General features: G+C 48.3%; 1 protein-coding gene across 1 annotated transcript; it reads right to left on the bottom strand.

Moving 5' to 3' along the window:
- Positions 1-2,583: 2,583 nt before the first annotated feature.
- Positions 2,584-217,264, bottom strand: TYMS (thymidylate synthetase). Its single transcript, XM_069620874.1, has 7 exons — positions 216,725-217,264; positions 147,478-147,551; positions 132,185-132,359; positions 113,027-113,128; positions 78,398-78,573; positions 35,883-35,954; positions 2,584-3,148 (listed from the first exon to the last, which is right to left on the bottom strand). Exons 1-7 carry the CDS (start codon positions 216,897-216,899, stop codon positions 3,011-3,013), a joined length of 912 nt encoding a protein of 303 aa, XP_069476975.1. The 5' UTR covers positions 216,900-217,264; the 3' UTR covers positions 2,584-3,010.
- Positions 217,265-243,793: the final 26,529 nt, after the last annotated feature.

Genomic DNA, 243,793 nt, shown 5'->3' with positions numbered 1-243,793 from the left:
CCCTCATCGTGGCTTTTGCCGTGTGGTCCGTGGGATTTCCCCCAGTATCATTTCCATTGAAGAAATCCTGTGCTTCCTCATCTAGCGACTCCCCGAAGAGCAGATCTCTGAAAAGCGTGTCATTAAATGTCCCTCATCTGTCTATGGTTTTGCTAGGGCCTATTTCGAACTATGGTGACCAAATCATAGTCTGACCACCCCACCAGCGCAATTGTGGCATTCGTCAGGTAATATTAGAGGTCTCCCACCAGGAAGAAATAATCTATGCGGGAGTAAGTTTGATGTGGGGGCAGAGGGATAGAATGTGTATGACTTGGAGGGGGTGCAGAGTTCTCCCTGCGTCAAGCAACAGGTGGTCCGAGATCAACTCGCGGAAGGATTGCCTGTCTCGGGGGGTAGCTCTTCCTCTCTATAGGACTTCCAGTCCATGTCTGATTCATGATCAGGTTAAAATCCCCTTCACAGATCAGTGATCCCGCTCTGATACTGTCTAATTGTGTGAAAAGGTCTGTACAGAATACCAGCTGCTGGGGATTGGGGGTGCATGCAGAGCATAGTGACTTCTTAAGATCTAATGGATCCCTGCACTATAAGGAATCTCCCACCTGGGTCTCCGCGTTTGAGCGATGTTCAATTCTAGGGAGACGCGATACAAGATACCCACTCCACCCTTCTTTTCTGCCCCTGATTAACATGCATCTCTTCTGTGGTGAGTTGAGGCCCTTGACATTCAAGGACTGCATGCATATGAGGTCACCCGCCATTAATGTATTGTAAGGTAGGCGTTCCATGTAGCCAGGTGTAGTGTCTCCTAATCTGTGTTCGTAAGCTTCAGTCTTTCTTGTGTGGCCTTGCTTCGGAGAATTGTGTCTAGTATCCGACTACATGCGTCTCTTGCCTGAATGTAGTCTGTGTGCGAGTCTCATGGTAGGTCAACTGCTTGTACTCCCCCTCCGCTACCCTGATTGGAACCCCGACTCCCCCCCCGTCCACCACCCCATGAAGAAAAGAAAAAAATATGCCCTAGGTATTAACATAGGGCCACACAACGGAAGAAATATTGCTGCTGCTGTGCTTCGCTAATCTGAAAGCTGTGTGACTGTCAAGGACTGATCCAAGAGAGGACCTGGCTAGGAGACCTCTTCCCGAGCTACGAGCGATCATCGTGCACCAGCTGATCTTTGCCAAAGCTCCCTGGAAGTCAGACCCTCAAAAAGGCTGCCGACTGGAGAAGGGTACCGCCGCGTAATCCAAAGTGAAGCGCCCATTGTAGTCCATGGCAGACCGGACCCGCAGTGCTCCATTGCCCAAGACAATTGAATCCAAGGAATCTCTTGCCAGCACTGTCGACCGATTTGTCCCGATGGAGAAAGTTGAGAACGCCGACGAGAATCCACCAGTGGGTTTCCCGCCACCTGAAGACCACAGACGCCAACGACCCGATGCCCTTGCTGGCCCAAAGATCTTCATCAACTCTTTGCGGCAACAAACTCTCGTTGTCTAGGTGCACTGCACGCCTTAGCTTGCAGGACGTTGTCGACTGATCGGTTCTTGAGGTGCTCATTGACGAAGCTGCTGCAACAGTGTTCACTCTTTCCTCTTCACTGACTCTTGACGACCGTGGCCCCTGCCTTAAAGGGAGTGCACTCAAGAAGGGTCCATCGACGACTCACTGAAGAACTCTACGAAACCAGGTACCTTGGGGGTCCTACAACCTTTTTAGAAGGACTCAAGACTATATTGAGCATAATTGGACTGGGCTTGTCAAATACGCTTTATTTACTGATTTACAGGTTGCCCAGGTTGGGGGGGTTGGGGATCCTTGCACAGAACTGTCTCTAGGTAGATGGGGGACTGTGCCATACTAAAATCAGAGTCGTATGCCATTTCAGCGGTTCGTAGTTGATGCATTTCAAAAGGAATCGATAGTTAAGAGTGGTACCACGTAGACTTGTATATATTTACCATTATAGTATTGCCAGAGTACAAAGTGTGTTATTGTGATTGTGTATATAACGTGAACCTTATTTATACAAAGACGGTTTTCAACAACATAGTGTGTTGACATTCCTTTGTGGGTGCTTGGGTACTACCCTGTACTTCAGAACCAGCCCGCATCACCTCCTGAGAGCTTAAGCATTGGTTGCTCGACCACGATATCAAAATTGAGAATCTTGGCTGGGGCACTCTGTGCTTCGACTCTCCCATATAGAGAACAGCACTACAGATACCCCCTCCAGTCTTTACACTGCTCTTCTCTGAAGTGGGGGCGATTTTACTACTTACTTCGCGGCACAGAACCGCAACAGCCACAACATGGTGATTAAATGGATTCCGCTTACAACTCGAAACTGAGCTTGTAACTAGCCCATAATGGTGTGCTCATTAAATAGTGGGTGCTAAAGTTCTGGCGATTCACACAAACTCCCAAAAGGTCCCCATTTAGCCACAGCACATTCAGAGCATGCCCTTGCAGTACATTGGAACCTTACTCTTTCTAGACAGTCCAGACATTTACAGTATAGCGCAAAAAAAAGTATAAACAATTAACTTAAATAAAAACAAAACAACTGAACACATGAATTTTCTTTAGCCAAACCGGTTTTATTGCACTCGAAATACATTTATAAATTTACCATCCGACGAATAGGACTTGACTGGTAGCCCTGAAATAATCTTCGTTACAAAAGGATTAAGCATTGCTGAGTTTCCCATGACGATAGCCAATTAAATAGGTCCAATGCTGCAGAAACCCTCGTGGGGCTCATCAGCTCCACCAATGGATTCCAATACGAAAAGGTCTGAAGTACAAAAGCCTACCTGTACGAACACTACACAACATATATTGGAACAATAATTTATATTTCTAATTTTAAAAAAAACTATTTTATTAGATTAAAAACATGCGAGACAATAGAAGATTTTACATTAAAATATTAATACATTATGCACATGGCCTCCAAAAACAGAACAAGTACTCAAACGTTTATCAAAACGTGAAAAGTTAGTGCTAAACAGCCATCTCCATCTTAATGGCTGGATGTGGATCATATCCATCGATTTTGAAATCCTCCGCTTTGAAATCATTGATGTTTTCAACTTTGCGCAGAATGGTCAGTCGTGGGAAAGGTTTCGGCACTCTCTGGACCTACAGGGGTGGAAATGTAATTGATGAGTCAACCCAAACTGAATAGGTCTCATTTTCCCACCCCAATTAAATTAGGGGATTTCAACATTATGACAAATACACTTTCTCAAATACTGTTTACAAAAAGTCACCTGCAGTTCAGGCCTCGCCACATATACAGTCTACCCTTGGGCAGAACAGCAGGCATGGCTCATGAACCACCATTCAGGAGTGACTTATTACAATCACCAGGTGAACTTTTCTACGGAAGGTGGAGGGAAGGCCGAGGCCCTCCTGCCTCAATGGCTACACATGCAGAAGTGATTTGAAGGTAAACTATTTTAGTTTGAAGTTTTGTAGAAAAGGCTACCTTCGATTCGGCAAAACATGCCCAAGCACCAATGCAACAAGGTCATTAATGGTCAATGCATTTGATCAATCTACTAGGGTTGCTCACAGCCGTGTTTTCTGACGCTCACCAAAGACTGGACTGTTTTTGTCTTTTACATTTGGAAAACAAGACCACACTAAAATCAATCTCTGAACAGTCAGAGAAAATTCCAAAGAATGGGTCCTAAAAAACGAAGGGTCACCCAGTGCTCGAACTAGAAGGAACATGGGTTAGTTCAAAACATGTGTATAGGGAAGGAAACAGGAGGCCAGAGAATGAGGTGGCGCACATTTCAAAGACTTCACCTCACATTTCATTTACTTGGAAAAACAAGAATTGACAAAGAGAAAAGTCGTAAGAAGTATTTTAAAAAGTATTCCTATCCTATACCGAGCTAGTCATGCCATTTGTCAAGTACTAGCATCACATATGCAGGTACTCGTAGCCTTTTCCATTTTTTGCCCTGAAGTGTGACGGTCATGAGGCCCTGACAATTTGCCAGGTTGGTATGCTCCAGTTCTCTCCATTTACCAGGTGTTGCCATCATATCCCCATCTATTGCTGGACATGTCAATTTGATCAGAAGGAACAAGTTACTTACCTGTAACTGTTGTTCTCCAGCATGGGTCTGGCATGGATTCACATGCTCATGAATATTCCCCGTCGTCAGGCTGGGAATCCTCGGTAAAGAAAAAACCAGTATCAGTTTTGTTTCTGATCTGTCTTTCGTAGTAGTAACCAATCACTGGTCTCTGCGTCATACTGACCACAGCCAATGACTGCCCTCTACCTAAGCACCGCCTCTGGCAGCCATCTTCAGATTTGGAAGCACGTGAAGTGGCAGTATGACCAAGTGAAGAGCCGCAGAGGGGTAGGCGGGAGGGTTTGCATGTGAATCCATGCCAGACCCATGCTGGAGAACAACAGTTACAGGTAAGTAACTTGTTCCTTCTCCAGCATGGGGTCTGGCATGGATTCACATGCTCATGAATAAAGAATACATAGCAGTACACACATGCACAACCACGGGAGGTGGCAAAGGCTCAACATTAAGCATTACATAAAACTCAACATTAAGCATCTTACCTCCTCACCAGGCTCACCTCAGGCGAACAGGTTGCGCAGCACTGCTTGGCCGACCCTGGACTCCTCCCTGGAATCCCGATCGACGCAGTAGAATTTCGTGAAGGTGTGCGTCGACCTCCACGTAGCAGCCCTACATATGTCCAGCAGGGGCACACCAGAAAGGAACGCCGTGGTAGCTGCGATCGCTCTGGTGGAATGGGTCTCGGACGGCCAGGCAGCGGTCGGTTTGCCAACCGATGACAGTACATGATGCAGCCGGAGAGCCATCTGGAAATGGAAGCCTTCGAGAGAGCCTTCCCCCGATTGACAGGTCCAAAGTTCACAAAGAGTTGTGACGTCTTCCGAAAACACTTCGTGCGGTCCACGTAGAACTTCAGCGCTCTAGCCACATCCAGCGAGTGCAAAGTCCTCTCAGCCGGCGACGAAGGCGACGGGAAGAAAACGGGCAACACCAAGGGTTCGTTGAGATGGAAGTCCGACGGTACCTTGGGCATGAAGGAGGGGTGCGTCCTGAGCACTACCCTCGTGTCGTGAAAAGTCAAGTATGGGGCCTTGCAGGAAAGGGCCTGGATCTCTCCCACCCGTCGTGCGGAGGTGATGGCCACAAGAAACGCTGTTTTCCACGACAGAAACTTCAACGGGGCCGAGTGCAGAGGCTCGAACGGAGGTCCCATGAGCTTGGTCAGCACCACGTTGAGCTCCCACGCCGGGGCTGGGGCCGGAGCCTTCACCGGCGGGAACGATCTGAACAGTCCCTTCATGAACTCTTTCACCAGACGATGAGACCACAAGGACGCCCGCCCCGTGGTTCTGGTGTATCGGGAGATCGCAGCAAGATGAATCTTGATGGACGCGTGTGCCAGTCCAGCTTTGGCCAGCGTCAGCAGGTACGGCAGTACCTGGGGAGCTGTAATCCGTAGAGGGTTAATCTTCTGTGCGTGGCACCAGACAGAGAACCTCTTCCATTTGTGTCCGTAGCATTTAAGAGTCGAGGACGCCCTGGCCTTTGCAAGAACCTCTCTGCAGTCGGCCGGTATGTCGTATCCTCCAAACTCTAGCGCTGCAGGAGCAAGGCCTGCAAGTTCAGCGATTTTGGGTCGTGGTGGAGGATGGCGCCTCCTTCCCTGGAGAGTAGATCCGCGTCCACCGGCAGCTTGATTGGCGGGGACGTTGACAAGTCCAGAAGGTCCGGGAACCATATCTGCCTCGGCCACGCAGGTGCGATGAGGATCATCCTGCACCGTGACCTCTTGAGCTGGTTGACGAGCCGGATTAGCAGTGGCAAAGGAGGGAACGCGTAGAGGAACAGGCCCTCCCAGGGGAGCGAGAAAGCATCGCCCATGCTCCTCGCCTGGGGAAACCTGCTGGCGAACCTCCGGCACTTGGAGTTCGTCGCCGTCGCGAACAGGTCGATCTGGGGTGTGCCCCACCGTCGGAAGAGGCGATCCACTAGATCCTGCCGTAGTTCCCACTCGTGGCACGAGCGCAGCTCCCTGCTGAGTGAGTCGGCGATGGTGTTTTTTATCCCTGCCAGATGAAACGGCACCAGAAACATCCTTTGGGCGACGGCCCAATGCCACAGGTCCTGCGCCTCCTTGGACAGTGCTGGGGACCTGGTTCCGCCCTGTTTCCTGATGTAAAACATGGTGGTGGTGTTGTCGGTGAAGATCCTCACCACCTTGCCCTTGAGGGACGGAAGGAAGGACCTGAGGGCCCAGAACACTGCACGGAGCTCCAGGGCGTTAATATGGAGGGACTTCTCCGTCGGGAGCCAAAGGCCTCTCGCGTGTAGATTTTCGGTGTGCGCTCCCCACCCTTCCAGGGAGGCATCCGTGGTCACTGTCTCCTGGTGGTCTGGGGTCTGGAAGTCCATGCCCGCCGTCAGATGCGCGCGGGTGCCCCACCACCGGACCGCGCGGCGGAAACTCTCGTCGAGTGTGATCCTCTCCTCGAAGCCGCCCGTCGTTTGGATCCAGCGCGCGTCCAGGAACTCCTGCAACGGGCGCATCCGGAGCCTGCACATGGGAATGAGGTAGATGCAAGAAGACATCATTCCGAGGAGGGACTTGATGGACCTCACCTTGGCCGCGTCGGAAGCCAACATCCGCTGTACCTTGCCCAGGATGGACCTGGTCCTTTCCTCCGAAGGGGAGGCCAGAAGGGACACTGTCGAGCTTCGCTCCCAGAAACAGTGCGTTTTGCGCGGGTACCAGGTGGGACTTGGCGTAGTTCACGGAGAATCCCAGGTCCGTGAGAAGTTGGACGGTCCTTGGCGTGTGCTCCACGGCGAGCTCCCTCGTCTTGGCCCGGATGAGCCAGTCGTCCAGGTAGGGGTAGACGTGGATCCCCTCGCGGCGCAGCTGCGCCGCCACCGGTGCAAGGCACTTGGTGAATACCCTGGGTGCCGACCGTAGTCCGAAGGGGAGGGCTTTGAACTGGTAGTGACGCCCTTGGACCACAAACCTGAGGAATTTTCGGTGCCCCTTTAGGATGGGAATATGGAAGTAGGCATCCTCCAAATCCAACGACGACAGGAAGTCTCCTTCCTCCAGCTGACCCAGGACGTGCTGGAGGGTGACCATCCGGAACTTCTGCGCCTTGATGAATTTGTTCAGACGTCGCAGGTCTAGGATGGGGCGCCATCCTCCCGTCTTCTTCTTCACGAGGAAGTATCTCGAGTAAACTCCGGAGCCCCGAAGCCTCTTTGGGACGAGTTCGATGGCGCCCTTCCTGAGCATCGCCTTTACCTCCCGGAGAAGCTGAGGGACGTGAAGCTCTTTTCTGGCCACGGGGGGGACGCGCGGGCACCTTCTTTGAAACTCGAGCGCGTGGCCCCGGGCTAAGGCGTCCAGCACCCAACGGTCGGTGGAGATGGACTCCCACACGCTGACGAAGCTCGCCAGCTGGCCTCCCACCGGGGTGCATCGGTGGGGGCCCGACCCCACGGTCGTTTCAATCCTGTTTCGACGAGGCTTTGCCGCCTTGACCTCCTTGGTGACGACGGCGGGGTCCGCCAGACTTGCCTCGTCCTCTGTAGGCCTCCTGAGACGACGAGCGGGCCGCTTGACGGTAGGTGGAGAAACCGCCGCCGGAACCTTTGGAGGCGCCCTTGCCTCCGCTGCTCCGAAAGGGCGTCCGTCGTTGCTGCAGAACCCCAAGGGCCCGGGCCGTCTCAGTGTCCGCTTTAATGGCCTGAAGGGAATCGTCCACTGTTTTCCCAAACAGGTTGTTCCCATCGAACGGCATGTCCAGGACTCTGGTCTGTACGTCTTGACGGAAGTCCGTAGCCTTAAGTCATCCACGCCGCCTAAGGCACACGCCGTTGCCCAACTGGCGAAATCCAGTGTCGGCGATGTCCGTCGCAATAGTGATGGCGTGGTCCGACGCCACCTCACCTTCCTGTAGGATCTCCAGGGCATCCGCCCTCTTGTCGTCCGGTAGGAAGTCCAGCAGGGGAGCCAGTTTGTACCATAGCTCCCTGTCGTAGCGGGCCACGATAGCCAAGGCGTTGGCCGCTTTAATCGTCGTCGCTGCAGACGAGATGACCCTGCGTCCCATAGTGTCCAATTTCTTTCCCTCGCCGTCTGGTGGGGAAGTGGATGTGGAGGCCACACCCCCGCCCCCCGCTTTCTTCCTGGAAGCCGCGGAGACGACGGAGTCCGGGGTAGGCTGCGCCCGGAGGCACAGGGGGGCCGCGTCCGGGACCCGGTACTTCTTCTCGTACCGGTCTCTTCTAGCTGGCGTAGTGGAAGGGTTCTTGAGGAGGGAGAGGCCCTCATCCCAAATGTCGTCCAGTAGAGGCACCGCGAGGACCGTCTTCCTCTTGGCCTCGCGCCGTTGATAAAGGAATCCTTCCTTTTTCTTCTCCTCAGGGCAGAGTTGGAAAAGCTCGGATGCCCTGGCGATCATGGAGTGGAACGAACCAATCTCGTCGGGCGGAGAAGCCCTGGTGGGAGGTGACGACGGTAGATCCTCGTCGTCCGTACCCGTCGCTGCCGTGTCAGTCCCCGTATCATCCCCTCGGGTGGACGGGGAGGAGGGCTGGACGGTGCGCGACGGCTGAAAAGGAGGTGGAGGGTGAAGCCTTCTTTTCTTGGGCGGGGGAACGCCAGAAGGTCCCGGTTCAGGATCCCCCGACGGGAGAGGTTCCTCCGTCGGCAACGGTAGTCTCGTCCTTATCTCTGAGCATAAGGACTGTATAGCCAACAAAATGGCCGCCGAGTTGTCTTGCGGCGCTGGCAGAGGGGAATCCGACGGGCGATCAGGGGCCCCGTCGGCACCCTCGACGATGTCGTCACCCGCGTCGGGATCCATCCCGACGGGCCGGTCTTCTTCCACGCCAAGGCCGTGGCTTAAGACCTCGATCAGCTCTTCCTCCGAGGTTGAAGCTGAATCTACGACGACGCCCTGCCCCCCCTTTTTCTTCCCCGCCGGGGATTTCACAGGGGTCCTATCGATGGGCACAAAAGAGGACTCCCTCCGAGGTGGCAGGGAGACTCTGAGCCCCGAGGTCGCCACCACTGGTGTAGCCTCCACAGGCTGAGCCGGGGTCGCCGCGACAGTATCGATAGAGGGCTTGGCCGGATGGATTAAGGCCTTCACCACCTTCGGTGCGCTCACCGCCTTATCCTTGAGGGGGGGGGAGAACACTGCCTCGCTCCCCCTCCGATGGGGCCTTCGAGCTCGACCGGGGCCTCTCCAGGAGCTTCGCCGGGTGCTCGCCCTTCCTCTTACCCGACCCAGAGCGTTGGCTCGTAGTTGAAGGTGCCGGGGAGGGTGCGCCCTGCCTGGCGCCCGTAGAGCCCGACCGTTCGGCGCTCCCGGTGCCAGCAGACACGCGGTGCTTGGCATTGTGTTGGACCCCCGTCGCCGGGGCGTCCTCAAAGGTCTTAGAAGACCGCTCGGATTTCTTCCTCTTCTTCTCGCCCGACGGGCTCTTCCCTTCCAGCCAGTTGGCGAGACGTTGATGGCGGTCCTTCATGGTCCGCTCCGACATATTGCCGCAAAACGCACAGTCCTTCTCCACGTGCGTCTTGTCCTCATGTAAGCAGTAGACACAAAAGGAGTGTTCGTCCTCCTTAAAGACGTTCTGCAGCTGGCATCCAGGGCAGACCCTGAACAGCTTTCCGGGCGTCAAGCTTCCCTTCTCCTGGGCCATGTCCGGGCCTGAGAAGCTTCTGGAGTCCTCCAAAGCGTAGCTCGACGAAATCTTCACCCTTGAGGGGCGCAGACGAATCCGACACGGGTCCCCGTTGATCGGATGGAGAGTCGGTGGAGCTTGAGGCTCTTTTGACCGAAAAAAAGTTTTTGAGCAAAAAACGTGAAAAAATAGCACTAACGCTCGAGAGCACACGAGGATCCCAACACATGAACGTGCGGTAAAAATCTGAAGATGGCTGCCAGAGGCGGTGCTTAGGTAGAGGGCAGTCATTGGCTGTGGTCAGTATGACGCAGAGACCAGTGATTGGTTACTACTACGAAAGACAGATCAGAAACGAAACTGATACTGGTTTTTTCCTTTACCGAGGATTCCCAGCCTGACGACGGGGAATATTCATGAACATGTGAATCCATGCCAGACCCCATGCTGGAGAAATAAAATGCCATGGAAGTCATCAGCGGCACTACCATTTGCTTGCTTTTTTTATAGCTCAGACAGCTTCCATGGCACCCCTCTGATCTGTCCACACTATCCTCTGTAAAGCAAAAATAAAGGATTAAAAAAAAAAAAAAAAAAAAAAAAAAAAAAAAGGCAGGTAAGTATTTGCGCATATGCTGCCTAAGGACAACACATGCCAGATACTTGCCCTTTTAACTTTCTGCATTTCTAAACCCAGGAGATTGCTAAAGTCAGATGAAGGTATGGGTACACAGGACAAAGGGAGAAAGAAGTTAATGTTACATAACGCAAAAACTCCAATCAGAGCTACTGGGAGAATATTCCTTACCAGGAATTTAATTTGAACAAATAAAACGCATAACCATGTTCATGAACGTGTTAAAGCATGTGTAGAATACAATATTCTGTACAAAAAACTACATAAATTACAAAGTACAAACATCCATATATACAAATGATAGGATTATGCAGCAAACCCCACAATTGCAATTTTGGCCTCAAAATCGGTTGCACCAGATTTTAGTAAAACACGCAATTTTGTAATCACAAATGCAATATTTCTGCATTAAAACCAACATGTTTCAGTCCCAATTGCTCCTATGCTGGGCATTCCTCAGGGGTAACAGTACAGTGTACTGCACTATAAATGAATGGTCGCATAGAAACTGGGATCAGAGTTGGAATTCTCTGAATGAGCGACCTTGAGAAGTTATTGAATAAAAAGGGGTAGTCAAAACAAATTGTGGTACGATCCCAAGTAGTCATCTACAGGAAATGTGCCCGACACAGAAAGCATTAGTCAACAGAGTTGAAATAAGAGGCCAGGCAGACAAACCTCGTGGAGTTGCATTAAGAGGAACTAGTGCTTAAAGCTGCACAAACAGGGAAAGAAAATGTGCACATACTGAGTGCCTGAGAAGGATGGCGAACACTGGAAGACAGAAAAGACGGCCAACGAAATCTTTAATCACCTGTTCTGTGAAGATGGTAGAAAAGCGGTCCTCTTTGGTTTAGAAGGGGAAGAATTAGAGGGAAGGGGACCAGACCAATAGTATGGTGGTGTTATTAACAGGACAAAGGCAGACATTCTGAAAAACCCAGAAATTGGATGTGGTAAAATTATAAAGGTGCCGACTTATCCGATATGCCCCTATATAACCAGAGGTAATGTAAACCCTTGACATCATGGCTTACTGGGAATGTGGTTTGCTGTCTTTGGGGAAACCCATTCACCCACTCTTTGAAAACAAGGGTGAACAATATTAGATTAGCAAACTAGAGGAGCAGGAGCTCAGAAATTGAACAAAAAGGAACTATAAAGGATCAATAGGTGCACAAAATCTGCACCGACGTGCAATGCTCCCAGTCTACAGAATGAAACATTTAATGTTTTCTATTTGAAGTTCTGAAAATTGAACAATCACTCTCCAAACACTGAATATGCCTGCATTACTGTTCCAGATTGATCCTAAGGTGCCGTGGGATGGCGTGCAGAGGGGTCTTTACGATATTACAATGATTTTGGAGTTTTATGGTCCATCTTAGATGGATGATTTGGAGTGGATAGAGGTGGGACTGCATTAAAGTTATGTTTGTCTGGTTACTTGCTGAACAGAGTTGTTTTGGGAGTGGGATCAGGAGGGGATTTAACTAGTGGCCCCAGCGGGACTCAGTATCTCGTAGGGGAAAGGCGTTTGGATCATTGTTAGAGGGAGGTTACTCAGGCACAGGTTGTTTAACCATACAAGGTTACAGGTTTGGTTGGACACATTCCATCATGCCATTTCCCAACCAAAGGTCACATGCAATGTTATATAATAAGAGGGCTTCATGTTCCAATATAAAAATCAACCCATGGTGTTGGTTTCACTGTGCCTGTGATCTAGGGGTGCACAACGTTTATTGGCGATGGTTGATTGAACGTTTGGTATAACAAAGGAGGGAATGTCCGCTGTGAATGGCTGAATTACCCTCATCAGTATTACTATCTAGGGAGATATGATTCTTTGTTCACGAAACATTTTGTGAGGAGAGGCACATTTTTAGAGATCAACCGGGATCCTTTTAGGTTTCAGGTTATTAATTTGTGAGCAGGTATATTGTTAAATAAACGTGTGTACAAGACACTTAAGAACTGCATAGAAGCATAGAAAGGCTGTGTATTGTCATTAAAGTAACCTGGCCGTGTCAAGAGGGTATGGGATCCCCTCCGCATGGGGTGGGGGGCATACCAGAACTCTAGAGCCAGTCCTGCAGCCCCACCCATCAGTCGTTTTCTGCTGCATTTCCCTATGCCTCGAAAAAGGAAAGCTTGCCAAATTGTTTTCTCCCTTTTCCAGCCCCAGCATGAATTGGCTATCAAACGAGCAGCAGCAATCATGAAACAGCCCACACTTGCTGTACTTCAGCGCCAGACATCCCGCAGTAGCACCCGAAGAGGGAGGAAACAGACAGAGCTGCAGCGCTTGCACGGTCACGGGGCATGCTGCTCACGGCTCCCCAGTGCAAACCTCTCTGCAGCCCGAGCACAATCAAACCCCTAGACCACCAGGGACAACGACAAAGGGCACAAACACCAAAGGGGGCTTCGCTTACTTTGGGGGAAGACATCTACAGGGCCCCTGGGACACTGAGCGCTGGACTGCCATTTCCAATACACAGCAGTCTTGCGCAGGCAAAATAAAAGGGGGGGGGGAATAGCCCACTATTTAACATCTCTACTGTTTAGAACAGATTGGACAGTGCAAGTAATACAATGGCAGGAGGAGTGGGGAGCAAAAAGAGGATAGCAGGAAGCAGGATGTTGTAGGCATTTCATGCTGGAGTACCAAGAGACCAGCAGGAGAAGGACGGTACATAGAATTGTGGTGGCAATTCTTAAAGCAGGTGAGGTTCTGGTTAGTGAGTGAAAGTGGCACTGCGTTGAGTGAGTGGCAAGTGTATTTAGGAAGTGTAGAGAGTGCAAAGTGACAGTGATTTAAGTAAGTGTGGCGCAGCAGTAGTGTGGAGGAAGTAAAAAAAAGGGTGGAGGTGAGAACTAGAAAGTCAGTAAGAAGATGCAGAGAGTAGGAGTGATGGTGAGTAGAGTTGGGAGTAGTGCGAGGAGACCATCACAGTAAGCAGAAGGGAGAAGCGCATGTGGGCAGGATCGGGACAGAGTCCATCAGGCAGGGTTTGATCAGCGAAATCTACTATTCCTTTAGACCAAAAACCACTGGATAGCATAGGGACAGTTAGGAAGCCCCAGAAGCACAATAGATGGACAAGGCACTGGCCTTTAGGTACCCCCCCCCCTCAGGCATAAAAACAGTAGGGAGAAACTTTCAATATCTGCTAACCTTAAGAGTAGGGAAGCCTGGGTTAGGGTGGTATTGGTGCAAATAGACGGTGGAGCAAGGGGAACAGCCCTAGAGCCCTGCTGGACATGGAATTAAAAACCCTTCAGCCATCTCTGGGTATTTGACCATCAGGGACGCTTGGAACTCAAAAAGTAGCCATTTGTCAAAGGTTTCATGAGGAAGAATGGACTCGGTGCAAGGACCAAAGTAGACTCCCCGCCCTTGTCTGGTTTCCAAACAAATACATTCTCATGGATATAGCACCCAGCATCCTAAATAACTCGTCCAGAAATCCAGCGCATAGACTGCTTCTAGATTTCTTTTAGGTTACTTCTTGACACAGATAGACACCCTCATTCTGCAGCTTGCTTGCCCAAGCTCCTCGGTGTTGGCACATGCCTTCACAAGTGTGTACCTTTTACTCCTCCCAGGTATTTTGGGACTACTACACCACAACCTTGGCAGGGTATTTACCATTGGCTTACAAGCAAGTAGCTCTTCTCCACTGCCAAGCGGTTGCAGTAACTGTCCAGCCTCTGGTCGCCCTCCTCAGCTTGCAACCTCAATATAATCTGGCTTTCTCCTACTGGTCTCTGGCTCCTACCAAGTTCTGCCATCTATCCCTCTGTAGGCCAGTGCTGTCCTTCCCTCCTTTAGCCTTGGTTCTCGCCTGAAGCTGATGTGAGCCCTGAACAGGCAGATGTTTCTCTCCCTCGTTGGCTCCCCAGCTTCACCTTCCTCCCGCTGGAACGGTGATCTGGTTCTGCCATTTACTACCCTCACCTAAGATTTTATATATGGCTCTGGGATACCCCCAATTACAGAAAAATCATCTGCATTGGTCCCTCTCTTCACTCGTTTCCCCAGATCGCCCAGCAGTGCTCCAGACAAAAATTGGATGATTTTACACCCCATTTTTTAAACTGAGAATTAAAAAAGGAAAAGTAGGTCCCATTCCCAATAGAAGTACTTAATAAAACCGTAATAAAAATGTTTTAACTAAAATAGAAGCTTTTGTAATACACATTTCTTTGTACCAAGTTATTCATGCACATTAAAAAGAAAAAATGTTTACCTCTCCAGATCAGTGATAGAAGAGTTTATTTCTGTGGCACTATGTGTACTTCTGGTCTAAACACATCCATGAAGCTGTGTGGGTGAAAGCAGTGGGGGAGCTTGTAGGTGTTTGTTGCTAGCATTTCCACTCACCATTTTTTAGATTTTGGTAGAATATCCTATTTTTAGACAGCAAAAGTGCCCGATCTACCGCTCATATGTGGGGGGATGTGTCTCGAGATTGACACTGCCCCAGTTTGTTCCCTTTCTACCAGAGGTTTCTCTGTTCCTCCCTCCTTGAGAAACCCTGATGCAGATTATCCGTCTGTCCCCTATTTGGACTGACTGGTTGACTTTTTCTTGGAAGATAACAAGGGTTTAAAATAAATGTCAGCCATAGCACTGCTGGGTCCTGCAGCAACCGACCTGTACTGCTGGGCACCCCTCTGCTATGCCATTGTGGATGGGATGCATGAGGGTCCAGGATCTGCAAATGTGTGTGCCACCAATGGCGGGGAGGTGGTCCTCTGCTGGGCCATAGATTTCAAAGTCACTGCTGCTCGGTTCCAATGTCAGCACAAAGGATGGCAGAAAGCAGCCTCATGGTTGGGAAAGGTTAATGATCTGTAACTCCCCAACCACCGCCTCTAAACATATCTTCTCGGTACTTTGTTGGCATCCCCGGACCTAGGCGTCTCTCCAACCTCCACATTGTCTCGCTCATTGGACGGTCACATGGCTAAATACCCACAAGTTCATAATGTGGCTGTGGAACTATTAACCAGCAAGTGAACAACCCCGAAGCTATATACACTAAGCCGAATGAACCCAACAAAACCAGCTGCTACATCGGAATTGGGAGAATATTTTTGGAAACTCTTTTCGCACCAACTAATCAAGGAGGTCACTGTGCAAGAATATTCACGACTATAGAAAATAGTTTTAATAAGGGGTCAAAAGTTGAGAAAAATGCAAAAGATATGTAATCTGTTCTCTAAAGGGTAAGAAAAATATATAGCAACAGGGACATTTAACTGGAGTATTTGGTTAAATAGTCCATTTCATCGTGGAACTTGGGCAAGAGATGTCTTGAAGAAAGTTGACCGTCAAATCGTTCTAAAAACTTTTAATAGTCAACTGGGACGTGCGACTGTACATTTATGTATTTTCATCATTTGGCTAAGAGTGGAATGTTTAAAGATAATTGGAGCAGTTCCCTGTTGGGTAGGAACACAATGTTTTACTGTGCAATATACATAGACTAATTATGCTGAGAAACAGAAGCGGAAATTCCATTTGCTGTAATAATTAACAGAACCAAGGAGTTTGTGGGCCGTTCATCGGATGCTCATGAAGACTTAACAAAAAGGAGTAAACAAAAATAAAATGCTTCATGAATATCTTGGAAGCCACACATTGGATGAACGAAAAATAGCATTCGAAGGTGTCCATAGGTGCACAGGTCGCTGTGGCTACAGACAAATAAGGCACAATGTCCAGTAATTGTAAGGCCATGTAAGATGTTGAACTCTTGAAATAATGTACACGTGTCCAATATATCCACTTGTACCATTGCCAGCACATTTCTGGGCCCGAGCGGCTTTTAAACGGATAACAAATTGGCGGACATTGCTGTGAAATTGCTTGTGCGGCGACGAAAGGTGGTGTCGAATGGCATCTACACGTTGTAATAAAGGGATTTTGAAGGACAAGAAGCGTCCTGGTTGTACATCTGACTAGAGTCAGAAATTGTTATACATCCTGCCCCCAGTAACTGCCAGGTGGAGGAACAAGGCACACACACACACTTTTGTTACAATGTGGTTTCACCTGATCACATCAGATAACACCACCCCAGCCAAGAGTCTGATCTAGACAGACCATCCGGCTACTTCGATAACGAACCCAGATAGACACTCCACGTGCTGAGGGGCGTCCATTTTCTCCCACCCCTAACCGCTCTAGAAATACGGCGATTAACGAGCCCATGCAGAGACTACCATAGGCACCAAAGTTCTTATGTTGAGAGAAAGGTATGGTGGGAGAACGAGCATAAATCCATTGTGCAGACACAGCATCTCTAAAAGAACGGTGTCCGTGCAAAGTAAAGTGCACCGGAGGTTTCCACCTGGGAGCATATTAAACTCATGCCTTAAGTGTCCCCATTATGGCTGAGCACAGAGCAAGTCAGTATTTTCGCCATGTCTGTATGACATCCATTTTTTGCATTACAGACTTCACATTTTGCTTTGTTAGCCATTTGGGTTCCACGTCAGTTGTGTCACAGGAAAAAAAAAAAAAGTAGGGCTCCCCTTAAGTGGTGGCACTTTGCCAAAAGTGAAGTGAATAGGTTTTTCCCCCACTTCTCAGACGAACCGAAGTTAACCTACAGCAGAGGTATTCAAACTGTGTGGCGCGACCACATGCCGGGGGCAAAGGGGGTGATGCGGGGAGGGGGAGAGGGGTGGGCAGTGTAGGTGGGTGAGCGAGAGCCCAGCATGAAAAAACCTCCTTTATATTTTTTTTTAACATTCGAGGAAATGGGCAGGGACGGCTCAAATGGTCGGACTGGAACACAAAACTGAAAAAGTGGCCTGCAGTTGCAAATGGATATTCATTCCTTTAGTCACAGACTGTTTGAATAGTACTCAAGGGTTTTTTTTTTGTTAAAATAAAGGCAAATGTTATATTTAAAGAATATAAATTCAGCACAAATGGTCAAAACTACTAGCTGCATAGTGAAGTAACTCAAACTGGCCCACATTGGGCAAAAAAGTGGGCCATTTTGACTGGCCCACACTAGCATTTTTTGGTACAGGCATTGCCCTATTGCCTATAGGCCAGTTTGAGCCTGGCGACTCATCCATAATGGGCGAGGGGGCATGCACCCAGTGGCCCCATCACCCATTATGGAGGAGCCGAGGAGCTGTTTCCCTTTGACAGTTCAGTTCCGCAGCCACACCTGCTCACTAAGCCATGCAAGGATGGGGGCTTTTTGCTTCGCCAGCCTTGCATAGCTCATTGGAAATGCTGGCTTGGGCACTGCATTTCTGTGCGAAGGGGAGCTCCTGTGCCTCCTCGCACATAGCATCCTGGAGCAGGGCGTTTAAGCACCCATGCGCAGGACCCTGCAGAAGGTACGTTTATGTTCATTTATTTTTTATTTAAATGTGTATGGATGTGTGTGAGGGATTTTGTGGTCCGTTGAGCTGATTTTGACAAGTGGGGGTAGAGGTGGGGGGGGGAGCGGGAGGGGTTGTACAACAAAGGCATTTGAAAAATGCCTTTGTAGCACAATCCCCTTACCCACCTGCCAAAGCCCGCTCTCCCTCCGAGGCGCTGTGGAGCCCAGGAGACGCATTTCTTTTTTTTACTGCATCTATCATAGATGTCCAGTCAAAAGCACCATGCTTCCCCCCCCACCCCTCTTGCCCCCCCAGCGCCTTGCATACACACAATCATGTTGATTGTGTTTAGGCACTGCTGGGGCCCAGGGGACAGGGATGGCATCTTTTTACTGGACATCTATCAGATATCCAGTAAAAATATATGCCGGCCTCCTGGGCCCCCCACAGCGAATTGCTGTTTGGCTTTTTACCAATTGTTTTAAAAATTGTGCTTTAAAATGCAACTTCATTGGTTCGGGCTCCCTCACTGCACTCTGTCACTATGGCATATCTGGTGGAAAGATTTATGCCCCTCCACTTAAAAAGAAATTCACCAGCCACCACTGGCCCTGGGACTGTGCTGAGAGCAGGGTGCGGGAGCCCAGGGACTGGTGGGATGGGGAGAGCACAGGGACTGGGCTAGGAGTGGGTTGAGGGAGGCCAGAGACTGATGGGAGCAGGTGGGGGAGCCCAGGGACTATACTGCAAGTAGGGTGCGGTGACAGCACGCTCTAGTTCATAGCCATTTGGACTTACTGTCCATTTGGCATTTTTGGAGGGCCCCAGCCTGCCCACATTTTGCTTGGGGGGCACAGGCCTAGAATGTTTGAAGACCACGGACCTAGGAAGGAGCCTGTATTCCACAAATGGCAACGTTGAGAAGAGACCGCTCCAAGATCTGAGGAACTGCAACCAGTAATACAGAACAGATTAGCTGCGGCCCCACCCAGAGGCAGCAGAAAGCTGCATGCACAGCGATCAGAGGACATTGTGCTTACATGGGGAGAGCCGCAGAACAGCTCCCCAGACAAGTCAAGCAGACTGACAAGTCTACATGCCCAACACACAAACTGACTAAACACCATAACTCACCACAGCGGGCTGCCATCTCAGAACCTCATTTCAGACCCTCTTATTGTGTGTACCACCTCCCAGGAGGGGAGAACAGGGAAAGATTGGCCCATGGAAACACTGGGAAGGAGGGCACACAGCAAGAAGAAAGAAGCACGCAGGAAGTTGTGGGTTGTTCAGTTGAGGTCAGAAGAGGCAGAGATTGGCCAAGAGACCAGGCGCAGCATCAGAGGCATGGCGAGGAAAGGGAGAGTAGAAGGGGAGGTGGGGGGAGTGGGGTTGTGTAAAACCCGAGGATGCGGTAGAGCAGAATATCTGAGAGAAGGAAGGTAGTATTAGGAAGATTGAGGAGATAAGTGAGGGTGATAGATCCATAGAGGAACATTAGAGAACAAAGGGTAAAACCGAGTGTGCCCCCTCCCCCCCTCCCAAGAGCATCTGAAAGGCACAACCTGAATTCGGCGTCCTCCTAGGTTAAAGAGAGGGTCGTCATTGGGCACACTGGGAGTTGATGCGTTATTGGGGCCACCTGTGACATATGTATTTTTTCAAGCTCGTGTTCATGTAAGCGTGTCTTATGAACCAGAGCGAAAAGCCGCAAGCAATAAAGCCATTCGCACCCAGCCATGCAGGGTAGGCATGTTGCGTTGGGGAGGGTTGGGGGTGCGAGCAATGGGGACTCGACGGCCTAGGGAAGTCAGTCTCTCATTTTTAATGGAAGACCAAGATACTTGCTGGGAACAAGGTGCAGCAGTGGGCTGCAGAGAAGAGAAGTTACAGCCGAAGCCCGGAGAGCAGCAGAAGGGGCAACAACACGGACAGGAACAGTGGGAGGAGGTAAGTGCAAGAAGGAATAGGGAGTGCAGGGGGAGGTCGACCAAAGAGCGAGGCACTGCGCCCAGCATGGAACATAGAATCCTGACGCCATCAAGATCCATGGCTACCCTGGCTCACTTTGGGCTTATTTGCGAAATGGAAGAGTATTCTGCATCGATGCTGGACTAGGTGGTTGCCTGAGAAACATCGACATAACTCATGGAAGTTACTGGCAGAATACGTACAAATCAGGTCATGTATGCCATAGCACGGAGTCATGAATTCCAACCAGTCCATGTCATTTATGTTAATTTGTAGAAGTGCTTGCGCCACATAGGTATTGCTTCCATACATACCCAGCTTCTATTCTCCCGCCCCTATTCTATTCTCTTCCAAATGTACTTTCTCAATGGTAAAGGAGCAAGAGGCTGTACAGATCTAATCCAGTAAGCAGGGTTATGATATGGCATTTATAACGCGCCTGTAAGCAAGTATTTCAAGAAAAGGAGGGGGGAACCAGGGAGGACAAAATAATGATCTTACTAGGCCTTGTGTCATTCAGATTGCGCAAGTGCTTGGAAGAGAGTGGCTCAAATGCAGAGAGAAGGGACAGTAGGGTTGCAGATACAGACCCTGAAGTGCCGGGGAACCCAGAGGCAGTGCAAGGGCAACTGGATATGCAGGAGCCTGGGCCAGATTTCAGAGGGTGACCGGGTGACCAGTGCACGGAGCAGTCCAGTGCATCAGCAGGGGAGAGAAAGCAGAAGCGAAAAGGAAGGTTTTTAGTTGCTGCCGAACCGGAGGTGGATCTGCTCAAGTTTGAGAGGCAGGGAAGCTGTTCCAGAAGGATGCCCCAGCCGAGGAGATAGATCTGCTCCAAAATCTCTGCTTGGCGAAGCGTCTGACCCTTGGAGGTGGATAAGCAGAGAGCTCGAGAAGGAAGATATTTTGGAAGAGAAAGTTGGAGGTAGAGCGGTCCCAGGCCCCAGAAAGCCTTGAGGACAAGGCAGAGGGTCTTGAAGTTCGTCCTTGCAGCCACAGGGAGCCAGTGAAGAGATTTCAGAGCTGGAGAGACGATCCCTGGGCTTGAGGCCAAAGACAAGTCTCGCAGTCCTGTTCTGGATAAGTTACAAAGGTCAAATAGTAGAGGCAGGAAGATTCAGAAAAAGGCTTTTGCAATAGTCCATCCAGCTTAGAGAGGATCAGAGTTCGGGAGACGATGAGCTTCTGCAGGAAAGCGAGAAAGGGAATACCGCTGAGGTGCAGCTGATAATGTGACTTCTTAAGAGAAGTCAGATGTGAGGAGAGGGTGGAGTCGAAGATGACACCAAGGTTCTTAGCCTCACAGGAAGGAGCAGGAAGAGGGCCCAAAGTAGTTGGCCAGAGGAAAAAGGGGAAAGGAGGGAGCAGGTGTCCCAATGAGGAGGTTCTTAGTCTTACTGGCATTAAGGTAGAGATCATTGGTAGCACACCATTCATGAATTGCGGCCACACAGTATGTTGTGAGAAGAAGCAGAGGTGGCTGAGGGGAGCTGGAAAGAAAGCGGAGGGTCATCTGCATAACATTGAAAATTGGAGCCGAAAGTAGCGATGTGGTGGGCAAGAGGTGCCAGGTAGAGGTTGAAGAGCCAGGGAGAGAGGTTAAACATGTGGGGAAAACCACAAGTAGAGAGTGATAGAAGAGAGGAAAGACCCCAATTGGACCCGAGAGGGTCAGTGAGAAAGGTCAACCAGGCCAGAGCCTGATCAGTAATACAAAGGTTGACCCGGAGACTATTGTGCAGTATTGCATGGTTGATCATGTCAAAAGCAGAGGATAGATCAAGGAGAATGAGGACAGAAGGGAGATTAGAGTCAGATCGGACAGCAAGTCTTCGCAGGTGTTCAGGAGAGCAGTTTGTGCTGGCAGCTCTGAAGCCAGACTGGTGGTCATGGAGGCAACCAACAGATTCAGCATGTACATTTAGCTGGAAGATGGCCAGCTTTTCCAAGAGTTTGCCCATGAAAGGAGTACTGTACATCAGGCGATGGCCAGAGAGGAAGGATCGGCCGAGGGCTTCTTTAGAAGGGGGCCATGGCTGGAGAAAGGATGTCGATGGTCCTTGATAGTTCTGGATGAGCAGGGGAGAAACTGCTTTGATTAGACTTTCATAGATCGGACTTGTCTGGAAAGATCTTCAGCTGGTGAACAGGAGAAAGGAGGAGAGACAGCCTCAGGCTGAGTGGTAGAGAAGGTAGAGGAAGAGGAAGAGAGGGTGGACAGGATGTCCCTAGTGTTAGTAGCGAAATGAGAGGCCAAGGTCGTGCAGAGGGCCTGGGAGGGAACAGGAGAGGTCGAGACTGCAGTAGGATTGGCCAGCTTCTAGCAGATTTGGAAAAGTTCAGCCGAGTTGTTAGATGCCACAGAGATGCGGGTTTTGATGTAGGCTCTCTTCTTAGAGAGGACAGAGTCTGTACTGCCTTTGGAGCAGGCGGCAGGCCAGTTTGTCTGGGGTGCGCCCGAGGCCCCTCCACTTCCTCTCCGCCGCCCTACACTAAGGGCGGCGAGGTCTGAATCATACCAAGAGTTGCACTTGGATTTGGGCTTCAGGCAGATCCTCATGACAGGGGCAAGGACATCCAGAATGTTAGAGATAGAGAGATGAAAGTTAGAGAGGGCTGTGTCAGGGTGGGAGTCAGCCAAAGGTGCAGGAGGAGAGACCGTAGCGGCAAAAGCCTTAACTGACACGCTTCATGGGTCGGATGACTGAGAACGTAGGTGGCAGTGCTGTAGACTGCTTGACCTGTGGGAAGAAATGAGAAAGTAATTGCTCCAAGAGAGGAGTGGTGAGGGTTAGAGGGAAGGTCTGAGGAGATCAGAACATCCAAGGTGTGCCCTGCAGTGTTAGTCGGCCAGAGGCAAGAAGAGAATCTCAGAGGTTGCGAAAGAGTCTTGAAGAGAGGCTGGAAGCATCCAGGTGGATGTTCAAGTCTGAGGAGAAGATTTTGGGAGGTAGAGGCAAGAAGCAAGGAGAGGTCAGCCCACTCGGAGGGCGACCTGGCCAGGTGGCCTGTAGATAGTGCCCACAGTGAGAGGCCAGGAGAGATGGAGAACCTGCAGACCAGGCATTCAAAAGAGGAGTACTGCATTGGAATGATAGAAGCAGGGATCTACTTTGGGAAAATCAAGGCTACGCCATCACGGGGACAGTTGGTTTTGGGTTCAGAGGGGATCTGTAGCCATTGTGAAGAAGTCTCGAAACTCGTGCAGAGCTGGCCGTGAACCAAGTCTGAGACAGTACACCAAATCAAGCTCTTCCAGGAGACGGCAGATTTTAGAGGAGTGTTTGACAGCTGAAAAGGAGTTGAGTAGCGATGTGGAGCAGGTTGCCACATCTGAAGGACTTTCGGGGAGGGGGTACAGGCCAAGAGGTACACCCTGCGGAAGTGCTGGAGGTGCCCAAGGATGGGCAGAGGAGGAAGGAAAAGAAGGCAGGGTGGTCAGAGAGGGAGAAGAGAGTGCCAGATGGGTGGCAGAGGAGGGAGGCAACAGGGTGGTCAGAGAAGCATCAGGGGGTACCGAAGAGGTAGCACAGGAGCCAGAGAGGGGTAAGAAGGGATAGCAAGAAAGGAAGTTGGTAAGGTGCAGTAAGCAGCTATCAAAGAGGTGGAGATTGGACCAAGGGCCCTGGACCAAGACAGTGGCATTTAAGTAGACATTAATGAGGTTTGAGGAATGGAAGGGGGCCAGGAGGGACTCCCACCGGGGGGCGCCATTAATGGGAGATGAGGAAGGAGGAGAGATAACAGACCATATGGGGGGGGTCCATAGGCCTGAGAGGGAACAACAGTTATGTTGTTAAGGGTCTGTCTGGAGGAAGGACTGGTATAGGTATGGGCGAAAGGGAGCACTGGTTTGGAGACCAGGATGTCCCTTTTGAACTTCTTCCCGACAGATTTAGTGAGAGGGATCGTCGATAGAAAATCAGTTAAATATCGGTGAGACAGCGCACCATAGGGAGTGTGGGGAGGAACGAGGCAGGGGTTAGGGAGTGGGAAGCCCAAGCAGGGGAGGGGATAGGGGAGTTCACGCAGGGGTGGGGGGGGGGGGGGGGCCAGACAGGAGGGAGGCACCGGACGGGTTGGGAGACACAAAAGGGAGGGGGCACAACAAACAACAAGAACGGACCTACAAATCAGATGCAGTACAGAACCAACAGAAAGAAAAGAGCACAACAGGGAACCTAGAAGTAGAGAATGCAGACGCAATACAGGACCAAAAGCAAATCACAGGTCAGCAGGGAACCTAGAAGTGAAGAATGCAGGCAATTGCAATGTGATGCCACAAACCGTGTAGCAGTAAACACCAAGTCAATACAATCAACAATAGTCAACAAGGCCCAGAACACAACAAGAACCTAAAAGAAGAATGCAGGCAATGCAAAGTAATTCCAGAAAAACAGTGTCACATGAGGCAGTGTCAGAATAATAGACAATATATCGAAGGAGGGGAGTGGGGGACGCAACAGGGGACAGGGACCTACGATGCGGGGGAGCACACGCAGCCAAGTTAGTATTTGAGTACAGCCAATACAACAGAGTCAACTTACCTGATCAGTCGCAACAGGTCGACAGCTGAAAGCTAGGTGCGACCATGGCAGACACCAACTGAGCTGTCCTTGGCCGAGGGGGCTGCCACAGCAGCGGGTGACTTGGGTGGCTGATTTAGAGGGCCTGGCAACCAATGGGAACACAGTGGGAGGGACGTGGAGAGCCAACAAAGAAGGAAGCAACCGGGACAAAGGGAGGGGGAAGCGGGCACATGCCCTTCAGCGCGAAAATAAAATGTGCACAAATGCACAACTACTGTGCCACGAAGCACCTGTCCTCAACCCAGCACCAGAGAAGTCGACGTTGCCCGATGGCCAGGGGAAAAATAAATCCATCTAAAAAAAACATGTTGGTGCATGCTTACCTGCAATCTGAGCAGGGGTTCGGGCCCTGGGTCCTCCTGGTCCGAACAGTCATTCCCCATTTCTTAGTCTGCCCTTCACTTTGGACGCCCCGGGCGTGAGCCGCCCTTGATATAAGAGTTAAGAGCAGAAAGGAAGAGGCAGGGCTGAGAAGGTGGGTGGTGCTTCGGCTTGGTGACCTAGATCCACCTGCTTAACTTTCTTGCCGCTAAACATACTGAATTGCTCTCCAGCGTTGGTTTGACATTGATCATTTGAGTGTTTCAGATGTCATTCAGCAACGTCGGGTTGTTTTTTCTATATTAACTGTAGGCACACAGGAGGTGACGCCAGATGGCTTCCCAGCCAAACAGGGAGCTCAGCATGCAGACTTTGCTTCACAGTAAGGGCCCGTAGTCCAAGCTCACTCATGTGCGGTCCACTGCTATCTTGCCTAGCAGCACTCTTGCCTCCATTCATCCCTGCCTCATTACCACCTCATCAGTTCACCTGTCACACTCCCCTTTAACATCTCAATGCATTCTGCTTTTCCTACCCGCTTCACATTCCATCCTGCTGGCCTGCCTCTACTCTTTGCTGGATGGCCCATAGAATGAGAAGGTACAGAGTAGTTGCCTTCAAGGTTTGCCATAGTGGCCATTTTCATTTTTTGCTATTAGGCGGCGCTAAAAGTGCTACCTATAAAGCCGAACTATTGTCGTTAAAATAAGGGCTTTACGAAGGCTACCAGGGGGCGCGCAGGTGATGGCAGCCTGAGCGTTGCTCTCCCGCCATACTCGGGCCATTGATGGGGATTGAGCCCCCCGGCGGCAACACAGTGCGGATCGACTGCTGGACCCCCCCCCCCCCACGCCGCCTTAGCTCGAAAGATCGGACTTCGGGGGCAACGAGAAGTCGGAGAACGGGCTTGACGGCCAAAGGTGATGGAGCGAAGGGAGGGCCTGGAAGGGTGATTTCCCCCCCCCCCCTCAGCCGCGGCCCCGCAAGCGTAGGCGCTGCCCGGCAAGGCGGGGGACTCACATCGGAGTGTTGGGTCCACATGGAGAGCCCTCCGCCCGCCTCCACGGTACAACACGAGGATCGGGGACATCGGTCCCGAAGCAGGAAGAGGACATGGGCTGCCCCGGACGGGCTCGCGAGCGGACAGAAGCACCGCAGATGGAGCTCCCGTAGCGGTAGAGCCTGGGCGCGTGTCCCACAAACCCCCCAGGTGAGGATAACTGGTGGCGGCAGGACGAGCCTGGGGTGGACCCCGCCGCCCAGTGGAGGGGAATCCAAGGCAGCCCAGTGACGGCAGCCCCAGTACCCTGAGCGGCCGCGGCGGGTGCCGTGGGGGGGCCCGCCCTGAGCCAGTGCAGCGCGGCAGGACCGGAGACGCGGCAGCACCCGGGGAGGGAGGGCAGCCCCCTACCCCCGCTGTGAAAGGCCCTCGGGCCTCTCGAGGCCTGCGGCCGAGGAAGAGACAGACGACGGTGACAAAGATTGGAGACCCGGAGGGCTTTCACTCCAAGACCCGCATCCGCGGGGCCCGCCCCTTCTCCCGAGAAACTGAGGCGCAGCACCGCCACGCCAACAGAATCATCAGGCGCTCACCTCTGGTAGGTGGAGGCCCCTGCGTTAGTTCGCAGGGCGTGTGCCCGCCTGCAGTCCGCCGGGATTTTATGGGACAACGAGATAAACCCGGGTGTGAGGCCCCCACCTGGTCCTGGTGGTCCCCGCACACTGTACAGGCCCATCTGTGGGTCTTATTTTGGCTCCCGCCACTTGGCCCCGGGGCAATCCCTTCGGCCCAGAGTCAGTGGTGGACAACGAAGCAGGTACGTGAAATGCCCGTATGAACTGGCGGGAGACCCTGCAAACCTTTCGCTACAAGGGGGCTGGAGACAGAGGACCCTACAAACCACAGGAACATGGCCCATTCGGAAGCCCCAACGCATTCTTCAACAGCTATGGAGTGGGGATTTGCATCCATACTCCAGGAGATCCGAGATATGCGATCAGACATTGCGCAGAAACTGGAAAAAATGGACAACAGGGTGGATAAGGTGGAGGACAGGCTCTTGCAGGTGGAGACCAATCAGTCGACCTCAGCTACGCAGGAGGTGCAAATGGAGATGCGGCTGGCGGCCCTGGAAAAGAGGGATGAGGAAAGGGCCAGACAAATGGACTACTATGAAAATAGGGAAAGGCGGAACAATCTTAGATTTTTTTGGGGTTCCTGGAGGTGGAGGGGGAAACGGAGAGAGACTTAATCCATGTGGTGCGAGACATAATCACCCTCCTTTTCGCCGAAGAGATGACCACAGAGCTGACATTTGACCGTGTGCACAGAGCGGGCGGAAGGGCAGGGGGCGTTCGATCCTCGCGCGATTTCACTATTACACAGACAAGGCAAAGGTCCTGGAGGAGGCAAGGAAAGCGGGGATGATTTCTTACAACAACGCAGAGGAATATTTCAGGACCTCTCCGCCTACACCTTGGTGAAGCGGAGAATGTGCCGCCCCCTCACGCAACTATTGAAGGATAAAGGTGTGCGCTACAGATGGGGGTACCCATTCTCTGTCTTTCGAATACATGGGCCAACGGACGTCGTTAAATCACAGAAGAGGCTATAAAAAGGGGCCATTCAGGACTATGTGACGGAGCCTACCCCCAGAAGAGGCCCGGTGGGCCCGGCAGCGATCGGGGAGGGGGCCTCGGACCATCCTGGGTCAAGGAGGAAATCCAGCTCGAGAAAATACAGAAAGCTAAACACCCCACTGTCTGTGAGGGAGGGGGAGCGTAATGACTCGGAGGACGGAGGATTGGGGTGACTCGTCCACTTGAGCGGGATCTGACGCAATGATGGTCCGGATGAATAAAGATTCCCCCAGATCAGCAAGTAAGATGGGGGCGACGGTGGGGAAGAAACAGAGGGGGGGGGGGGCTCACAACAAGGAGCTTGGATAGGAGTGCCCGGTCGGGAAGGGCAGACTGATGATCCAGCCTAACGCCAGGAATGGCGGAACTAATTGGCTGGATGCCGGGGAGGAGGGTGGGGGTGACAAAGTTAGTTGGGGGTTCCTTGTTGGGCAAGGGGTTTGGGGAAGAGTTGGGGGAAGGTCCAAATAATGTCCAAACAGTGAGACTAAGGGAGCGAAAAGGGAATAGTGATGCTAGGCGGGTGCCCAACAGATCTGGTGACCTAGATTATGGCCGATTGCCAACCGGCCCTGGGAGTGGGCACCCTGAATGTGCGGGGCTTGAACACCCCCACCAAGAGGTCCCTGGTTTGCCGAGAATTCAGGAGGGCAAAGTTGGACCTGCTGTTTTTGCAAGAGACACACTGGGCGCAGGGGAAGGAACACAAAATGAGGGGGGCATAGGGGAGGTTTTCCATGCATCACACAAGGGGAAGAAAAGAGGGGTGGCTATCCTGGTCGCCAGGGGTGTCTGCTTCACTAGCGAAGCCACCCTGCAGGAACCCGAGGGACGTTTTCTATTGGTGAGGGGCACCTTACAAGGATCCCCCTGACCCTGGCAGTGGTGTATGGTCCGAATGGTGGCCAGGCCCAATGATGGGAGGAGGTAAAGGAGAAGCTTAAGCTATTTGTACGGGGCATGTTGGTGGTAGGGGGAGATTTCAACATGGTGCTGAACCCATCCTTGGATAGGAAGCGGGTTGGCCCCCAGACCCGCGGACGGGTCCACGGCGCGAACCTTCCAGAGGGTGAATGAAGAGCTGGGCCTGGTAGACTTAATTCCGTCCCCCAGAACAGGAATACCCTCTTTTTCATACTACTCGGCCATCCATGCCTCGTTTGAGGATAGATTATATTTTGGTGGATGAAACCCTTCGCTCGTATGTTGCAGGCTACAGGGTCGATCCCGTACCCTGGTCGGACCAGGATATGGTGGGGGTCACAATATCGGGGGGATGGCGTAAAGAACGCAGAGGCCATTGGAAATCCAACGACGCCTTATTAAAGGACGAGGTTCATGCCCAAGAGATTGCAGACGCCATAACAGAATTCTTTGAGCTAAACGACAATGGGGAAGTGAGCACACAAACGCTCTGGGATGCCTTTAAGGCGACTCTACGGGGTGTTCTTATCCAAAAAGGTGCATTGGTAAAAAGCGTGAGAGGCGCAGGAGAAGACCTTGAAAGAAAAAAAATAAAAAAATAAAAGAAAAAGAAAAAAAATAAATAATCACCCGACTCCAGCCAGGGGGCTCCCCGGACCGGGAGCCGGATCGCGACCGTGTGGCCACCCTGGAGGATTACAGGCTCCAGCTAAAAGACTTACTTCTCCACAAGACGGAGAGAAGTCTTCAGATGGTCAAGCAAAAGTACTATGAAAAAGGGGACAAAGCGGACAGGATCCTGGCCTGGAAGCTGAGGGAGGTCCAGAGGAGCAGAATGGTGAGAGAAGTGAAGGACGCTCCGGGAACTCTGGGTTGCAAGTCTTCCCATATTGGAGAGGCCTTTCGCCATTATGAGACCCTGTACTCGTCAGAATAGGACGGGGGAACTGCAACGATAGAAGATTTCTTTAATTCAATCCAACTCCCTGCTTTGTCTAAGGAGATGTCAGAGGGCCTGGAGGGGCCAGTGACCGAGGAAGAGGTGGACATGGCGATAGGCGGGATGAAAGTGGGAACCTCCCCCGGGGATGACGGGTTTTCCGTTTATTGCTACAAAATATTCCGATCCTCCTTAATCCCCTACTTAATTAGGGTTTTCAACTCTATGCTAGAGGAGGAAACTCTCCCCGAATCCATGATGGGGGCTATCATCGCAGTGTTACCTAAGGAGGGGAGGGACCCCGTAGAGTGTGCCTCCTACTGCCCCATTTCACTGCTAAATATCGACGTTAAGATTCTGGCCAAGGTGGTGGGGAGGCGGATGGAGGGAATACTGCCGAAATGAGTCCATGGGGATCAGGTGGGCTTCATCAGGGGGAGGCAGGGTTCGGATAACATACGTAAAACCATAGATCTATTCCATTTCGCGCAACAGTCGGAGCTTAACGCAAGGGTCCTCTCCTTAGATTCGGAGAAAGCGTTCGACAGGGTCGAATGGCGGTATACGGATCTCCTCCTGAGGAAGATGGGTTTCAGGGCCCACATTATGAGCTGGGTAACGGCCCTTTACAGAGCTCCCACGGCAAGGGTCCAAGTGAATGGGGAGTTGACCGATGCCTTCCCCCTCTAATGAGGGGGAAGGCAGGGGTGCCCTCTCTCCCCTCTGTTACACGTTCTCATGATAGAAGCCCTGGCTATAGCGATCAGGGCACATCCAGGAATTAAGGGGATTAGCAGGGGGAGGTGGAATTCAAACTTTCCCTATTTACAGATGACATTCTGGTCTACCTGGTGGACCCTAGCTCCTCGCTCCCCCTCTGCTGGACCTGGTGACTGAGTTTGGATGCTTCTCGGGCCTGAAAATCAACGCCCCAAAATCGGTCCTGCTCCTCATGAGACCCCGGGACCCGGTGCTAGACCCCCCTAGACAGGCTTCACGGGATTGAAATGGGGAAGACTGAAATACGATACCTGGGGGTTCTCCTCACACGGGACCTAACTAGATTGGCCACTGCGAACTACGACCCCATAATAGCAGAGATCACATCAGATCTGAGGAGGTGGGGGTAAGATGATCCTCTTGGTATGGCAGGATGACGGCGGTTAAAATGAACGTATTGCCACAGCTCCTATACCTTTTTACAGCCCTTCCAACCAACGTCCCAGAGCAGACATTCAGGGTTCTACAGAACGCGATCCAAGACTTTACATGGCAGGGGAAAACCCCCGAGGACCAGGAAGGCCACGCTGACGTTGCCAAGGGAGGAGGGAGGATTTGGGTTGCCGGATTTCCACCTGTATTTCCCTGCCGCCCCGCTGCAAGTCCTCCTGGAGCACATGAAGGAAGGAATGGGGACGTACTGGTCGTACCTGGAGGATATGGACACTCACCCCCTGAAGGTCCGCAACCTTTTGTGGGCTCCACGAAGAACAACCCCGAGCCATTTGAAAACTCACCCGACCTTGGGGGTTCTCTGGGACATTTGGAAGGAAGGGCCTCAGACAGCGTACCTCACTACATGGCCGTCCCCACTGACCTCCCTCTGGGGCCACCCCCTCAACCTGGGTAGTAAAGGGTTAAGGTCCTCCCAAACCTGGTCGGATAAGGGATTGAGTGGGCGGGGCAGATGTTCAGGGAGGGAGAATTCCTGCCTTATGAGGAACTAAGGAATGCGCTCAGCCAGGGATCCCTATCCATCTTTGAGTACCTCTGCCTAAAGGGCATTCTATGTGACCAGTCATGGGGTCCCAATCTGAGTAGACAGTTAACTCCCTTTGAGAAGCTCATAGATATGGCGACCTTGAGGAAGGGTGAGGTATCTTGCATGTATAAAATCCTCAAAACGTACGACCTCCAGGGAAGGAGAAACTTTCGCAGGTTCTGGAATGATCTGGCGGGAGAGGAGATTTCAGAGGACTCCTGGTCCAGAATATTCAAAATTGCCTTCCATGGGAACCTATTGACCACCGATATGGACCACAACTTCAAGGTACTGCAAGGGTGGCATAGGGACCCGGTGAAATTATCCAAGATGTTCCCGGCGGTGTCCCATTGTGCCCAAGGGGGTGTGGTCAAGCAGGCTCCAGGAGCCATATGTGGTGGCACTGTCCAAAGGCCCAAGTGTACTGGGGGCTAGTGAGGGGCTGGATGGCGGAAGAGAGAGGAACTCTTACCTCTAAATCCTCTGACGATGCTACTGGGCCTCTCCCCGGAAGAAGCAGAAGTACACCAATACCCAAGGATGTGGGAGACAATGTTGCGGGCGGGTAGAGTGGCCCTCACACAAAAATGGAAAAGCCTGGAGCCCCCTTCCAAGGAAGATTGGATGAAAAAGGTGAAAAACAGGTTTGTGATGGACAAACTGACTGCCATGGTGAACAAGGACACTGGCTCATTCCTCACGAACTGGTACGGAGTACAACAAACCTGGGGATGGGAGGTCCATTGAATCTTGGGTGGGGAACTCGGACTCAACGGGGCGCTTCAGACAGAGCTGTGCTACAAAGGACAGGGATGTCCGGTACCCGGGGCAAGGCGGCTTCAGGCCTACCGGAGTTACGGGCATTAGTTGCATCACATCCGAAGAGAGGGAGAGCACGTTAAGAGTCTCCCGGGACAACCGACTTGGTTTGGACACGGGGATGGGGGGGTGGGCACAAGTTGGGGTGGTGGGGTGGCTTGGGAGCGTTTAATACTGTTTCGTAAACCTGAATAAAAATTGAAGTTTAAAAAAAAAATAAGGGCTTTACCATGCGGGCGTTGGAGATTTGTAATGCTTTTCTTTTTTGTAAATTTGTTTTTATTGAGTTTTAACATTGTCATAAAAAAAAAAAAAAGAGTCACGTAAGTGCAACTGAGGGAAGAGCCCTCCATCAATCAAAACGAAAACATGTTTTAAGTAGGCCTACCAACCAGCCCCCCCCCCCCCCGCCTCCCCAACTTTGGCTTGCGGTGAGTAAACATATTGGGCCTCTGTGGGAATCGAGCAATAGTCCGGTGGGCTCATCCGTGGCCGGGTGGGCCTTCAGGATACTGTTTTTGCCCCTTTGGGGTACGTGGCTTGTCTTTCACACGCCTCTCCTAGCCGGGCCGGGCCAGGTCCATTGTAATGCTTTTCAATGCAGGTGGCATGAGGATGGATTATGCAGTTTGGCTGTGTGTCCCACCCATTTAGCGCCTATTACCAAGTGAAATCTATAGGATTTTCCTCCCATTCCCATCTGTTTTTCCCTTCAACCACACCTCCTTTTGCACTCTGGCAAAATTTCTACTGTCTGGTGAATTTGTCCGCCTTTTTTTACTTCCTAAATGGCAGCCGCCATCTGTTATGTTGTTTAAAATTTGGCCAGCTTTCAAGTTAAGTTACACATTTTACAGTATTTATTTATCCAAAATAAACAAAGTAGTGTAATAGTAGCGTTTTTCATCTAAGGAGCACCCGATTGGCTGTGCAGTGTGCGTTTCCAGAAGTAAGCCATTTTGTTTCTAGTTTTAACTAACGTTGTAAGTCTTGCTACGGCAACGTGCTTTTTGCACCGGGGTTCAGGCTGCCTCTATTTTAACTGCCGGTGATGAGAAGCACCGATGGAGAGGGACAGCGAGCGCCACGGCAGCCAATGTGAAGAGCCCTATAATGGGGATGTGGCCAACAGCCCTGGCCCATGTTTTGCGCCTCCTTTGCCCCCGGTTCCGGAGCACAAACATCTGCGCTGTGCACAGGGGCTGCGTTGTCCGGTTATTGGATAGACCCTGATAGTCTCACACCAACGCTCTTTCATCCCCAAAGCAATGTTACTGCTATTACCGAGCTTGATTGTACCTTTTCACATCAGCGAAGGTGTGAGGCAGCCCGGTACGTGTCCTGCAGGTTGAACAGATATCCATGGCAAACCTTGAACTTATTGTAATTGTTCTTTAATAACCACTGCGTGATCGGGATTCAAACCCGTGTCTCATTGCGTGGTCTTGCTTCCAAGACAAACACGTTGCTCCTGAGCCATCTTCCCTCACCAAGTTATCATTGAGATTGCTTACAACGGTTTCCAACACGACATTCCCGTTTCGCTCTGGTGATGGGCGCGACAGCGCATTTGCTGCTAGCCCTGCTGCCGCTGGGAACGTTTCTCGCTTTACCCACGGACGCGGCGGTTGCAGCGTCCCACACCGACTCCGCGTTTATGTGCAGATATTAAATATACACAGCGGGCACAGCAGGGGGAGTGGATTGAAAAAATGATATGTACTCGGACAAGCTAATCAAGAAATGCCCGAAGGCCATGGCAGCTGCTGTTATAAGCGCTAGTAATGGGGATGTGGCCAACAGCGACGCAGCTACTTTCACACAACTTAAAAAAAAAAAAAAGGTTAAACAATGTCCCACTCCTGTAATTCCTACAGTCAGTCATGGCTGTCGAGGCTTTTATTTCTGCTCGGCTGGTTTATGGTAACAGCATATACCTGGATCTTTCTGCTAAACCCAATTAATTATTGTGGCTAAAGCGCCTCCCGCTTCGAAGCTCCAGACTGGAGATCAAACTCCCATTGCACAGCATAATGTTGCTCCCAATGCGAGTGTATTGGTCCAGAGCCAGCATTTCCAAGACCGTCCTGCTAAAAAGAATAACTTCTCTGGGTTCCAGAATCCAGTTGCAAGATTGCGGCTTATACTCTGAAAACTTGGACGCATTTCAGCCAGTCTGGTCACAGCAAGTTTAAAACAAAAAAAAAAAATACGTGCGTCTAATTCACAAAGTGATGTATAGCCATAAAAATGTTGCTTCCCCAAAGGATACACAGGTACCACCCCACACTGTCACTTCACTCACAACCAGCTTGTCTGCTTACTATCCCAGGTTAAAGGAAAGTAAGAGTTGGCAGCCTACCATGTGCTGTTTGGGATACTAAGATCTGGAATGACCTTCCAGACCCTTCTTTCCAAACATGCCTTCTACTGCACTTCATGCATGTGCTCGGAGCCATGGATGATGCACAGGACCAACCTTTTAGTTAGGTTGCTATAACGCCAAGGTGACCAAATGGTGAATACACGTGTTAGCCAAATGCCTAATGTAACATAATATTGGATTACAAAGCGGACTTTGATAAGTGGCTCGGTAGAAAACTGCTTGAGAACGACGTGTGGAATTTCCTCAAGTGCCCTAGTCCAATGCCTCCAATTATAAACTTATGGTTCCATGTCATTTCGCGGAAGCCATTCGCGGTGGAAACCTTGTGCTACAGAGAATGGAGCCCAGACACATCCACGTGGGCATATTAAAACTGCCTGGATACAGCCGAGTGAAATCTGCTTGCGTTTTTGGGTCAGTAAATGCGAGCTCGTTCTGCTCTGCTCTACACTTACAATCGGTACAATTTGTATTTTTGACAACTTGATTTTACATGGAAGAAACTGGGGCCACTAGTGCCAGTATTCCATTTCAATTTCATTAGGTAAAGCAACATCCAAGGAGTCCTTGTTGGCCCATCGGGTCCCTCTCAAAGCCTTTCATGTCCGGCCAGGTGGGCGTTTCTCTTTCAGCTGGTATGCACTATGATTAGTGAGCCCTTTCTGCCCCGTGTTTACTTTGGGCTATAGGTGGCGCACGCCGAAACTATTGCGCAGAGTACAGATAGGGAGTTAAGGCATATGAGGAGGGACACAGCTTGAAGGTTATTTGGCGATTTCTCCACCCATTGACTGCCCATAGCCATGCCAACTCCCTCACCCAGTTCCTTCAATTCTCCGGCCAAAACACCTCTTCATGGGAACTCTTTGAGCTCGCTTTAAACAAGCCTTACCCCCTCATACCTTGCACTGAAAGTGACTACCAGTGTTTTTCCAAACCAGTCTTCTGAGAGTTGATGACTTAATTGGAACTGTAAACCCACTACTGCTGTAATAAAAATGCTTCAACCATGTGTGCATCCAGCCACTCGATGTATAAGCACTATGCATGTCTTTCACTGAACTGTTAAAATCCACCACTGGCAAAGCCAACAGTTTTGGCTTGTGTAATTCATCCATGTAATCGATTGAACTCTTGCATGAAGTCACAATAGAAACAAATATAGCTGGGGACATTGAAAAAACAAACATTTCGCCATGTACATCCGTGACATGCATAACAATTACTGGCCCAGCTTTGGCTTGTGTAGGCATGGGAAAGTCATTTGCTAGGCACTACTGTAGCAGCTACAACATGGTTGTAGTACCCGTCATAACAGCAGTGCCTGGGAAATGCCTAATACTTCCACACAAGCCAAAACTGTTGGCTTTGCCAATGTTTGTTTCGATTGAAAGCACACAAGGGTTGAAAATAGCCATTACCTCCTCATTGGGAGGCATTACTAGCTGGAGATGCTGGTGCCTTCGTTAAGGCTTGGGCCACCGTGTTACCCGGTGGTAATGCCCCTAATCAGGGTTATTGCTGAAATAAAACCATATGCTTTCGAATTTTTTTGATTTTCCACCTAGGATGTGTAGCACACATGTGGTGGTAAACCGTGAGACTAGTTATGGACGGAGGGTGACTAGATGTGCGTTAAAGGGTGGCGCTCACACTTGGGGCCCTGCACACATTGGAACACCAGCACCTGTGTTTACCAACAGTCCAGAAGAGCTAAGTGGCACACGCTGGTTTGACGAGTACAACTGTTTCATTAAGTGAGAAATGCAGGCACAGTAAACACTTACCTGAACTTTTAATGGCTCAATGTGGTTAAGGTAGACATGCGCATCTCCCAAGCTGTGGACGAAATCGCCAAGCTTAAAAGGGAAAGAGAAAACAAGGTTACAAATGGCTCGGAAGGAATAGGGGCGTTTGTCAAGACTACGTTAAAAGGTTTTGAGTTTCCTTGTGGGTTAGAAATCATGGCGGGTGAACTCTGGCGCCACTGCTTTAGACTTTTAACAAGCGTTAGGAGTGAGTGGTATTGGGGTAGCGGCCACAGAAAGCAAGGTGGACACACCTGCAGTGTGCCGACATTAGAAATTAGGAGGAAAACAGAAAATACATTTAACAAAAAAGCCATGCCAACAAAAATAAGGATCCACATAAATAAAAAGTGTTGGCTTTTGAATAAGCAACGTGAAAGGCATCCGTCAGTCAAAACCATGGCCGAGCCATAATCCTAGTGTGCTCAGGTTTCTGTACTGACCAATGGGGAATTATGAGCGACAGATTGAGAGGCAAACAAAACGCAACTATTGCTCCATTCTAGGTGTCAAAAGCAGATGTCCTCCTTGCAGAGGAAGAAAACAAACATTGCCAATGTCAATCGTTTTGGCGTTTCTTGTTGCTGTTTGCATGTACAACCAGGGCGCAAGGAGGAGAGTGATAAGGGATGCAGGTGTGCAATGGAATGGGAAGGGGAATAGAGCAACCGAGGAAGCCATTGATAGAGGGTGCCGATGATGGGCAATAGGAAATATGTGCGGGGAGAGTAAGAAATAGTGAGTGCGAGGGGAAGGATGAGAGACTAAGGGCTGAGAGCAAAGGTGAGAGTTGGAGAAGCCGGAATAAGGGGACTTCTTCAAGAGTGCTAGAGCAAGCAACAGCGAGAGAGCACAATGTTGGAGTTTTCCCACATTGATGAACCCATGGTCATTAGGCAACATTAACTGCCAGCTGCTTGCACTGGGGCACCATTTCAGCGAACCTTGGGAAACATCAGCGTCTACCTTTCATTTTAGATGAAATTTGGAGAGGGTTCAGACCACAGAGGCTCATTAATTCGCACACATTCATTTGCCTTCCTGATTCTCTTGCGATTGATTATGACTGAGCGGAACGCTTACTCCCTTGCCTCTGAAAGTACTTGGCAAGGATTGAGGGCGCAATCCTTGCAATAGGAAAGGCATCGGAATAACAGATTGCCAGTCATGAGATGCCCTTGTATTTTAACTTCGGCTTGCATTTGACAAGTGCAACGTAGATATACTGCAGGAGAAAAACCATGCGCGTATTTTAAACAATACACTATTAAGTACGGTTCACTAACACTAAATGCAAAACAACAATGCCACCACTGTTTTCACAAGACAAAGGTTGTATTTGGTTTACAAGAGTGGAGTAATGTGTATTGCAGTGCTTACACACATGCGCCTAGGCTTCTTCCTATAGTATTAGACAAAGGTTGCGCCTTTCAACCTTCCAAAGTCAATGAACTGAGAATCAATAAGTAGGTTATCATTGCCAAGGGCAGCAGTCAATCACATGCGGCAGGTTGGAAACAAGCATGGGCGTTGTATAGATCACTGGGAGGTATTCTTATAGAAAGGAAGGTTTTGTTTAGGATGGGGTCATAATGTAGGGAAGAAAACTATGCTCACCACTAAGTACCGCAAACATACCAGCACAAAATAAAGCAACTATATATTACTAGATTCTCCAATATAATATAACAAGGTATGGTCACTAGAATATGAGGCCAAACCCAATCTAAATGCAAGGATAATTTACCACCAAACTACCGCTCATATTTTGGCGGTAAGAAAAATACAGCCAAACCCCAAATTTACACAAAATATCCTACAGTGTACAGGGCAGTATGGACAGACAGCTATGCAATGACAGGCAAAGCTGTGCACTACAGGCACTCCTGGGACAGCCCAGAGTTGCAGGGCCGTGCCGGCTTCGCTTAGGTTTCAGGCTCTGGCCAGACTGTTGCAGCTTTAGAGGAGGAAACAAGAAGTTTTAATAGAAGCAGAAGCAGACAGAGCCCCTGATTCTGGGTGGGAGCTATGGTGGGAATCGGGCAGTGGGGTGGAGCTGGGAAACATATCCTGTTGACATTAAAAAGCATACCAGACCCTACGCAGTGTGCTTGCATGTGTACAACGTGCTTGTAAAGTTCCATGCAAAGTTTCATTTTCTCAATGGCAGCTGAGTGTGACGTGAAGCGAAGCTCAAAGCCGCTTCCTCGTTCTGTTATGTTCTGCTACTTGGCATTTAGATAGCGCTCTATATATCATTGGTAGGACCTCAATGACCTCAAAGCGCTGGTAGGTTGAACACCCTCGGGAACCGTAGTTCTGGTCAGTAGAGAGATCGTGTCGTAGGGTGAGTGGGTGCACCGGATGTGTGTGCAGCTGATGCAATTGCCTAGTGGTAGCTGCATCCTAGCGTTCGGTGTGGTGCTCGAGATATCAGTTGGATGTGTGCAGTCTGGTGGGTGGACACCTAGACTGGGCTCTGGCTGAGTTAGGCCTGAAGGACGCATATGTGAGCAACGTGGCCGGAATGTGCTCGGCTAGCTGCGTTCTATTAGGGTGATGAGGTGATCATGGGGTTGTATTTGTATGTGAACAGCTAGGCCGAATTACATTGCAGTATAGCTGTGTTCTAGTTGAATGGTGGTGTAAAATAGAGAGTAGGCGTAGTGATGTGATTGTTATTTTTAGAGCGCCCAAGACCAGGCACGTGAACAGATTGCAGGGAAAAGAGCAACACAGGCACATACAGGCCAGGGCTGGGATTGCAGCGACATGAGGGTGAGTGGGAGGAATACGGATATATAGCAACATGGGCATTTTTATTTCTATCCAGATGCGATTCACGCCAATGTTCACAGCTCCAAGTGTGGGACATGTCAACTTCTGAACTTTCATCCAGAAGCGACTCAAGCCAACGTTCAGAATCATGCCAGGATCTGGTGCAGGTCAATGTTCACAGTACATCTGCTCGATCCACCCGTCCACTCCATCGATTCCATCCACTGCATCTCCATTTGTTCCGTCCAGTCTGTCCATTCCATTTATTTCATCCACTCTATTCTATCCACTCTTTCCATTTTATCCATCCATCGTATTATCCATTACACCAATTCCATCAGTCTCATGCGTTCCATCCGTCCATTTCATCCACTCTTATCGATTTCATCTACTCTATCCAATTCGGCGGTTCAGTTCCATCCACTATCCATTTCAACGATTCCATCCTCTATCCACTCCATCCACTGTATTCATTTAATCCGCTCCATCCATTCCAACCATTTCGACCATTCTCTGCACCCCATTCATTTCATCTGCTCCATCTAATCCGACCATTCTCTCCACTCCATTCATTCATTTCATTCATTCCATCCACTTCATTTATTCCATCCATTCTATCCACTCCACCCATTTCATCCTCTCAATTCTCTGTACAGATCTTCCAAGCATTTGGCATGCATCCACGCCATACATTCCATCCACTTGCCCGACATGCATCCATGTCATCTAGCCGTCCGACTTATCTATTGCGTCCATCTATTCCGTCCAGCATCGATCCCATCCATGCCATTCACCCATCAACTCCATCCATCCATCAGTTCTATTGATTTTGTCTATTCTCCCTAGTACCATCCACTTGCCCTACATGCATCCATTCAACCATAACGTCTATCCCTTCTATCCGTCCGTCTTTTATCTACTGCGTTCATCCGTTCCATCCAGCATTCATTCCATCGATCCCCTCCATTCATCCACTCCATTAACCCATCAACTCCATCCATCATCCACAAAATTCATTCCATCCATTTCGACGATGTATTCCATCTATCCATGCCCTCCATCCATCATCCCCTCCATCCATCCATCCTGGCATGTGGGAAGGATAAGAGGTAATTGAACACATGGTAGAGAGTCTCATTGTGTATTTGGTCATTGGGAGTTCAGACCATCTTTGGGTTGTCGGTGTTAAGGAAAGAGCCATGTTTTTAGTAATATGCAGAACGTCATAGTATTGGGTGTGTCGGATGTGAGGTGGAAGCAAGTTCCATAGGGTCAGGGCCAATGCTGAGAAAGAGGATCCTCCGATCCTGACGGAGGTGGTGGTTGGGATCACTAAAAGGAGGGCAGAGCTTGACCTTAGGGCGTGGGGTGGGCGGTAAGGTTTTAGCTCATCTTGCAGGTATAGAGGGCCAGTCTTGTGCAATGCATGATGAGGGATGCACAGGGTCTTGAAAGTGGCCCTTCGTCCAACTGGGAGCCAGTGGAGGGTTCTGAGGGCTTGAGGTGTGGTCCCTTGGACCCAGGTCTAGTAGCATTTTACAGCAGCATTTTGCGCTCTTTGGAGTTTATTAAGGTGGTATGCTGGGACTCCTAGCTAGAGGGAGTTGGCATAGTCCAGTCTCGACATTACAATGGACATAACAGCAGCAAGTCTGTTCGGGAAGGTGAGGTAGGGGAAAATGTGCCTGAACATTTTGGAGGTGGTAGTGACAAGATTTAGATATGTTGTTGATCTGTCGGGAGAGGGTTAGGTCCGAGTCCATAGTGCATCCAAGCTTTTTTACAGAAAGTGAGGGGGTGGGCGGTTGGCCCATGGAAGGAGGCCAAGGGAGTGGACGAGGGAGAAGCTCAGTGTTGCCGCACACCATGATTTCAGGTTTAGGAGGAGGCGGTTTGTAGTCTTCCAACGGTCAATATCTAGGAGGTGGCTGCAAGGTCGGGCTGAGAGTTGGAGTCCGAGTTGTGGAGTTAAAGGATGATTTGGGTATCGTCGGCATAGTTGTTCACTTTCAGACATGCTTCCCAGTTGCAGATCAATGATTGCCCGCAGGCACACAGAAGCACTCAGGAAAGATCCCTTTAAAGCGTTACTTCACAAGGGTTTCCGTATGCCTGCGGACACTGGTTCACTCTGCCGTGCGTAGGCTGAACTGTAGAGAAAAAGGTTTTGTTTTCTTCTTTTCACTCAGAATGAGATCCATTTCACATCATGCGCCCACTACTCCGTGGAAAACCACATGCAAGGCTACGGCTGCCCTCCCAAACAGCTATGTGCCGGAGTGCACAATGCTTTCAGCACATAAAAATATATACATGTTATGTTAGCGGTACTTGTATAGCGCACAGTCACCAATGGAATTGGTCCCCAGGCGCTCTGGCGAATCTGTAAACAGGAAGGGTGGGTAGGGTTAGTCGGGAGGAGGGGAGAAGAGGAGGGGAGAAGGAGAGTGCGAGAAGTGGTGTGCTGTTGGCAGCTTCCGCTCGGTATACAACGGGTGCTGGGCTTTGGTGCTAGTAGCAGATCGGATGAAGGCCTCGAGTGCTGTGGGTGAAGTTTGTGTTGTTGATGCGGTGTGGTAAAGTGCGTGCGGATTGCTGGGAGAGAGATGGTTGGGTGGTTTTGTGTGGGTTTAAGTATGCAGAAGATTGAGGGTTGGGTTAGTGGGGTCTGTATCCTGGTTAAGGTACTTCCGATTCCTTTAGAGTTGTATACCTGTGGGTTGGGATGTGGCTGGTTCCTCGTGGGCCGACTCGCTTTGGTGGTGTTGCGCTGATCCAACTGTATCCTAGTAAGTATAGTTTGGATTGGTGGGTGCGTCTGAACCTAATCTTCAGGTGTGGGACTGGGTGGGTGATATCTATTCTCAGGTGATCTAGTGTAACCCTGGTCGGTTAAGGCTTTGAATGGTTCAGGGTCGTGTTGAAGTGTTGTCCTAGTGGATCCGTCTTGGTGAGCGCCTGTGTATTTAGACATTTGCATCCTTCTGTCCTGACTGGTTCTTTGATTTCCGTGGGGTGAACATCCTTGGGACTGTTAAGTTGTAGTTGTGTGGTGGGGCATTGTGCTTCCTGCTTTATATTGGTGGACAGTGTGTAGTGATGAAACATTCTGTTTCTCACCCATTGCATTAGGGCCGTGATGCAGTGCTTCCTTTCCCCCTCTACATTTTGTTCTTAGGGCTGTTGGGGAAGGTAATAGTTAAGGTCATGGTCCTCTTGGTTCTTTCTAGTCCTTCTGTCTTAGTTTGCTATGTTTGCTGTCTTTGGTCGTATTGCGACTGTCTCCCATTTGGTCATTTAGTATGCCGTGGGATATTTACCTCAGCGTTTCCTATTGATTGATCGGTGTGTATTGCGGTCGCTCTATCTTTATTGATGTTTTTTGTTATGTTGGTGCCCCTGTGGCCAGTCTTTCTAGTTATGACGTAAAGAGCCATGTTTAGAGTAGTTGCCTGAATAATAGGTGGTTTCTTGTGTTACGGATGTACTTTGAAATGTCGTTCCAGATTTTCGGGGCTTGGTGAGAGAAGGAGAATCCTCCAAGTTTTTGTTTTGTTGTAGGGCTTTGTTTCCAGGCGGATGTCCATGCTTGATCTGAGCATTCTGGTTAGTTGATGTAGGCGCAGTTTGTCTCTTAGGAACTCAGCGCCTTCGTTGTGTACTGCTCTGTGCATAATGCACATTGTTTTGAAGTTTATTCGTTGTTTTATTGGTAGCCAATGTAGTGATTTCAGCGCTGGTGCGGTGTGTTATCTTCAGGGTAGTTTCAGAAGTAGTCTGGCTGCCGCGTTTTGAATGCGTTTTTTTGAGTCGTTCAGGCATGCCTAGGTATAGGCTATTGGCGTAGTCTACTTTGGACATGACTAGGATGATGGTGGTCGTTTTGTTGGTGAACGATAACGGTAAGATTCTCCTTGCCGCTCGCAGGAGGAAGAAGCATTTGAGGAGAGCGTTTACTTGTGGCTCTAGCGTGAGATTGTCCATCAGAACCCCCAGGTTTTTTACAATCGCCGAGGGTGCTGGGGTTGTCCAGAGTTCCGTTGGCCAAGGGATTAATTGGTTTTCTCCTCCATTTTGTGTGACAATTATTATTTCAGTTTGAGGTAATTGGAGTTCATCCAGAAGAATACATCGCAGAGGCAGTTTTCTAGCGTTGAGTTTCTTTCCATGTTTACATGAGACATTTTAAAAAGCGTACTGAAGCTTCACCTCGTGTCTGCAGGTCTACAGATCTTCTGTGCCAAACTCAGCCAGCTTCTAGTAAGCCAGTTCCCTCTCCAATAAATATCACTGCTGTGGACCCGTTTCAGACTACCAGCATGGCGGATGTGCTGCATTCCAACAAAAGCAGCTTGCCTGCCTCGTAAATCATTATTATGAGGTCTGCCTCAGTCTGCCAACAGATCACTCCGCTCAGACTTTAAACATCGTCCAACAGGAGTTCATCTGACAAAAAGCATTGGTGCATACAAATGAAAATCTAACGTCCATCTAGGTGCAGTCATTTTGATCCTACTTTGGTAGGATGCACAGCTCCCTGGCAACAGCAGCAGGCCTGCAGACACGAGCAAGAAGGTCAAGGCCCGGCTGGTGCTTCCGCCATTTCATAGCCAAGCATCAGCAAGTCACCATGCCACCCCCATACACCGCTCCCGAACTCCCTTTTTTTATTTTACATTCAGAGTACCAATTGTTTATCGATTAGGTGGTTTATGCCACCAAAGCGGCAAAACCAAAAACCGCTGAAGACATGGTATTAAGTTTCAAAGCACTGATAACAGCAGATGTTACAATTGCCCCATATGTTGATACTTCTGGGAACCACCCAAAGACGACTGAAGGCTGTGCTGAGCATGAGCAGAGTTCTCTGCACCATCCTGCTAACCAATACCACTAGTAAAACTGCTGCCGTTTCATGGTAAAGGACAACCTCATCCCCTTAAGTCTTGGGAGGATGCTCCGGGGCAACGTGCTCGCCTCGCAAGCAAGACACTGAGCACCACAGATTCGATCCCTGGGTCAGTGCTTAGAAACCTCTGGGTATTAAGCGTGTTATAAATAACCTATCATAGCACACGGTATGTTTAAATGTAAAACACATTTTTATTATTTCTTTGCACCTAGTTATCCACCCATATTAAAAATTCTATTTTCTACCTCTTCAGATCAAGCACTAATAGTTTCATCCTATAGCATTATGAATACTACTATTCCAAACATATCCATGGAGCCGTCTGGGTGATGGCAGGGGACACGCTCTTTGTGCATCAGTGTCCCATTTTTTTTTCTTTTAAGAGTATCTTTACTCTTTTGGGGAGTATTTGCCTATTTTTAGGGAGCAAAGTGGCCGATAAACCCAGGGTCAGACTGGGCCATAAAATTGTCGGTCACCAATGAAAGTGGCCCACAGTTGCAAATGGCTATTAATTCCTTGTGACCCTGTTGGAATAGTAACCGGGGGACGGGGGGGCTTTTGATAAAGTGATGCAAATTGTGCATTTTAAAGAATATTTATTCAGCAACACTGATCAAAACTACTCGCCGCAGAGCAAATTAACTCAAACTGGCCAAATAAGTGGTTCACGTGGACCATAAAAAACTGCCCCACACCAGCATTTTGTTTAACCATGGGCCTATTGCCTAGCTATCTGCGGGATGCACGGAGCAACATTATATTCAATGTATGAGTGGGGCCTTTTCTACAGCAGAAGCGGAACTGAGTCACACCTAGGCAATACCATATTTGGCTACTAAGCACAATAAGGCAATGTAAGGTAGTGATCTGCCCACCATCACACAACGTGGTGATGTGAAGGACCCAGGATTTCAGCCCAGATGTCTTGGCGCCATAGGCCAGTATATCAAGCTTCTTCCCTCGCATTACACCAACATACAATGCTTTCAGCAGATTGCTCTTCTACGCCTAGAAAAGAAGCCTTTGTTCAATAGATCTGACTTCCACAGAGCCCTGGTGATCCCCAGCTAGGTTTGTGCTTTTAAAAACATACATAAACACCAAATCACGTGAGAATATGAGAAATATAGAAACAAAGTCGGTAAACACAAGTAACCGTCATTGGTAAAACAGGTAAGATCACAAAAGAGTCATTATCTACAATTAAATGACAAAGCAATCCAGAAGTTAAATCTGAACCATTGTTGTAAAGTCAAACGGAGAGAAAAAAAAAAAAAAAAAAACAATTATGATGCCATCAGGGAGCTGCATTGTTTTGCCACAAATAAATCATTTGTGAAGTTAGTAAACATGGTCACATGGGCTGTACCGCCTTCATAAGCTTCTTCGGGTTATGACGACACAGGCCATCAGGCAGGGGCGCTCGAGTGGCAAGAAGATGACACATCAGGGGGACAGAGGGGACCACAGCAGGAGTGCAAAGGAGTAGGGGGAATGAGGAGAGTTGGGAGGCACTCCTAAAATGGACACAGGTACCAGAGATTCGACCTAGTCAGCGATGACGCTGCCCACAGTTACCCTAGAGGACTCACAAAAGTAAACTTCGAATAGGGAATTGAACAGGGAAATCTGCTATGTTGCAGTGGCATGGCCAGATTAAGCTGGTGTACCCAGGGACGGCGCTAGGATTTACGCGGCCCAGGGCGGCAAAATTAGAGTGGGCCTCCCCCCGTAATTTGCATAAATAGTAACATTAGTGATATCACAGAATGAGTCTTTAGTACGCAAAGCTATCATGGGAAGTTAAATTATGTTGCCATGTGTAAGGTATTAGACATCCAGTATAAGAATTTCAATATTAACATGCACCTATGTGACAGTATCAGGAGTGAGGAATTTTTTTGAAGTAGCAGACAGCTGAATAACTTCTAATTTTGACAGATCGGGCATAGTGTGATAGTTGCGGCAGCATTCAAGTTGGTTAAGTGGCGAAGGATAGATTTTAGAGCAGTCTGCAATTCAGGAACTTGAACTAATTGAAATACTGTTAAAGGTCTTTTAAAACTTTGGTTTAAAAGGTGGAAGGCATTGCAAATACAGGTGGATTGTGTTTTGCCAGCTCAAACCAACTGCTGTTTTTGCAGAAGTTAAGATTGTTTTTGTTTATTGTATGTGTCTTTGGGCACATTGTTCAAATTAGCAATATGCTTTTATTTCAGAAGCTACAGGTAAGGCTCATTTTCACTGTCAAAAGAAATAGCAATAACCAAGCTTATGAAATGCTGCCCACTACAAAATGAGAACGCAGCCTCATTAATGTAACCCCTGAGCCTTGATTGGAGGGGGTGAGCAGGGCAAAACTGTTAGCAGGGTGTAGAGTACCATGGGATCGTATAGCAGAAAGGCAGAGAGGGATGCAATAGTCTTAGTGGGGATATAGTCAGTTGAACAGTCACGTTTTCAGGTTTCTGCAGACGGTCCAGTAGGCCTGTTTTCTGAAAGCAAGTGTCAGATTGTTCCAAAGTTTGGCTGCCATGACCGGGAAGCTCTTGTCCCCTGCTGAGAGGCAGTTGAACTGGAGGGCCTTCAGTTGGTGAGTGCTGGACAACCTCAGAGGGCGGGAAGGGGTGAATTTCTCAGGTAGGTCGGGGTAGTGTTAGAGACAACAGTGGACCAGGGAAAGCGTTTCAAATTTAATCTGTTCCCGGATGGGCAACCTGTGTGAAGCTCTCATGGCTTCCGAGAGATGGTCCAGTTTGGAGTGGCCAATGGCTGCTCGGAGGGCGTTATTCCGATAGTCTCTAGAGTTTACTTAGGTTGCGTTCGGATGTGCCAGTAAATAGTCTGTTACAATAATCGAGCTTGGTTCCAGTGATGGCTCTTGCTATTGTAAGGCGATTAAGAGTCGAGAGGAATGGCATGCAGGCATGCAACAGTAGGCCGCTGCTGATACAATCGCGTTCACGTGCCGTAAGAAGTTGAGGTTGGCATACAGGAACTCCCAGGGTTTTAGCAGTGGTGGAGGTGGAGATGCCGTTAACATCAAAAGGTGAATTCATTAAAGGTTGGATCAATGTTACGCAGTGTTGGGAATTAAACCGACGAGGATTTCCGTTTTTTCATTGTGAAGACAAAGTTGGTGGGAGACCATCCAGTTTAAATGAGCTCATACACCTCGTTTATGGTTGCCGAGTCCTTGGAGTAGGATCCGGATAGTGGGATAAGGAGCTGTGTATCATCAGCATAGTTTGTGTACAAGATGCCTAGACGGTCAAGGTGGTCGAAGAGGGGTTTAATGTAAATGTTGTAAAGTGTGGTAGAGAGCCAGGAACCTTGGGGGAACTCCACAAGTGACAGGAGTGGGTTCGGCAGAGAAGTTGTTCATGAAGACACAGGAGGATCTGTCGGCTAGGAAGGATCTCACCTAGTCGGAGGTTGATGGTGAGAGGTTAACTGTTTAAGTGAGTAGAGAAGAGGATTTGGTGATCTACCAAATCGAATACTGCAGATCGGTCAAGCATCATCCGGAGGGCCGGTTGATCAGTTAATCTGATGGCATCGATTTGTATTTTCAGATCTAGTAGGGCAGTTTCAGTTCCATGCTTGGGGCGAAATCCTGATTGTTGAGTGCCCAGAATATGGATTTCCTTTAGAGATGTTGGACCAGGAGGTAGGGCACTGTGGTAATGGGGTGGTAGTCGGGCTGGATGGTTCTAGGGAAGGTATTTTGAGTAGCAGTAGTACCCAAGCTTCCTTCACAGAAGTTGGCACTGAGTGGTGGAGAAGGATGCATTGATAATGGCTGTGAAGAGGGATAGGAGTGTTTCGGCAGTCTTTGATGATGGGTGCTGGACAGGAGTATCCTTTACAGCGTGATGATTTGAGACTCTTGAGGATCCTGGAGACGTTCATGTCCGAGACAGGGTGGAAGCTGAACAGGGTGCTGGAGTGGGACCGTGAGGTGATTGGTACTGTGGGCGGTGGTGGTTTGGTGAGCATGGTAAGTTGTTTGGCAATGATTTTTTTCTTTGAGGGAGTTGATCTTTGCAGTTAGGGCATCTTAAACTTTTTCGCACCAAGTGCGGTCTACTGTTCGATCTGACAGTGGCAGTGGGGGGAGGGGGAGAGAGTTTGCAGAGGATGGTTAACAGTTCCCAGGAGTAGGATGAAGCATCACTAATACTAGAAATGTAGCAGTTAATTTTGGCAGCGTGAAATTCCTTTTTGTAGTTTTTGGCAAAGGAGGAGAAAAGGGCTTTGGAGACAGGCTATCCAGGCTACCTTGGCGGAGCACTTATTTGCGCGGATTTCAAGGAGCCCAGGCGTGAACCAAGTGTCTTTTTTTTTAGAGAGGGTTTGGCTTTTTTGAGTTTAAGGGGGAAGGATGCATCGCCTGCTTGTGGGACAGGTTGGATCAATGTTACGCAGTGTTGGGAATTAAACCGACGAGGATTTCGGTTTTTTCGTTGCCACTACTGCAGGGTCAGTTACTGAGGGTGGTGGGTGCGGCACAGTGGCAAGTAGTGGTGCAAGGTTAGTCGGGTTGAGGTTTTTGTGCACCTGGTGAAGCATTCAGCAGGGTGAGCTCGACTGGGGTGTTCTGAATGGGAGATTTTCGAATTCTATGATGCAGTGGTCCGACCATGGGCAGGGGAGGTGACGGGGGTGGGGATGTTGCATTTGAGGTCGCTTAACCAATCTAAGGTGCAACCTTGGTTATGGGTGGGCTTGAGAGAGCGTTGTGGGAAGCCGGCATGGTCAGGCCAAGGTGTCAGCTGGGTCATTTAGGCCAAAGTTGAGGTCCCCAAGGTAAGATACTATGCATTAGGTTGTCTTCGAAGGTGGGGCTGGGGCCAGGTGGACGATGGACGATGGACAAGGAGAAGTGTGAGACATGGAGATCTTCGTGAGTAGGGATTCACAATTGGGGAGGACATTGGTTTGTCCGACTCGGATGGGGGGGTGTTTTTAAAGATTAGGGCGATGCCGCTGCCTCTTATTTTTGCGGATCTGTCGTATCTTAAGGTGGTGAAACCAGGGGGGATGGCAATGGAGAAAGCTGGGCCAGCAGCGGGAAGGAGCCACGTCAGTGATGGCAAGCAGGTCACGGTCGTTGGATGTTATGAGTTCAAGGATATTGGCTTTGTGGTTGGGACTGGCGGGCTTACATGTTTGGGGATTTGCAATGGATGGGCAGCGTGGAGAGGGAAGCATGGGATGAATTGGGTGCGGAATCTGTTCCTCGTTAAAGTCAGAGGAAGCGAGGCAATGGTAGTGTTAGAGGTTTTGGGTAGTGTAGGGCTTGGTCCGCTAAACTACGTGTGGGTGGTGCGCATGTAAAGAGTCTAGTGCTCAGCCTGAGGAGATTGTTCCTCGTAGAGATCGGGGGGGGGGGGGGTGCATAACAGTGGGTGAGTCAAGGAATACGGGTTGCCAGGGGAATGGACTGGGTTTTTGCACTGGGCTAAGTGATCGCATTGCAAGTTGAGGTGCGCATGTGAGGAGTCTAGTGCGCAGCCTGAGGAGGCTGTTCGTTTTTTTTTTTTTTTTTTTTTTTTTTTTTTTTTACACAAATACAGATGGAAATCTGCTGTCTGTTTATGTATAAAAATTGAAAATAGGTCTTTCTTTCTGGTTCTCTATGATGTCACTCCTACATCACAGGCCAATCACATTGCATATTTACAGTCTCCATACTGCCAAAGGTGTATAAAAATAGCATTACATTTCTTCAGATTGCTGACAGCCTATGTCTTAAGGCAGCAGCAGTCACAGGAGCAACCATTTATTTCCTATTTGGCCATGTGTGCTTTAAAAAAAAAAAAGCATAAAATACTGGTTTCGAATTATCTTTTTATATGATATAAATATGGATGAATACAGACTGAAAAAGGCAGAAAAATAAATACCTTAAAACCAAAAGCCTTGATTATAATTAGGCATCCTGAATGCCTAGATCATGGAGGCAAGATACCTCCTTGCCCAACTTCCAGAGAGTACATATGTTGAGAAGGCCACAAATCAGATTTCCAACTGGAAAATAGATTAATTTTCGTAGATCACACTATCCATTGCCAAGAAGCCGAATTAAAACTACCACTCCTGTGCCAGTTATAAAAAAATGTTAAACTTTTTTTTTTTGCAGGAGACCAGGGGGGGAGGGGGGAGGCGCAGGATCATGGTCACCTGAAAACAGCTCCCAGTCAATTGCGGAAAGCGATCCACCCCCTCTGAATGCACCCGTCGAGATGCAGAAACACCTGAGAGTTGTCAGAGGGGAGAGTGAAGGTGTTGCCTGAAGCAGGGTTCCCAGCCCTCACGGCATGATTGGTGAGAGCCTTTGGTTCTCCTGGCCTTGTGGAAGACCGTTAGTGGTGCAAGCAAAAAAGGTTCTTTGGGACGCCGGCTTATGTGCAGAAAGCCCAGCGCGGAGAAGGGACGCAGAAGTGGGGCAGCAAGGCCTGGTTATGCATCCTGGAAACAGAGGCAGTAGTCTCACAATGTGAATCCAAAACTGGCAAGTGCTCGAGAAGGATGCTTCCTGGGACAATAACCAGGCCTGCGCTGCACGGTTGCCACGATTGAGCCAGATGTGCGCGGTACACCTCAAGGGCAAAATGAGTGCAAGGCATTGCACGGAGGAGAGGGTCACGTGGTGTGGCAGTGGGAAGACGGGCACCAGTGCTGACTTTCCTGGGTGGAAGGTCTTAGTGATACCAACAGAGTGAAGGTTAAGGCCTGTGCAGCGGACTAGCCACAGCACTGCAGTGTAGAGGGGCCTTGAGGTTCAGCAGTAACAAGAACTGAGCTTGCGGTTGAAAAAGTCTGAAGTTTTGTTGTGACCTGGCACTGTGAGCAAGAGGGGAGATGTTACTGGACAGGCCTCAAAGTGGAAGGAACAACGGCTTGCCAGCGAGTGTGTAGGTACGATTGTCTGGGCACCCAAAGGATATCTCCTGGTCACTACGCGATGGAAGCAGCCTCAAGCTTGATGTCTTGAACATTCTCCCGGAAATTAAGGCATCAAGAACCGATTTACAAGCCTCCGTAAAGTAATTAAAAAAAGGGAAGAGTGGATTTAGAGGAGGAATGTGTGAAAACCCTGGAGAACAATCAAGCCTTAAATGTCCTGAAAGCAGGCCGCCTGGGCCTTTCACAGGTAGATTGAGAATTCCCCAACTCTACACCCCTGTGAGATCTGAAGCTCCAAGTTCAGCTATTGTGGCAGGCATTGTTTGGGGAGGAGCATCAGACAGTGTTAAAGGTCGACAGAATGCATAGAGGACCAGCGAGCGGAACTAGGTCTGGGATCGTGAAATATTACACAAATAGGATGGACATCCTGGCAAAGGCCAAAGACGTGGGCAGAAGTTTGTGTCTTCCAAGATGTTTCTTACTCAACCCTGGAGCCCAGACTGGCTGACTTATGGATAGGGATTGCAGGTACCTCTGAGGATATCCATTTCCCCAGTCCTTTGAGCTGGGGGCCGGTGGAATCTCTTATTCGGTGACAGATGCAGAGGACGCTTTGCAGGTCTTGGAAGAACGTTTGCCTGGCAACGTGTATCGATTGTCATTGGAGGAGCGCTCTGTTTTCAAGAGCAAAGTTCAGCCGGATGGCGAGAGCCGGCACCTCACCCAAGGCATCCACATAAGGTGCAGGCCTGTGCCAGCCACACTGCCGAGCCATCCCTCGAAGGGGCAGGAGCCCATTATCCGCCACCTTAAATCCGTGCCCATACCATCTGCCATCTACGACCTTACATCCAGAGCACAGCAAGTAGCTGTAATCCAGCTCTTTTGGGGACGGACCAAGCAGATCAGCTACGAGGTTCCCTTCTGCTACAGTGACGCTCGTAGGCGCCTCTGCGGCCTCACTGTACCAGCCCGTTTCGCATGAGCCGCGTGGACCATTCTAAAATGGCCCCCACCTTCTCAGTGTGTACGGTTGCCTAGCAACGCGTACCGATTGTCATTGGAGGAGCGCTCTGTTTTCAAGAGCAAGGTTCCGCTGGATGGCGAGAGCCGGCACCTCACCCAAAGCACGCACATAAGGCGCAGGGCTATCTGCGCCTGACCGCACGACCATGTTCCAGGACCCCTGTCCATCCCAATGTCCCTCCCTCATGCACTGAACTTCACCACAACCTTCATCAGCATGAACTATCCTGCCTGTTGAACGGTGCACAGATGCACTTGAACTGCATACCACAGGCACATGAACTCCTTTCATTGTGTAGCAGAACATTACCACGCGTCCAAGCCATGCAAGTTGTGTACATATTATTCATTATGTTCCCATTCACTCTTGTAATGCATCCTATAGAATGCTTCTAGATGTTTAGGCTAACTGTTGGTACAGCCATCTGTATTTGATTACAATAGCCTTCGTGTATCCATCCCCAGTCGTTCCGCAATTGTCATGACCCTAGCCCCTGGCCCTCACTGGCAAGTCAGCCTTCCAGTTGGGGCCAGGTCAAAGGCCTTAAAACCTCATCCAAGACTCTCTTGGAGTCAGTCCTGGCACCTTTGGCGCCAGGCTCATAACCATCATGAAGACCAACATTAGAATGGACTATTTACTTGGGACTATTTAAATTGCGGGGGTGGGGGGGGGGGGTGTTCAGCCAACATGGAGACACATAGCTCCGTTACAAGGAACTGAGCTATGCAGTCTAGTCTTTTGGGTGTGGCAGGCCTGGGACTATTTTACCTGGACTACTTTACCTGAGACTATTTAAACCACACCCAAACAGCAGAACATGCTTTGCGTTATTCTGTTGTGGGCAGCGTAACGCTCACTGTGTCCAGTTCTTTGATGCCAGCTTACCTGAAACCAAGGACCTGCAGAGAGAAAAAGAACACTACGAAACTTACCTGGAACAGTATCATGTCTTCAATCCATCGCCGACTTCAGTTCCACTCACCTGGAGGTACGAACTCCATCATCCGGCACCACATGCATCCTGGGATACCATAACCTGGAAATAGGAGAAAGACAGCATTAGTAAGCGTTTCCTCCCGAATGAAGAAAGGCACACAATTCTTACCTGGGCAGTCATCTCCTGGTCAGTATCATTGTTGGAACATTACGGCGCTCGGCGAGGAACATCGCAACCTGCAAGGAGAGAAAAGGACACAGGTTAGCAATATAAAAGGCAAAACAGCGCAGCGCATTACTCACCGGACAGCATCGTGCACACCGCGCTTTCGCCTACCGGCCCACGCTCATCTTCAAACTGTATGACAACTCCAAAATACCTTTCCATACCTAAAAAGGAAAGGAGCAAGACATTATTCGAACTAAGAGGAACATAAGAACTGCATATAAAGACTGTAAAGCAGGAAACCTATGGAGTCGCAGCAGGCCTAGATTCCCACAGGGGGGCTAGCACGAGTGAAGTAACTTGGTCTCTGCTCGCCCCCCCCCACATCTACGCGCCCCTGCCACGAGGAGCAGGACGGAGAATCCACCTCTTACAATATTAAGGTGAGGAGAAGGCCCAAGGGGGAGCAAGGAGTTGAGGCCAAGGGAGGTGGGAAAACAAAGACAATCTGGTATTGAATCCAGCTCTCCTATATTGCAGGCCCATCTTTAACCGGAGGCCTTACCAAGGGACCGGGAGAGCGTTCGAGAGTGCAAACCATCCAACCAGGGTTGGGTGGCTTCCCTGTAGATACCAGGTGAGCGTAACAACGTCTTAATGCGGTCATTCTTACTGCATCTAGCACGCACCATTCCTACGTGCCGCACCTGGCCTACCCTAACATTGCATGAAGTATCTAATCTGCACGGATATTCTATTGTGTTAGGGCCACACCTAGTCCTCCGATCAGTGTGCCCAGCATCTAGGCCTCCCCATTATTGTGTACTGCATCCTGCCTGCATTAACATTGTAGGACGTATCTAGCCTGCACGGATATTGTGCTGCGAGCCACACCTAGTCCTCCCATTAGTGTGCCTGGCTTCTAGGCCACCCCATAATTGTGTCCAGCATCCTGTCTGCCGAATTATTGTACGACACACCCAGTCTAACCTGATTGTGTGCTGCCTTTGGAGTAGTATCGCGCTTCACCCGATATTGCACACTGCATCCACCCTGCCTACTATTATATGCCTCACACTCACATCCACTAACACAACTCCTGCCATTAACTAGCTCTAATCCATCCCCATGGCGACTCTGGGGATTGCCATATACATCTATTGGAGTATATTCCACCTTTGGCCTCTAGTCTTACTGCATATTATCTCAACCATAGACATAACCCTTTGCACGCAAAAGTCTATTACAGCTCAACAGGAACCATCTACTCTGTTCCACAAGCTGAGCTGCCCGCAATCCTTGCTCCACAGCTTTACCATAAATGCCACACACAACACCTCGTTCTTACTGTGCTCCACCACTTGCAGAAACAATAGACTCGGCTCTCGCACTCCCACAATTCCACCAACAGCACCCCTGCACGCCCATTCCTTCAATTCTGTCGCCAAATGCCATAGCACCACCCACACAACGAGAAGGGGCCACCATTAAGGGGGCCCTTATCAATGCAAGATCACCAATTGCTCATGCATTGGACATCTCAGACTTAATCCCCGCCAATAAGCTAGATGTCCTAGCGATTACAGAAACATGGCTCCACCCAGCGGCAGGGCCCGCTCTCATGTTAGCTGTCCCAGACGAATACAATATCAGATCTGATAGAACTTCCAAGAAAGGAGGCGGGGTAGCCATCATTGCCAAAAACACATTGGCTCTCAGAGAAAGTGACTGCACCTCTCCGTGGAACTCCTTTCCGTGGAACTCCTTTCCGTGGAACTCCTTTCCGTGGAACTCCTTTCCGTGGAACTCCCTCTGTCATCAGAGCGAACTCTGCTTATCCACATGCTCTACAGACCACCAGGCAAATTCTCTTCCTTTGAGGAAGACATAACTTGCCTCCTCTCACAAAACACATAACCTACTTCACAAATCCTGCTTCTAGGTGACTTAAACCTTGGCCTTTATAACCATTCAAAATTCCATCTCAGAACTAGGCTTCACTTTGCATACATCTGACCCTACACACTGCAAAGGGAGAAATCTAGACTGGGTAGCAGACTTCAACTGCAACACTAAAATCCTTGCCAACACGCTATGCGCATGGTCAGATAACAATGTCATCACCTTTGAAATCAACGATGTTAAAGAACCTTCACCTAAGGATACCCAAGCCCCACCAGCTTTAACCAGGAACAACTGCTTAATCTCCCTAGAAAGCATACTCCCATTACTTCAACCTATTACACATAAACAGCCGCCCCCTGAAGCAGATCCCTCCACGCTACAATTATCAGAATCTACTAATGGCTCTTGACCAACTCGCCCCACTTAAATTAAGGAAAGCCAAACCAATAGCACACCTTAATAAATGGTTCTCCACTGAGTCAATAACATTTACGCAAAGCTAAAAAGATGCAGAGGGGTCCTGGAGATAAAAAATAAAAAAAAATAAAAAACTTCAATGCAGAATAAGGATTAATTCACAACTGCCTCCAATGTCTACAGAAGGGAATAGTTTCTTACCTGTAACTCCATTTCTCCAGCATTGGTATCTTTCATGGATTCACATGCTTAGAATATTCCCCGTCAGGCTGGGAATCCTCGGTAAATTATATAGACCTTTTCCACAGGAAAAGCGACACTTGTGTCCTATCTACATTGTTTTGGGCCGCCTGCGCCATTAGGACGTAGAGGTATAAGTAGCCCCGCCCCCGCGGCTCCCTCAGATTTCGACCCCAAAAGTAGTCTGGGGGGGGGACATCTGGTTTGCATGCCAGGGGAGGCTGGCGGGCGCATGTGAAGCCATGAAAGATACCAATGTTGGAGAAATGGAGTTACAGGTAAGAAACTATTCCCTTCTCCAGCATTGGATCTTTCATGGATTCACATGCTTAGAATAGATTGTACAGGAGTATCCCCCGTAGATGGAGGTGTGTATGCAAACCAATATCTCCATAACCATAATGCATATTTATGATGGCAAAACATCACCGTATAGTATGTTAACAGTGACAACATCACACTTCAAGTTACATTATCCAAAGGATGTGACCCCTTAATTGGGGCTTACCTTATTGAAACAGGTGCCGTAGGACTGCGCGACCCATCTGTGTATCCTCAGCATGTTGCTGCTCGAGGCAATAATGCCGGGTAAACGTGTGTGGTACCGACCAGGAAGCCGCCTGACAGATGTCTTCCAGCGGAATTCCGGACCACAACGCCGTCGACGAGGAAGTGGATCTCGTCGAATGGGCCCTTGGAAGCTTCTCCAGCGGTTTTCCGGCTTTCGAGTGACAAAAGGAAATAGACGACACCCATCGGGCTAGTCCTTGTTTCGAGTTCGGCTTACCTTTAGCCAAAGGGCCATAAGCCACAAATAGCTGTCTCGTGTCTCTGAAGCTTTGAGTGCGATGGAGGTAAAATTTTAAAGCTCTTTTCACGTCCAATGTATAGAGAGTCTTCTCCGCAACCGACGAAGGTGTTGGAAAAAACGTCGGCAGCACTATAGAAGAGTGCTTATGAAACATGGTAGGTACTTTAGGAATGAAATGAGGATTAGTAGCCAACACGACTATTACTGAAAAATCTCAAGTACGGTGGATTGATCACTAAAGCTTGTATTTCTGACAGTCGTCGAGCCGAAGTAATAGCTACCAGAAAAGCCAACTTCCATGACTAAAATTTCAATGACGAGGACATCGGCTCAAAAGGGGGCTTCATCAGCGCTGCCAGAACCAGGTTAAGACTCCAGCTTGGAGGGAACTTTTTCGCCGGAGGAAAGTTTCGGAACAACCCTTTAAGGAAATGTTTAATCAGCCGGTCACTAAATAACGGAGTTGAATGTCTCTTCCGAGTAAATCTCGAAATGGCAGCTATATGCACTTTTATGGATGAAACAGACGAGCCTTTTTGAGCTAGGAGTAGCAAGTATGGTAGAAGCTGTTCCGGTGTGATATCCAGCGGGACCAGACCTGGTTGACCTGCGCACCATATGCAGAATCTCCTCCATTTGTATGAATATGAAGCGTTCGTGGACGGCACCCTCGCTGCTTGCAAAATGCAACGACAGTCCGCTGGAATCTCTGGAACCTCATTGGTTCTGCCGCTGAAAGATGGAGTAGATCGGAGAACCACACTTGTCTGGCCCAGTACGGGGCCACCAGGATCACCCGACATGGATATCTGTGGATCCATTGCAGCGTCCGACGTATGTGCGGAAATGGGGGGGGGGGCATACAGAAACTTGCCCGTCCACGGGAAAGAGAACGCTTCCCCTGGTGAGTCTTGCTGCGGCCACCTGCTCGCGTATTGTGGGTTTCTTGTCTCTCGTTGCAAAGAGGTCAAGAGCCGGATGACCCCATTTCTCAAAGACACGGTGTAGTTGTTGGTCGCTCAATTCCCATTTGTGTAGTCGGTTCATTTCCCTGCTGGGAGAGTCTGCTTGCACGTTTTTCACTCCTGGCAAGTGGAACGCTAATAGATATATCTTCTGCTGAATGGCCCAATGCCAGATCTCCTGGGCTTCGGATGACAGTTCTGGAGCGAGTTCCTCCCGGTTTCCTTAGATAAAACATTGTTGTTGTGTTGTCTGTCATAATCTGTACAACCGATCCCTTTATCCGTGGAAGAAAGGATTTCAGGGCCCAACGCACCGCCCTTAATTCCAGCACATTGATATGAAGGCCGGATTCCTCCGATGACCAACGCCCCTGAACCTGTAGGGAATCCAGATGAGCTCCCCATCCAGTTAGGGAAGCATCCGTCACCACCGTCATCTGGAACACCGGTTCCAGTAAGGGCATTCCCTTTGTCAGATTTATGGAAACTCTCCACCACTGAAGAGCCCGCACGAGTTTGCTGTTGATGGTCAATTTGTCCGACCAAAGCCCTTGGCTCTGTGCCCATCGATCCGCCAAGAATTCTTGAATCGGTCTCATGAAGAGACGACAATTGTTGATTAAGGCTATGCAGGACGACATGGTCCCCAGTAGGGACATGTACCTTCGCACTGATATGGTGTTGACTTTCCACTCCGATGCTTTTTGCTGCAGTTTCAGAACCCTTTCGACGGATGGCTTTACCAGTCCTGACTGCGTCTGGAACTCTGCCCCCAGAAAGACCAAGGTCCTTGATGGCAATAAGGAGGACTTTTCGAAGTTTGTTGCGAAGCCCAAACGTTGTAGGAGGCACATGATGGCATGCAGACTTTCCAGTGTTCTTTCTGGAGACAACCCCCTCACTAGCCAATCGTCTAGATAAGGGCACACATGATGACCTTTCCTTAACCAGGCTGCTACTGGAGCCAGACACTTGGTGAACGTCCTGGGAGATGATTATAGACCGAATGGGAGGACCTTGAACTGATAGTGGGTCCGTCCGACGACGAACCTTAGAAATCTTTTGTGACGCCGACGCATCAGGATATGGAAGTATGCATCCTGAAGATCTAGCGCCGACGAATAATCTCCCGCTTGTATTGAACGGATCACTTCTTGGAGCGTAAGCATCTTGAACTTTAGATTCTTGAGCAGTTTGTTGAGTGCTCGTAGATCTAGAATGGGACGCCATTTTCCATTGGGTTTCTCGACGACAAAGTAACGGGAGTACACTCCTTGTCCTCTTTCTGCCACCGGGACCAGTTCTATAGCCCCTTTCTGCAGCATAAGCGTTGCCTGCCTTAGTATTTGAAGGTGGGGCTGCGTCAAGAACACCGGTGGAATGCGTGGCGGCTTGTCCTTGAACTGTAGAGAATGGCCCAGATGTATCGTGGCCAAAACCCATTGGTATGTTATGCGTGCCCACTCGTAAACGTGACGAGACACTCTGCCCCCCAGGACGCCCTGCAAATTGTCATTGCTGGCTTTTGGTCCGTTTATCCTTTGTAGACGAGGAGTAGGCGCCTCGTCGTCTGGAGGTTTGGTAATCTCTGCCTTTGAGTAGCTTGGGCTGCACGTCTGTAGCCTTGGGAAGAGTAGGAGGGCCTGGTGAAACCTCGGTCTCTAGATGAATCAAACCGGGAGTTACCTGATGCTCCTCTGAAGGGACGAAAGGAACGAAAATTCCTACCACTCTGGAGGGCTCCAAGGGAACGAGCCGTGTCAGAATCTTCTTTCATGCCCTTCAGGGCTTCATCGACTTTCTCCCCAAACAGGTGCTCTCCTTCGCACGGCATCCATTACCTTATATTGTACCTCTGGTCTGAACGTCGTGCATTTAAGCCAGGCTTGCCTCCGTAACACTACGCCATTGTTAATTTGCTTAAAGCCTGATTCCGCCAGGTCGACAGCAATGTTAATGGAATGATTGGAGGCCTCTTCTCCCTCACGTACGAGCAGCATGGCAGACTTCCTGTGTTCCTCCGGCAGATGGTCCAAGATAGGAGCTAGTCGATGCCACATTTCCCCATCATTCCTGGCCATAATAGCCAGGGAGTTGGCTGCTTTAACTGTAGGCACTCTGACCGATAGCACTTTCTTTCCAAAAGCATCTCGTCTCCTGGCTTCGTTATCGGGCAGGGTCGTGCATTTGTGTTGCGACCTTGCCTTTCTGGCCGCCGCGGTGGATACCACCGATTCCGGCGAAGGTTGAGACGTCAAGCACTTGGGGGTCGATTCCGGAGCCTTGAATTTCTTTTCCAATCGACCTTTTACTGCCGGTTCTGAAAAAGGGTGACGCATGGTTTTCAGTCCCTCCTGCCAGACATGGTCTAAAATGGGGATAGCAAATATTGTCTTTCTTCTCTTGCACATATGATCAAACAGAAAACAATCTTTTTTCTCTTCTTCTGGGACTAGGCCAAACTCTGCACATGCCTTACCCATCATGGCATGGAAAGCACCCACATCATCAGGTGGTGATGGCTGCGCTGGACTCTTCGGAGTTTCCATCTCTGCTTCAGAGTCCCATGTAGGGTCCCTTGAGGGGGGAAACGAGATGTCCGAAACCGACCCTTCACGTTCCGACTCTGACAGTTACCCTTCTTCCTTCGGACGAGAACGATCTTCCTCAACCGGGTAAGCGGTAGGAATTCTGGGTGGAGGGCGAGGAGCCGGGCCTGGCTCGTCGACGACTGACGAGGCTTGCCGCGCTGTCGGGACAAGCTGAGGTAACCGAGTGTCCAACCGCTCCAACAGCTTCTGTAATGTGTTCAACACCTCCAGGGACAGAACAGCCTGGGGATTCAGTAAGGAAGAGGTAACTGGAATGGCACTTCCACTAAGAGCGACCCCAAACCAGTTAGTTGTAGTCCCAGATCGTTTGGATGTGCGACCGGGTCACGGTCATCCTCCGCCGACGAGATGGAGAAACCTGCTTCTGGTTGCAGCAAGGCTTCAGGCGGAATCGGGTCAAAAACCTCTGGTTACCATCCCACCGACGGGGCCACCGTCGACGATGACATCTTTCCCATAGGCTCTGTTTGACCTGACGAAACAGCCGTCGGAAGAGCCGTCGCCGAAGATAAAGCAGGCGTCGACGACCGGACAGTCGTCGAAGTCTGTGCAGCAGGGCCTTGAGGTGTTCCCGCCGTTTTTGGCCTCGACTTGTGGGACGAGGACTCGACTCGAGGTAGACTTATGATGGTCTCCTGAGGAGGATTTCGATGGGTCTTCTCTCCTTTTTAAAATGAGGAGGAAGAAGACAAAGCCTTATGTGAAGAGGAGGACTCGCAGGATGTTTCTCCGAGGGGCGTTATTCAGATGTGCGCGATTTCTTCGCCAGAGGCTCGGCCAACCCTGATCGACGAGGGGGGACAGGAGACTTAGATCTCGAGGCTGTAGAGCCCATCTCCGATGCCGGGTACGCACCCGCTCCGTCATTGAGCCAAGTAATCAGGCGTCTGTTGCGGTCTTTTAGGGTCTTCTGTGAGAAACCTTGACAGATCACATGTGTCCGCCGTATGATGAGGGTGAAGGCAGTAAATACAGTCCATATGGCAGTCTCCTTCATATACCTTCTTAAGACCGCATGTAGCACACAGACGAAATAACGCCTTTCCAGACATACTTCAAAAAGAAACAGTCGAAGCAGAAGTAGAAGAACGCACAACCTAATAAAATAGTAGATACTCGAGGTAATCCCACTACTTTGGTAGACGGTTGAAATCTGAGGGAGCCGCGGGGGCGGGGCTACTTCTACCTCTACGTCCTAATGGCGCAGGCGTACGAGGCCCAAAACGACGTAGATAGGACACAAGTGTCGAAATGTTCCTATGGAAAAGGTCTATATAATTTACTGAGGATTCCCAGCCCGACGACGGGGAATGTTCTAAGCATGTGAATCCACTGCCTCCAATGTCTACAGAACTGCTATTCTAGAAACAAAAAAGGAAACTACTATAGCAGAATCTTCAATGCCAAATCCAGTACTAAGGAACTCTTTACTATCCTCAAAGAATTGGAATCTCCCAACACCCCGCCTGACTCCTGCAAGAAAGATGTCCGCTGGTTGGTGTAACAACATCTAAAAGGCAATTTTGAATAAACACCACTCCAATCAAAAATAGAAGCAAAAAGATCTAGCCCATCGACTACCTCTAGAATTAGCAACTCAAATACCAAACAGTCCTATTTGAGCTCTCAGTCCGATTCATCCCCCCCCCCCTCGTCTCCACCCTAGAGGTTGAAGCCATCATCAGAAGTCTCAAGCCGTTAAAGTGCCAAGGAGACATATGCCCAGCCTCCATCATAAAAGGAGCTAAAGAATTTGCCCCTTTTATCACATCCTTTATAAACGCTTATTTCGCCTCCTGTACCATTCCCAAAATGCTTGGGTCATGCCCATAAAGAACTGAACTTGATCCTAATATTCCAACCAACTTCAAGCCAATCACCACTGTGCCTTTCCTCGTAAAAACCTTAGCCAAGGCTGCATATGTCCAGATTCAAAAGCATCTTGACTAAAAACCTCTTAGGACTCAGACAATCGGGTTTCAGACCAAGACATGGGACAGAAACATCCCTCCTGGATCTGAAAATCCAAATCGATGAGGCTAGGGACAATGGAAAGCCTGCCCTACTCCTACTGGATTTCTCGGCAGAGTTCGATCTAGTCGACCACAACATCTTAACTAGTCATCTCACCACAGCCGCCTCCTTTTCCAACAAAGCGGCAGCTTGGGTCAAATCCTTCCGGTCGGACAGATCCATGAGGGTTTTCTGGGCCACCGCCTCACTGAGCCCGCCCCCATCACATGCAGAGTCCCACAGGGCTCTTGTGTATCCCCCCACCCTACCAAGCTCTTGTTCGACCATCTAGGCAGATCATACACGAATTACGCAGATGATCCGCTAATACCCATCACCTTATCAGGTGACTACCAATCAGATTATATACTCCTACATGAACTCTACAGCAAAATACAGGCCTGGATGGCCAAACACGGCCTTTGTCTTAACGACAAAACTGAACTCCTACTCATCGGCTCCCAGTTAAGACTCAAACTAGGCCCCAAATACTCTTTCCTTCAATATTGATGGCAACCTCATCAAAGTTGACAAGGAAGAAAAAACCTTAGGCTTTTATCTAGTCTCTGCATTAACTTCAAAGACAAATAAACGCCACCTCATCCTCGACCTACACATCAACACTCAAATGCCTGCAGACCATTCCTGACTATTAATAGCTGCATCACCCTGGCTAGAACCATCATTGTCCAAGCTGGACTATTGTAATACTCTCTACTTGGGCACCAGCCAGAGGAACCTCCACAAGTTACAAGTATTGCAAAATAATGCTCTTAGAACTGCACTAAATATCCTGTGCTCTAACCACATCTCACAATTCTGACGCAACTCCAACTGGCTCCCAATCCAAGATAGGATCACCTTTAGAATGCCGATTACCCACAAGTGCCTCCACAACGGTGCCCCAAAATATCTGATAAACAAATTCTCCAAGAAAGAGTCTACCAGATCTACCAGATACAAACATGCCAATTGTCTCAACATCCCGAAATTTAAACTCAAAGCGGGAGGCTCCAGTTTTCCGGTGCTTGGAGCCAAGACTTGGAACAAACTGCCACCTGCACTAAGGATGACCCCATGTTCCTTTCATTCCGGAACAAGGTAAAAACCTGGCTGTTCTCACAATCAAACTAGGCACCACTCTGTTCGCCACCCCTGTCCTAGCTACCCTCTGGACCATGCCCACAGCTTAGGTATGACATGTCGACAGACCGCATTGACCTGTAGAAACCTTTACCTAAACTATGTTATGAACCTGTATATTCTGTAAATCTCCTTACCCTGTATATATGTGCATTTCTTTTTATACATTTTCCTTGTTTTTTTCTATTCTGCTATTGTATTTTACACTATCTTTTAATGTTTTATCTTGTATAACCACTGTATAACCTTGTAACTATGTCCCTCTCCTTACATCATGGACCTTGCCAAGAAGGCCCACTTTCAGCTTCACCTTCAAGGCATGCTCCCTTTCCTCACCTTCCCGGCAGAAACTCAAGGTCTCCGGAACTCTGCTCCTCTCCAGGCTGGACTACTGCAACAGCCTCTTCCTCAATCTGCCCAACTCTTCCCTTAGCCCCTTCAACTAATCCAGAACAGGACTACAAGACTTATCCTTGGCCTCAAACCCAAGGACTGCATCTCTCCAGCCTTAAAATCTCCCCACTGGCTCCCAGTTGCTGTGAGTATCACGTTCAAGACCCTCTGCATCATACACCAGGCTTTCCGGGGCCTGGGAACCCGCTACATCCATCTCTCTGCCTAAATACCTCCCTGCTAGAGTCCTACAGTTGTCTAGTTCGAACTCTCTGCAGAGGAGATGCTTTTCCAAGCAGAAGGGGGGGGGGGGGTTTGAGGGGGGTAGGGCTCTCATCTGTAGTTGCCTCCCTCTGAAATGGCCCCTCTTCCCTTCTCAAACCTGAGCCAGATAGTTCCGGATGCTTCTCAAGACCTTCCTTTTCTCTTCTTTCCCCCTCCCCTGTCAATATCCCTGCCTGCCACTTGACTGACTGGTTCCTTCAGTCTTACAGGGCACCAGCCCGTGCAGTCCAGTCTCCCCCTGAAATTAGTTTCCCTGACCCCCTCAATCTGCACTTGCCCTTCCAGGGCCCTCCCCCCACACTAGCCTAGTTGTGCCTGCACCCCATAGCCCTTCTGTCATGATTCCTGCCCTTCATGTCACCCCGCCCTCCAAGATGTCAGGCTGGAGCTAGGCCACGATCACCTACATGGCCCTCAGGGGCCTCTCCATCCCTCCAAAGACCCACTTGGAGTCAGACTTGGCACTTGTGGCACCAGACTCACTCACCCCCATAGGATAACTTTGGGGAATGGACTTGTAGTGCATTGATGGGGACAAGATGGATGCTCCCACATATTTTGGTTCCCAGAACTGCATGTGTGGGCTAGTCTTTTGGGTGTGGTTCAGCCCAGAGACACCTGGGATACCCAGAGACTATTTAAGCCACACCCAGGCTGAGAAACATGCTTTGCGTTTTCTGCACCTGCAGCGTGACACTCACCGTGTTCGGATCGGTCTCCAGTAGGCCTGCATCTTTCTTCTGCGCTCAGCTCCTGCAAGATAAAGAACACCGTTAGGAACCGCCTTACCTTTCGGCGCTTCTGCCCATCATTCATCGCTCCTTCTGTTCTGCGGGCATCTTCGGCGGTGTCATTCCCATCCCAGCATGCTGCTTCCCAAGGAAAAGGGAAAACGACAGAAAAAAGGCATTAGTAAGCATTCTGCAAATCTTTGCTTATTTTTAAATACTGTACGAGCTTCAAACGCTTACCTGAATCCCAGCCACTCTGTCTTCGGAACTTCTCATCCATCTGCAAGAGGGAAAAGATACAGGTTAGCGTGGAAATCTAGAGGCGCCGCATACCGCGCTTACCCACCGCATTGGTTCTTCATAACCGGCATCCACGCTGAAAACGTCGCGGCACCTAAAAGACAGAAAAAAAACTCAGTTCAATGCAAATATGGAACAAGTTACTTACCTGTAACTGTTGTTCTCCAGCATGGGTCTGGCATGGATTCACATGCTCTTGAATATTCCCCGTCAGGCCGGGAATCCTCGGTATAGAAAAAAAATCAGTATCAGTTTCGTTTCTGATCTGTCTTTCTCAGTAGTAACCAATCACTGATCTCTGGGTCATACTGCCCCCAGCCAATGACTGCCCTCTCCCTAAGCCCCACCCCTGGCAGCCATCCTCAGATTTGGTAGCACGTGAAGTGGCAGTATGACCAAGTGAAGAGCCGCAGAGGGGTAGGCGGGAGGGTTCGCATGTGAATCCATGCCAGACCAATGCTGGAGAACAACAGTTACAGGTAAGTAACTTGTTCCTTCTCCAGCATGGGCTCTGGCATGGATTCACATGCTCATGAATATAAGAATACATAGCAGTATACACATGCACAACCACGGGAGGTGGCACAAGGCTCAATATCAAGCAATACAACAATTCAACATTTAGCAACTCTTACCTCCTCACCAGGCTCACCTTAGGCGAACAGGTTGCGCAGCACTGCCTGGCCGACTCTGGACTCCTCCCTGGAATCCCGGTCGACCCAGTAGAATCTCGTGAAGGTGTGCGTCGACCTCCACGTAGCAGCCCTGCAGATGTCGAGCAGGGGCAAACCAGACAGGAACGCCGTAGTAGCAGCGATCGCTCTGGTCGAATGGGCTCGGACGGCCGGGCAGCGGTCGGTTTGCCAACCGGTGACAGTGCATGATGCAGCCGGAGAGCCATCTGGAAATGGAAGTCTTCGAGAGAGCCTTCCCTTGATTCACAGGTCCAAAGTTCACAACAGCTGTGATGTCTTCCAGAAACTCTTCGTGCGGTCCACGTAGAACTTCAGCGCTTTAGCTACATCTAGCGAGTGCAGAGTTCTCTCAGCCGGCGACGAAGGCGACGGGAAGAAAATTGGCAACACCAGGGGCTCGTTGAGGTGGAAGTCCGATGGCACCTTGGGCATGAAGGAGGGGTGCGTCCTTAGCACCACCCTCGTGTCGTGAAAAGTCAAGTATGGAGGCTTGCAAGACAGGGCCTGGATCTCTCCCACTCGTCGTGCAGAGGTGATGGTCTTCCACGACAGAAACTTCAACGGCACTGAATGCATAGGTTCGAATGGGGGCCCCCCCCATGAGCCTAGTTAGTACTACGTTGAGCTCCCACGCCGGGGCAGGGGCCTTCACCGGCGGGAATGATGGGAACAGTGCTTTCATAAATTCCTTCACCAGACCATGAGACCACAAGGACGCCCGTCCTGCAGTTCTGGTGTAACGTGAGACGGCAGCCAGATGTACCTTGATGGAAGTGTGAGATAGGCCAGCCTTGGCCAAAGACAGTAGGTACAGCAATACTTGAGGGGCCGTAATCCACAGAGGGTTAATCTTCTGCGCCCGGCACCAGATAGAGAACCTCTTCCATTTGTGTCAGTAGCACTTGAGAGTTGAGGAAGCCCTGGCCTTTGCAAGAACCTCTCTGCAGTCGGCCGGGATGTCGTATCCTCCAAACTAGTGCTGCAGGAGCCAGGCCTGCAAGTTCAGCGAGTCTGGTTTGTGATGAAGAATGGCGCCTCCTTCTCTGGAGAGAAGATCCGCGTCCGTCGGTAGCTTGACTGGTGTGGACGCTGACAAGTCCAGAAGGTCCGGGAACCAGATCTGCCTCGGCCACACCGGTGTGACGAGGATCATCCTGCACCGGGACCTCTTGAGCTGGTTGACGAGCCGGAGTAGCAACGGCGGGAATGCATAAAGGAACAGGCCGTCCCAGGGGAACGAGAAAGCATCGCCCATGCTCCTCGGTTGGGGAAACCTGCTGGCGAACCTCCGGCACTTGGAGTTCGCCGCCGTGGCGAAGATATCGATCTGGGGTTCGCCCCATCGTTGTAAGAGTCGGTCCACTGGATCCAGGCACAGTTCCCACTCGTGGCATGAGCGCAGCTCCCTGCTAAGTGAGTCGGCGATGGTGTTTTTTTATCCCTGCCAGATGAAAGGGTACCAGAAACATCCCTTGTGCGATGGCCCAATGCCACAGATCCTGGGCTTCCTTGGACAGGGCAGGGGATCTGGTTCCGTCCTGCTTCCGAATGTAAAACATCGTGGTGGTGTTGTCTGAAGATCCTCACCACCTTGCCCTTGAGGGAAGGAAGGAAGGACCCGAGGGCCCAGAACACTGCGCGGAGCTCCAAGATGTTGATGTGGAGAGTCTTCTCCGAGCACCAAAGGCCTCTCGCGTGGAGGCCCCCTGTGTGCGCTCCCCAACCTTCCAGGGAGGCATCCTTCGTCACCATCACCTGGTGGGCCGGGGCTAGGAAGCCTGTTCCCGCTGTCAGATGAGCGCGGACACCCCACCATCGTATCGCCTGATGGAACGTTTCGTCGAGCGAGATCCTGTCCTCGAAGCTGCCCGTCGTCTGGATCCAGTGGGCGTCGAGGAATTCTTGCAAGGGCCGCATCTGGTCTGCAATGGGGCACCAGATAAATGCAGGAGGACATCATTCCGAGGAGGGACTTGATAGACCTCCCTCTGGCCACGTCCGTGGCCAGTAGATGTTGCACCTTTCCTAGGATGGTCCTTATCCTTTCCTCCAACGGTGAGGCCCCGCCGCGCCACTGTCTAGCTTTGCTCCCAGAAACAGGGTGACTTGCGACGGGACCAGGTGGGATTTTGGAAAGATGGAGAACCCCAGGTCCGTGAGCAGCTCGACGGACTTCGCAGTGTGTTCCACAGCGAGCTCCCTTGTCCTTGCCCGTATGAGCCAGTCGTCCAGGTAGGGGTAGACGTGGGGTTGTTCCCATCGAAGGGCATGTCCAAAACCTTGGTCTGAACGTCCTGGCGGAAATCAGTCGCCCTGAGCCATCCTCGTCGTCTCAGGCAAACGCCATTGCCCAACTGACGGAAACCGGTGTCGGCGATGTCAGTGGCCACCGTAATGGCGTGGTCTGAGGCAATCTCACCTTCCTGCAAGATTTCCAGGGCCTCAGCCCTCTTGGCAGCATCCGGAAGGAAGTCCAACAGAGGGTCGATCTTGAACCACAACTCCCTGTCGTAGCGGGCTACGATGGCCAGGGCGTTGGCCGCCTTGATGGTGGTCGCTGCAGATGAGATGACCTGTCGTCCCATCGCATCCAGTTTCCTACTCACCATCCGGAGGGGATGGTGAAGTCGAGGCCGATGGGGGGGCCCCTCCCCCCCGCTTTCTTGGCCGCAGCCAAAACGACCGAGTCCGGGGTTGGTTGCGCCCTAAGGCACAAGGGGGCAGCGTCGGGGACCCGGTCCCTCTTCGCAGGAGCCGTGGCAGGGTTCTTGAGGAGGGCGAGCCCCTCATCCCAGATGTCATCAAGAAGCGGTACGGCGAGGACTGTCTTCCTTTTAGCCTCGCGCTGCTGGTAAAGGAACCCCTCCTTTTCCTCGGGGCAGAGCTGGAAGAGCTCGGATGCCCTGGAGATCATTGCATGGAAGGATCCAAACTCGTCGGGCGGGGACGCCAGGGCAGGGGGACACGGGGGGGGGCACGTCCCGTCGTCGCCTCCGTCGTCATCCGTACCCGTCGTAGTCGTGTCCATGCCTGTATCATCCCCGTGGGTAGTGGACCGGGGGGAAGGCAGAGAAGGCCGCAGAGGCGGGAGAGGAGGCCTAGGATGCGTCGTCCTCCTCTTAGGCGGTGGGCTCCCCGAAGGTCCTGGCTCCGGATCCTCCGTCGGGTCTGGCTCAGGCTCCTCCGTCGGGGGAAGGGGCAACCTAGTCCTCATCTCCGAGCATAAGGACTGGATGGTTTACAAAATGGCCGCCGAGATGTCCTGCGGCGCCGGAAACGACAGGCGTGAGGGCTCTTGAGGAGCCTCATCTGCGTCACTGTCGCCCTCGCCCTAGTCGGGATCCCTCCCGATGGGCTGGGTCTCCTCCACGACTTGGATGAGCTCCTCTTCAGAGGTCGTGTCCGTATCCACGACGGTCACCACCCCCTTCCCCCCCACCCCCCTTTCCAACAAGGACTTCGTGGGGGTCTTCTTGATGGGCCTGAAAGACGACTCCCTCCGCGGTGGCAGGGAGACTGGTACCTGAGGGCCCCTCCACTGGTGTAGCCTCCACAGGCTGAGCCAGGGCCGCGGCAACATCCTCAATCGAGGTCCTAGCAGGGTGAATCACGGCCAACGTCACCTTCTGTACGCCTGGGGCCTTCACCTTCGGGGGAGGGTCCGAGCCTCGCTCCCCTCTGCCGGAGTCTTCGAGATCGACCGGGGCCTCTCCAGAAGCTTCGCCGGGTTTTCGGACTTCCTCTTCACTGAGCCAGAGCGTTGGCTCGTGGTCGATGGCGCCAGGGAGGGTGCACCCTGCCTGGCAGCCAAGGAGCCCGACTGTTCGGTGCTCCCGGTGCCCACAGACTCGCGGGGCTTAGCTTTTTGTTGGGCCCCCATCGCCGGAGCACCCTCACAGGACTTAGAAGACGGCTCAGACTTCTTCTCGCCTGGCGGGCTCTTACCTTTCAGCCAGTTGGCGAGACGGAGGTGGCGATCCTTCATGGTCCGCTCTGACATGTTTCCACAAAACACGCAGTCCTTTTCCTTGTGCGTCTTGTCCTCATGGAGACAGTAGAGGCATAACGAATGCTCGTCCTCCTTGAAAACGTTCTGAAGCTGGCATCCAGGGCAGGAATCCGAACGGGAGGGCCTTGAACTGGTAGTGCCGCCCTTTGACCACGAACCTGAGGAACTTTCGGTGCCTCTTTAGAATAGGGATGTGGAAGTAAGCATCCTCCAAGTCCAACGACGACAGGCAATCGCCCTCCTCCAGCTGTCCCAGCACGTGCTGGAGGGCGACCATCCGGAACTTCTGTGCCTTGATGTATTTGTTTAGTCGTCGCAGGTCCAGGATGGGACACCATCCTCCAGTCTTCTTCCTCACGAGGAAGTATCTGGAGTAAACTCCAGAGCCCCGAAGCCTCTTCGGGACAAGCTCGATGGCACCTTTCCGGAGCATCGCCCGTACTTCCAACAGCCGTTGAGGGACGTGATTTTCCTTCCTGGCCACGGGAGGAATGCGGGGGCACCTCTTCTGGAACTCAAGGGCGTGCCCCAGGGCGTCCAGCACCCAACGGTCGGTGGAGATGGACTCCCACACGCCGACGAACTTCGTCAGCCGGCCTCCCACCGGGGTGCTTTGGCGGGGGCCCGACCCGACGGACGGTTCAATCTTGCTTGGAGGCAGCTTTGCCTCCTTGACCACCTTGGCGACGACGGCGGGATCCACCTGACTTGCCGCGTCCCCTGTAGGCCTCCTGCGACGAAGACCTTGCCGCTTGACGGTAAGTAGAGGAGCTGCTGCCGGCTCCCTTGGAGGCACTCCTGAAAAGCTTCCCGGGCGTCGAGCTCCCTTTCTCCTGGGCCATGTCCGGGGTAGGCCTCGGAACTTCTGGAATCCTCCAAAAGCGTAACTCGACGAAATCTTCACCCATGAGGGGCGTAGAAAACTCCGAAACGGATCCCCGTTGATCGGAAGTAGAAACGGTGGAGCTTGAGGCTCTTTTAACCGAAAAAATGAGAAAATCTCCTGAAAAAAGCGCGAAAACGCAGCAAAAGCTCGAGAGCTAAGCACGAGGACTACCAACACTTGAACGTGCGGTAAAAATCTGAGGATGGCTGCCAGGGGTGGGGCTTAGGGAGAGGGCAGTCATTGGCTGGGGGCAGTATGACCCAGAGACCAGTGATTGGTTACTACTGAGAAAGACCGATCAGAAATGAAACGGATACTGATTTTCTCTATACCGAGGATTCCCGGCCTGACGACGGGGAATACTCATGAGCATGTGAATCCATGCCAGACCCCATGCTGGAGAAGAAAGGGGTGCATCACGCTCTCACTCACCTTCAGCGCTACTCATCTCAGCAGCACGCCGCCATCCCCGGACGCCGGCCATCATCTAAGGATGGAAAGGAACAAAGTTAGAGAACTGTTCAAAAGACTCATTATGCTTACCCGTCGGACTCTTGCCAGTGAAGTAACTAGGCCGCAATGAGCCTGCATCAATCAACGCACCCCTGCGCTGAAAGCAGGACGGAGAGCACACTATCCAAGAAAACAAGGTGAGCTGTGGATCAAAGGGAAGGGTTGGACCCCAGGGAAGAAGGGGTTCAAGCACACAGACAATAGGGAGTTAAACTCTACCAATCCTGTGTTTCAGGCCCAGTCTCCAGTCGAATAGCTTCCAGGGAAGGGTTTGAGGTCGTAAGAGGTCAGAACAGGCTGAGTGACGTCCCTGTGGATACCAGGTGAGCGTTACACCTTCCAGCCCTCTACCTTGCACTTACCCTGTGGCCCTTCCTTTCCCTGAACTCCTCTTGCCCCTGGCTCTGTCCACCGGGCTTCCCCTGGCACTCGCTTTTTCTCATTGGTCCTTCTGCTCTTACCGGCACTTGCCGCCCCACCCCCTCCATTCTCCCCTGCTCTTGCAAACCTAATGTCACAAGGCCTAGTAGTATAGTTTTCCTGTTTTGTCCCCCCTGTTCCCCCACCCTCTTGTCTTGTTGCGCCTCGCAACACATGGTGTATAGGCGCATTATAAATACACAATAAATGTAAATTACATCACCATTTCAGGATAGGTATACAGCAATATTTCTTTAAGAGCAAATTACATTTGGCAAACAAGCTCTGTAGTGGTGTGGTAAGCGTCCAAGGCCACAATGTGGGGGCTCATAGCAGAGGCATCTATAAGGAAGACTGTCCATGGAGTTTACAGGGACCAGCTCCAAAGAGAAGTCAGCTCCCAAAGAAAGGTGTAGAGAGGGGTCAGGGCTAAAGTGGAGATCTTGAGGAATATTCACAGAGCAAGGGTGACGCTACGAGAGCATGACCTTGATGGGGTCCTTCAAGACTTGAACAACAAACAGTATTAAGAGAAGGGTGAAAGGTCACGTCCATTGTTGGCAAATAAGCTCAGAACCCTTAGATTAGAGAGCAGGTTGTGCAAATGGAGAAATGAGGAGGACAAAGAATGGAGTAGACCAGATGAGGGGGCAGAGTGTTTTGCCTGCTATTATCAGACACTATGGTAGTGAACGGGGTACGGACCTTAACGAAATGGACAACTGCCTTGAGAGAGCACATCTTACTAAGCAGAGAGCAGAGCAAGTGCATGCTCCTGAGCAGGACATTACACTAGAAGAGGTTAAGGTTGCAACCAGGGGAAGATTATTTCTCTGCAGGTTTTTAATCAGATTTTCAGTGATGTATTGGCACCATTCCTGGTTAAAAGACCTAACAATATTAAAAACAGGTAGTTTTCCTTCGTGAAGGAAATTAGAACATGGATTCCAGAGGAGGTGAAGGATGCTTATCGACCAATCGCTTTAATAAATTTTGACGTGAAGATCCTTCCAAGAGTCCTGGCTTCCAGATTATCGGAACTGGTTCATGGTAGGCAGGAGGGCAAATAACCTGAGAAAGACCCAGATTCTTATTGCACTAACGGAAGGGTCCGTGCAGACTTTGCGCTGGATGCGGAGAAAGCATACAACAGGATCTACTGGTCCTTTCTAACGAATTCTCTGCAGTGCTTTGGTTTTGGGTTGAATTAGATCTCGTGGGTGATCAAACTGTATTCCACACCTACAGCTGAGGTAGCAGTGCATGGAGTTAGGTCTGCAGAAATACCATTATAGAGAGGTACTAGACCGGGATGTCCTCTGTCGCCCTTGCTTTATGTCGTGGTAATGGAATCTTTAGCAGTTCCGCTTCGAAAGAATGCGATGGTTAAGGGGTTCTGTGTTCAGGGACGAGACTATAAATTGGCTTTATTTGCCAACATGGTGTTATACATAAAAACCCAGCACAATCCTTACTTCATGTGCACATGAGATTGAAGAATATGGAAAACATTATGGGTTTAAGGTGAACAGGACTAAGTCCATCTTTCTATGAATGGGTCGGGTATCTTTGGGAACAGAGTACCTTGACGAGACAGGCTTAGTTGGGGCAGAAAATAGGATTCGGTATTTGGGGATAAACGTGCCAAGGAACCTCGACAAGATTTTCTCTGAAAACTTTGAAGGGTTGTGGGTCATAATCAAGAAGGAATGGAAAGGTGGGGTAGAAGGACTCCATTGTGGGCTGAATGTTTGAATACTATAAAAATGAACATAATCCCAAGGCTTTATTTGAGAAGTTGCTGGTAGTGGTGCAGCCTACCTTCCTGTGCTATTCAAAATAAAGTACTGAATTTTTTATTGAGAAAGGCGAAACACTGGTTTAGTTACGCAACCTTACTCCTGCCTAAAAACAGAGAAGGCTTGAATAACCTGGACTAAAAGGTGGCGCAGCTACAAGTTATTGTTTATCACTTCAACTCGGCATCTGAGAAGCAATGGGTACAATTGGAAAATGCGGTATTGCATCAGGTTACAATTGCAGATTGGCTGTGGGTCCCTCGCAATAGGCTCCCGAAGAATTCTGGATCACCCTGTACTGGCAGTCATGTGGGATGTGTGGCAGGAAAGCAGATACCAAGTGGTTGTCCATAGAGACAGACAGAGACAGACAGATGTGTGTATGGGCACCCCAGCCAGTTGACCCGTCTAAGTTTCATGGATGGTACTAAGGGGACTTGAAAAGGCAGGACAGTTAGGCGCACAAGGGGAATTTCTCCCCTAGCTCGCTTACAAGAGCTATTGAACATTGGCCCACTGTCACTCTTTCAATACCTACAACTTGCAAGAGACCCAATGCCCTTTAAGCAAGCCTTGTTAACTACTACTGTGGGTGGGAGGGGAGGGGAGGGAAATGAGTGGAGGATCTCAAACCTCTATGAACTATTAGCGGCAGAAGTCCCTCAGGAGCCTTTGAAGGCCCGTAAGTACTGGCAGAAGGGCATGGCGTGGGACTCTTATGACAGACTCTGGAGGAAAATAAGCTGAGGGGTGACCAAGACTTTCAGCGTCCCAATACCAGCGGCACACATTTAAACTTTTGCACCGGTGGCACTCCAGCTAGGCTTTCCTGCATGTACCCGGGCACCAGCAAGGTTGGCGTGGATGTAGGGGGCGAAGGCACCAATTGGCACATGCAGTGAGCTTGTGGGAAGGCACAAACATACTGGAGCGAGGTGTTGTCCTGGATAAAGGACCTGGACCATATCGAGCATGTGCTAGACCCATAGTTGATTTTGTTTGGGTTGGATGGTGAGGAGCAAATGCTAGATCCTTTGGACCATACGACGCATAACCAGCTTCTTGCAGCAACAGTGGCATTGGCACACAAGTGGAAGGGGGAAGAGGTTGTCCACAAAAAGGGAAGTGGTAAAGTCACCTGTGATTTTTGCCCCAATGGAGAAGTTAACGTTCCTACTTAGGGAACTGCCACGTAATATCGACCTGGAGTGGTTGCCCTTTGGGACGAACTATACAAGAAAGGATGGAAATACTGCATAAAGAAAACAAGTGAAGTGGAGGTCTATAACAGGACCTGGCCATCTCAATGGAGGGGTGGGACTTTTGGAAAAGGACTCTAGATCGGACTGCTTAAGGAATTGGAGAGGGTTCTTCTGGTGTATTATGTTTGAGAAACAGTTGCCAATGGGCACTATACTTGTGGGGGAGACAAAGATAGGGTGAGAGAAGGTCATGAAGGTTTTGGACTACTATGCTGGATATTTCGCATGTCCCATTTACAAAGGCATGATGTCCGTGACTGTACGTTAAATTTTTAATGAATAATTTAGCAATTTTCTACACAAAAAAATAAAAACGACAGCTTTGCCAAAACGTGACAATGGAACACAATCTCCCCACCAGCTCAGTAAAGATGGCAATTACATTTTACACAGATTAAGCACCTGATCAGTAATTTCTGCAAAAAGCCTCATTTCGGGCAGATGTATCACATGCGCTCAGTCCTCCAGAGTTTGAAATGAGGACTTGGGCCAGACCACCAGACCCATTCCCTTTTCCGTTGGTTTCATGTAGCAGGTCATGCTGCAATAATGTGGTGCAAGTAGAGACTGCTGGCATATCTATACCACAGGTGTTAATAGTACAGGTTTTTACAAAGCACAGGAACATTGAAACTTGTGTGCACGCCAGAGCTACCTCTCACACAATCTCTCCCCCATACAAGTGCAGCAGTTTCCACAGCCCACTACGACTCGGCCAGGGAATGTCTCCCAAGCCAAGAGACTAGGGGGTGGTCTGTATGAAGTGGTGCATTGGCCAACAGGTACAGGATTACATTGATTAAATTGCACCCAATGGACTGGTCTGCCTACCTTCCTCCAGATGCCAGGGGTACATTTCACAAAAGTCATTTTAGGGAGGATGGCAGTTTCTGTAGCAGTTGGCCAACCAACAGCACAAGTGCCAGATCATCAGAAAATGTAGCCCAAAATGGTATTGTCAGTGCCAGGACCAGCAGTTTCCAAAAAGCATGCGGTCTACACAGATGACATCTAGAGGCATTTGTTGTTGGGAGTGCCAATGAAGCCTTTTCTCTTACAGCATAGAGGATGTATACCAATGCAATGAGGATAGTCTGAATTTGGTGTGTGGTTCAAGGAAATTGCCGAAGCGTACGTCCATGGACAAGAGCTTCTTTCAAATACAAAACCCTCTATATAGCTACTGGGATATAGAAACATCTCTGCCTCAGATGACTAATTGAGGAAAAAACAAAAAGATGTATTTATTGATATGAAAAGGACACCACTTTCAGCAGAAAAGAAAGATGGGTTCCAAGAATGTGAAATGCAGTATAGGGTTCCCTGGCCAAGGCGATCTACAGCTCACCTATTTATCAAATAATTAGCATGAACATAAACAGGTTTTCTGGGTGGGAAACTTGATGTCGCAAAGGGGGAGCATATCAAGTTCACCAGGAAAGCATTTAGGTTCCAAGATCTACACCAACAGGAGTAATCTCCCTTTGAGAGCATAGAAGCTCAAAATACTTGGCAGTCACTCAACTGACGAAATACCATATGGTGATCAGAGGTGGGATTAAACATTTCTTTTTTTTTTTTTAAAGCCTCAAATATAAGGCTAGAATATGCGTTCCTGCCAATGGCCTAAAACAAAGGTTAGTGGCTGTTGAATTGCATTGTGTCTTTGGATGTACTTGCTGTTAGGGAGATAGATCATTGAAACACTTGTGTATAGGCGCGTTATAAATGCCATATCACATCATGCTTCATCCCCCTCCTAGCGAGATGCCCCAAGCAAGTTGCTGGACCTTTTTCTGAAATCCTGAATGATTGGAGCCTTTTTCCACTCATTCAATTTGATGGGCTTTGTCTTTTGGAAGTCTATTCTCTGTGTTTTACCTGTCCCAATAGAGGCTACTTTCCTCCATACCTCTTTGAGGCATCAAGATACCTCTTTGAGGCATCTTGCTACTGCAGCCCACAACTCCTTATGGGCAGTTTTGATGGGGACCCTTTGGGTCCTTCTTAGAGATTTATTTTCTTTATCCTAGAGTAACTACAGTTCTTTAGTAGCTCTCCTAAAACGTTATATTCCGAGAGATTGGCACACACCACCTTAAGTGGAGTGCCAAGAGAATACTTAGTATCCCCCTTCTCTCTGCTCCTGTGACTTTTTAGTCAAATAGACAATCTAGTTATGGCTGGTGGCAGTGGGCATGTTGTACCAACTATTATTCAATTTTTCTACCGCATGCTATGTCCATAGCCCCGGTAGTGAACAATAGGGGCACCCAAGTACTAACTTGAGGGATTCATTTTTTTCGCCATTTCTAGCATGGTTCTTGGTTAGCTCTTCTACCAGTCTAGGAGGGGGAGGTTTGTGTGCATTTTTTGCCTTTGGAGGGAACACTTGGGTGTCCCCACCTAGGCTCCAGAGTGACTGGGCACGCAGGAAGTGGGGGGGGAGGAGTTTTCCAACCCTCTGGCTGGCAGAGTGTCTAAATGGGAACAGCTGCCACTGGGGGTCTGGCTGTCCTAATTGGACAGCCATACGCCCCTTTCTGTAAACTGCTGAGAGATTGCAGAGGAGTCTGTGCCGGAACTGTATATGAGGAGGAGCTCCTTGAGTGAAAAGCAAGTTGACCACTGGAAACTGAAGTAACCGAAGATGACAAGAGACGCCTGCAGACCCTTTGCAACATTGAAGAGACTACTACTATCCCGACTTCATTTTTCAAGCGACGGAGGAACTTTGAAGAGGACTCCTTCCCTTGGAATGGTGGAAAAAAACGGTCCCAAGACTAACTTTAATTTGAGCCATCTCCCGAGGATTTCTGAATTTCCAGAGCTGCTGAACCCCAATACCAGGAGACCGGTGACCCATTTCAAGTGCATCATCGTGGAAAGGCAGAATTCGTCCAAGTCTTTGCTGAGCTCTCAAGGACACTCCAGAGACACAATCCAACTCATCCAAGTCCTCTCAGAGTGCAGGTCCGCAGGAACCTAAGATTGACTGGGCGAATCGCATCCTTTATTGGTGCTGCAGACAAGGCGCCTAAACTGCAGTGACCAGAGAAATCAATGAAAGCCGTGCCAGAGGTCCTCCCTCGAGATAGATATTCCTGCCTTCAAACCAAGGAATCCAGGGGTCGGGTCCTGTGCTGCCACATCGAGGAGAATCCAGCCACAAACATTTCTTCAAACCAAAAAGGTACTGTAGGGGGGAAAGGTAGTGCTTACCTTAATCCAAAAAGACGCTCCAGAGCGTTGGAGTGCACAGAGGTGTCCAGGGAAACCCTCTTTTAACTCCGACCCAAGCCGCTGCTTGTGTCCCTTTAGGGAGTCCTTTAACTGGGTCTCCAACATTGGTTTTATCTTCTCGCATCTTTGATCCTAGAGACTAGAAAGCAGCGACAGGAACTTTTGACTTCTGCTGCTTTTCAAGACTGTAAGGCTCTCCGAACTGCCTTTTAGCTAGGGTTGCGTTTTGGACCTGCCTTGCTGTGTGAAGAAACGGCCTTTAGAACCGTAAGGTCTTCTAGTATAACACTAACCAACTGTTTTCCTTCCTAAAGATCACTATTTTTAATGGCTTTGCCAACTTATTTCAATTACCCTATTACTTTGTGAATGCGCATTACCGATAATACGTTAGAATGTCAAACTCACAATTGCAACTGTTCAGCAACTAAGCAGTGGCCTTTGAAGTATTCAAAAGTATGCCTATGTGTTTTGATGTATTGTGTTATTAAGTGTTCAAAAGTGACTTGTGTAAATATAATACATGTTAATGTATGTGTAAGTGTTTGATGTGCATTACTACCTAGGTTCAGTGTACTTGCATACAGCTCACATCTTCCCGTTATAAGCTAGACTGCTCTGCCACTGTACGAAAGTTCTTGATACTAAGAGTTGGGAATCTACAAACCACTGTGATAGCTTACTAAAGTCTTACCTCCAAGTGGGACTTAGATTTGTACCAGGTAATTTATAACAAAAACAAATAAAGTCGCTTCAAATATGCATGTGCCGTGAATGCACAAATCCTTAAGATGGCTCTGGAGTAGACAGCCTGTGTCATCAAGTTCCATATTACAAAACGTTAAAATTAAATTAAAAAAAATTGCAATTCCCTGCACATTTGATAAATGATAAAGGGGTCTTATCACACATTTCATACATTTTCTTCACGCTATGCAGTAAAGAAAACTGCTTTTCAGGCATCCGTAAAGGAAATCAAAGTGTATGCCAAAGAGGTAAGCAGATTGTCCATCATAAAGCAGATCATCAAATGTAAGTGCAGCCACAATTTGCACCAGCCTGAAAACTGCAAATGGCCATAACAAAGTCTAGCGAGTAGGAGGGATTCATACCTTAAGGCCAGTGACGTGGGCAATCATGTAGGTGAGCAGTGCATAGCTGGCAATGTTGAAAGGTACTCCCAATCCCATGTCGCCGGACCGCTGGTATAGCTGGCAGGACAGTTCTCCATTCAGCACATAGAACTGGCAGATGGCATGGCATGGGGGCAAGGCCATCAGAGGAATATCTAGGTGGTGAAAAATTCAGTAAACAATGTCATTAGGCCAACATGGTTGAAATTATTTTCCACCATAAGCATAACAGAACCAGTCACTTCACATTTTCTCAATCACGTTTGACACACAAACAGCCTAACTGCACACTCCTTGCCTTTGAACACAGGGTCTGTATGGTGCAAAAGTCATAACCTCATTATGGTGCTGTTGCCACAAGCTGACCATTAAGCACACACACACAAACCATTGCCAGAAAATTTACAAATCTAGACACACTGACCTTCTATACGCAAGAACCTCACAAGGATGAGGTGTGGACCCATTTGACCAATGAGACCCCAAAGTGAACAAAATGACGTGGAGAACTAGTTGCCACAACTTAGTATTGAACGCTTAATTAGATCCTCGGTAGGTTTATAAAATACAGGATGTGTTCACCTTGGGTCTAATTTACTATTTTCGACATTGATTTTGGGGCAGTATGTTAACTCGTATTTCTAGTAGACCAGTAGTATTCAAACTGGGTAGCTAGCCAGACTCAAGTGATTAAGTGGACTGTTTAAATAGAAAATATAAGCAGTAGAAAACGTATTTTACATTCCACAATAGTACATTTGACAGGAGGGCAGGCCAGTAGTCCCTAAACTAACTAGTACCTCTACCGGAAGTTCATCTGCTGATGGCCTGAATTCCTAATCAATAGACTTGTAAACACAGGAACAGCCAGACTTCCTGAAGGCATCTTGAATTGATACAGCCCCCCCTTTGTTTGTCTATGGTGTCAGTTGTGCGCAAGGACGTTTCTTACCAGGTCACAGGCTTTTTTTTTTAAAGAAAGATGGGGATTCAATTGATTGGTTATGCCATTAGGAAAGCCATCTTATACTTTAGATGTTTAAAAGACCATCTGTGAAGGGATTCAAATAATGGCAAGCATGAGCCTCCCAAATAGGAGGATTGAGGAACAGATTTGCTCATTAGCCAGACAACTCTTTATGCACCACTTGCAAATCCCTTTTGCTACTTGACCATATCAAGGAGTGCGTGCCCAACCTATAAACATCACTGTGGGGTCTTCATTTATGGGAACACTCGCCTAGCAGTGTTTGGAAGCAGAATAGCCCTCGTTGGAATGCCGTATTGGTTCGCTCATTGATGTGCAATTGTGCCTCCCGAGCACACCATTTTCCTTGGACACAGAGGTCCTACTATAGTACTCCCCCCAAACTAGAATGCACTTCACTGTGATGGTCATTATTAAGGGAGTTTGCCTAAAGTCTACCAGAAGGTGAGAGTAAAACTATCCTTTGGTGTACAGGCCCCCCAACGCTTAATAAGCAGGTTTGGTAGAATATCAGAGCAGTCAGGCTTTTCTTTCGATGAGGATGTGAGCTGTAGGTAAGTACAACGAACCCAGTTGCGCTTTCGTGGAATAAAAAAAATGTTAATAGGGACCTTGAAAAGGACTCCCTACGGAAGCACAAGCTGTTGGGTAGGGCAATGGGTTTGGGTTAACACCCAACCTCTGGATATAGCACTCCATTGACAAAGGAGCGACAATTTGGCTTGAGTACTATCATGAGCCTCACAGTACCTTCGGCGTATTGACGAAAATTCCACTGGATTCTTTCCGGTGCAAAAGCAATGTATCCAGTCTCCCGTTTCCTTGGTCTGGTGACGAAAGGAGGGACTCTGGAAGGGATGTCGCTGCATCAGTTGTGAGAAAGGAACCCTCTGCAAGGAATTCTTCAGTTTACCACATCGGTCTGTGGTTTTGGCGCCCTTTTACAAGCTCCAACAGTGAACGGTGTATCACCCGGGCGATTCACCTCGATTCTGCAGTCCTGCACTCTGCTAGGGGGCTTTGAGGGGAGGAGGGGGTGGAATCCTGCCTCTGGCGGTCCAACTGGAGCTCAAAGTTCTGGAAGGATTTATGCACTGGAAGGCTATGCACTGCAATTGGGTGAGAGGTCCCCTGGCATTGGCGATTTGCAGCCCTGAAGGGTCACAGCACATCAGGGGATGGCTCGTTCTGCAGTTCGCCTTATGGCTAGTTCGTCCCACCAGCCAAAGGGAAGGAGTCGTCCTCTTTGGAACTCCTCCATCAATTAGAAAACCGGGTCAGGACAGCAGTGGTCTCTTCAGTTACTGGAAGGGTCTGCCGGTGTCCCTGGTAGTCTTCAGATATTCTGTTCCAGTGGTCAACTTGTCTTCTTCCTCAGGAACCTCACCTTGCATCAGAATTTCCCATTACTTCCTCTGAAAACTCTGCCTGCAGTTTACAGAAAGAGGTGGGTGGCTGTCCAATCAGGAATAAAAAAAAAAAAAGAAAAAAAAAGAAATAAAAAAAAGGTACGAGCCACTATGCTAGAACATAGGTGGCCCACCTGTGCATACCTGCAGCTGTGAATACAGCCTACAGTGGAAAATTGCACAAATGTCGGTAGAACACATCCACTGCCACCAACCATAACTATAGGGTTGTCACTGCAACCAATAGGTTACAGGACCAGAGAGAAGGGGGAAACTAGTATTCCCTCAGCACTGCACCTAAGGTGGGGTGTGCTAAACTTGCAAGTATCCTGCTTTCCACAAGAACAGTAATTTAAGGAGAATGAAAGAATATAAAAGGATAACCCAAAGTGCACTCAGCAACACTGCACAAAGGGGGCTATGTGCTGCAAAAGTGAAACACAGATGCCTTTAAGAGATAGGGAGGAAAGCAAGACTCCATAAAATAAAGGTAAAACAAAGGACAGAGTTCCAATGTTAGAGCAAATAAGAATGAAATAAATAAGTACAAATAAAGAAGCTAAACGAATGAGGAGGGTGGAGGGGGCCTCCACTCATTCAGGAGAGGTCCAGAAGTCCAGCAAAAAGAGCTGGGGATCTCACTAGGAGAGGGGATTAAGCATACAACTGAAATCTACCCAACAGATATCTGCAATGGAGGACTTGTGAACAGTCAAACAGGTTTGTTACGCTGCACCAATGCAGAACTTTCACAACTTCTTTCGATATGACCACTAGATTCTCCCAGTCATTTGTTGCTTGGGGCCATTTTGCATTACACCATTCTTGAAGTGGCCTCATGTTGCAAGTAAATGCACATTGCCATCAGGCCCAAGGGACATAACGTTTCTCACTGTTAAATAGCTGATGAGGCAAACTACTGCCCGAAAAGCCATTACTTTCCTAGGATTAAGATATTTTATTGAGCAGCTGCCAGACTGGACTTGGGTACATTAATTTAACATCCCCAATGAAGCGGGTTGGTTGTTTGCGGTGTGTGCTAAAAGTACTTGTCGGGTGCGGTTTCCTGTTATGAGCTAGTTTTCCAGATGAACATGCATAACCCGGTCTTTGCTAAGTGGCACCAATAGTAGTACAATTGTCAATATACTTGCTGCTGAGGTTATCCCAAAAGGCAATACTTTAAACTGGTAATGGCTGTTGCACACCTTGAACTGGAGAGGATATGGATATTTAAGGAACATGGAAATATTAAAGTGTGCACCCGATGTCTAACATGGCCATTTATCGGCCACTGTGAGAAGCAGACTTACCTCTTGTAAAAGGGGGGCAGGGGAGTCACCTGAATTACGACAAATTAGTTTGTAGTTCCAAAACTGGCTGCATTTGTACGTTTTTAGTACTAAAAAGTGGAGTATATTTCTATGTACACCAGCATGGTTGCCATCTTCCCCCCCTCCATAATGACAGGTTGTTTACTCGGTTGGGTATGCCACATAGCCAACAAGCTGTGGTAACTACCATCAGGTTGAAAGCCCACTTACTAGAAGTGGGCAGGTGGTGAATGCCTAGTTCTTTAAGGAGAGTGTTGACAGTGTGCACCGTGGCTGGTGCATCCAAGGAACTGTTAGTTGCCTTTACACAGACACCAGAAGAGGAACTTACTGTGCCAGAGGTTTTACCTCCTCTGATGTATCCTCAATGGGGTCTTGTATAATATTAATCTGAAACTGTGCTGCAGCATTTTTGAGCAATGCCCCATCAGTTCACCGGGCCTCACTGGGGCAATCTGAAGGTTGGGGGGGGGGGGGTCTGCGTTTACAGGAGAGGCCACTGGATAATTGTGATTCATTCACATCTTCATAAATTAAGCTCGGAAGGATTATCCACTTGTGAGAATGCCCTTCTCGGTTACATCTTGATAGAATGTCTTTGTTCTGGGTGATACTGCGAGAGGCAGAACAACTCCCACCCCTCCATTAGAGGTTTCCTTCCCCTTCTTCCTTTACTCCTGTCCCCCCCACCTCCTCCCCCCAATCAATAGATCTACATTCACTAATGTTGGTTTGTACGATTGTTCCTGTCATAAATTAATTTTTTCTTCATTAGCGACATTGTAGATTCCGGCCTGACCATACTCTGCATCCTCTTCCTGCTCTGGGTATTCCAATGGCTTTCCTGGCCACACTGTGTGGAGGACAATGAGAGTGTCTTAGCTGCAGAGATATATATAGCTACCGACTGCCATTCCATGAATAATGTCAAATGTTTGGTTGTGGAAAAGTGCGACGAGGGTCCCCTTTTGCCTGATGTGTGCTTCAGTGCTATGTTTGGAGGAGATTCTCCCTCCCTCCCTTCCTTCCCTTCCCTCCCCCCCCCCCCCGTAGCCTCCTCACCCCCTGTGTCTGGCTCGAGGTCCTGCTTTGGCACAGACTTTACAGCAACTGGTTTCCCCTTTGTTCGGCCATTGTGTGGCTCTTCCTACTTTAGCGGCTGACAGATTATTGGCAAAGTGTTTGGGGTTGTGCTTTTCAGCATCTGGATTTACAGTGAAATATTTTGTCCTAGAGGTTGCGACTTTTGATGTTGCTGCACTTCGCCTGTGGCCACCATTCTCCTGTGGCACTTCACTAGTTTGTGGTGGTTTTCTACCTCCACATTTCAGGGGCTAGTGTCCCACTCCCCCCGCAGGCCCCTACTCACAATCACCCTGTACCCATGCAGTTTTCCAAAGAGTGCCGTGCACACACCCTCTTACATATTTGTTGGTGGTTGCTATGCTCAGTTTGGATGCCTGTGCCCTTATGCACCAATGTTGTGCCATTCCTTTAGCCATTTTGTGAACTCTCTGCCTTTCAGTGAACACTATGAAGAGGAAGGCCAACTACGAAGAGGAAGGCCATATATGATGGTACCTATGAGATTCCAAGTTTTGGAGCCAGGAAGGACCGTCTTTGGGGTTTGATTGGGCCCACCAATTAATACTGCCACACCCTGCTTTGGATGGGTATGCCTTCTGTCCGGCCTGCATGGCATATGCTGCCCAGCACGGAATGCTGTAGTTCTTAGTTTTAACCATAAGTGTCTTGCAGCATGTGATTTGTGAAAGTGTTTTCTGCTTCCTGTTTTTTTTTTGGAGCTCACAGTCTTCAAGATAAATATGAAATTTGGTGATGTTAAATCATTGTACTGTCTTTGGCCTAGTGGTTAGGTGCTGCAGTTAAACTCCGGAGAACCAGAGTTCCAGACTGCACTGATCTACATTCTAATTTCTTGCTTGCGCTTGTTAAGGGGCTTCAATTCAGCACTCCAACTAAGACAATTAAAAGATTTTACAAAACAAACCTACTTCTTGGCTCAGTGAGGTCAGGGAGATTCAAAGAGAGGGGCGTTATATAAGGGTTTATCATCCAGATTATAACTTGTCATAAAATATATAAATAAGGGCTTCCCTTGGCCATCCCAGACCAGGCATTGTCTTAGTTGGAGTGCTGAATTGAAGCCCCTTAACAGAGTGGGGGGCTCGAGCCGGGACATCTGGATTATATCTACCACTTGTGCAGCTTGATACAGTGTGCTAACTGATAGGATACATAAATCCTGTTGGATCACCACCATGTATTACACTTTAAAAACACTCCTCAAAGGAACGCTCTAAGGAAACGGTCTGTTTTGCAAAATAAAATACTAACTTCTGCAAGTCAGGAAGGACGACCTTGGTAGATATCAAAATAGTTAGAGAGCACCTCTTACATAAACTATTTGTGAGAGGTGAGTGGACTGAACAGGACCAAAATGTGTGGTTGCAGGCAATCGCGCAACAGGTCACTGTAACTGGGTCAGCTATATGGAGAGATCAGGGTCCCTTACATGTGGCCCTGAGTGAACTATATATGGCCCCTAAGGCCAAGGATGAGCACAACAAGATTGCCAGGGTAGCGGCATATTTATATTTATATATGGGAGCCATACAGGACAAATGTGCTGAAGGCCAAGATCTGGCAAATAGGCAACTGATGGCATTAGAGAAGGCCCAATCTGACCTGGTCTCTTCCGAGCAGAGGCTGCAGAGGAGCCAGGAGTCAGAAAATGATAGTAGGCAGTATAGCATTAAAATAAAAAAGGATATGGGTATCCTGCAACAGGAAAAGTCTGACCAGGATACCAGATTTCTGGCCTTGCAGAAGGAGTACCAAGAAGGTTTGGACGCCCTACTGCAGAGCCAGAAAAAGCTGGAGCAACAACTGGACTTCAATAGGGCATGCGCAGAGCAGGTAGTTACCCTGCAATGCCACCTAGATAGGGAGAAGGCAGAGGGCAACAAACGGATTCTGAAAGACCTGGATACCCAGGCAGAGTTTGATCAGGAGCACCAGAGAGCTGGGGCCCTTAAAAGGCAGAGGGACGACCTGGCGGCACAGATGCAGGCTCTTAGTAGGGAAAGGGACACCTTAGGCCAGGAAGTCTGCTAATTAAAAGAAAAAATTGAATGGGGTTGCTGGTGGTACTCTTGTTCAGAGAGGAATTGCCATAGCATTTCGGTGCGGGACTGCCCTTGTGGGCGGGACAAAGACTGATATGCAAATGGATATTTCCCATCTGTGAAGGTACAGTGAGCAAAAAGCAATGGCTGCAAACTCTCAATGTGGTTAATAACCACTGAACAGGTTATCATGCCTTGTTCTTTCGAGAGAGGGGCGCCTGCTACCTTTTTTGTAATTAGAAAAGAAGATTGTGTGGCAATAAAATCAATGGTCCTCGAATGTGGCCAGTGCTATTCATACAATATTTACAACCTTAAAAGCACGGATACTGGAAAAACTGTCCCTTACAGGTCAGCAAAGACTGAAAGATTCCAACTGAGAGTCACCTCAAGTCACATGAGCCTCTAGACTCATCCACACATGTCTTTGGCCTTAACCTATGGTTTAAGAGCAATACGTACTCATGGCCATTACTCCGGGAGATTAAGGCACCAAATATTATGGCAGCCTGGGATTTTGCCACTATACATCCTAGAATTGAGTCACCCTTATAAACTCACTGATGTAAAGACTGGCCACATAGAAGGTGCCATCTGCCCCCTATGTCAGAGGTAGCCAAATCGGTACATACTTCTTTCAATGACTGAGCCTGCACCTAGCATCTGAAAAATTACACATGCGAGGAAAATGTGCGATGCTAGCAGCCCATCTATAACACGAGCATAAGTAAAAAAAAAATATGTCAAGGCACAAGAAGAACTCTTCCCAGTTAACCGAAAGTATCCAAACGTTCAATGGAAAAACCGTCCAAGCTGGGAATAAAAGCACAACAGTTTGTACGAAAATGAAAAAAACAGAAGTGGGCCTTGCACAGTGTCAGTTTAACTATACAGGACTGAAAATCAGCTTTGAATAAAGACAGAGGTAGTGAAGACATATCTTTGATGGGAGTTTGACTGCAAAAAAGTTGCCATTTTGTGGAACTAAAAGAAATACAGGGAAAACAAACACTTTCAAAGACTGCTTTGGTGAATGACAGCAGCTTTGAGCCTGAATTGTGAAGGTGCTTTCCCTCCCCAAGCAAGAGGAAAGGGGGGGGGGCGACTTTCCCCATGAGAAAAGTGTACAAATTCGCTTTGAAGCCAATTGGTTCTCTGGGAACCAGGCCCTGCAGAGCAAACAAATGGTGCTCATTTACAACTTTCATCTGTCTCAGAGCTTTGAATAAATACAAGTAGGCCCCTATAGCAGTCCTGTCTCAAATAATTAAACCCCAGTCAGGAGGAGGCACTGTGGCACATATGGAGACTGGATGTCTGACATAAAAGGCTGCCAGGTCCTGGGATCACTTAAGGGGATGGGACTGAACCACAATGTCCCGGCTAACTCTGTACTTCCAACGACATTACACTATGGCAACATGCTTTCTCTGGGGTCATAAATGACAAGTACTCAGATGCAAAGGATACCAGATGTTCTATTGCCATCCAGAGGAACTCGAGATGCCATTTACTATTCTGTACAGTAGAACAGAAATGAAAAACTGCACGTGGTAATCATATTTTCCCTTATAACTTCTGAACGAAAGGTCCCAAGGACTTAGTTGTAAGCCAATTCTCAGGGTGAAAACGCCATCAGCTGAACGTAAAGCAGTATTTTTGTGAGATTATGTAAATTAGGCAAATGTGGATATCTTCATGCAGAAACAGCATGTGCCAGTGATTTATATATCTCAGTCTATGCCAGCAAGCCTGTTACAAAAATGATTCTTCCATCTCAAAGTAAGAAAAAGCCAAAATGTGCAATTCTAAACTGTACAGAGGAAAATCACATTGATTTGTCTAAACTAAGAGTAATTTGAAGAATAAATTAGTAACTTGATCACATGTGAGGAACATTCTGTTCCAGAAAACTACAATTGTTTAATGTAGAATTATTCAAATTGACATCAAACCGAATGGGACCGTAACTCTGTTTAGAGGTTACTCCCATTAGACTGCAGTCTTCATTAACATGCCCAATGAGTAGAGGGGGTGGTCTAGTGTGATGTCACTTTTGGAACCCCGTCCAATCCCATACATTGACCAATTAGATTAGAGAAATTATAAACACTTCTAAAAGGGAGTAGTTTCTGATCTTTAAAAGTCTAAACCCAGATATTCTGGAAATTCACTAGCTCACTCACCAACTGAAGAGAGCAAGAAGAATTGATAACAGAAAGGAGACTGGAATAGATTACTTTCCTTTTGGACCCATTATAGATTAACAGTACACTGAAAGAGGCCTACCTGGGGTAAATACCCGGATCAGTAGAAGAGACAGACATTCCAGGCATGCTCAAAGCAAAAATAAGGGAACCAGACTGAAGGAAAGCGGATCCATCCATCTCGATGACTGATGTCCACCTGTTCCTAGAGAGGGCAAGTTGAATCAGACCTTCAGGGGGCTGTGGGGGGCTCACATGTCTGGGAGACTAGTGAAAAGAAATTCATATGCAAGTAAATAAGGGGAAAGGAACAAGTTACTTACCTGTAACTGTTCTCCAGCATGGGTCTGGCATGGATTCATATGCTCGTGAAAATTCCCTGTCAGGCTGGGAATCCTCGGTAAAGAAAAAAGAAAAAAAAAAAATCAGTCGCAGTATCGTTTCCGAACGGTCATTCTTAGTAGTAACCAATCACTGGTCTCTGGGTCATACTGCCCCCAGCCAATGTCTGCCCTCTCCACAAGCCCCTCCCCTGGCAGCCATCCTCAGATTTGGTAGCACGTAAAGTGGCAGTAGGACCAAGTGAAGAGCCGCAGAGGGGAAGGAGGGAGGGTTTGCATGTGAATCCATGCCAGAACCATGCTGGAGACCAACAGTTACAGGTACGTAACTTGTTCCTTCTCCAGCATGGGGTCTGGCATGGATTCACATGCTCATGAATACAAGAATACATATCAGTACACATGCACAACCACGGTAGGTGGCAAGGCTCAACATTAAGCATATCATCAACTCAACATTAAGCATCTCTTACCTCCTCACCAGGCCCACCTTCAGGCGAACAGGTTGCGCAGCACTGCTTGGCTGACTCTGGACTCCTGCCTGGAATCCAGGTCGACGCAGTAGAATCTTGTGAAGGTGAGTCGACCTCCACGTAGCAGCCCTGTGGATGTCCAGCAGGTGCACATCAGATAGGAACGCCGTGGTGGCAGCGATCGCTCTGGTCAAATGGGCTCTCGGACGGCCGGGCAACGGTCGGTTTGCCAACCAGTGACAGTGCATGATGCAGCCGGAGAGCCAGCTGGAAATGGAAGCCTTCGAGAGGGCCTTCCCTTGGGTCACAGGTCCAAAGTTCACAAACAGCTGTGATGTCTTCAGAAAACTCTTTGTGCGGTCCACGTAGAACTTCACCGCTCTAGCTACATCCAGCGAGTGCAAAGTCCTCTCGGCCGGCGATGAAGGCGACGGGAAGAAAACTGATAACACCAAGGGCTCGTTGAGATGGAAGTCCGACGGCACCCTGGGCATGAAGGAGGGGTGCGTCCTCAGCACCACCCTCGTCTCGTGGAAAGTCAGGTATGGAGGTTTACAGGAAAGGGCCTGGATCTCTCCCACTCAGCGTGCGGAGGTGATGGCCACAAGAAATGCTGTCTTCCACAACAGGAACTTCAATGGTGCAGAATGCAGAGGCTCGAATGGCGGCCCCATGATCCTGGTCAGCACCACATTGAGCTCCAACACCAGGGGCCGGAGCCTTCACCAGCGGAACGATCAGAACAGTCCCTTCATGAATTCTTTCACCAGGCGATGGGACCACAGGGATGAGCGCCCCAGAGTTCTGGTGTAGCGGGAGATAGCTGCCAGACGGATCTTGATGGAGGCATGGGTCAGCCCTGCCCTGGCCAGCGATAGCAAGTACGGCAGCACTTGAGGGGCCGTAATCCGCAGAGGGTTAATCTTCTGTGCCCGGCACCAGACAGAAAACCTCTTCCATTTGTGTCCATAGCACGAGAGTTGAGGATGCACTGGCCTTTGCAAGCACCTCCTTGCAGTCCTCGGGATATCGTACCCTCCAAACTCTAAGTCAGACCTGCAAGTTCAGCGACTCTGGGTCGTGATGGAGGATGGCGCCTCCTTCTCTGGCAAAGAGATCCACGTCCGTCAGCAGCTTGACTGGGGGGACGCTGACAAGTCCAGAAGGTCCGGGAATCAGATCTGTCTCGGCCACACCGGTGCGACGAGGATCATCCTGCACCGGGACTGCTCGAGTTGGTTGATGAGTCGCAGTAGCAACGGTGGGAACGCATATAGGAACAGGCCGTCCCAGGGGAATGAGCAGGCATCTCCCATGCTCCCCGGCTGGGGAAACCTGCTGGCGAACCTCCGGCACTTGGTGTTCATTGCCATCACAAATAGGTTGATTTGGGGATTGCCCCATCGCTGTAACAGCCGATCCACTTGATCCTGCCGCAGTTCCCACTCGTGGCACGAGCACAGCTACCTGCTGAGTGAGTCGGCGATGGAGTTCTTTATTCCTGCCAGGTGGAAGGGAACCAGAAACATCCCTTGGGCGACGGCCCAGTGCCACAGATCCTGGGCCTCCTTGGATAGGGCTGGTGATCTGGTGCCTCCCTGCTTCCGGATGTAGAACATCGTGGTGGTGTTGTCGGTGAAGATCCTTGCCACCTTGCCCTTGAGACAGAAGGAAGGACCCAGAACACGGCTCGGAGCTCCAGGATGTTGATATGTGGTGACCTCTCCTCCGGGAGCCACAGGCCTCTTGCGTGGAGCTCTCCGGTATGCGCTCCCCACCCCTCCAGGGAGGCATCCGTCGTCACCGTCTCGTGATGCGTCAGCAAGTCTGTGCCCGCTGTCAGATGCACGCGGGTGCCCCACCACCAGATTGCTTGGCGGAAGGTCTCGTTGAGCGAGATCCTGTCTTTCGAAGCTGCCCGCCGCTTGCATCCAACGGGTGTCGAGGAACTCTTGCAGTGGACGCATCCGCAACCTGCACAGGCGCACTAGGTAGATGCATGAGGACATCATGCCTAGGAGGGACTTGATGGACCTCACCTTGGCCACGTCCATGGCCAACAGCCGCTGCACCGTGCCCAGGATGGCCTTCGTCCTTTCCGCCGACGTAGAGGCCAGTTGCGCCACTGTGTCGAGCCTGGCTCCCAGAAACAGTGCGGCCTGTGACGGAACCAGGTTGGATTTGGTGAAGTTGATGGAGAATCCCAGATCGGTGAGCAGATGGACCGTCTTCGCTGTGTGCTCGACGGCGAGATCCCTTGCCTTTGCTCGGATGAGCCAATCGTTCAGGTAGGGGTGGACGTGAATCCCCTGCACGCGCAGCCGCGCCGCCACCGGTGCTAGGCACCTGGTGAACACCCTGGGCGCTGACTTCAATCCGAAGTGAAGGGCCTTGAACTGGTAGTGCCGCCCTTGGACTACGAATCTTAGGAACTTTCGATGTGCTTTTAGAATGGGGATGTGAAAGTAGGCATCCTCCAAGTCCAGCAACGACAGGAAGTCGCCTTCCTCCAGGTCCCCCAGCACGTGCTGGAGGGTGACCGTCCGAAACTTCTGTGCCTCGATGTACTACGACGAAGGTCCAAGATGGGTCGCCAACCGCCGGTCTTCTTTCTTACCAGGAAGTATCGTGAGTATACTTGAGCCCCGGAGCCTCTTTGGGACGAGCTCGATGGCTCCTTTCTTCAGAATCGCCCTTACTTCCAGTAGCAGTTGAGGGATGTGGTTTTCCTTCCTGGCCACGGGTGGAATGCGGGGGCACTTTAGAAACTGTAGTGTGCCCGCGGGCCAGGGCATCCAGCACCCATCGGTCGGTGGATATGGACTCCCACACACTGACGAACCTCGCCAGCCTGCCTCCCACCGGGGTGCTCAGGTAGAGGCCCGACGCTACGGGCGGTTCAGTCCTGCTTGGCGGCGGCCTTGCTGCCGGCAAGATCCTCCTGACTTGCCGCGTCCTCTGTAGGCCTCCTGCGACGAGGAGCGGGCCACCTGGCGATACGTCGAGGAGCCGTAGCCGAATCCTTTGGAGTTCCAAAAGGGCATCCGTCGTTGCTGTAAAACTCTCAAGGCCTGAGCCGTCTCCGTGTCGGCCTTCATGGCATGCAGCGACTCATCCGCTGTCTTGCCGAAGAGGTTGTTCCCTTCAAAGGGCATGTCCAAAACTCGGTTTGCACGTCCTGGCAGAAATCTGTCACCTTGAGCCACCTCCGCCAAAGACAAACGCAGTTGCCCAACTGGCGGAAACTAGTGTCAGCAATGTCAGTGGCCACCGTTATGATGTGGTCCGACGCCAATTCACCTTCCTGCAGGATCTCCAGGGCCTCCGCCCTCTTGTCGTCCGAAAGGAAGTCCAGCAGTGGAGCGATCTTAAACCAAAGCTCCCCGTCGTACCGGGCCACAATCGCTAGGGCGTTGGGCGCTTTAATTGTTGCCGCCGACGAGCTAACCCGCCGTCCCATGGCGTCTAGTTTCTTCCCCTCGCCGTCCGGTGCAGAGGTTGAAGTTGAAACAGTCGCTCCTGCCGCCTTCTTGGCCGACGCCGAGACAACCGAATCCGGGGTCGCTTGTGCCCTAAGGCACAAAGGGGCGGAATCCAGGATCCGGTACTACTTCTCGTACTGGTCTCTCTTGGCGGGGGTCGTGGACGGGTTCTTCAGGAGCGACAGTCCCTCTTCCCAGATGTTAAGTAACGGGACCGATAGGACCGTCTTCCTTTGGCCTCACGCCGTTAATAAAGGAAGCCTTCCTTCTGTTCTTCGGGGCAGAGCGAGAAGAGCTCGGATGCCCTGGCAATCATGGCGTGGAAAGAGCCAATTTTGTCGGGCGGGGAAGCCCGAGGAGGTGGTGGTAATGGAGGGACCCCCCCGTCGTCACCGCCATCGTCATCCATCCCCGTCTTGGCCGTCTCCATTCCCGTGTCCTCCCTGGGATCAGGGGAAGGGAATGAAGGCTGCGAGGGCCGCGCAGGATGGAAGGGCGGGGGGGATGAACTCTTCTCCGCTTGTTCGGAGGGCTCCCCGACAGGCCAGGCTCCACTGGATCTTCCGTTGGGGGTAAGGGCAACCTGGTACTTATCTCCACACATAAGGCCTGGATCGCCATCAAGATGGCTCCAGAGTTGTCCCGAGTCTCGGGCACCAGCTACGACGGGCGCAACGGTTGGGGAGTGGAATCCTCTGCCTCAACGGGAGCCTCGTCGGCGCTAAAGTCGCTCTCTTCATCCGCTTCGACGGGATCCCTCCCGTGGGACTGGACCTCCTCGAACTTGAGGACTTTCACGACCCCAGCCAGCACCTCCTCGAAGGCTGAATCCATGTCCGTGATAGCCATCGCCCCCCCCCCCTTTTTCCACCGGGGTTCTCAGAGGGGTCTCATCAATGGGCTATAAAGGGGATTCCCTCCACGTTGGCAGGGAAACTCTAGGCCCCGTGGTAGTCTCCCCTTGGGTAGCCTCCACAGGCTTCGCCAGGGCCACCATGACTCCCTCGATCGAGGCCTTAGCCGGGTGGATCAGGGCCTTCACGACTTTAGACGCGCTTGAGGCCTTCATCTTGGGGGAGGAGGTCACCGCCTTGCTCCCCCCTCGGCTGTTTCCATCGGGATCGGCTGGGGCTTCTCCAGAAGCTTACCCGGGTTCTCAGACTTCCTCTTTCCTGAGCCAGAGCGTTGGCTCGTGGTTGATGGCGTTGGTGAAAGCGCGCCCTGCCTGGCAGCCGAGGAGCCCGACCGTTCAGCGCTCCAGTTGTCCACGGACTCGCAGTGCTTAGCCTTTTGTTGGGCCCCTGTCACCGGAGCGCCCTCAAAGGACTTAGAAGACGACTCGGACCTCTTCTTCTCACCTCCTTCCAGCCAGTTGGTGAGGCAGATACGCCGATCCCTCATGGTCCGTTCCCCTCATGGTCCGTTCTGACAAGTTCTTGCAAAACAAAGTCCTTCTCCACGTGCGTTTTGTCTTCGTGCAGGCAGTAGAGGCATCTAGAATGCGTCCTCCTTGAATACATTCTGCAACCCGCATCCAGGGCAATTCCTGAACAGCTTGGATGCGGGCGTCGAGTTTCCTTTGACCTTAAGGTCTTCTGGAATCCTCCAAAAGCGTAACTCGACCACAACTTCGCCCTTGAGGGGCATAGACAATTCCGAAACGGGTCCCCGTTGATCGGAAATAGAAACGGTGGAGCTTGAGGCTCGATTGACCAAAAAAATGAGATTAAACTCTGGAGAAAAAAAAATATATATATATTTAAAAAATAAATAAATAATCGCAAAATGCAGTAAATGTAACGCTCACCTGACTCCCACGGAGGCGCTGGTCTAGTCGGGGTTGCTGTGGCCTCTTAGAGCGTGATGCGCAGAACTCGGAGCACCGACTGAACAGGACCCTCAAATCTTGCTTGTCTGGCCCGTAGGAATATCCTTCTGCAGATGAGAAAGGGGATTAACAGTCTGCAGAATAGTGTGCTTGCTCCCCTCTTCCCACTTCGTTCTTCTCTAACTTCCTCCGAAATCCCTGGTTGAAGCTCACCTTATGGTTTGAAAGTATGAACTCTCCATCCTGCTTCTGGTGCAGGGGCGCGTGTTTGTCCAGTTACTTCACTGGTTTTCAGAATGGCGCTGGCAAAATCCACTTGACTTTTCCGAGCGGAACGCTGTAAGTATGAAGATTACAAAAGTTCAAGTGTTGAGCCTCCTTTTCTGTTGCCTTCCTAACCTGTGATCTGTCCTTTATTTCAGGTGCAGAATGAAGGCGATGCGTTGAGGGATTGAATTGCCGATGGTAAACTCAGGTGAGTTAGCGATGGGGGCGATCCCTCTTAATGTCTTTAAATTCCTCCAGTAATGTCTTTTGTCTTTTCCCAGTAGGGGCTGGGGTGCGGTACCTGCCATCGAAGCGGCGCCGACCCGAAATGAGGAATGGTCCACCAACAGAAGACCGGTAAGTGTTATGGCGGAAAATTGGGCTTTCCTCATATGTTCCTTCTGCTCACCTTTTGTCTCTTCTTCTCTCCCCTAGGCGCAGAGATGTGGCGATCGGTGCAGACAGTCGCGGTGGAGCCAGAAGAACTCCCGAGGACAGATAAGTGAAGCGCGGCGCTGCAGCGAGCAACGCAGTGCTTTTAAATGAAAGTCTTTTCTCAGGAACGCTGGCGTGAAGGTTCCGGATGCAGGTAAGAAGTTTGATAAAATTCTTGGTTTTCACCTTTCTCTTCTCTTCTTTCCTTAGATGTTCCAGGATCGAGGCGGGCGTGGCTGGAGACCAGATGCAGGAGCAGACACGGTGAGCGTTCAGCTGCTTGGATGCAGAACAACGCGAAGCGTGAGCTACTGTCTGGGCGTGGCTTAAATAGCCCCCAAAGTAGCTCCAGGTAAGTATCCTTCCCCGGCCACGCCCGAGTGGCAAAATAGTCCCGTTGAAAAAATAGTCCAGATGAAAAAAAGTCCCTTTCAGGTCTCAGAAAGGCCTGAATCTTGCAGCATGGTCTGCATCAGGTAAGTGCACAAAACACCTTCCTATATGAGCCTGGCGCCTATGGCGCCAGGACTGATGTCCAACATGAGCCTGGCGCCAACGGCGCCAGGACAGAGTCCAAAGAGCCCCTAAAAGGGGCCGCTGGGCTTTTACCTAGGGGCATGATGCTTGCTCCCGGGGGTGCTGGGCCTGGCCTGGTGCTCCGGGGGTAGGCATCATGACAGTAAAAGCTTGAGAGCTATAGCACGAGGACTCCCAACACTTGAACGTGCGGTAAACATCTGAGTATGGCTGCCAGGGGAGGGGCTTAGGGACAGGGCAATCATTGGCTGGGGGCAGTATGACCCAGAGACCAGTGATTGGTTACTGCTGAGAAAGACACTTAAGAAACGAAACTGCAACTGATTTTTTACTTTACCAAGGATTCCCAACGACGGGGGAATATTCATGAGCATGTGAATCCATGCCAGACCCCATGCTGGAGAATAATGATTGATTTTTTGTTTATTTGTAATGCACTAAATCCTCGAGTTAAAACCAAACAGAAAAACTGTATCTAGGCACAGTTTTATTAAAAAGTGAAGGAAAAGGGGGTGGAGGGCAAGTAAACCATTTTATTGCAGAGTATAAGGAAGAGGTGAGCTTCTTCCTGAATAAGAAAGGATCAAGTTTCCAAAGGTCACGAGACGGTGAAGTCCAAGCACAGGGACCAAAGAGAAACACATGTCCCCCACGATGTGCGAAGCGGGAGGAAGGACCTGCCAATAGATTATGAGCCGTTGAGAGAACAGATAAAACTGGGCAGTAAGGGCAGATCTTGCACACTAGATAGGAGCCAGGTCATAAAGGCACTCTAGCTACTCTGCTGTGTTGGCAACCAATGAAGTTCTGTGAAAGGGTGACAAATAATCCTTGAGGGGAGAGATACTCTAAAGGGGAATAGATTAAATGCCATCCCTTTGTATTAGTGTAAGTACTGAGAGGGAGGTAAATTGACTAGCCATACTGGGAAAGTAATGCATTTCTTTTTACAAGTGTATGTGCTTCTGGAATTCAAACGTAGCATAAAGCCTACGGTGTGTATACTGGGAGATCCCCTACCTCCTTCTCTGTGTAATGATCAAACACAGAAGTAGTATTCTGGGGGTCAAAAGGATACTTCACTTTGTGTATACATAGAATAACGTGAATTGCAATAATTTTAAAGGTTACATTACCAAGCAGAGTTCCGTTCTAGGCGCAGAACCATGGCAAGGGTAATTAACCGCTAACCATTTTTCCGCCTTTAAGAGGTCCCTTGAAAATGAGAAAAGTATGCTTTTCATGGGAATGGCAGGGAAGGAAATATGGCCAACATGTATTTTCATGATTTACAGGCAGGAATGTTTTTCAAACACTTTGAAATTGACATGTCCAATGCATAGGGGTGTGGCGAAGGAACCCAACAATCTCATCCCAAGCCTTCATGCACTGTTCAATGTATGGTGAATACATGCACAGGATAAATCAAATGTGCACGTTTTAAAAGTTGGAATGATTCGCGGGATTCGGTCACTCCCCAGGAGGAGCCTTTCCATGTGAGGCTAGGGAGGCAAACCGGCTATGCAATAATCCCCCTAGGGGTAGCGGTAAACTAGACCCCACAGGGAGAGATTCCCCGAGGGACAGGCACTCCGCTCCATAGAAGATCTCCATTACACTGCTTTCTCCAACACCACCAAGTCAGACTGAGGCAGAATCCTGTGCAGTGCCCTTAGGGAACACTACACACAATTAAGACAAGTGGTAATACAAGTTCACCTTTGGTACAAGCCTGTACTACTATGTTAAAGTGTTGGCAGTAGCGGAGCAGCCAGGCTTCTCTCAAGAGTATATGAGCGGTAGCAGAGATTACACAAAGGGACCACAATTACTGTGACTCAAACAAACACTGACTCAAGGTTTCAGGTAAAAAATATAAATACATTTATTTTTAAACCATCTGTTATAAAACACAACACTACTATTAATTCAAAACCACACGTAAAATACACTACACACAACCAATTAACTTGGTACAGTATAACTCAATGTAAGTACCCTGGGTTTTAACAGGCCTGTGTTGTGAAACAAAAGACGTTACCGGGAATACATATGCGGTCACTTTGACAGTAATGACAGTTCGGTCTTACCAAACGTATCCGCGGCATGAAATGTTACCGGGGCAAAAACACACTTCGCACCAGAGTTAACCAGAGAGAGTTGGAGCAAAAATCATAGGCAATACTTTTGTCAAGGCAGACAGAATCAGAGAACGCTTGTTGATAGAAATACAAGCGTCAATAGGCCGGGGCCAGTGTCAAGTGGAACCGGGTTCCTGTTGTCGAGGATCACACAGTCGGACAGTTCAAGATTCAACATTGCCAGGAGTACTTGGATATTGTCAGAGGAAGCAAAAGTTATAAGAAGGAGGGAAGACAAGGGAAAGCCTTGGATGAAGAGCAAAGGGATTCACCCTAGCTCATCGAAGCAGAACACAGTACCTTATTCAAGGAAGAAGCTGGTTCCACGGCAGTTGTTCCTGGTAGTTTCCTGCAGACCCCCGGTTCCTGGTGCTTCGGTCGTGGTGACGAGAAGGACGACGTCTGGAGGGGTCTGCACTACGTAGAGATGAAGCCAGCAGCAGCGACGGTGAACAGGTGCGCTCCTTAAAAAACAGGAGAGGCTCTTCAGATGGCTATCTGGACCACTACAGCAGTGTGCAGCGATTTCGACCACGAAGAGGATCCTGTGGCAGATGAGCTGGTTGACCCCACCAGGCTCAAGGGAAGAAGACTCCGGACTGGATCTTCTCTAGTCGTCGAAGGGTAGATAGCTCAGGACTGCAGCAGGGCTTCACTGGGACGGGATAGTTGCAGCAGCTGTCTTCTCCGCTTCTCTCGGTTCCTTGTATTTCCAGTGGCAACTGACTTCCAGCCCAAGAGTCCTGCCTTTTATGCGAAAATCCCCCATTCACACAGCCTGGCTGTCAATCATGCAGCAGGGGGGGGTTGTCCAGCCCGGACAACCACCTCAGCCAATCATGGCTGAGTGAGACTTTGGTTTCCTGGGATACCCTGTGCAGAGGGTGACTACATCCATCCCTCCCTCACATTCAGCCCACCTAGACGAGGGCTTCTTGGCAGAAGCCCGCCAAAACACAGTGAACAAAGAAGGCAAACCTGGTTTGCCGCACAAACTAAAACGGAAGGACTGTAACAAAAAGAAATGGTGAATAAACCCGACCGGAGCTAAAAGAAAGTATTTGGTCAAGCGGGTTTATGTTGGAGGCTAATATAATAGCCTAAAACAGTACCACATTTATATAGTATAAACGCGGTAGAAAAGTTAGGGTAGATACCACTGCCACCAGCCAAGTCTAAATGTTAAGAGCAAAACCAGACTCTAGGAGGTACAGATAAAAAGGCTAAGTAACCCTTTCCAATACTCCATGTAAGATGGAGGGTACTGGATCTGTGGTTAAATGACTATGTAAAGTTAATGGCAACTTTACCCTGGTCTGGTGGACAGTAGTCAGCCCCAGAAATGGAGTTGGTGGGAAGTCTAAAGGACAACCCTGTGTCACTGCACTGAAGGTGCTGTGTAACACAAAAGAATGGGGCTACTGAAGTGGTGTATTCCAGAGTCCACAATCACAAAAACAGATTAAATACACATGGCAAAACATGGGTAAGAGTGGGGGGAAAAGCTCACACTCTTACCAAGTGGAATAATCCAGCAAAGCTGCTGGGGGACTCACTAGGTAAGGGAAATTAGCCATTGAATGAGAATTCTCCCCAACACAGACCACTGTGTGTTATTGTTGCACAGAATTCAAGCTTCCGCTTGAAAACCCTGCACAAGTAGAAGAAGAGTGGAAGAGTAATAATGATCACACCCAATACTGTGACGTAAAAGGAGTGAACATAGGATGCAGAACCACCATCAGAGGAGGGACTACAACCCTCCGCTGGCGAGGACCCAGCAACCTGTGAGAGGAAGGCCTCCTCTTAAGAGTCAGACAGGAAAGGAGACCACAAGCTGCAAACCAGCCAAGTTGTGGCACGGCTCTGGGAACGACAAAACAAGTCGTGAGAACTAAAAAAGTGCTGCTCGCCAGAGACCAAGGGAAGGAATCCCCAAGAAGGAGGTGAGAGCAGTGGCATGACCCTGGAGGGGTTGACCGCAGGGTCCAACAACTGCACTGCTACCATTGAAGCCTGGACACAGAAGCAGGACCGGAACCTAAACAAAGTCGCTTGGAAGTCGTGGGAAGGCCCAGCAACGCCAAACCCGGTGAAGGATGCAGAGACCCGTGAGGGATCACTGCAATAGAAAGTGCAGCAAGCCTACTCGTCCAAATAGGAGTGACGAGTACCCTGGAACTCTGCCTACTCCTCCCAGTAAGTGGCTAGAGAGCAAGCAAGGTCACATAGAAGAAAGTGAGTCCGAGATTGTCTAATACACCAGAAGTGAAGAAACAAAATTAAGAATTAGAAGAATACCAAGAGGGAGTCATTCTCCCTAGTATAACATGGAACAGAGGATTTCAGACACACTGAAGAGACTTTTGCCCAGTATTTCAGATGCTCAGAAGGCTAAAGGAGAGGCCGAACCAGAAAACAAGTAGAGGAAAGTGACTGGGAAAAGTCCTGCACAGACACTACATCAGTTCCTTGAACATATTGCTCAACAATATATGGGAATTACATATTAAAACCGGAATTGTTCTCTTAGACTTTTGTTGGTCAGAAGAAGCTTTCCCAGGAGAAGGGAGTCAATCTCCTGGCTTTGCTGTTTTTGCATAGCGGTAGGGGCAGAATAGCTTATATTTGGATGGACGACTGACCATTTACTTTTGGACTGCACTACAGACTAGCACCGTAGTTAGGGAGGGAACCCCATAGGTTAGGCATTTTTATTATTTAAATAAGAGTAAAATGACAATACTGGTCTGCCTCCTGACTTACCACGGCCACATACCACAATCAAGTAAACTTAGAAAAGTGATGCGACCAGTGTATTGATCTTGTAGTTCCCATCTAACATTGGAAGTTAAGATGCATAAGTGGCTGATTTCTATTAATAAATAGACCTTCTGTGGAACCCTGTGGGTTCCTGGTTCCAAAAGGGGAGGGAGTTATCAATATTGTTAAATTGGGTGCACCAGGTTCACAAAAAACCTTAAATAAATGAAAATTGTGCGTACCAGATTTGGGATGGTGGCAAATTCTGCCAAACTAGTTATCATCCGATTAAAATATCCTACAAAACCATCTGGGGGGTAGGGGGGGGGGGTAATACTGGGGTTTCCATGTAGCCAACCACATCCAAGACTGGCCAAAAAGATGCTCTGCAACTTGTGATGATTCTGGTGGAGTCAGAATTCCCTGGCAGTGGCCCGCTCCCATGTGCCCAGGGAACGGCAGCCGATCCAGACCCTGGGGGCGGACAGGATCACATGGGAGAAGACGACTACCATTCCCCTTTTTTCATGAAAACCAGCTGACAAGACCTTAATGGCCTAGTGTCATCGAACAGCGGCCCCCGGTAGAGGAAGTGAAGAAAACTTCACTAAAAGTCTGTGGAAAGAACACCACCCCACCTTTAACTCAACCCACATATGGCACCCTTTGTTTCAGGTATACCCCTGTACCTTTGTGTAAGATCCCTAAGAAAAACCAGTTAGCAACACCTTTTTCTAATATGCCTTTATGTGAAATACCAATGGAAAACCAAATCAGAGCGGAGGATCCAATGTCATCCAAAGTCAACCATGCATTCCAACACACATAATCACTCCGGTACTGGGACGGGGAAGAGGAATAAGGAACAGGAACTCAAAAGACTAATCTGCAGACTAGTTTATTTGCCACCCCTTCAGTGCGCGTGACATTCAAATTTGAAAAATGCACCGTGTAGGTGAGCTGTGCAGCGGAGGACGCAAGTCCCAGGTCGGGACTCGTGAACACAGAAGGCCGCCGGAACGGAAGAGAAGGTGTGAGCGAGCCAAGAGGGCCGTGGAGACGAGAAGCCGCACAAGCTCACACGTATGGCCAGCCCATGGGAGTGGTCAATAAAGGAACAGCATGCGTTAATCAAATGAAACCGACATTAAAAGATGTAAACCATGGCGTTTTTCAAGGCCTCCCATGACCGGTATTTTGGCAATGCAAGCCCCTACTGTTGCAGGTACATCCAATTGGGCAAAGAGTGCCTGTGGCTTTTCCTAGCAGGGCACCAACTCAAAATGAAAGGGAGGCTCTGGCATTGCAAACATGTTCAGCTCTATGTATACGTCACAAGACTGGTTGTAACAGGCCACACACCACTGCTTCCTATAACGAATGGCTGAGAACAACACCCTATACCAAGGACAGAAAGATGGTTATTGCAATTACAAGAATATGAGGATCAGTTAATTTCAGACCTGGGGACGACAATCGCATGGACTACCTTTCCAGGCACCCAATACAAACTCCAGGCCTGAAGCTAGTAGGAAGAGACACCAGCCGAAGATTACTTTAAAACTATACTCCAGCATTGCTGTCCAAAGAAATGTCCAAAGAACAGATTGCTATGGCATCACATGATGATAACTGTATTCAAGTAATAAAATGGTTCATATCTAATACGTTTCTTGCTGGTAAGACTCGACACACGAAAAGCACAGAATGCATGCAATGTTGAGTGTGCCCTGAATGTTTCAATACATGTATAGGGCAGCAGAGGTAGACTGAACATCACAGTGACTAGAACATTCAGCTCGATCGACACAATAGAAGTTAAGACTAACAGAATCTCAAAGATTTATGGAAAAGAAAATAATTGTTCAGTTTACATTGAGCAGGAGGTAGCTCATTCCCCAAACGGGGCACAGCAACAGAAAAGCTACTCCCCCCCCCTGAATCTAAACCTAGAATTCGGGATTTGTAAAGTTTTTAAAAAATAAAAGTAAAGATTTTAAGAGCACAAGGATCAACCTGGTTTGTAGGGACGGATATTGAGTGCAAATATTTGGGGCCATACTATGCAAGCATTTGAATACGAAACAGGGCCTTACACTTGTTCCATTTAATAGGAAGTCAATGTGGAGAACAGCAAGCATAAAACACGAGTGCATGCTTGGGAAGTCCCAAAAGCAGCACCATTTGTAACGTGATAACGGATATTCTGTAGAAACCCAAGGTAAGCCAGTCACGGTTAGCATGCACAGTTAAACGAATCCCATTCAGAGCAGTATGGTTTGACAGTCCACTTGGTGGACATGGTTGTGCAACCATTAAGGTGCAGTCAAAAAGAAATCCTTGCTCAAAGAGAATATACAGTTCCTGGGGAAAAGGAAAGGTTGTGGAAGCATGTACACAAGGCTGCAAATAGTGTAGGCCACAGCAAACAGACAACCACCCATTCAATCTGCACACATCCTTGGTAAAAACACAAGTGCTGATTTTGATTTTGGCAAAAACAGAAGGCGAGGAATCGGCATCTCCCCAGGAGTGTGGATTTTTCCAGATAAAGAGGTGGAGTTTGTGGCCACTACATCACACCGCTGCAATTTCGGGATTGCAGAACGCATTTGCTGCTCATGGCCTTTCGGAATCCATTGAGTCGGACAATGACCTTCCTCCAAGGAGCAGAATTCAGACAATTCACACAAAACCTGACATGTTCATATAACCCCATACTGGCCAAGGGCGAATCGGGAAGCAGAGTTTGGTAAGGACACTAGATTATTCTTGAGGTTACAGGTGATTTTAAAATTACTGCAACCATTCTGGATTGCTTAGGAAAAAAAAACAGGCAGTTTTCAGAAGCATTGTGCAAATTCCTGACATACCGTACCATGCCACACTCAAGGTTCACACAAATGCATGGTGGGGACATAAAAAGTTGACAATACCGGACTAGCCGTCAAGAACAATGCCAGTCGGACTAGAATCACGTGCACCAAACACTAGTGGATAAGAACAAAGTGCGAGATGCCATATGGACACAAAATGTGTCACGTTATGTGATGAAGTCCTAGATCCAAAAAAAAAAAAGTCCACCCTGTGACTAATCCCAGGATGTCATCAGTGCTTCAATGGGCGGGGGGGGGGGGGGAGAAGGCTGGAGGCCGGGGGGGGCTGTGCTACACAGTAGTCTCCCTGGGGGTGGTGCTCAGCTGGTGGATCTTACAGGGACGGCAACCCCTTCCCTATGGGACGAGGGACAGCATCTTGGGATATACGCAGTATTATTCCCCTACACTCCAACCTCCCTCTCCCAGTTACCCCGCACAAGACATAACCCGACACTACAATTTAGGTCTGCAAAGACTGCCACTTTGCCAAGAAATACTGGAGAGGGAACAGCACCAACATAGTGAGAAATGATGACCTCACTGCTGAGACGAGGAAGAGGCATGGATCCCATCCAGTCAGGAAGCCTGGAGTGCATGGGGAAGCAGAGACAAGCAGCTCAGAGGCCAGGAGCAGTGTGGAGCCTGTGGAAGCAGCGAAGGGAAGCTGTGGAAGCCTGAAGCACTAGCCAAACAACTAAGAAGCACCGGTAAGCTCTCCAGAGAGGTAGGGGAGACTGGGACAGTTCACGGGAAGGATAAAAAGGCAGAATCACGAGAGTTTGGGACCCATATATCAAATCAAAGCTTCCACACCAATCTTCATAGTCACAGGAGAGTAGACGAGGTTGGCTGTGACCAAAGTAGTATTAAAACAAGAAGACCACTCCATATGCAGAGAGCCATAGCAATCTTCATTCTTGCAGCACCTGGCAGAAGAGTATACCTGTTTGGCTGTGAACCACAGAGTAGTAGTAGCAGCAGCAAAAGAAGATGGACAATTAAAGCAAAGAGAGTCTGGGACTTGCACCCACATCAAGAAAGCCAAGGCAATCTTCATGCCCACAGTACGCGGCAGGAGAATATGCCAGGTTGGCTGTGACCAGCAATGCAGCAGTAATACAGCAAGGAGAAAAATACAGAGACGGAAAAGTCGAAGACTCACTCACATATGAAGAGAGCAAAGCACTCTTCACAGTCACAGTACTTGGCAGGATAGTGTACCAGCTAGGCTGTGAAACCAAAGAGACTGAAGACAAGACCCTCATTGAGCATTCAGAGGGCACAACAACCTTGGTGTAAAGTTGTCCTTCCTTTAAGCATTATTTGTTGCAGCATTTTGGAACTTGCAAGTGAAACAGAATATTTTCTTTAGTCTCAAAGTTCTTTCGCATTATTTTAAACTCCAAGTGTGAGGGCTGGAAATAAGAATTGGACACATCCTCCTTAGAATATTATTTTGAGGTAGGGAATCCTCTTAGCATTATAAGTCTCATAACAATCATGCCACCTTCGATCTCCTTCCATAACCTTACCACCCACAAACTGGAGCCTTCCATACGAGGCAGTACCTTGGGAAGCGACAGATCTATGGTCACAGTGAAACAAGGATGTCGTTCAATCATGTGCAATACAAGGTGGTTTTGTTAAGTAGACAATCTGTCTTGACACAACACTCCCAAAATCAACACCTCATGAGGAAGGAGATCCAATAGACGCATGTGCAGCACTGAGTCAGACAGGCCTATATCTTGAGACTAAATCAGCACTGGAAGCAGGAGCACCGATCATAAGTCCGGGTGCAGAGGGAGGAGGGGGCTTTAAGAGTCCCATCAGGACCAAGATTGACAGCAAAACTGAGACTACAATTTACATAAATTACTGGAAATTAAATATTGGTTTTGTATTCTATTGTTCGTTAGGTTTTTGGCTGGATAGGATGTTCAAAGCACACGTGAATTCTTACATGTCACCAGCACAGAAAATAGTGGACGCACCTGAAGAGTGCAATAAAAAGGAGGTCACTAACGGGTGATTCACCAATCCTGAATTCTACTAAATTTCCGTACATTTGTTTGCGGACAACATCGTCTTATTTGATAAAACGCAAATGGGCCTACAAAAAAGGTTAACAGCACTAGTTCAATACACAGATACAAATAACCTGTATGTTAATTTCAGAAGTCATGGCCTTGACAAAAATCGACAATCCAAAAAAGAAGTCGCTGTGCATAATCATTTGAGGAGAAAGACCGTCTCCAATCCAAGCAGTCAAATATTTAGAAATATGGGTCAACCAGTCAATAGATCAGGGTGGATGGCCCACTTAAAAACAAAATCAATGTCCTTAGCACGACAAGCCTTAGCCCATCCACAAAAAGTACGGAAAATACTATCCAACTCCGGTGAGGACATTTTATAGGCAAAAAGTGGAACTATTCTGACCCACGGGAGTGAATCTTAAATTAATATTTCAAGCAAAATTTTGACTAAAATAGAAGCCATCTGTTGGAGGAAAGTAAGTCATATCCTATGCCAAGGATCAGGTACTAACTTGCGATACAATCCTTAGATTCCATAGTCATCTGGCAGTACCTCGACCTCTTTGGTGGACGATATTATTCCACCAATTAATATTCTGCATGACAAATCAAATTCGATAAATGCAATGTTAGTAAATGTTTGGAAAACGTATTGTCACCAATTGATGGAAGATACAAAAGTGACTGAAGAAATGCTTAAAAAAAAAAAGAAAAAAAAAAAAAAGTCCACAGAAAGTAAAGCAAAAACTCCAAAGAAACGATTGAATTAAGACACTAAAAGACAAACTGGTCTACAAAATGGACTTGTACCCCAATTTAGAGACAAGAGCTCTTAATCAATTTACGCAATACTTGAATCCATTTCCGGATCAGCACAGCAGAGACATTTAACTAAGACTGAATGTTCTACCGACGCGTGAATACCTTGCGTATACTCGCCAACTCCCGAAGGAAAACAATTTTTGTAGATTTTGCATTTGTGCCAAACAGAATCTCTATGCCACTTGATTATGGAATGTCTGGCAATAACTGAGAAATGGAAAAAAATACACCAATTTGCTCCCTCAAGAAGTGAGAAAAATTGGCATTAATGATCGCTGGGAATACATAATTTCTGGGAAATTATAAATTACTGACTAGCAGAGTCATTCAATTTTGGGACTCAATGCTGAACAATGTTGAAGTACAGACAACTGGACCTTGAAAGAACAGAAATAGAATCTCTGTAGATACCAAAGTGATCATGGAAATAAAGCTTGAGACTAATGAATTATTTTGTCTTTTGGCGTCTCTTTTGCTCTTCCTTATAATCAATATGAATAAGTTATTGTTGAAATTTCAATGTGGCAAAATGTAAATTTTGAGGTCAAACTAAATCATTTTAATAAAAAAAAAAGAATTGGCGTGCATCATATGGGTAGCAGTCCTGCCAAAGAATGCCTTGTTTTGCTTACTCTCACGCATCTGGTCATCTCCTGGGATTGTTATAACATGCAGGTTCTGCTGTTGGGCTCTTCTGGAGTTTAGGGGAGGCATGGTGTTCCGGGGCTGGTGGAGGCAGTCCTATTATCCCCAACTCTCCTTCTGGCAGACCTGCAAGGCAGGAGTGTCAGGAGACAGCTGCTACAAGGGACAGGGAAGGGTACCACTTAAAGAGGAGGGCAGTGGGCAGCCGAAGCCTTCATTATTCATACAAATCTAGTGTTGCCCAACTGTCCACAAAACATTACGGAAAAAATGCCCAACAGTAGTAGCCCAGTTGTATAGTGCCTTTCACCATTGGTAGAAATGCAACGCAGTGTAGGTTGAACGTCCTCGGGGGACCGAAGTCCAGGCATGGGAAATTTATCAAAGATTTTAGAATGCGTGTGCATTTTATCCAAAGCGAAAATTGGGTAAGGGTGGCCAGGTCCATACTAGCTACCCATACCTAGCTGGCAAATGGATGGGTGCTTTGACGTTTGGAAGAATTCATTCTACTCTCTCGCATTCTGTGTCCAGCTAGACTGAATTTATGTCATGCGAGAATAGCTGCATTCTAATGGCAGAGTTGTTGTGCAATGTGTCGTTGAGACTGGATTATGGTTGCAGATGTGTGCAGGTGAGTGGCCTTGTCATCGGCCATCTTAAGCATGGAGTGAGATATGCACCTGTCTGCTGTTGCTGGTTTCTTGGTTTCATGGATGCGACATGGGCTCTCTGTGTTCTGCTGGCGATTGTTAGATTATTCTTAGTGTCATTCAGTGAGAGCATGAGAGTTCACTGCTGCCTCTGCCTAGAGTGATTGGCTGGTTTAGAGTGGGGGGGGGACTTGGGGAGTATAGCTATGCCTTGAGGGCCCTACGGAATGCCAAGTGATACTCAATGCGATGTTAGGCAGCATTGTATACCAGATAGTGGGGGATTGGACAGAAGGTGGAACCTCCTATTCTTGTGGGATTTTGAGGGGGTGGGGGGGGGTGGAGAAAATCACCAGGAGGAGTGAAGTGCCTGAAAGCAGGTTTGTCGGGCTGGTAGGGGATGATTTTTTTTTGTTGAAGGTATTCTGGTGCTGTCTTGTGGAATGCACGGTGAGTGATGCACATGGGTTTGAAAGCGGCCCATCATCGGGAGACAGTGGAGGACAGCAGTTGTGTGTTCTCTGGATCTGAGGGCAAGGAGAAGCCTAGATGCAGAATTCTTGACCCTTTGGCGCAGTCTGAATTGATAAGCAGGGGCCACTCCGTAGAAGGAGTTGGCATAGGTGGGAGAGGACGATGGACAGGATTGCAGTGACTGTGCGGATAGGGGAAGCTTCATCTGAGAATGCAGGTGTAGGCACCAGGATTTGGAGACCGTGTTAATGTGGTGAGTGTGTCAGGTCCATGTTGCAACCCGGGTTAACTCGTGGACGCAGTGGGGGCTAGGGAAGACAGTCAGGGGGGTGGGTTGGGGAAGAGAGCCATCTTTCTGCAGAAGAAAGTCAACCTAGGGAGATACACGATAGCCCAGCCTTACTCAAGAGTAGTACGCTCATTAGCCCATAGCAGCAACCCGCGGCAATGCAGGGATGTCCATGCTGGGGAAAAACAAAGGAAGGATTAAGAAAAAGAACCTGTGCTGGGATATATATTGGGACTACATTGTGGGCAACTTGAAACGACAAAGCAGACTGCAGCTGCCCAGGTTATTGAAAGGAAGTGTGGCAAACCAGAAGAGTCAGACAAGTTGACATGTTTAATGAATTTTATTCAAATTGAAAAGAAAATGAAGAACGTCCCCATCTAGAAAAGCAAAAACTAAGTGCACGTCAAGTCCAAATTAAAAGACTTCTCTCCGGAACCTAATCACCAACTGGCCAAACCACTTTTGAAAACACCCAACTGGCAATGCCAATAGGTTCAGCATTTACTTACAGCTAGTTTCACACCTAATATCTAGATGTGATAAATTATGTGGTGAAGTCCCTACATTTTGAAGTGTTCTCGAAATCCCAGCTTCAGCCCTTACCAGAGTGCATGAACCTGAGCAGAACATATCCCTCTGCTCCTCATCTTCAGCAGATTAGCTACAATTTATATGTATATACATATGGGCAGTGGTAGGTGGACGTCACCAACAGCCAACTCAGGGTTTGGGATTTATAAATCTAAGCAGGTTTGCCATACACATCACCAACATTACTGTATGGATGCCCGTTTTATATGCACTAAATTGCAGTGATGGACCCCTCTAACCTCCTGCCTTGTCGACCTTGATTTTTCCTCATTAGGTCCTTTGCTCAATTGGTGTGTGTGTACCTTTGAATCATTTCCCGGGCCGTAACGTTCTCTCCTCCACTACCTTTGTCCATGCCTTCCAACGATGATCCACGCTCCTTTTGGGTTTGCCTTCTCCAGCCCACTCCTTGTGGAGAGGTCAATGTCGCTGAAGAAATCACAGCGGCTCACCGGATGCTCAGGTGCTTTGATCGCAAAGGTTTGGATGCTTCTGTTAGAAGCCGCACATCCCCGCGAAGGAGAGGAAACAGAGTTCCGGCTGTCGCCCTCAGCAGTAAAGTAGTTGGCCCACATAAGTGCAGCTTGAACATATATGGGAAGCTTTGTTCTCAAACAGTCAAGGAAGACTATGGGGGACCCCCCCCCACCACTGAAGCTTCAAGGGCATCTTCCCTCCGTTCTTGATGAGCTTGGAAGGCAAGATTACCTCGCTAATGTGCCACAGGGAAAAAACGTGGGCAATTCTTCATTAAATCTGAGCTCCAGAAACCCTTAAGGGGAGAGACAGCAGGCGGTGGGGAGCGCGATAGCGCAATGCCGAATGAAACAATCTTCTGCGTGCGCAGTAACCTTTGTTGCACATCCAATCACATCACTAACTGCACAGGCAATCTGGTGCTCCTTCCATCTAAAACTACTTGACCCATCTCCCACAATTCACTAGATGTACATTTTCAGACCCATTTTAAACCAAAACTTCTATTACACTATGTTTAATTTTAATAAAAAAATACTGTAAAATGTGTAATGTAACAGGTTGAATGTTGCAATAAATATATTTTAAAAGCATCAAGTCAGATAACATTAACTGATGCCGGCTTCCATTTTGGAAGTCAAAATGGCTAACAAATTCACCACAGTAGAAATTCAGCCAAAAAGAGCAAAAAGATATGTGGTTACAGGAAAAATGGGAGGCAAAGCCTATAGATTTGACTTTGCAATGGGCGTTAAATTGGTGGGACACATAGCCAAACTACATAAGTCATCCTCATAGGTCAACCTCCATTTTAAAGCATTCAAACCTCAAAGCCCCCATTACAAGCTATTTGAATGACAATAGTGCGGCTTTATAGATAACGCTTTCAGTGCTACCTAATAGCCAAAACTAAAAAGGAAGGCAAGGACAACAGCCTAGGTGTGGACTTCTGCTTGGCCTCCCACCCCGTTTACATTTGCTAACAGTCTCAACGTTCTTTAGTGTGCAACAGTATATTTCTCACAATATTCAGAGTATTTTAGTAGAAATTTAAATAATCTTTTGTAATGGTTTCACGTTCCACCCCCTTAGTAAAATCTTTTTAAATTTTTTCTTTTCTAACATTTTCTTCTGATATTCTCCTCAGGCTCATGTACACATCCCTTCAGGGTCAATGGGCAAGACAGCTCAGTTTCCCACCTTCGGGTATTAGGATTACCCACACTCCTGCGGTCCTCTCGTAGATGCCTTTATTTTACAATTGCAATATTCACTAGCTTGTGTGGCTATTCTAGTCTTGGCAAACGATGTTCAATCTCTTTCACTCGGTTTACAGGGGCCTGTGTGCCCAATCAGCTTTCTGAAATTCTCCCACTCTTTATGGTTCTTCCAGCTGCGACATGCAACGTTCCTAAGGTCTTCCCACTCCTGCATCCGTTTGGGTACTCTGTGAAACAGTTTCAATACTTCCTGGCAGCCCCACTTCAGCAGCAGCAGTGTTTCAGACGGTGCCGCTTCCAGGGCAAAGATGCGCTGGTCGGGCAGAACTGAGCGATTTCGGCTCCTCGCCAGTCTGGTCGCGCAGTCTGTTACAGGGACCCAGGCCTGCCACTGTTAAAGTCAGTGGCTGCACCACCAGACAAGATGGTTGTCTTCCTGTCTATCGTACCCTGACCAGAGCCTCTTGCTCGATCAAGGCACCTTCGGTCTAGCCTCCAGCTAGAACACTCTCCACACACGCCACCGCTGGCTCTGCAGTGGCTTTGCCCCTCCACGACGGCACTGCTATAAAAACTCACCTCAGTGTAGCAGTTCTCTTCCATTCACAATTCACTCTTTATAATTGTAACAAGAATTGTCTCAAGTGTTCCTCGGCTATGGTATTCAGGTGATATTCAGCATTACCTGAATCCAATAGAGACAAAGAAGGATCTTTGTTGAACATAGCATTTACAGGAGAAGCCAAGGTATTTCCAATATCCACATAAGCAGACAAGGCGCTTTGGACTGGGAGGGTCTTGCTTAGCATGTTCACCTACTTAGCCTCAAAGGGGGTGCCTCCCCTCTGGGAAGAAGCGAAAAAAGTTGTCCAGATTGGTCACAGGACAGACAGATGTTCGGAAACAGGAAATGTATAACAGGGATGCGAAGGCCCATGGATGTTGTGGACGGGGAACCTGCTCAAGGCTCACATGGACTGGGATTCGTTGTAGATGGCTATCTTTATCCTACACATACACACGTGAAATTGAAGGGGCACCCCAGGAGAGAAAACTGGTTGTAGGCATGTGTTTTACATGAAATGCAAGGGTAAAAAAAAAAAAATCCCCTCTGGGGTACTGCACCTTATTTAATATCTGAAGCCCAGGATTGTGGCCAATCTGCGGTATTAACATTTTTAAATTGCAGGCTGCTTAGCGAATCACCATGCTGGTGGGGTGGGTGCAGTGTGGCCCATTACTGGCACGGGTTAAGTGTACACACCTGGGCCACATGCATTTCCCCCAAGAAATGGACTAAGTTAATGCTGAACCCCTACATTGAAATTTAGATACGTTGTACGTACAGCGTTTTCACTTTCTCCTTGCTCTGGATTGGAAGCGAGGTAGAGACACCAATTTCATTGATAAAGCAGGTGATGCAATTCCAGGCCTCAGTTCTTGGCACATTCCTGCAGGGGACCCAGGATTCTCAGCTCGTGATCACCTGTTGATCTACAACAGAATGAAATATGCCTTTACCTGCGAGGGAGCAGGGCTAATCGAAGCCTGCACCCAGGAGCTCACGTTCTTTATGCCCCTCCGATGCTGGCGTAAGGTGCTACTCCGGGGAGAAACACGGAGGCATAGACAGAGGCATACAAGCATCAGACCTACACTACGAAGCCCTGCCTGACAAGGTCCCGGACGAGGTGACAAGGAGTGAGAAGCAGACCTCAAAATGTCTGCTGGCGATTCCACTAGGTTGGAGAGAGCGAGAAGCTGCAGCAGGGCAGAGGACAAAAGGGAATCACTGCGGGATACCCCTCTGCATCAAACCACCTCCGAGACATTGCAATGCATTGCCAGGGAAGACATGAAGTACTGCGGCGCCTGGGAAAGAGGCGCAGAGGTGCCACAGCCAACCAAACCCACCGAAGGGAATTTAAGTGTGCACTTTTTTACTAGCCTGGCCCCAATTGCCAAATACACAGCAGTAAGGGGTTTCTGGCTACTCCATTCTTCTGCTTTGTGGCCTGTGTGCCCGATGTGGACAGTGTACTGCCTTAACTGCTCACTCAGGAACCTTTATCTGCTTTGTGGGACTTCGTCCAATCGCAGGTGAGTAACTTTGCTGAAAATGTTGGGGGGGGGGACATGAGGGACGACATGGTGTGCCATGAAAGTTGGAGGGGACAAACACCCCCGTACCCCCCCTAAAATTACACCCATGGGTGAAAGTAACATTTAGTGTTTCCTCAGGTCATGCAGGAAACGGGATTTTGAATATTCCAAAGGTTGAATACTCTAAATTTGACAGGATTTTGTTCTATACTCGTGACTGGGAAGTAGTCATAACAGCCTTGACATGTTGATGGGCATAATGAGACTCCGATCTAAATGGAATTTTAGGTTTTGAATAACTGCCACCACTTGTGTGGCACATGACAATTTGGATGCAAGTTGAGACCAGCCTTCATCAATTCCTGGACATGTTCAAAGCTTGCTCATTTCATGAAATGATTAATGGTGCCACCAAAATCTGGCCCAATACTCTTCCCTACCCAGCCGCTCACCTCCAAAATATATGTGGCAAATGAAGGTGACCCACCTTCATAATATCAGATTTCATTGATGTGAAGTACCTGTCAAAGAGCGCCACAAAAATCTTATGGGAAGGGAAACAAGGCAGAAATGTGAAGCTTCCACATAAGTGGCCTTGAGACCAAGCCCCTTCTTCTAAGATCACAGATGCACAACGTTCAAATGAGGACTCCTGCATTGCAAAGTCACAGCCTTGAGCACCCACAATCTACAGATCGGGCAATATCAATGACAGCATGTAGGGAGGGTGAATTTCTTTCCACAGGACAAAAAGCAAGTGCAGATAAAGATTGTAACATACCCAGAAACCAGGTATTTCACATCAACCAGGAAGCAAAGTCGGTGAAAGCAGTCAGTCAAGCGGTTCAATAAATATATTTTTTTATTATTGTGATTCGGTTTTCATAACGTTACACATCAATACTTACTATAAACATAATCACTAACAAATAAAATGCAATCCTGAATAAATATAAAAAGAACCGATAACTGCTGCAAAAGGGGTGCAGAAAATCAGTGTGTTCAAGTAATTGACGCACAACTGTGAGAATAAAATAACCCCCCCACCCACCAATCTACCTTTGGGATTCCAGGCGCACAGGATGATTCGCCGGTCATCCGGATTGGTCCTGATCGTGTCGATAACATTCTGCAGTTGGTCGACTCCTTGACCCGTGTAATCTGAAGCAAAATTGCAAAAGATTGTGAGGAAGGAGAGAGAACATTTTATGAAATTTCAAACATTGATTTCAGTGCATACATTGTAGGCCTTTCACCTCCAAGTCCAGCTGCACCAATACCCTTCCATTCCGTCTTAGCGCCGAGATACCCTTGTGGTGACCGGGCACTTTACAAATTAAGACCTTTACAAATAACATAACATTCAATGGCCTCAAATTTGTAAGCCAAAACAGCATAATTCCAAATTTAATAAAACGTTTAACATTGCAGTTATACTACTTAAATAAAAAATCCTTGACTTGGAGCCATTAAAAGGGGAAACGATTCCTTAAATGCAACATTCAAAATGGGGAGTAAAATTACCAAATATAAGCCAACAAATAAAATTGGCAATTAATTAGAAGGGTTGATCAGGCAGTCCTGAGATTACCAAAATAAAGTCTAGCAAGGCATAATCAAGGTAAGGCACCTTAATTTGACCACTCCATTCTGTTACCAATAAAATTAACCTCGATGCACAGCAAGTCGCTTACGTTACATGCAATTATAACTAATGAAAAAATAAATCAAACACAACTAATTCCAAAATAACCAATTTCTTATTTCACAACCCCATTTTTAGTTTTTTTCCCGGAATTAGTCATTTTGGTATTCGTCGTTTCTCATTCACTCTTTTTTTTCATCAGTTTTGCATTTGATATAATCACTGCAAAACGTCCCAGACTATGCCACTCTTGGCACAAGCTTGGCCAATGAAAGAATATTCTGCAGCGTGACCTGCGGTACAAAGAACAGACACGCAGGGAAATGAGCCAATCTTCCAGGGTATTCTTCCCATGCGGCATCCATCCCTCTGTAGCATCCACTTCCTGCTTACCCATCCTCTTAAACTTCCCCTCTAATTGTCTCTCTTCCAACAGAAAAAGGTTCCTGGCAGGAGCACATTGTGTCAATCCACTGAAGCCTAGCCACTGCGACACTACAAAGGCGATATGGGACATGTGACGACTCCAGAGGTATTGTCACTGCTATAGATGGTGGGGTCCTTCTCATGAGGTGAGGCCGCTATCAGATTGTGCCCCGGGGTGGCGGGAGGGTGGTACTCAGCAGGAGGATTCCATGGGGAGGGAGGACCCCATTGACAGTAGGGACCATTCTGAGAGAAAGCAGCATCTCTTTGACTCTTCCACTTTCCCTCCAAAACCCTCAAGTTCCACACCACCCAATGCCCCCATGTGGTTTTGTAGCATATCACCAGAACAAACTACTGGGAAGAGGCCACGAGTAATAAAGATCACTGACAAGAATGAACGCACATGCTCTAGTCTTTTGGACGATCAGCTGCCAGTCAAAAGCGGAGAGGGAAGAGAACGATGGTGTCTTTGGTTTCAGCTCGGCATGGGTCGGGAGTCTGACCATGTATGAAGACCAGCAGAGCAGAGAAGCGGACAGTGTCCGGGGAAGAGGCGCTCGCACAGAAGGCCCGCGAAGTAAAAGGCAAACCGGAGTAGGCAGAAGGATACTATGAAGGCATCATGAAGACAGATAACAGATTACATTTTCTAAAATGAAATTTCTTCAAATGTGAGGATGCAGTTAAAGTGATCTATGTTAAGGTGGGGTTTTCCTACCTAAAGAAACTAAGGCTAGTTTGTCAAAGTTCAAAGTTCTTTGTCCAAAACCTATGCTTGACCTCAAAACTAAAACCAGTGTGTAAGGATGTCGAAAACCAAAGAAACAGTGTTCAAAATAAACTTCTCAGCTTCTTCCAGCGCATGGCTTGCTTTTAGTTTCTCCTCCCCCAAGTTCAACACAGTTGCAAATAGTCTTGGGGTTCCCTGCCCCAAGTTCAGTCGTTCTCAGTTTGCAATATTAATTCAAAATCCACTTTGTAACCTTTTAGGCTTTAAGCATTCACTTGGCTTATTCTTCCCTTTAGTCACTTTAGCACTTGTTAGGCAAAACAACTTCAACCCCTTTTCCTTGGTTTATTCAAGTAGGGGTTCTCTTAGCTGGACAGTCTGTAAATCAGACAGCCAGCCCTCTAGCTTTTTCCTTGTTTTCCCAACCCTCAGAGTTTGCTTAGTTGCCATCACCAGTGCCCAGCTACCAAAGTCTCGAGCCACAATACATCTCCCGTATCAGAGAGCAGAATTACTGGATAAGGTGATCTAGGAAACATCACTCCCAAAATCCAACCTGCCCAGAACTCGACCCTCCCCCCCCAAAGCCAATCACTCTCAGGCATTCCCACAGCATGTGGGACAGGGAATCCAGTGGCCCTCCCCACCCCCCCATGGCCATATCCCCAGCAGGATTCCTCATCATTTGTCGTACTGGGGTCCAATACAGACAGAATCCTCTGACGAATGAATCACAGGTTTAAATCCATCTCTTAATATACAGACTCTTAATATCCCCTTCCTTTAAGGTTTAATTCCATTCAAGCACAATGAATAAATTGCCATCAAATTCCCAGTTTATTCTCCTGCAGGGAACTTGCACCCTACTCACAATTTCAAAGACTTCAATTTCCCTGGCCCTTTCTTGGCTTTATCAATTCCATCTTGTTCACAGTTCAGTATTCAATGCCTTTTATTCAATTTTCTCAGCCTCTAGGTTATCATGCTACTGCCATTCACATTGCCTAAACGGTCCCTCCTGAGCGATCCAACCTGCAGAAAACACACGTTTGATCCCACAGTGTCCCAGAGTCTTTCAAGCTTCTTTGACTCCCCTAGTCCGCTGTCTCCAGGTGCTGCTTGCCATGTCGGCAGGCACATGGTGGCTCCCGGTGCTCCCGGCTTGGTATGCCTCTGTTCCAGGATCTCCGCCGCCTCGGTTGTATGGAGAAGGAGCACCTCCCAACTACCACTGAAGGTCTGCAGACCAGCTCTGCCAGCGGAGACCGTTTGAATTCTCCTGCCACAATTTGCTTCAGCTGCAATGACTCTGCCGCTCCTGCGCACCTCAGGCATGCGCCTCCGTGGTGCAAGCATTCCACAGGAGATCTCATTAGCCTCACCTGGGTGGGCCATTTATGCCGACCTCAGGTGCATGCAAGGTTCCTTTACTGCATAACGGTCATGGTACTCAGCATCCCTCTTCCTCATCCCAGTACCAGAGTGGGGTTTGTGTATGTCTGCATTTATAAAGAGGATGTAGGACTCTGGGTTGCCTCTTCCTCATCTCAGTCCCCGACTGGTGTGTATGGGAGTGTTTTCTGGAATAATAGGGAAGAGATTGTAATACCCTATAAAGGCTTGGTGGGACATTTTGACTCCTTATAAAAAGGTAAATGGGGGGAATACTAGGTCTCATCCAAGGGTCCCTCATCCCCACTCCCAATGTCTCGTCCACCCAGGTGATCCTCCCTTGCAGATCCACCCACAGGGTCAGGATACAAAAGAGACTGCCTTTCCCTGGCCAACTGGGAGGATATATTGAGGAAAAGGGAGAATGCCTCAGATTCCTCACAGTCCCCAGAAGGTACTTGAGAGCCTTACTTACTGGTAAAGCGATTTCCTGATGAGCAAGTAAGACTGAGCGGTGGATTTTGTGGCAAAAGAGCCACTTAACCTGCAAGAGGATGTAATTGGTATCAAGAAGACAGATTGCAATGTGACCAGTTTAAGGTTAAAGGAAGGCACAGGTTAAAATGGTTTAGTAGTCAGCCTTGAAAGATTAAAATCCCAGGACCATTTAGGCGTGTGAACCGTCAGTCACTTCTGTGCAGAGGTTTAGCCAGGATTGTCTAACAAGTGGGGTCTGAAGCTAATGTAGTTGGGCCCAGTTACATGTGATCACGTGGAACCACAAAATAACTAATCCAATTACAACTAATGCCAAAATAACCAATCCCAAAATAACATTCCTTTTGGGGGGTTAAAACCCGCCTTTGTTTGTTCCCAGTATGTTTCCCCCCATCCCCAAAAGCACTATTCCCACTCCCAACGTCATCTTTAGTTTTTTCCCTAAATTCATTATTTTGGATTAGTTGTAGTTTGATTCGTTTTTTGCGATTCCACAAAATCACTGCATACCCTTGGGCAGACCAAAGTGACAACATCTGTAAATGCCAACACTGCACTGCTGAGTGGGCATTTACAGATTTTGGGTGAGCCTTGCCTGCTCCAGCCCTACCCAGTCTACAACTCTGCGCATTAAAGTGCCTTTTAACCACGAAGCTCCTCAGCATACAAATATGTGAAATCCACTTGCAAGTAGGCCTGGAAGCTAAGAGAAATCCTGCACAAATCTAGTTTGAGACCAGACTGACAGGTGAGATAATGGATAAAAACATTATCCATAGCTCTAAGGGGTTAAACAAAAATAATCTTGCCACCAAGGAAAACGACTAGAGTAAGAAGGGCTAACCCCATCTGCTGAAATGCAAGTGGGTAGGTCAGCTCCAGAAAAAAAAGTGAACCAAAGCAAGCTCCGTTAGTAAGGAAAAAACAGTTATACGACAGCCTAACTAACATCTCAACTTGAGCAGAACCTGGAGCTGGAATATTAAAAGCAATACAGGAACCGGTAATCTGGATCGTTTGTAACTAAGGTCAAATTAGTCTGTGACTGCCACACCTGAGCCAAGAGAGGCACAGTCAACCACTGACTATATATACAACCGAATGTTGGTGATAGAAGAGAGTGGAGTGATGAAACTAAAAGGCCAGCCACCCATCGAACGACTGCCTGATCAACCATGCTAACTAGTGTGCCAAAGACAATCTGCTTGTATTTTCGAAACACCCTGGCTCCTTCATGATACGCACTGAACATTTGTTGTTCGAATGGGTCAATTTCTTCTGAGAATGTCCACTTGCAGGTTCAACTCCCATTGTAGGTGGGCGGCAACAAGGGATGTGTTGTGGTGAAACCTAAAAGCCAGTGGGCGTAATTGTGGCGTTCTGGCCTCACCGACCCCTACTCTCCTCCATTTGTGCAGGTAAAGCATTGCCTTAGTGTCGTCAATATATACATTTGACCTGCGTTCCTCCAAGGTGTGCGCATGCGTTCTTGCTCAGCTTCCCTATCGGTGCCATTCAGAAGAGTTTTAGCAACACACTGACCACCTGGAAAATCATTCATAAGCACAAGCCACAGCAGTAACCAGCCATTTGCCTTCTGTTAAGAAACCTTAATTATGCCAACTATCTTCTATACCGTGGTCTAACCCGGTTTACAATATTGACGTTATGAGCAGGGGACCTTATAAACCCAGTATTTCCCTGCAATTTTCTGACTGGCAAACGCTCTACTCAGCCTCTCTTGCTTCAGCAATGCAAACATGGCCAAATAAAGCAGCACTGCAATATAATTTCCTTGATATGCAAAGGGTATGGGTATGGAAATATTCTTGTAACTACTCATGTATACCATTGTTACCCTTGAAAAATCCAGATCGTTATCAAAGAACGTACACTCGACTACCAGGTGTTCCAAGGTTTCATAGGTGTGGTTTACCCCACAGAATCTACATTCATCATTTAGTCCATTGGACTCATTCAGCATTTTCATGCTCCGCCAACTAACTTTCTCATAAACAGGTAGTTGATTAAACCTAAAACGCATGAAATTCATGCGTACAACAGAGCAGGGAAACATTTGAATACATAAAGGCAGATATTCCCTAGCATGGATAAACCTTGAATATTCCACAAAGCTTTTATATGAATGAATACAATCAACGGTCTCAGCCCAGTCAGACCTGAACAGAATCTTTTTAACATGCCCCGGTCTAAGAATCAAATCCTCTTCGGATGTACAAATATACACCAACACAGAGCACATCAGTTTATTAAGCTCATTCAATGATGGTACACATCAACCTTAAGATTTTCATAAAGGGAATTTCTAGGCGGAGCAATTATTCTTCTGAAGAGAAAGCTGTCTCCAGACATACCTTGCCTTCAATGACACCAGACACAACTCTTGTCTAATGATGACATTAGGGATAGCCATGGAGAGACCAAGTACATTCTCCCATACAGCTCCCTGAATTATTCAAGAAGTCACCCATATTCTAGGAGCAAAGGTCAAGTCTGTAATAACTGCCTCAGATTTGGCCAGATAATATCGTCTATGGGGAAGTAAAGAAAATGTACATACCTTGTGCTTTAAGAACTTCATATGAGCAGTAAGTTTCTTAATTTTATCATTCAAGATGAATTTCCATTGATCGATACTAACCCTGTTGGCCAAATGATATCCCAGATAGATTACAGTCTTGACCTGCTCCACCGTATCAGTTCCCATGTTCCAAGAATATTGAATGTCCTGGATTCTTTTTGATAGAACCAGGGCTTTAGATTTCGAAGCATTAGGGAACAGATCATTTTTCACTGAATATTCATAGAAGAGCTGCATCTTAGCTCTAAGACCACGCGGGGTTCTATCGAACAATATAAAATCGTTTGCATAGGCCAGCCACTCCAAACTAACACTCCCCAACCTTGCAGGTGCGATGGAGAGACCCTGCCACAGTCGCTCAGCATTGCCCATAGAGGTTGAAGAGCGTAGGGGCCAGAGTACATCCTTGTTTAACACCTGTACAGGTAGGTATTTCAGAAGAACGAACACCATCCTCAGGTAATCGTACACAGACAGATGTACGAGAGTGAAGGCAATCAACTGGACCATCTTGCGAGAAATGCCCAAGGAAAGCATTTTATGCCAGAGCCTAGATCTTCTGACCCCATCGAAGGCACTAGTCATATCCAACAAGGCCAGATAAACATCCCCAACATTGGAATGATGAACATAATGTCTAAGGTGAGAAAGATGCCTTCAAGGAAGTACCAAGCTCAGCACAGAACCCGACCTGAAACCTACTTAAAAGGTTAAGTTCCCTAATAACAGTGTTAAGGTCCCTTAACAGGAAAATAGAAAAACACCTTACTAGTGTCATCCGTTAAAGGGCTATTCCTTCCTCTTCCCACTGTGTTTGATATGTTGCCAGAGTCACAATGTGGGTGTCAACTAATCCCGCAAGAGGGATTTGCCTTTAGCAGGGGTCATGTGTCCCTTGGATTCTCCACGCTCTCTTCCACAAAGCCAGGCCCACCTTAACCTTGTTGCGAAATGTTTTGGCTGAGGCTGCATCTATCCAAGGAACCTCTCATAGCATCGTTGCATTGCCGGCTGAAAAGTAGTGAATCTATGGATGAGTCTTCATCCATCCACTGTACCACGAATTGAAGTTGTCCCGCCAAATAATATCGTTCGAAGTCCCGTAACCTGATGCCACCCCATTCATAGTCCCTCTAGTGTGCTCAGTGCCATCCTGTCTCTTCACCCACCCCCAGGAACTCCCTTACCATTGTGTGTAATAGTTTAAAGAATGACCCTGGGACGTCGTAAGGAATATTGGTGGTACAATGCAGGAGACGGGGCAGCATCATCTTCAACAGAGCCGCCCTCCCAAACGGCAACATCCTCCAGAACTGCATTGCCTTCCCCATTTTGTCTAGGGCCACCCGAGTGTTGACCATGTGCATCTCTTTAGTGTCATGATAGATATCTACTCCTAGATATCTAAATGTGAGTGGCGTCCATGTGAGGCCTATGTCCGGTAGCTGGTTTGGGGTCCGCCAGAGGGAACAGCAAAGATTTCCCTGATTGATAGCGATCCCCCGACAGTCTGCCGCATGCTCCCATGGCTTTGAGCAGGTCTGGCAAGTGTGCCCGCGGGTTCGACACAAAGAAGCATATCATCAGCATATATTGATATTTGATGCACCACCCCATCTATCACTATTCCGGTGTTCCTGTATTCGGCCCCGAGAATGGCATTGAATGGTTCCAGGGCCAATTTATAACATCAGGGACAGTGGACATCCCCGTTTTGTACCCCGTGCAGTGTTCCACTCTTCTGAAACGTGCCCGCCTGTCTTCACCCTGGCCCTTGGGTCCTTGTACAGAAGCTAAATCCAGCATAGAAACCTCTCCCTTATCCCAAAGCAGGCGAGCGCTCCCAGGAGCCAGTTCGAGTCAAAAGCCTTTAGCATCACTGGATACTATACTGCGCATTCCCCTCCTCTGATTCGTGTTGTCTATGACGTGGCGGAGTCTGCAAAGATTCCACGTGGTGTTCCTCCCCGGCACATATCCCGGGTGTACTGCGTGGGTATAACCCATTTGAGTCGGCTGGCCAGAGCTGCCATCAGAATTTTGGAGTCTCGGTTTATCAGGGAGATCGGTCTATAGGAGCCGCACTCTAGGGGCGGTTTCCCTGGTTTTAATATGGGTACACAATTATGGATTCTGACATACTCCTTGGTAGTCGTCCGCTCTCATATGCCTCAAGTGTCTCTAGCCATGCTATCTTTGTATTTTTTGTAAAATTTGCTGGGTAATCCGTCGGGTCCCGGGGACTTGCCTGTCGGAAGATCTGCTATGACAGCCGACAGTTCCTCTACTGTGAGGGGTGCATCTAGCATTTGGGCTTGTTCCTCCGTTAGTTGGGGGAGGTTGATCTCCAGGGCATCGGCTATGGCTCCCGCCTCTGCCTCCTGGACTTGGGAGTGCATCTTTTCGTAGAATTGAGAGGGGAAAAAAAAAAAAAAAAAAATTAAAAACCTTGTTTATGCCCTCCTGGGTCCTGATCTCCTCACCCTGCTCATCATTAATCGCATTTATCGGTTCCTGTTTAGTTAACCAGGCCAGCAGCCTACTGGGCTCATCTCCCTCTGCGTGCAGCCTCTGTATATACTTCCTGTAGTCCAGCTTCCCCAACCTCTCCCAGATGGTTATACACTGCAGTCTCAGGGTTGTGAGATCTCCCGGTTCCTCCCCCATTCTGCCCGCACGTTCCATCTCCTTCTACTTGGCCCAGTTCAGCCAGAATACTTCCACTTAGTCCTCCAGTCTTCCCTATTGCCGCTGCCCTGACCACCAACTTGAGGGCTTCCCAGACCGTCCCAGTGCTGTCCACTCCCCACATTGTGGTCAAAATAATCTGCTATTGTGCCTTGGACATACTCCTGGAAGTCCCTGTCTGTCCATGCCTCTGCTCTCAATCGCCACGTGGGTATGGGGGCCCTCCTGTATGTATGTGCCCATGCTAGAGGGGCATGGTCGGAAAGCGTTTGTGCGTGAATGTGCCCTGGTGAACTGCCCCAATGTCCCTGCCCGTGAACAGGTAGTCTATGTGGGTGAATGTCCCATGCGGGGTGCTAGTGTGTGTATCCCCCAATGCCTGCAAGTACCGTCCTCCAGTTCGAGCTGGTCCAGTATCTTCCGTAGAGCTCTAGCTGGCAGTGCTGGCTTCTTTTGCTTGGTATCCAATCTCTCCAGTCGAGGGTCTAATGTACAGTTAAAGTTGCCAGCCCAGATTATCGACACCACTCTATATGGGGCCAGCCGAGACTCAAGTGTCCTGAAAAACTGTCGCGTCGTGATTGGGTGCATATGTATTCACCAGGCACACCTCCCGGTTCTCCAACATTCCCCGAATGATCACCACTCTGCCTTCCACATCCCCTTCCTATTTTATAAGCTGGAACGGGGTCCCAGGGGCAATCCACATCACTCCCCAGGCGTAATTTGAGTACATTGAGCTACACATTTGGCCTCCCCATTTCTTGGCAATCTTGGTCTGCTTTTCGGCTGTCAGGTGCGTCTCCTGCAGCACTGCAATGTGAACTTTCACCCTATTCAACCAGGCACAGCCCCTTAGTCTCTCGACATAGGCGTTATGTCCCCTGCCATTCCAAGTGACTAGATTTAGTGCTTCTTGACCCATTTATTCGATTTATTCGCCGAGTCGGGCAGCCTGCTCGTTTCCATGGGTCCGTATGCGGTTTTCCTTCTGGTGTTTGGTGCTTCCGGGTCTACCCTCCCTATTCCCCGCCCGTTGGGGTGCTGGTGAACCCTCTTCATTTCGTTGAGTTCCATTTGCATTGATTCTGTGTGGGTCCACCTCCCTGGTGTTCCTCTGGATCTTTGCATTCGAACATAGCACAGATTGCTCTCTTTTTGCCTCTGCCGTGTCTTTGTTTGAGGACTCTTCCTCCACTTGTGCCTTCACCTAACAAACCCATCCAAACTACTAGAACTTAAACGCACAGTCTCCCTCCCCCTGCTCGGGCTCTGCCGCTTTCCATGTGCCTCCAATCTCGCCGTGGGCACACTCGTTGCGGCATGGTGCCTTGAAACCAGCATCTCGGGTTCCATCTTCCCGTGGGGTCCTGTCAGACTGCTCGGAGATTGCGGGCTCCCGCTTAAACTTCTGGCTCAAGTCTGGCTGTACATCTTCCGTCTGGTTTGGGCTTCATGTTCACTGAGGGGCGTTCCTGTTCCCCTCATCCCTGTCCCGCAGCTGTGGGATCCCTGGATGATCCAGGGCTTCGGCCGGAGTCTCAAGGATATACGGTCTGCCATTATGTAGCACATTCAATTTGGCCGGGTACAGCAGCATGAAGCGCACGCTAGCAATCCTGAGGCATTCTTTCGTCGGCCAAAATTGCACCCTTCGTCTTTGCACCAGTGCCGTATAATCTGGGTAGATTGTTACTCTGGCCGCATTCCTTGTCATCACCCCACCTTCTGTTGAGAATGTTAAGATCTTCTCTCGGTCCTTAAAATTCATGATCTTCGCAATCATGGGTCTTGGGGGTGCTCCCAGTCGAGGTTTCCTGGTCAGGGCCACATGCGCTCTCTCCACCACAAAGGCCTGGGATAAGTTCTCTGCCCAGACCTCCTGGCGCAGTAGATTCTCTATATAGTTTGCAGGGTCTGCCTTCCTCATCCCACTATGTGCACGTTGTTGCGCCTGGCCCTTCCTTCTGCATACTCAGCTCTTTGCTCCAGGGTGCGTATTCATTCTAGTCCTTCCGTCATTTGGCTTTGGGTGGTAGTTAAATTTGCTGTATTGCTCTGCACCTGCTCTTCCGTGGAGTTAACCCTCCGACAGGTTCCTTACATCTTGCCTCAAAAGTCCCAAGTCCACCATCACTGCGTCCATCTGATGTTTTCAGTGCTACTATGGCTTAGAGTATGGGAGCCCTCTTCATTTCTCCACTCGGCTCGTGTGGGGCCGGATGCGCTGGAACCAGCTTCTGGTGTCTCCGTCTGGGGTGCCTCTTTCTTCCGCGCAAACGCTGAAGAGTGAAAATGGGACGATCCCTTCCCCCCCCCCCCCCTGATTTCTGGCCAGACCATGGCCTATGACATCACGACCTAAGCACCCACCGCGGGATGAGTTCAGCCCCCTGACTGCTGCCCCGGACGTTAAGATCCACCGTGACCACGCCCCGCACACCCAGGCCAGCTGCGCATCATCCAAACCACGTGGTGGGACCTCGGGTGGAGCCGAGAACGACCATATGGCCCAACTCGATTAGACATCACCCACAAATATCGCCATCGTTAGAGATTACATGACGTAACCAACAGACAAGAACACACGTGCCACCAAGCACCTTGATCAGACACCAACCCACACAAAGAACCTAGTCAGTGCTATGACGTAGAGGACCACTCACGCATCGTTATTTTTCACATAGGCGAACTACTGCACCGCAGAAACGCAAGATGCCAGAAGAGCTCGTGTATATGCTTGCAGACGCTTCCTTGCTACTAAAACCATTGAAGATCTCACCCTGCAGATGGACTAATGTATAAGGGCCCATGTCGCCCCTCGCGACCCCCGTGTTATGGACTGTATGGCGCCACCCATACACTAGGCCAAGGTAGGCCGCAAACCAGAGTACCCAGGCCTGGAGCAGCTCAGACAGAGCTGCAAGGTGCTGATCATGCAGAACAAACCCTGACGAGAGCCCCACAGCCAAGGCCACGAAGTTGCAATCTACCCGCCATGCTCCCCACGCCAAGATTACACCTGCCACTGCCAAACACTCCTCAGTGCCGAAATACAAATCAAATACCCGTAATTCTGCTTCAGCCATGGTCTCCGAACATGTGACCAGGCCGACCTGATACGATGCCAAGCTCCAAGGACCAGAGAAGCTCTGGGGTCTCACGTCTGGGACCCAGACTGCAACAACGAAGCTACAAGTTGGACACCTGCAGCGATGGGAAAGACACTCAACAGCCAGTAGTAAGACCTGTCCATTTTCCACCACACACAGTCATACATTGTTGCCAGCACCAGGTACATCGCGAGCTGGGAACAGCGATGGTCTCAGGCTTGGGGGCTCGCCGATGAACCAATCAGAATACGAGGGGCTAACCACTGACGACACTATAGTTCAACCAATCACCAACTTTCCCCATGTAACTATTTTCATGTAGCAACCTAGGGGCGACCCAAGCGTACCACCTGACCCCTTCTCAACCAATAACATTTCCTTCTATATGGGTCTATACTGACCCTACCACTCAGGGAGCCAACCTGAGAGAGCGTTCGGTTTAAGGGCTAGTTTTCCCCAGTGACACACGTAGTTGCGTCATCCGGTTAGAAAAAGGGCCTGCAAGCCCATCACCTCTGAGATTTTCCTTGGGTACCTATGCTCAGAGAACCTGCCCCTGTCTGTTTTGTGCAATAAACAGCAGTAACTCTTTGCTCTTGTGTGTGCGCCTCGTACTTTCGGACGCAGGAGGAGTTGGGGCCTCCCCAACCCCAGAGGTCCACGAACAGCCCTGCCAACCCCCGGGAGATTACTGACTCCCACGGAGGCGCTGGCCTGGTTCGCGCTGCTGTGACCTCTTTTAAGGTGATGCGCAGGGTTCAGAAGACGGACTGGACTGGGCCCCCAAATCTGGCTTGTCTGGCTCGCAGAAGTATCCTTCTGTAGGCGAAAATAGGGGATTAACTGTCTGCGGAGTAATGCAATCAGCCTCCCACTTTCCCCTCTCACCCTCGAAACCCTTCTGTGATTCCTCGTAGCGTCTCACCTTAGGGTCTGGAAGGACGAGCTCTCCATCCTGCTTCTGATGCAGGGGCGCGTTGGTATCCAGTTACCTCACTGGATTTTCGGATTGGTGAGAACCAAACTTGCTTGGCTTCCAGGTAAGTTTTTTGATAAGAGGTTCCCCTTGTGTCCATGCATTAATGTACTAATGCTAGTGTCTTTTTCCCCATAGGGGCCGGGGTACGGAATGCCGGGGAACAGGCACCGACCCGAGATGAGAGGAGAAATCCTTGTAGAAATCAGGTAAGTCTTTAATGAGCGTTTTTTGGTAATGTCTTTTCATTCGCTCATTAACGCTGATGTCTCTTTTTCCCCTTAGGGGCCGGGGTCCGGCAATGCCAGGATGCGGCGCGGACCCGAAATGAAGAGGGAATGAATCAACAGGTAAGTCTTAACATGGAGATTTAGCTTTCCTTATTCCCTTCTCTTACCTTTTGTTCTGGTCTTTTTCTCCCTAGGCGCTGGGGCGTGACTGCGAATCCGGATGATCGCTGCTGAACATGGAGGCGCCCTGTAAAGGTGAGTGGAATGCGGCGCAGCAGCGATCGACGCGATGAGCTTTTAAATAAAAGTCTTCCTTTTCAGGATTGTCGGCGAGATGTCTCCGGGATGCGGATTTAGCAGGTAAGGACTTTTCCTTTTTCTGTTCTCTTCTTCTCTTCCTTTGCAGGTGATCCAGGATGCTGGCAGGCGTGGCAGAAGTCAGGATGCAGGAGCAGACACGGTGAGCGCCCAGCTGCTAGATGCAGAACAACGCGAAGCACGTGTGGCTGTTCGGGTGGGGTTTAAATAGCCTTGGAAGAAGTTCCAGGTATGTATCCTTCCTCCAATCAGGTATGTATCCTTCCCCGACCACGCCCGGATGGTAAATTAGTCCCACAGGTAAAGTAGTTCCTTTCAGGCCTCAAGGAGGCCAGGATCCTGCAGCATGGTCTGCATCAGGTAAGTGCACCCAAGCACTCCCATAATGAGCCTGGCGCCTATGGCGCCAGGACACTGACCAAAGGGCCCCTATATGGGGTTGCTGGGTCCTTCCTTGGGGACTGGATGTCCGCTTTCGGGGACGCAGGGCTTGAACCGGCTCCCCGGGAGCGGGCATCATGACAATTACCCCGACAACGCCTCCATGTTTGGTTACCTTGCTGCTTCTCCGTCATGCCTGTGCCGGTGGTGCTCCTCCGTCCGCGTCGGGGTCCCAGTTTCACTTCCTCCTTGCCACCACTTCCGTTTCCGACCGTTGTCTTTGGCCCGTTCCCTGCCCACTGGTGCTGCCTCCTGTGTCGTGGGAGCACCTGCGACACTCCTGTCCCCTCCTGCTGCAGCCCTTATTGCTCAGTTCCCCTCTGCTTCATCCGTGAGCTTGTCCCACCGTACTGGCCAGGGCCCCATCTGAGTGTTCATGGCGCAACAGCTGCGGTTGGTGCTGTGGCTCTGTTGCGCCTTGCTCGCTCGTCTTAGTTCCGGCTCCCCCTGTGGCAAGTGCCTGGCTGTGCTGGTTGCTGGCCTTCCCCTTATGTGGTCTTTATTGGGGTACTTTGTATTCTTATGTCCATGCAAGTTCAGGCCCACCCTTTGTGGCCCGTGGGTGTAAGAATGTTCCAATGGACTGTGGCCTCCCCGTAATGCAGCTTTGCTTATAGTACAGTTGCAATCCACCTCCGATTCCCTCACCTCAAATCGTGTCCATCCACCTATGAGTCAGCCTCGTGTTGCGGTTCAAGTACTCTCCTTCGCCTGCGTTGCCTCCAGCTACGTGGTGTGCTAGCAGTGGTGGGCCATCTGTGGATGTCCTTAATTGAAGCCAAAGATGCTGGAGATGGTTGTGGCGCCCAGGTGTGCTCATTTGCCACGATTCACTGCTGTCTCTTAAGCTAGGTTGGCTGGTTACTGGAATACCCTTGGGGTGTCTGTACATACACTGCCTGTGGGAAATCAACTGTGTCCTTCCACGTACCACAGTCCTGCACACAATTCTACTGTGCTTGCCCTCGGTATTGTCCTGTATTATGCAGTACCCCCTTGGTGAGGAGTTGACTCGCACCACCTTTGTTGGTGCGCCGTCCGTTCTCCCGTGCTTGCTTTTGTGCTTCCATCCCGCTGTCTGGGTAAGGGTGGCAGGCGGCTGCCAGTTGCTTCCATCCCGCTGTCTGGGTAAGGGTGGCAGGCAGCTGCCAGTTATTCCGTACAAAGAGCCTTCTGGTTGTGGCGCTGACCTGTAGCCTATCCCGCAGCGTTACTGCTCCGGAGCAATAGTACCCACTCGCCTCCGGTCCGTCTCCCCGGGAAGGTGCAATTTTTCTAATATTTACCTTCTGCGCGCTCCCCACATGCCGACTGGCACCTCTGATAGCGATGGTCTAGAACATTCCTAGGCCTCCGCCTGCCTTGCGTAGTTCAGTCATCCTGTTCCGTCAGGTGCGCATGGCCTCTGGGGCCTCTTACAGCGCGGCCGCTATTCCCTGTGGGTGAGTGGTTTGTGCCATCCACATACCTGGTGTCTTGTTTGTGTGTTTATCCGACCTCTTACTATGGGGGTGTGGGGGGGCAGGGGGGCACCCTGCGCATCGATGTCCCCCAGTGGAGTGGGTCCCTTCACCATAGTCCCTCCGCTTCTTCCTGCTATGCTCTTCCAGCCTTGTTGCGTGGGCAGGTGCCTCCACAGGCCAGCAACCTTCCTCTTGTGGCCCGGTTCAGGACGATTATATGCCTTCCTTGTCCGTCCCAGTTCCTCAGCAGCACGCTCGCCCTGTGCTATTGCCCGCTGCCTCTGCGGGACGTTGTCTTGCCTTCTTCTATGTCCGTGTCTCTTGATCAGGGCACCTTTCCCCACTTCCACGCTGGTGAGGCTGGAGTATCGGCACCTTTCTCCCTCCGAGCCCTTTTGCGGGTTGGTCATTCAAGGGTATGGATTTCACCTCCCCCGAGCGTCGCTGGGTGGCGTGCAGTGGTCCCCCGCTGAGATTGTGTAAGCCCTGGTGTCTCTCCAGTTATGGCTCCTCTCCATAGGAGTTTCTCGCTGCCGCCTAAGCTTCTGCCTCGTAAGCGCTGCGTCCACCTTGGTGCTGGGGCTGCTCTCCCCTCGTGGTGGGTCGGGTCTCTCCCCACAGGCCCAGGACGTTGTTGGGTACCTTGCACGTCTGCTGGATGATTCGCCTGCAGGGCTTGTCCTTTTCATGTGCTAGTTGTTTATGCTGTGCGCACCTCGGTGTTGCGCTGCCCCGCCTCCCTTATGATGCTCACAGGGCTGCTTCTTCGTTGCAAGCTGTTATGCCGGCCATTCTGTATGCCGGCTCCAGCACCGTTGCAATCGTCTCCCTGGTCCGATCCCGGTCCAATTTCTCGCGGGACTACCATCATCTGTCCCGCCAACCTTCAGATGCTTCTCAGCCGTTTTTCCATACGGTTTTTCCACAGCTTTTAGGGATCTTCAGATCATGCAGGAGCTCCAAAAGTTTGCTCCCCATGCATGGCCGCCAAGCCACGCCCCAAGCAAAACAACCTTAGACTACATTCTATGCCCGGTCATAGCACTTCATATGACAATATTACAAGCAGGACTTTTTATAGCTCTTATTCTATATTTTTGGGGCAGTCTTCAAGTCAAATCATTGTTCAGGTAGTACAAAGCAATTTGCATTGGAAATGGGCAACGTGTTGGAGTACAAATCGATCTGCAATCCAAACAAAATGTTTCGTAATCCACATTTTTTTGTACCTAGTAATCCATGCTCACCAATAGAGGCGTTTTCAAGTTACTCTTCAGATCAGGCAGTAATATTAGTAGAGTTCCTTTCTCTAGCACTGCTCTCCCGGTACCACCGATCCTCAGTAGAAGTTAATGTGTTCGGGTATTTTTACTCACTTATGTTGTTTTTACTCACTTATGTTGTTTTTACTCACTTATGTTGGAAGTAAGTGAATGGTATGACTCTGGTCTGCAGAGCTGGTTATGAGCAAGCGTCACTGTTCTGTTTGCAAGGAAATGTATTGTTGACTAAGCACTGGCACAGACATCCTGATCATACTAAGTGGTGCAGCAATTCTCATGAAATTATTCTCCCGATACATACATGAGGCATGTTCCCATTGGCATGTTTTCGGTCATGCTACTTTTGGTTGACATTGGTCCATCTGGAAAACAACATGTCTGAATTCTTTGACACTCTCGAAGCAGGATTAGTGATATTTGTGTGACACAAACACTACCCACCCCAATAACAAAATATGTTGTGCATTCACTCCAAGCAGTGTTTTCCAATCGACTAATTATACATACCTAAACCTATTGTTCATACCGAGAATACAATGCTTTTTTTCTAGGCACATAGGTGTATTTCTCTGTAACAGTGTACTTTTGCCAGGCATTGCTGCATACCTTGAACAGGTTATTGGTTTAGGAGAACAAAACCTTTACTGATTTGTAAATAAGGTCAAAGGTTATGAAGGCGCAAATTCCCGTTAAAGGGAATACAGAAATTGTGCAAGACAAAAAAGGTATGCCGGACAGCTTGTCCTGCCATAAAAGACATTCTTGTGCAACGATACTGCAATGGTAACCAGGAATTTTTTTAAAGCTGGTGTGCGCGATGTGCATCGCTTATGTTGAAGCAGCGTGCAAGATTTTTCCTTAATAGTCTTGCACTGAAGATGCCTTTGTTAAGTAGAACAGGGTAGGGATATAGAATGATATGATACAATAGTTTATTTATAAAGCGCCTATACACAATGTGTTTCATAACGCTTCAAGGCAAGGGAGCGAACAAGGTAAAATACAATGACATTCTTACAGGCCATGAACAGTAAGGATGTGAAATTAACTATCGTACTCGGCCTGACGACATTTCAGATAGTGCAAGAGCTAAGACAGGTAAGGAAGGGCGGGGGAGAGTGGGAAGGAAATGGAAACAGACAGGCAACTACCATATTGGCCTGACAACATTTCTGGTAGAGCCAGAGAAAAAGGTGAGGGAGAGGAGGAACAAAACAAGTGACTATCGTACTAGGCCTGAAAACCTTTCAGATAGTGCTGAGGGAGGGGGGTGGGAACAGTAAGGGGATGGGGGAGCGACAGACAAGGTTGCTATCATACTAGGTCCAGGGAAAATTCTGATCGAGTAAGTGCATAGAAGAAAGTAAGGGGAGGAGGGGAGAAAAAAACAGAGTAAGTAATCAAAAAAAGTGGGGAAGCAAGAGGGGAGAGCGAATACAACTGCAGAAGTTAGTAGTAACACAATGTTGCAAGCCAGGATACAAGATGAAGATGGAACAGCATGATTCAGGGTCACCATGAGTACAAAATGCAAAGGAAGTCCAGCATGAGAGTTGAGAAAGGGTAACGCACCGTGAATCAATGAAGTCCATAAAAGTAAAATCCAGCATTGGCCACAAGACGGTGAAGGTGAAACCAGAATGTAGCAGGACAGACTGTGCGGGAAGGGGGTGGGGGGTGGTCACAAGGGGGGGACAAGAGAGGGTGTGGATGACCAGTGGGGTCAGAGGGTGTAAACAAATGTTGGTGCATGCTTACCTGCTGTCGTAGCAGTGGTTCGGACCTGGATCCTCCTGGTCCAAACAGGAATTGTCCTTTTGACTGCCCTTCACTTTGGATACCTGGGCGAGAGACGCCCTTGATGTAAGAGTTAAGAGCATGAAGGAAGAGGCAGGGCTAAGAAGGTGGGTGGTGCTTAGGCCAGGTGACCAAGATCCACTTGCACCTGCTCCCCAGCTGCAAAGGAAAAGAGGCTGGAGGGATCCTTAAATACGGAAAAGAGCGGCAAACAGAAAGGCACCAGGTGGGTGGGGCTTGCCAAGTGGTGAAACAAATGCTGTAATAATGGTTACGTTGGACACCTATCCTTGGAAGAGCACTCGAGAGGCTACCGGGGTCTGCGGCCTGTAGCAATCCAGATGTTCTGGACCATGACTCCCATTACACCTCACCATTGAACATACGGTCTTGATGGGAGGAGTTGTCCAAAACCTATATAATCCAACGGTTCCAGACCGATGGTACACAGTAACTCTTTAGCACAACTACTAACATAGGCCAGCTTTCATGAAAAACACAATCAGAACAGTTTATGTATATAGGAAACTCAACATAAAACAAGTTGTTGATGAGTGTCAAAAGCTGTATGACATTGTCTGGGTCTTGTGCAAGTTACTGCTTTGCACTCACCTGAGTGCATATCTTTGTACTCCGCGCCAAAGTGCCTCCACTGGAAGCCATAAACTGGGCCCAAGTCGCCTTCTTCTCTGGAGGTAAAACCCATTTTATCCAGGAAGTCTCGCGAGCCATTGGCATCCCAGATCTTCACGCCCTTTTCAGAAAGCTCTTTGGCATTTGTAGAACCCTGGCATGCATTGTAAAAAAATAAACAACCCATCAGCAACAAGTTAGACGAAATTGGAGAAAAAGTAGTGGAACTACAAAGGGACAATATACCATTCACAATTTTTTTATTTTTTTTAAACACATTTACTACTTGAGGGAAAAAAAAACAACATGTAAAGCCCACACTAGAATATGCACAATCATTGACAAAGCCAACTTTTTTAGCTTTTGTGCAAGCATGGGACTGGCATATGCACCAGTCACTGCGCTACTGATACTACCTAGCTAGGAGATGGCAACAGCTGGAAAAAAGAAAATACTTGGTACAATGAGGGTAGTGGCTGACAAATGCCCATCTATTACCGATACAAAAGCCAACACCGTTGGCTTTGCGAATGCTTGTTTTTGGCAGGGCTTCAGTGCAAGGAACAGATCTGACAGGGTAATACCAATAAATCAAGTGGCTCAAAGCAAACTGTTAAAACATTACTACATCAGGAACTCATTTACAGCGAAACATACACCATTAACTAACGGGACAGATCACAAATACTGACAAGCCCCATAAAGAACAAAGTTTGAGGTTACTGCTCAATAGAATTACCTTAAAGAGATCCCATGAGGGTTTACGGCCGCAATAGGCAGTTAGGTGGAAATGGCCATAGGGATTTGCATGGCCATGGGTGGCTAAATAACCAAACAATGCCCACAAGCTGTGATCCCTCCTAGCTATACTCCAATGCAATAGTTTGGGCATAGAGGTGGCACTAGGATGCTACCCAATAGCCAAAAATAATAATGCAATCCATAAACAGATAACTCACCACTACAAGCACCCACCACAGACAACGCAATGTCACATTGTATGCATCGAACCACACCACTGGTAAGGACAGTCTACCCAACCCTTCTCCAGCCTTATGATAGCCACTCCACCTGGACAATAGTGACATTCCAGCATGGCACTGGTATGTACCAAAACCAAAAAGATGCAGGTTTTCAAAGACACAATTAAGCAGTGACACAATCATGAGCTACAGAAAAGGAACATTGACACAAATGGCACAATGTGAACCCTGACCCCATTACTGTATGGCTTTCCTTCAAGTGCGGCCTGCTTTCCCCCCCCCCCCCCCCCCCCCACCTTACATATCAGATCAAGGCATAGTTGTAAACAAACGTTATGCCAAGCAGAAAGGAAAGTTTGGCAGAACTCTGGCTCGGGAAGCCTCAAGTGACTCAGACCGCCTCCACAGAGGCAAGAGAAAGGCTCACAGGAAAGGATTGGTTAGGCCCCTTTTCTACATTTCGAATAAAAGTGTTACAAAATCATCCTCGGAGTAGCTGCCTTCATGCTACCTCTAACCCGATCTTTGCCGCTCCGTGCATATGTACCCGAGACCAGTTGGTTTAATCCTCTCAGAGGGGGTATCCACCAGAGAGCTGGACGCTAGCTGCGGCCAACTTGTTGATCTGAGTAAGCTGTAGATTTGAGCAAGTAACCCCCTGATGGCAAGTGGAAAATGACAACACAGATCTCCCAAATGAAGATCACACAGGGCCGCCATAGCGACGGAAGAGACCTTCAAATACCTAAATGAACTTCATGTGGCATGTGAGTTGGTCAGTTCTGCTTGAGACAGCACTGGGTTTGCCCTTCCATATGGCAGATAGCACTGTTCACGCCCACTTCAGAGAGTGCTTCGAGGCAGTCCAGAGTGTACTGTTGACATCACGTACGCCGAATTGGAATATACTGTTATCTCCTGGTCCTTGCGTGCTTCTAAGTGCTACTAATGCTAGAGCCTGCAATGAAAAATGTGAAGGCAATCTTGCGCTAGCTATCGTTTCTGCTGTACCATCTGCCTTTAGTGTTAACACTGCCGTCCCTCCCCCAGTTTTCTGGTCTATTGTCAATGACCCATCAATGTTAAGCATTTCTCCCGCACCTTGGGAATGTCATACTGTTGCATGTATGTAGTACAGTTGTTTACATGGTTTCCTTCCTCCACCGGTTCAGCTACAAATGTCGCTGTGTTTACAGTCCTGCATCTTACCATTTTGATTACTGTATTTGAGATGATCTCCTCGTATACGGAAGCTCTGCTGTCTGGGCCTTTAGAGGATTGCAAAAAGGGAGTGTTCCACTTAAAGTGTGGTACTGCACCCCATAATACTTGCCGACTTCTCTACTGCAAACGCGGCAGCAGCCAGAGCTTGCTCACAAGATTAATGTCCACTCATCACTAGGTCTAAATGTCCACTATGAGCCAAAGGGTTGTGTCCTAGGGTAGTCTGTGCGAGTACTGCAGGCATCACTACTCCATTGGAGTGTGAGAACAGGGCACATTTGTCACAGTAGTCTGCAATCCCCAACACTGGAGCAGTGCATATGGCTTTCTTTAGCTCTTCAAATACATCAGTCATCTGGTGTGTTCATAACTTGCCATTCCCTCTCAGCGCTTCCTTGAGTCTGCTCAACAAAGGTCTCGTGTACGTGCTAGTCAAATACCCACGCTCTGCAATAAATACAGAAGCATAGAAACTTCGCCGTCTACCAACCCAAAAAGGTGTAGTGGTGACAAAGTTCCAGTACTATTATCACGTATTGGCCCACATTCCTTGTGTCCATCCCGTCAAACAAACTAGTGCACAGAACTCATGGACGCTTTGCTGTTAAAGTGCACCAACCCGACCCTAGCGCGTCCCTCATGCCATTCGGGTTATCTGCCTACTAACCTTCCCCTCTCCCATTGTTTGTCCTTCACCACTTCTGGACTACGTGGATCATCAATTATCTATTGGAGCATTAACATTATCGTTGAGGTAGTTAAGAGGGCCAGATTAGGGGACAGGGGAGGGGGTGGGGATGAAAGTACCATCTTACCTGGGTCAGTTAGTATTATCAATTCTTGCTTTTCAGGGCCACCAAAAGGGAATTCCATTGTGCCTCTAGTGAAGCTTGGGATTTCACATAACAGGTCAGTGTTTGAACCGCTTCTCAACTCCCATTCATCTTAGTAGCATAGTTTTCTGATGTGTGTTTTAGTCCAGCCTGGTGTATTCCGATGCTTCGAATCCCATGCCTTTCAAACGATAATCTCATCTAGCTTTTGTATTAATCTTAGCTACTAGGGGGCATCATTGGGAAGGTCCATGTTTGCATTAGCTGTTCCCAACTGGCCTGCCTTCCTATCCGGTTTAAAGTAAAGAGGTACTGTTTTATCTTATTCTTGCACTTGGTTTTGCATACTTGATTATTGCTGGTTTCTGGTGGAGTCCCTGGCGGTTGACCATAACAGTGGATTCCACCCACGTTCCTGGCCACCCGATTGTCCATTGCCTAAAGTAGAGAAAGAGGTTTCCGCTTGACCCGACTGTCCACACAATGTGAATTGAAAGACCAGGTAAAGAGTTCAGAAATGCATTTAGTGACTCGAGTGCACCCAGAATGCACAGGGCGACTGGGCTGACAAGGTAAGAGCGCGTTCAAGTCGCAAAAATGTGACAGGCACATTCTGTGTAAACCAAATGAGCGAGTAAAAGTGACATAGGCCTTGGTAGCAGAGAGCCGCTTTCCAACAATCGCTTTTCCAAAAATAACAAAGTTTAGTCACTTTACAGGATGTTTTTGTGCACATTGTCGTTTTACCTAACAGTTTTCAATCTATATCTGTAAGATGCAGTTTTCTCTTGCTACATGTCAGTGTCCTGCCTTCCAAGTAAAACTGTTATCGGACTGCCTCAGCACCTCCAGCCCAATCAGTGCAAATGTTGCTTTCTTGTTGAACGTTTCTACTTTTGAGCCTAAAGCAGCAGGCAGGCACTAGCCTTTTCACATTTTAGGTGTGGGTGCTGGCATGGCAATCTCTCGAGACAAATGTGTACCACTCATAGTGGCTACAAGCCACTCATGCCAGAGACAAATTCAAAATCAAACACGTTTGGCAAAGCCTGCAGTTGACTTGTGTAGTCATGGGATAGGTAAGTGCCAGCCTCTACCATAGTGCCGTTAACTGGTTATTAGATGGCAACTGCTGGTAAATGTGTTGTGTACCTGGGCAAATAATGCCATTGCCTTTCAAGTGCATATACACCAGAGTCAAAATTGCTTTCTTTGCCACTTTAGTGCAAGGAATATATGGAATGACACTTATTGCTTATAAATCAAGTGGCTGAAGGCACACCCAGATGAAGACTGTTTTCTTATTTTCTAGTACCAGGTTTACATCTGCATTTAATCCATTACCTTTCTGAAGACTGCCTGGAAATAACAATTGCATCCCCATAAAAGCCAACATCTTGATGCCAGTGCACGGTTGAGCTACCCAAGACATCCCAGGAGAGGGTGCATGTTGGGCAGATAGGTAGGAACAGCACGACTGGGCAGTCATTGGGTGGGTAAAAAGCCTAACACCGAAGGGTGCGTGTCTCTCCTCACATCTGATCACCTCTTTTATCTGTACTCCTAGGCCAGAAGTCTGGCCTTATGGGTGATCCAACGCACCAGTTAATAGCCACAACTAAACTTTTTTTTTAATAAAGTGTCCACACAAGTCTAGACCGCCCTTATATTTTTCTCAATGTGATGTATGTTTTTTTTAATTCGTGCACAGGGTACAAGTTGATGGAACATGCAGGTGTGAGGACGCAGTTCCGTTGGTGCATTGTGGAATTAAACTTTTTTTGGCTGCACACCCTCAGTTGAAGTAGACACTTCAAAGGCCAGGATTCATGCACAGGTCGAGTGGCCACGAGGCCAGACACTTCGCCACAAGACACCACACATTTCACATCATGGCTCTTTAAAAAGCAGGTCACAGAGGTATTTATATTTGATCAACAACTAGATAATCCATTCAAAGCCTAGACGAGTAGCCGTTGAATTTGATGTATGTAATCCCTTCATTTTGCAGATTGGGAGGGAGGCATGGGTTTCAGGAGGGCCAAGCAGTCTGTGCCCTGGCCTCAAAAACTGTCAAGATGCCCTTTGCTATGCTGAAGGACAGTGAGGATATAACGAAGCACAGGTGAAAGGAGCACCAGGCAACGAGCATTTGGGCAGAGAAGCAAAAAGGAATGCTGCTATTTATTGATGCTCCAGGTACTCATGTGGTACAATATTTATGAAGTATAAACCTTTGGGTCTGGACTCCACCTGATCCCAATTTTAACAAGTATTCAATGCCAAAGGAAGCCACCACAACACAATTCAAAAGTGATAAATGGTTATTATTGTGCATCAAAGCAACAATGAGCATAAAATATAGGCGCAGAAGACAGTGTAATTGTGTAATGCATACATTAAGACAAACCAAAGTAATTCAATCCATTTTGGTTTGGAAACAAAACATTTTTATGTTGTTGAAAGGAAAACACCCAACGTCCCCTATATCTGGCCTTTGAGAGCTAAAACCTCCTAAACCAAGTGAGAAGACCACATCTGAGCAAAAGAGAGTGTGGGTTAAAGTGCAGACAGAAACCCAGTGCGGAGAATATCTGAGTGACTCTGAAACTGGTCACATAGGGTAAAGTAAAAAAGGTAGAGGACAGATTGATTACTTTTGTCAGAGGAAGTGTGATCTAAAGTTAAACCATAGGTACAAAAATATGCTTGTGATGCTGGAAATGCATCAGAGGGACAGGGCCTCCGTATCCTTTGCTGCTTTTTATCGTGTGTTCCGTCGTGTTTTCCGCGCAGGAGTTCATGTGGGACTCCTGGCAGTGCAGCTCTCGCGCCTTTTGGTTTGGTGAACGGACCTGTGGGATATCCTTATGGCACCCATGGGTAGGGGTACAAACCTGTGCCCCCTAGTGTATGTTTTTGGGCACCTGTGTGACCCACAGAGCAGGGTACGGGCTGGTGGCAGCTCCGTGCTGAAATGACTGGTGCCCTGAGCATCCTCAATTTTGGGATGCCCAGGCCCAGTCATTGGAATCGGTAGATTCCTGATGGAGACAAATTGGGCCCCCATGGCCTCTTGCCTTCCATCACCTGTTACCCTGATCTTCCCGAAGTCCTGGGAAGCCCTGCCTCGGTCCCTTCCCCCCCTGACTGGCTGTTGGGTGGAAGTTCCGTATATGGTAGTGTGGGGAAGTGCTGACCAGACTGGCTGGAGCCTTCTCAACGACCGTATGTTGTGGGTACGCCTGTGGGTGGGACCTGGGTGAATGGAGTGTGTGACGAATATACATTCTATGTTGTGACTCTAGTATCTGGTGTTTGACACAATGGTTGAGGCAGCCCTGCCCGAAACGGGTATGAATGCAGCTTGGAGTGTTGAATGGCTCGGTACTTGTCCCAATACACATAACTTGTTGCGAGTGTCTGGAGAGAAGTGAATGGCCTGAATACCTCCTGTGCCCGATTGGCTGCCTGCCTGCATGAATGCCCGCAGTCGTGATTGGATGCGACCCAGTGGATGAGATCAACAGTATATCTGGGGACCTCTCACTGCTAGGAATCGTGTTCAGAAGCTTAAGTCCACTACGACGAGTAACTGGAGTGAAGCTTAACCTTGAGCCCTGCTGGACGAGAAGAATTGCTGTACCTCTCCTTTGCAATCTGAAAACTGCTGTGCTTCAAGAACTGGCCCAGAGAGGACCTGGTAAGGCGCCCTGTTCCCGAGCCACGAGGGACCATCGTGCACAGCTGATCTTTGCCTAAGCTCCCTGGTAGACAGACCTTCGACAGGCTGCCGACCCGATACATACGGGGACTGCTGCAAAACTCCAAGGAGAAGCGCCCGGACTGTTGTCCGCCACCGTCGCCGACCGGAGCCGCCGTGCTCCCGTCGCCTAAGAACTTAATTTATCCAAGGACGCTCTCGTCCGCATCGTCGCCGCTGTATCCTGCTGGAGAAGGCCTGACCGTCGACGCGCCGAGGCGCATCCACCGGTGGGTTTCCCGCCACCCAAAGACCACAGAGACGCAGACGACTCAATGCCCTTGCTGGGCCACAGTTCTTCAACTCTTTGCGGTCCAGAACTATCGACACCGAGTTGCCCCGCACGCCTCTTCCTGGCAGGACGTTTATGCTGCCCCGTCAATGAGCACCGCTAGGAACGACGCGCACTTCACCGTCGTAGCTCGACCTGTTCTCCGTCGGACGTTCGACGACCCGTGACTCCTGTCTGAACGGGAGGACACTCAAGAAGGGTTGTCGATTTCCCCGACGCGGAACGCTTCAACACCAAGGTACTTTGGGAAAGAATCAATATATGGACTGAGCTTGTATCTTTCTTCTACAGGTTGCCCAGGTTTGGGGGGGGCATAGGGGGGATCTCCACACAGAGCTATGTTTAACGGTAGTTACCAGTACTCTGCCTATTGCTCAACCATCCTGCTTTCCTTCCTCTCTCTACTGCTGGTTTCCTCTTTATTTTGCTCTGTGTCTCATTCTGACCGTATGCACTTTAATAAGATCGAGTAACGTTAGTGGTACCACTTTAGAACTGTACATATTTACCATTGTTGATTCGGAGCACAAAGTGAGTTATCGTGATCGTGTATATGACTTTGAATATTAATTATATAAAGACTGTTTTAACCGATACAGTGTGTGGACATTCCTTCTTGGGTGCTTGGGGACTACACTACTTCAGAACCAGCTTGCATCACGTCCCGAGAAGCTAGGCCTGGATTGCTCGTCCATTGCTACCGTAATAGAGAATCTTGGCAGGGGTCTCTGTGCCTCCCCTCTACCATATAGAGAGCGGAAGTGCAGACCCTCCCTCTGGTCTTTACAATGCCATTGACATTTTTCATGAGCAAAGGAAGGGGCTGCACTATTCAAACTTAAAAAGAAATGATCAAATAAGGGTTAAACAGAAAAAGTTGTTCAGCCCTTGCTGCGACAAATTGCTGCCAACCCAATTAAAACAAAACAGTTTAGGTTTGTTGCTGCATAGTTATCCTACTAACATTGTTAATGCACAAGAATTATGCTGGCAGACCCAATGAGGGTTTTCCCCCCTTCACGAACTAAATTGACACTAACTTTTTACAATGGAAACAGAGGAGTTGTTTTGTGTTTCTCAGAAATAAGAGACTGAGGACTTGATTCAAACCATTAGGTTTGGTTTGCAAAATGAGAAGCATAATTCTTTTGTCGAAGCATAATTATCAAAGCAAGGGCTGAACAACTTTTTCTATTCAACCCTTATTTGATCATTTCTTTTTGAATTTGGATAGTGCAACCCCTTCCTTTGCTCATGAAAAATGTCAATAGCATTTTTTTTTAACCCATCACGGTTTCATGGTTTAACCTGGATTACTTTTGTCAGAGAGGAAATTAGATGTACTCGGTCCTCTACCTTTTTCTTTACCCGACGTGACTAGTTTCAGAGTCACTTCCATCCTCTCCACACTTTAACCCACACTCTTTTGCTCAGATGTTGTCTTCTCACTTGGTTTAGGAAGTTTTAGCTCTCGAAAGCTAAATATAGGGGACGTTGGTTTTCCTTTCAACATAAAAATATTTTGTTTACAAACCGAAATGGATTTAATTACTTTGGTTTGTCTTTTCATGTATGAATTACACCGTTTTCTGCTCCTATATTTTATGCTCATTGTTGCTTTGATGCAGAATAATAACCATTTATCACTTTTGAATTGTGTTGTGGTGGCTTCCTTTGGCATTGAATACTTATTGGGATCAGGTGGAGTCCAGACCCAAATATTGATACTTCATATGAGTAACTGGAGCATCAATAAATAGCAGCACTCCCTTTTTCTTTTGACACTAACAAATATTTGTGGTCATAGCTTTTGTGGTGCAGGAAAAGTGCTGGTAATTTCCATTACCGCCACTTTTCCTGCACCGCAAAAAAGTATAGCTTTGCCAGTGGGGATCACTGATTTACCTCAGGCCGCCTCCGGTAAAAAACGCTGGTATGACCTTTGCCAGTAATGCCGGCAATCCCTTCCATGGAGTCCTGTGGGACTCTGGAATGGGGATTTACAGCCCTTTCCGGCAACTGGAATATCCCAGCAATACCGGGATATCAGGCAGTGTAAACGGTTGGTCAGTTTGCCAGTATCCCACCAGAATCAACAGCGCGATACTGGCAAACATATGAACCCCATTGTGTCACCTTGAATTTGCACGGGGAGAGGGAAGCATTTCAAACACCTAGCACAAATCAAGAGAAAGCACTTGACAGGTGGCTTCTTTTTGGATTACAAACAGTAGCTGCAAGTATGACTGAACGGGTAACATACCCAGCAGTTAAACTCTTCCTTCCATCAAAACGTGTCAGTTTGTGTGCACGTCGACAGGCACTAGAGTGCACTCATGGGATCCCATTTCATAGAAAAATCTTGGTTACAGAAATGTCGATAAGAAAATATATTGCACATTGTCAGCATAAATCAAAGCAGCATGTGCAAGACTGCTTTCAATCGTTTATACACCAGCATTCAAAATGTGTACTCGCAAGCAGCCATTTTCTGGTGTCCGTGGACTCTCTGCAAGTATAAATGGCGTGCTGCGTGTATATGCAGAACTGGGTGGCGAGTGACATTAGGTCTGGTTGCAGCTCGCAACTTGAAATGTGTACCCCCTGTACTACACAGGATCTTAAAAGACTATCCAAAACTAATAATTCACACAGGTCACAACAAAGACAAAAGAACTCGCATACAACCAACACAGACAAAACATTAAGGCATATTTCCAAACCAGTTTACTAGGTCGTGCGTACTCAGACGATCACCAGGAAGTGGGTGCCTACGGTCGTTGATCCAAAGTCTGCATGGACCACCTCTCAGGGCCGCATGCCCCGGGGCATTGCTTCGATGGCCGGCTCTCGCTGCAACGGAGATGCCGCCTGGCACCAGACACATGCCGCCACGAAGTCGTCGACCTTCAGCTCCAGTTCGGGGAACCAAACCTTCAGCCGCAGCCTTGCCTTGCCTTGCCTTGGTCTTTACGGCACCCTGGTGTCCATTGTGGGCCAGGGTGATCACATCCTTTACCTTGGACTGTGGGACCACTATCCGGTCGCCTCGAAGCAGCAGGCCCGACGCCGAGAAGGGCAGCTCTTCCTTGATCTTCCATAGCTGCTCTAGCCCAGTCTTGGCCTCCTGAGTCCGTCCTGCCAAGGACTCCAGCTCCGACTTCCAGGAGCCCTGCTGCATGGAGTGCTTTAGGATTTGGAAACACTCGTCCTCGGCAGCTGACGCTTCAAGCTCCGACAAGGGCATTGCGTTGGGCATGGCCGCCTCCACCACCATTCGGATATGATCATCAGCCTCCTCAGCACAGGTGTAATATTCTACTCCCCCAGGTGCTCCCGGATGCCGGGAGAGATAGTCTGCTGCATTGTTGGCCCCCGGCCGATACACCAAGGTGACCCCATACTCCAGAAGAGCGAGCATCCACCGCTCGATCCTGGCCGGTAGCTTTGAGGAGGACCCTGCCAGAATGGGAAGCAGGGGCTTATGGTCGGTCACAACCGTCACCGGGCGTCCCAGGACATAGAGCCGGAAGTGCCTGCAGCCCCAAAGGACCGCCACAGCCTCCCGCTCAATCTGTGAATATCTGTTCAGTCTCGGACAGCGCTTTGCTGGCGTACACCACTGGCCGAACACCCCCCAACACGGTCTACCTGGGTTAGCACGGCGCCCAGACCAAATGGGCTGGCATCGACAATGATCTCGGATGGTAACGCCGGGTCGAAAAACGCCATCGTGTCCTCAGCTGCCAGGGAACCCTTGATGTCTTCGAATGCAGCTTGCTCAAGTGGGCCCCAGTGCCAGGCGGATTCCTTCTTTGTTAGAGCCCTAAGGGGTTCAGACCTAGAGGCGAGGTTTTGAAAGAACCGCCCACAGTAGGTGACCATGCCGAGGAAGCTCCGCACTTCGGACACCGACTCAGGCGGCTGCGCCTTCTTGATGTCCTGGACCTTCTTCGGGTCTGGCGATACCCCTCCCTCCTTGAATACGAATCCGAAGAATTCGATGAAAGGGCGCAGGAACTCCCATTTGTCACTATGAAGGGTGAGGCATAGCACTTGCAGTCTCTCAAATGTCTTCGCCAGCCTTCTCAGATGGTCCACCTCGGTCCTTGCAAACACCAAGATATCGCTGATGTTTAGCACACCCTCCAGATCTGCGAGGGCGCCTCGGATGATATTTTGAAACACCTCTGCTGCCGATGAAACCACGAAACTCAGTCTCTTGTAGCGGTATAACCCCCGGCGAGTGGTGAATGTGGTGATATACCTCGATTCCGGGTGGAGGACTACCTGATGATAGCCCGTCCGGAGGTCCAACTTGGAAAAGAAACAAGCCCCTTGTACCTCTGCAATAATGTCATCGATGGTGGGGGTGAGATGCCGCTCCCTCTTGATGGCCTTGTTGGGCAGCCTCATGTCTACACAGATACAAACAGTCAGGTTGCTTGGGCTTCCTCGCAACCACAATCGGGGACACCCACGGGGTCGGGCCCTCCCCCTTCTCAATGTCGTCGAGGCTCACAAGGTTATCCAGTTCCTTGTCCACCTGCTCCCGGAGGTGGAACGGCACCCTGCGGTGTTTCAGGGCAATGGGCTGCACGGAGTCATCAATATGCAACCTCACCGGGTCACCAGTCATCAGTCCAATTCCACTGAAGAGGGCGGCATACTTGTCGAGCAGATTGATGTCCTCAAGGTACACTGAATATGCGAAGGGGACAATTCCGAGAGCTTCAGCGGTGGCACAGCTCAGGAGAGTGTTGGTACTCACTGGCGTTATGTAGAATCGGGCCTTGATCTGCGAGCCCTCATGTTCCACCTTTGCCACGAATGCGCCGTCCAGTGGGATTGGTTCCAGTCCGCCCCCCCAAATGCAAATATGCGAGCTTTCGGTGTGAGTAGCTTGGGGGGGGTGAGTCCAGAGCATCATAATGCCCCCGGGCCATCACATTGACCTTTGCTCCAGTGTCTACCAGGACCGGGACTGGCGATTGACTTCCACCAGGCACCTCGGTTGTCTCCTGTTCTTGCCCCTCAGGATCCCCACACTGGAGACAAAGAAAATGTTCTCTTCCTCGTCAGCCTCCTCCACGTGGGCATCTTCCCCGCCCTGGTCCATGTTTGGTGGGCAGCTTTGGCGCTGAAACCCGGTCCGAGCCGGGCCTCTCGGTACCATCACAGGCAGGGCTGCCTTGCACACCCTTGAGAAATGGTCAGGCAGTCCGCACCTACTACACGTTCTTCGGGCCGCCGGACACTCAGTCAGGTGCAGAAGGTCGTATCCGCATTTCTGGCAAGATTCACCTGCTCTTCCTGCTCCGTCATGGGGTCCTGCCCCAGGCCTTCTCGATCCTCTACCACCCCGCCACATGGCACACACCTCAGACTTGACTGAGCGGGACCCCGCCTCCATCCTGGATGCCCGAGCCTCCGCCACCTCGTGGCACCGGCCCAGCTCGAGGATGTGGGGTAGGGTGATTCCCGGCTCCCTCAGGACTTGCCTTCGGAGTTTGCCCGACGAGCAGGCCTGGATCAGCATGGTGCGTATCATGTCCTCCGCGTCTCCCCATGCGCATGCCAGGGAGAGGCGGTGCAGGCGTCCATAGAAAGTGTCCAGCGTTTCATCCTGCTTTTGTTTGGCAGACAGCAGTAGAAATCTCTCATAGTCCGAGTTGGCAAGAGGGAGAAAGTGAGCATGGAGGGCAGTCTTTGCCGCATCGTAGGAGCCATCCCCTGCTGGAAGCGACTCAAAAATCTCCTGGACCAAAGGCCCCGCCGAGTACAGCATTGTCGCCACCCTGCTGTCATCATCCGTCACCTGTGCGGCCCTAAAGTACATATCAAGGCAGTCACCCCACCTCTTCCACCTGGGCCCCATGCTGGACGGTGGGCTCGATATGTCGAACTCGGGGATGGACTGCAGGGCCGCATGGGCACGTGGCTGGGGCATGATGGGAAGTCCTTGCTGAACAATTGGCTGTGCCAGAGGCGGCACCGGAGCTTGACCACCGACTTGGGCTTGAGGGAGTTGTTGTGGAGCAGCCACCTGTGGCTGCACTGGAGGCACCGGGGCCTGAGGGCCCTGTTGAGCTGCTGCTTGACCACCGTCCTGATCCTCCGAATCACTCATGGGCTTGAGCACACAGGCACCCCCTCCTGGGATCTTGGGGGCCGCAACTCAATCACCCACCACCTCTGCAGTCTTGATGCCCCACCCAGGCAAATAAAAGTTCAGCCGGGGGAGAAGGTGGACCTCCACAGGGTCTGCCACTGCAGCAGTCCACCCAGATGATGAAGATGAGGCCTCAACAGCCTGATGATGAAGGGGATGAAGAAGCACCAGCCACCTCGCTGTAGTAGCACCCAGTGGGTGTAGGAGTCCCAAAAATTGAGCCAAGAAAAGAGTTGGGCTAAGCAGGCCCAGCCATTATAGCCCCTCTCCTGGCTTACACTCGACGTAGGAAGCCCAAATGTTGGCAAAAATACAAGATTCGGGCATGGGCATGCAGGTATAACTGCCTGCTAGCAGTGTATCCAGAAATTAGGCCTGGATGCCACTCACCGCCCAAACCGGAGCTCAGTGAAGTTCCACGGCCTCGTAGACAAAATGGCCGCCAGCCGCGTGAGTGTTGCACGGCCACGGCATGAAACGAAGTGTTCGTTCGTTCCATTTCAGGAAAAAAAAAAAAAAGTGCATATTTTCACCGCCGGGCCCAGGCATCAGCCTACACTCGTCGCCACTGTTGGGGGTGGGTGCAGCGCCCCCACGCGATGCCCGTGTAAGGACCACACAGGACCACACAGCACACGTCCTTACAGTTCGGGCTTCCCGGTCGCTCTGACACGGCCGGGAACGCCCCATTTATTTATACAGCACGCGGCAGCGTGCAACATCACGCCGCCGCGTGCGCATCCCGTCACGGGGCAACGCCACAGTGCGGTTATGAGAATTGCATAGAAGTGCAACAATATTTTAATTTAGTGAAACGCAGCATGTGCCCTCGGTTTTGCTTGTATGGTTACACCCATGGAGGTGATAAAAATGAAAAGATGATCAAAAGGGAGAGGAAGCGTCCCTGTAAAAGAACTATGAACAGTGTACACACATCCTAGGTTCACTGGTTATGTCAGCACCTTCATGCAATGTTAAATATACAGCATGTGTCTTTTCAGTTTATGTAACTGTGGTTGTAAACCGTGATATGTAAAAAGATTTTGAAATAAAAATGATTGTGCCATCTGCACAAAAGCTAGGTTCTCAGCCTGAAGAAGGTGGGGTGCTAAAGTCAAGAACCCCTAGTTTCTTAAACTATAGTAGACTAGGTATAATTATTTTGAAGGCCAACTTTGCAACACGAATTATTAAAATTATTTTGTAAATCTAAGTTTTTCAATACCTATACTGTTTTCAACTTGCTTCTCAATACCCGTTTTGTGCCTTAAATATATTGAACGGCTTATGTGCGATATAAAGCACTAGTGGTAGTATCCAGCGTCTGTAGATCTGCATGTGGGGTCTGCTTTAAACTGGTGTAGGTTCTATTGTGTCATAACGTCCTATTTTTGAAAAATTGCAAAATCGGAATCTCCTGAAATCGCTTATACTGATAGCACAGGGCCAGACCCCGCTCCACCCCTGTGCAGGTGGAATGGGTGGGGTTGGTCCAAATTCACCAGTACACCCCAGACTGGTATGGCGCCCTTGGGCCAACATTACAGTCCACCAACTCTTATGGGTCTGGAGCCAACCCCGAACATACAAACACTTTGCAAATGTATATATGGCCTGAATGCAGACTTACACAAGCTCCGTTAGTGTATTTTACAATGTGCAGTATATTTTCACCTACATTTCTACGACCGAAATAAAACCAAAGGGGAAATGTTATTTTATTACGTTTGTAGCAGGGCTGGTAATTCTTTTCTGGAGGCATGGAAACGTGTCAGTTCGTAATTACCCTAGGGAACACTTCTTGTTCTTTTGAGTTGTTCTCCTAGGTTTCTTTATATATATGGGGAATTTAGAATTAACTTTTACAACTCATTAGGAATAAACTACTACTGGGCAAGAACCAGTCATTAGATCATTTGCAAAAAGTAGGAAAGTACTCCCTGAGGTACATTTGTCCAAGTCAGAAGATATATGATCAATAAGACTGCACAAAGTTGCCACATACCTTGATGAACCACAGCAGCTCCTCGAGCACACCTTTCCAAAACACTCGCTTGGTTGTCAGCAGAGGAAACTGGTCTACAAAAAGGGTACAAGAGATGCTTTAGACAATGTTTGAACCATACACAAAGGAACAGTGCTAATTAGACCAAACGACTATGCAGACTTTCAGTTACAGAATACAACCAAGTGGTCAGACTTGGAAGAATATCCCTTTTCTAGGATTACATACCCATCAGGGTGCAAAAGGTGCACTCGTCACTAGCCATTGGCTGGGATAAATTGAAGGTAATTACTTCTGTTTTGCTAGCAAAAATGGAATATGGTACCGTAAGTACTGGTCTGTAAATGGACAGGAATCTAAACAAGCATCAACAAAGCAAACCGTGAGGGCCGAAGCATACATATTTGTCCAAGTACTGAGTAGATGAACACAGGTACTAGTATTATTCTCAGGGTATTGCCATAATTTGCTCCATTACTAACATCATATGGCAGGCATGGTTATGGTACAGAGCATTACCATCAACACAGATGCATTTACAGGATCACACTATTGGCAGTTTTTGCCATCAAAAACCGATCTATTCTAACCATTTCTACCCAGTGCCCAGTTATTCACAGCTTTTTTTTATTTATTTATTTTTTTTAATTAATTTGTATTGGATAATAACATCATCCTTTCAAATTATTTACCATATCATACAAGGGAAAACAAAATGTACAGATTTTTACCATCACAATTAAAAGATCTAAACTTTAAAACATCAAAGCATACATCAATCAAAAAGCAAGCATATCCGGAAAAATGGCCTATAAAAACGAATGATCGCTATGCGGACCGTTAGCTTGACATTATTGAATAAATGCTGCCAAACTAATTCTGGTTCCATAGTACTATATAATACTACCAATTCATTATTGAAATGTATGCTCCTCAGATTTGTTAGTTTAGGGCACCCAGTTAGACAATGCTCTAAGTTTTCTTTTATACAAGCGACAACAGAACTCTTCTTCTCACCAAAATTTCACAAGTTGGCCACAGGTTCATCCTAAACCTAAGATATAGGTTACGCATTTGGAAAGATAGTCTGCCATACTTCAAAATTGCTTATGTAAAAACGGATTTGACTTAAAGTCAATAAACCCAAAACATAAGTTATGATTTATTATCCAATCATATTGGTATAATTTTACTCGATCAGGGTTCCCCAACAATAATTCCAGAGTTATGGATGCATCAGCTAGTGCATGGAATATATAATCGCACCACTCTTTCGTAAAAAATTGATCCCGAACAAGGAGATGTTTTGCCATAATTCCCAAAAGATTCCTGGCTTTTAAGCCTAAAATGCTTTTTCAGTGTGGCAACCATTTTCCACTTCACGTGAACATCTAGGGGTAACAGGCCCAGTTCATGCCTGATCAGAGGCAACGGGACAGTTGTGTAACATCAAAAGTTCTTTCCAGAACCAGGATTCTAGTTTTGGCCAGATTGTGTTTGCCGGAAAGAGGCAATCGGTTCCATACAAGAAGGTAGGGATGACCTTTTGTTGGTAAAAGGTCATTATGTGGTTTAACGTGAACTTCCCAAATTTTCCTTTTAGAATTTTCGCTTGCCGTATTAATGTTTGAAGTTTGTTATCTCTCTCGAGTTCATTAATTTTGTTAGACAAGGGTACTGCAAAAATTAATCCCAAGTATCTATACTGTGCTACTTTAGAAAGACTGCTGTTTTGTAGCTGCCACTTATAGTTTTTAGCTTTAGTCTTCGTGTCAGGACGACACCATAATCTGTGTTTTGGGAAGATTGATGACTAAGTTGTTATTCACCACAAATTCATTCAACTTATTGAGCAACAGCTGTAGACCTGATGGAGTTTGGGATAGCAGAATAAGGTCGTCAGCATAAAGTAAGTGCAAGATTTTTTTTTTCTTCCTCCAGTTTTGGTGGATCACATTGAACAGATCTTAAATCAGTCCCCAACTCAAGCAAGAAAAAAAAATATTGATGAAACCAATATGCATCCTTGCTTGACCCCTTCGAAATGTATGCAATTTAGCAGTGAGTTTGCCAGCCAAGGTTAATCTTACTTGGACTGTGGCGTTATTATGGAATCGCATAATCAAGGAAAGTAAGGCGGGAGGACATTTGTGCTGTACAAGTTTTTGTTACATGATGTTCCGATCAATAGAATCAAACGCAGATTGAAAATCTATAGACGCCATGTATAGCACTTGGGTTCTTTTTGGCATATTTATTTTTGGCATATTTATTTTTGATCATGTTCAGTGCCATAAGATTTGGACTAGTACCCAACCCGGCTACAAAGCCCGTTTGAAAGGGGTCATGCAGCTGGTTAGAGCGTCCATTCTCTGAAATCTCTCAACGCTAATCTGGTGAAAATTTTGCCCGGGGCGTCTAGTAACGCAATAGGTCTATAACTAGCAGAGCACGAGCGGTCACCTTTTTTGTACATAGGGACCAAAAGAGAATGTGTCCAGGATACTGGCAGGGATTGATTAGTGTTATCGTAAATATTAGATATAGTATCCTGGACCATAACTCAGGATGTTTTTTTTAAAGGTCCTATTTGAGAACCCGTCGGGACCACACGCTCCCGATTTACTGATCTTATTTATGAGGAATTTAATATCTTCAAGGTCAAACTTTTGATGGTAGGGCCCAAGATCGTGAGGGATAGTGGCGACAGTATTGTGGGGAGCAGCAGAACGCTCCCGGATATGAGAACACCAATCTTGCTCCGCAACATTATTTGCTTGCATACCGTCCTGTGAGTCATGCGTTGACTTGTTAAGTAAGGCCCAAATTTGGGCCAGATTTTTCGACTGTACTGTGAACAGCATATGTTCACCATCATGCTGCAATCTGTGTGCTCTGGTGGCTCCAAGCCAGTTTTTATATATTGTCTTAATGTGAGCCAAGACTGGTCCTCTTTCGTTAAGAGAATGGATTAGCTGCTCTTGTCTGGAGACGATATTCTGACTTTTTTGCTCTAGTATCAGCATCATACACATGTAATTTAGGGCACTGCATGTGATCCCTGCATACACCTTTGCCAGAACCAGCCCGTTGGAAATGTTGTAACATATCAGAGTAACATGGCTGCAAGTCAGTCCACCCTGTACGAGTGTGAATGTCTAACTGATCTTTTAGCCGTGTTAGTGATTTCTCCAACCATCATAGCCTGTTACCGTTATTTACTACAAGATTTTCACTCAGTAGGTTTTGTTGTGCAGCGGTTGGTTCATAGTTGGCTTTCCAGTGAGTCACAAGTTGATTGTGATCACTGTATGCATTTTCAACAATGCAAAATTTGGTAATCTATTCACATAAATGAAGTCAATCATTGAGACACTGCCACCACAATGCCACGTTGGATTGGGGGGGGGGGGGAATATCGGTCGGGAATGCACCAATCTAATCAGATTATTCTGCCCATTTGTTCAGTTGTGGATTGTACGTTTGGGGCTGTTTAATTGTGCAATCTAAATTAAAATCTCCATAGATTATAATTCGTGATATGGTTGTGTCCATTGCAATGTCACCAAGTGATTTAAAAAAACACCTGTCCGATATTCCCACCGGATTCCAGTACACATTTATCAGCCCATAAATTTCATTGTTAACTTTTAGTTTGACCAATTGAATTCATTAGGCGTTTCCCATGCCTGGGCGAAAATACCCTCTCCAGATTCAATAGCAATAAGCATTCCAGATGTCGGCCTTCCATGCAAGATCCGGGTTGCTGGATTCAGAAAAAGATAATTATCCCACACTTGTACAGACATTAACCATGTTTCTTGTAGCATAATTATGTTGTATTGCGCTAAGTCACGGTTATTATTTAACAAGTGGGAAAAACCCCTTGTGTTCCATCTAATGAGTGCAAGATTTTTGGATGAAGCTGGTCAGACTAGTTAGGCTCAGTTTTTTTTCCTCGATTGCAAGTGCAATTGGTTACTTCACCCTGTTCATGATTCCTTTTACGTGAGACAAGATTGGGACCATTGGAATTGGATTGGTACTGTGCTTTGTTTTTTTATTTCAGCATTCACAGTTGTTTCAGTAGTTAGTGAAACCCAACATTAACAATTCCTTTTTGGCAAGCCAAATTGTATTTTGCACCAGCCTCAAATTCACCCACATGCGTACACATTGTGGATTCCCTTTTTCGGGGAATTCCACCAGCACCAAATCCGTGGAACAAATGTCCTCCAGACATGGTATGTCAGAAAAAAAATGGCTAAGATAGCATATTGTACAGCCGGAAAGGCATTGCAAGACAGCCTCAACGAAAAGTTGGCCGGGGGTCTCCTAAGAGTACACAGCCGGACCACCTTTGGTAACTGATGCTACCGAAGGGACAGAGCTCCCTTGACTGCAACCAGTGCCCATAGCAGTTTGAATTGTGTAAAATTTCCAATGTAATTTGTGAGAGCAAGGAATTTTGAGATGTTACGGGATTTATGGACTCTTTAGTGCTTTGGCAAGATTCCAAATGCACCATATGCTTATCTGCCCCAGGGGCAAAATGCCTCCGTTTTGGTTAGGGTCCACTTGTCCATTACTTGACCCTGCTATTTTAGGCGTCGTTTCCATCGGCAAAAGATTTTTCTCCACCATTTGGTCCTTAAAGCTGACGCTCAACTATTCATGTATGCATCCACAGCCTTCCTTATCTCTTGGCGCTGGAAATCTCTGATATTCAAGACCTGGTTTATGGCCTTAGCTTCCCGGGAATTAGATCTCGACTGGAGATTTGTCCCTCTTGGTCCCCGTCTGCAAGTTCTGACCTGTTGCCTTGTCAACGAGTGCATCCAGAGGGGCATATGCCAGTGATGGATTCAGTAGACCACTTCACGTTCGGTTTGCCTTGGAGCAATTGAACATATGTTATTTTTTCGCAATCGCTTGGGCAGTTGTAATTGAGTTATTAGTTGGAATACTCAACTTTGATAAACGTTCGCATCTTAGCACCCTTTTTGTTTTTGGTCATTGGTTGATTTTTTGGTAGCTTAGTGCTCGAAGAATTGCTCAGTTTTGTACCACTTTTTGCCTGTTTGGAAAACACTGTATGCAGCTTTTGCTGCCTTCATTACAGTATCCTTAGTGGTGCTACCCGCATTGTCTTCACTCTCTATACACTTTTCCGCCTGCATGACAACTTGTCTGGCACCTTCATCAATAACATCACCAATTATGCTATCAATTTGCGGAATAGGTTTGAACACAGCTGCTGGCCCCGTGTTCACTGCTATTGGACATGTGATGGGGTCAGGGCCCTTTACTGCTGGGTTACAACATTTCGATTGAAATTTATACGTGGCTTTCTTTTGCCATAATAGCAAGTGTTCCATTTGTGAAGCTTGTAAGCCTGTTCAGTCAGAGGATCATATAACTTAACAACGCAGTCAATGAAAATTGGGTAGTCTTTAACGCAATTTCCATTAGTGCAACATTATTTTGGGCCCGATTAACCATCTGTTTTCTGTAAAAGTTCCACAGAAATAGGTAGTACCCGCACCAGCGATTCATCTACACATCTCGGTACTTCAAACACAGGCAGAGCACAAGATCTCCTCGCCGTTGGGACACAGAAGGACACATGTACACTTGAGTAATCAGTTCCAATACTAGAGAACATCGCAGGTGATTTGGATAGATTATCCGAGAAGCTGTGGAGAAAAGCCAGAGTTAAGCGAGTTCAAGTCAATTACTACATCATCATATTCAATACCCTCCATTGGGACCTTGATCGCATCAGCTATCTGTACACTGCATTGAATTCAACAAACTAGTGTCCGTGATTGAAGTGTTCAATGTTGCCATTACAATGCGTGGAACAATGCCCAACGTTGTACTTTATGGAACCAAGTTCCATTCGCGTTGTAACAGTTCAGTTTCTCTTATGCATGGAATCAGTCACATTCACGTTAGAGTCATTAATTGTAAATCGACTGAGTATCGGCACTCACTGCATAGGCCATCGGCGGTTTGTTCGTTGCAGGTAAAATGTCCTTGCAAAATGTTCTAATATCCATGCCGTTGCTTGGGACGGCTTTCACATTACTCTCCTTTTCTTTAGATTTATAGCTCAAAGGGCAGCTCTTAACATTATTACCCGTCATGATCGCCGCGACGGGCATATTGACAGGACGTAAACCCTTCGGCATTCCTGTTTTTAAAAGAAATTACCATGCCTAAATCTGTGCCTCACCCAAGCAAGTCGAGAAGTCCCCCCCACGCGCCTCACCTTCGAGGCAAAGAGGGACTTGTCGGAACTTTCTCTGTGCGTGCGGCTGGCTCGTTTTGTAGCGACGTGCCACAGGGGGCATTGCCACACTTAAAGGAGAAAAAGAAATATAAGGCTCCAAATCGATGTTTAGCTGCAAATTAAGTACACCACAGTATCCGTAAGCTCTATATTGCAGCCTCAGTATCCAATATATACCGTTGTGATTTGACAGAATTACAAAAGTGTTTTCCACAGAGTTGCCGAGAGTCCTGAGGCAAAGAGGGACTTGCTCGGTTATTCACAACACTGAGGATATGGACAAGAAAAGCAGTGCCCCCAGGCAAGATACTATGGCAAAAGCATTTCACATACTACATGTATTTATTGACATATATTACAGTCACAGCCCATATATCAGCCATAAAACATTAAAATGACACTTCCAGTAAAATCAATACATATTCCCAAAACACCACACTATGAAACATTAAATTACCATCATGCCCTTCAATAAAAACATTGCATAATTGATTCCTAAAAATAATTTCCTTACCACAGGCTTTACAGTAAGAATTTTCTATTTCCAAAAAGGCTTTGCATTACACTCAGTTTGGTGAACTCAATACACTCTATCCCACAAAGTCTGCATAATCTGGCACTTTGCTACAGTCCCTGCCTACCACCAATAAGCTCTAGAGAGCCTGCGAGGTTAAATATCACAATATGGCCTCCAAGCGTGCGACTAGAAAGAAAAAGCCATAAAAAGCCATAAAAAGCAAGTAGTCCATGTCTATTAAAATATGTTGGATAAGATTCCCACTGTTTACCTTGGTAGCCACCATGATCATCACATTCTCCATATCGAATTGCTGCAATCTATTTATAATCACTACTTTACTAAGGCAGAAGTCGTTAGTTTGGGAAGGGGAAGGGGGGGGGGTCCACATCCGAGACCCAGGACATCACACTCCAAAAAAAATCCTGCGTCTTTCCTACAACGTGTTGTACATCGCCATTACCTCTGGTAAGCGCTGAGCGGCCACCCACCTTTTCTTCATCTGAATTATAACCATGCAACGGTCAGACATAATCTCAGTGTATATCAATATAGATGGCAGAGTACCGTCGCTTGGGCCATCTCTGTTAAGAAAACATTTCACCATTACAATTACCTCATTTCTTGCAGGTCTACCTTACATGCACTGTATACTGCTCTACCTTGCCAGAAGTGACATTTGTTCGATTTGATTGTCATTTTAAGTGCATTTTTGGTCAAACGTATGCACTACTTGTGCCACTTTCTATAAGTGCTTCCTTTTGGCATTACAGAAACGTACCTATTTTCACAGATCTTCGCTGCATACTGCATTTCATTACCCTAAGTGGGCTCTTTCTTGTTGTGGCAGTTTCAGTGAAGCTCAAATATTGACCGCATCAACACCTATACTTCTCCACCTTGCCACGTAATTATACTTACCTTGTGGCAACATCATGTCCAATCAACCTCTAATTTTCTTCCAACACTAAGCGAACCTGCCATTCCGTGGGAAACCTGGAACAGGGATTTTATAGATTATGTTACAGCAATACATGGCCCAAACTTCAACACTGAGCCGCGCAGGGCCCTACTAGTGCACTGTCTGGGTTATGAAGCGAGAAGGATCTTAAAAAGCCTGCCTGATCCACACACTTGCATTCAGGCTGCTGGGGAAGGTGTCGATTTATCCAATGCATATTAATCCATACTCAACAAGATCGATAACATTATCTAAAAAAAAAAAAAAGTCAGCATAGTTTTACAGTGGTACCATTGCAGCAACAGGGAATATTCCAAAGATGAATCCATTGAAGATCACTGCCCTTAGAGAATTGGCCAATATATGTAATTTTGGTCCCTCTTACAATGAGCACCTGTGTGAACAATTCATGTTGAAGGTCAAAGAGATCAAAGTAAGAGGAAATTTGGGCAAAAGGTGATTCCCCTCTCTGGAGGAAGTCTTGGATATTGCCAAACGTGTTGAACATATGTAATGTTGTGTTAAACAGTGGGGGTGGGACGTGGCTAGCTAGCTGCCATGGAGTGAGGCAGCAAAAAGAGCTCCCACGGAAGATACTCATACATCCGATTTTGTAAGCCAATAGCAGGGAAAGGCTGCACAACCAGCGTAGAACATCACTGACAGAGGGACAAACTGAACAGAGCACCTCTGAACATTTGAGTACACCAAGCCCAAGATGGCAATCGGAGTCACCACCAGCCCCAACAGAGCCAGACTGCCGGGCTCGGCATGCAGCAGCCGGTGGCAATAGGAGCTTGCTGAGGAACAGACCCAGCCATGCGGAAGGATGCCTCCACGGGACTGCCCGGTGAGTCAGTGAGAACAGGGCAAGGGACAAAAGGGGCAGAAAAACTAAACCCCGACAAGAACCAGCGAGGGAGCACATTACCCACCAGGGGGCCCGGTTGCAGTAGACCACAAACCCGCGCTGACAGAGGGCAGCACAACAAAGGGCAAGCGCACTATGTGCAGAATAATCCAAGATAAGGACATGCAGCAGACACCCACTCACAGCTCCTGCACGGAGCGCGCTGAACCGAAATAACATACAGATCTACATGGAAGGATAACCACAAGCCCAGGCAGACAGGAGCTACAATACCCACCCGTATAACAAACCTGGAACACGGCTAGGGGACAGTAGGCGCATGAGGGTGGGCCCTATGCGAGACCCAAGACTGTTGTAGAACCCCGAGGAAACGGGACAACGCCCACGGGCAGGATGGGCTGGCTATACAGCAAACTGAAGAGCCCTGGTCCTCGATACTGCTTACAGTATGCAGAGCCCCTGCAGGGCAACAGCCTGAAGCACACGAAAACCCTTCAAACCACAGGGCGCAGCATACAAACCGGGTGGGAAATTAGATTGTTTGCCTTGGTTCTTGCGTGCCTTCTCTGCAGACAGTAATGAGGCAAACGACCGGAAAGGAGACAGTGAAGGGACCCAACCAGCAGCAAGTGGGACAGGTAGGAGGAACCCACAGGTCGGCCAGCATGAGGAGAGCCCAATCCTGGCAGCGATAGCAGCACTTAAGCACAAAATAGACACAGATACGTGGGGCTGATGCGTCAGGAAAGTTTACAAATGGTTATCCACAGTTCATAAAAGGTTAATGTTGACTGTATGTTTTTGGAGTTTGTGGGGGGCGAGAAAAGTACCAGGACAAACTGTCGACACACGAGTGTTGGGGAGGTTACTAGTGGTCTAAACTGTGATAAGCGTGAAGCTAAAAGATGCAAAGGAAGCATGGACAATAATGAGACATTTAAATGCAGTGCAGGAAGAGTAATCGCACAAGAAAGTAGTATGGGTGATGGGGAGGACGGGCCGGTGGGAAGGACCCAGCCCCATGAGATTAATCGAGATGGGGGCTAGCGGCCTGGGGGTGATCACCTGGAATGTCAGGGGACTGAACAATTACATAAAGAGATTACGGGTACATGCATACTTGAAAGGGATACAAATAGCAATGTCACAGGAAACACCTCACGCTGGAGAAACATGCTGTAAGTGCCAGGAATAGGAGCGGCAAACTGTATGGTTCAACATCATTGGGTTTACACTAAGGGGGTCCTGGTGTGGGTGGCTGCCACAGTCCCCTTCCAGCTCCTGGACTTCAAAGATGAGGAGGGCAGGCTAGTGGTTGTGCAGGGTATGCTAGAAACAGGAAAGTATGCCCGATAAACATGTACGCCCCGACGCAACAGAGTTTTTAACCTGAAACCAACTACATAGAGGTGCGATGTGGCGACTAATTGCACACTAAACCCCAAACTAGATAGATCGGACAAGAAACACAAGATGCCGGCACCCCCGCCTAGGACAGTGGGAGTCTTGCTGGAACATCTGCAGCTAGTGGATGTACGGTGAGCAAGGCAGAGAGGAGAGGGGATATTCACACTACTCGGCTCCACATGGCACGCACATGCAAATAGACTATCTTCACGGGAACCAAGACTTTGGGTGACTGAAGATTATAGGTTACAAAGCCAGGGCGCTGTCGACCACGCCCCACTCAGCACACTGGCATGTGATGGTGCTGAGAGCGCCAATATCCCCATGGAAGTTGAGGGCTGAAGCCCTGCTAGAAAACAGTTTAAGAAACCACCTGAGTGATAAAATAGACTAATACTTTGAGAACACGGGGAGTGTACAATTAACAGGAACACTATGGGAAGCTTTCAAAGTCATCATGAGGGGAGAGGCGATGGGTATAATGGGAGGCATGTGAACATACATACAGAGGTCCCAGGAGAGTGCGGAAAAGGACATAGAACAGGAGGAAAGTATGCCAGAAGAAAGTACGGAGGAGGGGGGCAAAATTGATGCGACAGAAAGGCATAGAAGACTGGAGGAAACTGGACTATGCAAAGTACACCCAGAACTACACACGGAAGGAGACAAGCCTGGGAGATTACTTGCCTGGCTATGCAAACGAGAGGAACCAAGGGATATGATCAATAGCAACACAGACTAAGACGGAAAGGTAGCCAGGACGCAAAAGGAAATATAGTCTGGATACTATGAGGCCCCGTATGCAAGTGTCGAGAAAGGTGATGACAACATGGATATAAATGACACTGAGTCAAATAGATTTGCCCCGACTGGAGAGTGATCAGGTGACTGCACTAGATGCCCCACTTACGCTCAAAGAAATTAGGGAAGTGATAGCCGAAATTCAGACTGCTAAAACACCGGGGCCTGATGGCCTACCCGGAGAATTTTATAAGACATACGCAAAAGGCACTAGCTCTTAAACTACTGGAAGCCTTCACAGAAGCATACAAAGTGGGTGTGCTGCCCAGCAGCCTCCGAGAATCTATATTAGTGCCCATACAACCAGGGAAGCCACCGCAGGAGTGCAGATCTTACAGGCCACTATCCACAATGAACCAGGACCGTAAAAATAGCAGAAATACTGGGAACCTGATCCATGAAGACCAAACAGGTTACGTATCGGAGCGGTGCACCTCCGGAGAATGCACCATGTAAAAGATCGCAGAAACCATTTGCACGCACAAACCATTTAGACGGAGACTCTGCAGTGGCCTCCCTAGACGCAGTCAAGTCCTATGACTCGGTTAAATGGGACTGGCTACTAAGGACCCTGGAGGGATTTGGGATGGGCAGTGCTTTCATGAAATGGGTGAAGCTAATGTACATAGCACATAGCACCCAGGGCCAGAGTGCAATAGGAAAACATCTCTAGGGCCATCAGAAGTAAAGGCACCAAGCAGGGTTGCCCGCTGGTGTCGATGTTATACAACCTGGCCTTAGAGCCGTTGGCGCCCTTCCTGAGAATACGCGAAATCTAGGATAGAGATAGACGGGGAGGCGCAAAGTGTCCCTCTATGTGGATGACATGCTACTGTATGTCAGCTGACCTGAGGACAACCTGCCACACTTACTAGATTAGTTTGCGAGGCTCTCGGGCATCCAGATTAATCTGGAAAAATCCAACTTGTTCCCGCTGGGGAGCATGAGAGGACTAGACACAGACCAACTGCCAAATCTGGGGTGGAGCTCGATGGAGAAATCCTTTAGATAACTGGCGATCGATGTGTGGCACGACCCAGCCTTGGCACACGAACATGCAGAAAGCCTTTGAGTGGAAAGATCCATGGGGTTCTGGGAGAAACTACCCATAGGAGTACCGGGCAGGGCTACACAGCTGAAAATGGTGGCACTTCCGCACCTACTGTACCACTTCACCAATGTGCCTTAAACCATACCTAGGGCACCTAGATGGGTTGACACGTAGATTCCTATAGGGAAAGGGAAGGAATAGACTAGACCCAAGCACGCTGCAAAAGGACTACAGCAACGGTGGAATAAGAGCACCCAACTGAGCTGGATAGGCAACAGCAGTTTGTATCGAACGGGCACAGAGGGGAGGCGACCCTAGACGCAAAACTATTAAACCAATGCTAAAACCCCACTACCTAAAGGAAATACTATGGGTGAGGTATTCGGAATAGTCTAGACCATCCGGGTTACAGAAACTAGGTCGGGACTTGTGAAAGAGCTTGGAGACTCCTGGGAGTCCCGGGCCATTAATCTGGGAGCATTCCCATAGCAGGGATTGCAGTAACACAACATGGTGTGGTGAAACAGATCAGGAAGCACTAGGAGACCAAAAGGAAAGCAATGGTGGGGGAACAAGAGGACAGCAAGATGCTGAAATTCCTGACCCTGGAGAGACAACATGGGGTACACAAGGGACAGTTCCTGATGTATGTTGGAATAATGAGCAGGATAGATGAGAGATGACCGGACATGGGGAAAACCAATGCAACGTTGGACACCCTATAGACATATCATGGGGGGACACATGGTCTCCAGGATATATGACCTATGGACAGGGTCCGGAGACCTAGAAGTGCGCAAGCAGTGGGAATGGGACGTAGCAAGAGCTTTCACAGACACCGAATGGCAAAAAGTGCTGCTGTATACTAGGAAAGTCTCCAGAAATGCCAGATTCAAACTCACTCAGACATAGGTGACACAAGCCGTACCTAACACCACATATAATGTGAAGCATCCGTAAATACACTGACCAAGTCTGCCTCGGATGCACCCAGGGAAACGTGGACATGATGCACACGTTTTGGACATGAAAAGTAATAGTCAGATCTGGGAGAACATAGCTTAGAGGGTAAAAAGGGGAGGGATCCCCCGAGTCACCCGAGTCTTGTCTCCTGGAAGTGTTCCAGAGAGAGGGGAGGTGGGCTGCCCATTTATCCAAAATGAAGGACCAGATTTGCATTCTGGCCAAGCACAGGATAGCAATGGTCTGGAAATCGGTTGAGGGACCCAGGAAAGGGGCTTGGTGGGCAGACCTGAAACACTGGTCACTGGCAGAAACTTGTGTGGCGCAGAGCGCTGCAAAAATGAATGCATGAGGGGAGCTAAAGTGTGGAAGCATGGAACGAACGGATAGAAGGTTTACCGCTGAGGACATAGAAAGCCCAGATCAGAGAACTGAAGAGTTACCAAGCAATTGCCGACAGGCCCAACATTTATACAGGAAGGGGGAGAGAGGGTGGAAAAGAGGTGCACGCACAAGCTTCCCTATGGGAGTGCTATAGTATAGAGCAAATGCAGAGAGATCTACATTGTCACTTGGTGTATGTTTGTAACGAAGTTGAAAATAAAAACGTTACAAATGTGTTATACAGTTAGAAACTAAAGATGGAAAAGATGCCATTTGCATTACATCCTCACAAGACAAAAAAAAGCACAATAAGGATTCCAAGATGGCCGCCACACCCCGAGGACGTGCATGCAGCATTCTCTGCCCCATTTCCTACAACAATAGAGGAGCAGCCCTCTCCCTCCGGGTTTGGCGAGCTGAGTTCAGTAGATGGGCAGACCCCACCCCCTTCAGTGCAGCGGCAATCTGCGCCAACATTGTTGCTTAGACATAACAGGCACATTGCATTTGGGGACACAGCAATACAAGCATGGCCGAATCCCTAATATCACCAGGGCAAAGCAGCGCATCAAGACACGGACTGTGGGGGCCTGGACAAGCCCATCTGCAAATGCTCTGCGCACACAAATCTCATTGGACAAGGACTTCAACACTCCAACACTCGTTCCAAGCCAACCCTCGCTGGTAGTTAAGACATTTGCCTTCCATCTAAGCTATCTTAACAAGAACGGAGCAAGGGGGGGGGGGGATACCAAAGATATTTACTCACACAATAAAGAAAAACAGGAGGGATGGAGGCTAACAACTTTGCAACTTGTGCATCTCAAAGCACATAACAGCGCTGGTAACATGAGCTGTATAACAAAGGATGCCTGTATTCTGGGGCTAAAAAAATAAAAGGATATTGGTTGGCTTTTTTTTCTTCACCATTTATCAGTGCAATATCCCCTAAACCTCCAGACCATCACTTTGGTGCCTCAGTGAAGAGTTAGGCACGCAGATTGGCAATTGTGCACCAAGTAAAAACCACTACATCTTGTGTCGGGTAGACGCCGGCGCACCCCTAGTTTCTTCCACACATCGCCACAATACTCTTCAAACCAGAGCAACGGTACTCTCCACCCCTAGGCGTTTCAGCTTTTGCAGCTTTTTTTTCATATGCCATGGAGAAAAAAAGCAACCTGCTCATCTGCGGCCCACCAAGGACTTTCAAAATAAACAGAACCCGCTTCAAAAGTTCTGGGGGACACTGGGCCTTCATGGATATCCGGGGGTGTTACAGGCAAATGCTGTGGGTAATGTCCCAGGGGTATTAGTAGCATTGAAGTCTGATTCCCCATTGTAAGGTGCCAAGAACAAAAATTCAAAGTGTGACTATATTTTTGAAATTCTGGGAATAGGCCCAAGATTAACTGTGGCGTCATCTATGCTCCCAATACAGGCCAGGAGTTGCGTTTCTTTTTTATCAGTTATTACACTGTTGGAAGCGTTTAGTGAGGGGGAAATAATACTGTTAGGGGATTTCAATATAGCCTGGGAACGCATGATCGCAGTGCGGTTACCGGTTCGACTTACCTGGCACCCTCTATAATATTAGAACAAAAATGTGCACAATTAACATTGGTGGATGTATTGCTAGCATTAAATCGACAGGATACAATTATTCATATGTACATTGCTTGTTTTCCGAAATTGATTACACCAAGGTTTCAAATACTCTTCTTGGCAGGGTCCCTCAAATCACTTGTTAGCCAATCTCACTTCAGATCATCATGAACCTTGGATTACAGATCTAGATATTGCAGGGGCTACCCAGAGAGTATGGTGCTGGCGTTTCCGACTCGGTAATATAAAGGGAAAAATTGATGGCAGAATAGCGGAGTTCTTTGAAGTGAATCAGACACGATACTTCCGCAAACACAACTCGGGATGCGTTTAAAGCAACAATATGCGAAATCTGTATAGCAGAGGCTACTTATAGACAGAAGCAAAAAAAAAAAAAAAAAAAAAAATGGCATTGGAAATAGAACTGGAGTTAGAACTTAAATAATGTGGGAAATGGAAACGAATACAGGCCTGCAGTTCAAAAAGCATATTGTTTGTTTTATTCACTTAAAATGCGCACCAGACCCGATGGTAATAGGGCGCAGCAGTAAAGGATATGCGAAGCTTAGGTTACATGGGAACAGCCCCGGGGGATGATGGGTATACTGTTAAGTTTTATAAGACTTATCGGTCAACGCTAGCCCCGTTAATAGCCAAGATGTTCAACTCCGCATTGGAACAGTGTTCCCTCCCGCCCACGATGATGTCCGCTCTGATTGTAGTACTCCCCAAAGAGGGGAAGGACCCCTTCCAGTGCCAATCATACTGCCCTATATCTCTCCTTAAGGTCGATGTCAAGATCTTGGCCAAACTCTTGGCAAACAGGCTGGCGAGCCTCCTCCCTTCCCTGGTGCATGGAGATCAGGTGAGCTTCATCCCGGGACGCCAGGGGTCAGACAATATACGGAAGACCCTGGATCTCATGCACGAGGCTTCAAGGCAGGGGACGGAGGGCTACCTCCTTTCGCTAGACTCAGAAAAGGCCTTCGACCGTGTGAATGGCCTTATATGGGTAGGGTTCTTCGGAAAATGGGTCTGGGGGACAATTTCTGTGGGTGGATCTCAGCATTATATAATGGCCCCATAGCAAGAGTTTTGGTCAATGGCGGCACATCGGAACCTCTGGCCCTCTCTAGGGGCACCCGTCAGGGCTGTCCCCTGTCACCCCTTCTGTATGCTTTGGCAATGGAGCCCCTGGCCATTGCGATCAGATCTGACCAAGAGATCGCAGGGATAAGATGTGATGATTGCGACTTCAAACTCTCCCTGTTTGCAGACGATATCCTGGGCTACCTGACCAACCTTCAGGTCTCTCTGCCCCGATTGTTTGAAGTACTACGGTACCTTTTCGGGGCTCAAGATAAACACATCCAAGTCTAGCATTATGCCCATGGGCCCCGGGGACCACGACATCGGGGGGAACTCCGAAATAAATGGGAGTGAGAATAGAACGGGTATCCACCAGGTATCTGGGCACCAGCATTCCCAGGGATCTTTCAAAACTTTATCAGTGCAACTTTCCGGGGATCTTGGCTAAGATCAGCAGTGACCTTAGGCGGTGGGCGCCTCTTACACTCTTGGTTTGGGCGTATGGTTACGGATAAAATGAACATCTCGCCCCGCCTACTATACCTCTTTGCAGCCCTCCCCGTGGTGATCCCTGAGGCCTTCTTCGAAGTACTGCAATCCCAAGTCCTTCAGTTTATTTGGGATGGGAAGAGAGCTAGAGTCAAATTCTCTACCCTGACCCTTTCAAAGTCTCAAGGTGGATTTGGCTTCCCAGATTTCAGACTATACTATAAAGCAGCCCAGCTTAGGGTGATGTTGGAACACATGAGAGATGACATGGGGACGTATTGGACATACATTGAGGACGTCCACACCTACCCGAAAAAAAGTCAGGGACCTATTATGGGCCCCCCCTAAAGCCCTCCCCTCCCACCTCAGAACACACCCTACCTTAGCGGTCCTCTGGGCAGCCTGGAAACTGAATAAAGATAACAAACTGCTGTTGTCCTGGCCGTCAACATCGCTGTGGCCCCCCCCCCAATCAACCTGGGCACCAAAGGCTTCCGAGATACCCAATCATGGTCAGACATGGGCTTGGAGAGAGTTGCCCAACTCTCTCGCGAAGAGGGCTTCATAGAGTATAACCAACTGACTGAGGCACTGAACGACAATCCGCCCTCGATTTTTGAGTATCTGCGTTTGAAGGGAATCCTGACTCACCCCCGGTGGGCTGATAACTTCAAACATCCCCACGTCCCCTCACCCCTTTTGAAAATGTCCTAGCCAAAAGCGTCTCCCGGAAGGGCTCCCTATGTAGGTTTTATAGCACATTGATAACGGCCAACCTGGAGGGTAGAAAACCTTTCAAACGAATATGGGAAGAAAGGCTAGGTATGACGCTGGACGATCACACATGGAGGGCTATCTTCAAGGCCATATTCACGGGTTCACTGTATACCGCTGCCATGGAACATAGCTTTAAGATACTCCACTCATGGCATCGGCCCCCGGCCACCCTGTCCAAAATGTTTAAGGAGGTATCCCCTTATTGCCCTAGGATATGTCAACAAAGGGGCACTTGGTTTCATATGTGATGGGGATGTCCGGTTATTCAGATGTACTGGTCGGAACTGCTCAGCCGGATTCAGGATATAGAGGGGGTACTGCCCGTCTACTCCCACTGGAAATCCTCCTGGGCACTCCAATGCCGGAGACAGAACAGAATGCATTCCCGGAGGTCATCGGGGCCATGTTAAGGGCGGGGAGGTCAACACTGGCCCAAAAGTGGAAAAGTGCGCTAGCTCCATCCAAGGAGGATTGGCTTTGTAAATTGAGGTCGATCTTCACCTATGAAAAACTCACAGCGATAATAAATGATACCGTGTTTGAATTCGTACAGGAATGTACCGCAGTTGTTCTTAATGATGACTGCATCTCCATGCGTCTAAAGTATGACCCAATACATGTCCATCTTGTACATCTTACTATTAGCCCTGTGGATCAGGGTTGGCCCCCAGACTGTTGTGAGCCAATGGGACCCCACTATGACAAATTATATGACTAATACAGCAATGTTTGAATGTTCTCTCTGCAAGCTTCTATAACCTGCAAAACCTCAAGACCTGGTATGTTGAAAAGTTGGGGGGGGGGGGGTGGGGAGGAGGGATGGGAGTAAAAGGTAAAATTACTGACATCTTCATGTGTTGTATTGCGGTCAGGGATTGGTCACGCACTCTACCTTATATGTATGATGTCAATAAAAAAACAAAGTTAAAAAAAAATAAACATATTCAAGTCCAACCAAATTCTATACACATCTCAAATGTTCTTGAGGGTGTACTCCTGCAAGGCACACATCTGCTACGCCTCCCCACTTCGGCTCCTTTAATACACCAACATTCTAAGGTCTCTTCTTGACCATGGCTTCTTTCTCTCAAGCTTCCCTCAGATCTACCCATGACCTGGGTTTCTTTCAGAATTCTCCCAGGTCTCACCACATCCTTGACTTTCCAGGTTTCCCCCCCCTAGGGTCTCTCCACGACAAACATTTCTCAACACTGCACTCGAAGGTAAATGATATTTCTCCCCCGTCGACTCATTCAGAGGCCTACTCAGAAAAAATATCATCCTCCTGCTAGGGGTTCTTCAGGCTAGTGCCTCCCCCGTAGGCACTTCTTCTGGCTTCTAGGTTAGTGACTGGGACCTTCCCCTAGGTCCTGAACAGCACACAACAGAGGCTATCCTGCTTGGATCTCTTGACAGAGCAGTGCCAGTTTAAGTGTTGTATAGCTGATTAATAAGTCTTCCCAGGTAGTATTCTCGCAGTATATCCAAGGAGTGAGAGAGTTTGTCTGCTTCCGCACAGCCATCATTTTTTAGTGACTGGTTCACTGCAGTTTTAGTATTCTGGGCTGGTGAGGTTTCTTTGGTGAATGGTTCGTTTTAGCTCTTGTGGTTGGTTGACTTTCAGATGAGGGTTTGTATTACTTCCCTTTGGGCATTGATCAGTCCTAATGAACACTAACAACAGTGTGGGTCAAGTCTTCCAAGTTAGATCAAGCTCTTGTTAATCCAAAATTAAGAGTGATCAGACCTGTTGCTGCAGTGTTCTGCGGTGCTTGACCAACAGGCAAAGTCTGCAGAATCACCCGACCACAAGCTTCCTGGCTCCTGCAGCGATGGAATGGTATTTATCTTTCTCGTGGCTTAGTTTTTTTCCCAGCACACTGCATTATGTGAATCTTGCAGTTCAACACTCACTTGTTCGGTAGGCTTATTAAGGATAGAACTGCACAAAAGTGGTTATTTGCATTCTGAGGTTTTAGGGTTGACTTGTCGGGTAATAAAAATTGGCAATGACTGCTTTACAATGTTGCCGTCTGCCTCCGAGGCATGCTGGACTTTAAGTTCCCTGATGATCTTTGTAAATAATGAAGAACACAGGGTGCGTAAAAAGAAAGTATTAATGAGATTTGTTTTTACTTTAAGTAAAAAATACACATTCTTCAGTATCTGAATATTAAGGCAATTTGGAAGGGATTCTTTTTGTCATCACCCCATTCCCACCATGATCCAAGGCAGCGTCTTCATTCCTAAGAATTTGCATTTTGCATATGAAACAATGGCACATGCCCAGGCAGAAGTACTTGTATGATAGGATCTGGGTTATCTAAATATAGAAACTTGGGTGTGATCATCGCTTGTCAAAGGATAAACTGCTGTGTTTGCCCAGACGTATAAATACGTTCGATGATTGCAATCTTTCGGTTACAAAGCGCATGAGAGGCAATAATTTGATGCAAACCAAATAACCGAAGTTGTTCATTTTTAAACAAAGAATTCAATAGAAAACGTCATTTTAGAATGTATTTTTGGCGTCACTTTGTGAACACTTGGTACCTCCTTATGTCTTCGTTTTGTCCCTCAAGTGTCCTCTTTTGATCTTGTGTTGTCCTTCGATCCTTTTTGATCTTCTATTATCCTGTTAACTTTTTTGTCCTTTGATCCTCTTTTGCCTTGACAGTGGATTTTGATGGAATTGTGGTATTTGTTGTAGAACTGGATTGGACTCTGCATCTTCTTGTGGCTCTTGAGCTGTTCTAAAAAGGGCATTCAATTGTGGATTCTAGAAGGCCCTGGTCTTTGAGGTCCATCACTTCCACTCTGATAGATCTGTCTCCGATGAGGCGCATGAAACCACCAATTGTGAACTAGCTTTTTTTAACAGCACCAGTTTTGATGAGATTTTTGCTCATCAAAAGCCTTCCGAAATGTGAATATTCTTTTGTTCAAGTAGTCTTGTTCATCCCTTTGGTACTTCTGTTGCTTTTTCATCTTTAAATCTGCCATGAAATGTTGTATTTAGTCATCTAGGATTTTATCATTTTTAAAAAAGTGGCGTGTGCTAGGTTCAGTCTCGATTTCTTGTAATATCCTCCAATGTGTTTTGGTTGATTGGTCTTGGACTCTTTGGATCATTTCTATGGAAGCTTTGGATCATTTCTATGGAAGTACAAGTAAACATTTGTTCCCATTCATTTAGAGCTTGTCTGTCTTCATCTTCAAATGTAGGGATAGATCCTTAGACCCCCCCCCCCCCCCCCCCGAGCAAAAAAAGACAGATCTATCAGAGTGGAAGTGATGCATTGGGGAGTCCAGCTTGCTGGCTGGTAGTTTTTTCGTTTTGGGCAAAGCCAGTGGCCTAGTGTGCACCTGAGCAGCCAGGTGGTCAGATTGCCCCGATGGCTGGACGCAACTGAATATGTGCTAAAAACGGGTCAGCTGCCTTCTGGTTTACTCCCTTGACATAGGCACGAAGCAGGGGGTTTGAGAGGTGCCTCACCTGCGCGGCTCCAAGTGATGCTTGCTCCAGGTGAGGTTGGGGCTAGAGTCCTGGACTGGGTTGTTAAGCATAGCCGCTGGAGAGCAGGAAAGTGTTAGTGGCCGTAGCCACTGGAGAGCGGGAAAGTAGTTTTTTCTTTTTGTGGCAAAGCTAGTGGCCTGGTGTGCTACCGAGCAGCCTGGTGGTTGGATTGGCCTGATGGCTTGACGCAACTGGATCTGTGCTGAAACTAATCAGCTGAGGATTTGAGGGGGTGCCTCACCTTCGCGGCTCCAAGTCCTGCTTACTCCGGTTGAGGTTGGAGTCCTGAGCGTAACCACTGGAGAGCAGGCGTGTGTTGGTATCGGCAAAGCCAGTGTGCTGAAGTGTGAATGACCGTGGGTCCTGTTCTCTGTTGCCCAGTGGAGAAGGGTGCTTTTCTTGGAGTGGTGGAGGTGCGGCTGGATGGGCAAAGGCAATAAAAAGCAGGGGCACCCCGAGTTGACTGCAGGACCGCAGAGGAGGTGGTGTCGGCAGACACTTCGAGCTTGCCGACAGGACCCACATACCCGACTCCAAAGCTTAGCATAATTCTGGCTGAGATGAAGTACGGATTTATACCACCATGTAATATATAATGGACTGCATCGAGAATGAGAGTGGACGCATCCAAGACGCTGAACAATGAAAGAATGAAGATTTGGCAGCGAGAGTTCGCTACAACAACATTAGAGTGGTGGGGATCCCGGAATCTATTCAGACGCAGAGCATGGAGAAGTTATGGAGGACTTCATCAAAGAGGTCCTGGGTCCCTCCCAAGCCCCCAACCCTCCCCCCCCCCCCCCCAACCACCTCCGCCCATTTTCTTCTCAATGTCATGCGACAGTGCTGAAGTCTAGATCTGGGCAGAACCTGCGTCCAGTCATTGCTCGCCTGCTCAATTTCCTTGACTGATGCCATCCTGCGTAAAGCACACAAGTTGGGAATTTCACAGTACAATCCTTTTAGCCAGACTTTACAACAGTGGAGCAGAGGGTCAGCATATCCTTTTTGGCCACTAAACATGTGCTCAGAGACCAGGGGTTCAAGTACGCCATGTTATATTCTTCAAAGTCGAGGGTCATCCATAAGAACTCACTTTTTCACTGACCCTGTTGAGGTGCATGTTTTTTTGGACAATTTGCTTTGGATTTGAAGTGAGGGGTTGGGAGGCGGGTGTTCATGGGAGCAATATGTTGCTGTGTTTGTGCCGTCTGCGTATTTGTTTGAAGGGACGCTGTTGCTGGGATGATAATGCACAGGCCTCTGTGTGCTCTGGAAACCTAAAGCGCAGTTGGGGTATCTACAGCCAGGTTGGAGTGGTTTGGGAATATTTATTGAAAATGGGTTCGTGCAGTCCACGCATGGCAGAGGTTATGCTTGCAGATATTTTGGCAGCCTTTGTTGGTGAGGCCGAGTTGGCGAGTTAATAGGATTGCTAGGGAACTGTTGCCCCCACCCCCTCCAATTACTGTCGCAGAGGTGCTGAAGTAACTTAAAGATCTGCCGACTGCTAAGGCACTAGGATCTGATGGTATTACTTTAGATTACAAAGCATTTGTCCAGATTGCATCAAACTAGTTGATTCTGTTGTGGCAAGAAGCATTGGAGATGGATGCAGGAGGGGGTAATCTCCTTGATTTTAAAACCAGGTAAAGACCCTTAGACTGTGCGTCGTATAGGCATATCTCGTCAATTAATTTAGACAAAGATATTTTCTAAAGAGCTTCCTGACATGTTACTGACGTTTTTCTGCCTCTTTGGTCATCAGTCTGAGTTCATCCCGGGACAATACGAGGCACTGAAATGTCGGCTGTTCGGTGTATTGGCTCAAATAATCCAGGCATAAGCGCAGTTGTCGCACTATTGGATATGGAAAAGGCATTCAACTCTGTATCCTGGGACTATCTTTTTTCAGTTCTGGAGAAAGGGTGGCTACCACGATATTATACGCAGTGTGTCAGGATCCTGTATTCAGGAGTTACTGCACGGATTGTGCTTTACGGGATGCATTCAGCGTCCTTTGGGGGCAGGGGACATGGCAGGGGTGCCAATTGTCCCCTCTTCTGTTTTTGATAACCATGGAGCTGTTTGCAGCTCGGTTAAGATCACGACACAGGCATTGCGGGTTGGCATTGAGCGGAATCAGGGAATTGATAGGCTTATATGCAGACAACATCATTCTTTATGTTAAAGGACCCCCGAATCACAACAGTCCCGACATTAGTGTAGCCCCAGATCTTTTCCAGACCTAGCAACACCCCTGGGTGTGGGGCTCTAAAACTCTAGAATTAAATTGAGTTGCTTACTAGAACGTGGGATCAAGGGGGGGAGGCCCGAGTGTACCCAACATAGAACTGTATTACTTGGCGGCTCAGTTCTCGTTTGTATCGTACTGGAAGTCTCCAGTTTCCCCACACGCATTAAGCAGCGTTCGGCTTCTCCCTTTTCTTTACAAGATGCCTCATTGTCTAGAAGCGAGGTTGCTAGGTGTCCATTGGACCCAGTCTCATGAACAGTCCACGCTTGGCAGAGGTTATGCTTGCAGATGTCATGTCCATATACACTGCAGTGGTGATCTGGGATACTCGGTGCATTGCCCCTACATGTGGTAAGAGGGAGTGGTCTGACTTGGACGGCTTTGAACTACCCTTGGGGGGAGGGAGTGAACTCCTCAGGCTATGGCTTTCTTGCACAGCTGGACGACGCAACATAATTGGGTTGGCACTCAAGATCCGAGTATCTTGCACTCATAAAAGGAAGCATTATGGGTCAGATGTAACAGTTGTGAGGTACAGCAAGAAGAAATTAGTTGGCAGACGTTGGGTATTAAAGAAGCTGTTGCAAATGCAAAGCACAAGGGTAGTGAAATCGAGGAAAATATTTCCCTCAGCTTTGCCACCGAATGAAACTGATGTATTCTGCACGGTTGCATGTTGCTGTGCTTAGGAATACAATACAACGTAGAACATGTGCATCCTACCAAAGCAGACAAAACACTGATGGGGTGGTGGGTCTTTTGGGCGCATGGCTCATCACAGGTGTAAATATGGAAGGCACATTAGGGATTCTGGAGATTGCCAGTAGCAGTGAGGCAGCACCAGGATAGATAATTTAGTTGGCCTCATAGGCCATTTTGAGGGTTTGACATCACCTTAGCAGTCAAGATAGGGGTTTGTGTCTCCCACTTCAACTGGTTGCTTGACCAGCAATGATATCTGCTAGAACACAGTTTAACAAGAATCCCCTGAAAGCCAAAATCTATGAACAACCCGAGCACAACTGCCCATGGTGCAACAGAGACAACGCAGACTTGCTGCACATGTTCTGGGAATGCACTAGGGTCCGACGACTCGGGGCTGAAGTTGAGAACCTGTAGGCAGGCGGGCATCTCTAGATACGAGTGGTCCCCCAAAGAATGCCTCTTAGGAACCTACCCCAGGCGAGCTAAAATCAAGCCTACAACGAAGCTTATGGCCCTGGCCTGCATCCTTACCAAAAGAACTATAGCCATGGCATGGAAGCGACCAGAAGGCCCACGTTTTTGGACATGGCGCAACGAGTTGGAACGCTGGGTCGGTGCTGAGACCGTGGCCTGGGAAGACGGCATTGCCAATTCTCCTGACGACGCGAGCCGAGCATTTGAAGCTTGGAAAGACCTTACATGGGCCCTATTCCACCCCCCCCCCACATGACGATAAACCCTCTTGAACAATTCCCCACTACTGTATCGTTTTATTCATAAATCCATTCATTAGGTGATCCCTACATAAGCTACCGTCCTATGTTACTTAGTCCCCCCTCCCATGTTACTACTTCCTTTCTCTTCCCGTAAACTTCTCCTCAAAATGCACTTATTAACCACCTAGAGACTAATGTTGGTTTTTGTTAATCATTTCCAGTTATAATAACACTGTTTGATGAAAATGTGGCTTGAATGCTCGTATAACTAACTTACAGTGGGAAACATTACCACACCGCCCTTGTATGCATCTATTATAAATGCCAATAAAGATATTTTTTTTACAAACCACAAGAATCCCCTGAAAAGGAAATCGGGCCTGGAACCATCCGGTTTTAACAGGTCATGAAATACTGGTGATGGAACATTCTTCGGCTCCAGGCATTGTACGAGCTATGATGAGAAGGCTGCATGCCTCAATGAGTTCAGAGTACAGTGTGCTATGGCACCTAACAGACCAGACACAAGGGACCAACCCAACTGAGCCCAAAACTACAGGACGTGGAAGAAAGTGCTCAGAACAAGGGCTACTGAAGTTCTGGTCCGCCAGCGCTCGCATATTACATTAGATCCCTGCAGGTGAGATGAAAGGGTCAAATAAGGGGAGTCCCCCTACCCACTCTACCCCCAATCAGGTGATGTAGGCCAACATTTCTGAAGCAGTACAAGGGACAAGAGAATCCAAGATCAGGCAATCTCATCAGACAAGAGTCAGGAAAAGACAAGATGACTCAGGACGGACATCCCCCCCCCCATCAACAATGTCCTACATGAAATCGGTTCTCCATTATGCTGGAATCCATCGTATTGGGACCCCTGCTTGTAGTCCTTGTGGGGGCATGTGGCTCCAGGCCAGACTATGTGCTGCAGGGTGGTTGTGAAGGAGTACATACACATTTTAAGTGGCATGGCTTTTTGTCCCATTTTCTCAAAAATTGGGCCCTAAAATGCACAATTACAATGCATCATTTAAAGTGGGGGGCGTAACTACTGCTTCACACTTCAGGCTCTTTTACTATTCTCACTTGCACTAATTGTAGTATTTGTTAATGTCTCATCACTAAAAATATTCACGAGCGACAGACCATGTATCATTCAAAATGTCAGTGCCCCCTCAAGAGGCACCTGTTCCCCTGACCCAAAGCTGCCTCCGCCACTGGCAAACGCTACCTTTAAGCCAAAACTATTGTCATTAAAGTAGGCGCTTCAGAGAGGAGTCAAGAAAGAGGGTCTATAATATTTTCCAAGGGAGATGACATGAGATTGGGTACAGTGTTTGATGTGTCAACCCATTTAACGTCCATTACTATGTGAAATCTATGTTTTGCCACCCAACAGAGCGGCCCCCGCGGGAATCGGAGCCGCGGCCCGGGGCCAGGAGGAGGACCGGAGCGGAGGTGAACACCATGGTGAGTCAGGGACCTTGCAGGGCGGCTCGTGGAGGAGCGGGCGGGTCCCCGGCCGCCGGAGGGAAGACGGAACGAGCGGCGGGAGTGGCTCTGGCTGCTCCCGCGGCCGTGAGGCCCCGTGCCCCTAGGGATCTGGGGAGGAGTGAACGACAACAAGGTTGGAAATGTCTGTAGCATGAGTTGCAAAGAGGCCTGATCAATTTCAACGAAGTCTTCACAAGTGGGAGCAATGATAGTGATATGTTGAAGGTGCCCTTCGGGTTCTCCACCCTTCCGCTTTGTGCACAGTGCTTTATAAAATACCAAATCACATTTGACTTCATGCTGGTGGCTGTTGCAAGTGAAATTTACTTGATAGTGGGGAATCTAACATTAAATGTATAGCCGCAACTTGGGAGGGAGACGCATTGAGCAAGTCTATTTGAAACTACAATTGACCACTCCATCAGCATTTAAACCCCTCCCCAGTTTGTGGCTCTACAGTGATGGGGCCCTGATCAGGGCGCTTCTGGGGCGTAGCAACCCCGTCAAGCATATTAAGCGGCTCCAGAGGGGGCAGGAGTAGAAGGGAGGCCAACGGAGCTGCGCTGGCCTGCTGGAGGCATCGAACAGGGAGATTGGCCCCCGTGGAGATAATTGGTGAACGACTGGCTCCAGTAAGTGACTGGGGAGCAAAAGGAAAGAAGCAGGCCGGAACCCACTCATGCAAGAGATTGAACTGATGGCCACACAAAATAAAGGGAAAAGCGGAACATCAGCGCAGCACCCACAGGATTCACAAAGCACCCTCCACTCTGTGGCCGGTACAGGATATGGGAGGGGGAATCAGACGGCAACGAGGGATCGGAGGCGTGGAGGGCTGCGGAGAGGTCACGGGAGCTGACCCCGGTCAATAGACTGGACTTCCTGGGCGAGATTCAGGCGCTTCAAACCAAGCTGGCTAAGACATTCCAGGAGCAGTTTCAGTTTATGCGGGCAGACCTGAATGAAGCTCTTGGGGAGATCAAGTGGGATCTAAGACAATTGTGTGAAAGAACAGATCTTCTGGAAAGGGGTCTCCAGGAAATGGAAAAGGAAACTACCGCCAACAGTGAGGCCCTAGAGCGCCTTGATGTAGCGACCCAGAATCTGGAGATCCAAATGGAGGACATCGAAAACGGGTCTCGTAGGGTTAACATAAGGGTGAAGCTGCTGCCGGAATCAGTTTCGGATAAGGGACTAAAACAGGAAATCCAGGGCATCTTTGCTGAAATCTTGGGGGAGGCTACTCCGGCCAACATTGAATTGGACCGCGTCCATAGAGTTGGTAGACTGTCCAAGGGGCCCACCCCGAGACCGAGGGACGTGCTCGCCGCTTTTACCAGATACGCCCAGAAGGAGGCAGTCCTCCAGGCAGCGAGGAAAAGGGAACCAATAACGTTTAAAGGCCAGATAGCCCTGTATCAAGACCTGGCTAGCATCACCCTGATAAAGATGAGACAAATGGCACCGGTGTTAAGGCACTAAATGAGCGCCGAGTACGCTACAAGTGGACATTTCCATTTGGCTTAGTATTTGACTGGGAAGGTCACAAGAAACTGTTGTCAGTCGATGAGGGAGCTAATGTGCTGCAGATTGACCTGGATGAAGATCCCTTGGGCAGTGCTGGGCTGGCCACAGGCAGCAGACCAAGGCCAAGGCCGTTGGAGTGGTCTACGGTGGGGGACAAAAGGTGCAAGGGCCCGAGAGGGATTGGCATGGCGCTGAGGGAGAATGGGGTGGGGCCTGCTCAGAGCACGGGGTTGGCAGCTCGGGGAGCATCTGAATAGGAACAAAACGTGCAAGGGGTGGTGGACCCTTGAAGGTGGCAGCTGAACTCGTGGGGCAGGGAGTGCGGTTGGGGGGGGGGGGGGAGGGGAGCAAATGTCTGGGGTGGTTGTCAAGTTGGGCAGGGGGAGGGGGCGGTCTCACACCAAGTTGGGGATGCAGGGTGGGAAAGGGTGGGAAGGGGGGGGGGGGAGGGTGGGTGAGGGAGGGGAGGGACGGGTCGTAGCGACCAGTGGAGCAATTCAGGCTTCATGGAATAAGGGAAAGGAGGCAGAAGGTAAAAAAGAGGGGGATCAGAATACCTGCTGTTGGGGGGTGGGGGGAGAATACAGGGCAGACCCGGTAAGGGGAGGTCAGGGGAGGGTCGACTAAGAGGAGCATACTGCATAACGGCTCAGTCTTCAAGTGGCTAACACAAGGGGCTGAACTTACCTCTTAAACGTATGAAATTGGAGCAATTTACCAGGACCCACACACCAGATGTCTTGGCGATGCAGGAGGGACCAGCACCGCCTGCGGTTGAAGGGATTCTCTCAAATACTGTTTGCATCGGGCCCCACAAACAAAGGGGGGGGGGGATTGCCTTGGCGCTTGTGAGGGGGATGGACTTCAGAGTGACCAATACACTCGGGACAAAAGCAGGAGGTACATCATGGTAAGGGGAGAGTACATGGGCACGCCTTACACTATAGCCTCAGTGTACGGCCTGAACGCAGGCCAAGATCAGTTCATGCAAGAGATTCTGGGTACCTTACAGGACTTCGCGAGGGGGCAGGTGATACTGATGGGGGATTTTAATTTGGCCTGGGATAGGAGGGGTGACCGCACGCAGCACGAGGGAAGTGGTGGGGGTGCGGTGGCCTCGCCTCAATTGAAGGAACGGTGGGAGGAAGCTAGATTGCGAGATGTGTGGAGGGTGCTAAGGTGAGGAGAGGAGTGGTTCATGTTTCTCTCAGATGTTCATAGAACCCAGTCAAGAATTGACTATATCTCGGGGTGTCTGCAAGCCTGATTTCGAGGGGTGGATTCAGTAGCGGTGGATCCCATGGGGATAGCAGACAATAAGGTTGTTCAGATGAAGCTCCAGCTGGGGAGGCGTAGGTCGGGGGTGTGGAGCTGGAAATTCCACGAGACGCTGCCGAGGGATCAGGCGATACGGGAGGAGATAGAAAGATTCAGGACTTCTCCGAGCGGAACAGCGGGGACACGAGCCTCAATATCAGGTGGGATGCTTTTAAAGCTACCTTAAGGGGGCGGAACTAATCGCTCTAATGGCGGAGAGAAACAGACTGCTGAGAGGGCTAGAAGCACAGTTGGAAAGTGAAGTGGAGGAGAACCCCACTAGAAAGGTGTACAAGGAATATAGGTTAGTAGAGGGCCAAGTTGGGGATCCTAAGGACTAAAATGGCAGAGGAGGCTATGCTTAGGGTTAGACAAAGATTGTATGCAAAGGCCAATAAGGCAGACTCATTCCTGGCTCGCCTACTGAGGGGAACCGGGAACGTAACGTTATTGTGGCCATGAGGGATAAGGGGGGGGGGGTGAGAGATTCGGACTGAAGACATAAAGGGGAGGCTGGCAGAGTTTTACGGAGATTTATACTCTTCACAGAATCCATTGCCTGGGCCACACAGGGAGTTCCTGGGGGCCCTTCCCCTCCCACGGTTGTCTAGGGATGAGGGGAGAGAGCTAGGTCGAGCTATCACGGAAGACGAGGTAAGAGCAACCATAATGGCACTCCCCCGCGGCAAGACCCCGGGTCCAGACTGCTATCCAGCGTTGTTTTATAAAACCTACTCCCATCTGTTAGCTCCACATTTAAACACAACTATTCAACTCATTTGGGTCCAGAGGCAGCATTACCCCCTCGATGGAAGAGGCTAAAATAACACTCCTACACAAGGCAGGCAAGGATCCTGAAGAGTGCACATCGTATCGGCCCATTGCCCTCAAACACAGAGGGCAAAAATGTACACTAAAATATTAGCGAAGCGGCAGGAGAAGTACTTACCCTCACTGGTCCACCAGGACCAGACAGGGTTTGTGGCAGGGAGGCAGACAGCTGACAATATTAGACGGGTGGCCCATATGGTCGAGAAAACATGGAAGACGACCACTCCGGCGACCCTCCTAGCGCTAGACGCTGTAAAAGCGTTTGATCGGGCGGAGTGGTCATTCCTGTTCCAAGACATGGAAATGGGTCGTGGGTCAGGGTTCATCAACATGGTCGCGGCAAATAAGAATCCCAGGTCGTGTATCCTAGTAAATGGAGAAACATCACATACAATTAGCCTTTGGCGAGGCTAAAAACAGGGATGCCCCTTGCCCCCCCTGCTCTACGCTATATATTTGGAACCCCTTTTACTGGCTAGAAGGGAGGCAGACAAGATACAGGGCATACCATTCGGGGGATACCAGCATTAAGTGGCGGCATTCGCTGATGACATGCTGCTAACGTTGACGCACCCGAAGGAGTCCAGCAGGGCGAGCATAGAAGTGCTGACCAAATTCGGGGAGGTATCGGGTCTGCCGGTCAACTGGCAGAAGGCCGAACTGATGAACTTGTCACTAGCGGAGAATGAGGCGAGGGAATTAAAAGGCACTCTCCCCGTTCAAATGGAGCCTGGGTGGGTTACAATAGTTGGGGATTAGGACAACCCCTTCCCTGGGTGGTTGGTATGGCGCAAACTACTCCCCCATGCTAACGGCAATGGTGAAGTGCCCTTAGATCTCCTGGGTAGGGAGGGGGGGTGGGGCAGTCCTTAAAATGGTGATTCTACCCTGCATACTCATTTGTTTCAGGCGATTCCGCTATCCATTCCTGCGAGCTTCTTTACAGAATTGGACCGAGTGGTCAAAGAATTTATCTGGGAAGGCAAGATGCCACGCTTGTCCTGGCGTCTTCTCATGGCGTCCAAAGGGCAGGGTGGCCCGGCTCTTCCGGACTTCAGGCGATATCATGAGGCTGCTCTTCTCCGGGTGATTAGGGAATGGTTTGCGGAGGACTATAAGAAGCACTGGGTAAAAATAGATAGAGCAGTTGCCCGGCATCACCTGGGAGAGGTATTATGGCTTCCGCGGAGGCTGAGACCACCACATATCTGAGTGATATAACAAAGGGAATGGTGGACACCTGGGATAGGGCAGTGGAGAGGCGAGGGATTTTGTCCTTTCCATCCCAGTTTACGCCCATCTTCAACAATGGGGATTTTACGCCGGGGCTGGAGAGGGGAGCATTCCGAGCGTGGGAGGGGGGTGGGGGGTTTGCAGGATGCTGAGAGATATGTTCCACAGCAAAAAAAAGGTGAAAACCTTCGAGGAATGTAAGCAGGAATTCGGAGTTGGCGAGGGGGAAAGGCACAGATACTTCCAAATTAGACACTGGGTCATGTCAGCTGAGGTCAGGAAGGCTGCTACACGTGACTCAACACAATTTGAACGGTTCCTCCTGACCCATGATGGTTCCAGAGATCTAATCTCGGATCTTTTTAGAGATCACGGGCCCGAAGGTCACCTGGCCGTACATGAGGGGATGGTAGCAACAAACGGGGGTTGGAATGGAAAGAAGAATGGGAGAGGCTATGGAGGACAATTCAAAAGGTGGCAAAAGTGACCCAACTACAAGTATATCTATGGTTGGCACTATACCCCGGCCCGTCTGCATGCAATGTACCCGACAACTTCAGGGGACTGCTGGAGGGGCTGCAGGGAGGTGGGTACGGCTACTCATGGTGGGACTGCCCGCGTATTAGACCCTTTTGGCATGAAATTGCATGTGCCCAATGCGCTACGACTGGAGCTGGGGGGTGGTGGGAGGGGGGGGGGGGGGGGGGAGAACTCAGGGGGGGAGCCTAGGTGTTGATGTTTTCTTATTGATTTGTTTTACATGCTGAAATAAAAAGAAGTTTAAAAATAAAAAAAAAATCTCTTGATTTCTCCTCCTCCCCCCCATGCCCGCGCAAGAACATCTGCTATTTCTGTGCTTGGGCTAGAAACTGCTGTGGTCACACAGGACAGTGGCCTGGGTGCTCCCTGGTTACACCTGCTGATATAGGGGCACCCAGATCAGCAGGGCGGCAGAACCAGGGTCACACGGGGTCAGCCTGCAAGCCCAACAATGAAACACAAGACAAGTAGCATTCATGAAGTGCTGTCATTCTAAGGAACGTCTGTCTTTTTGCTGAAAGATTTTATCCATCAGCTGTGATTATTGGATCACGAGGCTGGAGCCTCATTACTGCATCTTCTCGGGTAGAGTATGTAGTCGTGGGTTAGGATTCTTATTGGTCTGTGTGGACTTGTCAGAGTAAGGCTGGTTTCACAGGGTCTTCGCCGTGATGGGCCGCGGGTAGTGGACTAAGGGTCTTTGCAGTGGTGGCAGTGAGCCTTCTGGGCAGTGAGCCTTCTGATCAGAGAGTGCAGGTTTCCGATCCAGTCCTTGGCAAAAGTTCTTACTCAGCTTCGATAGATGTGCATCCAACATCTCGATGTCCAGTTCTCTGTGAAAATCAGCTATCCTTGGGAAGATTGGAGCTCCAGATGATATCCGCAGGGCCTTGTTCTTGACTATCCGAAGACTCTTCCGGTGTCGCTCATGGCAGGTCATCCATGCTGGGGAGGCATACATCAGGGTAGGTCTGATGATCACTTTGTAGACGTTGATCTTTGGACCGGAGGGACATGGACTTGGTCTTCAGGAGTGGGTACAGCGTTGCCATCTTTCCCGTTGCCTTCTGCCGAGTATTTTCGATAAGGCTTCCCCATAGTTTGCTGTCCAGGGTCACACTGAGGTAGCGGTTGCTGCTCTCCCACTTGATTGTCTCTCCGTTGAGGCTGATGCGGGTGCTCCTTGATCTTTCTGGTGAGCAGCGTTGCAGTCGTCGCTGGTATTAGTTCTATCCACCAGTCGCTGTACCACATCGAGAGGGTATCCAATGAAGCTTGCAGGTTCTTCGCTGAATGACTGCAACATCGTCCGCATACAGTGCCAGGTTGGTCTTGTGGAGATCTGTCGGGATGTCGTTGACCAGGAAGGGTCTGAGGTTCGATCCCTGTGGCATGCCTGCTCGGATGGGATGCGATTAGGAAATCTCAGACCGCATGGCAACATGGAAGGTGCGATCTCCCAGGTAGCTAGCAATCATCTTCACCAGGTAGTTCGGAAATCCCAGGCCAATCATCTTGTGCAGCAGTCCCTTGTGCCAGACTGTCGGAATGCTTTGGCAATATCCAGGAAAACTATTCCTGTGGACTTCTTGATGTTGAATCCATGGCCGATGGTGTCCACAAGTCAGCAGCTGATGGGTTGTTGCATGCTCCAGTCGAAATCCAAACTGTTCCTTTGCTAGATTTCTTTTGGAGGTTAAGTCGCTGAGTCGGGTGAGGAGGACCTTCTCCGGGAGCTTTGATAATCCCGAGCCGGCTGATGGGGCGATAGTTCGCAGGATCACTCAGTGGTTTGCCGGACTTTGGGAAACTATGACGCTGGTTTCCTTCCAGGATCTCAGGAAGTGCTGCAGCCTCATGCATGCATGCATTGAAGATCTCTGTGAGGTGTTCAATTGATGCTGGCGGGAGGTTCTTGATTACCAGGTTGGTTATTCCGTAACTCCCTGGTGCCTTGCCATTCGCCAGCTTCTCTGCAAGTCCTGCTACCTCAGAGCTTGTGCACTCTGATATCTTCTGCTCCCATCCCGGTTCTGTCTCCAGCGAGATGCTTCTCAACTTCTTCCTACACTCCTGAGCGCCCTACTTACCCAGGGTGAACAAAGCCTCCAGTTTCTCGGCAAGGGAACGTGTCGGCTGAGGCTCCTTTCCTTGTCAGTCATGACACATATCCTACAGCCATCACACTTCGTCCTCCCCATTCCAAAAGGTATTTGCCCATCTTCCTCCCTGAAGATCAACCGAAGGTCCAGCTCCTCGTCCAGCCAGCCGGCCCCATGATAACCGCCAGCAAATAACATCGATCTACGGGTCTTGTTTGTTTTAGAAGAAACAATGGGTTGATCCTTACTGTGAAAAAAAAAAAAAAAAGTAGCATTGAGAAGGTCTGATAAGCAGCCACTGTGTGACATGGGGCACTTGTCATTTATAATAAATGACATTAGCGTGCCCTGCCCCCCGGCCCCCATGAATGCAAGTTACTCACGACACTGGCACCTTAGGTCTAAATAGTTATTTATGCGAGATTCGTTTTTTCATGAGAAGTGTAGACTACTCTGGCACCAGGAGAGTTTACAATTTGCACAGGGCGCTCTGCAAATCAAAGATGATTAGCAGAGGGAAGCGCCCAGATGCAGGTTTTGTATGCACATAGCAATATGTTGGTTGAGCGTTCCATCAACAGGAGGCTACTTAAATGCTGTAGCATTGTGCATAGCAGGTGGGTAAAAAAATAAAATAAACGATGTCGCAATTCATATGGCAAAAAAAAGCAACCAAGGCTGGCTCTGGAGACCATGATGGCCCCTAAACAGCGAGCGGTCTGGGCTTCCTGAAAAAATACGAGGCGGCCCAACTACAGGTACTGCGAGAATGGTTCTCAAACGATAGGGCTAGGCCATGGGCCAGGATGGACTGGGCAGTGACAACCACTTCTCTAGAAGGACTCCTCTGGCTGGAAAAGCAGGCCAGACCTCGCAACGCAGGGCACAGCCAGGTACTATCGGTAACCTGGGACCGATTACTCAAGCAGGGGCACTTGTCGACGTGTCTGTCTCCATTCACTCCACTCTTTGAGAACCCACAAATTTCCCCAGGGAGGATGCTGGGAACCTTCCAGCGCTGGCGGGCAATAGGATGCAAGAAGGTGGGAGATATAGTGCGGGGGCAGCCCTGTCATTTGAGGAGTGCAAGGCACACCCTGCCCCGACAGAAGAGGACAGGTTGGAATATCATCAACTGAGGTACTAGCTGAAAAAACCCGAATTCAAAGCAGCAACTCAGTACTCACACCATTAGAGAAATGTATCACAACACACTCGGGGGACAAGCAATTAGACTTCAAACTATACCATCCTGATGGGGGACAATCGTACATGGCTATACATGCAGAGATGGGAGAAGACATTGGGTGAAGAAATACAGCGGTCACATTGGGAGAATCTCTGGGGCAATACAACCAAACTAACTAGATCTATTCAAATTAGTGAGGCCTGGTATAAGGTCATGGTGCAGTGGCAATATACACCGGAAAGACTACGCAACATACTGGCACAGGTCAAGAATGCTGGAAAGGGTGTTAAGGAGATTGGCGGCATTTGTGGTGGGATTGTCCAGTACTGGGTCCATTGTGGGGCATGGTGGGTGAGCAACAAAGTGGTCCTCTGCTGAAACCACAAACGCAAAGCCTTCATAATGGCGATAGCGGCCTGGCTGGAAATAGAAGCAGAAAGCACCTCCAACAAACACTGAATGGCTACATAAAGTCTGGAATAAAGTTGCCATGGAGTAGCTTATGGAATTCAGGGCCAAAGGGACAATACTTTTTTTTTTTTTTTATTATATTGGTTTAAATTCAAACCTTAAAATATTACACAACACACAACCACCAAAGAAAAGAAAAAAGAAAAAAAAATCCCAACTCTCCCTCCCATCCTCCCTTTTCATAATAGTCCAACCTATTCATCATAAATTAACCATCTTATTTTGTTTAAGTCAATCGTTCTGCGACTGCTCGCACATGTTTAACCCCTCTTCAATTGAAACCAAAAAATATGTTAAAAGGCATCATTAGTTTCATGCCAATACCGTTCCACATTCTCATCCACCATTCTTCCACACACACAGTAGGATGATCGTCACTCCAGCGACCCAGGTGAATTGATCTTTCGCCTCTCAATTTCGGGCAAAACACTGCAAGATGTTTAAGTGATTCCACTTCGTTATCACAGAAACGGCATGAGAGATTCAAACCTATGTTACAAGCCCAATGGCTGGATCACTCTTTGGTTTTAAAAGCATTTAAGCGGAACAGCATAAAGAGTCTTCGTGCTTTGGGATTTGGAACTAGCTGCAGATATTTAACACGTTAAAGCCTCTAGCCTCTGCAGGTGAATTTGTCATAGCTCTAGCGCCAAATCGCTCGCTGCACGTGGCCTCCCAATTGGCTCGCCAGATCTTCACTTTTGCTGCAGTGGGATTTGAATGAAGAGTTTCCACGCTAATATCATATGCAAGTAGGAGATCTTCACAGCGTTTTACCCATAATGAGACAATGTCTGTTCCGCACGAAGGCGCATTGTGAAGGATTCGAAATTGCAAGATTCTCGTCAGCTCTAGATTTCCGAAATAATGCCAATAGGTTCCAGCTAATCCGAGCATGCAAGGAGATTAAAGCAAGTTCATACCTTATGCAGGCAGTCAAAATTCCAATTGGTAGGCTTAAGGCTTTAGTCCAAAACATGTGCTCTAACGATGCCCAATGATTGAACGAGAATCCAAAAGCATTCTCTGCTCCGTACGTTAGGATCAGCGACACTTTCTGTTCATAGAAGTTTCTCAAAGGTCGCGTTGAGAATTTTCCGAACTTTCTCTGTAAAAGTAGGCCCTGACATGCTAACTGACCACATTTCCTCTTTGATTCAAGTATCCATGGGCCATTACAAATACTAGAATTCAAAATCATGCCCAAATACTTTGACATACATAGTCGATCCTGGCCTAAATTCCACACAAACTTTGACCCCTTTACCATCTGTGTGGCTCTTAAGTTATGGAACACTAATATTTCGCTCTTTGCTGCGTTGATTTTCAGATTGTGTTCACATACTTTTGGACTGCCTCAAGTTTACGTTGTAAAGCGATCGGGGTTAGATCCAGGATGACTAAGTCGTCTACATACAGTATCCAACTTATCTGGGATAAATGGAGCTTTGGTGGAAATGCCCTAACCGGATTTTTTTGCCTCGCCGATGTCTGAAATAAGACTAAAAATTGCAGCTGCCAACGGGCAACCCTGTTTGACCCCCTTGTGCGTCTTAATCTGCGAGGACAGGGTACCGGTTTGGTCTAAATGGATTGCGATAGACGTGTCCGTGTGCAGTTCTTGGATAGCCTCTAGTAAACCAGCAGGGCAGCCCCACAACCTCAGCTTTTGCCAAAGTAACTCTCAATCAATCATATCGAAAGCGCAAGAAAAATACACAAAAACAAGACACTGTTTGCGCACAGTGCTTCCATTTTCAGCAAATTCAAGACAAGCAGGTTCAGAGAACATCCAACATTTTTCACAAAACCTGCTCGTCGTTCGTCAACTCCGTTAGCCGATTGGGCCCAATTAATCCATTTTTTTTGGAGCAAAAAAGCGTAAATCTTGCCCAAGACATCCATCAAGGCCACAGGACAGTAATTCTTAGGTGACCTGTCGCCTTTCTTGAAAATTGGGACAATTATCCCAGTTTTCCATGAGGTAGGAGACTGTTGGTGTAAATTAATTCTCGCAAATAAGTCAAAGCACATATCTGCCCAGAGATCGGGGAACTGTCTGGACCAGGAGCCCTAGAATTTTTTGCTTTCATGATAACATCTCAAATATCTTCTCTCGAGAAATTTAAATCCCACGGTATTGTCTCATACACTAATGAAGGATTGGTAGCCAGGTTTTTATTATATAATGTAGTAAAGTGCTTTACCCACTCCAGCTCTGATACCAAGCACACTTGTAAAGCTCTCTGCAGCGTTTCCATGCAATTGATGATTCGCCAAAACTCCCCACTGTTCTTATTTATTTAGGGTCTTCAGCATGGCCTCTGCATCTTACTGATGTAGCACGAAATTATGGCTTTTTAACCAATTCTTATAGGTCGCTCTATTTGATGCTTTTTCGCTCACTGGCCCTTGCTCGTGACCGAATCTCGGCATGCATCAATCTCTTGCGCTGCATCACCATTATCGAAGCAACGCGTTTTATGAAACGAACATTGTTTTAGCCCAATATTTTTAGCTTTAAATTGGGACAATAAGAGGCGTATTCAACCTCCTCCGGATTGGTCTTGAATTGATTGCATAGATTCGACACCTCCCGTTCATCCGGTTTGATTCAACCTGGACCTTCGTCGCCCATTTCTGACATGATCGATTTCAGAGTCTTGAAATTTAAGCTGCAGTATTTCATGATCACCGTTTTTCATCGCACAAACTTTCAAAGAATTTACCCGAGCATGCAGAGCGTCTGATATAAAGATGTAATCTATAATTGACGAGTGGCCCTCCCGATGCCATGTGGACTTCGCCGGGATGTCCCTTTGCGTACAACCATTTAACATAGTTAGTCCTTTTGCGTTTAGTTCTTCCGACCAATCTTTCAACAGTTGTACTTGGGTTCTGGGGCTTCAAAAAACACAATATTTAGATCACTGCATACTATAATTCCAACCCCTTTGTTTGATTCAAGCAGGTTATCAATGATCGTTGTTACTTGATCAATAAAAGGGTAGGTCCCTGTAAATCGGTGATTCCAATACAGATTTATTACTTCACATCCACGTCCTTTAACAGGAGATCGATTTTACCCATCTCGGAGACTTGAATGTATGGCGTATGGTTCTTAGATTTTTTCAAATGATAGCCTGAAGACCGCTTGATCATGGTTAGAAGGCCAGCTGTCGGACGCCCTGTCTCTGCCTTAATGGCTGGATTCAGTGCACATTCAAACTCTGAAATAACTGGCATTTCACACATTTCCTGGATGGAAACTAGTTGCAAATCGTGAAGCCAGTCATTTAGCAAATGAAGAAAGCCGCGAGTGTTCCATGAGGCAGAAGAGCACGATTGTGCTACACTGACCTTTGGGCATTAGCTTCGAGTTTTGTCATTCAGTGCCATGGCCAGCCAATTCCAGTCTTGGTTTTTTTCTTTACACAGGGGGCTCCTTGCTAGGTCAGCGGCACTCTAGTTGAATGATCTACGACTATTTATAGTAATTTGGCTTTTATCCATTGGACTGGTTCTAGGAACCACCTCCTGCTCGACAAACGTCACTCTTTGTGAGGCGGATGAAGTTTGCCCTGCTTTGGGTACCGGCTCACTCCTGCGATTCTATCCAGTCGGCATCTGTACCGTCAGCGCAGTTTGTTGTTTCCTCCCGGTGGGACAGGAGTTGGACTCTTGTGCGGCTACGACCTCCTCTGTTGCAGCATCAGTCTCCAATTTTTTGCAACGTTTTCCACCATTTTATAAATATCGAACCCCAAGGACAAGAGATCTTCCCCCATTTCCAACATTGTTTGCAATTATATTGGAGTCAACGTGCAAAATCACCTTGTCGTTGCATGTTTCATCAGGGAATTCAACAATTTTTAAGTCCTTGGAACCCAATGATCGTAGGTGTGGTACGTGATGGAGCAGTCTTAATACATTTGATCGATTCAAAATTAGTTTGTCACAAGACTCTAACCTCTCCAACATCAATTTGATCATCAGGGTATGATCCAAGGGACGAACTGTCACATGCCCTTTGCTGCTCTTCTGTCTTTTCTCCAGCACTTCCGGCTGATGGTATTCATCTTTTCGTGATTTAGCTACAAAAGCAGCCAAAGGGGCCGCAATAGTCTCAAGACTTACCCCTTCCAAGTTAGAAACGTTCAGAGGAAGATAGACTCATTCTCCCAGACTCAGGATGCTTAATTTGTAAATTAAGCAAGAGCTGTTCCCTTTTTTCTTGTAAAGTGGTAAACACAGGGCTCACAAGTGCTGATTCCCTGTTGACAGCCACTACTTCAATCGGAATTATGGAGCAGATCCTACCACCATTCACGACTGCCGATTTGTTTGATTTATCCTGTGGATCCTGCGGCATGGTAATTTTAGGGTTCATTGAGCTGTTCTCTACATTCTTAATGGAGCCGTCTTTCCTCTGTCTGTTAGGCAAGGTGACCCCTTTTATGATGATCGATGCGTCGAGAGGTTGTTTCACTGGTACACATTCTTCGTCGAAGTCCTCATATTCTAATAAGTCCATCAGCACTTTTTCTGCCTTTGCGGCGTCAATAGGGTGACTGTCATCTGCTTGCAGACCGCTTGCCATTGATTCTGCTGGTAACTTATTACCCTCCTTTGTTGTTACACCTAATTTCAGCCGTGTGGTAATTGCTTTGTCAACAATTTGTAGCACATTAATATTGCCAAGAAATTTCAGGGCACTTCTTTGGTGATTCTTACGTCCTGGCAGATATTTTTTGCTTCTTGCCTTGTAGTGGTTTGCATTTTTTAGTTTCCACATTTTTTTGTTGTTCGCCCTCTAGGCCTCCAGAAATGGGAAACAGAAACAGACCTGCTGACTTTACAATGTCAACAGCCGCAACTTTATTTCCAGAGGCTTGTTTGGGGAGTTGAATCAGTCCCGCTTTGGCTATCCAGCAGTGCAAGATTTGCTGAACTTCTGGCTTGTAAAAAGGCTGTATGAAAAGGTCTCCATTTTAGTGTCCGGACCAGTACATTCACTATGTAAGTCACTGATACTTGCGGGACCTTCAACATCAATTGCCACATGGCGAGGATGACCCATGTGTTCCGAATCGGTAGGGCCATAGAATGCCAACGGTGGGCTATTAGGGATCCTGTACATTTGATCAATATTCTTCTCGAATTGGCTTGGCTGCATTTGTGCCGCTACGTTCTCCGATTCCGTAGCACTATTAAGCGGAAGAGACAATGTGGTCGGTTGCGCTTTCATTGGCTTATGTGGCACAGTGCAAGCTCCAAATAGATCCCCGCCTCTTGTTTCCATGTGGGGTTTACGGAAGAGAACCAGTGCTTCCTTTGCTACCTCCGCAAACAGCGATCATATTACGTTTGCCTTCATTGACTGATGCGAGGGCTGCGAATAGATTCTGCTTTACCTCGTCTGGTTTGTTTCTATGCCCACTGTGCATTACCTCTAGATCTAAGAGTTTTGAGTTCATTAGGGCTAATAGAGTTGTAACATCTTTCACGTTTTCATTTATTGCTTCGTAAAGTTTAGTAAACTGAGCCAGAGAGATTGCCGTTGCGGAAGTCAAAGCTACTAATAAGTCATTTGAGGGCACGTGCACACATGGGGCCAGGCCTGGAGAATAGGAAACTAGGGGTTTTGGAGGGAAAGTATAGTCCTCACTCGCCACAGCCAAACAGACTCCTCGCCCTTGCTCCTCAAGGGACAATACTGGACTTCGTCAAAGGGATTATATGCAACAATGGTGTCCCCAAAACATAACAATATGGGACATAATGTAGGTAACGTGACATTCATGGAAGAGATTTGTGGGCTACTTTCAATCGGCAACAAGACATAGCTTGTGGGAGGTAGGGGCTTTTTTGTTTCACTTTTATGCTCATTTTGTGGTATGTTATTTGCATTGGAAAATAGAAAATACGTTTTAAAAAGAAATTGTTACCCCTAGGGTATTTGCACATCACTCGTCTGGACTGGTTTTCTGTCTCGTGTGCCAGAGTGTGATGGTTGCGAGTGGGACTGTTAACATAAGCTGGTGGGCGAGATGTGTGCTGGACTGCAAAGATGCTGGTTTATGGGGCGTGGCTTGAAGCTGAAGTTAGTGGCATGGCTGTGTAGAAGCTCCCATCTTGCCGACTACCAACAGTATTTTCACCGGCTCAACTCCTCGTTAATTGGCAATATGCGGCAGACGGCGGTGCTTTAACTGAGTGAAAAGCCCAGCTGGGACCTGCCGACCGCCATAAACGGACCGAGTTAGCACACTACGCGGCCGGCAGAGCACAGTGTGCGAAAATGGCGGCTACACCATCCCGGAGCTCCTAACAGTCCGAGAGGAGGAGTCAGGATCTCCGAAATGGCACGGGTGCTTGATGACATCCTACAGCAAGAGTCGCCAACTAGGAGTCATTGGCTAAATTAAACTAAGGATCTCTACAGCAGCAACAGTTGAGGAAAGTCCATTCCCCAAGCGCACTGGCAGCCGTCCCTCCCTAGAGGCAGCGAACCACGCTGGCCTCGGCTCACTCTTACAGAGTGAAACAAGCTACAACCCGGACCGGGGCTGCGATAGGCGGTGCCGGGAGTCCTCACCTTGTCCCGCGGACACATTGGGCCCCAACAACAAAGACTCCTGAGGAAGAGCCAACGCCGCAGGTGGAGCAGGAGCACCTGAGGCACAACAGAGGAGGAGAAAGCTCACCGTAAGAGGGGCCCACCGCCTCCCAGACACCAGGCATAGAGGTCCTACCAGGCTTCCAAAGGCAGGACGCTCATTATGCAAAGTTAAACTGGACCCCGGCAGAAGTCCAATTCTGGGCTCCAGCACGCTGGACACTGTACTCTGAAGCATTACTCCCGGGTGCCGGGCCAGGGGGTCCCAGCGCCTGAAACCCAAATTGACTACATCAGAGCCGCACCTCAGGCGGGCGCTGGGATACGCGACCGACAAACCATTCCAGCTGCCCGGAAATCATATCAGGGGACTCAGCAGCACCCCACAGCCCCAAAGAGGCTGGGCCACAGAACAATTTGGTGAGTGGGGTCCAAACACGGGAAGGGAACCAAAAGTTGGTGGTGCGCCAGCCCTATAATCAGCTAGACATCCGAATACATACATTGGGGGTACCACGAACCCCTCCCCATTTCACTCGGAAAATAAAGCACACCAAAGTGCCAGGTGCTCTGCAACACCGGGAAGTGAAGTCACAATCTCCCAATCTGACTAGCCCGGCTGGAAACTGGCTGTGCGGGGAGCACCTGCAGGCTAACAGAGGGACTGCGGACTGCCCGCAAGGCTTATCCTCATACAAACTCCCTTAGACCCCAAGCGCTTAACCGTATTCCATCCAGCAGATCACCCAGAGTGGGGTTCCCACCAAGCACTGGGCTGGGAACCAGAGAAAGGGGGTCTCTCGCCCACACGACCATGGCCTAGCCAAGGCCTCCACAGCCTCAGTGAGGCACCATAAGGCCAACCAGAAGACATCAGGGCGGCAACTAGAGTGGTTGGGGAACTGGCATTCCCTCCCCCTCCCCCCGCAACCCGCTCAAGGGCACACTATAACGGACTGAGTATTATACCAAGATCTGGCTAACACTGCGCTCTTAAAAAGGAAAGCGCTGAAGCACCTCACAAAAAGTATTTTACTCCCCATTTTTAAACTTTGAGAGTAAATGTGATTTTAAGAGTAAAAATGACTTCTCCTTTGCAAGAGTAAAATGTATGTGACATCCAGCCGACATGTGCAAAAACTGTATGGGAATCATTACTATGTGGCAGCTTTCTGCGTTGTGACAGACTAAACCTTTCATTTTATTTCACCAAGGTCTGGCCATTTGATTTCCTGTATATATTTAAATGTTGAAAACACAAAGAACTAGCCAATTACATAGTAAAGCAAACATGAATTGTATTGTGTGTTGAGGTTTGATAGCAGAATGGTCTTTTGATGTTTAATGAAAGTCCAAATTTCCTGGAGCTATTACTACCTAATGGTAAGCCAATGTTATGATACAACAGTGCATAGAGGCAAGGACTCCATGCTGAATTCTAGTTCTAATCTTATGATCAAATGGTCATTTATATAGCACTTTTGGCAAAGCGCTGTACCTAGAACAGGTTTATCACAATTATCACCAAACCAAAGTCGGTACCCCTTTATCGACCTTGGAAGGATGAAAGGCTGTGTTGGCCTTGCCGGGATTCGAACCTGCAACCTACATATCATGCACACATTGCAGCGAGTGCTCAACCAGCTGAGCTATCTTATTGGCCAACATCCTTCAGAGATCGGTTAACGGAGCATCGAGTGAGGGACAATAATCATAGTGCCTACATGTTGGACGAAACATGTTTGAAGCGCTACAGTTTGAACAGCGCTTGCACTTCCTGGAGAGTCAGGTTTTGGATGTTTTAACTGTAGTCTTGAGGATTTGAGAGGCTAGAACACCTGTGATTGGTGTAATGACAATCACTCACCCTTTAACAAATACTGTGCTGCCACCGACCATTTATAGCAATGTACACAATTGACTGCAAGGTTGAATGAATGTAAACGAATGTGAATGAAAGTCATGATAGTCATTGTACACCGTTTTTATAATTAGCGTGTAAATTAAATTGCAAGGGTAAAACTGCTCTGCCTTAACTTGATTTTGCACACAGCACAGGAACTCTGAAAAATACAATTGTGCAATACTCGTTTGCTTTCACTGGCGGGAAGAAAGGGAAAAAAAAAATGCATCATTTGTTACTAAATATTGAATCTCAATTGCAACTTTGTTTTCCATCTTATTAAATTTTACAATCCTAAAATGCTAGCAAAATATGCACAGTGCTTCTGCAGACGCTGAATGGAAATAAACCATTCCTTTTATCAGTGTGCCGTTTCTTTTTTTCTCACGGCATGGGTCGGAGGGAGGCAACAGAATTCCTAAATTGGTGTAGAAACGATATTCCCAAGCCTGTAAAGAGAAACAAAACTGTTGAGACTTACTGTATTAACCCGTTGGATGAGCATTAGGCCCTGGTCGGTGGGGTGGGGGGGGGGGGGGGGGGGGGGGGGGAGGTAGCCGGTAACCCTGTTGCGTGAGGGCTGTTCTCATCCCTGGCAGTTGTGGGGAAGGGAGGTGCCCTCTGGCTCCCCATTGGGACCAAGAGGGACAAAACATCCGACACCCAGAGTAATGACAGATACATACGAACAGTGCAACTCAAGTGTGGGATGTGTTCCATGAAACACATTAGAACGACAAAACCATTATGGGGGGGCCATGGGGTAGGATAATGAAAGCGAAATACGAATGATTACATGGAATGTCCATGGCCTTCATTTCCCTGGCAAGAGGAGGTCCGTGGAACGTAGACTAGGTCAGCTCTCGGCTCAAAGGATCCAAATTAGAAGAGAAAGTAGTAGAACTAGAGAAAGTGCTCAAAAATCACCAGGCAATGAAAACAGAACTTAAAAAAGCTAAAATAGCTCTAGAAATGCATTGGGCGGACAGCTAGATCCCTGGCACACACAAAACAATATTTTATCAAGGGCAATAAAGCCAACCGCATACTAGCCTACAAGCTGCATAAGAGGAACAATATAGTATGGCTCAGAGGAGTGTATGGCAGGGCTCGATATACCAAGAAGGAGAAAATGGAAGTCCCGGTAGCCCATCAGAGAAATTATGACAGGCCCCCCTACATCAACTGAACGTCAGACACAGTATCTACGTTCTATTAGGGATCTCTCCCCGAAAGCCCAGCTAGGGCCCTTAAGAGTAATCTATCACAGAGGAGGAAACCGTGAACGCTATTAAATCCCTTAAGAGTACGGCCCCAGGTCCTGATGGACATCCAGCAACATTTTACAAGATCTACTCACATCTTATCCCCACAACTCACGGCCCTATTTAATTGCCATCATGCAGTGTTGCCCCATCGATGGCAGAATCCCTGACAATACTTCACCCCCCCCCCCCACAAGCCAGGGAAAGACCATGAGCAAAGTGCCTCCTATAGACCGATCACGCTGATGAATAACGACGGGAAGATATTTTCCAAGAACCTGGCTTCTAGGTTAAGAGATTCTCCCAGAAATAAAAGCTCGAGACCAGGCAGGATTTATCCGAGGGAGGTGCACACATATTAGAAGCACGATCAATCTCATAGAAAGCGCCAATAGAAGGGGGAGAAATTAGTAGTCATCTCATTAGATGCCCATAAAGCATTCGACTTATTAGATTGGGATATATCAGAAACACTCACACCTGGGATTTGGCCCCAACTTCTGTAACTTGGACAATGGCCAATTATCAGAACCCATCCACGCACCCAAGGATCAACAGCACTAGATCAGATAAAATACACATCACCAGAGGCACACGACAGGGCTGTCCAATATCACACATACATGGGCTTAAGGTGGGTGGACAAGAGTATAAAGCTGCGATGTACGTGGACTATGTCCTCTTGACAATAAGACAACCGGACAAGAGCCACTCTGGGAAGAGATGGAGGCATCTGGCAAGGTCTCTGGCTTTAGAGTAAATTACGATAAATCATCAGCATTGGCAGCCAATATCACACGGGAATATAAGGGAGTACTCAGTCCCACCCGCCCCCATCTCCCCGTCCCATAGGCAAACACCGCAATCAGGTATTCGAGTCCAAATCCCCAGGCAGGTCGAACAAATTTACCAAAGCAACTTCCCACAACTGTTAAAGGAACTACAGAAAGACCTAGAACACTGGCAAAAGCAGAAGATTGGCTTGGTAGGATAGCGGCAGTAAAAATGAACATAATACCCAGATTGATTCATCACTGCGCAGCTCTCCCAATAAACATCCCAGAGGGGGGGCTTAATTCACCTGCAAAAGAAATATAGAAAAATTTGGGCGGGGTGGGGAGGGGGGTGTATGTTGACGCGCATACCTAAGAGGATTATGCTCCGCGGAAGGTGTTCCGGGGGACTGGGAGTTCCAGACATGTCCAGATATAGGCATGCAGCGCAACTATGAACAAAAGGTGAGGTGTAGGGGTGCACAGAACTGTGTTAAAGGTCAATCACAGATTTTTGTAAAGGATGCTAATCCCTAAAGGGTTTAATGGTTGTGGAATGATTATTTCAGGTGCAGGCGGGCTGACGTCACAAGGCCATTTGGGACAGACAAATCGTACAGAACCATGCATTACTACACAGTAAGCCCAAATGCACTCCTAGGGGAGCCAGAATTCCCATTACAAATCAGTAAAATTCATAAACATTTTCGCCAAAAGGGCGAACATACAATTCTCAAATTAAGTCAATTTGCTCTTAGATACATAACATTCAAAACAAGATATCCCACTTCAATGTCAAACATATCAATAGACCAGAACTTAGATCATAGAAATAGTTCTGAATTTTAATCATTCAAGTGAGGAATCAAATTTATAATATGTCCCATATCTTCAGACAGAGCATTTCTTGTCAATATTATACACAAAACAGAAAACATTTTCAACAGAGGACATGCCTTACAACAACAGGCATTGTGCAAACCAATTTCAGGCATTTGCAAATTGTCGCTTAATCAATTGCATTGACTTATATCTCCAGAGAAGTCCCTTTTGAATATCAAAAACCACCGACGCGTTTCGGATCATCCCTTTATTACTGCTAGGTCATTCACTGGACCCTCACTATGAGTTTGCAGAGGTCAGTAGCTCCTACTTACTATTTACCCACGGACATTTAATTTTATTTAGGAAGTTTACAGTAATCACTAAATAGATGTTTATTTCCATTACCCTGTAGGGTCTACTACCCGGCAGGGGTGGAACCCAGCCGCCCGCACAAGTGCAACGCCTGCCATTCATCCCTCACTAAAGGCCCAGCATCCAGCGGGGCCGAGAGTTCTGGGTCTGTCGCGCCTGGCGTGGTTCTCCACTTCACCCTACGCCCTTGATGTGAGCCAGACAACACACCCAACGAAGCCGGGATGTCCCCTACCTCGATGCCCGACCAAGTTTCCTCCTAACTCGGCACCCCGACTTCCAGCTTCAAGGTCACCTAGCACTGGGCTGTGCTGCAATTCAAGCGCAGCTCGGCCCTGGATACAAGTCCGGAGCTGCTTCCCCCTCCCCCACTCAAGGAACAAAGTCTGTACAAAGCGGTGGACATATCACCCGTCCCGTCCAATCCAGCACAAGGTAGGGCGGACCTCCTCAGAATTTCGTGAGCCTCCAGGGCCAGTGTGACTCTCCAGAGGCCGCACTGTGCACCCCATCAATCTTATTCGGGGCTTCACATCCGCTTGCCTGCTAAGGGGGAAGGAAGAAGAAAAAAAAAAAAAAAAAAAAAAAAAAAAAGTGCTCGGGAGCTCCTGGCGCTTGCTCCCTCCTCCTCTAAGAGCTACCAGGTATCCCCAGGCACCATCATCCCTGGCCCTGAGGAGACCCTTGCCTCACTGAAATAAAAGAAATCTATCTCCCCCAAAAATTGCGGCCGATCGGACCCCCACAACCAAGCAAAGCCTTCCAGGGGCTTTTTACTTTAAAACAACGGGGGAAGTCTTCATTTGTGGCCATATTTGGAGGTTTTGTGCGCAGGGGAGGGGGCCCCCACTCCCCACGGCAAGCCACTTGGCGCACTCTTGACTGAGTTGGCCAACTCCCACTAAAGCTGATCCAACAGCGGAGAGTCTACAGCTTGAGGGGTGCTCCCTTTGGGGTCTAACAGGGAGGCATGACACTACACAAGCTCCGGGAGAGAGCTTCAAGTGCGCATTTCTTCCCCTCCCATCCGACCCTAAGCGGGGGTGCACTGAAGCACTATGACCAAATCTACCAAAGCCACCAAGCAAACAGACATAACAGCGCTACTAACAACTCCGATGGGGGAGAAATTCAGGAGAGGTGAGCGCAGTGAGGGTGGGTCAGGAACAGCACCGCTGGAGAGCCAAACACCCATGGCGACACAATCTGTCACAAAATCAGACCTAGATCTATCGGCGCTCACCAAGGAATTTCAAAAGGGAACCGAAGTAAAGAGTCAAATAGCACGTTTGGACAAGTGTGGGGGAGATTGAAACTAGAACGGAATCGAGACCACACTGTATGAACAGAACTTTGAGATTGGTGAAGGGGCAGACAGAATCAGAGCCAGATGTGAGGCACTGGAGGCCAAACAAGATGCGGAAAACCGCTCTAGGCGCAACAATATCAGCCTCAGGGGCGTACCTATGTCAATCTCGGAGAAAGTCCTCCAGGCCTATGTAAGTGATCTCTTTCGCTTCATTATCACCTTCCCGCACGACTCTCCATTGGAGCTTGACCGAGTGCACAGGGCAAGGCCCAGGCAAAATTCCAGTCCCGAAGCGGATGTCGTGGCGAGAGTCCACTTTTACTGGCTCAAAGAAGAGAATGCGCGAAGCCAGGACTATGGAACGCATCCATTTCCGAGATGCATCCATCTCCCTTTTCCAGGACCTGGCAGCATCTAGGTTGGCAAAACGTAAAGCCCTCAGACCTATGATAGTCTGGCTCTGTGAACAAAAAAAACAAAAAAATAAATAAAAATCACTTACCGCTGGAACTTCCGCACTAGCCTCGCCTTTACGTGGGAAGGTAAACCACAACAGATCCTCTCCCCAAGTGAGGCTGAAGCTTTCATGAACCCTGGCTCAGATGAAGGTCTCTGGGAGTGCAAAGCAAAACCTAGAGGGGGCCCGAGTGGGAACCCCTTCGCAGCTGGTCCCCTGTGGAGGGCCGACCAAGAGCGCGTGGTCCCCTGGCCAAAGGGAAAAGACTGAATAACCGCTGAGGCCACCCCATCCCGCTAAGTTTCTCGCCACAGCCCACACTCATCAGGCAGGGTCCCAGGGGGGCCCCCCGGATGGAGGCCTTAAAGAAGCTGCATCGCCCCCGGGGATCCTCGGGATGGCAACCAGAACCACACATACAATCTGGCCTCCTGGGCCCCACCTGAGGCAGCTATCAGCAGCATCTTCAATCGCCAAGAACTGACGATACACAAAACTACAATGCAACTACTTCACCGATACAGCGGGAGGCCTTAGGATCTCTTATCAAATTGGTGGCTGTGGCCCAGCCGAACACCCCGTTGGTTGAAGGCTGGTCCGGAATACCCGTTTTGTTTATGTTAATGTTATTGTTTTTCGTTCATTCAAGATATTACATTTGGAGAGATGGGGGGGGGGCGTTAGTACTAAGCAGAGAGCGGGGAGGGCTGTGGAGATATGCACTGAAGCACGCATCTCAGGGGAGTAGGATCTTCAGACTCAGGCTACCCATACAACGGAAGCTCAGCCCGTGGGGGTAGGTGGAAGACCTAAAAGATTTGCAATCCAACAGGCGCAGGACAACTTCTCCAAATCAACCTTATCACTAATGGCCCATTCGGATAGCGAACTGTCAGTAACGACCTGGAACGTCCAGGGTCTAAATGCCCCCCGTAAAAGGAAAGCCGTGGAACACAGACCCTCCCAAATGGCATCCGACAGTCTGCCTACAGGAAACGCACCTCCTCGAGTCAGATGAAAAGCGAGTCTCCTCTCAGCGCTATCCACGACGCTACTTTGCCTCCGCAGGTCAAAAGAAAAGAGTGGTTGCCACATTCCTAAGCCGAGACCTGCCGCTAACTCAAGTCACAATCAAAAGGGACCCTGAGGGGCGTTACTACTGAAGGGCCTCCTGGTTGAGCTCCCCATTACCCTTGCCGTAATATACTGTCCGATTGTTGCGCAAAGCGCATGCCTTCACAATCTCCTTCCCATCCTTACAACCTTCACTGAGGGCCATTTAATAGTTGGGGGCGACTTCAACCTAACACCAGACCCAAATCCTGGACAAAACGCTCCCTCCAGAGAAGGAGGACTTCGGAAAGGTTCTTGCCATGGCAGAATTCCTGAGGGACACCGACACCATTGACGTATGGAGATTTTCTAATGCTGGGGTGAGGGATTACACTTTCTTCTCTCACGCCCATCTGGGGCACTCAAGGATAGACCTGCTGCTCCTCTCTAGCGCTCTCATCCCATGTGTCGACTCTATACAAATAGGACACAGAGCCCTATCGGACCATGCCCCGGTCACAATGAAACTAAGAGTGCAAGCTCTGCCTGATCCACCCCACTGATACTGGAGACTACAAGACCACATCCTGACAGACATAGCCATCAGAACGGAAATGGCGGAAACCCTCAAGAACTACTTCAAGGAGAATACTAACAGGGATTCACCGGTACCCCTCATCTGGGACGCAATGAAACCGGTAATTAGGGGTGTCGCAGGCGACTGCACAGCCCGGCTCTGACGGTTGAACAAGTTACAGCAAGACAAGCTAGAGGCGGAGGTAGAACGTATCCTCAAACAAGGCCATACTAGGAAAGCGAGCCGCGTACTACAAAAAGCGAAGAGAACCCTAGAAATGCACTTAGCGGACAAGGCAGCCAGAGCACTAACATACACCAAGCAATTTTACTACGTGAACAGTAATAAAGCAAACCGACTGCTGGTTCACAAACTTAAAAAGCTATAGTCAAGAAACATCCAATCTCTCCAGGATGGCCGTGGATCCCTACACCACTCTTAACGCAGAGATGATCGAAATCATGACAGCATATCACAGGGGAATCATGACAGCGTCCCCCCCGCCCCCAACTACAAAATCTGCACAGTCTCAATATCTAGCAGGGGTCGAGCCGTGCTCCCCGGACCCTCAACGGAATGCCCTAGAAGATCCTATCTATGCGGGAGAGGCGAGCAAGGTCATCTTGACTTTAAAAAATTCGACTCCAGGACCAGACGGGCTCACGGCCCAATTCTACAAGAAATGTTCCTATATTCTTGCACCCCAGAGGGCGGCACTGTTCAACTCGTTCTTATCGTCGGGAACCACCACCCCCTCCATGGAGGAGTCACCAACGGTCCTCATTCTGAAGCCCGGCAAGGACCGAAGCCAGTGCGCTTCATACAGGCCCATTACCCTATTGAATAAAGACGCCAAAATATTTGCGAAAATTTTAGCGAACAGGCTAGCGCCCCTTTTACCTGTTATCATCCACCCGGATCAGACCGGATTCATCCCGGGCCATAGGGCCCACGACAACATCAGGGGAACCGTAAACATTGAATCTGCTAACAGGAAGGGCCTGGAAATGATGGTCCCATCTCTCGACGCACAAGGCCTTTGACATGCTAGACTGGGGCTACATCCAAGAAACACTAAAGCATTATGGATTCGGACCCAACTTCATATAATGGACGCTAGCCAATATCACCCATCCACCAGACTCAGAATGAATGGGACCAGATCTGACATAATTAGAACAACAAGAGGTACGAGGCAGGTATGTCCCCTCTCATTTTCGCCCTCTCTATGGAGCCATTCGCGAACAGAATAATCCAAAGGCCTTGAAACCAATGGTCAAATATATAAAAACAGCCCTATACGCCGATGACGTCCTCTTAACTCTGGCTCATCCCAAGGAGTCCATGAAAGCTCTGACGGAACTGAAGGAATTTGGGGAGGCATCAGAATTCCAAGTCAATCTCTCCAAATCCACAGTACTGAGCATCAACCTCCCTCGGTCGCTGAGAGCAGAGCTTGAAAAAGACTACCCATTTCCCTGGGTGAAGGGGTACCTGCTCTATCTAGGGGTCCAGCTACCAGTCACACAATAGAATATACAAAGCAAATTTCCCGCCACTCCTCAAGGAACTCAAAAGGGACCTAATCCACTGGCAAAAACATGAAATCTCCTGGTTTGGGAGAATCACGGCCTTAAAGATAAACTTAATACCCACACATTGCTGTATCACTGCTCAGCCTTGCCGGTCACCATTCCGAAACAAGCAGTACAGAAGCTGCAAAGGAGCATCATGAAATTCATATGGGAAGGAAGACAGCCACGAATTCCTAGGAAGATTATGCTACGAGGTCGGGCGGTGGGAGGCCTAGGAGCACCAGACGCTGAGAGATGTATCCTGGCAGCACAGCTCTCCCCAGCCTTCGCCTGGTCCGCCGCAACCCCGAAACCCAGTTGGCTGGAGCTGGAGGAGGCTTGGAGCCCAGTCCCTATAGCCTCACTCCCACATATGAAAAGATCTAGCGACCGAACTGGCGCACATCCTCTGTCAGCTACTGAAAACACGGTGACAAACTGGAGGAGAGCGGCGCGATGGTGGAATATTCGAAGCATAACAGCCCCACTCACACCGATCTGGATGAACCCAGGATTCTCTCCGGGCACTCAACCTAATGCTTTTCAGAAATGGAAAGAAGGAGGTCTAGAGAAGGTGCAAGACTTCTTTGAAGACGGAAAGCCTCTGGACTTTGAAGCCTGCAAGGCGAAATTCAAAGTCCCGCAAGCGGAGAGGTTCGGATATGCACAGCTTAGGCACTGGCTCTCAAGCAGTAGCATGAAAGAAACTCGGAAGCAGAGACCTGACAGCCTTGGAAAGAACTCTCACAGCGATGCCCCCGAAGGGAAGAATTTCAACCCTCTACAAGATACTCGACAGAACTGACCCAACCTGCAAAGAACCATACATGCTCAGATGGGAGAAAGACATAGGGAGGCCCATTGAACCTGAGGAATGGGACCACATCTGGACCAGAGCGCACAGAAGCTCCAAATGCATAACCAACAAGGAGGGGGCAAAGTATGCTATAGGTGGTATCGCACTCCAGAGACGCTCAATAAGTGCAACCCCGCAATACCTCCGCTGTGCTGGAGAGGCTGCCCGGACGAAGGTACACTGTACCACCTACTATGGGCGTGCCCGAATGCTGCCGAGTTCTGGAAAGCAGTGTTAGTCCAAGTCAACACGATCACGGACCTCACTATCCCATGGGACCCTGGTATTATACTACTGGGAGCAAGCGGCGAGGGCCAATTCCCTTTGTCGGGCCAGAGCAGAACTATGCACCCACCTGCTGACAACAGCTAAAATATCAATATCCAGGCTTTGGAAGAATCCAGAGGGTCCAGCACTAAAGATGTGGTGGATAAAGTGTTGGGATATAATAGCAGCCGTGAAAATAACTGCCCTTCGGTTTGGAAACAGACAAATTTTACCAAACCTGGGCCCCATTCCTGGACTACATTCAGAAATACCCAGGCCTGGCCAGTCAGCCTCCCTCCCTCCCTTAGATGGATGGACAAATTTGATTAAAGCAGTGGCTGGAGGCACAGGACACAAACTACAGACAAGAGAGGCCTGCGAGTGGCACAGAATGGCCCACACCCACCTCTGCCCTCCCCCTCTCCCCGACTCCCACTCTAGCAACAACGCACACATACTAATGAAGCCACGGTACTAGGCGGGTTCATATAGCTCCTGAGATACTCCTGCAGTGCAAACAGTGTTCCCTGGTTTTTGCTCCTGATGCAAAGCCCATTGTCTCCCCCCTTCCTCTTCACCCCCCCAGTCGTCCCCATTAAGACTTTATAGACTTGTTGTCTTTGTTCATGTTTATTGTCTTTCGTAATAACAAGCGGTAGACTGCTGTTGTCGGCACATGTAATAGTATGCCATGATGTCTAATTGCTTGTAGAAAACCAATAAAAAGAAATTTGGGAAAATGTTTTGTATATAATATTGACAAGAAATTTTGAAGATATGGGACATATTATACATTTGATTCCTCACTTGAATGATTAAAATTCATGAGCTATTTCTATGATCCAAGTTCTGGTCTATCTATATGTTCGACATTGAAGTGGGATAGGACGTATCTACAGCACATTGACTTAATTTGAGAAAAGATAAAGTTATGATAGAAATGGTATGTTCACCCTTTTGGCGAAAATGTTTATGAATTTTACTAATTTGAAATGGGAATTCTGGTTCCCCTAGGAGTGCATTTGGGCTTACTGTGTAGTAATACATGGTTCTGGTTCGATGCAGCACAACTATCTCATGCATCTGCATGGGCCTTGACTGAGGACCAGCCATGCTGGAAACAAACCTGTCTGACCTCCCACATGTCTCGACCCCTAGAACCTCTGCAAACCTAGGCCCTCTCACAGCTACGAAAAATACAGTGCTAAATTGGAAACAAGCAGCTCGTAAATGGGGATGCACGGGCTCTCTCAGCCCCCTTACACCCATCTGGAATAACCTTGACTTTACCCCAAACGTTCGCAGCCTGGAGGGTGGGAGGCCTACGGAAGGTATCTGACTTCCTGGTTGGTGTCAATCCCCGGACATTAGAAGAATGTAAAGCGAAATGCAACATCTCAGAGGCAGAGCGTTTCCACTACACTCAGCTAAGGCATTGGCTATCACACGAGATCATCAGGGAGAAAGAAGGGAGGGAACTAACAGAATTAGAACTGACCCTAAAATCAGCACCACTGAGAGGTAAAATCTCCACTCTATATCGCTTACTGGATAAATCAGACCAGACCATAAAAGAAAATGTATATGCTCAGCTGGGAAAAGGTCCTGGGGCGCACAATTGAAGTAGAAGAGTGGGGCAGGATTTGGACCAGATTACACAAAATTACTCGGTGCATAACTAACAGGGAAGTGGTGTGGGGGGCCTAGCATATTCCCCCTAGGTAGATACATAGGAATGCCACGACGTAAACTGCGGTTACAACCGATAAAGTGGGAAACGGACGTTTCGATATTTAGGAATAGATGCATTCCACAGTCCTGAAGCTGAGCACAAGCATAACACTGAGAAGGCAGTGTCAAAAATTGAAAAAAGCATGGCATTTTGGGCCAAGCTACCTTTGACTATGACGGGTAGAGTGGCATTGTTAAAGATGGTAGTACTGCCCAGGTTATTATACCACTTTACGAACATACCATATATGATACCCAAACGAATACTTTGCTAAAGTACAGAGTATGTGTAGGGAAATCATATGGCACAACTCCAGGAATAGAATAGTGTTGTGGAAGTTACAAAACCCGTATGAGCTGGGAGGCATAGGACATCCAATAGAAGACCAGACGTGGATAGACATCTGGACCTGCACTCGGTCCTCCTCCTATTGCATCACTAACCGAGAGTGCGCCCATAAGCTACTTCTAAGATGGTACTACATCACATTAACCAAGCCTTAGATCCCCGATGTTGGTGCCAATGTGGCCATCCGGGGTCATTCATACATATGTGGTGGTCATGCCCGGTGGTTGCAAACTTCTGGTCCCAATGCATCCTGGCCATAAAGGACATAACGAAGATAACATTACCCCTGGAGCTAGAACCAATCCTATTAGGAGCCCCGATCTCCAGCATATATCCAAGATCTAGCAGAGCTGCTGCCCCCCTAACTCACCTACTGCTAGCCGCCAAAATCACGGTGGCCCAAACATGGAAATCTCCAGAAGGCCCCCTGGTGATCCTATGGTGGCTGAAAATATGGGACATATCCATAGCGGAGAAAATTACGGCGGCAAGCAGAGGCCTCCTTTACCGCTTCACAAACATTTGGGCTCCATTGATGGACTTCGACAGGAGTTATCCGGCCCTAACATATAAGCCACGCTCGGTGGCAAACGCTCCATCAGCTGAAAGCACGGACATGGTGCGGCGGGTGGAGGAGCGAGAGCTGGATCTAGACAGAGGGTTAAAGGGAGGAGAGTTAGCTTAAAGAAAGGGGACTAATGGGCTGGACAATTGATGAGTTAATAATCTGTAATGTATGATTCTCCTGTGTGTCGATCAAAAATAAACATGTTTAAAAAAAATAAAAATAAAAAATTGCCCAACTTGAAGTATACTACTTGGCTAGTCAACTCCAGCATGTGGCAAGGTGGCCATCAGAAGACCCAACGCCGGAGTCTAGATTGTTGAGGGCCGAATGCACCTCATATTTCTTGAATAAATGGATGTGGTTGCCTAAATTGCAGCGGGAGAGGGGAAGTAGATTGCTAGACCTGGGAGGGGGGGGATTTGGCGTAGAGCCAGCCAGTTAATGGGAATCTTGTCCCTGTGTTCCTAACAGATACCACTGGTGGCGCTAGAGGGAGTGGACGAACAAATGAGGAGGAGCATCAGAAGACCGTGGGAACCGACGGGCATAGTGACCATGGGGGATGTGTGGCAGGATAGCAAGGTGAAGGTTTGGTACATTGGTGGAGGAACCAGGATTGCATCAAGGGCAATATATCACATGCTAGGTTGGTGAGGATGATACAAAGTACGTGGCCTGCTGCAGTGCTGGCCAGTCAGCCGGAGGCTGTCATAGAAACCTTTTATGACGTATCAGATTGGGGCCATGAGGTCTCCCAGATATACGAGCTGCTGATGTCCAAGGTGGGTAAAGAAGTAACCCAGACGAGACTAGACTGGGAGGAGGGGCAATCAATGGGAGACGGGCTGTGGGTCAGGTTGCAGGGATACCACAAAAAATTATCAAGGAACATGAGGTTGCAGCATATTCAGTTATATGTCACACACAGAGCATATGACCCCTAAGAAGATAGCCAAGTTTCATAACGCTTGAATACAGACATGCCCAAAATGTGGGGAGTTGAACCCAGGAATGGTACATATGTTATGGGCATGCCCTAAAATAAGGAAATACTAGGAGGAAGTGGCCCACGTCATGGCAAGAAAAGAGGTAAACTTAGATGTGACTGTAACGCTCACCTGATTCCCGTAGAGGCGCCGGTCTTGACTGGGCGTATACCGTATCTTCAAAGGTGATGTGTAACACAAGGCTGGCTCTTTGGGCTGGACCTCTGTGCACTGTATGTTTGACTCGAAGTGTAAGATGTCTGCAGATAGAAAATATGGGATTAATTAACTGGGTTATTGAATGTCTCTCTCTCCTTCCCTTTCTCTTCTCCTGTAGAACCCCGAAGGTTAACGCTCTCACCTTAGGTAAGTGAACGCCGTGCTCTCCATCTGCCTCGGGACAGGGTGCTGTAACCAGTTTCTTCACTGGATAAGGGGAGCAGGCCTCTTGACTTCAGAGGACTGCTGTCCGTCGTTTACTGCACGAACGGTAAGTTTCGAGTAATTCTAATGTCTTTAAAGTCTTTAGTAATGATGTCTCTTGTTTTGCAGGGTTCCGGCGATGGTGGATGACGGGCTGAAGTGAGTTGAAGATGGAGCCCGTGTGATGAATAGAAGCGCCTGGAAGCACGTAAGTAAGCGCTTGTTGCCTGCTTCACGATGCGCTCTAACTGTCTTTTTATTTTGCAGGTACAAGTTCGGAGCGGCTGCAGGGTGCCGGAATACCCACTGGGTTAGATGTGGAAAGGAGTAATGGCACGTGAGTATTAAAGTTCCCCAATGTCTTTAAACGCACCTTGTTTTGTCTTTCAGATGCCGGAATGCAGTGTGAAGACCTCCGGAGCGCACGAAGAGTAGGTAAGCCTTTGTCTTTCAGAATGCAGCGCGAGGCGTTGGTGACAGCCGATGGCCCAGGTAAGTGAAGAGCTGTCACTGAAGACCGTAATGCTAACCTGTTCTTTCTTGTCTTTATAGGTGTTGCTGAAGACTGGATTCAGGATGGTAAGCCTTTTTCCTTAGGCCCAGGATCAGATGCAGAAGACACGATGAGCGTTCTACTGCAGAGGATGCAGAATAATGCAAAGCAAGATTCATCCATCGGGTGTGGTTTAAATAGCCTCCTGTAGTGCTTAGGTGTCTCCTTCCACAGCCACGCCTAGGTAAGAAAAGAGTTCCTGCTTTCCAGAAGAGTGCCAGTGTTCTGAACCTAGGGAGTGGCTCCTGCCCCACCCAACAGGAAAAGTAGTTCCAAACAGAAGAGGATCAGAGGCTCAACTGGCAGGCAAGTAAGCAGCATGGTCTGCTGCAGGTAAGTCCACCCAAGCATTATGAGCCCGGCGCTTCCAGCGCTGGGACTGGGCATATTTATGAGCCTGGTGCCACTGGCGCCAGGACTGGGTCCAAAAGGTCCCAATTGGGACTGGTTGGCACTCGGAACCTGGGTTATGAATCTGCTTCCAAGGGAGTTGGGAAAACCCTGACCTTTTGGAAGCAGAGATCATGACAGTGACCTGCCCATGGGCATGCATGCTGGGGGTTTCCCAGGCCGAAGAAACAAACATGTGAGTAAACTTAAAGACCTGGCATACATATTGGTCAAACGCAGGATAGCATGAGCTGGAAAGCGAGTCGGAGACCTAGGGCAGAAGCTTGTATTTGTATTTTGTTTATTTGTACAGCGCGCCTGGCCCAAAAGGCATCTGGTCGCATATTTTACGTTACAGTGGCAGTTAATTTACAGACAGAACGGATAAATACAGTATGGCAAGTACAGGCATGGTAAATATTAAGATACAAAAATGTGTTAATGGTCTAAATACAGTGAAGGTTACAGAATTACATACAAGTAAGCTACAGAGAAGCAGTCACCGTGCCGGTCAGGCATGGGCAGCATCAAAGATGCAGCGACAAGGTGTCTCAAATGTCTTTAGCTGAGAGCCACAATTTGGTTTTACTCTTGAAGGATTGAAAAGATGGCTCAGCTCTATTAGAGTTGGGCAGGGTATTCCATAATTTAGTGGCTAGGACCCGGAAACTCACCCCGCCAGCTTTCTGAAGCTTGAATCTAGGAAGGGAGAGGCTATAGGCTCGGTAAGCTCTCAAAGGTTGGGTAGCAGTGTGAGGGGTAAATCGGTTGACCAAGTAAATAGGGGCCTTATTGGCCAAGCACTTGTGTGTGGGGGCAAGCGATTTCAGGGAGATTCTTTGCGCAACAGGGAGCCAACGTAGATTACGTCTGTGGTCAGAAATATTCTGGGAATGTTTAGGGCAGCTCTAATGGCATTGTTCTGTGTGACTTGTAGTTTCATTTAGATTGCATTGGCTAGTCCCTAGATACAAGGCACTACAGTAGTCATCTTTGACATAAGTGTTCTGACCAGAGTGGTGCAATTGGCAGTAGTCAAGAAGGGTCTGCAGGCTGTAATGAGTTTGCATGTATAAGCAGATGCTGATCTAACAGCATTGGTTTGTCCAGACAGAGATAGTGTAGAGTCGAGGTACATCCCTAAAATTTTGGTGTCCTTGGAGACCTCGATGGCGTTGCCATCGATGGTGAACAACATGAAGGAAGGGTCACATTTTTTAAGACGTTGATGGGATCCCAAAATAAGGAGTTCCGTCTCATCATTGAGGCAAAGTTCGTGTTGAGCCATCCATGCTTGAATAACCATGTAGACATTGTTCAAGAATTTAGTGTCCACTGCGTAATCACCTGTGATGGGGACGAGCATCTGGGTGTCGTCAGCGTAATTAGTGTACGTGACACCCAGATAGTCGAGGACATCATAAAGTGGTTTGGTGAACACGTTATAAAGTGTCGGTGACACATGATCCTTGGGGACACCACAGTGTAAAGGAGAACGCTCGGCAGATGCTGACGGGGAGAATACCCGCATAGATCTGTTATCTAGGAAGGATCTGATCCAAGAGGTGGAAGAGTCTGAGAAGTGGGCAGCTGATTTGAGGTGTTGGTAAAGAATTTGGTGGTTAAACAAATCAAAGGCTGGTTAACGATCTAGTAGGAGTAGCAAGGCCAGTTTACGGTTGTCTTTCATCACCTCAATCTGAGTTTTTAGGTCGGTTTCAGTCCCATGCCTCGGCCGGAAACCAGATTGTCTTAGGCCAAGGAGTTTGTTACCTTCCAGGAAGTCCTGGATCTGCAAATAAGTGGCTCGGTCCAATATTTTAAGCATGAATGGGGCCGTGGTGGTGGGCCTGCAATTTGTTAGTATGCTCGGATCGAGGGAGGGTTTTTTGAGCAAAGGGTTGACCCAAGCATCCTTTAGGTTGTCCGTAACTTGACGAGTTTATAAAGGCAGTAATGAATGGGGCTAGATCATGTGAGGCCTCCTTAATAGGGGCTGGACATGCATCACCTTGGCAGTTGGACGGTTTGAGTTTATTGATGAGGCTTTTAATTTCAGCGACTTAGTGGCGCAATCTTCATAAATGGGCAAATGCTCAAACAATGGTATGGGATGAGGCAGCAAACAGAGGGGGCGGAGGGGGGGTCAAAGCATACACGTTGATTGCCTGGGAACAGATATTAGTGACACTTTATGGATAGGACCAGGCAAGTCATGAGGAAGATCATCCTCCAAGAGAGGCAGAAGGAGGCACGCCCGCAGGTACAGATTGAGGAAGGCTGTAGTGGTTGGTAGGCTCAGGAGGGGGTGGGGGGGGGGGAATACATGAGATTGATCATGTGAATTGATATGCCGATTGTTGCAAAACTGTATGGTGCACATGTTGGGTAAAAATTGTTTAAATAAAAAATAATAACAGGGAAGGGGGAAATAAAGTCTGCTACAGGGACAACACCAGAACAACTACACAAAATCAATCCAGCAATACCCCAGTGTTGCTGGAGAGGTTGCGCAGCCACCGGCTCCCTGTTTCACCTGCTATCGGCCTGTCCAAAAGCAAGTGACTTCTGGCGGGGTGTCTTAGACCAAATGATCACAGGGTTAACAATCCCTTGGGATCCAGAGATAATACTTCTGGGGGACACAGCAGCCAGGGCATTTCCACTTACAGGTCAGATAGCTCGTCTGAGCACTCATCTTCTCACGGCTGCCAAAATCGCATTAGCCTAGCTGTGGAAGAACCCCAAAGGCCCTTCAATACCCATGTGGTGGACGAAATGTTGGGACATTATGATATCAGAAAAGGTCACAGCAATCCGCTCAAGAAACATCAATGCTTCCTGAAATACCTGGGCACCATTTAGCACTAGTCAGAAATTCCCAGGAATGACCCGCCGTCCCGCCATAACCCGCTGGCTTCAATAAGGGAGGAAGGGGTAAACATTACTCGAGGCCTTTACAACAGCCAGACAACAAAGGGCCCCGATGGTCAGACCCACATAGAACTCGCATTTGAACTGTTCTGTATCTGAATAGTATTATAAATGAACTGATGTAATGTTGAAGTCAATACAAGTGAAATGCTTAATAACATTTTTGTTGTAAAAAAGATGCAGGTTTATTTTGTGAAAAATAAAGAGGCGATTTTGTTCGCAGTGTGTGGAGAGCCATACCACAAATACCAGGTGCTTAAATCCCAGAAAGAACATCAGTGGTTTATAATGGAGTGTTTCAGAAAGACTCAAGCTGTGGGATTTACAGGCAAAGCTTGGGCATAACAGGGAACTCTGAGCTTGCTTCAATGAAACCTACCATCAAACGTTGCGTTCAAAGTGCCTGCCAGTGTTTTTTCAAAGCAATGCTCAGAGAGTTAATTGATTGGAGTTGAAAATGCTCTATTGGCGTACTAAAAATGTCAACCAGGTTGGTCTTCAGCCACTCGACACGGTCCTTCACTGAAGTCCTGTGGCAAAGCAAGAAGTTTTGGCTTGTGTATTACTATTTGGCATTTGCCAGGCACTGCTGTTAGATGCTCTCGTCTCTGCCCCTCTTTCGCTCACTGATGTCAGATGCTCATTTGTAAGAGCCAGCCAAGCCATTGCTGACAGCAGCACAAACCTAGAAAAAACATGGTTATTAAGTGTTTCTAGGCACCACAAGACAAGGCAGGGGAAACATGAAAGACCAGACAAACTATCCTACTACGCCTTATGTCGTTCGGATGGTGCAAGTGTGACGAGAAGTGCAGGAAGAAGGGAGGTGGGGGGCACGGTCAGGGCAACATGGCCCCAAGTAAGTGCAGCCAGGGCAGCACGGCTCTAAGTGCAAGGAGGCAGGGGGCTGTAGGAGTTAGTTACAGCCCCCCCCCACCCCCCAAGTGGGCAGTAGGCAGTGCAAGGAAGACTGGTCATGGGGGGGAGCCAGTCAAGGCAGCAGGTAGGTTAGCAAGCAAGGAAGCTAGAAAGAGGAGGCAGAGGAGAAAGGGAAAGTCTTGAGCAGCTTCCGGAATTTCAGGTGGTCCGGCTCAAGTCTGAAAGGGGCAGGGAGGCCGTTCCAGTGGGAGGCAGCTGGAGAAGAGAGATCTACCCCTATTCTCTGCTTGGAGAAGCATTGACCAAGAGAGTTTGAGGCAGCTCAGACGAAGGTCTCTAGAAGTAAAGTATTTGGGCAGCGAGAGTTCGATAGTGAGGACCATGGTCCGAGAAAGCCTTGTGGACAATGCAGAGGGTCCTGCACTTGATCCTTGCAGGCACCGGGAGCCAGTGGAGAGAATCAGGGCTGGGAAGATGTGGTCCCCGAGCTTGAGGCCAAGCATACGTCTGAGTCCTGTACTGGATTGGTTGCAGGGGGGAGAGTAGAGTTCGGCAGACTGAGAAAGATGATGTTGCAGTAGTTCAGCCTGGAGAGAACCAGAGCCCTGAAGACAGTGAGCCTCTGGGGGAGGGGGTGGGAGGGGTAGAATGCCTCTACCGCCAAGGAGGTGCAGCTGGAAGTGTCTTCTTGGCAAGGTCAGTGTTAGGAGATAAGCAAAGAGTGGAGTCAAAAACACCAAGGTTATTTGCCTCATCAGAAGGCGAGGCTAGAGGACCCAAGGAGGGTGGCCAGAGAGGGAAAGCGGAAGCAGGGATCCCAATGAGAAGGATCTCAGTCTTACTAGCATTGAGGCAGAGAAGCTCACCATTCCAGAATCGCGGATATACAGCCAGGAACGAGGGGAGTCTGGAGGGAAGCTTGAAGGCGAGCTGGGTGTCATCCGCATAACACTGAAAGTTAGTAGAGAAGGTAGAGATGAGGTGGCCCAAAGGGGTCAGAACAGGGGACACCACATATGGTGAGGTGGTGGAGAGAAAGGACCCAAACTGGACCTGGGAGGGTCAGTCCAAGAGGAAGGAGGTCAGCCACACCAAGGCCTGATCCGTGATGCCCAGGTTCTCGTAGAGTCGATTTTATCAGGATGGCATGACTGACTATCAAAAGCAGAGGAAAGGTCAAGGAGGAGGACGACAGAGGGAGAGCTGGAATCAAGATTAGAGAGCGGATTGAGTAGTTTCCGTGCCTCTGGCAGCTCTTAAACCAGACCGACGGGCATGGAGACAACCACCAGATTCAGTGTGCAATGTGAGCTGAGAGATGGACAGCCTTTCCAGGAGTTTGCACAGGAATGGAGTGATAGAAACCGGGCAATAGTGTGCCAGACAGGTAGGATAAGCAGAAGGCTTTTTTAGGAGGGGGTACACAAGGGAGTGCTTGAGGAGCAAGGGGACGATCCAGTGGCGAAAGAGTGATTGTAGAAATTAGCCAAGACTAGAGTGAGTGTGGCAATGTGGGTCTTAATAGATCTGGAAGAGCAGAGGAGCACCTGTTCGGACAACACTTTCCTAGATCTGACTTGTCTAGATCTAGTCAGGTGTTATCGGGGAGAGGGAGAGGTGGCCAAAGGGGCCTGAGAGAGGGAGAGTGAAGACAAAAGCAAGGACAGGACCTCCTAAGTTTTAGTGGTGAAGTGAAAAGCCAGAGCCGTACAGAGGGCCTGGCAGGAAATAGGAGGTGGTGACTGCAGTAGCATTTCCGTGTTCAAGGCTGCATAGACACAGACCTTAATATGGACCCTCTTCCTGGAGAAGAGTCACCTTTGAAGCAGGCGGCACATCACAATTGCCATGTTGAGCAAATCACATCAAAAACCACCAAATACATTATTTTCTGATTAAAGGTTATCATTCCTCCCATTGTACCCCTTTCAAATACACATATGAGAAAGGGAAAGATGTCAAATAGCACCAATGAGGGTTCCTGACCGCTTTGCATACAAAGAGCATGTTTGTAACAGAAGACTAACAATTCTTTACAAATATATCTATGATAAAAAAAAAAAAAAGTGTTGTTGGCTTGAATCACCAAGTTTGGAATACACACTGGGCATGGTGCTCATTTAATGTTTAAAAACACTTAACCTAACATTATTTAACCGACAGCATCAGTATTTGGGTATGAAGATAAAACTGTTGCAGCATCTTGAGATGCTGGGATTGAGTCAGACATTTAAAAGAGCAGTTGATAAGTGGGGAAGCAAGGTTTCAGGTTAAGGGTGTCTGCTTGCCCAGTGCCCAATACACATCCTTGGAGACTTACATATGGGATAACAAAAAGATTGGGCCTCCTTTTGTTTATTTTGGTTCGGATTTGGGTTACAGCAACTCCCCCCACCACTTGCTTAACACATTACACTTTTGCATATTCCATTTTTGTCTCCATTTAATTGGTAATTTATAATGCGCTTAATACCCATACCCAGAGGTTTTTAAGCATGGACCAGGCAATTGAACCTACGTCTTACTTTTAAGTCGAGCGTGTTGCCCCCGAGCTATCCTCCCGAGACTATTACAATGTGCACCACAGTTTGGGCTTCGTTTTAGTTTCGGCCATTAGGTGGTGCGAAAGCTCCACCTATACACCAAAACGATGACATTGGAGTACAGCTAGGGAGAGATGGCATAGGAGGAGGGACTCAAAGCTTATATGCATTTGGTGATTTAATCACCCATTCGTTTAATTTAGTTTATCGTTTGCTTAAGAAGCATATACAGCAAATACATTATGTTTCAAAGTGCACACAGGGCAACAGGGGATAGCAGTAAAATTAAAATATTTTTAAAAAATACAGCGAGGGTGGGACGGCCAAACCTGCTAGGCCTTGGGAGTATTCAGAACATGCAATTGCAGCAAGGAAAGCGAAGTGGGTTAAGTGCTGAGATGTCCGTGCTCGAGGGTGAACCAAGATAAAGTCCAAGGTATGGTAAGTGCTATGCAGCCAGGAGCCGCGTTGGGTGGGAGAGTGCAAGGCCCCAGTGTGGAAGGTGTGCCAAGGAAAGTGCTGAGGTAGACAGAAGATGGGAGATTGGGTGTGAGAGGTCAGGTCCCCTGCCCCCTTGAGGATGCATAAGGGTCCAAGACACCAATCACAGCAACATAGATTAGCAGAGGAGGGAAGGAAGAAAAAGTCTTGAGGTGCTTACAGAACTTAAGGTCCTGCTCAAGGACCAGGGGTTTGGGGGGCTGTTCCATAGGAGCGATTCCTGCTGTGGAAAGCAAACGACCTCCTGCTCTTTGTTTAGAGAAGCGCTTTACACACAGGGAGTTGGTGCCAGAGGAACGTAGAGGTCTAGAAGGTGAGTATTTTGTAAGATAGAGTTGCAGAAAGTGCGTTCCCCGGACCCAGACACCCTTGTGGACGATAGAGGGATTTGAATTTGATCCGTGCAGCAACTGGGAGCCAGTGGAGAGTTGAGGGCAGGAGAGATGTGGTCCCTGGGCTTAAGGCCAAGGATAGGTCTTGCTGCTCTAGTCTGGATTAGCTGGAGGGGAGTCCGAGTGGAAGAAGGTAAATTGAGGAGGAGGCTGTTGCGATAGCCAAGCCTAGAGACCCAGGGCTCAGGAAACATCGAGCTTCTGGGGGAAGTGACAAAAGGGAGAATTCCTTTGAGAAGGAAGAGTTGAAAGTGGGACTTCCTGGCAATGTCCAGAGTGTGAGGGAGGAAGGAGAAAGACGAGTCAAAGATGACTCCCAGGTTTCTGGCTTCAGAAGAATAAGCAGGGGAGAGCCCAAGGAGACCAGAGAGAAGGGAAGAAGGAGGCGGCAGGAGTCCCAATAGGAAGGATCTCAGTATTGCTGGCATTGAGGCAGAGATCGTTGAAAGTGCACCAGGCCTAAATGGCAGATAGGGATGAAGGAAGGTGCGAGAGTCAGCTGAAGTCTGAAAAGAGTGTCCTGCAGCTCTTCCAGAGACAGGCACCTTCTCCTAATCATTAGTCCTTGATCCAGTGTGGCCACATTATTCTGTTCATTTTGACTTCTTGATCCAGTGTGGCCACATTATTCTGTTCATTTTGACTTCTCACCAGATTCTCTACATCTCTTCGGCTCACCTCCCCTTGCTCAGAAGGTCTCACCACTATGCACCGTCTCCCATTCATTATTGACTGGGCATTAGATCCACAGGTTGACAATAAAGCTGCTCTCTTTGCACATGACCCAAAAGTGACCTCTCTGACCACATGCCACACATTCGACCAATAGCTGGACACCAACCTTTGTGCGGAAATCTAGATCCACATCTATAACATGATCTTCTCAATCTACTTTTGTCGATACCATTCCATGTGCCTTGACAGAGTAGCATGTTTGAGTGTTGGAACTGTTTCTGTACATTACTTCACCCATCTAGTGTCTCTTGCTCCCCTCTGCTTTCCATATTATCCACTTGTTTCTCAATTCTCTCATACATTCTTGCTAGTTACAGAATATCTTTCAATGGGAGGGGCACTCTTAGAGGATGTCTCCGAAGCTCCACCGATGTGCAGCTCTTAATTATTCTCAACCTTATTGCTTCTTCATCATCTAATTTTGCAAACTCACAATACATTGCCTTCTCCTGTAGCCGCAACACAAATTGTGCAACTGTCTCCTGTGGCCCCTGTATGCACTGGTTAAATGCATACCTTTCATAGTCTCTGCAGAGCAACTATTAAGAGTTCACTTATAATAGCAATAAGGGCTTGATATGATGTTCTCTCTTCAGTCGTTGTTAATGCCCTTATGACACTTCATTTCTCGTCCTACCAGATTCATAAATATGTCCAACTTATTTGGAAGGTTCTCATTTCCTACTGCTCTAGAAATGTTTCAAATTCATCTACCCGCTCCTGCCAGCGCCTACTTTGAGTATCATGCGGCTCAAGATCAAATGAAGCTGGACTGTGCAGATAATTCACTGAATTCCTGGATATAGGGATTCCTTGCATGTCTTGAGCTGGGTTAAGATCTCCACTTATGTTGTCAGACAACATTTTGAATTGTCAACTTGTCTCCACCTTGGTGTTTTGCGGTTTTGTGTTTACACAGTTAACTGTTGCCCTGCACTGAAACAGCTGTGTTGTGCAAATACAGGTGCAGCAACTTTTCTGCGTCACATGCACCTGCTGCACTTGCATTTTTCTTTTCCATTATACTACAGAGGGAAAAAAAAAAAAAAGTCTATTTTCTACTGCCGTCACATTGGCTGATGCAAAGCCCTTATCTTTCCTCTTTATGTACTTTTCATTCCGTGAAGCTTGCTTGTAACTTGTGAAGTCTCTTTGATGATTAACTTTCTTTATCCTTCATGGGTTTCGTGAGTCATACAGATGTCTAGCTGTCTAATCACTGCCACCTTTCACCATTAGTATAATGTGCACTTTTAGAACGTTATGCTGCAATACTGAAAGTCACTTTTCATTGTGTGCGTTCATTTGTTTCAAAAGCAGTTATTTTACTCTTCAGGTCGTATTAATCATATCATGCAGGCATGACTATTCATTTGTATTTATTGTCTAAACTTTATTTATACCTTCACCAGCTTTGCCCTTGTGCCGGCTCTAATTTCTTTTGCATTCAATGCTGGACGCACTCGCAGCCGTATCCTCAACATTTCGTTTTCTCACTGTCACATGTTGCTATGGCAATGATTGATTATATGTAACATTGTCACTTAAGCCAAAATGGCCGCATGTTTTACATGCACGAGGGTCCCTGTCTTTAATGTTTTCTTTCTTGCATGCTACATAACACGCTCCTGCTACGTCATTCCTAGAATTTCAGGGCTCGGCACTCTGGTAAGTGGTGCGCGTGTGCATGCAGTTTAAAAAAAAAATCTTTGTATATGGCGGCTATTTAAAAAATGCTTTCCAGTTATCGCTGTCAATCCTTACTCACAATTACCATAAAACGGTTATAAAATGTTCTGCACACCTTACCACTTTTGTCATAGTTGCCACTTGCACCTCCTCCTCAGGTCATTTACGTATTAGTTTTCCAGTTTTGCGCTTTTAACTTCTTTCTTCAGTTATGCTACTGCAGCAGCTTTGTTCGCTTTTCCAAAAGATTCACTTGTTGTTTTTCTAATGTTCCACTCTTGATATGAGACTTGCTATGCTTTTCTTACCGTCTTAGCTGGTTCCTTTGTATATGGTCTCTTTTTTTTGCATCAGCCACCTCCACTGGCTGTGTTTCATCAGTCTTCTTCCCAGGCCGCCAATGTTCCTTTATCCTCGAGTTAATTTTCGCAGGTTACTTCCCTTTGTCACCAAATGTTATATGCCTCTTTCATACCTTGAATAATACCCAAGACGGTTTACACATCTGTCCTTTATTGATCCATATTAACTGCCTGCTTTTCTCTCCTTTCCATTCCCATTCCAGTTCTATGTTCACTGCATTCCACATTCTATAAGCCACAACACAGAGGTCAGTGAAGATCGGATGCTGAGGCTGGGGAATCCAGTTGGATGTTCAAGTCACCCAAGAGGAGGAAGTTATTTAAATTAAGGAGGAGCAGAAATCAGCCCAGTCAGAGGGGAACAGGGTGGAAGCACCTGGAGGCCAGTAAATGTTAACAATGGTCAGAGTGGAGGGAGTGGGGGGGAGAGGAGTGATGACCAATTTACAAACCAGGCTCTCAAAGGAAGAATAGAGTTGGGTGGGTATGATGGAAGCAGGAAGCCACTTAATCATGCCTTACTATCATACTGCGCACTCAAAGTGCCTGCCAGCGTTTTTTCAAAGCAGTCTTCTTAGAGTTAAGGATTAAATTGGAGTTGTAAATGCACAGCAGATGTAACAAAAGTGTCTCACCTAAGTCTGCCTTTTGAACACCATAAGCACTATGCATGTCCTTCAATTAAGTCCTGTTAAAAACAAGCATTGACAAAGCCACCAGTGTTGACTTGTGTAGAGGTATTAAGCACTCACTAGGCACTGCGGTTATATCCCCTGGTCCCTGCACCATTTTGTACCTGCTGCCATCGATGGCCAGGCAATACCACTACAGCAGTGTCTAGGAAATGCCTTTCCCATGCCATACAAAAACCAAAACTGTTGGCATTGCCAATGCTTGTTTACGCGAGAATCGACCCCCTCACCCCCACCCACCCACTCACTCCGGTCAAAAAGGTGTCAGGGACAGGGTCATCTCGATACCAAGCATCTAGAAATCAAAAAGAGCTCCAAATTAAACATTTTAAGATACACACAACACCAAAAGCTTTTCAATGCGAGTGGGCGGGGATTGGGCCAGATTACATAAAACGTGTGCGCCAGCACGTCAACTAAAAACTGCATTCAGCAATACGAAGGGGCAAGAGGGGGTGCGCGGAAATGAGAGCTAGACGGTGAAAAGTGGCAACGAGAGAAAACAAAACGGAAAAAGGCTTAGGCTATTTTTTTATAGACCCCCGCCCCCCAAACGCTCACCTCTGAGGCTGTACCGAGCTTGCATGCCGAACAAGGAGAGGGTGCCGGTGCCCGTCCGATCCTCCTTGCGATGCCCAACGTTGAGAATCTGCTGTATCTGGCCCAGGTACTGCAGCTCTTCATGCTGAAGCTCTCCATTGGCCTCTTGGGGCTGCGGGTTGGTCTCGGCGGGCATATTAAAGCAGACTTGGCTAAGCTCTACCGGTTCTTCTTTTATGTCAGTCACCAGTTTTCGCGCCGTATTTTTTCCGCGCCCACCCCAAGCCTAGCGGGGAGGAGCCCGGACTGTCAACACTCTCCCGAAAGACGCGCGGGCCGGGCACAGCAGGAGGACCCGCCCGCCTTCGGGGCAGTGTCTAGGCTTTACAGTGCCCAGAGTAAACAACGAAAATGTGCCCTTCCTCATGAATTTGCGGCACACTCCCATGACGCAAACCTTTACTCCGAGAAAAGCACTACCTAACTAATGCTCATCAGTGTACGCAGCCCAGCGTGTCACCGAAATTGCCATAAGAGGCTGCAAGGCAGCTGGCCAAACATAAGGTGTTCAAGTACTGCGTCGTTTATACCTGGGTTGGGAAGTAGTGTTAATAAAACCATTAAGCGACTGGTGTGAAAAGGCTAACTCCTTCGGAGTTTAGAACTGGGATGAAGAAGAGGAGGTTGTGCAGGCAATGGATCAGTACTCGTCAGAAGTGCAGAACTCAAGTTTCCCATTGCCATGCATGAATAGGACGGGCAGTCCTGTAGTTGCTTTGAACTCTGGGACTTGTAGGTTTTAACTTTAGAAATTAAGGAAAACTACAAGTGCCAGAATGCAAAGTAAATAAACCGGACTGCATAGCCTTCTCACGCATGGCCAGGAGAATCATGTGATCTCAGGTTGGCGTGTGTATTTTTGATCCTGTTTTTTTTTTTTTTAGCACTCCTGTCCTGTGGATCATCTGTGATCTTAAGTGTCTTTAAGGAGCGGACCTGCGAAATGCTTGGCTTTTTATTAGGAAGATGAACAAAGAAACTGTTTAACAAGAACTTCCAAAGTCTGAAGACTCCTGTCTAGCGAGTTGATGGGGAACAGATCAAAGCTGCTGATTGGCGCTATAGTGAAGATAATACCTCCCTTTTGTTCCTGCTAGTGGTAGAGCTTTAGCCTCACAGCCTGTGTTTGCTTTCTTTTTGTATACATTGGCACTCTGCATACCCACCTACTCTGCTCATCCAGATTTCTGTGATTGGCACCAGACATTTCAGTGGCATGCTGCTCTTGCATGCGCTTTTCTCGCTGACATTCTGAGATACATAAAAATCTGCCTTTGTTATGCCTCTCCCTCCCTTTGTGCTTTGGGAAGCCACCCGCTTGGGCCATCTCTAGAAATGAGGCTTCCATCTGCCACACAGCTATTGTTTGTTTCTATGTGCTTGCACTAGTAAAACGTTCCTTTGGTCTTACTGCACAAAATACCCAGACTCGCTTTTTAGTGGAAAAGGTCGCTTTAATGTGACAGGCCACAGCTCACAAAGAAACGCTAATCTGGCTCCCTGGGCCTTACAGACTAACATCTCTGTTTTAACAAATTGCCAAACAATTAAATAATTAAACAATTTAATTCCCCCACAATTAAATAATTAAAGCATTTCAAATTCCTCCCTTCCGTCTCCTTAAAATCTTCTCAAACCTTCCTTCCCGCTTTCTCCCATCTTCTCCCCGATGCCACGCCCCTCCTTCAATACCGGTTCCGCTCTTTGTACCCCCGGGGTAGCCCATTCGTGCAAACAGCACCACCCCTTTCCTTTACTGCGCTAGTACCCCATTGTGCTTCCCCCACCCCTCCTCCAAAGGGCCATGCCCCGACATCAAGCAACGTCTTACCCCTGCAAACTCCCCTCTACACCAGTCTCCTCCTCCCTATGACCTGCAGCCAGGCTGACCTGCCACATCAGCAACAATGAAACTTACATCACAAGTCCCCAACTAACGCCCCAGCCTGTCACACGAAAATTACCAGCCCCCCTGACCCTTTGAAACCATACGCAAAAAGCCTGGTCTCAGAAACAGGGGGGAAAACAAAAATTCTCAATTAAGATCAACCTCCTCCCACTCTCGATCCCCAAAAGCAGAACACACAAAAGGGCATGGGAGGGTGAAGACAAACGCTCGTCCCCAACTCTCGCTTGCTCCTGAACCTTCCCTGCCCACTTTAAACCCCAGAGAGACACGCTATGCACACCTGTGCAGCGCCCAAAATCGCGTTCCCCCGGCACCCCTTTGAGCTTACTGCACAAAATACCCAGACTCATTTTGTAGTGGAAAAGGTTGCATTAATGTAACAGGCCACAGCTCACAAAGATACGCTAACCTGGCTCCCTGGCCTTACAGACTAACATATCTGTTTTAACGAATTGCCAAACAAATAACTAAACAATATTCATTCCCCCACAATTAAATAATGATAGCATTTCATATTCCTCCCTTCCTATCCATTGCTCCCTTCCGTCTCCTTAAAATCTTCTCAAACGTTCCTTCCCGCTTTCTGCCATCTTCTCCCCGATGCCACGCCCCTCCTTCAATACCTGTTCCCCCTCTTTGTACCCACGGGGTAGCCCGTTCGTGCAGACAGCACCACCCCCTTCCTTTACCGCGCTAGTACCCCATTGTGCTTCCCCGACCCCGCCTCCAAAGGGCCATGCCCCCAGCACCAAAAAACCCTCCCCTGAGGTGTTCTTTCTGCCCCACACCTAAAACTAGGTTTCCTTCTACTTCCAACTGTTTATAATGTCTTGCACTTGCAATGTCACATCCACCAATTACTAACTATTACCGAATACCGGGAGATGCACCCCATCCTCCTGGAAAACCGAAAAATCCTCATAAACTATTTCCCTATGCTCCAGCACTTGCACCCCCACTAAACTGCAACATTTTCCCATCTTCCTCTTAATCTTCTTCCTTGTTCTTCCCACTGCCCCTTCATTCACTGCCCCCTCCAAACTCTCCTCGGCAATTACTTTGTCCAAACCAAACTTACCTTGGGCCATATCTCCCGTAACCGGGTAAGGTCCCTTTTCATTTTCCTTAACAGAGCCACACCTGTGTCTCGTAGCAAGTAATTCTCCCCTGCATGTACTATTATCCCCTCCGGGACCACATGAAGCTCCTTCAATCCCGCTAACATGAGCAGCAGTTGGTCCCATCTAAGCCCCCCTAACCCCGACCATCTCACTAACGCAATGTTGTAACTGCAACCCAGTTGTGTACCAAAAATCCTTTCCCCCCCCCCTTCTTCCCTGCCCGTTTTACTATTGAATGTCCATAAATTGGTTCCATGTAATAATGTCCCCTCAAAAATATTGGTATGTACAGAAATCGCTGAAAAATTGCAGTTTTTTTGTGGGGACATTATTACATGGAACATGCAGGGGACACCCCCGCAAACCCCCAAACCTTTTTCTTTTCTTCATGGGGAGCGGGGGACACCCCTGCAACCCCCGCTGCCCCTGTCCCCATATATATGGTCACCCAAATAATATCGCCACATCCAAGCGAGTACCAAGTTGAGTACCGCTTTGCCGCACTACGCTCCTGTGGATTGCTCTACTTGGACTGCTATTCCTGCCGACGCACATTCAGCGCTCAGCTGACAGCCGCGATTTGAGTGAACAGATTGATTGACAGTGAGAGTCACCCGCCTCCCACACACAGGGATTGGCTCTTTCTCCTCACTTTTTCATTGGTTTCTGTATTTGAACGCGCACGCATCCAAGCGAGTACCAAGTTGAGTACTGCTTTGCCGCACTACGCCGCACTACGCTCCTGTGGATTGCTCTACTTGCTCTACTTGGACTGCTATTGCTGCCTCCGCACATTCAGCACTCAGCTGACAGCCGTGATTTGAGTGAACAGGTGATTGATGATTGGTGGTTGCGACAGAACAGTCGCTGAACTTTTCCTGAACTTTTGCTGATACGCCTTTGCCTCTTTTCCAGATTGATTGACAGCGAGAGTCGCCCGCCTCCCACACACAGGGATTGGCTCTTCCTCCTCACTTTTTCATTGGTTTCTGTATTTGAACGCAGCGCACGCGCATCGCGCGCACGCATCCAAACGAGTACCAAGTTGAGTACAGCTTTGCCGCTTTGCCGCGGCGCCGGGGGGCCAGATTGCCTTACGTGATTCTCTTCTGCTTTGTCATTGGCACTTTTTGCAGTTGTTGCAACAATCTCTCGCTTACTCCTCCGCACAAAACCAGACAGGTTAGAGCTTAACTTCAACAAAGAGCTTGTTTGAAATAGGGGACCGCATTCAAGCGAACCGTTCAAGAATGACCTCGTTCAGGTCTTATAAACTCACGTCTAACATGCCACACATTGCACCGTTGATTTTGGTTTCACTCCCGCAATCTTCCCTTCCAGGGCTTCCTAATTCTGCCTTACCCCAACCCTTCTTTACAGCTATGTCTGTCACCCCCCGGACTCCACACAGACAAACTTGCTTCCCGTTTAATGTCGCAACTGACAACATAAGCATGCCCTGCCAGGTGTCCCCGGCGAGCTGCTCATTTCATGAAACAAGCACCCCTTCACCTCTAACCATTGGAAAAATTAGTACCCCTCCTCGAACCTCCTTGAAAAAAAAACTAACGTCGTCCAATCTCTGATTTAACAATGGTGGAATCGACTAAAAATTGTCCCATAGTGCACCATCCGAATATGTCGATTTCCCCAATTGCTTTTCCTCAACTATCATCAGACTCTATTGTCATATCCATACATGCAAGCACAGGTGATTCAGCTCTCAGTTCTGGAGAGCTGAATCGTGCCCCTAATGTGTCATCTGTGCTTTCTATTCCCAGTGACATGCCGTCAGGTAATGGCATTCCAATCCTCAAGTCTTTTGCATTACCGACTCCACGGCCCAACAGACCCTATGCTGTTGATGATGCCGCTCACACGTTGCTCATGATCCAACCTGCCTTAACGGCAATTAACACTGCTACCTACAGACTATGCAAATTATTCGAAGCATTGGATGCTAAAGTAGCCCAGCAATCCAATCAATTTGAGGAATTAATGAAATGGCTCTCTATGCAACAACTCACTAAAGCGTCTCAAAGTATTGACAAAATTGATGAGTCCATTATTATGTTACCTAGTGTCGTGGTGCCACGCAATGAAACTCCTTGTCCTGCACCAATATTAACACCTTCTACAGCACAGGTTGTTCCTGTTGTGTTGGCACCATGTCCACTTCCGCCTATATCGGGCATTATAGGTCTCGAGCCTATTCCGATTGTTCCCATGAGTCAACCAGCAGTCATAGAACCTACGAGTGAAACAATGGGTAACCACATTGGAACAACATCGGTCCCCCAATCTACACAGTGTGGTAATCAGGGTCCTAGTCAGCAGCCAAAACCGAAAGGTAGAAATCCTAAATGTAAGAAGAACACCAAGAAAACTTTGATATCCATAAAAAAAACAAAAAACATGATTGGTTCCAAAATTCAAAAAAGCACATTGTTCACTTTCTTTAAAGTGCTTGGCAAATCCTCTACCTCGGTAGATAAACGTATCACCAGTGCTATGCCTCCTATGAGGGATGTACAGTTGACGACTGGAGGAGCAACTCTACAACCTCGTCTACAATTACCCATCACGGGGAGTCAAAATGCACCTTGTGTTCTCATGTCACCTTTGACACAATTGGTAAATGCTTTATGTAATTCACAAAAATATTCTGCTCCTTCCTTCTTAACAGATAAGTTTAGCACGTCTGTCATCAGTCAGAACCCGGTGATTCCTGGTTCTTGCCCACAAACTCATGTACCATTGCAAGTCTCCTCTGTACCCCTTCCACCACCCAAGTCGGTCTCCTTTGCGCCCATGCCACAAGCAATTCCTTCTCTGACTGTCCCAACGCAACAAACCCTTACGGACGAACTCAAAAAAAGAGTTGACGAATATCTATCGTCCAAATTGGTGGATACAATTGCTCCCTCCAAATCTGTTACTGTCCACCACAGTGATGAACAAAGCCGTAGCCAACATCAGCTTGGGGAGCACTCACAGCCCCTCAGAGCAGCTTCCCATGATGCCCTGACTCCAAGACAGAGAGAGACTGATGATTTCTCAACTACCTTCAATAATGAGAAATGGACACAAGGTAAAACTGATAAGCGATGGCAATCACGACACACTCATCCAAAAAGGGCAAAATTTCACACCTTAATTCTCAAATGTAGAGAAGGCTCCATCCGTTGTATGATCTCAACCGAAGGAGTGTTTTGAACATATTCGGGGAGATAGAAGAATTATGTAACATCACGACAGATGATATTGATCAAGTAGAGTTTCTTACTGACTCCCCACTTACACTAGTACGACTTTGGATTCCATCGGGGATAGTCTTTCAATCTATCTGGCGTAACAAAATGGTCCTATTTAACATGGGGTTCCTACTGGCCGAAGACCCAGAAATTGCTTGCATGACTCCCAAAAGATCAATTGCGATACCGAAAATCTATCTGGGCAAACGCAGCGACTCGGGAAGCCTGGCCATTTGAAACCTCTAGACAATAACCATCAAAAAGTGATAAAACAAGTCAAATAAATGTTGTAAGTTGGAACACTAGGGGGCATAAGCATTTAACTGTCTCTTTTAGAGACAACTCTGCTCATCACCACATCATAGCGTTGCAAGAAATTTGGCTTACAACACCTCCACTATGGGACAATTTTGAAATGGCCCTTATTCCAGCAATCCCCACTGGAGGTAGACCCTCCTCAGGCCTCCTTGTGGCGGTTAACATTACAAAGGGCTTCTCAATTGCTCCATGGGCTTCTGTTGGAGCACACATCCAACTAGTTCCAATTTCAAATAACAATATGGTTTTTGCCCTCGTCAATATCTATCGCAATCCGATCAGCATGCCTGACGATATCTTTTTCGAGGGCCTCCTTGACATGTTCCACATTATTCTAATGGACAAATTGGTCACATATACTATTGTCTTAGGTGATTTAAATCTAAACTGCTTGAAAGTGGGTTCACAAAGTCAAGGGGTTCGCAAATGGTTATCAATCATGAATGAACGCAATTACCACATGGTTAATGGCTCAGTAAAAGGAGATGTCCCCCCGCATTACACCTGGCATCGTGGACAGGCAAACAGCATTATTGATTACATATATGTTGACTCCAACATAAGTTCACATACTGAGCTTTTTTACCGTAAAAGACCATCCAAATAGCGATCATTGTATGCTGGTCCTTCAGCTCAAATTGAAATCTCTGTCTTCTTGTCGAGATCTATATAACACCAACAATTTGATAGTTAATAGCTCTCGCACTCGCTTAAAATGGTCAGTGAGCACTTTGAACCAATTTGAGCAATTAATTGCGGTTAAGTCCTATCATCATGGTGCTAATGAATATACTGATGTGTTGCATACACTTGCTCAAGCGGTAGTCATTCCCCAGTCCAATGTTGTCAAACACACTCATGTCTTTGATGCTACCATCTCCAAAAAGAAGGCAGAGTTCAGGATGTTAAAAAGGCAAATCCTACAGTCTAACTCTGTCAATAAGTGGCAGGCCCTAAAGTCAGCTAAATGTAAATATAAGAACTGGCTCTGTGGACAAAAATCCATACTTTTTCAACATGATAGCGAAGCAATGGCCTACGCCATGCGAAATAAAAACTCAGCGAGAATGTGGTCTCTCTTGAACAACCACACCTGCCACCAGCAAGCAGATGCCCAACTTAACGGCGTAGCTGGGCATGTTTGGATCAAGCATTTCTCCACCTTATATGCTGATCCCCAATATGTAAATTTCAAGTACAATCTGTTATCCAAATCATCTTGAGAATTAGAAGCCTCAGAAGACGTAATCTATGACATCATCAAGAAATTAAGCTCCTCGAGAGCTGAGCGACCTGATGGTTTATCAAACCATATGTTTAAAATACATCCATTTAGATGGGCCCACATTTTGTCCATAATTTCTCGAGACATTTTGTCCACTCGTGTCATTCCACCCTCGTGGAAGACATCAATAATAATTCCAGTATTCAAAAAGGGTGACCGATCTGTCCCGGCAAACTATCGACCGATCGCATTGCTAGACGACCCTTGGCAAAATCTTTACAAAACTGGTCCTTTGTAAATTTAATAACTGGACAGGAATCAATAAACATCGAGACACAAACCAGACAGGATTCATGGTTGGCATGGGCACCAACATCAATTTGTTGACTTTAAATGCTATAAAAGCCCAGTGCCATGAGAATATGCAACAAGTCTTTTTAGCATTCATCGACCTAAATGCCGCTTTTGACTCTGTAAGTCGCTACCTATTATTACAAAAGCTTGCAAGAGATAATTGCCCGACAACACTAATTGACATTATTCACTTATTACATCATACCACTTCTGTTCAAATACGCATCACTTTAGATGGCATTCTAACGGAAAAAATTCCCACACATCGTGGTCTCAAGCAGGGATGCTCGTTAGCATCTGCAGTGTTTATTATATTCACGATGTGAAAATTCCGTTGGGATATGTCATATCAGATTCCCCAAAACTGAATGGTCAACAAGTACAATCCTTGATGTATGCTGACGACCTTGTTCTCATCTCCAGAACTCAGGTCGGGCTACAACGGCAATTGAGTGCATTTCAAGAATATGTCAAACTTAATGAATTATCTATAAATCTGACTAAATCTCAAATTGTCCAGTATTCCCCCAAACGTGCAGGGCCGCTGACATACATGTGGACCATTGGTGCAATGCCAATTAGTGTGGTACCAAATTACTGTTATCTAGGTACGATCTTTGATGGACTGCAAGGAGCACACAAACAGACTGAGAGGGTGGAGGCCAAGTTGGTATCAGCCATTTCACAGACACGCATCATAATGCATAAATATGGAAAGTTTTCCATTTTACCGGCCTGGCACTTCTGGACTAAAAAAATAGTCCCTATTCTTTTGTATGGCCTCGAAACCTTCCTTGTGGCCGCAAAGTTTAAATTCACACAATGGGAAGCAACATTCTGGCGTAGAATCCTTCATCTTCCCCAATGCACTCCGATACCCTGGATGAGATACGAACTTGGCCTACTATCCCTCGAAGCCCAATATAGCTGGCGTATGTGTGCTCTATTTAGAAAATGTCTGATGGCCACAAATGATAATACACTGCTTGAAACTCTTTCGCAGTATCTCTTCTCAAAGAAACAATCCAAGTTTATCTTGAATTGGCTTGATAACGTCTATGTAGCATTAGCGAAAGCTGAAAATTCCATCAATTTGTTGGTGTATAATCCAGATAAAGCAAAATCCAAAATTTACCAAACTGATTGGATTAATACCTGTGAATTATGTCGAACATATCGTGATGGCGATGATGCACGATTTCCTCCAAAAAAACTAAGCATCCTGCCAAAGTATCTGATTGCGCTCCTTCCCCGCAATTCCGGAGTGATATACTCCGCCTTCGATTCAATCTGTGGCTAACACGTGATATCAAAGGAAGACGAGGAGCAGTTAAACCTGACCAAAATGTATGCCGTTTCTGTAAAGACAAAACCATGAGTGAGACTCTTGCACACTTGTTGACAGAGTGCAGAACGTTACTACCACAGAGACTAGCAGCGTTCACCAGACATTGCCAATATTTGGGAAATATTTTGCAACTTGAATGCTGGGCAGCCTTACTAGATTGTAATAATCTAGCAGTTCAAATTGCAGCCGTAAACTTTTTAACTAGTCTAAACTTGGAGGGGGATAATCTAGAACATTAATCTGCTTGTGATTGTTTAACTAGCACAGCTAAAAGTGTGCATAGATAATGCAGAGTTCCATTGATTGGGTATACTTGGGTATACTTGGCACATATTTTAACTTGCACATACCTCAAATTATATTTAATTTTTTATTAATCACATGAAACGGAAGAGAATGAGATATTCCTGTTCTTTTAATGTTTTTAGAAATGTTTTTGGTTTCCTGTATTAATTTTGTTTATGTTGCTAGTGTATGTTGTAAACAATTGTTTGTCATTTATGCACTAATTTTCAGTTTTGTTTAATGAATTGTTTACGTATTCTGATGATATTGACACATGTTTTGTAATTATTCGTTTTGAAAGGTTGATTAAATTCAACCATATCAAATAAAAAAAAATAATAATAATAATAATATCGCCACGACTTTTTCCCGGCGATATTATTTACGGCAACCATATATATGGGGATAATATTACCTGATACCCATAAATCCATATCTGCAGCAACTCACCCCTCCTCCAAGCCGCATCTGAAAAAGAAAACTTGTTGTGAGTTTTCTCTCCTTGACCTCCAAAACTCCCCACACCCTCACCCAGCCCCCTGCGCTAGTCCACGCTCTTAACCTGCCCCTTTTCCAAAATCTCTGATAAATCCTTTGTACATTCCTGAGCTCCACCAGACTTTTAACCTTATTCTCTGATAGCCTCAACCTGCTACCTTCCGATGCCGCCCCCATCCTGAAAGAATGAGTTCCAAAGGCCTCTGCTTTTTCCCCCACGGCCACCAAAGCCTTCCTCATAACTCCCAGCACGTGTGCTGCCGATACTGCTACCCTGTCCTCATGCTGAAAGACCAAACCTTTTCTTCCCCCACATGACTCCTTCCATGCTAAACCTCGCCTCAACGGGCAGAACTCCTTACTACCCCAACCCAGAAGCACCCGACATCCCTTTTTCCTGGTCTGTCTTTGATCTCCTAATTTTAATATCTACCCCTTACTCAGAGAAATAAATATCCACCCACCTTAGACCTCCTTCTCCTCTTTCCCCCCCACCAGTTTGGACACCATAAATGCCCCAAAAAATAACCAAGTGAAACATGTTGCAAGCATGTCCCCCTCCCAAGCTGACCAGCACACCGCATTTAAAGCCTTACATAACCTAACCAACAATGCCGCTGTGATCAGTGGTCGAAGTGTGCGAAAAGAAGTAGTGGAACTATGTTCCCTACTGGCCTGCTGCGCTCCTCACAGACCCCATCGCCGTGCCCTCTCCCATGCACAATAAAAACCCCAAACACCTGCACCTGCTATTTAAGGGAACTTTCTGTGTAGTGCACTGAAAGTGCAAGTTCCAACCTCTTCCTACACTTTTATTTTAAAACAAAACCGTTCCGGAACGGTTTCTTTTTAAAATAAAAGTATAGGAACAGTAAAACCTAATTAAAAGAAGTAGAGGAGCACCGCTTCTGACCACTCCCGCCCACTTCGACCACTGGCTGTGATCGGTCTCCTGTTGTCCTTTTCCCTCCTATTCTGCCTCGCCCAATCTTCCAACAATGTGCTTGCTATCTCCCCATCACTTGGCTGAAAGCCCCAGAACCATTTCCCATCAAAAGCAATGCCTGCCAGTTTCCCCGATATCGCAGCCTTTGACCAGCCCTTGTCCATGCACTCCAGTAGGAAGTAAATCACATCATCCCTTCGCCTCTCCTCCGCATCCTCCCTGCCCTTCCAGCTGCGCGCTCCACCCTTTATGAACTATACCCATGCCCTTTTGTATTCTGTCCTAAACGCCGGTGCTAATGAACCCTCCACTAAGGACAACACTCTCCTTTTCCTATCCTCCACAGCTCCTCTGGGATCCGATGCCCACTCCATTCCGCTCCTGGTGCCATCCCACGGAATCTCTGCCACTGAAAATGAGATAGTGAATCAGCAATGCCATTATCCTTCCCTGGAACGGGCGTTGCTCTAAACACCACATTCAATTTTATACAACGCAGTACAAACTCTCTCATTAGTCTTGCCACCCTCTTGTCCTTTGTCGACTGCCTGTTAACCACGTTAACCACTGCCTCGTTATCGATATTGAAATTTACTTTCTCGTCCTTCAATTCTCCTCCCCACAACTCCATTGCCACCAACAAAGGAAAACATTCCAGAATGGCTATACACTTAGCTCTCGCCATAGACCGCGCCATGTACCTACAGAAAGTGCGCCCCAGGTCCACTACCCTACATGCAAAATTGAGATGCCCCACTAACCTCTGCATGTCCACCAATGTCATTTTATGCGCTATTATTGGCTTCCCAAGCAAACCTACCAAACCTCCTCACCTTGTCGTGCAGCAAGCGTGAGGTCATGGCCACCGAATCCAATTCAATCCCTAAAAAGTTCAACACCACTGCCGGTCCCTCAGTTTTGTCCTCCGCCAATGCCACTCCCAACTCATCAGTGTCTGAAAGGTCCCAAGCATCCTACGACATTCCTGTTCTTTACCTGCCCCACTAACGAACAAAAAATCGTTCAGGTAATGTAACACACCTTCCGATCCTGAACTATATGTAAAGACCCACTTTAGAAAGGAACTAAAACTTCAGGTGATATTCTGAATTCCCCTGAGGCGGTAAATACTGAATTCTATGAGTTCTATAAAACGCTTTACTCAAACTCAGACAGTGGTCCCCCCGAGGAGTTAGAGCGCTATCTTAACTCAATTCCGCTCCTCAAGCTCAAAGAGGAGGCATATCAGGCATTAAATATTCCTATAACTATAGAGGAGATCGAGGACTCCATCAAATCGCTTCCCTCCGGAAAGGCTCCGGGCCCTGATGGGCTGGGGATTGAATTATATAAGGAAGTAAGTACGGTCCTGGCCCCACATCTTCTCAGCACATCTTCTCAGCATTGGGAAGAAGCTTTGCAATGCAGCACACTCCCCCCATCGATGTCGGAAGCATTAATTACGGTTCTATTGAAACCAAACAGGCCCCTGAAGAGATGGGATCCTACTGTCCACTCTCCCTAATAAACTCCAAAACCAAAATTCTAGCTAAACTATTGGCGGCAAGATTACTCCCACATATGCCGGACCTTGTTCATTCAGACCAATCTGGGTTCATCCCCGGCCGCTCAACAGCGTATAATTCGCGCAGACTCTTTGGTATTATTTCACAAATAAACCCAACCTCACAAGCCGTAGCCGCCTCATTAGATGCCGAAAAGGCGTTTGATTCAGTGTCATGGCAATTCCTATTTTCGGTTCTCCGCCGTATGGGACTAGGTGAGTTCTTTATCCAATGTGTCAGGCTCCTTTATTCTTCACCGAAAGCTAGGGCCAGGACATGGTCCACAATATCCCCTATATTTTTACTTGCTCGAGGCACCCTCCAGGGCTGCCCCCTGTCACTGCTGCTCTTTGCCATTACTATAGAGCCCCTGGCTGCCATGTTGCACCTCCGTCACATACATCGGGGTCTTCGCATGACAGGCCCCACGCATATAATCACTTTGTATGCAGACAACTCACTGTTATATATCAGAAACCAGTAATAAACCTTCCCCCGATACTGAAGAGGTACACAGGTTTGCTAAATTCTCAGGGTACCATGTTAACGAATCCAAGTCAGAACTTTTCCCATTGAAAGAAGCCACGTCCCCACCGGCATACCTCCAAGGATTCAGAAGGGCACAAGATATACCTGGGTGTCGCTGTCTCGCGACAGCAACAAACACTGCTGTCCGAGAACCACTGGAAATATTTACATACTCTCACTGACAAACTGAAACTGTGGGCCAAGGTGCCGATGTCATTATATGGCAGACTCTCCCTGTTGAAAATGGTTGTGGTCCCTAAATTACTTTACTATTTCGTTAACATTCCCGTATGGCCTGCAAGGGCTTTTTTTCGATAAACTCCGGTCTCTGGCTATAGGGTTTTGCTGGGGGGCAGATACTCCCCGCATGAAGTGGGAGGCAATGACTAAACCGTACGAACAAGGAGGCTTGCAGGCACCTGATTTTGAACTTTAGTATGAGGTAGCCCAGGCGCACTTTGCCAGTCATTGGTATACACTACACGACCGCCCAATACACATAGACCTTGAAAGAATTAGTTCTGCTCCCACTTGCCTCCGCACTATTGTTCTTGCCAATAAACATCACGACACATGCACGTTCGACCCGGCTCGTACCACCGTGAATGCCTGGTGCAGGTCATACAAGAGGTTACAAATCCCCGAGCCGTATGCAGGCTCTATCCCCTTGTGGCGATGCCCCGGACTTCCCTCCACGTATGATAAAACCATCAGGGAGGGGTGGGATCCCATAGGCGAAATGACTTTGCGGGACCTCTTCCCTGAGGGCACTTATGTAACCATGTCAGCATTTACTGAAAAGCTGGGAGGTGGTCCCACACGAATGCTGTAATATTACAGAATTAGAGCGGCGGTTAGGTCAAAATGGTCATCATTTCCCAAGGAGCCCGAAGCATGCCAGCCCATGGAATTGGTTGTAGCAGCGGGGCACATGAGAGGGCTAATTTCCACACTCTATAAGAAATGCCAGGATACACAGGTGCCACCCGGTTCGGCCAGAGTGAGCTGGGAGGAGAAACTGGGTGCCCCTTTAGATGACACCAGATGGACTTGCTGGTGTCGACTCACGAAAGAGGTCTCATTAAACGCCAGGCATCACCTCATCCAATTTAAATTGCTCAACAGGTTGCACTACACCCCTGAGAAGGTATCTAAATTTGCCTCCTCGGGTTAGCCCCAGCTGTTAAAAATGTTACGCAGACATTGCAGACACATATCATATGTTCTGGTCCTGCCCCTATCTCGCCCCTTTTTTGGGGTGGACGTGGCAGAAATTCTCAATAGATGTACTAATGTCCAACCAGTGTTGACATTCCCTAAATATCTATTTGGGGATATTGGAAAGATATTAGTCAGAAAGAGACAATTTTTTAACTTAGGTTGTCTGATTGCAAAGAAATGTATTCTGTTAAAATGAAGGTCCAAGTCTGCGCCGAAGATTGAAATGTGGTTAAGGGAAATGACTCATGTTAGCATATGTGAAGAAACATATATTTCAATGGTCAGAATTCTTGCGAAGTTCACTGAATAACATGGATTGATTAAGTTTGCTGTAAGACATGTAAATAGACTGCACTATTGTGATGTTGCTTATGTAACAATGCCAAATAGCAAAATGACGTATGGATATGTTTAAACTTCTGTCAATTGGATGTCTCTCACAGTTCAATAAATAAAGTAAAAAGAAAAAAAGAAAGGAACTAAAACGGTCAAACAAGGCACATGAAATTGCGCAACACATAGGAAAAGGTTTGTCTATGTAAATGTGTTCTTCAAACTGCATCCCCAGCAGCCAAAAATCCTCTGGATGCATCGGTAGCAATCGTAATGCTGCCTTGATGTTGCACTTAGCCATGCACGCCCCACAACCTGCCTTCCTCACAAGACCCACTGCCTGATCCACACTCGCATATGACACCCCACAATCCTCCGGGGCAATAAAATCATTGACTGACATGCCCTCTGGCCAAGATAAATGGTGTATTAATCTAAATTCCCCTGGCATCTTCTTCGGCACGACCCGCAATGGGGACACTACCAAGTCTCCCAGCAAGTCTGTAAATGGCCCAACTACTCTCCCCGCTGCCACCTCCTTGCGCAATTTTTCCCTTACCACCTCAACTTTGTCCCTCGCCGACTTCAGATTTTCCACCCACCGACGCAGCCTTGGACCCTGATAACCCAACGTAAAACTCTTACGAAAACCCTCTCCCAAAATCTTGGCCCCTTCTCTGTCCGGGTAAAAGCTGAGCCAATTCTCCAGAACTTCCACTCTAAATGGAGTATAAGCCTTTTCCCACAACCCCCCGCCCAGCGCCACGCCTTCTCCCCCTGTCCCCTGATTGGAAACATTGGGTAATCGGGTGCCGCCCTGTGCATCTGCTGCACTCGTGCTTGAACCTTCACACCGTCCTTGTGCAGCCTTCTTTATTAAAGGCCCAGCATGCTGCTGAGGGTTGACCCTTGCCTCCTCCCTCCGCCCTGTCTGGGGCGGGGTGACCATGAAAGGGCCGGTAGGCCACAGGCAAACCGCTTGCTGTATGCAACATTGGTGCTGGCCTCGTAGGCGCCATCCATTGCAGCCAGAGATCCATGTCGATCTCACCCCACACAGCCTGGCTATCCTCTGCCATCCTCACCCTAAACTCCTCATCATATCTCACCCACGCAAAGCCACCAAAACCCGTGAATGCCTTCCTTATCACATCCATGTATTTCAACAGTGCTACACACCTCTCTGGAAATTTCTTGCAGTAAACGATTGCGTAAATAATAAAAGCTGATGTCCAATTTTCAATCGTGACCGGCACCTTTTGGCGCAAGGCCAACTCCCTCTCCTCTTCTTTAGACCCCTCCTTCGCTCTCACTTCCCTGTGCAGGAGGTTAAAAGTGTCTACAAATTCACCTGCCCATATCTTGTCTTTTGTTGCCCCATCAAATGCGTGCCCAATGGCTTTGTAATGCCCATATAGGGCAACCTTTTGTGCTTCCAGGTACCTTCCGCAACCTTCTACTTAGAAACCTGTATTACCTCAGGAGCCGCTGGCTCATCCCCCTTGTCCGTCTGTACCTCCACCGAGGATGCCCACCTCTCCATCTCCACTGCCCCCATGGTCAGTAAGCCCTTTTCCGCCCTGGCCCCCAATCCCCAACCCCCTCCCTGCCTGTCCCCACCTTGTGTCCGACCTGTGTCCAGCCGCTGACCACTCCCGCTCCTGCTCACCTCTTTCTGCCCCGCCGTCACCCACCGCGGCAACCTTGCCTCCACTCTGACACCCTTCATCTCCTTCCTCACCTGACCCCCCTTCCAACCTTAAACCCCTTCTCACCCTTTCCCTCCCCCTTAAAACACTGTGCCCCTCGTCGTCCCACTGCCCCATATATTCCTGCTCCCCTTCCTCATCCCTGATAAAATACCACAGTTGTTGCAAGCGCATGCTCGGGCCGGGCAGCTCCTCCTCGGGTGAGCCTGGAGCATCCGCCCACCGCTTCATCGACGTCTTTTCGGCGGGACCGAGCAAACCGCTGCCTGCTCCTCCCTTCTCGGGCAAGGGGTTCTCTACTCCACCCTTTGTTCTTCCGTGCTAGGGGCTATGCTGCACCCTCTAGTCTGTCTTCATACTTGCTCCGGAGGGGCCGCTCTCAAACCCTCTCCTTCCTCCTCCTCATGAAACACGGATGCCATACTAAGCCCTCCGCCCGAAGTCCTCCTAGGCGGGGAGGTCGTTCTGCACCTCGCCTTTCCCCACCACACAATGGGGACCGTTCCCTTCTCCTCCTACCTTCACTCTTTTGCAGGCATTTACCTCCTCTACCTCTCCGCACTGCCTCCCCCCTCTGGTCTGTGACACCCCTAACCACACCCCCAGTCTGCTTTGCGCCCACTTCTGGTACCCTTCCACCAGAGACCTCCACCGGCTCTTTGGCTCCCAACCGCCAACACGACCATTCACCTACCTCCCCAACCTTCCTGGACGCTCTCCTGGGTACCTCCTTCCTGCTCCTTCTGACCCCTTTACCCCATACCCCCCCTACCTGTTGCCATGCTACAGGCCACCACTGCCCACTCCGGCCCCCTATTCCCCCGTAACTTCCCCCACCGCCCCTTCCAGTTGGGCTTTGGTTACCCTGCTAGTAATATCCAGAGCTTCCCTCAGTGCTTGAGCATCCACCAAGTCTTTCTTCCCCAATCCTTGCCTTGCCATCCTGTCACACCTAATATTGACCGGATGCTACCGCCCTTTTGCTGCCTGCCCAAAACCAAGCTGGCCCGAGCCAAATGGTTCCGGCGTGACCTGCCCCACTGACAGGAGTGGATAGCTATAAGGGCTCTTACCGAAATCTATAGATCCCCCTAATGCCTGCAATCAATTACCATAATGTATTCCTTCCTTTATTTAGACAATACCCCCTACTTCTACGTGTGCCTCCTTATGAGGGACCTACACTGCCCCCTGGTGGTGCTGGCGTCACCGCACTGCTGCCCCTACTTCTGACAGCAGCCGAACACGACCGGCTGTTTGACCCCCCGCTAGTCCTTCCAAGTGGAAGACCACCCAAATCGCAAGCCCCGTATGCTGGGGAGATTGCCTGTAGCAATGCTGCCAAATGCGCTGGCCTTTTAAGGTCGCACTGCCACCTGGCTGCGCTGCACCGTCACCATGCTCCTGCACACACAGAGCTGCGACAACTCAAGACCTGCGCACCTCCCCAACGCTGCTGCTAAATGAAAAGGCTTCCGACCCTCCACCCACCCGGGACAATGCTAGGGGACAAAACCCCTCCTTCCACTGCCACAGCCGGCAACGCCGAACCGCTGCCACCAGCAAGAATAACGAAACATAAAACCGGATGAACTACCCCCCTCCTAGATTGAACTGACCGCGCTGGACCTGCTACGGCAACCGGCACGGTAGGAGGGTACTTTCCTACAGCACCTCCACCTCTATGCTTAACACCTAATAGCGTATAAAACTATCTGTCTACCCAATTAACCTCTGGTACTAGTATCCCTATACTACACCCCTACCTCCACTGCCGCTACAGCACAAGGCCCCACATGCAGGGAAGGCTCGGGTGCAGGCAACCAGGACAAACGCTCATCCCCAACTGCTGCTTGCTCCCAAACCTTCCCTGCCCCCCTTTACATCCCAGAGAGGCCTGTGCAGCGCCCAAAATCACCCCGGGAGGAAACGCTTTGCATTTCCCCCCGGTGCCCCTGTTCTTCAGACATGCCGAGGTCGAGATTTGATATTTTCATTTTTTTACGTGTTTGGTCTTCTACATAAGGGGAAGAGGGCGAGCGATTATGACAGGATTTTACCTTCATAAACAACAATGCCCAAATAGACAAAGGTATTTATTTAAATGGTATGTTATTGCGCAGATCGCATTGGTTCTATGCAGGGGTGCAACGATACCTACATTTGGGGCTGGGGGCTAACTGGTGATGGGAGGGGCCACTTTATAAAATGGGCGTGGCAAATGTGGGGGCTCCAAGGGTTGTCTGGCATGGGGCCCAAGTATCAAATGGTAGCAGCCCAGCATTACACATAGGCGCACACACAATTACACATTTACTCACTCATTTAAACATTCCATTTACCATACACTCGCTCATTTACATTAAACCCAACTCCCCCATACATCATACACTAATTCACACACACTCACTCATTCATTCACACATACATTACATACACACTCCTTGCACACATACATACACTTTGAGCTAATATGCACTGCTAGTTTCAGAAAAGGCTTTCCTCACATCGCTGCCTAACAAAAAGCAAGTGTGCACACCAGCCCCTTCCCCTCAGATGTGAAAGAACATATAATGTTTGCACACATCCGTGTGGAGGGGGCATGTTGTGTCCATTTGATTTTTGTTAGGCACAGAGGCGAGGGAGGACTTTCTTGAAACTGGCAGCCTTAAAGTTTTGCTGCGTTTGTGCAAATACATGTTTCTGCACAAACACAGTAAAAGGTTGTCTGTTTCAGGAAAGGCCTATTTCCCCTTGTTGGATTTTTAACCTCCTGAATGAATGGTTCTTTTTGCCACTCACGTTTTGTTTCGCTGACTTGGATTTTTAACTGTTTAATGGAGTCTGGGAAACTCCATAGGCATCTGCTTTTTGCATAGTGACACACAGCACCCTCTGTGCAGTGCCACTGAGAAGTCCCTTGGACTTCTCTTAATGTTTAAATACATTTTCTTATGTGAACTACCCTTCCCAAGAACAGTGAGATCATTTTTATCTTACTTATCTTTCTTTTGTGGGTCCAGCACACACCACCCTGTGTGGAGGTCTGGGAGTTACATAGAAATTAATTATTCCACTTCTCGTGCATCTTTTTTTTACACTAACTAACTCGAATGGCTGGTGGCAGTGTTTCCTTTTTACCAACTTTTGTGCCGGGTGCTAGCAGGCTGATTTCTCAGCTGCACTACAGCACCAGTTGGTGACCATTTTTCCAAAATTAGCCCTGTCTTCTTTTTTTGAATTATTTTTATTTAGTATTATGCAGTTAAATTAATAACATTTAATACATAAGTCATTGCTACAGAAATGTTAGCATTACATTTAACAAGGCATAAAATAAGAAGTCTCACATAGCAATTTGATATGCAATTCTGCAGGTTTGCCAATTAAATTGACACTTGTGTGGCAAAGATAGCTACATAAGTTACCCTGTTCAATTAAGGCACAGCTCATCATGCATTCCTCTCTTGCCATCAGGGCTCTCTCCAACCTCTTTTACATGTTCACTGCAAGTTCATTGTGGGAGAGTGCTAGGCAAGATTGTTTTTCTTTTTCAAATAATTGGAAACCAGAAGTAATTGGGATGATACTTTTATTAAGCTAACTATATCAAGCCTGGCAAAGACCAGAATGTGTTAACTTTCTTTTATTTTTAAAGACAGTCATGCTATTCGATTCCTATAAATGTAACTTGTCAAGTAATGCATAATTACAGTATTGCCCCTGTAAAACACTGTATTGTCTCCATGCTCTACATTAAAGTTTAGGTTAGTATATCTAAAACTCTGTGTCAACTAGATTTCATTTTGTTGGGGATGATGTAACACATTGACGAGTGAACATTTTTGAAAATGTATATGATCACACGGCCAAATGCTTTTGCTGGCAAACCTAGTTCTGTGACTTTCTGGTTGCATACATCTGTGAAACTGGTGCTCAACTCATGAGCTGATACCTACTCCTTGACATTCTATCTTATCAACCTGTTGCTTTATACCAAATACCCTGAAAATGAGAGCGCAGCAAACTTCAGTATTTGATAGTTTGCCCAGTTCTCATCCTGCTTCAGCATCTACTCTGCTTAGTCTCTTACTTCGCTCCTTTTACATAATACACAAATCCTACTAGAAGTTTCCACAAATCAGTTATCAATAGTTCCATCTAGTCTGTAAATCTACAGATCTACTGCAATACCATACACTGTAGTTAGCCTCCAGAGCTCGCTTTGCTCTATGATAATGATTGCATTATATATTATTACCTGCGGAGACAGCTGGCCAAACTGTTCAGAGCCATTTTTTATCATAGCTATTGTGTCCATTCATGCAGGTAACCTTTTACATTTTACAGGCACTCATGCAGGGTTTCAAAGTCTACTCGCCCACTCGCATTGTCGGGTAGATTTAATAAAAGGCGAGTTCCACTTGGAGGGAAGGTTTGAAACCTTTAGGTAACATTTACTTCGCTGTAAATGTCAAATAAGTGTGCCAAGGATAAAGTGGATTTGTGGTGACCTGCACCATTATACAGAAAGCACATTTACGGTTTGTTGTCATCCCTTGCCACGGGTCAAGTGCATTTGTCTTAGGTCAAGTAGGTAAACTAAGTTACTCGACCTGCTGGTCTAGCAGAATTTTAAAGAAAGAGCAAGGCCTGACCCCTCTCACTAATGTCTTACTTAAAATGCTGTATTGATGCTTATTTTATGTATTGGGTACACAGAACATCTTGTGACATTAATATTAGTACGATATTGCTAATCAAACTGTTTACTTTGCTAATCCAGAATATTTTAATAAGCAAATTCTGCTAATAATTTTTTCACAACTAATTTATGCCTTGCATTATCATCCATCATTCAATTAAAATCCATAATTGGGGCGTGGCTAGCAGCAATGCTGTAAGGATGCGCCTCTCCTCCTGAATTAATATTTATAGCTAGCTAATTCCCATAGAAACTGACAGGAGGCTGCCAGAAGGGGGAAGGAACAACTGGCGGCAAGCATAGCTGCAGTGATGGGAAGATTACTGAATGCGGGCTCTTGACGGCTGGGAACTGGCCAGCAGTGGTGAACTAAAAAGATGTCGTACGCGAGTTGAGACCTGAAACCTGTGTGTTACAGAAGGAGCACGGCACAGGATCCGTCTGTAGTGGTGAGCCAAGTCACCCAACCAGCCCTCAGCCCATCAAACAACCTGGGCTCAGCGTGGATCGAGTTGGAGCGGGTGAAACAATAACAGCCAGCGCGGAAGCTCATGCAGCGCAGGCACGCAGGGTGTGGCTGCAGGGCAGGACCAGTGATCTGGATGGAGGCCAAAAAGGACTGGCTGGAGCAGCCGCGGGTGAGCGGCAAGGGATCCTAAAAGGTGTTGATCGAAAAGCAGCAGTGCAGAGTGGCACTGCGTAGGTGCGCACAGAGCGATAGCCAAGAGGTAATCACTGCTCTGGGAGGTACGGTTCGCCCGGGACTGGGATGTCCCTCAGCCCCCCTGGTGGGGGCCCACTACATGCTAGAGGTGGATGCCGGAGTCGGGGGCTAAAACAGCAGACACCAGAGGAGAGCCGGCGTGAGGAGGAGCAGACGGGGACGCATGAATGCTAAATGGTGGCAACAGAGTGACTGCCAGATGGTGTGGTGGCCCAGTGCTGTCCGCGGGTAGGCCGGGGGGCCCGACGAGAGGACCTGCAGCAGATATACGTGGTACGAAATCCAAGCAAACTGGGGAGGCAAGGCCCATCAACATGAGACAACATAAAAGGGAACAAGACCCTTGAAACAACAGAAGGCGGGGACGGATTTCAGGACTGAGAAAGCCTGAAAGTGGCAAGGCTGGAAGACGATCACAGTGCATAGTAGGCCCTCCACCCCTCATTTGCCTCACTATCAGTGCCTGGAATTGACGCAGAAACAAGGCATCAAAGAAGTGGAGCTGCGGAACACAGACGCACAACCCGAGCCGAGGGACAGGCCCACATCAGCAAAAAGGAAGACGAAAGAGGAGTCATGCAGTTAAGCGCACAGCGCCTGAAGCAATCCACATCCCTGCAAGTACAAGCAGTGATAGGACCAGAATAACGCACAGCAAGTCAGCAGTGTGGACCATGTCAGTAGGATTGCAAGTGAGGGGGGGGCAATCCAGGGGGCTGGGGCACAAGAGGCACCTATAATGAATATGATGCGGTATGCATAGTTAAGGGGCTAATATAAGCAATAGCAAGCCATAGCAAGCCATAGCTAGTGGATAACGGTTACCGGAAGGGTCACAGAAACCCCACCTACACAAAATCGGAGCACAGGACACGTGCGCAGGAGCCGTAGCAAACTGTGGCTGGCTGAAGACAGCTAATGAGGACAGTAGCTCCCACTTCAAGCACGGGTGCATCAGGAGCGAAGCTGGTAGTGAGAGGCCTGGCATCCCATTTTCTAGGGCTGCCCACATCCTAACAGGCATACATTCAGAACGTGATCCAGGATAGGCCCAAGGAAAGTTCCAGAACACTACAAGGGTCAGGGTGAAGGAGCCGAACCCTGCCTGAGTGCAACAAGAGGTGGGCTAGAGGGGCAGGTGGCTGCGCAAGAGCACTACATGAACAAAATCATCCTGACAACACGGACAGCCCATGCAGTGAGGGCGGCACTGGTTTAGGAGCCGGTAGGTGGGCCCTCAGTGGGTTAGACAACAACTAAGGCGACTCAGCAGTCAGAAGTAAATGGAGGGGTGTGCAGGCGCAGTGGGACTCCTGGAGGATTGGCTGTAGGTGACACCCATCTGTCGACATAAACACGGGAGCATCTACCCGCCCCTCAACCTGACATACTGCATAGCGCGACAAACCAGCGACAGTAAAGTCCTGGAGATCACACAGAAGGCGTAACAAGTAGGCAACTCAGAAGCGCCGCAGCACAAGCACTCCCTGTCTAACCATAGCAGGTGAATAAAGAACGTATAGCAGCAAGTACAGAACTAAAAGGAGGTGCAAGGGCTGACACTAAGAGACTAACCATGGCGTCCAAGTCGCAGAAGAACAAATCCAAGCAGCCCACACGGGACAATTTCGCAAAAACTACATCTACAGCGATACAGCCCCAGTAACGAACCCAACTGCACAAGGGGAGCAGATCCAAGGATAAGGAGACCAGCAAATATTGGACGCAATAGTAGCCCTGAAAGTAGTGTTAGAATCCAAAATGTATATGATTAGCATTGACGTAAACCTCCTGAGACAAGATGTCTGGGCACTTGTGGAGCGCACAGGGGCACTGAAAAAGGAAGTAGCGGTCACCACCAACAGCCTTAATCGACACCTCAAGAGATGTATCGATATTACAACAGATGAGGAACCTGGAAGGCAGAGTGGAAGTTGTGGAGGGTAGGACCAGACGTAAAAAAGTCAGAATTATCGGACTTTGAGAGGGGGAAGAAGGGATTAACCCTACCAATTACATAGAGACTATGCTATCACAAGAAATTGGCCGAGACAACCTCACCCAAGGCTTCACAGTGGAGAGAGCACACGGGTAGCTGACAAGGAAACCACCAATGGGCTCCCCGCCAAGGCCCATCATAGCACAAATCTAAAACTACAAAGACAGGGAGAAGATTTTGGAACACTTCCGTAAAGGGGGCACAATGCACCGAGCGACAGCCGAAATTGCTGCATACCCCTAAGAAATACACCAAGGATTTGAAAAATTGGGCTTCTTCACATTGGTGCACAATTATAATGTCATCGGCCCGGATGGTACGAAGCGGTTTGATAGATTGAAGCAACTCCAAAACCTGTGCTCTATTTAAATAATCACGGTGATCTTTCTGGAAGAGGCTTCTGATGTGCTGGGCCTTTTCCATGTGGGCAGGATGGTGACAAGAATCACTGGGAACCAAAAGGTCTTTGCTATGCAAAGTTATATCCACAGAAGTTTCAGGAATTACTAAGGGTTGCCCCATTAACTGCTCAGAAGTCATCAGCCGCTCGATGTTGACCCATATTTCCGCTAGCTTGCAGGAATAACCCAATTGAATGGATTCTAGTAGCTTTACACAATCTTCACACATTTTAGCACAATTTTCCCAAGTACCCGGAGGTATCACTCTCTTCCCCTGGCCTCTCTTAGGCTTCCTGTAATGCCAAGAGAATGACGCCCTTCTCTTGGCCTTCATCACAACATTCACAAACATAAGTACAATGTTCCCAAGCACTAGGGTGTATGACCCTCTTCTCCTGGTCTCTCTTAGGTGTCTTGTAATGCCAGGAGAATGGGCCTCATTACAAGTGTGGCCGTCTGGAAATAAGGGTGCCGGGTGCACCTTACGGGCAGCCTGTCCAGACCGCCGCACTCCAACTCTGCCTTCCTGGGCCATTAAGGCCAGCGGTTCTGACCTGCCAGGCACAACGGCCCCAGTAGGCAGAGTTGTCACCGAAGCAACGTTAGCAACGGTGCAAGTGCTTCTGTGTCCCCATTTCCATGGAGTCCTATGGGACTCCATGGGAATGGGGGCTTACACTTTCTGGCGCCTGATATCCCGGGCCGTCGGGACTTGTAATGTCCCAGTGGCACCAGGATCTCAGGTGGTGGAAACAGTGCTATCGGTTTGGCGGCAACCTGCCGGTAGTACCTGCAGGTTGCCGCCAAAACTCGCAATGAGGCCCAATGACTCCCTTCTCTTGGATCTTGTCACAATATTCACAAACATTAGTACAGGGTTCCCAAGTACCAGGGGGTGTGCTCTTTTGCCCTAGTCTCTCTTAAGTCTCTTGTAATGCCAGGAGAATGACTCCCTTCTCTTAGCCTTTGCAATCTTCACAAACATTATCACAATGTCACAGGGACTTATGCTTCTTCCCCTCACCTTCGTCAGTTCACAATGCCAGGGGGCATGCTCCTCTTCCCCTGACCTTTCTCTCACAGCCCACCTGGTTCACTACCCTGCCAGGTTCTGTGACTGTGAAGATGACTTGGGTTACTCTTCACAGAAGGGTGCAGGTCCCAGAACCATGAGATTTTGCGTTTCTCTATGTTTCTCTATGTTGCAGACCTGATCCTGCCAATTACTGTGACTATGAAGATGACTGTGGATGCAGTTTGTTATCTGTTGCAACTCCTAGTTCCATTCCTTGCAACCTCTCCATCCCTCAGGATTCCCACCAACCGTCCCAGCTACCCTGACCTCTCCAGGCTTCTTACCAGCAAACTCTGGTTGTCTGTGGGTGTCACACTGCAACGATGGAGCATCGGGAAGCGCTGGCGGACCGGATAATGTTCTGTTACATTCCCCTGAGTTAGCGCCATCAGCGGTCTAGTCTACCTCCAAGATGGCCACCCACTGTTCATCACAGTTCCGAACCGGCAGCGATCTGCGTTGCAACCCTTTCCTTACTCCACAGGGTAAGACGCTAGTTCTTGCTTCGCCCTCGTTCTCGCCTATTTTCTCGGGCCCTTGCTCCTTTCACTCCCTTCTACCAGAGACTCTGTTTTCCCCGCTGCCTAATTACCTGTGCCTCCATTGCATACCTGCTACCCGTATCCTTTACTCCGCCGCTCAATCCTTCCATGGTGGTGTTGGATGATTGCACCTGATGAAGAGATCTCCATTCCCAGGGTTTTTTCTGCCACAAGGCTTTTTTCCCTGATGGGGCTTTCCCCCAGGGGTTCACCGTCCTCGGTTTGTCAACAGAATCGAGCGTGGTGGCCTCCAACGAGGATAGACCTTATCTCCACTCCAGCAGAGGAACTGTGAAGGAGAAGGCGAAGAAGAAAAAGAAGACAAAGCCGAAAGGGGTCTCATTGGATTCTGCAGGTGAGGAGGACAAGGATTCTAAGGTCAAATTTGAGAGGGGGCTTCTCTTCTCCACTCAGGCTTCTTGAGGTCTCTCCACAAAACATGACGTCCTCCCCACGTTCTTCTGCACCTGGACAGTGCACTTCCAGCTCTCCGCGAACACCAGCTCTCCTCATCGTTGGCTGGTTTTCCTGGCCTCTACCTTCTTCTCTGTTCAGACCACGGTGGAATTAACGGGCACACTTCTGCCTGTGGCCCAGCATCTCGGCCTCTGCATTCATAGCATCTCCTTTGCTTCGGCTACATTCGAAGTTCCCAGCTCCTCCAGGAAGGAGCAGACAGGCCTTAAAGTCCTTCTTCCCTTTTTATCATCAGTGTGTGCATGTTTGTTTGACAATGCCTGGACCGGTAATGTTGGTTCCGTGGGACACTCTGCATTGTTCCGCTTCTCCTCGTCTCAGTATTGATATTCTTACTCTCAAGTGGGTTTCCTGTGTTATTCTTCGTCCCAGTTTATGAAAGTGGTTCACAGAGGTGACCCCTACTCTTCCTCGTCCCAGTACTTTCTAGGGAGTTCACGTCATCTACCCTATGAAGATACATGAAGGTATGTGGAATTATGGGACTCTCTAA

This window comes from Ambystoma mexicanum, chromosome 5q, assembly GCF_040938575.1.
Source record: "Ambystoma mexicanum isolate Mex_15411 chromosome 5q, UKY_AmexF1_1, whole genome shotgun sequence".
Lineage (NCBI taxonomy): Eukaryota > Metazoa > Chordata > Amphibia > Caudata > Ambystomatidae > Ambystoma > Ambystoma mexicanum.
The sequence above is the reverse complement of the archived record's forward strand: the minus strand, read 5'-3'. Positions and strand labels throughout refer to the sequence as shown.

Coding starts and splice junctions, on each gene's coding strand:
- TYMS (XM_069620874.1), bottom strand. CDS start 216,899: ATGCCCGCCGAGACCAACCCGCAGCCCCAAGAGGCCAATGGAGAGCTT. Junction 113,129..132,184: donor GTACAAAGATATGCACTCAG/GTGAGTGCAAAG, acceptor ATTTTGCTTCAG/ATTACACGGGTCAAGGAGTC. Junction 35,955..78,397: donor CCCACGTCACTGGCCTTAAG/GTATGAATCCCT, acceptor TTCCCTTTTAAG/CTTGGCGATTTCGTCCACAG.